At 40.9% G+C, this 288358-nt stretch overlaps 1 protein-coding gene across 1 annotated transcript; it reads right to left on the bottom strand.

Annotated features, from left to right (window-relative positions):
* Positions 1–65354: 65354 nt before the first annotated feature.
* MARCHF9 (membrane associated ring-CH-type finger 9) lies at positions 65355–279183 on the bottom strand. The gene is made up of 5 exons (XM_063427761.1): positions 278940–279183; positions 277391–278711; positions 141327–141482; positions 123979–124171; positions 65355–66168 (listed from the first exon to the last, which is right to left on the bottom strand). The coding sequence occupies exons 2-5, from the start codon at positions 277712–277714 to the stop codon at positions 65840–65842; spliced, it is 1002 nt and encodes a 333-aa protein (XP_063283831.1). The 5' UTR covers positions 277715–278711; positions 278940–279183; the 3' UTR covers positions 65355–65839.
* Positions 279184–288358: the final 9175 nt, after the last annotated feature.

The raw sequence follows: 288358 nt of genomic DNA, 5'->3' as shown, positions 1-288358 counted from the left end.
ATCCCTATGTATATTTAGACAAATGGAGGTCATTTAGTTGCTCCAATGGCCATTGGAGGGATGCCCGCCTGCCAACGTCAAGGCAGACCCCCCTAAGCGGGTCCTAACACTGACCCTTCAGCCTGCTTCCTTGAGCTTCTGGCAAAGATATCTCTAATGAGACAGAAAGGGGTATTTTTTATATACACCCCTTTACTTATTAACCCTTAATAGGGAACACATGGGATGGGTAGCAGCATTGTAAACAGGCTGTGTGATACAAAGTAAATACAAATACAAAAAGAGAAGTCCTGCGCTTAAGCAGCAAGGACTACAACACATATCAGCCCCAATATATAGTAAAAACCAAAGAAAAGAAAATGTTACTTGCGCTTTCTCCTTAATCCCTATGTATATTTAGACAAATGGAGGTCATTTAGTTGCTCCAATGGCCATTGGAGGGATGCCCGCCTGCCAACGTCAAGGCAGACCCCCCTAAGCGGGTCCTAACACTGACCCTTCAGCCTGCGTCCTTGAGCTTCTGGCAAAGATATCTCTAATGAGACAGAAAGGGGTATTTTTTATATACACCCCTTTACTTATTAACCCTTAATAGGGAACACATGGGATGGGTAGCAGCATTGTAACCAGGCTGTGTGATACAAAGTAAATACAAATACAAAAAGAGAAGTCCTGCGCTTAAGCAGCAAGGACTACAACACACATCAGCCCCAATATATAGTAAAAACCAAAGAAAAGAAAATGTTACTTGCGCTTTCTCCTTAATCCCTATGTATATTTAGACAAATGGAGGTCATTTAGTTGCTCCAATGGCCATTGGAGGGATGCCCGCCTGCCAACGTCAAGGCAGACCCCCCCTAAGCGGGTCCTAACACTAACCCTTCAGCCTGCTTCCTTGAGCTTCTGGCAAAGATATCTCTAATGAGACAGAAAGGGGTATTTTTTATATACACCCCTTTACTTATTAACCCTTAATAGGGAACACATGGGATGGGTAGCAGCATTGTAACCAGGCTGTGTGATACAAAGTAAATACAAATACAAAAAGAGAAGTCCTGCGCTTAAGCAGCAAGGACTACAACACACATCAGCCCCAATATATAGTAAAAACCAAAGAAAAGAAAATGTTACTTGCGCTTTCTCCTTAATCCCTATGTATATTTAGACAAATGGAGGTCATTTAGTTGCTCCAATGGCCATTGGAGGGATGCCCGCCTGCCAACGTCAAGGCAGACCCCCCTAAGCGGGTCCTAACACTGACCCTTCAGCCTGCTTCCTTGAGCTTCTGGCAAAGATATCTCTAATGAGACAGAAAGGGGTATTTTTTATATACACCCCTTTACTTATTAACCCTTAATAGGGAACACATGGGATGGGTAGCAGCATTGTAACCAGGCTGTGTGATACAAAGTAAATACAAATACAAACAGAGAAGTCCTGCGCTTAAGCAGCAAGGACTACAACACACATCAGCCCCAATATATAGTAAAAACCAAAGCAAAGAAAATGTTACTTGCGCTTTCTCCTTAATCCCTATGTATATTTAGACAAATGGAGGTCATTTAGTTGCTCCAATGGCCATTGGAGGGATGCCCGCCTGCCAACGTCAAGGCAGACCCCCCTAAGCGGGTCCTAACACTGACCCTTCAGCCTGCTTCCTTGAGCTTCTGGCAAAGATATCTCTAATGAGACAGAAAGGGGTATTTTTTATATACACCCCTTTACTTATTAACCCTTAATAGGGAACACATGGGATGGGTAGCAGCATTGTAACCAGGCTGTGTGATACAAAGTAAATACAAATACAAAAAGAGAAGTCCTGCGCTTAAGCAGCAAGGACTACAACACACATCAGCCCCAATATATAGTAAAAACCAAAGAAAAGAAAATGTTACTTGCACTTTCTCCTTAATCCCTATGTATATTTAGACAAATGGAGGTCATTTAGTTGCTCCAATGGCCATTGGAGGGATGCCCGCCTGCCAACGTCAAGGCAGACCCCCCTAAGCGGGTCCTAACACTGACCCTTCAGCCTGCTTCCTTGAGCTTCTGGCTTCCTTGAGCTTCTGGCTTCTGCTAGTGCCTTGGCTACTATGTACCACGCAGTCCCTAGGGGTGAGAAATAAGTAAAGCTTTAAGATAACTCTGGAGGAGGTTATCTGACGATCCCTGACGGATAGGTCAAGATTTATTCATTGCCCAAGCCTTCCCCCCTATGTGAAAAAACGTCCACTAGGAACTAGGCTAACTAGCTCATAGGTGTCCAGGCTCTGATCCAGCCTTTTCTGCCTGCTACTTTGCTAGTCTAAATATAGAGATTCAGTGGATACATTGTTGCTAGTGCCTTGGTTATTGTGTAACACGCAGTCTCTAAGGGTTAGGAATGAGTAGAGCATAGAGATGACTAGAGGAAATCGTCTGACGATCCCTGACGGATATGTCAAGATTTCTCGTCGCCCAAGCCTCCCCCATGCGAGAAAAGCGTGCTGAAAATAAAGCCACTAAGTCCTAAGCTGACTAGCTAGTGGATGTCCAGGTTCTTATCTAACCTTACTGCCTGCTACCTGACATGTGTTTCGGCGCTGCTAAATGCGCCTTCTTCTGAGGCTAAACTCGTTTAGTGGGGGCATTTTCTCTCTTTGTTATTTTTAGGCAGTATCCTCTAGGTGATTCCCTTAGGATATTTATCCCAATCCAGGTACAATCTCTTATCTATATCCTCTTATATTTTATGTTTTTTTCTTTTTCTCTAGTATAGGCATTAGGATTTTAATACAGTTATTATTAAAGGTTATATTTTATCTACCATTATATGTATTGCTTCTCACTAGGGAGCGCCCTATCTTCTCTGACCAACCAGGTCTACTGTTCTATTTACACAAGTATGTGAGGGTTATCCCCTGTTTTGGTCGCCCCCAGACACACATTTAGTTGTTTCCCTGTTTGGGTATCCAACTCTACGTTTCTTCAGTCCTGAGTATAGCAGTATTTGTGGAGAAAAATGAAAACGCTACAGATTTGAGTGGAGGGCAGAAAGGATAGACTCATGGAGCACAACTATTTATTACGGTATTTAAAATAATATAAAGAAGGTTAATAAAAACAAAGAAACAAACAAAGGGATTGAGCAGGCTTACAAGAGGACAGAAAAAAAGGCTAGAAAATATATTAATATTACCTGTTAAGATTGAGAAACACCAGGTGAGGAATGTCTAATACTGGAATCAAGTGCAGTGTATATAGGTAGGCTCCAAACAGTGCAATAATGAAACAATTTCCAAAAACTTTATTAATCCAAGATAAAGCAGACAAATAATATGGGGGGAAAAGCCAGAGTCCATGATGCATACATTTTAGACCTGCATGCACGCAGGTCCTTACTCATAGGAATTATAGGCTTTAAAAAATAAGAAATAAACTCAGCATAACTAACTGCAACCTAACTTGCATGAAATACACTATTCCATAAATACTCAAATATTCACAACAAATAATCTGTCTTTTTTATTTATTTTATATCACTTTGTATAGAGGCATTATATTGGGTTTTCATAGTTAAATGGTGGCATACATGCTATTTGTTGGATATTTGTCACCTTTATCAACTCATTGACTGAGAATATCATGTATTTTTTTATTTACAGTTGTAGTTATTTATTTAAACTGAAAGAAACAACAGCGTTTTGAAATGAAAAGCTACACATGAATATTTTGTTGTGTCCCCCCCCCCCCCCCCTTATCTCCCCCACAATAATTTCTAAAATGCATAATAGACAGATGTGTGTAGGAGGTTGATATATGAATGATTTATGGTGCAATATGTTATGGAAACCAAGGTCACATTTATCCCAATTTTTCATATGATTTAAAAACATGGATATCATGCTAAAAATAATAACATGGGAACAACGCCTGCTGTTTCGTGTTTGTGATTTGATATTCAGATCCAATTAGAGTAGGAGATCAATCATCTCAGGACCAAAAAATGATTTGACTGCCAGACTCTGTTTTCAGGAATTTACTCATCCGTTGGCTCATCTGAATCTTTTATGTTTAAATTAAATAGCTTACTACATTTAATCATGGCAATTATTTAACATCAATTGTTTGTAGCCTATAGAGTAGCAGATAAGTGTCCGATGTGCTCAGGATAATAAATAATTGCTCTTTCTATGAAAAATAAATTTTAAAAAAGCACACACCTCACAATCTACGTATACAATATCTAAATGTTTTATGGCTCATATATATTTACGCGTGTGTGCATACATGTTTCTATAATCCCATCTACAAAAAAGAATAATTGATTTCTTTTTTTTTAAAGATTCTTTATTTTTCATTTTTCATTTTTCATAAACAAATGTTGATGAACGTTTTTACAGAAAAAAGAGGTTGGTTAGTCAGGGGGTAGCAATATGATACGACACAGTTTCATTGGCACATAACTCTGGCATTGTGTTTTGGTATCTCATACATTATTGTCCATTGGGGACCTGTGAGTTAGGGAGGTCATGCGTATGACCTTACAGGTCATGTTCTCTTTGGTCAGGTGTTGTTGCAGAGGTCTAGGGTTGGTTACGCTGTTTCTGACCAGGTAACGGTCCCGGAGTTTGCCAGTTAATAGAGACAAGTTAGATCGTAGGCTTGTTGGGTCAGGTATTTTGGTGGTGGTCGTTCTATTGTTGGGGAGGTGGAACAGTTGTCTTGGAGGTTACGGCCTTTGGGTCGTTCAATTACTGTGGCTATGGCGGCAGGGCCTGGTAAGTGGGTTCGGTGCTGTATGGAAGGGGAGTGTTGGGTAGGAGGGGGTGTTAAGGGTGGGGAGAGGGTTATGGAGAGGGGGATTGGAGGCTGCTGCCCTCCTGGGTGTTCCCTCGGAGCCCAGGGTAGGTGGGATTGGTTTGGGGTTGGTTGGTTAGGTGTGTGTCTTCGCATTCGTTTTACGTTGGTGGTGTTGGTTGTGTGATCTGGTAGGTCACCATGGGAGGTTACTGTGTCCTTCTAGCCATGGGTCCCAAACTTTGTGAAATGATTTAGGGGTGTCGTGTATCTGTGCTGTTATTCTGTCCATATCTATACTATCCGTGATTTTTGTGTATATTTGGGGGTGAGTGGGTATACGTGATGTGGACCAGTGTTCCGCAATTGCTCTGCGTGTAGCAAGGGCCACTCTTGCGATAAGTTTATTTTCATTGCGGGTGAAGCTATCCAGGGGTTTGGAGAGTAGAAGGGCCCACGGGTCAAGGGGTACTGGCTTGTCCAGTAGTCTGGATAGGAGGGCCGTTATCGTTAGCCATAAGGGTGCAAGTTTAGGGCACGTCCACCAGCAGTGGAGGAAAGTGCCTGTTTCACCACACAATTTCCAGCAGAGGTTGGTGGGGCTTTGTTTCATGGCCTTTAGGCAGTAGGGAGTGAGGTACCATCTGAAGAGCATTTTGTATGCCTGCTCTTGATGGGTGACGCATATTGAAATGGATTTGGTAGATGCCCAGATGTCTGCCCAGTCTGAGGGGTCTTCGGGGGGTCCCAGGTCTTTCTCCCAAGCCGCGATGTATGGGAGGGATACCTGTGTATGGTGTGTGGTTAGTGTCTGGTATATGGTTGATATTTGGCTCTTTCTGAATGGTGAGTGGAGGGTGTCCTTTTCAAAACTGGTCAGGGACGAGGTGGCTGCTAGGCGGACTGCGTCTGTTGCTGCGAAGCTTCGAAGTTGGAGGTAGCGAAAGTAGTCATATGTGGTTAGGGTTTCGGGATTGGGGATGTCGGTGTATTGCAGGGGTTTGCCATTGGGGTAAAGGTGTCCTAGTCTGACTATGTCGCGATCTTCGAAGTGGGCGTAGTCTTGCGGAGTGAGGCCTGGCGGGAACATTCTATTGCGGAGGATTGGGGTAAGAGGTGATAAGCCCGTGGACAGTTCAAATTTGTCGCTTAGGTGGTCCCAAAGATCTAGGGAGTGGGTGATTGTTGGGGAGGTGGGGGGTGGCAGCGATCTGTATTGTTTTTGGAGCCACATGTATTGGGAGGGGTGGTCTTTACCAAAGATGAGGTGTTCTAAGTCTACCCAACGTTTGTGTGTGGGGGGAAGGTGCCAGTGCTGAATTTGGGTGAGGTGAGCCGCATGAAGGTAGAGTGTAAGGTTGGGGAGGCCTAGTCCTCCGGAGGGTTTGGGTACGTATAGTGTGGATCTACGGACTCGGGGTTTCTTCCCGTTCAAGATGAATCGGTCTATGGCAGTTTGTAGTTGTTTGAGGTCTGTTTTTTTACAGGGGATGGGTAACGCTTGGAATGCATAGAGAAATTTGGGTAGTAGGCTCATTTTAACTGAGGCTATCCTTCCTAGCCAGGATATGGTCATCGGTTTCCAGCGTTCCAGGTTTAGGAATGCTCTTTGGAATAGTGGGGGGTAATTGGCTGTGTATAGGGTGGAGGTGTCGTTGGTGATTTGGACCCCTAGATAAGTGATCGCTGATGGGCAGATTCTGAAGGGGAATTCCCGTTTCAGGGTGTGGATAGTTGATTCCGAGAGGTTAAGCGGCATGAGGTCTGATTTAGTGGCGTTGAGTTGATATCCGGAGATCTTTGAGTAGCTTTGTAGGGTTGCTAGGAGGGTGGTTAGGGTCGGGACGGGGTTAGTCAGGGTAAGGAGGATGTCGTCTGCGTATGCCGCGATTGTGAATGTTTCGTCCCTGATCCGGAGCCCTTCTATGTGTGGGTCATTACGTATGGTCTCCAGCAGGGGTTCGAGGGAGATGGCGAATAGTAAAGGGGACAGGGGGCAACCTTGACGGGTTCCATTCAATATGGGGAAGGAGGGAGGGGTGATGTTGGGGATTAGGAGGTGTGCAGTCGGTGTGTGGTACATTGCTTGTAGAAAAAGGGTGAATTCTTGTGGGAATCCGAATTTGTGGAGTACTGTAAAAAGGTATGGCCAGAGAAGGCGGTCGAAGGCCTTCTCGGCGTCTAGGGAGAGTATCGTGGTTGGGAGGCGTTTATGATTGGCATACCAGATGAGGTCTATAGCTCGTCTGGTGTTGTCCTGTGCTTGTCTTTGAGGGATAAAACCTACTTGGTCTGGGTTGATAAGTTTTGGTAAGAGGGGGTTGATTCTTGTCGTCATCACTTTGGTCAGGAGTTTTAAGTCTATGTTCAGGAGTGAAATAGGGCGGAAGTGGCCTGGGTCTTCGTGGGTCTTACCGGGTTTAGGTAGGAGAGTAATGTTTGCTCGCGTCATGTCGGGGGGTAGTGGGTTGCCTTTGAGCATTTCATTAAATACTTTGCATAGTCGTGGGGTGAGTATGTCTCCAAATGATTTGTAGTAGATAGCTGTTAGGCCGTCAGGGCCAGGGCTTTTATTGGGTTTTAAGGTTTTTATAGCTGCTTGCAGTTCTTCTGGGGTGATGTCTGCGGAGATTATCGTTCTAGCTGTATCTGTGAGGGAGGGGAGGGAGAGTTTTTTGAGGAAGTCGTCTGTTAAGGTTTGGGTGAGGTCGGTTTGGGGGTTCGGGGTGTGGTTGTAGAGGGACGTAAAGTATTGTTGGAATGTTTTCCCGATTGTGTGGGGGTCTCTACTCAGTGTGCCGTCTGATGTACGAATCTTGGAGACTCGTTTCGAGTCCGTTAGGTGTTTGAGACGTTTTGCTAGCATTGAGTCTGCCTTGTTACCCTTCTCGTAGTATTTTTGTTTGGTTCATGTGAGTGCTTTAGCTGTGGCTGAGAGTGAGAGGCGTTTGAGCAGGGCCCTAGCTGATGAGAGCTGGTCAAAGAGAGAGGGAGTTGGGTTTTGCTTGTGTAGAGTTTCTAGACGGCCTATTTCGGAGATGGTGTCCATGAGTTGTCTGTTATGTTGCTTTTTGCGTGTCGTTGCAATGGCTATTAATTTGCCTCTTATGACCGGTTTGTGGGCCGCCCAAAGGGTGATTGGGGAGGACACAGAAGGGTCATTCAAGGTGAAGTACTCCTTTATGTCTTCTGCCAGGGACATGGTTACGAGCTTGTCTTGTAGGAGCTGTGAGTTGAGCTTCCATGTCCATGGACGTGTCATATTGGGAATTGAGAGGGTGAGGGAGATGTCGGCATGGTCTGACCATGTTATATGGCCTATGGAGGTGTGCGTGATTCTGGATGTGATATTTGGGGAGATGAGGAAGTAGTCGATGTGGGAGTAGGTGTTGTGGGGATGGGAGTAGAACGTGTAATCTCGAGTGGAGGGGTGTTGGGCTCTCCATATGTCCAGGAGGTTATGTGTGTGAAGGAATTGAGAGAAAGGGGCGTCGTTGTGTGAGGGTCGCGGGTCTCCCTGGGATTTGGTTGTGCGGTCCAGGGTTGGATGGTGTGTGGCGTTACAGTCGCCCCCTATAATGGTGAAGGTTGCTTTGAGCGTTGTTAGGTGGGCCGAGAATGTTTGCCAGAACGCTGGGTCTGGGGTTGTGGGGGCGTATAAGGAGGTGATAGAATAGGTTGAGGGTCCTATTTTGCCTGTGAGCGTGAGGTATCTACCTTGCTTGTCTGGGAACGCTTGGACGTCGGTCAGAGGGCAGGATGCTCTAAGTATGACGGCCACTCCTTTGGTTTTAGCTTCTGGTGAGTTGGCATGGAAGCTGCGGTTGTAGTGCTTGTTCTGGAGTGGGAAGTGTTTGTGAGGGGTGAAGTGGGTTTCTTGAACTAAGAGAATGTCCGCTTTTTGGCTGTGGGCCCATCGTAGTAGGGCGTGACGTTTTTTGGGGTTATTAAGGCCCTTTGCGTTGATGGAAATACAGTGTAGTTTGAGTGGCATGGCCGGGGGTAAGTTTGGTCAGGTGCTGAGGTGTGTCTGTGTGGTGTGGGATGGTCTAGAGATGGGGGGTTCCGGGTAGTCCCAAGAGGGCAGCAGGGGGGGATATGGCGGGACGGGTGAGGTATAAGGGGGGGGTGTAAGTGCTGGACTTATCTCAGTTGCCAGCAAGGGTGGACTGTGGTGTCAGGGGGTCTCTCTGGCTGGAGTGGTCAGAGACCGGTGACACAAATCAGGTCGTGTGGGGGGAAGAGGTCGTCTGTCTAGGAATGGGCGGCAAACAATTTGCGATTGTAAGTGGGCAGTCTTGTATTAGTACAAAACCTGGTGTAATGGAACCTGGGGAGTAACTTTGGAACTATTTACAGCAGCGTGTGCTTCTCGCCGCGTCTCGATGCGACATTAGGTCGTATGGTGTATTACGCCTTAGGACTCTTCTGTGTGGGTAGTACGTCGTGGCTTAGGGGTTACGTCCCCCGGGCCCATGATTGGGGCAGTGGGTTAGTGGAGCCCCAAGGGCCGCCCAGGGCCCCCACTACCGTCAGGGTATACCACATCCGTGGGGCCCAGGGCCGTCGCGGCCTCCCGCCCCCCCCATCCCGTAGGAGGGGGGAGGGGGAAGGCCGCCAGGACCCAGGCCGGTTGTGCCTCATCCCCTCCCGGCCCCGCCCCCCACAAAGCGGCACCGTGGAGCGGCACCCGGCCTCCGGGCCGTCGCGGCCCGCCGCCCCCCCCACCCCCAGGGGGCGGGGGGAGGGGAGGGCCGCCAGAGCCCAGAGGCATCCACCCCCAGCCGCCCGCTGGCTGTCCCAACTGCAGGGGTCGATTCAAGTGTAACCTGTGTGATGCAGTATCCCTCCCGGCCGGGACCGTCGCAGTCCGCCGCCCCCCCGTCCCATGAGGGGGGGGGGGGGAAGACCACCAGGGAACCGGGACCCCCCTCCACCCATCACAAGTATAAAACAGAGGCTGTCTCCAGAGACCATGACCCCCACCCCAGCATCATGCATAAAACAGAGATTGTCCCCATAGTGCCCCTACGGTATTCCCAGGGTCCTTAGAGCGTTTGTTGGTCATATAGGAGGTGCGGTATCCTTCCCGAACCGGGACCATCGCAGTCCGCCGCCCCCCGCTCCGCGAGGAGGGGGGGGGGGAAGACCACCAGGGCCCCGGAACTTCCACTCCCAGTCCCAGGTGTAGAATAGCGGCTGTCCCCACGAAACCATATCCCCCACCCCAGCCCTAGGCATAAAACAGAAATTGTCCCCATAGTGCTCTTACGGTATTCTCAGAGTCCATAGAGTTCTTGTTGGTCTTATAGGTCGGTGTCCAGCCGCTGGGTGTTGGGGTGTACTTTAGGGCGTTCAATAGCTGAGTGGGGCCTTGGGCATATGTGTCCTGGGGTGCTATGCTGCGTTCCTTGAGGTGTTGTGCGGCTTCGCTGGGGTCTCTTAGGGCTGTGGGCGGAGGCGGGCCAATCCGGGGAGGCCCAGCGCCGCCAACGCGGGTACCGGTGCTGGAGTGCAAAGTTCCCAGGGGGGATCTCGAGAGTGCTGAAGTGTCCGAGCGGCCGTGGGGCGGGCGCGGCAACCAGGGGTCCCGCGCCGGGCCCCGGGGTTTGCGGTTAGGACTCTAGTCTGGTCTCAGTGCGGGTACCAATCAGGGTCCTTCTTTCCGTGCAACTGGGTCTGGTCTGACGGGAAGAGTCCGTGCGAAGTAGCTGTGAGTAGGGTCGCTGTGGATTCGGTCGAGACGCGGCAGCAGTACCAGTGTGTGGGTTTAGGCTGGGAGCTGCCTGGGGCGCTGTCTTCTATCGCGCTCCCGTTGCGGCTGTTGGTCCCATGTTCGGTGGTGGGCTGCAGGTTGTTGTGAGGTTGCGGTCATGTCTTGGGCAAGGTCCTGGAGGCCTAGTTGTGCGGCAAATTCCTGGGCTTCTGATGGCCTGTACAGCGTATATGTGCGGTTGTCGTGTTGCACCATGAGTTTAAAGGGATGGCCCCAGGAATAGCGAATTCTTCTTGCTTGTAGTGCTTGGGTTAAGGGTTCCAACTCTCTGCGTTTGCGGAGGGTTGTAGGAGCTAGGTCTTGGTATAATTGTACCGTATGGCCTTCTATTTGAAGTGGGGTCTCTCTCGTTGCGCGCATGATTGCTTCCTTAATATGGAAGTAGTGGCAGCGGACTATGATGTCCCGAGGTTGTGAGGTACTCGCAGAGGGCGGGCGGAGAGCCCTGTGCGCTCTGTCGAGGAGAAGATCTGACGGTGGAGCGTCTGGCAGCAAGCTGCTGAAGGCCTCAAGAAGCATGGCGTTGAGGGCTTCTGGTGCGGAGGATTCTGGCAGACCTCTTATGCGAATGTTATTTCGCCTGGATCTGTTGTTCAGGTCTTCTTGTAGGTCCTCTAGGTATGCTATTTGTCCCTGCACTTCCTTGAGTGCGGCCTCGTGGTTGGAGGTGATGGCCGTAACGTTGGCCATTTTGTTTTCCAGAGTATGAGTGCGTTTCGTTAAGTCAGTCAGGCCCTCCTTGAGTGGGGCTAAGTGTTTCGTCAGCTCGTCTGCCACTAGAGATTTCATGTCAGATAGCAAGTCTTTCAGATCCTTCCTTGTAAGGGGCGAGGGCTCCCTTTTGTGGCTAGTGACACTGGTATCAGAGTCTGAATCTGAGGCCTGCAGGCTGTGTGTGCCTGGTGTCTCTTTGTCTGACCTGACTTTGAAGATTGGCGCCACGGCTGCTCTGGTTTTGGATTTTCGTCCTCCTCCCATCTTAACGCGTTCCGGTGCGGGTCGGGATCGCGGAGGTCAGTTTTCGGCTGTCTGTCTTGCGGTATTGCCCCTAATGTGCGCTGATGAGTGTATTGCCGCCACGGAGCTCTCCTACAACGCGGCCATCTTCGTCGGCGGTTAAGCTCCGCCCCCAGAATAATTGATTTCTATTTGTAAAATAAAAATACAGGGACATGAAGAGAAACTTAAAGTATACTCCGTAAAAATTGTAGTGAACTGAAAATGGAATAAACTAAATAAAAATGTTTAGACAAAAATAGCCAACCTGTGTTAATAGCTAAGTTAGACAAGTGTCTATTTTTGAATGAATTTAGCAATTTTGTTTTTAATTCATGAGAATTTGACTTCTCATCAATAAATGTGAAAGTTGTTTTCTTTCTACCAAGAAGAATATTAAATAGTCATCCTAATGTGGTCACAGTTCATGAGAGCCAGAACATGCAATATAGTGTCTTCTCAAAGGGAGAGGCAGAACATACCCCCAGAATTCCTTGTGAGAACTTGTTTCTCAACTGTGATCCATGATAATGGGTTATCTAAAGGATAATAGGTTATTATACCATATTATAATATACTGTATAGGTGTTCTCTTAGGCAATGCACAATAAAGCCTGGATGAGTCTTTCATAAATGGTTACTTTATACTGCTGATCTGTAACTGTCCCTACTGGACTGAATATATAAATTCCATCCAAGTAGTACACTTTCTAAATATCAGGACTTGAGATCCCCTCTCTGTAGGGATCTCGGGTGATATTTTGTTTATATATTATTAGGGTACAAGCCCAGGGTAGAACTGGTACTATTCACATTGGCCAGCTCTCATTTGAGTTATTTGCCTATTTTCTTATCCTAGTATTACACCATACTACTATATAAACTCTGACCTGGCTCAGACGATATTCATTAGCTGAATGATAGAGATGGCAAGATGCAGAATCATAAAATCATCATATTTTACGCAGGTGTAGGAGAATAAAAAGTTACTGTCACAAACGACATTGATACAGTACATCCCCATGCAAACCCTGAATATGTGTTCTTTGAATGTTTGTGGGACTATCTGGAAATGGAGAGAATCCAGCTTTTAAATTCTCCACAATTTGTGAACCACATCACCTGGTTCAGGATGTGGGAGAAGGCAGGCTGGGATACTCCACTGGTGGAGGCCATTGAGCCCTAGAAAGAAAAGCAACCACAGAAGTTGAGAACAAGGAAGAGCTTTACTATAGGTGTGACGTCTCTGTGGATATTGTTTACAGGGTCAACGGCATGTTCAGTGTCCTCAGTAATGTCACTGATGGCATCCAATCTGTAGAGTTGTAGGAGGTATGAGGGGGGAAATTTCTATAAAGCTATAGTACTAATCTGTACAGCTATAAAGATATAGTTTTAAAGACATTGGTGGATATTTATCAAAATGATCTGCTCTCAAAAGAGGTCTAACATACTAAAAGTCAGACAATAACTGTGGAAATCCGTGGAACCAGCAAGCAGATTTCATTGGTGACTCAGCCCCTTTTTACTTTTTGTGGCACTTTTTTTTTTTTTTTTAAACCGAACACATTAATAAATCTCCCTACTACGTACAGATATAAAGCCTTGGTGCATTATAGGTCTCTGAGTATACATTAGACAAGTACAGAATATGATATATGATGACTTGCTATGGTTTGTGCGTTAATGACATATGAGTCTGTGATTCCAAGACCTTGAATTGAAATATTCCATGGTTAATCTAAAAAAAATATGCATTATTTTGCAAAGGACCTCTGCAATCTGTCACCGGACAGTTTTATAAATTAACCCAGAAAAAAAACATGGTATTGAAGGTTATTACCTTGGTGATTCAATGTGAATTCTGACTTCCATTTTGAAGTCAAGATTTATTTATTTATTTAAATTTTTTTGTTTTAACTTTGGCCCGTTTGAATATTGATTACTTTGGGGTTTCTCATCTTCCAGTTGAACGTACTCACTCTTATGCAGATGTACATAATGATGTGCATTTAGCAGTGTCCAGTATATTTTATTTTTACTGAAAACAGCCTCAAATATGGCATTATTTTATGTCCCAATTATAGCAGCCATTTTACAACAATATAATGTGAATTTTTATTTTTGTTTCTTTGCCATTCACTCTATCTGCTTTAGTTAGGCAGTTATTATCGATTCTTCAATTTATCCCTATCTCTCTGCAAACAATTCCAGTATATTGAACTGAGTCACAGCTAGTACCTAGAAAATGTTGTATTACGACCTGTTTGGCTTTTGTCCAAGGCCATATCAACCTCATCTACAGCTAATAACATTTGATGTATCACTTTGTTCTGCATAATGTGATATGTCTATTAATAAAAATTAGTTTAGTACATACACATTACCAGGCAAATCCTACAGGAGCGAGACCTGCCTGGCAATGAACTGTGATTGCTTGGCTTTGCCAATTACCGTCTACTCAAGGCACGTCAAGTCAACATATACAAAACCTAAACATCTTATAATCGTGGGCCCTTCTGTTAATTATTTTCATTATTGCTATTTTTACCCCCTTGGCTTCGTTTTAATTGGATATTGTTTTTTTTACTTTCCCGCTTTTTTCATTGTGAGGAAATATAATTTTGGCATATATTAGCCGCAGTTTCAGAAAAAAATAGTGTAAGACACTAGAAATTCAACCTTATAGTTATTTTAATTCCAATTATGCTGCCTATTGCTTTTTAATGCTAAACACTTCCTCAGAGGAATAGTTATGGAAACAATTCACTATCGTTAAATATGCTTTGCACACATTTTAAACGAAACATTAATCTTATTCTTGGTAAAGATATTCAATGAGCCAGAATGCATGACTTATGTTTCAATCTGCACATCTAAACTATTTAAAGGATTGGTGTAGAAGATTGGTCTAGAGCTGAAGATCATACACTGAACAAAATTATAAACACAACACTTTTGTTTTTGCCCACATTTTTCATGAGGTGAACACAAAGACCTAAGACTTTTTCTATGTACACAAAAGGCCTATTTCTCTCAAATGGTGTTCACAAATCTGTCTAAATCTGTCTTAGTGAGCACTTTTCCTTTGCCGAGATAATCCATCCACCTCACAGGTGTGGCGTAGCAAGATGCTGATTAGACAGCATGATTATTGCACAGGTGTGCCTTAGGCTGGCCACAATAAAAGGACACTCTAAAATGTGCAGTTTTACTGTATTAGTGGGGTCCAAAAACCAGTCAGTACCTGGTGTAATCACCATTTGCCTCAAGCAGTGCAACACATCTCCTTCGCATAGAGTTGATCAGGTTGTTCGTTGTGGCCTGTGGAATGTTTGTCCACTCCTCTTCAACGGCTGTGCGAAGTTGCTGGATATTGACAGGACCTGGAACACGCCGATCCAGAGCATCCCAAACATGCTCAATGGGTGACATGTCCGGTGAGTATGCTGTCCATGCAAGAACTGAGATGTTTTCAGCTTCCTGGAAATGTGTGCAGATCCTTGCAACATGGGGCCGTGCATTATCATGCTGCAACATGAGGTGATGTCGTGGATGAATGGCACAACAATGGGCCTCAGGATCTCGTCACGGTATCTCTGTGTATTCAAAATGACATCAATAAAATGCACCTGTGTTTGTTGTCCATAACATTGTTTGTTGCCACTCGATCCACAATGTTGACATCACCAAACCACTTACCCACACAACGCCATACATGCCGTCTGCCATCTGCTCTGTACAGTGAAAATCGGGATTCTTCTGTGAAGAGAACACCTCTCCAAAGTGCTATAGACGCCATCAAATGTGAGCATTTGCCCACTCAAGTCGATTACGACGACGAACTGCCGTCAGGTCGAGACCCCGATGAGGACGACGAACATGCAGATGAGTTTCCCTCAGACGGTTTCTGATAGTTTGTGCAGAAATTCTTTGGTTATGCAAACCGATTGTTGCAGCAGCTGTCTGGGTGGCTGGTCTCAGACGATCTTGGAGGTGAAGATGCTGGATGTGGAGGTCCTGGGCTGGTATAGTTACACGTGGTCTGCGGTTGTGAGGCCGGTTGGATGTACTGCCAAATTCTCTGAAACGCCTTTGGAGACGGGATATGGTCGAGAAATGAACATTCAATTCACAGGCAACAGCTCTGGTGGACATTCCTGCAGTCAGCATGCCAATTGCACACTCCCTCAAAACTTGCAACATCTGTGGCATTGTGCTGTGTGATAAATCTGCACATTTAAGAGTGGCCTTTTATTGTGGCCAGCTTAAGGCACACCTTTGCAATAATCATGCTGTCTAATCAGCATCTTGATATGCCACACCTGTGAGGTCGATGGATTATCTTGGCAAAGGAGAAGTGCTCACTAACACAGATTTAGACAGATTTGTGAACAATATTTGAGAGAAATAGGCCTTTTGTGTACATAGAAAAAGTCTTAGATATTTGAGCTCAGCTCATGAAAAATGGGGGCAAAAACAAAAGTGTTGTGTTTATAATTTTATTCAGTGTATATTGCTATACAATATTTTTTAAATTTCTCTTTAAAGAACACTGTCATGGACATCATTTGGACTAGGCTAATGGATGGGCAAAGTGACAACCCCAAAAGTAGAATTTGTGAGCAACTTGCTCTTACATAACATTGCCTTATAACAAGTAAAATCTGTCTGCACAACATATGACACAACCCACTCTTCTTCTGATTACTATTATTTTTGTTACTGCAAATATCAAAACAACTTCAGGAAACATTAACTAGAGGTGATGATGGCTCTACTGAAATGAGAGTAGGACCTATTCAAGTTGGGGAACAGTCACAGAAAACAGAAAAGTACAATATAATTAGATAGAATTATAGAGTGTATAGAAAACGATGTTTTCAGTTGGCAGGCGGTGTGTCGTGAAACAAAGAATAGTTGAATGGAGGATGGCTGAATGGGGAAGCTATTCTTAAAATGTTAGTAGGAAGGGGATGGAGTGTATTTTAATACTGAGGAAAGAAGAAAATGATTTAAAGGTATGTTTGAAGACTGTCAGGGTTAAGATCCTTTGTGCTTCTAGTATGGAATCCAAAATCAGGACGCAAGCACACCTTTACTGACACATCTATCCCAGAGAACCTCGTGGAGACTACAGGGTCTTGGTGACATGGGCATTTCCAGGGGTTTAACCATGCGTGAAACCTTGCATTTTGCTCTGAATTTAGGTAAATTGTAGCCTAGAGTTCTGTTTGATGTTTATAGTTGAATATCATCTCCAAGTGTGACATATTAGTCTTTAGGCTTGGACATGGAATGTGATATAAAATGTAACCTTGTGTGAAGCCCATGGCATTTTTGCTACTTGGCAATGCCACTGATTGGTGTGTAATCATTGGTAGTGGCAAAGCTACCAGGATCGCAATGCTTACTTTGGTGACTGGAGCCTGGAGTTCTGCCCGTAACCTTGTAAAATCATCATTTAACATATTGCCATTTTGAAAGAGTGCATGATAAGCAGTCCCTCATGGTCAGGTACACATTCACTGAGTCAGAGCACTGCCATTGGATTGCATGGCAGCCGTTCTAACTTATTGAATGAGAGCCAACTGGAAGGAGCTTGTATTGGTCTGCACCCAGTAGAAGTACTCCACTGAAACACAAGTGAACCTGTGAGCGCCACCCCTAAGATTCTGCCAGCACCCACTAGACTACCAGAGATGCTAACAGTAGCACCTCGAGGGATCTTGCCATTGCCCACTGGATCACCAGTGACAAAACTCAAATATTTTTATAAAGGCCTGCGGGAAGGGAGAGGAGGGTTAACATTAAACACAGTCACGTTTAAACACGCAATTACACCGAGCCAACCCGCATACAATCACAAACACAATCACATTAAACTAACCTAACATATAATCACACTCAGTCAACCCCACATACAATCTCATTCAACCAGCGGCACAAAATTACATTCAGCCAAATTCCAAACACACACTGTCCACCCCATACACAGTCAAACTCAGCCAACCCCACACACAAAGTGAGGGGGGGGAGGTAAAGAGGAGAATTATATATAATCACTATAATAAGCTGCAGTTACTTTGGCGACTGAAGTGTCCCATTAATGTTTAACCCACACCCTGTTCAGTTTGGTGATTGTGTAATAAATTGGTTATCTATATCTATATATGACCGTTAACAAGTATCCAACAGTCTAATATGATATAAATCTGTGTGAAAACACCTGTCTACTTTCTCCTCTCATCCTTCCTGAATGTATACAATGCACACGTCTTCTTTGAAAAATCCAGATATAAAATCAAGAAAAGTAAATGTGTTCCCTCTACTTTTACACTCCCACACACCAACTTAAGTTCAATCTATAAGTCTATTGAAAGCTTAGAAATGAATTCTCCTTTTTTTTTGTCCAATACATTCAGCCCAAATAACACATTAAATTAAACCTCTATATAAAAACCTCTATCTCTCTTACATAAAATTAAAAAATGTTCAGCAGAATGGTAGCGATCAAAATGAATAGATAACAAAATATTAAACTTGCTCGAACAACGTTTTCCTAAATCACAGACTTTGGAACCAAACTGCAATAATTACATTGCAGGGTTAACTCCACCTCTAGTGGCTGTCTACTAGACAGCTATACAGCCACTAGAGGGAACTTCCTGATTTCTAGCAAAGATTTTCTTTGCTAGAGCGTCGCTGGACGTCCTCACGCTGTGTGAGGACCTCCAGTGTCGCTCATTTCCCCATAGGAAAGCATTGAAAATCTTTTTCAATGCTTTCGTATGGGGAGCGCTAATGCCGGTCGGCGGGATCAGTCTCTTATTTAAAAGGTGGGATAACACCAGAAACTGTTATAAACTTATAAAGAATCATAGCGTAAAACTGTTACTGTTTTATTCAATTCCATTTATAAAAGCCAAAAACACATCAACAACTGTAAAGAAGCCAGACCTTTCCTGCTACCTAAACCAGATAAATACGTAGAAGATATAAATATTTCTGCCTACAGTCAGGGGCGGACTGAGAACCCTCAGGGCCCCCGGGCAAAATAAATCAAGGGCCCCCTTACAGGCCCCACCCATACTCCGCAGCAAGCGCCATCCTTGTCCCGCCTCCATGCACCACCTCCAGCCACACCCTACACAATCTTTAGACACAAGGAACAAAAGTGCAATAATCCCTTCGAAGCCCCAGTAGAGACTAGAATTGAGGGCTAATGGGCCATGGAGGGGAGACTTTCTAGCAGAGGCTATCTCAGTGTCCTTTAGAGAGTGTGTTAGAAAGAATCCCCTCCAGGCCCCATTAGAGACTACAATGGAGTCTAATAGGCTTGGAAGGGGGTCTTTCTAACAGAGGCCATCTCAGCGTCCCTGCTGGAAACAGTCGCCTCCAGGCCCCAGTAGAGACTAGAATTGAGGGCTAATGGGCCATGGAAGGGGGGTCATTCTAGCAGAGGCCATCTCAGTGTCCTTTAGAGAGTGTGTTGGAAAGAATTTCATCCAGGTCCCATTAGAGACTACAATGGAGTCTAATGGGGCCTGGAGGGGGGTCTCTCCAACACTCTGGTTCCTATTCACAATATAACAACACAACATAGCTCGCTGATACCTAGGCCAAGTTGGCTCCTTTTACCTTAAATACTGTTGCTGGCTGGCAGTCTGTGGGCTTGCTGGAAGGCTATGGGCATACTGGCTGCGGCTGGCAAGGTGTGGGCTTGCTGGCAGGCTGTGGGCATGCTGGCTACTGCCGGCAGGCTGTGGGCTTGCTGGCTGCGGCTGGTAGGCTGTGGCTTGCTGGCTGTGGCTTGCTGGCTGGCAGGCTGTGGCTTGCTTGCTGGCAGGCTGTGGCTTGCTGGCTGCGGTTGGCAGGCTGTGGGCTAGCTGGCTGCAAGCCTGTGGCTTGCTGTAGGCCTGTGAGCTGGCTACTGGCCTGTGGGCTAACTGGTGGCCTGTGGGCTGGCTACTGGCCAGCCTGTGGGCTGGCTGGCCGGCCTGTGGGCTGGCTGGCTGGCCGGCCTGTGGGCTTGCTGGCTGGCCAGCCTGTGGGCTGGCTGGCCGGCCTGTGGGCTGGCTGGCTGGCTGGCTGGCCTGTGGGCTGGCTGGCTTGCTGGCTACTGGGGCACTTGTAGATTATTTAAAGAAATAATCCATGCACAATAACCACTACTGCTCCGTTTAAGAACAGTTTGACAACTTACCTGGGGTCTGCTGTGATATGAGGCTGTAGTAGGGTATAGGAGCAGTGGTGCAATGTGTGTGTGAAAGGTTCAGTGTGTGTGAGGGGGTGTAGTGTGTGAATGTGTAGGGTGTGTGGGGCAATGTGTGTATGAGAGGGCTGTGAATGTGTGTGGCAATGTTAGTATGGGGGGCTGTGTGTGTATGGGTGGGCAGTGTATGTGTGTGTGTGTGAAGCAATGTGTGTTAATGTGTATGGTGTGTGTGGGGACAGTGTGCGTGTATGGGTGGGCAGTGTGTGAATGTGTATGGTGTGTGGGGGCAGTGTGTGAAAGTGTATGGTGTGTGTGTGGGGGCAGTGTGTTTATGGGGTTAGAGTTCACTCTCACCACTGCAACCACCAGGAATCCCTGGTGGTCACAGTGTTGAGAGTGAACTCTAGCCCGTAGCTCCAGGGCTAGAGTTTACTCTCGCAAGAGCCGTAACATTGCCGTGGTAACCGCGGCAACGCTCTGTGCTCGCGCAAGAAGGACCTAGAGGAACTGCAGGCTGAGCTCCCGGGTCCTCTCTTCCTCCCTCCCCTGCCGGCTGCCTGCATGGTGCCTGCGGACAGGGGAGGGGGCAATTGCCCCATTGCCCCCCTGGATCCACCAGTGATATATACAGTAGACTGGTGCACCTGCCCTCCTTCTTACTCCCCTTCCCCTCTTCTTACTCCCCCCTCTTCTTACCCCCCTCTTCTTACTCCCCCCTCCCCCTCTTCTTACCCCCTTCTTACTCCCCCCTCTTCTTACTCCTCCCTCTTCTTACTCCCCCTCCCCCTCTTCTTACCCCCTTCTTACTCCCCCCTCCCTCTCTTCTTACCCCCTCTTCTTACTCCCCCCTCACCCTCTTCTTACCCCCTTCTTACGCCCCCTCTTCTTACCCCCCCTCCCCCTCTTCTTACTCCCCCCTCCCTCTCTTCTTACCCCTCTTCTTACTCCCCCTCCCCCTCTTCTTACCCTCCTTATTACTCCCCCCTTCTTACTCCCCCCTCCCTCTCTTCTTACCCCCTTCTTCTTACTCCCCCTTCCCCCACTTCTTTCCCCCCTCCCCCTCTTCTTACTTGCCCCTCCCCCTCTTCTTACCCCCTCTTCTTACTCCCCCCTCCCCTTCTTCTTACCCCCTCTTCTTACCCCCCCTCTTCTTACCCCCCTCTTCTTACCCCCTTCTTACTCCCCCCTTCTTACTCCCCCCTTCTTACTCCCCCCTCCCCCTCTTCTTACTCCCCCCTCTTCTTACTCCCCCCTTCCTCTCTTCTTACTGAAAAATATTATTATGTACTTTAAATGTATTTAATGTGTTGATATAAATATTATAAGTTTTATTCAGATTGCTTCAAGAACACTGAAATTGAGAAGCCATACCTTGGCCTATAGAGTATTACAGACTTTCATTGTATAAGGAATGGAGACCACATCTGGTTCACTTTAAGAGTGATGTTGAAGGGCTTGTTTATAGTAACCTTTGACCTAGCCTTGAAAGCCTGAATTCCTTTGAAGACTCACATTTCTACAGGCAATTATTCATTACATCATGTATATAGAAGTTCTTTGTCTTACATAGCTTGCCGCCAAATATAACGTATGACTTTAATCATAGATTTCAAATGATGCTAAGTAACTCCCCTTTTCCTAAGATAGCCACTTATTTTAAAGTAAGGCAATCTTATGTATACTCCCCTCTGTAACTGAATTTTAAACCCATAAAACTGATTGTAGTTTAGAATTCGTGGCCAATACCTTTAACATCAAAAATGGATAACAACTGGAAAATTGCTCTCTGTATTGGACAAAAAAATGTTAAAGACATTTGTTATTACCAGATGGATTGTTATGTTTGAATAAACATAAGTTAACTGCAAGATATTTGATTCGATTGTTATGAAAACTGATATGTGACAAACAAAGATTTCACGGAATGCCAATTTCCTACACTTACTCCCACCTCTTCTTACTCCTCCCTCTTCTTACTCCCCCTCCCTCTTCTTACTTCCCCCTCCCTCTCTTCTTATTCCCCCCTCCCCCTCTTCTTACCCCCTCTTCTTACTTCCCCCTCCCCCTCGTTTTACCCCCTCTTCTTACTTCCCCCTCTTCTTACTTCCCCCTCCCCCTCTTCTTACTTCCCCCTCCCCTAACCCCCCTCTTCTTACCCCCTCTTCTTACTCCCCCTCCCCTTCTTCTTACCCCCCTCTTCTTACTCACCCCTCCCCCTCGTCTTACTCCCCCCTCTTCTTACTCCCCCTCCTTCTCTTCTTACACCCCTTCTTACTCCCCCCTCTTCTTACTCCCCCGCTCCCTCTCTTCTTACTCCCACCTCTTCTTACTCCTCCCTCTTCTTACTCCCCCTCCCTCTTCTTACCCCCCTCTTCTTACTCCCCCTCTTCTTACCCCCCTCCCTCCTCTTCTTACTTCCCCGTCCCCCTCTTTTTACCCCCCTCTTCTTACTTCCCCACCCCCCTCTTATTACTTCCCCCCTCTTCTTACTCCCCCTCCCTCTCTTCTTACCCCCTTCTTACTTCCCCCCTCCCTCTCTTCTTACTCCCACCTCTTCTTACTCCCCCTCCCTCTTCTTACCCCCCTCTTCTTACCCCCCTCTTCTTACCCCCTCCTCATTTTCTTACTTCCCCCTCCCCCTCTTCTTACTTCCCCTCTTCTTACCCCCCTCCCCCCTCTTCTTACTTCCCCCTCTTCTTACCCCCCTCTTCTTACTTCCTCCCTCCCCTTCTTCTTACCCCCCTCTTCTACTCCCCCTCCCTCTTTTTACTCCCCCTCCCCTCTTCTTACTCCCCCTTCCTCTTTTTACTCCCCCCTCCCCCTCTTCTTCCCCCTTCTTACTCTCCCTTCCCCCTCTTCTTACTCCCCCTCCCTCTCACTCCCCCCTCCCTCTATTCTTACTCCCCCCTCTTCTTACCCACCCTCCCTCTTTTCTTACCCCCTCTTCTTACTTCCCTCTCCCCTTCTTCTTAACCCCCTCCCCCCTCTTCTTACTCTCCCCTTCCTCTTTTTACTCCCCCCTCCTTACCCCCTTCTTACTCCCCCCTCTTCTTATTCCCCCCCCTCTTCTTACTCCCCCCCTTCTTCTTACCCCCTCCCCTGTAGCGTGGGCGAGCTGCTCTCCGGTCCGCGGTGCCCAGCCGGAGTGATAGGAAGGTGCACACTGAGTGTGCACTTCCTGTCAGTCTGACCGGGTACAGGAAACAGAAATTCCGCACGGAACAGGAGTTTCTGTTTCCTCTACCCGGCCGGACTGACAGGAAGTGCACACTGAGTGTGCACCTTCCTATCACTCCGGCCGGGCACCGCGGACCGGAGAGCAGCTCGCCCACGCTACAGGGGAGGGGAGGTGAGAAGCAACTGCAGCCACCTGAGGCTCTTAACAGAGCGCTCAGGTGGCTGCAGCATTTAAAGGGCCGGCCCTGAACGCGGCCGGCCCCCTCAAAGTGTGCCACCGGACCGGCCACCAGGTGGCACCTACTTGCTTAGCCCCCGTGGGCCAATCTGGCCCTGCCGCCGAAGTGCCCGACCGGTCAGTCCGCCCCTGCCTACAGTACGTATTTACTTAACTTGAAAACCAGAGTAATCTGAATGTACCTTTCCTGGTTAAATTCTTTGTTATTATTATTATTATTATTATTATTATTATTATTATAATTATTAATATATGTAGTCAACACTGGTAGGGACTGTAAAGGTCTGGACACAATTATAAGAGCTAACAAGAATGGTTGTACATTAAAATCCCTCTATCCCCCCAGCCCAGAATCATATTTGCTTGCACCCTTTAAAATAATGCAGAACAATCCAATAACAGCTATTAAGGGGAGTCCAATAGGGATGCCCACTTATACTGTTTAATATAGCTAGCTAATTAGATCCTTGAAACAATTGCAAGAATGAAAGGGGACCCCAATAGGTACGAGCATCTTAAAATAAATGGCCTCTTGCGACATTCTCATCTATTTCTCAGTGACTCCTATCATAGCCTCTCTTCTTTTATACTGCAGTACAGTAGGCTCAGTGTAATATACTGTGAGTATGTGTTAGTTCAACTCACTTTCACCGGAGCCATCCTTATCGTTCATGTTGTATCAGTGAGTGCCATTCAAGGCTATGGTATATTTCAACTGGTTTAATATCACCTGCAAACTAAAAGGCATGAACGGAAACATAGTGAAGTACAATCAGAACTTTTTTTATGAAACACAATTCAAAACATTTGCTTATAATCCCGATAACTAATAAAGCAAAGCTTTTTCTTTTTTTAAAATCTATTTTTAATTTTTATTTGTATTTTATTGGAGTTTGGAAACTCAAAATGCAATGTTGTCATAGCATGAAAATATCAATAAAAACAACTTCTCTTTAACATCACTTAATGAATGTCTGGTACGGGTTACCCTAGGGTCTATTCCTATTAAGCAAGCTATTACCAGGTTATCACGGGTCAATAGTAGTGGAGACAATCCAAACAATTTGGACGTTCTACAGGAGCCATTAGGCTGTGCCCAAAGTAAAATAAAATAAAATTCACGGTCTCTGAGGCGGCTAACTCTTAGGGCAAGTGTTCTATGTCAGTTCTCTTCTGTGCAGGTTCTTGTGGCCACTGGAGGCTGTGATAGTCCCACAAGATGAGTGCAGCAGCAACCTGCTTAGTTGCGGGGTTGTCTCTTCAACATAACCGTCACGTAATAGCTTTTTTTCGGCCCCTGATTGCACTGTGGTTGTCGTTGTGTCCGGTCACCTTCCCCTCTGGTCTCTCCTTTTTCCGCCTTGTGCAAGTTCAGCTGTCGGAGGAATTGCTCCTGGTCATCTGTGGAGGTCAGGGCGAGTGTCCGGTCTCCCCGTGGTACCGCTAGGGATCCGTCTGCACCCCACTAGTATCTAACTGCAACATCTCTTAGCCTTCTGGCCATTGGTGCCAGTTATCTCCATTCTACCAGGGCTGCGAACAGGAGGTCCCCATAGAAGGTCACCGTGCTACCCTCTAACTGCACACGGGAGAGGGACATATCTTTTGTGACCACATATCTTTTGGTGATTCCGGTATTTCCTATTTTTTCGCACCATTACAGTCTCTGTGTGGGAGGCTCGTTTACTGACGTTTCAAGGGGCCCCTTTTCCGTTTTTTAGTCTCTTTTGTTAGTCTCTGGTACAGAGCTCCAGAAAAACTTGTCCGTCTGGCTAGGCAGCTGGCCCCGTCCCCCAAAGCTTTTTCTTTTGATTGAAGTTGGTGGTGTCGTCCGGTGGTTTCCAACCCAGTCTACGATTCCCACCAGCAGTCCAAGATTTAGATCTTTCTCAATTATCTTCCGTTGGGTATATGGACAAAACTTGGACCACTTGTGTGCCTTGAGGCTTGGATTGATAACCACTAGTACCTAGGAATTCTGTTGATATGAGCAGCTACTCTTTATTTATTAAATGTTGCTACTGTTTGGTCCTCGCCAGTTCACTTACATTGAGTGCAGGTATTTTTTCTTCTTGACAGGCTAATTAAGAACATTTCTCTTCTACGTGTCTAAACAGATGTATTTCAGAATTTACTGGAGGAGAAAATCCCAAATGTTAGGGTTATTGGAAGGGAGAGCAAGGGTCCGGCTTCCAAAAGCCACTAGCAGAGGGTGTGCCCATATAGAAGAGTAAGTAACTCAAGTCCCATGGCTGACATAATAAAATAAAATAAAAAATCTTTATTTGGAAATTTTTTTGGAAAAAAACAATATAATAACCCAAGTAAGTGCAAACAAACTGTGCAAAAAAGGGTGTGAAAATACGTGCCACACACACACTTGGTCTCAATCTTAGCTAAGGTCCCATGGGTATACACCTCAGGTATAGTATATGTAAAGTATATTATAGAGGGACCATGCAGCTGCCTAGAGGCTAAGTATAGCAAAATTGGAAATACTTAAAACAGGAGGGGGGGCAGGGGCTAGCATGTGTACAAACAGGAGAGAGTGCCCATACACATAAATGGAGCTCCTCCTAGTCAGCACAGCCCAGAAGCAGTCATAAGTAACCTATATAAAAGAGGGGGCAGACCAATGGTATGAAATGCCCTCCTAGTAGGGATAGAAGTAAAGATAGAGATATCACAGGTGTAATTGTCTGAGAAAAACAACCAATAGATAACCCCTACTGTAAGATATAATTATATAGATAAAAGCTTATAAATATCCCCCAATCTAAGTCCAGGCTGTCTAGCAGATTCCACTTATACAGAGACTAGGACAGCTCCTCTCTTGTTAGAGTATAGGAGGTAGTGTTACTGTCCTCCTAACTGCATCATAGTATCCAAGTGCTTGGAAGCAAAATATAGAGAGAAAGATACTCAGTTGCAAACTAGTATAGGATAATCTCTGATTGCTAACACAGTAGAAAAACAAAGCGCAGAACAGCAGAAGCGCAGAGTGCAGAACCCTGGACTGTCACCTGACTAGTTCTAGATCCAATTGGAAGCTAGGCAGAGTAATCCCTAAGAGACTTATCAGCTAGTAACGTAAAACCTGCCTGATTCTATTCGGTATAATAGCCGGGCAGAGTAAACCCTCAATCTAATACCAGCTATTAATCATCTCGAAGGGTAAAGGAGAGACCCAAAGTGGTGTTTGGAGGACCCTAAAAACAGCGTCTAGCTCGACGCGTGTTTCGGCGCTATGTGGCGCCTTTATCAAGAGCAGTGAAAGCTACTCTAAACCGTGGCTTATAAGAGGGAAAGCCCGCCCCTCATGGTACGTCATGCGGCTAATCCGGTTCCGCCGCGTCATGGAAGGGGAGGGGCCTGTGTAAAGCGGGCAGGGAGCATTGCCGGCCGAAAAAAGGAAAAAACGGCTGCTCACATGCTGCCACGTCACGGGGGGGGGGGGGGGGGAGAGGGGGGGGCTGGTATTGCTTAATCAAAGAGCATAGCAAGCCCAAAGAAATAGACATATAATTGCATACAGAGTTACAAAGTGCGATCGCTGAATTAACAGATGATCACATGTACAGGAATAGAGCAAAATGTGTTTAGTAGAGTAGTACAATCACACAGAGAGTCACAAATTACAAACATATCTAAAGGATCCCACTATATCAAGAGTGATATATAATGAAACAGGGAATAACTTATTCCTCTGTATAAATGTTGGGGTCCTGCAATGTTCAAGTGTGGACTAAGTGACAATAAAAACTTACTGAGTGATATATATTCAAGAGCCATGGGAAAATATATATAAGTTAGAAAAAATATTATTTCAGAATTTGTTGCTGATAGATGCCTCTGTATATGAAAGAGCAAGCTAAAGATCAAGAAAAAAAGATAACCATGTGGATAAGCTTCATTATTACGTAGCTGATTCTATTTTAATTTTCTCTATTTGCAACCTATGAAATTAAAGAAGTGTTTATTTCATAGAACATGCTTTAGACATGTTAAATCATTCCATTAGAGCAGTTTAATGATTTACTATCTGTCACTTACATTGGCTTCATGGTCTGTGATTTTATTATCTGCATTACAAGGAGAATTTATGCTATTAAGACACATGTAGTTGGATATAGCAATATCTGTATTGATGTGACATTGTGAGGGGCAGCTATTAAGAGTGATACGGCGACAGAGACTCAAGAAATCAAGGTATTGGCTAGTGCACACATCTAGAGGAGCAAGCTCTTTATAATCTCTGTACGCTCAATGGAAGGTATGAAAATGTCATGTTGTTGAAGTATGGATTAAAATTCCATTTCACAATCTGTTTCTGGTAATTGTTTTACAACAATGCCCTGGTGCCAATTAAATACATCCAGTGCAATATATCAGGACACTCTACTACATATGGTAATGGCTGAGCAAGCCTCTAATGAATTGTAAATAGGATTGGTAATGTTTCTGGAGAGACAAACACAATTGCAAAGATAAAGAATGAAATCAAACAAGCAATATATTTGTTTATGGTGCAAATGTTTGTATGCCAAGAATGTCTTTTATGTTTCATTATAGGAGTTTTACCTAACAGAAAGAATTGTCCCTGTATGTGCATGTAATATACTCTGTCTAATCTGTATTTGTGTTTTATACTATTGGTGAAGGTTAAGGGGACCCCACCCAGACGTTAGAGTATTTAGAGCACTAAGCACCCACTTAATACCTGCATATTTTTATCTCTACAAGAATGGCGTTGTGGCAGACTTATACAATATACTGTAACAAAACCCCCATTATTTTTATCTGGGTAAGACTGTTGCATTCTGTGAGATTTGAAATGGCCATTTAGTGAATGAGTGAGTGCACTGGATGTGGTATGTTGTATGGATGTTCAGGTGAGTGCAGGATATTTGGTTTTATATATATTTGTGATCAGGAACCAAGGCCGTGTTTATGCCGTGTTATATACACTCGTTTGAGAAGTGTCTTGAAACCAAAAGTCAGGTTAGGCCTGTAAATAAAGAAGACCTTCCAGGGAAGTAAGGTAAAAGAGCTAAAGGGTGAGGAGGGTGAGTTTTGTCCAGGACGCCCGCGGTATACTGTGCTGGGCCCTGGGAGAAAAGCAACACTGATAAGCTTTCAGTAGAGGCACCCTCATGCCAAGAGAAAATACCGGGTGAAGGACTCGCAGAGGTGCATTATGCAGATGTGACTTCTGGAGGTGAGGTTTTGGTTTTCAGAGCAGCACCTGTACACACGCACACAGCTATCTATCTAGAGAGGTAGAATGCACGTACATGATAGATAGATAGATAGATAGATAGATAGATAGATAGATAGATAGACATAAACCTTCTGTCTAAACACAACTCCTATAAAAGGTACCAATTTCAAAAATAGCTTCACCGACTGCCACCAGAGACATTGTTCTGCAAAACAAATTGTGGCACAGATAAAAGTGTATTGATTGCAACTGCATATATAATTTCAAATATGCCACCTGCTATTGTCAGCAATAATTCACATTTAGAAACACATTTTGGAGAAAGTTATTTTTTTTTTTTTGTAATTCTTTATTTGTAGTCGACATGGGTGATGTGAGTACGGTCAACCAAGGTTACAAATACGTTATGGTACAGATTACAAATTGTATACATAGGCAAATAGAAATCGCGTTTGTGTCAAACCACCTAGTACTATTGGTCGCCCGTGCCTGTAGGGTCTGGAGAAAGTTATTTTAAATACTCAAAGTCACTCTATGTTGTTGTAACATAAAATTTAGGCAGAGTATTGCTGATTGTCTAAAAAGGGTAAATCACGTCTGCTTTGAGACCCTTGGTCTCCACAAAAATGCCAGGTACTCCTGGCATATCTAAACTGAATTAACTTTCAAACAGAGATAAGTTAAAAGCGAACCAGCAACAAGAAGTCCTAGTGTTTATATAGTATTTTTCTATCCAATTGTTAGTTACTTTAACTTGTAATGATATCTCGAATATTGAGGCCAAATGCCCCTTCTGGTAAATGCAAGACTACAGGGAACTTTATACTACTTCATAATTAATGATTATCTTTCTGTTGGTCCTGCATGAAACTGTGTTACCTGGATTTTGTCAACGTCAGTATCCTCAGTTTATACACACTTAAAATATCTATATCAAGTGTAAAATCGAAAGGTCCATGGGAGCAATCTACGATGTAATACATTTATTCTTCCTATAATAAAGCTAGAAACGTGACTATAAAATATTAGATGACATTTTATTTTTATAGTGCGTATTGTTTGAGAGATTCTGATGGCCCCTCTAAAGGACTTTGATTATTCGACTGTGCTCATTCTTTTTATTTTGCTTATGCAGCTTTTTTATTCCCATGCCTTTTTGTGTTTCCATCTTTAACCTGCCGTCTTTAATTTGCTATCAAGCGATCACGTGGGCTATTTCTGGTTCTCTTTACTGCAATTAAGAAAAAAAGGATGACAAATGTGTTATTTCGGTAACTTTAATATGTTTGTATGATATAGCTCATGTCTTCTGTTAACACACTGAATTACAGAAATAATGAGGCACTCGGAGCCTTTCTACCTATATGGCACTAAGGGGAGGCCGAGGTTAAAAAAATAATTGGTGCTACGATGGTGTGCATTTATGTTTTTGTCTTTATTCACCCTTCAAGTAACAGGCAAAATTACCATTTTGATTTTTTTTTGTTTCAATGTTGGCTTTGTAAATCTGCATATGATTACTAGGACGAACATAGAAATTCTTGATGTGAGCCCTGAAAAATGTTGACTTGTTCCAATTCATAAATTCTAAATGCTTGTGTTAGAATAAATTGTTAAATGGGGTCATGTGAGATAACACACTTTCTGCAAATGTACACAGGGTAGGGCTGGTCACATCTTGACCATAGGACATGTGCCAACAAATTTTTGCCCACAGGGAGCAGGGGGCGCCCTGTTGACGACACAGCTCGCACATGGCTGGTGTCAGGGGAGCTAAAACAGGTACCCGGGTGGAGGATTCATTATTCTCCACCAGGGTCTCTAAAAATTTTTTTGAGGGGGCGGGGCTTAATGAGCAGCAGGGGCGGGGTTAACAAGTGGTGGAGCCGGTGCTAATAAATACCAGAAGCCCCCTGGTAACTGCTGCACAGGAACTGCATCCACTCCTCCTTCCAGCCATAATGTGTGTGTGTGTGTGACTGTTTGCCTGTTTGTGTGACTGCCTGCCTCTGTGTGTGTGTGTGTGACTGCCTGCCTGTGTGTGTGTGTGACTGCCTGCCTGTGTGTGAATGTTTGCCTGTTTGCGTGATTGCCTGCTTCTGTGCGTGTGACTTCCTTCCTGCCTGCCTGTGTGTGACGGTCTGTCTGTTTGACTGCCTGCCTGTGTGTGTGTGACTGTCTGCCTGCCTGCCTGTGTGTGACTGTCTGTCTTACTGCCTGCCTGACTGTGTGACTGACTGCCTGCCTGTGTGTGCGTGTATGTGTGTGTGTGTGTGTGTGTGTGTGTGTGACACTGCCTGCCTGTGTGTGTGACTGACTGTCTGACTGCCTGTGTGTGACTGTTTGCCTGTGTGTGTGTGTGTGTGTGTGATTGTCTGTGTAACTGTCTGCCTGTGTGTGTGTGTGTGTGTGTGTGTGTGATTGTCTGTGTGACTGCCTCCCTGTGTGTGTGTGTGTGTGTGTGTGTGTGTGACTGCCTGCCTGTGTGTGTGTGTGACTGCCTGCCTGTGTGTGTGATTGTCTGTGTAACTGTCTGCCTGTGTGTGTGTGTGATTGTCTGTGTGACTGCCTCCCTGTGTGTGTGTGTGTGTGTGTGTGTGTGTGTGTGTGTGTGTGTGACTGTCTGTGTGTGTGTTACTGTCTGCCTGTGTGTGTGTGTGTGTGTGTGTGTGTGTATGTGACTGTATGCCTGTGTGTGTGTGTGTGTTACTGTCTGCCTGTGTGTGTGTGTGTTTGTGTGTGTGTGTGACTGTCTGCCTGTGTGTCTGTCTGCCTGTGTGTCTGCCTGCCTGTGTGTGTGACTGTCTGTGTGACTGCCTCCTGTGTGTGTGACTGTCTGCCTGTGTGACTGTCTGCCTGTGTGTGTGACTGTCTGCATGTGTGTGACTGTCTGCATGTGTGTGACTTTCTGCCTGTGTGTGACTGTAACTGTGTGTGACTCCGATTGTGTGTGTCGCTGTAGCTGTGCTGTTGTGTGTGCCTGTATGTGTGACTATCTGCCTTTAACTGAGTGTGTGCCTATCAGCGTTCAAGAGTGCCTGCATGCCTGTAACTAAGCATGTCTGACTATCTGCCTGTGCCTGTGTGTCTGACTGTCTGCCTGTGCCTGTGTTTGTGACTGTATATCGGTAACTTGGTGGGGGAGGGGATGCCGTGAAGACTTTGCTCACAGGGCGCCTAATAGCCTAAGGCTGAGGATGATTGATGCCTAATGGTGTAGAGAAGTGATGGGGAGACACTTAATGGTGATGTAAGAGAGATGGGGGTGAAGCATAATGGATATGAGAGAAAGGTCCTAAATGGTGATGCAAGAGGGAGAGGTTGTCACCTCACCATAAAGCATCGCTCATTTTCTCTCCCATTCCATTTACCATCACCCCATCTCTCTGCAATCATCAGTAGGCATTACTCTTCCCTCCATCACCATGAGGCATCAGCCCCTCCCTAACTTTCCCACCACCAACATTAGGCTCCCTGAAACTCTCTCTTACTTCCAGCACTAAGGTATAGGAGAGGAGCATAATAGTAGGTTGAGATGGAGGAGTGATGGCTGACCAAAGACGGTGGAGTGGAAGGGGTAGTGGATGCTTAAAGGGAAACCATGGATGGAAAATGTCCCAATTTTTAGTACATTATATAGATCAGAGGTCTCAAAGCACTGGTCCATGGACCATTTGGTGCCCCCTAACCAGAAGAGACGCTGCCAGAACCTCAATCATAGTTAGACACCGGTCACCTAGCAACCGGCAATTGCTGATGGGAATATGATAAAAAGAGCGTCCTTTCAGAAGCGCCCTCCCTCTCTGGTTGCTGTTGGCTTAAATAGGGGCTATTTTCTAGGAGTATCTGCCTGTGCATAAGTAAGTTTGTGTGTAACAGTGTGTGTATCTGTGAGTGTCCATTTTTTATGGGAGTAATTATCTGTGAATCTGAGTCTATGTCTCAGTGTGTGATTTTTACAAATCGCTGCTGTTCTAAGAAACTCGCTGAAGCAAGAGTGAGTTCAGGGTACTCTATGCACCATCAAGATTGCAGTGTAGCAAAGTGGTGATGGTGCTTAGACTGACTCTTTAATGGTGGTGGGAGGGTGATGCCCAATAAAGATGTGAGAAGGGGTGGTGATTGCTAATGATGATGAGATTGATAGCAATCACAATTAGGTATCAGCCCCGATCTCTCCAATCATCATTAGATATCACTCCTTCTCTCTCTGTCACCAATAGCCATCAGACCCTCTCTTACATATGCATTAGACACCAGTGGGTCACCAGGGGTATAAGTGAATGTATATGTATGGGTGTATTTGGCAGTGTATGTTTGCGTTCAAAAGTATCTGAATGTGTGTTTGTCAATACATATTGGTGTGTATCAGTCAGTGTGTATGTGCATATGTGTGTGTGTAGTGGCAGTGTGTATATATCAGAGTGTATATGTGTGTGGCAGTGTGTATGTGTTTGTGAGAGAAAGTTTAGGAGAGTGAGTGTGTATGTGGGGGAACATTGGAGCATATATGTGGGTTTGTCTGGAAGAGTGTGTTGGTTTTGTAATAGGCTACACGAATTCTGATGGCAGCTCATGGGCCCTCCTGACAGGCAGAACACAGGCAATGCTAGGTAGGGTTCAGCACACTGAGAAGGCACTTTCTTCTTGCCATCTGCAGCACAATGAGCTGGCCATGGAGCTCACGTTCTGGAATGACACTTGTTAGCACTGTACCTGCAAAGGCCAGACGGATGTTATCATATGTATTAAAATGTAATCTAACCACTAAACACAGCCGGCAGATGTCATTATATCCACTGATTGCTGTACAGCTCTATAATATGTATATGTTGGCGTCTGCAGGGAGTAATGTTATCCCTGTCCCTGGTTTAGGTCCCCGTGGGCACTTTTCTGTGAATTTGATTTGCTGATGATGTTTTGAAGAAATCCTCTCCTCTCTATACATCTAGAGAAATAATGTGCATTTTGCACCTCTTTTGTTAAACAAGTTTTTTTAGGTACAGCTGACAGGGTATTTTGCATTGGGTGCACACCCTAATATGATGTGCTAGGCCTGCTTATGATATACACACTGATTGCTGTCAGAAGATAACCTGGTATCTGAGTTGCACAACTATAAATATATATTTACAATGATGGCTAGCAGAAGGGAACCTGCCCTATTTTACAGCACTATACACCCTGGGCATTATGATGTAAGTATTTAACTGAACCTGGCACATATGAAACAATGTGTGTCACACTAGGGATATTTACAGGGTTATTAACTCAGTTCCAAATAAACTACAAAATGTGGACATTGTTGATGGAATTCATCAATGTGCTGATTTTGTAATTCAGGACCAAAATGGGCCTGCGGTAAGTCCATATTTCAGCTGGACCGAAAGCCTTCGGACACACAATTTTTTTTTTTTAATCCAGTCTTGGATTAAACAAGTAAACATAAATAAAAATATTAAACAAAAATCCTATGGGGGTAAAAAAAGACCCTTCCATTATTAATACGGAGGTTGTAAACATGACATATCTAAACCTTGCGACTGGGCAGCCACGTGGACCTGTGAAATAATGGGAGGGGTTTATAAGGTGACGGGTGGCTAGCAAGTTCTGGCCAGCTGCCTAATTATAAATCCTTGCGTCGTTACTGCAATATCTATATTTATTAGACCTTTAACTAAAGTGCTAAAGATGGTGGTGCTGTGGTTCAGTTGTAGAATGGGTCTTTTTGTTTTTAAAATTCTCAAAAATTGTCAGTCATCTTCCTCTATATGCGCCCACAATCAGCACAAGCAACCAGCCGAAAAAGGGTTATTTTTGTGCCTGTGTTTGTGACTGTATACCGGTAACTTGGTGGGGGAGGGGGCACCGTGAAGACCTTGCTCACAGGGCGCCTAATAGCCTAAGGCCGGCCCTGGGTGAGCCTAATAGTGGTGGGAGAGGATGATTGATGCCTAATGGTGTAGAGAAGTGACGGGGAGACACTTAATGGTGATGTAAGAGAGCCTTCGGACACACAATTTTTTTTTTTTAATCCAGTCTTGGATTAAACAAGTAAACATAAATAAAAATATTAAACAAAAATCCTATGGGGGTAAAAAAAAAGACCCTTCCATTATTAATACGGAGGTTGTAAACATGACATATCTAAACCTTGCGACTGGGCAGCCACGTGGACCTGTGAAATAATGGGAGGGGTTTATAAGGTGACGGGTGGCTAGCAAGTTCTGGCCAGCTGCCTAATTATAAATCCTTGCGTCGTTGCTGCAATATCTATATTTATTAGACCTTTAACTAAAGTGCTAAAGATGGTGGTGCTGTGGTTCAGTTGTAGAATGGGTCTTTTTGTTTTTAAAATTCTCAAAAATTGTCAGTCATCTTCCTCTATATGCGCCCACAATCAGCACAAGCAACCAGCCGAAAAAGGGTTATTTTTACAAAAATAACAAAAAGATATCGATTTTTAAATCATATTTATAAAATAATAATTTCATATACTTTCTATAACTTATACTTTCATATTTTTGTTATTGGATGTTGTTAAAATGGCAATTATTCATAAAGTATTAAAATATTCTGCCGGGCTGTACAGTAGGCAAAACCAAGCGATCAATTATTACTAATAAAATTATTTACAGGAACAGTAAGTGAAGAGGGCCTTGTCCAAACAAGCAAGTTGTACCTCTCTGTTGAATTAATATCAGTATGGTGCTAATCTCAGATTTTTTATTGATACTTTTGTGTGTAAATTTAGTTGAACTACATTTGCAGCCAATTCTGTTGAATATGAGTATTTAGCTGCCTAAATCCATAATGTGGTTCCTGATTTCAGAAGTTCAGGTGCATCTGAATGGACTGACATACAGGCAACATTCAATCTAATTGGAAGCTTTACTGTAACATCCGGACATTGACAAATCTTGAGAACAATGCCTGAATTTTGCAGTCTGAATGCCCCTGGATAATACCAGATTATTTTTGATAATACAGACAGGGGTTTTCAGACTTCTATAAATATATCTGCCAGGGTTCAATATTTCATGGGAATGTCTTATGTAAGTACATATATTTTTTCTTACCATAACTATTTCATGAACTGCCTTACCACTATGCTAGAGTCACTGCGTGCCTGACTCTGCCACACTGGCTCAATTTTATCATTTTATCATGTTCAGCCGAACATTTTTATAGGAACGATCCTTTAGAGCTGTGGTTTCCGACCCAGTCCTCAAGTACCCTTTAACAGTCCAGAATTTAGGGATTACTTAGGTGTGTTTAAAATGTTTTTAGAAAAAGAAAACACAGACACAACAGGGTAACCCCTAAAACCTGGATAGGTAGGGTACTTGAGGACTGGGTTGGGAACCCCTGGTTTAGAAGAACTTCAGTTGTAATGTCACGATTTTCAAACCATATAAAGACTGAGTGAATGCAGTGAAGAAACGGCTGTGATATATTCGGTCCACGTTAAACAGGAGAAGGAGCGATTTGTCAGTGCCGAATGGTAAAATTAGTGGAACTCCCTGTTTCCCCTGTCAGGTTGTACGGGCACGTGGAGCTTTTGATCCGTGTGACTTGAGGAGGGGAGTAGTGCCGCCACGTGGAACATTTGGCTCATGCTGCTTGACAAGGGGCGCATGGTGTATGTAAGTTTGCTACAGAGAATTCTTTGTTTCCACATGCTGCAGTACCTGTGTGGTTAAAGCTGTATTAGTTTGTATGTTATGGTGATATTTATAATTAAATTAATACATACCAGCATTAGCTATACATCCATGATAAATGAATATATTAGATGCCAGGCATGAAGAAGCAGAGGGGTTAAATGGCATTTCCAAGAAATGTCTGGGAATCTATTCTTAGAATTAGACATGACTAATACTTTGAAGGGCCTGTGCTATGCTAGATTAGTTGTGGGCTAGAGTAAAATGGTCAGTATTCGCTGTTTGACAGAGAATATTCTCAGTGGAATTCTCAGAGCTATTTCTAGATGGGTCCATCAAGTTTGTTTCTTTCTTGAACAAGATCTGAAAGGTGAGAAAATTACAGAAATATATAGAATTAAAAGAAATGCATTCAACTGTGCATTCAAAGATTTAGGAATCAAGATAGATAGGGTAATTTGAATAATTGCATCGAATTATCTTGTATTAGTCCAAATCGCTGGGACATTATATATTACACATTAAACATCAAACACAGTGACGAAGGAGATGAATACATGTGACACTGACAAAAAAGTAATTCTCTGTGTATGTACAGGCAGGGCTGCCATCAGAAATTTTGGGGTCCATGACACAGCTCAAAGCCTGGGTCCTGGGGCTCGCCCCTGAGTCTTCCCATAAGGATTTGTAAAGTGGATGCAGTGTGTGTGTGTATAGTGGATGCAGTGTGTGTGTGTATAGTGGATGCAGTGTGTGTACAGTGGATTAAGTGTGTATAGTGGATTAAGTGTGTATCGTGGCTACAGTGTATATATAGTGGATGCAGTGTGTGTGTGTATAGTGGATGCAGTGTGTGTACAGTGGATTAAGTGTGTATAGTGGATTAAGTGTGTATAGTGGATATAGTGTATATATAGTGGATGCAGTGTGTGTGTATAGTGGATGCTGTTTCTGTAGTAGATGCAGTGTGCATATTGATTGGTGTCTCTGCTTGTGTAGTGGATGTAGTGTGTGCAGTGGATGCAGTGCCTGTTTTTGTGTAGTAGTTGCAGTGTGTGTAGTAGATACAGTATCTGTGTAATACAAGCAGTGTGTGTGTGTAGTGGGTGCAGTGTCTGTTTATTATTTTTAGTGTCTGTGTAGTGCATGCAATGTGTGTTTGTGTAGTGGATGCAGTGTGTGTAGTGGATACAGCATTTATTTTTCTGTAGTGAATGCATTGTGTGTAGTGCATGCAGTGTTTGTGTATTGCATGCAGTGTGTGTGCTTGTGGTGTTGGATAAGGGCTGTGGGGGCAGTTTTTTAAATGTATAATAAAGTAAGTTTATCCCCCTTCTCCGCCTATTACCTGTTGCCGGGTAGGGTGAATACTAGTCTGATGGCACAGCAGGTTGTAAACTGAGGTCCCACTATATATATTGGAAGGCGTAGCCTGAAGTTGTGGGAGGGGTTACCCGGCTATTTAAACTCAGGCCCCCTACACCACAGGGCTGATGCTGCCTGGTTCATGACTACTTCCGGTTCAAAGGTCATCAACACAGACTGCCTAAAACTCCAAACAAGCTGGTCTGGGCCTACTGTGGCTCCCATGCCGATCGGACCAAGTTTTTCCCTGCTCCAAAAACTCCCATCCTGCTGTTCCAGCCACATGCGGTCAGAGACTCCCACGCTGATTGGTCCAAGTTCTCCCTGCTCCAACAACTCCCATCACGCTGTTCCAGCCGCATGCGGTCAGAGACTCCCAGGACGATCAGACCAAGTTCTCTCTGCTCCATCAACTCCCATCATGCTGTTCCAGCCACATGCAGTAAGAGACTCCCACGATGATTGGACCAAGTTCTCCCTGGTCCAACAACTCCCATCACGCTGTTCCAGCCACATACGGTCAAAGTCTCCCAAGCCGATTGGACAAGTTCTCCCTGCTCCAACAACTCCCATCACGCTGTTCCAGCCACATGCGGTCAGACTCCCACGCTGATCGGACCAAGTTCTCCCAGCTCCAACAACTCCCATCATGCTGTTCCAGCCACATGTGGTCAGACTCCCACGCCGATCGGACCAAGTTCTCCCAGCTCCAACAACTCCCATCACGCTGTTCCAGCCACATGCGGTCATTGACTCCCACGCTGATCGGACCAAGTTTTCCCTGCTCCAACAACTCCCATCACGCTGTTCCAGCCACACGCAGTCAGAGACTACTCACCTCCTCTCCAGAACTGACTGTTCGCTCCCGCTGGCGCTATGAGACCCCTTACCGGCTTATCGGGCCTTTTCCTGGACCAAACCTCCGTGTCCACCAAGTCTGGGTACTTTCCAGCCACATAGCTGACCTCTCGTTTGTTTCCTGTACCAATCAAATCCACGAACCGTGAGTCTGCCTGTACGGGCCAAATCCATGAACACACAATTGTTCACACGTTTACGTTTTTACATACCGTCTATTCTGGACTTTTTCCCGTTCAGGACTTAAGTCAGTTCACCTACTCCTGCCTGCTCTTTGTTCCATTCCTATTCGCTAGTTTCTTTTCGTCAAATTTCTACCGAACTAGTCTCCAGTCTATCTCAATTACATGCTTCCATCTTCCATTCCATGCTTCCATCAACGGCCACCACAATCATAGTACCAATTCGTTAGTTTTACACTGTTCCCTGATACATGAAATGTCCAGGTTCTTTAGCCTGCTACTAGTTATCCTTACATGCCCCCTGTAGTTCTGTTATATTTGCTATGTTTCTTGTTATTATTTACGATTGGGCATGGATATTGTCAGTTTCCCATGACTAATTCAGCTCTGGTAAGCATTTAATATTCACTACATATATAGCATTACCATCATATATCGCATATGTCTTATTCTATCACTTATGGACCTGGTACTGTTCTGAGGCAGTCATCACGTTCACATTTGTTACCATGTGTTATGGCCAATCTGTATACTTGCTCCCACGATAGGTATATTACTTATTTGGAGGACGATCACCTATTCGCTAAACCTTTTTTGTAACACGCCACACTCCTATGTTCATATGTATCGTCATGTTCCCTGGGACAAACCCTAGTGTACCAGGCTTTACCATACCATCATATGTTCCCCCTGACTCTACGTCAAAATAATCACGTATTATGCACTAAAGGTTATTTACTCATTGCTGCTATATTCTACTCAAGCAAGTTCATCATCCTAACCGACCCTTGTATCACTAAACCTACAGCAACTCCACTCTAACTGTTCTATGTTACATCAGCCAACGCTGGCACGCAATTCCTTTGCCAGGCCGTACACAGGCCCACGCCCGGGGATCCTTAATTCCCCACACATACACCCTCCTTCCCATGCTGGCACGACCATAATTAAATATTCTAAGTCCTACCGGGATAGCTCAAAACTGCCATCATAGCTTGGTATTCCATATCCCCCTATATGTATTTTAGCTAAAGAAGTCACAGGACCAATTAGCTGTCACTCATGACTCTGCCTATCCCCCATTATTGTCGCAGTATTGGTTAAACACTCCCCATGGTCTCTGGTAATGGCCTAGGATCCTCACCCTACTCACTTATAGGGATATTTGATTTATGTCCTATGAATCTTGTACCCACCATCGTAGGGTCAGGATTCTAACAACTATGTCCTCAGGTTACCTATTCATAGACCAGCCTCAAGAACAACCACCCGATTATACAGGCGTATTTCGTTCACAGTAAGTCAAGCCCAATTCCAGTTCCAACTTGCCTCCCACCATCATTTCCCTTTAGGTTCTCCAATATCTCATTCCTCTGGCAAGGAACCCACATTCTACCCCAAGCAAGGTATGTTTACCCACCTCGCTACTACCCATTACCCGTCCCATTCTCGGATCCGCTATGTCAGCTATCGGCCTGGTACCCAGCTATGCCAGTAACTAGCCTCATCATTATCAGTTCCGTGAGGCCAACACCCATCTTCATCCGCATATGGAGGTACACGCCCCTCGGCCCAACACATAGCTAACGCCTCACATCAACCTCTCCAGGTTACGAGTTAGGGCCTCACCCAGCATGGCCTCTTATATTGACTCTTTTTACAGTCCCCAAGAGGCCAATGTTCTTGCCACACCTTTCAGTGGCCCCTGCCCACTAGTCCAAATCACATGAAGTCAAACCGTTGATATCCACTCTACTTGCCTCCATACATAACATCAACGATGGACTACAGAGACTGGAATCTCCACAGGCACTGATGCACATCCCAGCCACAGGACTACCAAATCCCTCTCATGGTTATGTTATCCTTTCAAATCCCTCCCTTAGCACATCGGTTTACATTATTACTCCCTCATACTTTGTGTCCCTGACCATACGCAAAGACATCTGGAAAGGTTAATTTAGTCTCCTTACTGATTGCCTCCCACGATGTCTTAGAGTACAAGTCTTACTACTACGATGATCTGTACGTCGTTCTATACACCAGAATCCCAGACTCAATCAGAAACTCACTATCCCAGAATTCATCCTAGGCTTCAGACTTTTGTGATGTAAGTGGCTCTACTTCTCCTCACCATAGAGAAGGTTTGCATCGACAACCTGGAGTTTTACCTCTAAGCACAGCCTTTCTGTCACTCAGTCGACTTCTACATCAAGGTTTCCACACACCAGTTCCACACAGGTCTGGTCACACTCCTGTCTAGTATTCACGAGTGTCAGAACCTTCTGTCTGCATTAATAGACCCCGCAACACAATCACGTTGCTTAAGAAGGTATTCAACCATATTAATTACCCACCCCTAGCCTCAACTCATTGATTTCCTCTAAGGAATTCTCCCAGCACTATGCCAAAGGGGTTGACCAGAGCTTGGGTGGGCAAGACAGACATTTCCTATGCCTCCAAGCTTCTACCTATTCAGCCATCCCAAGGGCATGTTCATGGCATTTTATGGAGGGATTGTCATTAATTTCCCACACGTGTAACTTTTAGAGCAAAGAGTAACCCCAAGCTGTTTATCTTATTTGCTTACACACTATGTTGACTAACACTCAATATTAGCGAATGTCCTGCAGTCACCGGTTATCTTAGATAACTTCCTCACGATAGAACGCCCTCACTCCGCTCTGGTTAGTATTCACAAGACGATGGCACTTTTCCTCACTATGGGTTCCACTTTCACAAACTGACCTTCTTAGGCATTCATCTTGACACTAATAAGCTACAGAACATGTCCACCTACAGAGAAGGTACAGCGCATCGGAGTCCTGTGAACCTTTCCTTCTGAAGAACAAGCAGGGAGGGTGGGGGGAGAATGGATCTACAGTCCTACTGGGCACATTGAGGTTTGCCATGAGAATTATTCTGCACATTTATTTCCCGACCGCTGAGTCTTCTTCCCACCGACAGTTGCATTCTGGCACTAGTTGTAAGCAGACCTACACATATGGCTCAGGTTCATACCACATTGGATTGGGGGCCAGGTTATTCCCGCCATTTCTCATCATTTCCCAGTTACATGGACCAATGCATCCGCACACACTGATTTCACAGCCAATTTGGTGACTTTTGGTTCTGAGTTGCCTGGCCAGTTGAGACTCTTAATAAAAAAAAATAAAAAAATAAAAAAATTTCTATTCAACATTTCTTTGGAATCTGCCCCATAGTGGCCGCCTACAAGGCCTGGGGAGGTATGATCGGATAGGGGCAGTCAAGGGATTTTCTGACAATAAAGCAGCTGGCTATACCCACATTCCATGGCTTAATACTGCACTAACTCGCCTCATGGCATTTGGCAGATTTCTGGATTGAGCTGCCCTCTCTGATTATACATCACAAGCATACAATAGAGATTTCACCTTTACAACAAGTTTACCACCGATTACCATAAAACAAATATTCGTTCACTAGTCACCATTGCGACACTCCTCTCCTTTTTGCCCACACAATTTATAAAATCTCTCTTAACACTACAAAACTTACCTGGCTGGCTACACCATGTCTTAAGTGCCCATCCTAGTACCAAACAGTTCACATCCTCTTGCCATATGTAATACGTAGGGACAATCCTACGGGCAATAAGGTGCCGGTCAAAATGTCAGACCTTTACAGGTTATCACTCACAGGACCAAATCTCAATATGCCCCTATTTAACTGCAGGGCAAACCACTCACTACAGCTAAATTCATAATGTACCTCAGAACCCTCTTAACTAGGCGGGGACTCAACCCCAATGCCTTTTCGGGACATTCCTCCAGAATCAGGGCAGCATCAGCTGCTTCCAGAAAAATGTCCCTGCTCACACCATAAACATTAGGACGCTGGAAATCCACAGTATAATACTAGATACATACCACAACCAGAGCTAGAGTTGAGTAGGTAAAGCCGTTATGAATCTTGCAACGTAACGATGTGTAATAAGGTATCTTATTCAACTTTTTGCCCTCTTTTATTACAGGCCTACCCGATACGTCGGTTTCGGCACACCACAACCGACTTGCTCATATATCTAACTTATCATGTATACGGCTTTTGTCCCCGACTACAAATTGGAAGGCGTAGCCTGAAGTTGTGGGAGGGGTTACCCGGCTATTTAAACTCAGGCCCCCTACACCACAGGGCTGATGCTGCCTGGTTCATCCCTCCCACCTCTCCCCTTATACATATTACTATTACAGGTGGGCCCTCTTTTATTACAGGCCTACCTGATACGTCGGTTTCGGCACACCACAACCGACTTGCTCATATATCTAACTTATCATGTATACGGCTTTTGTCCCCGACTACAAATATATATATATATATATATATATATATATATATATATATATATATATATATATATATATATATATATATGCACATTGGAGATATATAGGGCCTGTAAGGGCCAGGCCCCATACATATATACTGGTTGTAGCCCCTGATGGCGGTCCTGTCTACAGGTATCACATAATTTGCACCAGCAAAAAACTAGTGCCAAGACTTTATTAACATGATTAATTCAACATGATATATTTTGTTCGCAACCACAGAACAAGGTGGGAAAGTGGCATTATTATCTGTGGCATTTATATAGCACCAACTTATTCCGCAGAACGTCACAATACTATAAAAGTGGGGAATTGAACAATAAATAAGGAAATTAAAAAAATTACTCATCATATATAATAAGTGTGTTTGGCAGACTGAACAGTAGTTAAAGTTGTGACAAGTATATAGAATTTTAAAAATGAACTGTAATTTGCCCCTGTATTACTATCAGGGTGTTTCAAGTATTTTAATTGGGAAGGGGGTAGGAACTGAGAATATCAAAGATACTGAGGCAAGAAAAATAGGGTAACCCTAGGTAGAGAGTAATAGAGTAGAGACGTACGTGCCTACTAATGGCAGTTTAATTAAAACATAACATTTAATATATTAGTTTCAAATATTACTGTTGAAAATCAACAGGAAAAACTCAAAAGATATTTATTGAGTGTAAGACTATCAATGATACAAACCAAACAACATATATATATAGAAAACGAAAACAGTGTGAATTCAAAGTGAATTTAAGGATAAAATGGCCAAACTTGAAAAATTCTCTGTCAACTACGCTACGAGGTGTGCTACTTTGGCCTTAAATTTGAAATTTACCTTGAATTCTCACTTCAGTGTGTCTTACATTTAGTTATCAGAGCAAATGCATGTTTTTACCAATAAAGTAATCTCCTTCAATCATTTGAACTTATCAGCAAACAAATAACAATAGGCACAGATTTTATTCTCGTTTCTTCTTCCATTGTATTCCATTGTGTTCCTGTCACGGCCCCCGGATCGTGGCTGCACGTGGTCGCACCCGATCGGAGCGACCATGCTGACATGTTGGAGGAATTACCTGTTCAGCAATGAGCCGGGAGCCAACCCGCTGGGGCATACATCCCCTTCACACGCGGGATCCAAATTGGTGCTGACCACGAGATCGTGGCCATTTGTAACTCCGCCTCCAAAGGTCACGCGAACAACGTCGACGCACATGCACGTTCTGTGGTCAGAGGCCAAACTCTGACCAATCACAGCCCAATGAGGGATAATTAAACCCCTGAATTTCCCTAGCTCATTGCCCTGTCGTGGTTTCCGTTCCTGGTTCCAGAGAGTGCGTTTTCTTGTCCTTGTTATTAATATTCCCGGTATTCTGACTTTGGCTATTGCTGACTATTCTGATTGCTGGTTTCCCTGACTTGGCTTTCTTATCAATCTTGTGTATTTCTGGCTTCCTTGGCCTCGGCTTTACTTTGAGCATTCTAAGGACTGGTTTACGTTCTGTCTATTTTTCTATTCTGTGTAGATGTTACATAGTTTCGCGTGTTGGATCACATTAGTAGTCGTGAGAGTTCCATTCAAGTAGTCTCTACTACTTCTTTTGTCCATACATTTACAATTATTCTTATTCAAAATGGAAATATTTCTTGACATTAGACCTTGATATCACCTGTAACATTATCCGACAGTTAAATCTTGAGTTGTATTTTTACACTCCTATCAAATTTTAGTTTTGCTTCCAAGAGCCTGAAATAATTGGTATAACTATAATTTTTCCTTTCTCTGTTTTAATGTGTTTATGCAAATTAATACACACCCATTCCCACCCAATCTGCATTCCTTCAGTTGTTTGCACAATTTCTCAATACATCCTGCTCCTTTATCCTCCTTAATCGTGCTTGTTTAAAATCTTTTCAAATTATAAAGCCAGTGCCACCCTCTCCCCAAGGACAGAAAATCCTCTACTATGCAGAAGCAATCCACCGTTTTTCACCGAATATAAGACATCCTCGAAAAATGGCCCTAGCTTGTTTTCCACGGATGCTCGTAATATAAGCCCTACTGTGAAAATAAGCCCTAGTTAAGATCCTTGCTAGTTTGCTAACCTATGTTCAGGGAAGTTTCCCGAAAATACACTGAACAAAAACTTTTGTTTTTGCCCCCATTTTTCATGAGCTGAACTCAAAGTTCTAAGACTTTTTCTATGTACACAAAAGGCCTATTTCTCTTAAATATTGTTCACAAATCTGTCTAAATCTGTGTTAGTCAGCACTTCTCCTTTGCCAACATAATCCATCCACCTCACAGGTGTGGCATATCAAGATGATGATTAGACAACTGAGTCACAGCTAGTACCTAGAAAATTTTGTATTACGACCTGTTTTGGCTTTTGTCCAAGGCCATATCAACCTCATCTACAGCTAATAACATTTGATGTCTTACTTTGTTCTGCATAATGTGATATGTCTATTAATAAAAATTAGTTTAGTACATACACATTACCAGGCAAATCCTACAGGAGCTAGACTTAACAAAAAAGAAGAACTCCACCTGTGTAGAGGGGTCCTAAAAAATTAGGATCCGTCCTACTGGTGGAGATACACCTAGTTGGACACTCCAGAGGTGTCCTGGGGCTTAACCCCTATTAGAGATAAAGTAAATATACTCAGAAAGTTGGGAAATCCAACCTCGCTGAGTAGAAACTGGAATATAGATCAAATGAATAATGTTAATAGATATATGTACCAATAAACTGTATATTGATAGGGATTGGCTAGGAATGTGGATAGAGACACTATAGTAAAGTGCAATCCAGCCTTAATGACTTACCTCCAAAGTATCCCAGTGACGAATACTACCTCACTATGCTCCTAATTGGCGACTGACTAGAGACTTTAATAAACTGTATATGGTCAAGTCTAATCGCTCTGAGCTTGTGAGACAGGTCACTTAGGAGACTGGTCACTACAGGAACGCCTGATTGGGGTGTGCTGTGTGAATACTGATGGCGTAATAAGGGCTTGTCGCCTATAGGTGCACATCATATACCACAATAGTCAGCCATACCCAAAATCCGGCTAAAAGGAACAAATAGCTGCTTAGTTGCTAGATAAATGTAGATAAGGTATCTGTGAAAAGTGGGTAGTGTACCTTTAAATGATGGTGCACTGGCTAGTCCACTAAACAGTTAAAACCTCTAGATAATATGCAACTGGCAGTTATTAATGGATTTCCCAACTTTCTGAGTATATTTACAGGAGCGAGACTTGCCTGGCAATGAACTGTGATTGCTTGGCTTTGCCAATTACCGTCTACTCAAGGCACTTCAAGTCAACATATACAAAACCTAAACATCTTATAATCGTGGGCCCTTCTGTTAATTATTTTCATTATTGCTATTTTTACCCCCTTGGCTTCGTTTTAATTGGATATTGTTTTTTTTACTTTCCCGCTTTTTTCATTGTGAGGAAATATAATTTTGCCATATATTAGTCGCAGTTTCAGAAAAAAATAGTGTCAGACACTAGAAATTCAACCTTACAGTTTTTTTATTTCCAATTATGCTGCCTATTGCTTTTTAATGCTAAACACTTCCTCAGAGGAATAGTTCTGGTAACAATTCACTATCGTTAAATATGCTTTGCACACATTTTAAACAAAACATTAATCTTATTCTTGGTAAAGATATTCAATGAGCCAGAATGCATGACTTATGTTTCAATCTGCACATCTAAACTATTTAAAGGATTGGTGTAGAAGATTGGTCTAGAGCTGAAGTTCACACACTGAACAAAATTATAAACGCAACACTTTTGTTTTTGCCCCCATTTTTCATGAGCTGAACTCAAAGATCTAAGACTTTTTCTACGTACACAAAAGGCATATTTCTCTCAAATATTGTTCACAAATCTGTCTAAATCTGTGTTAGTGATCACTTCTCCTTTGCCGAGATAATCAATCCACCTCACAGGTCTGGCATATTAAGATGCTGATTAGACAAAATTATTATTGCACAGGTGTGCCTTAGGCTGGCCACAAAAAAATACCTCTCTAAAATCTGCTTACTATATTGGGGGGATATGGCGGGGTGGGGTTCGAAAACCAGTCAGTATCTGGTGTGACCACTATTTTCCTCACACCAATTTGCCTCACACCATTTGCAGTGCAACACATCTCCTTCGCATAGAGTTGATCAGGTTATTGATTGTGGCCCGTGTAATGTTGGTCCACTCCTCTTCAATGGCTGTGCAAAGTTGCTGGATATTGGCAGGACCTGGAACACGCTGTCTTATACACCGATCCAGAGCAACCCAAACATGCTCAATGGGTGACATGTCCGGTGAGTATGCTGGCTATGCAAGAACTGGGATGTTTTCAGCTTCCAGGAATTGTGTACACATCCTTGCAACATGGGGTTGTGCATTACCATGCTGCAGCATGAGGTGATGGTCGTGGATGAATGGCACAACAATGCGCCACCATGGGCTACTCGATCCACAACATTGACACCAGCAAACCACTCACCCACATGACGCCATACATGCTATCTTCCATCTGCCCTGTACAGTGAAAACCATGATTCATCCATGAAGAGAACACCTCTCCAAAGTGCCAGACGCCATCGAATGTGAGCACTCAAGTCATGTACGAAGACGAACTGTAGTCAGGTCGTGACCTCGATGAGGATGACGAGCATGCAGATGAACTTCCCCGAGATGGTTTCTGACAGGTTGTGCAGAAATTCTTTTGGTTATGGAAACCAATTGTTGCAGCAGTTGTCCGTGGGGCTGGTCTCTGACGATCTTGGTGAGGTTACACATGGTCTGCAGTTGTGAGGCCGGTTGGATGTACTGCCAAATTCTCTGAAACGCCTTTGGAGATAGCTTATGGTAGAGAAATGAACATTCAATTCACGGGCAACAGCTCTGGTGGACATTCCTGCAGTCAGCATGTGAATTGCACGCTCCCTTAAAACTTGCGACATCTGTGGCATTGTGCTGTGTGATAAAACTGCACATTTTAGAGTGGCCTTTTATTGTGGCCAGCCTAAGGCACACCTGTGCAATAATCACAATAATCCCCTAACATTGTCCCATTATTAAGAGTGAAACTGTTTGGGAACCAGTTTTAGAAATACTGGAAAACAGAAGTTCCTATGTCCAGATTAGTAAACAATTCTGCCTGTCTTTGGATGGAAATCATTGGTTAAGAATATCAGCGAACACTCCACAGCCAATTAAACCCATCCAAAATTTAAGGAAATTGATATTGCTAAAGAAGAAGAGAACCAGAGGGTCAGACCACTGGCACCCATTTGACCGAGGTAAGTGTTTAACCATTCAATATTTATTTGACTCTTACGAGTGAGATGACACCAGGGGACCGTATGTTGCAGTTGTTATGGTGCTTAGACTGCTCTTTTAGAATGCTAATGCAGCTATTAAGGCTATCCCTGTCACACACAATCGTGTAAGCTTATATATACATTTCCAGTTATTAGTGAGACTGCTTACATTATAAAATGAAAACCTGTAAAGCACAATTTAAAAGGATTTCTACCTTACCCTGATGTTTTGCAGTTTAATGGTATATTTCCATTATTCATATTTCAAATTAAACATTTATCATGACCTACTCAGCATAAAAAGGTTCTATATATACATATATATAAAGTTTATGGTGTGATCGTTTGCAAACGCCATATAGCTAAACCCATCAGATTTCCTACACAAAAAATACAATATATTTTAAGACAGTTTTTTTATATAAACTGCCATTTCTATAAAGAATGTAGTTTGCCGAGCATTGCCTATGTTGATTCACCCAGCAGTATGCACGAATCATCAGTTATCTGCTGATTTGGAGGAGGTAACAGGTGCATTAAAGGTCCATAGTACTATTTACATATATATTTGATTATATGTCTATACTTAAAAAAAAAAAGTGAAAGCCTTTAATATTTATTATTAATATATTTCCATTTGATTTGTTAACCTTGTCAACAATATAGATATGTTTGATATATGTTATATTTTTTATACAAAAAAATAAAAAATTATCCAATATTATTACATTTGAAGAGCTTAGCCAAAAATATTAAATCAAGGTCATAATGCCTGCAAGTTTAATGAAAATGTATGTGTTCACTCTCTGCTTCCAGTTACAGGGAGTTTCATGGGTCATATCATTCCTTCAGGAAGGGGGGAGGGGGAGGTGATGGACTCTACCATTTCACTGTTAGCATTACGTTGGCAGTCCAGAGATTGATAAGGATTGTTATAGAAGTTTTGATATGAGAAATATATGACTTTACTGTGTTTCCTGTATGTGGGCATTATGCCCCTAATTTGTTACCATAGTTAGTAAGCTGTACTGCTACTAATGCTTTCAGGATCCTTGCAAATACCTACAAGTGGGGTATTTGACCATTTTTATATTTTTTTTGTCACACCAACTGTAAGTGAGAATCATTGTATTTTTGCCTTTACACTAACATTTGAGACCCTATATCTTCAGGGGCCCAGTCAGCTCTGCGGCCATGCATTAATGCAACCGGGCCACTTTAAAAAAAAATTGCAGCCGCAAAGTACTGCTGGGAGGAAGTGACAGCCGGTGTTCACTTCCTCCCAGCTCCCTCCGTGCGGGATGGAAGAGAGCCAGGCCGTGGGAGCTATGCCAACTCCCATCAGCTACAGCCACCCTCCTGCAAAAAAAAAGGTAAGCAAAATTAGCTCTGTATGTCTGTATGCATGTATATGTCTGTATGTGCGTGTGTGTATGTTAATATGTGTGTGTGTGTGTGTATGTACGTATGTCAGTATGTGTGTGTGTATGTATGTATGTATGTCTGTATTTCATTATGTATGTATGTGTGTATGTATGTATGTCAGTATGTGTGTGTGTCTGTATGTAAGTATGTCAGTATGTGTGTGTATGTATGTCTTTGTGTATGTATCTATCTGCATGTATGTGTATGTATTTCAGTCTGTATGTATGTCTGTGTGTGTGTGTGTGTGTGTGTGCGTATGTGTGTGCCTGTGTGTATGTATGTATCTGTACGTATTTCAATATGTATATGTATGTTTGTGTGTGTGTGTATGTATCTGTATGTATGTCAGTATGTGTATGTATCTGTATGTATCTACATGTATGTGTATGTATTGTATGTCTGTGTGTGTATGTGTGTGTGTGTGTGTGTATGTATGTATGCCTGTGTGTATGTACGTATCTGTATGTATTTCAATTTGCATATGTATGCCTGTGTGTGTGTGTGTATGTATCTGTATGTATGTATGTCAGTACGTATGTCTCTGTGTGTGTGTGTATGTCAGTATGTGTCCGTCTGTATGTGTATGTATGTTAGTATGTGTCTGTCTGTATGTCTGTCTGTGTGTATGTATGTAGGTCAGTATGTATGTCTGTGTGTGTGTATGTATGTGTATGTATGTCCATATATAGATGTGTATATACAGGGAGTGCAGAATTATTAGGCAAGTTGTATTTTTGAGGATTAATTTTATTATTGAACAACAACCATGTTCTCAATGAACCCAAAAAACTCATTAATATCAAAGCTGAATATTTTTGGAAGTAGTTTTTAGTTTGTTTTTAGTTACAGCTATTTTAGGGGGATATCTGTGTGTGCAGGTGACTATTACTGTGCATAATTATTAGGCAACTTAACAAAAAACAAATATATACCCATTTCAATTATTTATTTTTACCAGTGAAACCAATATAACATCTCAACATTCACAAATATACATTTCTGACATTCAAAAAATAACAAAAACAAATCAGTGACCAATATAGCCACCTTTCTTTGCAAGGACACTCAAAAGCCTGCCATCCATGGATTCTGTCAGTGTTTTGATCTGTTCACCATCAACATTGCGTGCAGCAGCAACCACAGCCTCCCAGACACTGTTCAGAGAGGTGTACTGTTTTCCCTCCTTGTAAATCTCACATTTGATGATGGACCACAGGTTCTCAATGGGGTTCAGATCAGGTGAACAAGGAGGCCATGTCATTAGATTTTCTTCTTTTATACCCTTTCTTGCCAGCCACGCTGTGGAGTACTTGGACGCGTGTGATGGAGCATTGTCCTGCATGAAAATCATGTTTTTCTTGAAGGATGCAGACTTCTTCCTGTACCACTGCTTGAAGAAGGTGTCTTCCAGAAACTGGCAGTAGGACTGGGAGTTGAGCTTGACTCCATCCTCAACCCGAAAAGGCCCCACAAGCTCATCTTTGATGATACCAGCCCAAACCACTACTCCACCTCCACCTTGCTGGCGTCTGAGTCGGACTGGAGCTCTCTGCCCTTTACCAATCCATCCATCTGGCCCATCAAGACTCACTCTCATTTCATCAGACCATAAAACCTTAGAAAAATCAGTCTTGAGATATTTCTTGGCCCAGTCTTGACGTTTCAGCTTGTGTGTCTTGTTCAGTGGTGGTCGTCTTTCAGCCTTTCTTACCTTGGCCATGTCTCTAGTATTGTATCGTATCCATTTTTGTATTACTCAGCCTTGTTACAATGCAGTCGCCCATCCCATGTGTTCCTTATTAAGGGTTAATAATGTATAGGGGTGTATATAAAAAATACCCCTTTCTGTCTCATTAGAGATTTTTGCCAGAGGCTCAAGGAAGCAAGGTGAATAGTTAGTTAGGACCCACCTAGGGGGGTCTGCCTTGATGTTGGCAGGTGGGCTCATCCTCTCATGGCCATTGGAGGTAACTAAAAGACCTCCATTTGTTTAAAAATACATAGGGATAAAGGAGAGAGCGCAGGTAACTTTTTCTTTGGTTTTTCTTTGGTTTTTACTATATATTGGGGCTGATGTGTACTGTAGTCATTGCAGCTGCCCAGTAGTGATGGGAGTGAGTGCAGGACTTTTCTTTCTGTATTTAATATTTTTATTAGTCTTTGACATAATTTTTTTTTTCATGATTTAATGAGTATGTCATGTGCAGGGCTTCTATTTTTTTGGTAGGTTTTTAGAATACTGTTTTCAAACTGAAAACTTAAAAACTTTTTCGCTCACTAGACTCCTAATTGCACTGAATCGAAAATGTAATTGCAACATTTAAGTAAAATAAGCCAAGCTGTGACTATAGCCAAGATGGGAATTCTTTTAAATCGGCTTTTCGTTTTTTTTATTTCAGTTTTCAATTTGTAATTTGGTCTGATCCGCTGTCCCTTTCCTCCATAATCTTCGTTCCAATGTTTTAAGAAATATAGAAAGAAATATATTTTCTCTCATTAACTCTTATTCTGCTTTCTCTGCTAACCATACTCCACTGATTCTCTCAAGTCTGTCTCTCTTTATTCTCAAGGTTTTTTGTCTTTTCTCTCTTTTTCTTAGTCTTTCCTATCTACTCATTAAAGCAGTTCTGTCACTTTCTGGGGTATTTCAAATTTTGTAGAGACCCCAGCAGAGGTAATACCTACCTGATACTGTCCCCAGGGGCGCCACCTTTTCAGTTTACAGCTCCTGGCACTTCCGGACACCGCTGGAGTCCATGTCAGTGATGAACTCTCATAGATATTGTCTTGCATTGTTTGAGATAATGCCTTATTCCAACAGACGTCACTAAAAAAGGCTGTGGGAATTGACAAAACTTGACAATGGCAGCTCCAACTTTTGTTAAGTTTTGTCAACTTGAGGATTTCCATAGTACAAAGTAGTCCTTACTTTGTCTTATAATATATTTTGACTGCTTTGGAATTTTATATTTATACAATCTTCAAGTTTTTTTTTATTTGGGGGGTGGGAAGGGCTGACAGAACGTCAATAAAAAAGGAGTTGAAAAAATACTTGAAACTTTTAGGCAAATACAGAAGAGTTAGATAAAGTCCATCTCAACTCAACTGATTTTTGATGCCAGTATTCTATCATTTATTTATTTTTTATGTGGAAAATTTGCAGACAGGCCTACTGTTGCGGTATACAAGGCGTACTGGACATGCATGTAAATTAATTATAATATATATAGTTTCTGGAGTTTTCCTTATAATTTGAGTAGGTTTTTTCCCCCTTGTTTGGCTTTTAAGTCTCATTTAACACCATGTAAGACTGCTTCTTTGCAAACACTATAAAGTCAGGAATACTTGACACCATAGTGCAAGAATTACTGTTAGGGTCTCTGGCCCCCATCTCCATGGAGATAAAGGTGTCAAAGGTGTCAATCTCAGTCAATTCAATGCTTTCCCATAGGAAAGTATTGGGAGGCTATTGTGCATGCGCAGCAAATCCTCATGTAGACTGTGGAGACACTGAATGCCAGTGCTGCCCTCTGTGCAACACTGGCACAGGAAGCACCTCTAGTGGCCATCTAAGTGACTACCAGTAGACATGCAACAAGCCAGCAATTCTCTAAAAAGGCAGTGTTTACAGTGCTACGGCTGCAGGGACAAGCTATAGACACCAGGACCACTAGCGTGACTGTCCACTGCTCATACATCTACAATTCCCTGTCTATCCCTGTAAGACACTTAGCATAGCTTTCAGGCTGTAGTATGCGCCAGGTAGTGATTCATTTTATCACTAAGTGCCTTTATATTTGTTGTAGCTATTAGACTAGTTGCTCTGAGCTGCATATTTATTTCACAGGTCTTACGCATGCACTTAGAATTAAAGGAACACTCCAATGTGGAAAAAGGGATATTCTTTTTTTTCATTACACTATGTACTTTGGTTAGAAAATAGTTAGGACTCCCTTTTTTTATAAAATATAAAAACTAATTGAAAAATTAACATAAACTAACCTTTATTCCAGTGCCGAGACAATCATCTCCCTGTTGCCAGATCCGCCCATGGTGAGATCATCACTCCTGCTACATGCTATCCAATTGAATGCTTCTAATAAGGAAGCATTTGAGACATATGACACATGTGCGGAAATCACTCAGCCCACCAATACAATGCTTCTCACAGAGAGAGAGACTCATTCCATAAGGCTAAAGTACAAAGCGAATAAGTCAGGAAACCCACCTGGCTGACAGTAAGGTGATTTATAAAAGTGCAGATTTCTCTTTAATTGGCATATTTATAAAATAAGCCTGCACAGATAGACAATTAATCCCTACAGCACATCAGCAAGCTGACATACTTTGTGTGTGGAGTGTTCTATTAAGAAAAAAAAAAAAAAGAACATTTCATATTTTTTATTTCTATTCGGTCAAATAAATGTTCAACATTGAGGGGAAATAATTCTAAGAAAATAACTACTATTAATAAATTAGTCTGTGGGTGTATTCTATATGTTCTGTGAATACAGCTATCACAGTGTTATAATACCACATTGATCAGCAGCGGTGGTCTTTGGTGGCTTAGTTCGTTTACATGTGTGGTTTCATTCAACAAAAGTATTGTATATTGCCAAAGAAATATACTCATTTTTTTTCTATAATTTCCTGTGAAGGTTATATCTATGAAAAACACATTGTTCTAGTTAAACTTTTTTTTACAAATTGTGAAAGAAAAATTTGATTTTTTTTTGTTTTGTTTGAATTATTTACATTTTAGTCATTTTATTTTTAATATAAATACTTTTTGCACTTCTGCACATTTTCCACACCCATACTGGCATGCACTTTTGCCTTTCATTTTTAACCCCTTCAGGACGGAGTCAATAGTACACGTTCTGATCAAAACAAAACGTAAACAAAAACTGGAATTTGCGCTATATGTCTGTTCACCCGTAGTTCCCCTCTTTCATATTAAATGCACCCACACTTATTATATATCATTTTGTTCAGGAGAAACAGGGCTTTCATTTCATATAAAATATTTGTATATGAAACAATTTATTATGAATAAAATAAAAAAAAAACTGAGAAATTTTAATTTGTTTTTTAAATTTGTAGTTCCGCCTCACATTTTAGCTGTAAATGTCATAATACTGTTAGGTTTTACGGCAACAAAATGCACATATTTGTAATCAGCGATGTCTCACGAGTACAACAGTACCCCCATTAACAAGTTTTATGGTGTTTTGGAAAGTTACAGGTTCAAATATAGAACTTCCATTTTCAAATTGAAATTTGCCAGATTAGTAATGTTACCTTTGAGACGGTGTGGTAGCCCAGGAATGAGAATTACCCCCATAATGGCATACCATTTGAAAAAGTAGACAACCCAAGGTATTGAACGTGGGGTATGTTTAGTTTTTTTTTAGTAGCCACTTAGTCACAAACACTGGCCAAAGTTAGCGTTCATATTTGTTTTTGTGTGAAAAAAGCAAAAAACTAATATTTGGCCAGTGTTTGTGACTAAGTGGCTACTAAAAATGACTGGACATACCCCATTTGCAATACCTTGGGTTGTCTACTTTTGCAAATGGTATGCCATCATGGGGGTAATTCTTATTCCTGGGCTACCATACGGTCTCAAAGGCAACATAACTAATCTGGCAAATTTCAATGTCAAAAAAATGAAATGCAAGCCTTATATGTGACTCTCTAACTTTCCAAAACACCATAAAACCTGTACATGCGGGGTACTGTTATTCTCGGGAGATTTCACTAAACACAAATATTAGTGTTTTAAAACAGTAAAACATATTACAACAATAATATAGTCCATAAAAGTGCCGTTTGTTTGTAAAAAATGCAAAAAACGTCACTTTTACTTAAAATATCATCGTTGTAATACAATTTACCAGTTTTAAACACTAATATTTGAGTTCAGCGAAGTCTCCCGAGTAAAACAGTACCCCCTATGTACAGGTTTTATGGTGTCTTGGAGAGTTACAGGGTCTAATATAGTGCTTGCGAATTAAATTCTCTGCACTTTCTCCCTGTGTTGTCAGGCATGTCAATCAAATTTTAATTAATCAAATGACATAATTATGTTAAAAAATTACTTAAATATACACGTAGAATTTTAATATATATGCATTTATAGGTATATAAATTCTACGTGTATACTAATGTAATCTTTTATGTAATTATATGTATTTATCTCTATATATATATTTGCGGTTATTTGTATTTTATATATAGATAGATATATATAGAATGTCATTCTAAGTGTATTCTGTTTCCAATATATATATATTAATAACAAAATACAGTTAGAATGAAATTACATATGAATATATAATTTATTTTATATTTTGTTTCAATATTTTATTTATTTATTTAATTATTTTATTTATTTATTATTGTAATTATGCGTATATATATATATAATATATATGTAGATCTATTATATATATAATATATATACATATTGTATATATGTAACGTCATTCTAAGTGTATTTTAATATTAATATGTATACTAATATTAATATTAAAATACATTACGTATGACGTTACATATATATAATATGTATATATATTATATATATAATATATATACATATTATATATATATAAAAAGGCATTTAATTTATTTTATAACATTTTAATATTTTTTTTTTTTACACTACCTACCAGCAGGGGGACTCTCTAATATTTTAGACAGTCCCCCTGCTGGCAGATCCATAGCCAGCTATAGGGGGCCATGTGATCGCTCTTTGAGAGCGATCACATGGCCCCCGGGGCCTCATTTGCCGGAGGGGGGCTGCCTGGGCTCTCAGACAGCCCCCCAGAAGAGGATCGCGGCGGAGGTGAGTACACCTCTGCTCCTGGGGCTGCAAGCCGTTACGGCGTTCTATGCCGCCGCAACGGCTTTAAAGCCCTTTAAAGCCGCGACGGCATAGAACGCCGTAACGGCGTTAAGGGGTTAATTGTGAGAATTATAAATTTGAGTATTTGTAAACACTGAATCATGTGATCTCCTCATCATCATGTAGATCATTTTACTGAGTTATGAGTAATCACATGATCAAGTGGGTTGAATTTGTGACTATATTTACTGTCAAGGTTACGTGATAAAGTGAGAATTCAAAATGAATTTCAAATTTAAGGGTAGGGTAGCTGAACTGAAAGCACAGCTGACATAATTTTTCCAGTTCAGCTATTTTGACGTTATATTTGAAACTCAGTTTGAATTATGACTAGTGAGTCAGCCTGGCCTCCTGCCATACTTTTAAGGCTAGTCCACTGAGGGCAGATCCTGCAGGGAGCACTGTTTCAATTCTCTCTTCAGGGTTCCATTGGCCTTAACATAGCGGGAGCATGTCTAATGATGAGATCGCACTATGCTTGTTCGTGTCCCTAAAAGTGGGATAGCACGGAACTATCCAAGTCAGGTTGGCGGTATATATATGGACTTTTACCTTTACTAAAATAATTATTTAGATTGCTTATTGTGTGTGCGTCTCAGCTTACTGAAAGGTAGAAACAAGCATGCTAATAAGGTCATTTTCTGCTAGAACTTTTTCATTTTTATACAACTGGGACTTACTTCAAAATAAAATAGAACTTGAAAATAAACACCTAGCACAAACAGTGACAAGAAATGGGGAGGAAACCGCCAGCTGAGGCAAAGAGGGGGAACCCACTTGCACCGGCCTAACATCTCTTCTCCTCCAAGGCCGGACTGGGAAAAAAAATAGGCCTGGACATTTTTTACACCAGCCCAAACATTAACTGTGACAGATATACAGGTGGAAAAACACAAAAGTTTGAAAATTATTTACCCAACGTTTCATCCCCAAAATTTGAATAGTCCAGTAATGGGAATAACATTACTGCTGCATGTCTGATTTAAATTAATCTTATATTGTTTAGTCCTCAATCCTATGAGTGCACTCTGGGCTGGATATAGTTTGATACCAGGAAATGAAAGAATGAAGGGCAGGGTTATCCACTAAACACAACTTTTTAGTGAATTCCAAAAATTAGGCTTCAATAGTCAAGCTGTCACTATGGCTAAGTTTGCTATTTTGGTCTAAATTACGCGATTTAGATTTTCTCTTCCTAAAATTAGAAATTTAGTGAATGAGCCTTTGACAAATGTAAAACCCTTGTTACATTTATATACATGTGTGTGTAATTTCCAAATGTCTATTATGTATGCATATGTCTATTAACATATGTGTATCATACTGATGCTTGTATATATATTATAAACATAATAATTTATAAGATTACGTTTGCCAGACCTCCCGCCCCACCACCTGCTCCCTAAATCCAATTACCTCGCATCTCATCCATATTCTGTCTTCTTCTCTTTCTCCACCTCTCACTAAATTCTCAATCTCTGTCTCTCCTCTGGCATATTTCCATCGCCATTCAAACATGCAACAGTAACACTAATTTGAAAGAAGCCCAACCTTGACCCTTACTCCCCATCCAACTACTGTCCTATCTTGCTACTGCCTTTTGCATCCAAGATCCTTGAAAGAGTTGTGTATGCAAGATTGACAGACTTCCTCAAGTCTAACTCTCTGCTAGACCTGCTTTAGTCTGGTTTCCGCGCTAAGCACTTTGTGGAAACAACACTGACCAAAGTATCCAAGCATCTACTCGCTGCAAAATCTCGTGGTCACTACTCTATCCTAATTCTCCTTGACCTGTCTGCGGCTTTTGACACTGACACTGGCTTTTGATAATCCTCCGCAATATCGGTCTACATGATATTGGTTTCTCCTGGTGCTCCTCCTACCTCTCCCAGCACTCTTTCAGTGTTTATTTCTCTGACTCTGCTTCTTCTCCCCAACTCCTCTCTGTTGGTGTCCCCCAAGGTTCAGTCCTTGGTCCCCTACTGTTCTCCATCTATACTGCCTCCCTTGGTAAACTCATTAGCTCCTTTGGCTTCCAATATCATTTCTATGCAGATGACACGCAAATCTACCTGTCCTCTCCTGATCTCTCCCGTCCCTCTTGACTAGTGTCTCTGACTGCCTCTCTGCTATTTCTAACTGGATGGCTGCCCACTTCCTAAAATTCAACTTGACCAAAACTGAAATTCTGGTCTTTCCTCCCTCAAATGTTGCTACTCCTGTGTCTGTCTTCCTCCAAGTCAAAGGTGCTACCATCAGCTCCACCACGCAGGCTGGCTGCCTAGGTGTTCTCTTTGACAAATCACCAAATCACATAGATAAAGCAAAACTATATATATTTTTTTAATTCAATCTGTAGTTTTGAATTAAAAAAAAAACAACCAGATATAGACAGACATATGGATTTTTAATTAATGGATACTCACTGGCACACACACTGGCATGTAGTCACTGATGCCCACACATGCACATACTGACATATACTCATAAACAGACACTGGCACACAAACAAACTATGCTGCATCCCATACAAATATTGGCACGCAATCACTAATGCATACACATTGATCCATACTGACACACACACTGATCCACACACACTGATCCATACTGACACACACACTGATCCACACACACTGATCCATACTGACACACACTGATCCACACACACTGATCCATACTGACACACACACTGATCCATACTGACACACACACTGATCCATACTGACACACACACATCGATCCATACTGACACATACACACACACACACACACACTTTGATCCATACTGACACACATACATACAAATACACCCTCAAATATACACACACTCTAAGAATCACTTTACACACAGGAAGCAAAACTTCAGAAGACCCGCGTGGGCTGTCCTGCTCTGCCTGATTGCCAGGTCACATGCTTCCTGTGTATGAAGGCTTTCAGGCAGGGACCGGGACTGCCATCCTTCCTGCACTTACTCCAGGCAGGGGCTGTCTGCGCATTGTCTCACTCGCGAGCAGCATTGAAATTTCAATTTCCAGCACCTGCTGCTCGCGAGTGGATAAAGGAAAATGTCTTCTACAGGTGACCTGTGCTCGTCAGGCCCCCAATGTGAGAGTGTGTGTACTGGGTGGGGGTAGGAAGGGTTGCTGCACTGTCCGTCCCCAAGTGCCACGGCCCACCAAGAAATTTCCCAGTACCCACGTGGGCCAGTCCTGCCCTGTTTTCCTCTTACACCTTCTCTCCTCTTACACCCCCCTCCATCCTGTACCACACTCCTAATTAATTGATATTTTTTTTGTTCACTCTCTGTTATCTTCTCTCTATCCTTCATCCAGACAGATCTCTGCCTTTTCTCTAGACAAAATATTAGCTACAGAACCAAGAAAAGAAACCACAGTGGGAGCAGGGGACGTCCCCTGTGCGGGAGAACGCATTTGTCATAGCCCAAACATTGAACTACATTCTTGACAAAAACTTCACCAACGACAAACAAACATATGCTGCATACCCGACTTGGATCATCCTAGCATAGAACCGCGTAAGACAACTACATGTACATTGTGAAGGAATTCCCCTGTTTGGCGTTGGGGTGACAGTTTGTATTCCCTTGTTTCATGTTGTCAGTTGACTCCTTGAGCCTGATTTTTTTTTAAAATTGTCAGTTGACTCCCTGTACTGTGCTTCGTCTGGTTACTGGGGGATTTGGGGATTTTTACCTGATATACCAGCGGAGATACGTATGCTGTTGGGAGTTTGTGTGTCTTACTGAGGGAATTATCCAGGGACACTATTGAAATTACATGGGGATTCGTCTACCATAACAACTGAACGGAGGGCTATGTTCACTAGGCTCTGGTGGTTCGGGAGGAAACTACCGATCGAGGTTTAAATACACTTGGTTTCCTTACAACTTGTCAATAAATCTTCATTTCAACTTTGTACCCTTCTTCTGTCTACGTATGCTGTTTGGGAGTTTGTGTGTCTTACTGAGGGAATTATCCAGGGACACTATTGAAATTACACGGGGATTCGTCTACCATTACTACCGAACGGAGGGCTATGTTCACTAGGCTCTGGTGGTCCGGGAGGAAACTACCGATTGAGGTTTAAATACACTTGGTTTCCTTACATACATTATATCCACATTCCTCGACCAAGTGGGTGTCCCAAAACTCATTATTTAGGATGTATCTAGCATTTGCAATAACATGTTAGCGAGTGATTCACTTGTAAAAGGTGAGGTAATTCATATGTACGACATTACGCACCTGTTTTGAAAAGTAGATGGCAAAATGCATGGAGACCCTGCGTGGTCCACCTTAATACCAACTATATAGAGACCTGCGAGCCTCCGTTTATATTCACTCACTATTGTTTATTCTTGAGTACACTATATGTTACTGATTGTCCTGTATTTCTTATAAAAACTCAATAAAAATTCTAATATACAAAAAGAAAATCAAGTGGAAGAGTTTGAGTAACTTATATGACTTGCATTCGCAACCTGACAAAATCATATCTTGGAGCTATAATTGTCAAAATGGGCTTTGATTGGCTGTTTCAAAGGACATTTAACCCCTTAAGGACCAAACTTCTGGAATAAAAGGGAATCATGACATGTCACACATGTCATGTGTCCTTAAGGGGTTAAACATATATACTTGGCTGTGTTAAAATACACACCAGCTCCAAACCACAGATCCAAATCACTAAACTACAGCAAATATATTGCCTGGTGTAGGCAGTTAGGAACCTTATTGGAATATAGCTGATACAGTTAATGATCCAGTGTCCTTGGATTGCCAAATTTAGGCTTCTGTCCCTCCGTCTTGCTTCTGGAGTCACCAATGAAATGCCTGTCCCACCAGCTGTTGGGAATTATGCTTTTAAAAAAAACTTTAGGATTTGTATAACGAGCTATTGTGGGACAATAAGTACTGACTTTCCAGTTATCTGCAATGCATTTTTCTAATCAATATTTCTGATTTGTTTTCAAAATACATAAAGTTATGGACCATTATAACTCAGCAAAGGTTTTCAGGTGAAATTACACATATCCACTCAGTTAGCTCACCTACCTTTCTTAGTTCTTCTAATGAGCCGTCTTCGATAGGGCAGTATCCTTTAAATGGCTAAATTAAATAATTGGGGAGAAATGACCCATTGAAGATGTAAGCACTAGACTAGGCAATGTTGAGTATTTAGAAAAAAAACAGACAGGAGAGGGCAAGCTATATTTGTCCTGAGGGGCACGTAAAACATGGCCATTTTGTCGGACATAAAGCTCACAGACTTCAGCGTAAATGGTCCTACTCACATGGAGCATGCAATATATACAAGACAGATGGAGTCTACTGGAGTTAGCATCATATATCACAACCTCCATCAGTATGAACTGAACTGTATAAAAGGATGGAGAGCTTTGCATGCCTAATAAATGCAGACTATCTCTCCCACTAATGACATCCTGTGTTTATTATGAATGTCATGCTTATGGTCTCATCTTCCACCCTTTGTCACTGACAAACGTCAGCATGGATATCCCACATACTCATAGGTTGGCAGCCTGGTCAACCCCTTAAACCACGGTCCATTGAAAATTATTTCAGTGGGTCAATTTAATACTTGAATGCATACGCCACAAAATCATACATAAATGCTTACAGTGCCTGGCTAGCAAAGGCCTTCCTGTTGCCTTACAACCGCCGAACAGTAAAAAATGGAACATGTTAAAAATAAACCAATAAAGTGTAACCAGCATTTGATACAAAACTATATGATAAAACACAAGCAGGTTTATTATGATACTAGTGCACCCCTAGTGACAATATTAAGGTTATTATGACTTGTGTATTGTGGCCCTTGTCCTTCTGATGGTCAACCTCAGGACTTTCAAATGGATTCAGTGAAACAGCTTGAAAAAAAAAAAAGGATTTGTTTTTTGTTAGTATTTTGTTTAAAGCCATGGCCCATATGCTTTTTTTTTTTGTATGAAAAATATTCAGGAAGCGGGAACATGGGTTATCAAATCCATACAAATTTCACTAATTAGCCAAATGTTACAATATAACTGATTGAGCTCAGGGAATCAACCTTTCTTTTCTTTCCTTCGTCCCACATAGGCCAATTAGATAATATCTTCCAAGATATCGGGTTGATGTCCCCAACAGATGTGCAGTGGAAGCAGCAATAAAGTCGTACAGATACTATAAAATAGCATTTTGACAGATATAGGTATGCTGTCTAAATATGACTGGGCTGTTGACTCAAAAGCTTAAACTGATGCAGGCGGCACTGTAATATTTTCAATTTAAAACATTCTATTAATTTAACAACCCAGATGTATTCTGACAGTGCACTTATAAACACTGTAATATAATTCAGACCATCATTTTGTTTGCAGAGGTCAGCCATTGCAATTATACATGTTTGCCACTGTACAAGTCCATTAAAACCCAAATCATATATCTTTATTAGTGTTGCATAATCGGTTTACGCAGTATGTTAGTATCTTGATAAAGAACCCATTATGTCACATTCTTTCTTTTCAAATTGTATTGTTTGACCTCATTGCTTGCAGATTTAGTGCTGCCAAACTATTCTGATTTATTTCTGGAATGGAATGTAGCATATTTTATTTTTCCTCCAATCTGATGTAGACGCCATGCATTAGGAACAGTACAATATGACGATTATGGAGAACATGTCCAAATACAGAACATTCTAGAACTGTATCTGACTTGACATTGGGACTTGATACAGTATATTCAAACATGTACCCATACAGAGGCCAAATATGATAAATGACAAGCGCTAAGGCTAATCTATCATATTGTGAGAGGGTTCAGGATGTGCTACATACTGCCATCCTACATCAATTAATCTGACTTATGGATCAGTGTTCCCATCCATCTGTATGTTTTTATTCACTTTCTGCCCTTTATTGCCCACACTTATGTCAGACCTGACAGACTTTGACCATCTTCCACCTACATCATCATGAACCCTTCAAGGAGAGCACAACCATAAATCATTTAATAGCTAAATTACATACGTTTAAATACTTCCTTTGGATTTTGCTTTTTAAAAGTCCTGTTTTGAGACCTGCAAAACTTGAGTAAACGCATAATTTAAAGTTGCTTCAGGATCACTATCATAGGTAATAATTGTACATACATATATATGTATACCTATAATTTGCGCTAGGCCAATTGCGTATAAATCTATAGCTGAAATGAAATAATTGACCTCTTAACCCTTACCCTTTAATCAGAACCAGGACAGCAGTCATTCAATCATCCTGACTGGCACTTCTGGCTATAAATGAGTGGTACCATCTTGATTATAGTGGATTCTCAGTTTGTGGTAGAACCATATAGAGAGCATGTGGAATTTGTGAGTCCCTGCTCAACACCGAGGCTCTTGGTGAAACCCATCAAGTCTTCAGGTATTGATATTTTAGAAGTGTAAAGAAATGAAATATATACATACAACAGACCAATGAACGATCCTTGTTCCGAAGGTGTTTTACCCTTTCCCCTGTATTTCACACTGCTCCCTTCAAAGGCTGTTTTCCAAACTCTCTTTATTTTCCTTGTTTATTTTCTCTTCTGTCTTTCTACTAGTACCATATATCCAATCTGTCTCACGGTACGCTTGTCCATGTTGCTCCTTGTGCATTAGCTTGTTTTAGCATTTGTCGCTCAACCAGTCTTTAATTCCCAATATGTCTGTCCCCAGTCACTTGCCCACTATTTCTGTACCAGTATATTTTACCCTCTTTACTTTTTTATACTTAACTTCACTACTGATCCTCTTCTCTTCACCAACTTTTATATTCCCATCTCTGTGGTCTGCAGCCTTTCCTCGATCCACCAGTAGTTTTTCTTTCTACCAAACTTTCTTTTCTCCTGTATTTTTAACTAATCCTTGTCACTACTTCTAACCATTTACAATTCCGCCCTGTCATAACCACCACTGATTTATCTTTATATCTGTCTTTATATGGTCTTATCACTTTCCAGATATGAATGTAATCTTAATTATACTATCTATCTTTGAACTGTCCCCTGTGATTCCTCTCTTCTTTGCCGACAATCCCATTTCTTCCCTTTATTATTTCTGCCCACACCACCTTTGTCCCCTGTTTTCACTAACCTCCTGCACAGAAAATGGGGGTGGGGGGGGGGGGGGGGGGAAGGGGGCAAGTTATTTATAAGCTCAGTCTTGTACTCATACTTCATAATTTGTGAGTAATTCACATCCAGAATGTGTCTATGCCGCACTTATAATATATCATGTAAACCTATAAGTTGTTTTTTTTAGACAGTAGACAGAGAGCTTGAAATTTAAGTTGGCTGTTTGTAACTTAATATAAATGTGTTATAAGCTATAGAAAATAAAAAATGCAATACACTCAGATTCAGACACCTTATTACCAATATGTAACATACACGGGCACACACATGGAGAAGTTACAGGAGAAAACCTGATGTCTTTAATTTTACATCCCAGTATGTGAGTAGGAAAAGAAGAATTAAAGAAATGTAGTTGGAGACTATTTGCATATAAATATTTTTTTTCTTTATCCTCCCGCAGGGAGAAGAGAGGGAAAAAAAATTTCCATTTACTCATGCAAAAAAATGTAAAATCAGGGAAAGTACAAGCGTCTTATTGCAAAGATCCCATTTTGCCGTAAAAATGTTTTATTGCACCTATTCATCGCTTAGAAATATCTGAGCCGTTTCATAGTCTTTTTGTTTCTTTTGTAGAGATTTACCCTTTTACTTATGCAATTCTTAATAATAATTTATCAACTTTTAATTTAACGTAGATTTGATTTTTTTTTTTTTTTTGTATCTATGGTTTACTATGTTGTTGTTATATCATTTAAAGCTGAGGTAAAAATGTTAAGACTTGGTTTCCGGAGCCAACATTTTTTTTTTTTTTTTAAACGCTGGCTTGTGCTTTCAGTGTGCTTAAAAAGTAAAGGGTTAGGCGGAATTTCTTTGAAACAATTACATTTTGTTTCAGGGAGCCCTAAATTCTTATTTCTTCTTGAGGCTGGGCGGTTTTGTAAGCGATAAAGACGCACAGCAAAAGTATTGTGTGACAAAAGATGGCCCAACTTCCAAAAAATAAAAATCAGGGCGTTTTCATATTAACAAAGGTGGCCAGAATGCTTTGAAAGGCCTACTCATAGGAGTATAAACTTGCTTCTGTGCTCCACTAAAACACTTTCTCCTCACACTTTTTTTATACCATTCAATGACGGTTATAAACTTGTAAAGGAATGAAGAGCTCACACTCTCCGTCAACATTTCCTCATACAGTTGTCACTCTCATCACCACCTCTCTGTTGGAGTTTGAGCTATTTCGATGTTCATTAGGCCGCAGGTGGCTGAGGATATGTAGGATCGTATAACCACAGTGATGGTTCAAAATAGTCCTAACCCGCTGGCTCCGCCCAGGCCCTCTGTCATTATGAGAGGAATGGTTCGTCCGTGAATTCCTTCCCCCAAGTTTTGTAGTCCCACTTAAAGGTTCCCCAAGGTCCTTGGTTTTGTCGTAGTTCAGAACTTTCCATTGTTGATTCACAGCTTGCCATCGCTTGAATATTCGATATACAGATGAGCCTTCATGGATAATCAGACCTGATCCAAACAAAGAGCACAGAGAAAATTATTAGTAAGCAATATATCACATGCGAAGAGCATACCTATATTCATTTATATAATGTTTGCTAGTAGAAAACTATGACCTATGACTTTTCTTTTACCAAAGGGTTCCTCTTTTCACAATCACATTTTTTCAACATATAAAGTAGAAATAGATGCAGGGGTTTATCAATACACTTAGGATATATCTGTATCAATTTCTTCCTCTTTTCACATTAAATGTTCAGTGGGTAAAGAGTTTATATAATCAAACTAGGTCCTTGGAAATGTTACAAAAACATTGGCTCTATTATAGTTTAATGCTTAAAAAAAAGAGTGGAAAGTATGCTGAAAAGTACTATCTCGCTTTAAAATATATTTTGACATATATAAAAAAAATCTTGTCTTCTGCACCAATTCTCAAGATAAAATGTGCAACGATTTACACATTTTGCTTTAAGTAAGCAATGCGGCCTTCCACCAAACTCTGTCTGCAATCGCTAACAGTCTTTTAAAGGCCAGTAATGTTGGGTTGTCATTTTTGCATGGTGCGTGCAGTAATTCCCATGTGAAAATCAGCCCCAACCAATTCATAGACTTGAACTGTTGACACATGTAGGAAAAGTTCCATTCTAAAGCACATTTTGCTCATTAGAGATTCTCTTTGTCCTATTTTAGTTATAGTCCCTGTTTTGTTGAATAAGCTTACCTTACAGTACCTTTTCAAAAACATTTACTCAACTTGCCTGCGAGAAGATTTTCTTTTAAAAGGAACTGTTACTTCCCAGGATTTTTTAATTGTATGTTTACTTGTCAACATTATTTAACCCCTTAAGGACAGAGCTTCGGAAGCGTGTCTTTCACTTAATGACAACGACATTTTTTGCATTTTTTGCTGTTTGCGTTCAACTGCAATTTGCATTTGACTAATTTATTGCACCAACACATTTTATATACCGTTTTTTAAAGGACAGAAAGGGCTTTAATTTGATGTAACATATATATATATATATATATATATATATACATGCTTATTTATTATAAAAAAAATACAGAAAAATGCAAAAGAAAAAGAAAAAATTTGTGTTTTTTTACAGTTTTTGCAATAATAATGTGTGCACAATTAGTGCAGGTTAAGGAAAGTAATTAAAAATAAATTCATTTAGTAGTTCTGATTTACAGAATATATAATGTGTCTGGGATTTTAAGTTTTTTTTGGTAGTTACAGGTCACAAAGCACAAGGAGTAAAATAAACTTTTAATGTGGAGCGATTTTAGAATTTGGTATGTTTGTCTTGTAAGCTTAATAGCCATAAAAGAAAACAAAATTGCCACACAAAAGTATATATTTATATAAAGTAGACACCACAGGCTATTTACCTAAGGTTCTTTTGACACTTTCTACGTAGCCATTTTACCGCCAACCTCTGCTAAATATTGGAGTAAAATTGTGTTTTTTGGTGGTTTTCGCACACAAACTTATAACAAAGAACTTCTCATGTGTATTTTGTAAAGTTGGTGTGTGCTATTCCTGTACAAAGTTTTATTATGTGTTCAGTTACTTCTGCTGAGTACAACGGTACCCCCATTGTATGTCTTTGGCACTATTTCGTGAAGCTACAGTGCCATATAGGAGACCTGTCCTTTTCAGTATTCACAGTAGAATTTTGAGAGACGGATTTAATGAGCCTATGCTTCCATTTGGGGTATTATAACAGTTTGACTGTTCGAAAAAACCCCACAAAGGCCTACCATTTGTAAAAGTAGACACTCCAGGGTATATCATAAGGTGCATATTGTGCCTTAGCATGCCCCCATTTTTTCACCAATATTTGCCAAAGTATGTGGTAAAAAATAATTTGGGTAATTTTTTTACATACGGATTGCATTTTTGCTGGGCATTTTGTATATTTCATATGTGCCACTAAGTTCAAAACCCCCAAATTATGCTCAGCTAAGTCTTCTGAGTAAAAAGACGTCCCCAATGAATGTCTTTGGCACTATTTTGTGAAGCTACAGTGCCATATTGGAAACCAAGCCATATCAGTTTTTACAGAACTTTGAATTTTGACGCTGGGCCTATGTGCAATTTCCAAGCATCTTTCCAAGCATCCAAGCATCTTTGCCAGGTATATGTGGACATCGGAGGGGCACATTTGGGACACAGCCATTCAAGTTTTTTTTCAAACTTTACATTTTTACGCTGTGCCCATGTCCCATTTTAGAGTATTTTACCAGGCTATATGATCCAAATACCCCATAAAGCCATACCATTTCTTAAAGAAGACACCCCAGGGTATTTGAAAAGGCATATTTTGAACATTAGCGTGGGATAATTTTTCCGCTAGCTTGTACCAGGTGTAGTGGTAATAAGCGTTTTTTCTGCCTTTTTGACACACAAAGTGAGTTTGCACAGTATATTTTGCAAACCTTATGTGTGCTACGACTGTATAATACTTCATATGTTGCTCAGCTGTGTCAGCTGAGTACAAAAATACCCCCGTATGTACCTTTGCCAGGTATATGTGGACATCGGAGGGGCACATTTGGGACATAGTCATTCCAGTTTTTTTCAAACTTTAAATTTTTACGCTGTGCCCATGTCCCATTTTAGAGTATTTTACCAGGCTATATAATTCAAACTACCCCACAAAGGCATACCATTTCTTAAAGAAGACATCCCAGGGTATTTCAAAAGGCATATTTTGAACCTTAGCGTGGGATCATTTTTCCGCTAGCTTGTACCAGGTGTAGTGGTAATAAGCGTTTTTTTCTGCCTTTTTGACACACAAAGTGAGTTTGCACAGTATATTTTGCAAACCTTATGTGTACCACCACTCTATAATACTTTATATGTTGCTCAGCTATGTCGGCTGAGTACAAAAATACCCCCGTATGTACCTTTGCCAGGTATATGTGGACATCGGAGGGGCACATTTGGGACACAGCCATTCCAGTTTTTTTTTCAAACTTTAAATTTTTACGCTGTGCCCATGTCCCGTTTTAGAGTATTTTACCAGGCTATATGATCCAAATACCCCATAAAGCCATACCATTTCTTAAAGAAGACATCCCAGGGTATTTCAAAAGGCATATTTTGAACCTTAGCGTGGGATCATTTTTCCGCTAGCTTGTACCAGGTGTAGTGGTACTAAGCGTTTTTTCTGCCTTTTTGAAACACAAAGTGAGTTTGCACAGTATATTTTGCAAAACTTATGTGTGCTACGACTGTATAATACTTCATATGTTGCTCAGCTATGTGGTCTGAGTACAGCAATACCCCGTATTACCTTTGCCAGGTATATGTGGATGTTGAAGGGGCACATTTGAGACGCAGCCATTCAGTTTTTTTTCTAACTTTGAAGTTTTACGCTGTGTCCATGTTCCAATTTGGAGTAGTTTAGATGGTTGGTTATTGAAACTTCCCCACAAACACATACTATTTATTAAAGAATACACCCTGGGGTAATTCAAAAGGCATATTTTGAACCTAAGCGTGGGATCATTTTCTCTCGTGTTTGTTCTAGGTGTAGTGGTAATGAGCGTTTTTAAATGTATTTTTTTTTAACTTTTTAAAACTATTTTTTAAACTTTTGTTTTGCTTATTAATTTTTTTAAACTTTTCTAAACTTTCTTAAAACTTTTTTTTTACAGATTTAACATTTTTCTAAGCTTTTTTTTTACCGTTAACCCCTAACTAGCAGTAAGCAGCACTAACCGTAAATTCCCCATTTTCCCATAACTCCCACCCACCCCACCTAGAAAAAAATATTTAATTATACAATATTTAAATTAGTTAATTAAATAAATTGAACCCCTGAGGATTAAAAAATAAATAAAAGTTAATCGTCAGGGGTTAAAAAAAAATTAGATCACAGTATAATACTGTGATCTGTGTTTTGATCACTGTAGGCAGTGATCGACTGGCAGGGAAGGGGTTAATTTTTATTTGGACTGGGTAAAGGGGGTGTTTTTGTTTTTTTACTTAAAAGTTATTAAAACTTTTTTTAACTTAATTTTTAACTTTTTAAAGCTTATTTTAAAACTTTTTTTAACGTTAACCCCTAGTTAGCCTAACACCAAATCCCCCAATTCCCCACTAACTTCCACCGTCCCCAGCTAGCTAAATATATAATTTTAAAATACTTAAATTAATTAATGAAATAAATTTAACCCCTGAGGGTTAAAAAAAAAAATCAGATCATAGTAAAATGTAATCCCTGCCAATTGATCACTGTAGTCAGTGATCAATTGGCAGGGAAGGGGTTAATTTTATATTAAAATGGGTAAAGGGGGGTTGGATTTTAATTTTACTTTATTTTTTTTTCACTAGGGGGCAGGATCAGCACTGATCCGTCTCCCTGCACTTCAGACTGAACCCGGAAGTGCAGGGAGGCGGAGGTGAGTATTCTGAGCACATGTGCTCGCTCTGACATGCTGTCAGAGCGGGCACATGTACTGGGACAGCCGGATCCGGTGCTCCCAGTCTGCCTCTAATACAGAGGCAGACCGGAGCACCATTAACCCCGCGATTGCGGCGATCTGGGGTTAATTTTACCGCGTGACGGACGAGGTCCGTCACTCGGCGTTAAGGAAATCCCCTGAGTGACGGACCTCGTCTGTCACTCGTCCTTAAGGGGTTAAACAAATATGAATTTACAATTTGTGAAAAATTCAATTGAATCTAGAAATCTACTGGATGCCTCCATCATAGCTCTATATCAATCATAGTTAGAAGCTCTGTCCTTTGCATCTGGCAGTCAACATAGAGAAAGTATACAGAGAGGATGAAAAATGGAACAATGTTTTGTCTTCTCCTTGTTTGCAGTGTCTGCCTTTGCTTTTCTGATCTAGATTGTGATGTAATTTGCTAAATCTTAATTCAAATAAAGAAAAAAAAAAAAAAAAACAACAACAACAACTGAGCTATGCATTAAAATAATTAATTTAATAGGTGACTTTAAATATTTTATTCAAATGTGCAATTTGCAAAGAAGTGATGGAAGCAAAATTATTACATAGTTACATAGATAAAAAGAGAAATGTGTCAAGTCCAGCCTTTCTGACATCTGTTATTCTAGTATGACAGTTTTATGGTTAAATTGATGTGTCAAACAATTAAACCTTTCCTGTTTTCTCTAATGCACCCATTTTGTTTTTCATTTTTTAAATTTCTTGATGCAATTTCTTAGCATTATAATTTTTTTTTTACAGTATCTGCTGGCTCTGGAACCTCTAGCCAGCCCTACTAAAGGAAGATCATCTGTAGAGCACTCCTGAAGAGCATTGGCCATTAACTTGTCCCTGTGGTTACTCCGTGATCTGCTCTCACTTGGGACATTTACTTGGAGAACCAAGATGTAGGTCACCAGGGAACAAATTTAAATCTGGCATGACAGAACCTACAATTTGAGACGTCCCACCATACCCGAGACACTTGGGAGATATGTCACACAATTTAGACTTTCCTCATTAAATGTAAATGCAATAGCTTTAAAATCCTACAGGTCAACAAAATATAAATTACAGCTGAAACATTAACTTGATCTGTTAGATATAACTGGCCTGCTTTTAAAAAATATATAATTCTTAATTTTAATGCAGATGATGCGCATTACAGGATTGTAATATTTGCATATGAAGTATCACAGAAAATATGAGATTAAAAACATATCTCAAACAAGTGTTTCCTTGGTTTTTTAAAATATATTTTAGTAAGACAAGATTAGGTAACCATTAATATAGCCATTTGCCCAGTTGAACCATGAAACATGGCATTACTTCAAGCTACGAGTGTTGTGAAATGGCATTTACATTTAGTATCAAACTTTCAGGCCTAACTGTGATTGGAACTCATAAACAAAGTGCCCTGAGCAGAGATCTTGAAACTATTCACTGGTACTGGTGATGATCATAGTGAATCAGAACTTTGCACTACTTTGCAGCGTCGTGAGCCCTCATCGCCAAGGTATTATTGCGCATGCTACACATAAAATTTTTGGAAAAAAATAGAAATGCAACTGAACAAGGTTAAGGCAGGGGTCAGAGCTGAAGGCATGTCACAAAACATACTCAACAAGGTCCCCAACACCCTCAGCAAGGACACTAGTCAGGTTCCACCCAGGACAGACAAAAATGGTATTTACAAGTAACGGAGGAAACCTGAGGATGAGTGCTGGTTCACTTGCCTGAAGTTATTGGGCTTTCTGCGGTTTGCAATGGTGCAACACAAATGCATGTTTGCTCCAGCTAGTAAGCAGGCTACGACATATCTTATTGCGTAAGTAATGGTGTTGTGCAGAGAGGCACTGAGGCTAATGGTGTTGTGCAGAGAGGCACTGAGGCTAATGGTGTTGTGCAGAGAGGCACTGAGGCTAGTGGTGTTGTGCAGAGAGGCACTGAGGCTAGTGGTGTTGTGCAGAGAGGCACTGAGGCTAGTGGTGTTGTGCAGAGAGGCACTGAGGCTAGTGGTGTTGTGCAGAGAGACACTGAGGCTAGTGGTGTTGTGCAGAGAGGCACTGAGGCTAGTGGTGTTGTGCAGAGAGGCACTGAGGCTAGTGGTGTTGTGCAGAGAGGCACTGAGGCTAGTGGTGTTGTGCAGAGAGGCACTGAGGCTAGTGGTGTTGTGCAGAGAGGCTCTGAGGCTAGTGGTGTTGTGCAGAGAGGCTCTGAGGCTAGTGGTGTTGTGAAGAGAGGCATTGAGGCTAGTGGTGTTGTGCAGAGAGGCACTGAGGCTAGTGGTGTTGTGCAGAGAGGCTTGAAGACTATGGTGAGGCCTAATAGAAAGCAGTTGTTGGTGGGGGATTCCATCATAAGAGGTGTGGAGATGGACAATGGTGGTCTTGTGAGGTGTCTTCCCGGAGCTACTGCTCACAGAGACAGGAGACGTATCTGTAATATTGTTAAGCAAGCAAAGCAGGAAGGGGAATTGGATGTACTTGTCCATTTAGGGACAAATGACTTGGCTTGCAATGAGGTTTCAGAGGTTAAGGAAGTTTTTAGTGTTTTTGCCAATGATATACGGCAGGTTGCTTCCACATTGTCATTCTCTGAAGTTCTGCCTGTGCATAACACTCAGAATGACAGGCGGATGCGTATTAGGGACTTTAACTTGTGGCTTGGTGAATGGTGTCGGGAGCAAGGATTTGGCTTTATTGCTCATGGTAGCTCTGTTTGGAATGGAAATAAACTGTACAAAAAAGATGATTTGCATCTTTCTCAAAAGGGAACAAATGTTCTCAGTGAGCAGTTCAGAGATTTTGCTAGGATGTATTTAAACTAGGAGGGGGGGGGCAAAAGGGTGATAAAACATCAATCCAATTGTCCCCCAAAACAAGGACAGAAGGTGCCTGTAGCAAGTGTGTTAAAAAATGATAAGCTTAGAGTCATGTCTACAAATGCTCGCAGTTTAGGGAATAAGATCCATGAACTTGTGGCAATAATGGCAACTGATAGTGTAGATTTAGTCGCTGTTACTGAGACATGGTATAATGAGAAAAATGACTGGGACATAGCAATACCACTCTTACTCTTTGCATAGAAAAGACAGGGAAGGCAAGAAAGGGGGAGGGGTGGCCCTGTATGTAAAGAATAGCATAAAATCTAGCCTAATAAAGGTTAGTGAGGCGAACATAGAGTCAGTTTGGGTTACGTTAGAATTTGGTAATCACACAGTAACTCGTGTAGGTGTGATTTATAGGCCCCCAGGACAACTTGAAGATTTAGATAATCTACTAGTTGAAGAAATAGCTAAAATGACAATGAAGGGGGAAGTTATCATCATGGGTGACTTTAATCTTCCTGATGTAAATTGGAAAACAAAAATAGCTACTTGTGCCAGGAGCACACATATTCTAAACTCCCTACTGGGATTGTCTCTAAAACAAGTCGTTGAGGAGCCAACTCGTAAAGAGGCCATACTAGATTTATTGTTAACAAATGGAGATTTGGTATCAGATATTACTGTAGGTGAAAGTTTAGGATCCAGTGATCATCAGTCAGTGTGGTTTAATATAAGAACAGTGACTGAGTCACACCACACAAAAACAAAAGTTTTAGACTTTAGAAAAACAGACTTTTCCAAAATTAGAATATGTGTAAAGGAGTCATTATCAGACTGGAGCAATTTAAATGGAGTCCAAAAGAAATGGGATTATTTAAAAGTTGCACTACTGAAGGCAACAGAAAATTGCATTAGGCTTGTCAGTAAAAGCAAAAAATTCAAGAAACCACTGTGGTACTCCACAGATGTAGCCAAAATAGTAAAAAACAAAAAGTTAGCATTTAGTAATTATAAAAAAACCCAGAGTGAGGAAGACAGAATGACCTATAAGATTAGGCAGAAAGAGGCTAAGCAAGTTATAAGAGCTTCCAAATCACACACAGAAGAGAAAATAGCACAGTCAGTAAAAAAGGGGGACAAAACCTTTTTTAGATACATAAATGAGAAAAGAAAAGTAAAACAAGGATTAGTTAGATTAACCCTTTCAGGACCGCTGACGGTTCAGGACCGTCAGCGGTAAAACGTGCGTTTGGACCGCTGACGGTCCTGAACCGTCATAACGGTTTTGGGCAACTTACCTGATTGCCGTCGGTCCCACGGCGGCGATCAGTGCTCCACCCGGTCCAGGGGGGTTGCCTGTCTGCCCGGGCAGTCCCCCCTCGGCAGATCAGGACCCCACGGCCATGTGATCACTCGATCACATGACCGCAATAGGTGTCTGTGTATCTGCCTGCAGGGGGACTGTCTGTGCTGACAGGCAGTCTCCCTGCAAGTGAAAAATCAAAAAAATAAAGTTAAAAAAACAGTGTAAAATCAGTGTAAAAAAAAAAAATATGTGTATATATATATATATATATATATATGATATATATATACATGTATTATATCTATATATAATATATGTATATGTATCATATATATAATGTCATATTAAGTGTATTTTTATATTTATATATACGTATATTAATATAAAAATACACTTATATTTAAATTACACACGAATATATACAATATATATAATTGCTATATATATGGTGTATATATATATTATTATAAAATACAAATAATATGTTAATAAAAATAAATAACAACAAATAAAAATAATTTTTAATAATTATAAAAAAATATTTATATATGCAATTTTATTCTAACAGTATTTTGATATATATATATATATATTTATATCAAAATATACTTAGAATGTAATGATATATATATCTATGTATAAATAAATAAATAAAAACAATACGAAATATACATATGTCCATATACATAATTACATAAATAATTTCATAAATATACACGTAGACGTCAAATATATAAATATGTATATATATTAAAATTCTACATGTGTATTTATGTAATATTTTTACCTAATTAAGTAATTTTAATGATTGCAATTTGAGGGACCTGCCTGACAACCCAGGCCGAAAGTCCAGATCATTTAATTTGCTAGCACTGTGTTTAACCCTGTAACTTTCTATGACACCCTAAAACCTGTACATGGGGGTACTGTTTTACTCGGGAGACTTCGCTGAACACAAATATTAGTGTTTCAAAACAGTAAAACATATCACAGCAATGATATTGTCAGTGAAAGTGAAGTTTTTTGCATTTTTCACACACAAACAGCACTTTCACTGAGGATATTATTGCTGTGATACATTTTACTGTTCTGATACACTAATATTTGTGTTCAGCGAAGTATCCTGGATATAACAGTACCCCACATGTAGAGGTTTTATAGTGTTTGTGAAAGTTACAGGGTCAAATATAAGGCTTGATTTTACTTTTTTTTTTATTGAAATTTGTCGGATTGGTTAGGTTGCCTTTGAGAGCGTATGGTAGCCAAGGAATGAGAATTAGCCCCATGATGGCATACCATTTGCAAAAGAAGACAACCCAAGGTATTGCAAATGGGGTATGTTCAGCCTTTTTTAGTAGCGACTTAGTCACAAACACCGGCCAAAGTTAGCGTTTCTTGCATTTTTAACACACAAACAAATATAAATGCTAACTTTGGCCAGTGTTTGTGACCAAGTGGCTACTAAAAAAAACTGGACATACCCAATTTTGAATACCCTGGGTTGTACATGTTAGGTGTGTTTCGGGGATTTATGACAGATAACGGTGTTACAAGGTCACTATTGATACATTTAAAATATATATATATTGAAACAGCAATTTCCTACTTGTATTTATAGGCCTATAACTTGCAAAAAAAAGCAATAAAGCATGTAAACACTGGGTGTTTTTAAACTCGGGACAAAATTTTGAATCTATTTAGCAGTTTTTTTCATTAGCTTTTGTAGATAAGTAAAAGATTTTTCAAGTAAAAGTCCAAAAACATGTTTTTTTTTAAATTTTTCACCATATTTTATTAATTTTTTTTAAATACAATATTGGACATAATACAAATAATGGTATGTAAAGAAAGCCCCTTTTGTCCTGAAAAAAACAATATATAACTTGTATGGGAACCGTAAATGAGAGAGCGGAAAATTACAGCTAAACACAAACACCACAAAAGTGTTAAAACTGCTCTGGTCCTTAACGTACAAACATCGCAAAAACAGGCCGGTCCTGAAGGGGTTAAAAACAAAAGAAGGAAGGTATGTAGATGAGGATAAAGGTCTAGCTGACTGCCTCAATGAATATTTTTGTTCGGTATTTACAGATGAAAATGAAGGAAAGGGACCTCAGTTAAGAAAAAGGATAAATGAGTCATTTATTACACGTGAGTTTACAGAGGAAGAGGTTCTATTTCAACTGTCAAAAGTAAAGACAAATAAGTCAATGGGACCTGATGGAATACACCCAAAGCTATTAAAAGAGCTTAGTGGTGTACTAGCAAAACCATTAACAGATTTATTTAACCAATCATTGATAACAGGAGTAGTCCCAGAAGATTGGAAGTTAGCGAATGTTGTGCCCATTCACAAGAAAGGTAATAGGGAGGAGTCGGGCAACTATAGGCCAGTAAGCCTAACTTCAGTAGTGGGGAAAGTGATGGAAACCATGTTAAAGGATAGGATTGTTGAACATCTAAAAACACATGGATTTCAAGATCAGAGACAACATGGGTTGGCTTCAGGGAGATCATGCCAAACTAATCTTATAGATTTTTTTGATTGGGTAACTAAAATTATAGATCAGGGTGGTGCAGTAGACATTGCTTACCTCGATTTCAGTAAGGCTTTTGACACTGTTGCACATAGAAGGCTTATCAACAAACTACAATCTTTGAGTTTGGATTCCAATATTGTTGAATGGGTAAGGCAGTGGCTGAGTGACAGGCAACAGAGGGTTGTAGTCAATGGAGTATATTCGAAGCTTGGGCTTGTCACCAGTGGGGTACCTCAGGGATCTGTACTTGGACCCATTCTCTTTAATATTTTTATTCGTGATATTGCAGAAGGTCTTGATGGTAAGGTGTGTCTTTTTGCGGATGATACTAAGATATGTAACAGGGTTGATGTTCCAGGAGGGATAAGCCAAATGGAAAATGATTTAGGTAAACTAGAAAAATGGTCAGAGTTGTGGCAACTGACATTTAATGTGGATAAGTGCAAGATAATGCATCTTGGACGTAAAAACCCAAGGGCAGAGTACAGAATATTTGATAGAGTCCTAACCTCAACATCTGAGGAAAGGGATTTAGGGGTGATTATTTCTGATGACTTAAAGGTAGGCAGACAATGTAATAGAGCAGCAGGAAATGCTAGCAGAATGCTTGGTTGTATAGGGAGAGGTATTAGCAGTAGAAAGAGGGAAGTGCTCATGCCATTGTACAGAACACTGGTGAGACCTCACTTGGAGTACTGTACACAGTACTGGAGACCCTATCTTCAGAAGGATATTGATACCTTAGAGAGAGTTCAAAGAAGGGCTACTAAACTGGTTCATGGATTGCAGGATAAAACTTACCAGGAAAGGTTAAAGGATCTTAACATGTATAGCATGGAGGAAAGACGAGACAGGGGGGATATGATAGAAACATTTAAATACATAAAGGGAATCAACACAGTAAAGGAGGAGACTATATTTAAAAGAAGAAAAACTACCACAACAAGAGGACATAGTCTTAAATTAGAGGGACAAAGGTTTAAAAATAATATCAGGAAGTATTAATTTACTGAGAGGGTAGTGGATGCATGGAATAGCCTTCCAGCTGAAGTGGTAGAGGTTAACACAGTAAAGGAGTTTAAGCATGCGTGGGATAGGCATAAGGCTATCCTAACTATAAGATAAGGCCAGGGACTAATGAAAGTATTTAGAAAACTGGGCAGACTAGATGGGCCGAATGGTTCTTATCTGCCGTCACATTCTATGTTTCTATGTTTCTAATGGGGCACATGTATTCATCGTAACAGTAACAATACAGTACAATGGTTCAGGGGAGCAAAAGTAAATCCATAAATTCTGATGATTTAAAAAAAAAAAAATGAAATGCTAACTGAAATGCTTCTTATACTATAAAAAAATAAAGCCACTACATAAAAATGTTTTAAGCTACAATCAGAAAAACATTGTTGCAATCTGCATGGTGAGGGTAGGATAACTGGGCGAGTGTACAAAATAACAAAGTAACAACACCACACACTTCTTCACTGCTCCACACTCAACAGGGGAAGTGGAGGGGCAACAACTTTAGGGTAATGTCTACCATGATCATTCTTTGTTTGACCATTCTCCTCACTCTCTGGCGTTTGTGTATCTTCTGAATGCACTACTTCTGCTTTGTTTGTTTTCGGTATAGAATGTATATTATTCTCTCTGTGGGAGTCTTCTTCATCATGCAATAGATCAGTTTGAGTTTGCTTTTCAACAGCTTTCTTTGTAATAAATGTCACAAGCCTGTGTTTGAGAACTTTTCTCATGTCAGGATAATGCACTAAAGAACAAGGGCTGTTCTTGTCATACACTATAAAGATTCCTCTCTCACATTTTGAATCTAACTTCTTTCCATCATACTTATATGCAAAACATTCTGACCCAGAAATCATCATTTCAGAAAGGTTAGATCTTTTGTTCATCAACAGATAACATGGAGTTTCTACTAGCCACTATTTAAAGCACACTGCAAAATCCGGACATTGTTGATGAGATTGATCAATGATAAAACATCCTCTAATTGGATTTTGTAAATCTGGCCCCAAATAGGCCAGAGAATCATATTCCGAGCCCGGATTTAAAAAAAGCTGAACCATTTGTGAATGTGCATTTTGCCGGATGCATTCGGTTTATCATCGGTCACCATGCGGTCGTTGCTAAATCTCTGATTGTGATTCTGTAAATTGGTTTGGATGCGGATATTAGTGATTTTACAAAATCATCCGAAACCAATGTTACAGAATCGCTTGGACTGACCGAATGCTAACCACACTTGGCTTTAGAATTGACAATGCTGGTGGAGTTTGGTAATTTTCACCAGATTTTTCCATACAGTGTTTAGTGAATAACCCTATTTATGTTTCCATGGTGGGGCTGTGTCAGCAATAAATTTTACAAAAAGTTTACAAACACTGCTCCTAAATAGTCATCAGTGAATTCCATGGCATATTAGAAACCTTCTTTAGCTTGTGGTTCTATTGGACCTGCTAAGTTAGTATGTAGCAATTCTAGCACCGCTGTTTCTGTGGCATCATCCTGCTCTGAACCAATTTTTCTTGAGTGTACACTTCACAGTCTAGGTCAGACCCATACATTTTACCCTTAATCTTTATTCTTGTACAATTTGTAACTTTGCAATGTTATCAGAATTACAGATGCTTAATGTTTTGTGCCAAGGTTGAATAACATAGACACGGGTGACTACTATCTTAATTTTCAGCAGAAGTATTCTGATAGTAAAATCTGTTTGTTTCATTTGTAACTGGCCCTTTAAATGATAAATTACCCTGCTTCCCTGGGTTGTGGAGAAGCCTATTTGCCAGCCTCCTTCCTCATGACTATGGCCCCTGGGAGATTGGGCCCCTGAAAACTTATGAACTTTTATTGGGTGTGTATGGCCCTTTAAGAACCGTCTGGGGACATATTGTGACTTTGGTGAACAATGCCCCTTTAAGACTATGTCCCCAGACCTGTAAAATAACTTGTTCCTGGCTTTCTCCCACTTGGTTCAGTAAATGGAGCTTACTGAACCAAGTACCACACAGGCGGACCACCCAGAAGTGGAAGTGTGCAGGCAATTTACCTCCCAGGCTGTGAGGTTACTGCAGGTTAATTGCCGACCGCTGGGTGGCCGCAGTTCGTGCAAACGAACACGTGGCGGCGGCCATCTTTGTTCATTCAAACGAGGTCAGCAGTATGTGTAGCCAAATTCATGGAACTAAAATCGGCTACACATTTCAGCGAACACCGCTGACCCTTACCTTCTCCTGCACTAAACTTTCAGCTGCAGAGACTAAGTCCCGTTCGGCAATTTACACCGCAATGACTGGTCACCATCACGAGATGGTATAAAGTGTAGACGTATAAAGTGCTCAAAGGTGCCGCCCCCGATGTAGATGGGTGGCTGGGTATCTCTCTAGATTGTTATTTCTGTTATTTGTTTTTACTGCTGGAATATCATTGTTATTTGGTCCCTGAGGAAGTTTCTTATCGAAACGAAACGCGTAGGACCCATATTCCTCACCTTTTATGCTACATACTGGTGGTTATTGTCCACGGTTTTTATAATAAATTTTGATACCTTTTCCTAATTTCACCATCTGGAGTCCTTGTTATACACCTTATCCTTTGGAGTGAAAGTGGGAATACCCAGCCACCCATCTACATCGGGGACGGCACCTTTGAGCGCTTTATACGTCTCTATCTCGTGAGTGTACTACATTTGGCGCACTATAACCTGCATATAACTGTACTACTCTATATATGTTTTTATGTTCCTTTTTTTAGATCCTGTTCAGCCGTATCCCATATTCTTTCTGTTGTATCATCTAAGAATTGAATTAACTCGGCATATGCTTCCTCATTCTCACATGTCTCCATCCACATCATCCGGATCATTCAGGATGGTTTCCTTAAGGTTCATCATTCACAGATGTGCCAAGAACTTTGCCTCCCATAACTTCTACTTTTTTCATCTCCATTAAAACACAGCCTTTTCCACTGATTTCCACCATCCATTCTGGACCCATAATCTGTTGTAATGTGCATGCAGAGGGACGGCTAACCAGCCAAGTGCACACAACAACGGAGGAACAATAAAAGCGTGTAGAGGTGGGGCAACAACAGGGATAGAGGCAGGGAAACAACTTTACTGTACAAAGGAAAAAGAATACATTGAGGGCACCTTAGAATTATCTCTCCAACAAACAGGCGTATAGGAACGAAGAGAAATCCTATTGAAAGATTCAACCTCCCTTTCAGTAAGTGAAATCAAATGACGAAACTACTTGGCCATAAGCATTTCCAAATGGCACCAACATTGAGCTATATATGTCTTGTACTTTCTCCAAATATCAAAAAGTTACAAAAATGATATCCTACCCAATGTGATGGAATGTACTGTATAAAGCAAACATTTTCTAATTCTACAAATGCATCAGTCCTATACACTCATCCTAAGCCAAGATTTAGTCAAACACTATGAAAAATCCTTTATTAAATGCTTTAGTGGATATGCCCAGGGCTGTACTTGTGGGCCGCAACACCTGAGGCTGGCAGAAAGCCCTCATGTGTAATTTTGAATAATTTTCCCTCAGACTATAACAGCCTGTGTCAGTCCAAGGGAAAGAAGACAGGGAGGGAGGGGCTGAGGCTGGAGGGAGGTGCAGCCCATTTAAGCTGCCAGGGAGCCAGAGGGAGTACTGAGTCACCCTCCTGAATCTTCAGCAATTGGTGCCTCTATTCTCTGTCCCGGACTCAAGCATCAAGAGGTCAGAAAATGGAGACATCAACTCCCAGTGCTCCTTCTCTCCCACAACCTACCTTCTAAGGTAGACTTCAGCCAATGACAGTGCTTGTGTGTGTGTGTGTGTGTGTGGGTATGTGTATGTATGTGTCAGTGAGCTTGTCTGTAGTGAGTATGTGTGTCAGTGAGATTGTCTGTACATGTGTGTCATTTCTGTAGTGAGCATGTCTGTGTGTGTGTGTGTGTGTGTGTGTCAGTAAACTTGTCTGTAGTGAGCGTTTGTATACCAATGAGTTTGTCTGTAGTAAGCTTGTGTGAGTGTTAGAGTTTGCACTAAGTTTGTGTGTGTGTACCAGTAAGTTTGTCTGTTTGTGTCAGTGAGATTGTCTGTCAGTGAGCATATTTGTGTGTATCAGTGAGCTTTTTTTTGTCAGTGAGCTAATGTGTATGTCAGGGTACCTGTGGTCTCTACCTCCGAAAGAGGTAGAGACTTAGCTGTTCCTCCATCCAGACGGCCTGATGGCACCCTTCTCCACGGTCTATCCGGTCATGCAAGGCCGGCCGCGAGGGAGTGACTGCCTTTTACAGCATCTAGGCAGGAAGTTGTCATCAGGACACTCCTCCGGAACGACCTGTCACTCAATTGCTGCAGGACCAATCAGGAAGCCTCGGAGGCGTGGTTACTGCTCTGAACAGGGTATTTAACAGAGCTTCTTTCATTAGCTCATTGCCCTGTCGTGGTTCTAGCTTGTTCTAGTCACTCAGTGCTTGTGTATTCTATTTTCCCTTTTGGTTTTGACCCGGCTTGTTTACCTTACTCTGCTTATCTCTGTTACCCTTGATTCGGCTTGTCTCTCGCTTACCTGTCTTCTGTTACCCTCGACCTCGGCTTGTCTTTGACCATTCTATACTGTACTACTTACGTTAGTCCGGCCATTCTAAGGTCCGGTATACGTATCTGGCTACTGTTTGTACTCTGCGTGTTGGATCCCTGTCCCGATCCTGACATTACGACAGGGCCAATGGATCCTGCAAGTACAAATAGTCAGCTGGCTTCTCCTGATCCTAGGTTTGAAGCTCTTGGTGCTTTTAAGACTCTCAAGGAACTTTTTGCCTCAGCTCCCATTCTAGTTCATCCTGAGACGACTCTGCCTTTCTTGCTCGAGGTCGATGCTTCTGAGACAGGAGTTGGGGCGGTTCTGTCCCAAAGGTTAGGGGTGGATAAACCGTTACACCCTTGTGGTTTCTTCTCTAAAAAATTTTCTGGGCCTGAGAGCAGATATGACATCGGGGAGAGGGAATTGTTAGCGGTCATTAAGGCTTTAAAGGAGTGGAGACATTTACTGGAAGGGACACTACACCCTGTTACTATTCTAACGGATCATAAGAACTTGTCTTATATTGGGGAGGCGAAGCGCTTGTCCGCCAGGCAGGCTCGCTGGGCCTTGTTCCTCACTCACTTTAATTATGTACTTACGTATAGACCTGGTTCTAAGAACTCTAAAGCCGATGCATTGTCTCGTCAATATGAACCATCCACTATAACTGAACCACTTCTGTCCTCCATAGTTCCTAAGGGGAATATCATCGCGAACACGAATCTCAGGATTCACTCTCCATTGCTTTCTGAGATCATGAAGTTTCAGCATTTGGCACCCAAACAGACCCCTGGGGATCGACACTTCGTTCCTGCCGCTCTCCAACTGGAGGTGCTACGCTGTCTCCATAACAGTAAGGTGGCTGGGCATCCTGGCATCCGCAAGACTTATGCGCTGGTCTCTAAAGATTTTTGGTGGCCTGACTTACGCAAGGATATTAAAGAATTCATCGGGGCATGTGAAGTTTGTACCAAGACCAAGCTACCCCATTCGCTTCCATGCGGATTTCTACACCCTTTAGAGGTTCCTGAAAAGCCTTGGTCCTGCCTGGCAATGGACTTCATTGTTGATTTGCCTATCTCTAAAAAGCAGACTGTCATCCTCACTGTGGTAGACAGATTTACTAAAATGGCTCACTTCATTCCCTTACCTAAACTCCCATCTTCGCCCGAATTAGCGGAGATATTCGCCAGGGAGATTTTCCGTTTGCATGGGATACCTTCCCAGATTGTCTCTGACAGAGGCTCCCAATTTGTTTCCCGTTTTTGGAGATCATTCTGCTCCCAACTAGGCATCAAATTGAATTTCTCCTCTGCCTATCATCCTCAGTCCAATGGAGCTGCTGAACGCACTAACCAAAAAGTTGAACAATATTTACGTTGTTTCGTTTCAGAACACCAGGACGATTGGGTCGGTTTGATTCCTTGGGCGGAGTTTGCACATAACAATCTCATTTGTGATTCTACGCATTCTAGCCCTTTTTTCTTGAATTATGGCTTTCATCCTTCCATCCTTCCTTCGGAGTCTTCTTCTCAAGGGATACCGTCGGTGGATGTTCATGTTGCCAATTTAAGAGAGTTGTGGGATCAAACTCGACAAATCCTTCTGCACAATTCTACGCTGGTTCAAAAACACGCTGACAAACGTAGAAGGGCAGCACCGGTGTTTGTTCCAGGCGATAGAGTATGGTTAAGTACTAGAAACATTCGGTTAAAAGTGCCGTCCATGAAGTTTGCTCCTCGATATATTGGACCTTACTGGGTACTGTCTCAAATTAACCCAGTTGCGTATCGTTTAGCGTTGCCTAATGCCTTACGCATTCCTAATTCATTTCATGTTTCCTTGCTAAAACCATTAATATGTAACAGGTTCTCCTCCACGATCGCCCCTCCCCGCTCAGTTCAGGTGGAGGGTCAGGAGGAGTATGAGGTCAATTCCATCGTTGATTCTCGAATCTCCCGGGGGAAACTGCAATATCTGGTCGATTGGAAGGGTTATGGTCCTGAGGAGAGAAGTTGGGTACCTCAGGAGGAGGTGCATGCTCCCCGTCTCCGCAGGGCGTTTCACTCTCGATTCCCTTCTCGCCCTGGTGTATTCCGCCCGGTGGGCGTATCTGAGAGGGGGGGTACTGTCAGGGTACCTGTGGTCTCTACCTCCGAAAGAGGTAGAGACTTAGCTGTTCCTCCATCCAGACGGCCTGATAGCACCCTTCTCCACGGTCTATCCGGTCATGCAAGGCCGGCCGCGAGGGAGTGACTGCCTTTTACAGCATCTAGGCAGGAAGTTGTCATCAGGACACTCCTCCGGAACGACCTGTCACTCAATTGCTGCAGGACCAATCAGGAAGCCTCGGAGGCGTGGTTAATGCTCTGAACAGGGTATTTAACAGAGCTTCTTTCATTAGCTCATTGCCCTGTCGTGGTTCTAGCTTGTTCTAGTCACTCAGTGCTTGTGTATTCTATTATCCCTTTTGGTTTTGACCTGGCTTGTTTACCTTACTCTGCTTATCTCTGTTACCCTTGATTCGGCTTGTCTCTCGCTTACCTGTCTTCTGTTACCCTCGACCTCGGCTTGTCTTTGACCATTCTATACTGTACTACTTACGTTAGTCCGGCCATTCTAAGGTCCGGTATACGTATCTGGCTACTGTTTGTACTCTGCGTGTTGGATCCCTGTCCCGATCCTGACAGTGTATCAATGAGATTGTCTATCTGTGAGCCTGTGTATCAATGAGCTGTATCAATGAATCAGTGAGATTGTCTGTGTCTGCATGTGAGTATGCTTACTGTATAATTGAACTTTTTACCCTGAATGACCCAATATTTTGAATTAGAAAAAGGAATATACCAATAATATACATAAATACACACACACACACACACACACACACTTTTCAATCCATACCAGCACTCTGGGTCGTCCAATACAAAAAAACCAAAACACTATTGGACCATTCATCAAGACAATAAAAAGATAATAAATACTATATATACAGAAGAGGGAATTGTCCATGAAAGTACATATTCATGTGCAAACAACAACCAGCCTACTAAATAAACTATAACACACGTATATATATATATATATGTGCACACTTCCTTTCAGTCCCACCGGAAACCGGAACCTGAAATTGAGGTTCCAGTACCGCGGTGTGCGCTGTGAAGCCGGCCCACGCTTCAAGACAGGTAAGTAATTATGGGACAAGGGGAGGGAAAATGCACTAGGGGACACTATGGGAGGGGGGGGGAACACTATGGGAGGGGGTGGAGAATACTATGGGAGGGGGGGGAGAATACTATGGAAAGGGGGACACACTATGGGATGAGGGGGGGAACACTATGGGAGGGGGTGGAGAATACTATGGGAGGGGGGGAGAATACTATGGAAAGGGGGGGAACACTATGGGATAAGGGGGGAAACACTATGGGAGGGGGTGGAGAATACTATGGAAAGGGGGGGGGGACACTATGGGATGAGGGGGGGGAATACTATGGGAGGGGGGGACATTTCCTGGAATTTCCTTCTTAAAATGAGGTGTGTGTTATACGCCGGTGCGTGTTATACGCCGATAAATACGGTATATTTAGGAGTATAGCCAGCTCCTTGGTTTTGCACTGCCCCCTGTCACAGGTGCCTCATCTCAGGACCCTACTTAAGCCTTGTACTGCAGAGAACTCGAGATGGAAGGATTTCCCCAAGTGAGTAGCTCATTTAGTAGACAGTGAGAGTAGGACCTGCCAAAGATGGGGTACATTGACGTTTGTGTCAGGCTTATGCAATGTATGATCATATAGTGTAACTAAACCCCCATTATTTTTTGCCTAGATTAGGTGTTTTTAATAAAACTAGTCAAATCTGTCAGCATCAAAGTAGCTGTTTAGTTGATAAGTGAGTGCGCTGGATTTCTATTTTTACTTTACTCCCATTACATTTTTAAACACAACTACGCCCCTGCAGAGAGATCTATGGATATCTCTGATATTCCAAAAATGCTTAAACCACAAAGCGTGTAAAGGCTTTATTAATGGCGAAGGCAGTATACTTATTTTTCATGTGGGAGGTGTGTAACGTGCCATCTGTGCTATGTTTGTCACCAGTTATTTCCACATATACTCCATGCTGATTGGAACTACAACAAAGTGCTTCGATATACAAGCTTTTAAGGACCTTTGAGAGCAATTTCCTTCCTTGTTTTTCTAGCAGACGTATGCCCAAGATGGCTTATTTGATAAGAGTGAGCAGCATTTTGAAAACAGGGGTTGAGCAAGTTGCAATAAATATTGCCTTTTATGAGGTCCACTAGATAAAGTAGACTTACTATTTTTACACAGTTCTAAAATATAAATGTAATATTTTTCGTATGTATGTATTCTAGACACATGCATATCACTGTATTCTGCTATACTGTGGCCTAATTTCCTTTGAAACATTAAGCTAAATAGGATATGTATTTGATCACTGTTACATTTACACACCCAAAAATATTTTTTGGTATGCACTCTTCTACTATGTTTACCAAGCACAACTTCTTATTCATTCCTTCTTGAGCTTGCAATTGAGGACAAGATACATTTTTACATATCACTCTTACTCATTTAGTGTGCAGGTGCTCAACCTGTGGCACACATACCCACTGCACCAGAAGCCGAAGATACGTCAGGAGCTGGACGGCTGACCAACTTAGCACACCCCAGGAGACGGTTGGTGGCCACTAAGGCAGTGAAGGCACCTGCTGTCTCGGAAGGCAGGTGCCTACCATGCCCAAATGTGCGGTGTCCGGAGGGTCGAATGAAGGCTGGCAGCAAGGGAGCGCTGATGTCCGTGCTCTTCCAGCACTGCTCTCTCATGCCCTGTGGGGATGCAGGGTTATGACGTCACTCTGGCCCCAGCCTCACTAAACAGAGCATGAGGGGGCAGATCAAGAAGACCATGAAGATTATAACAGCCACACTAGGCCCCAGTAATCCCCTCCAGCTTTTCCAAAGGTAATAATAATAAAATGAATAATAAAAAATGTGTGAGTGTGTGTGAGAGAATGTGTATGTGTCTGTCAGTGAGTGTGTCAGTGTCCTCTGTGTGTAAATGTGTATGTGTGTATGCATTATATTTTCATTTTGTGACTTTTATACTTCAGATTAATAGTTCATACATTCCTCCTTACATACACAATATTCACATTATGTTATATTTATTTTAAATCTATATGTAATCCGGATTGTACTCCAATATGGGATTAATTTAAATATCAGAGTCTGCACATTTCATTTGGAATTTAAATCAAAGAAATTACTTTTTTAAGTCAAGGCTACTTAGGAATTTTTTTTAGACCTGCAGGGTTACTTCTCTGTAAAACGTTGAGAAGCACTGATTTAGTGGGCAGACAGAATGTATACAATGGTTTTGTTTTTTTCTATAGGACACTTAGGACTGTGTTTGCATACCATGTATAAATATCACTCCTCATTTAGGAGCAAATGGAAAAAAATTCTAAAACTTCGGAGCACCTTGGTTGTTAGGTGAGTGTGGTATCCAGTATTTCTCTACTATACATATCCCCAAGCCTCTCCATCAAGTACAATTACTGTGAGTGATAGACAGACATGGGTCTCGTTCATTGCTATATATTACACTGATGAATTGGCTGGGGGGAGGACACCATATCTCCTCCTCATTCATAATAGAAGTGGCCACTAATCACTCAATAATAAAGAGGTCTACTTGGTTAATGGAAAAGGGTTATATATAGTAACCAAAGGGTAAATAGTTATACATATATACAGTCATTGGAAAAGTAAAATACACACTCAATTTTATAGTGTTACATATCAGGATATAATAACAATCATCTGTTCCTTAGCAGGTCTTAAAATTAGGTAAATACAACCTCAGATGAACATCAAAGCCACCAGTAGAGGGCTGGCAGCCTTAGGCCTGGGATGCAAATCCAGTCAAGTGGCCCATTGCACCAAGAGAAAAGTAAAAAACACCTTTCCTATGTATTTGAAAGGTTGGGGGGCAGGCAGTCACCTAAACAGACACACTCACTGACTGGTACACACATACTTGCTGATTTGACACACACTAACAAACACGCACTCACTCACTGACAGGCGCACACACACACTCACTGAGAGACAGACACACACACACACTATTACAGGCATACTGACTCACACAGACAGATATACTGACACACACACACACACACACACACACACAGGCCAACTGACACACACATAGACAGACATACTGGCACACATACACAGACATACTGACACACAGACATACTGACACACACAGACAGACATACACACACACACACACACACTTTACACTTTTAAAGCCTGTAGAGGGGCTGAGTAAAGGGACAGGGCTGTAGTAGGGGGCTAGGGGCTGAGCGGGGGGACAGGGGCTGAGCAAAGGGACAGGGGCTGAGAAAAGGTACAGGGCTGAGGAAGGGGGACAGGGGCTGAAAAGGGGGAAAAAAATAACCTGAAGTGTATTCCCCCCCTCCCTGAGTCTTACCTTAGGCCAGGGAGGGGTGGGAAGGGGCCAGGAGTCGGAGCAGGGGTAGGAGGCAGTAGCAGCAGCCAACATACAGCAGCCAGTGAATGGAGACGCTATGTGTGAAAAATGAAGTACACCCTTACAGCTTCCATAAGCATTAAGAGGCTAAGTAGCAGACAGGTGTTGCTAATCAAATGCCCTTGAATAATTGATCATCAGCAAGTGTTACCACTTCTATAAAAGCCAAAGTCTTAGAAGTTTGCTGGTCTGGAGCACTCAGGTAAGGAGGAGAGATGTCAGCAATCAAACTCGGAAGGATTTAAGGGTATTTGCAAACAATTTAAAATCCATAATTCTGCAGTGAGTAACATTCAAAAGTCGAAAACATTCTAGACAGTTGTTAATCTTCCTAGGAGTGGATATGCCAGTAAATTCACCCGAAGGTCAAACAGAGAAATTGCAAAACCCAAGAGCTACATTTCAGACTCTACAGGCCTCAGTTAGCATGTTAAATGTTAACGTTCACAACAGTGAAATTAGAAAAAGACTGAACAAGTATGATTTGTTTGGAAGGGTTGCCAGGAGAAAGCATCTTCGCTCTAAAAAGAACATGGCAGCATTGCTTAGGTTTTCAAAGTTGCATCTGAACAAACCACAGGACTTCTGGAACAAAGTGGAGATGTTTGGCCATAATGAACAGTGCCATGTTTGGTTTGTGGTGGAAGGTTGATGATTTGGGCTTTTTTGCAGCCACATGATATGGGAATCTTGCAGTCATTGGGTTGACCATGAACTTCTCTGTATAACAACGCATTCTAGAGTCAAATGAGGCCAACTGTCTAACAGCTCAAGCTTGGCCTAAATTGGGCAAAATGACAATACTCCCAAGCAAACCTGCAAATCTACAATAGAATGGCTGAAAAAGAAAAGTATCAAGGTGTTGCAATGACCCAGTCAAAGTCCAGACATGAACCTGATTGAAATGCTTTGCAGGACCATTAAAGAGCTAGGCATAAACAATTGAAAGCAAAACTCAATGAACTTAAGCAACATTGTAAAGAAGTGTGGGCCCAAATTCCTCCACAATGATGTGAGAGATGAATAAAGTTGCACAGAAATCAATTACTTCAAGTTATTGCTGCTAAAGGTGGTTCTACAAGCTATTGAATCATAAGGTCTACTTAGTTTTATACACATGGCTTCTTCGTTTTGGCTTTATTTTTCCCATGACTGTGTGTGTGTATATATACATATATATATATATAGAGAGAGTAATTCGAAGGAGTTGCAATCCTGGTTAATCAAATGTTCTTTGTGCCTGGTGCTGGTCTAACAAAAATACATTATCCAAAGTAATGACCGCACTCAAAGGACTTTAACCCCTTAGTGACCAGACCGTTTTTCAATTTTCTTACCATGAGGATCAGGGCACTATTTACATTTCTGCGGTGTTTGTGTTGTTTGCTGTAATTTTCCACTTACTCATTTACTGTACCCACACATATTATATACTGTTTTTCTCACCATTAAATTATATTTCTAAAGATACCATTATTTTTATCATATCATATAATATACTATAAAAAAATATAAAATATGATAAAAAATGTAAAAAACACACTTTTTCGAACTTTGACCCTCAAAATCTGTTACGCATCTACAACCGCCAAAAAACACCCATGCTAAATAGTTTCAGAATTTTGTCCTGAGTTTAGAAATACCCAATGTTAACATGTTCTTAGCTTTTTAAGGAAAGTTATAGGGTACTAAGTACAAGTAGCACTTTCCAAACCATTTTTTCCCCAAAATTAACACAAGTTACGTTGTAACACTGATATATGTCAGGAATCCCTGAATAACCCTTCACATGTATATATATATATATATATATATATATATATATATATTTTTTTTTTTTTTTTAAAAGACAACCTACGCTATTAAACTTGGGGTATTTTGACTCTTTTCATGCAACCATTTTACCACCATCTATGCCAAATAAAAAAAATAAAGTAATTGGTGATTGTTTTGACACACATGGCAATTTAAGAATACATGCATGGAGAACTTTAAGGGTTACTGCCAAAGAACACCCCAATATGTGTTCAGCACCTTATTTGGAGGATGCGAATTCCAGTTTTCCAACTTGGAATTTTCACAGCTGGTCATCATACATCCATGTCCTATTTGGGACATTTTTGAAACCGGCCAATGTAATTTACCCCTATCAGACCATATATTTTTGAAAAGTAGACACCCTACGGTATTTCAAATGGTGGTATTTTAACACTTTTCATGCACAAATTCTACCACAAGTCTTTGTCAAACGTTTGGGTAGTCATTTTTTTTATTATTTTTCTCTCACGTTGTACTTTAGGCATGGATTCTCAGTTCCTGTTAAGTGTTACTGACAAAGAAAACCCCAATATATGATCAGCAACATCTCCTGAGTACAAAAGTGCCTCCAATGTTCAGGTTTTATGGGTTTTTGCAAACTTACAGGGTTCAAATGTAGGGCTTTTCCATGTTTGCACATTGAAATTTGCCAGATTGGTTTGCCGGGCCTATGCTGCCTTTGAGACTGTATAGCAGCCCAGGAATGAAAATGAACCCCATCATGGCATACCATTTGTAAAAGTAGACAACCCAGGGTATTTAAAATGGAGTATGTCCAGTCTTTAGTAGTAGCCACTCAGCCACAAACGCTTTCCAAAGTTAGCGTTCATATTTGTATTTTGCGTTTTTTGCACAAAAATTACACTTTTACTGGATGTTTAATAGTCGTGATATGTTTTACTGTTTTAAACACTCATATTTGTGTTCATCAAAGTCTCCCGAGTTTAACAATACCCCCCATGTACAGGTTTTATGGTGTTTTGGAAAGATACCAGATTGGTTTGCTGGGTCTGTGTTACATAGAATTATAGAATGTGACGGCAGATAAGAACCATCTAGTCTGCCCAATTTTCTAAATATTTTCATTAGTCCCTGGCCTTTTCTTATAGTTAGGATACCCTAATGCCTATCCCACGCATGCTTAAACTCCTTTACTGTCTGTAAGGATTACAAGTTTATCCAGCATGCAGTACTGTGTCACACCTAGGACTAAGGATAACGTATAACCGGACCTTACAATGGCCGGACTTAACGTCTCCAAGAATAGTAAAAAAGAAAAGTCAAGGATACCAGATATCAGGGAAGTCAAAACAAAGCCAAAGTCAAATACCATAAAATCAAGATCAGGAACGCACTCTCGGATAACCATAGGCATGAAACCACGACACGGCACCGAGCAAGAGAAGAACTGGGCCTAAATACCCTTCCTATGGATCCGATTGGCTGTAACCGGCCTTTGACCCCAAAGGCACTTACCAGGTTTCCATTTGCATGATTGCTGCTCAGCACAACTTTTCCTGTCAGGACAGTAAATACCATTAACCACATTTTTATGTGCAGATGAATACGTGACACTGTGTTAACCTCTACCACTTCAGCTGGAAGGCTATTCCATGCATTAACTACCCTCTCAGTAAAGTAATACTTCCTGATATTATTTTTAAACCTTTGTCCCTCTAATTTAAGACTATGTCCTCTTGTTCTGGTACTTTTTCTACTTTTTAATATAGTCTCCTCCTTTACTGTGTTGATTCCCTTTATGTATTTAAATGTTTTTATCATATCCCCCCTGTCTCGTCTTTCCTCCAAGCTATACATGTTAAGTTCCTTTAAGCTTTCCTGGTAAGTTTTATCCTGCAATCCATGAACCAGTTCAATAGCCCTTCTCTGAACTCTCTCTAAAGTATCAATATCCTTCTGGAGATATGGTTTCCAGTACAAGTGAGGTCTCACCAGTGTTCTGTACAATGGCATGAGCACTTCACTCTTTTTACTGCTAATACCTCTCCCTATACAACCAAGCATTCTGCTAGCATTTCCTGCTGCTCTATTACATTGTCTGCCTACCTTTAAGTCATCAGAAATAATCACCCCTAAATCCCTTTCCTCAGATGTTGAGGTTAGGACTCTATCAAATATTTTGTACTCTGATTTGGGTTTTTACGTCCAAGATGCATTATCTTGCACTTATCCACATTAAATGTCAGTTGCCACAACTCTGTCCATTTTTCTAGTTTAACTATTTTTTTATTTATTAACATTATTTTTTATTTTTTTACTTTTTTTAAACTTTTAAGTCCTTGGAGTGCAGTAATTACCTTGGATATTATATATATATAACACATCATAAAGGAGAGCCCTCACTGGACTTTTCAACCAAATTCAAATATTTATTGTGAGTATAGTCACATTACATCAGTGTTTTAGTCTGTAAAGACTTTCCTCAGGATCACTTTCATCCTGATAAAATTATTTACAGACTGAAACGTTGATGGAATGTGACTGTACTCACAATAAATATTTGAATTTGGTTGAAAATTCCAGTGTCATCTCTTCTTCGTGATTAGTTATTTACTCAAGGCTGGATGCACCTTGGTAAGTACTTCTGACAGACAAGTGCAGGGCCATGGATTGTATGTATATATCTAGAGAGAGAGAGAGAGAGACAGACAGACAGACAGAGACTGGGGGTATAATTACTAATGTGTGAGCCTTTCAGAATTTCCTGACATGAGAAAAATGCTGGTAAACTTTCAGAATCTGCGTTTACACGCACATTACCATGACATGCATGTTTGGATCTAACAAGTAGCCAACTGTGACAGCCACTCGTCCACAAGAGCAGTTTTTTGTGTCTGTCCCAGCATGCCATTCATCATGAAGGGGTTCAAATTCTTTGCTCATACTTTTTACCCTAAATAATACTGAGGCATCTTGGGAAAGTGCAACTCTTTGTAGGTCTACTGATCTCATTCTCACTGTATGTTCTGAGCATTGAATAAGTCTTGAATTAGATGCTTTGTACAATTGTAATACAGTATTAGAAAAATCAATAAATAATATGTTTATATATAGTATCTCACAAAAGTGAGTACACCTCTCACATTTTTGTTAATATTATATCTTTTCATGTGACAACACTGAAGAAATGGAACTGCTACAATGTAAAGTAGTAAGTGTGCAGCCTGTATAACAGTGTAAATTTGCTGTCCCCTCAAAATAACTCAACACACAGCCATTAATGTCTAAATCGCTTTGCGAGAAACTGTCAATATATACACTCACAGTATAAACCATGAGACTAGTTGGTAAAGCAAGTGATAACTAGCCTTTATATAACTATAAAAGTGAACAGTGTGTGAAAAAAGTAGCAATATAGTAAATGTAAAAATGTCCTTTATTTGTTCCTTAACTGTCAAAAGATAGCAAACAGAAGTGCCCTACATTGGTAAATAGAGATACACATGTGCATGGTAAATATTACGCACAAATTCCATAGTCAATATTCCATAGTGTATCTAAAGGAACACTAAACAAGTGCCAATGACTTAAAGGGATACTCCATCTAAATTAAGTTGTTATGGTGCCAGGAGGCCAATGGAGCCACTTTTACCTCATTTGAGCGGTTTAATCCTAAAGTTGTCTCCTGTGTCCTGAAGTGTCCCTTAAGCTCATGGACTCCACTGAACTTAGATAGAGAGCTTTTGCCAGCATGGCAGGGAGTGGCCCAGGGCACTACTTTGTGGAAGAAGGTGACAAGGCACTCCAGTAACCATAACATAGGCAGGCGCAAAGGACTCGGGGAGCTCTAGCCAGCAGCTCGGCCAGGTTCCTCTCGCAAGGTTGGAGCGTTGCCGCGGCAACGCTCAGATCTCACAAGAGTGAATTCTAACCTTGCATGCTATAGTTCACTCTCACCACTAAGACCTCCAGGGATGGCAGCAAGGATTCCCCCTCCCAGGCAAAAGGTAAGAAGGGAGGGAGGATCCTTCTTACTTTTTCTAATTTGTTCCCCCACCCCCACACACAATCACTCCAAACAAATTCACACACAGCACCCTCACACACACAGAGCACACTAACAGCATCCTCACACACACACAGCACTCTCACACACACAGCACCCTCACACACAGCACCCTCACACACACAGCACACTAACAGCACCCTCACACACACACAGAACCCTCACAGCACACTACCAGCACTATCACACACTCACATCACCCTCAGACACATACACACAGCACCCTCACACACACACAGTACCCTCAAAGCACACTACCAGCACTCTCTCACACACACATAGCACTCTCACACACACAGCACCCTCACAGCACACTACCAGCACTCTCACACTCACAGCACCCTCACACACACACAGCACCCTCACACACACAGCACACTAACAGCACACTACCAGCACTCTCTCACACACACATAGCACCCTCACACACACAGCACCCTCACAGCACACTACCAGCACTCTCACACACACACAGCACCCTCACACACACACAGCACCCTCACACACACAGCACCCTCACACACACAGAACCCTCACACACACACACACAGCACCCTTACACACAGCACCCTCACACACATATACAGCACCCTCACACACACAGCACACTAACAGCACCCTCACACACACAGCAGTGTATGTATGTATATGTGTGTGTTTATATATATATATATATATATATATATATATATATATATATATATATACACACACACACACATACATGCGTCGTGTGTGTTTGTGCTTTAGGATGCACACCCTAATGCAATAGGTTGCGCACGCCTATGAACCATAAGCAAACATTACATTACAGCTAGCTGCACAGGTTATAATGTTTGGAGTGTTCATATAAGGAACACATTATATTTATTATATAATTATTATTAGTGTGTGATCAGCCAATAAGCTAATATTGCTTGAATATATATGTGCAGTTACCGGTATTACATTTACTAGCAACTTGCCCTTTTCCTACTAAATTTCTAAATGCAAAAAAGTAGTAATTATTTGTTATTGTTTGGACTTTGCTTCCCATATTTGTCTGGGCTTTAGTGGTCTTAATACAATCAAACAGAGACAGAAAATTAGACTGGCAGATGGATGTCAAACGGATAAGCACAGCAATAGACAGACACACAGACTGACAAATGTGTGGATGAAAAAAAAACAATCAATCCTGCTAAGATTTATAGGATCTAAGACGGGTACCATTGTTTGAGTAAGAAGAATGTTTACAAAATATAAAAATGAATTCAAGAATGCAGCTCATGTTGTAAGTATTATTATTTTAATCAGTCCCTTGTAGAATTCAGACTTACAAGTAATTAAAGGGAATTATCACTAATTATGAAATAAAAATGTTTTAGAGAGTTCTTGCAGCTGAATAAAATGAGGGCACTCCCTCTGTTGGGAGATGTTTTGCTAATTAATTTAACTCAAAATAGATTTTTTATAAATTCCAGGTGCAGCGTGCTTAATAATTTTCATTCTATGGCAGTACTATGAGACAGTTCTCACAGCACGAAACAAGTCATCTATAAATAGCATAGGCCCTATCCAACATATTCTCACACAAATGCTACCACGGACAGGTTTCAGCCTATAGCATGCCAGATTTAAAGCAACTATTATTTACTTTATATAGTGTCAACAAATTCTGCAGAATCAGAAGATAATACACTTTGTGTGACAGACAACGGCAAACTGATACAATAGTTTTCAAGGGCTTTTGGTACTGGCCTTATATCTTTTCCACAACCTTACTCCACAACCTACTGAGTTTCTCCTGTCTTTGGGCTTGGCAGGTTCTCCAAACAGAGAGTGATGTGTAGCTCCTTAATCAAAACATTAGAGTAGATTTTTTTCAAAGTGTCCTGAAATGTGTAATTAGAGTAGATTTATCAAAGTGTTCTGAAAAGTATCTTTTACGGTTTGTCTCAAATCTGTGTGTATTTATGCAATTGTTTGTAAAAAAAAAAAAATCTAAAAAATGTTAACTAATCTTTGCCTAAATTCCAACATTTTTCACATGAATATCCATTTCAGAAAAGACTGCCAAATTTACAGTGGCAGAAATAAGTCAAACAGACAACTTTTCTGACAGAAAACGTGACAGAAAGACGGATAAATCCGCTGCTTTGGCGAACAATGACTGTGAGAGCGCAAAAAAGCCACAGACGAAAAAAGTCTACAGATTTAATAAATTGCACCAAAAAGGCAAAAAAATGGAGATGGGAAAATCTGTTTGCATTATTTTAACAAGTCTCACTCAAAGTGTCTGTCATATAAGCTGGGCCTTGATACCTGCAAAATCGTGCCTCCTTTTACCTCAGCAAACTTCCCCTTGTCCTGATGGGATATGCCTTTGGACAAGGGAATCTGAAAGCTCCCAGGAATTCTATTATAATAGGGATTCACCACTGTATACAGATTAACAACATAACGCCGAGAAGAATCATGAAGCTACATCTGGAACCTGATTTTACTGAACTTAGTAACTTCTCTTTGGTTCTGATTAAATGTGAATAGACTGATAAATTACCCTTACCTTTTTAAAACTATCACAGAGCCTGCCTAAAAATGTAATATTGCAACCCAATATTGGCAGCATGTAGAAGAGGGCACTACTTATGCAAATAGCAGTTAATAGTGTTAATTACTATCAATTCAATAAAATACCTGTAATGTCACTACAATCTCTTGAAGGTTACTATGATAGTAATTTAATTTATCTCCAGGAGGACATACTAAACAAACCACAAAGTTACCAGTTATAAAGGCTTTCTCCTTGTACTAGGTACAAAAATACAGTACAACTTGATTAACGGGCCCATGCCATTTAGATATTACTGTTGCTAAATATGGGACAGATATAATAACTAAAAATAACATATCACACAAAAAAGAGAATGTTTTCCTCTTGTGCCTGATAAACGGACAAATTTGATTCACAGGAAAGTAGGGATCATAATGAATATGTGTGTAATTAAGAAGCTCATATTTGATTAGAAGCTTATGAATGTATGAATGTACTCTTGTTGAATTCTTATGGAGAGCTGTTTAAAATGTATTTTTGGCTGTCCGATTCTGCACTTACATCTTTAATCAGCGCGTGCAAAGTTTACTGGATTCTGCACACACAACCAATTGCCTTAATATCCTTCACACGCTCTAGAAATACAGTACATCTCCTGTAGTTTTACTGGAAGTGAAATCACAACTCATACATCCCAATGGCTGTCTAATTAAAATTTCATGCGGTAATGCAGTGATCAGCTACCCAGAAAATTGCTTTACTGCCATCAATTACAACTTCATTTAGGCACCAGTTTCACTTGTGTGATCTTTCTGTCCATCTCTGATGTTACCTCTATAAGGAGATAGCCTAAGATAAGCTAAAGATCAAGATTTTTCAGATTTCAATGTGCATAGGAACCATAGGAACTGAGATTTTTAAAAGCTTGATCTTTTAATTAAAATACTATTTATTACAATACTGGGCCTGGCATTTGGAGGGATGTGAATATTCTACTGCACAACCTTAGGTATTCACTAAAACATTCTAGGGAATAACCTGGCCCACACTTGGTAGGTGATTTCATTTGACTGTTTGGATCTTGCTGAAAAGTACTGAAAAGTACAAAAAAAAAATATATAACCCTAGCAACCATTTCAGCAAAACCCTCAGCCCATAAAATCTTCTCATTTTATTCCACTCTCATATTAATTAAATAGGCACAAAGATAGATAGATAGATAGATAGATAGAATAGAATAGATATAATAGATAGATAGATAGATAGAATAGATAGATAGATAGATAGATAGATAGATAAATATATATATATATATATATATATAGAATAGATAGATAGATAGATAGAATAGATAGATAGATTAATATATATATATATATATATATATATATATATATATATATATAGAATAGATAGATAGATAGATAGATAGATAGAATAGATAGAATAGATAGATAGATAGAATAGATAGATAGATTAATATATATATATATAGAATAGATAGAAAGATAGATAGATAGATCGATCGATAGATAGATAGATAGAATAGATAGATAGAATAGATAGATAGATAGATAGAATAGATAGAAAGAATAGATAGATAGAATAGATAGAATAGATAGAATAGATAGATAGATAGATAGATAGAATAGATAGAATAGATAGATAGATAGATAGATAGAATAGATAGATAGATAGATAGATAGAATAGATAGAATAGATAGAATAGATAGAATAGATAGATAGATAGATAGATAGATAGATAGATAGAATAGATAGATAGATAGATAGATAAGATATATAGATAGAATAGATAGATATATAGATAGATAGATAGATAGATGGAATAGATAGATAGAATAGACAGATAGATAGAATAGATAGATAGAATAGACAGATAGATAGATAGATAGATAGATAGAATAGATAGATAGATAGATAGATAGATAGAATAGATAGATAGATAGATAGATAGAATAGATAGATAGATAGAATGGATAGAATAGATAGATAGATAGATAGATAGATAGATAGAATAGATAGATAGATAGAATAGATAGAATAGAATAGATAGATAGAATAGATAGATAGAATAGAATAGATAGAATAGAATAGAATAGATAGATAGAATAGACAGATAGATAGATAGATAGATAGATAGAATAGATAGATAGATAGATAGAATAGATAGATAGAATAGATAGATAGATAGATAGAATAGATAGAATAGATAGATAGAATAGACAGATAGATAGATAGAATAGACAGATAGAATAGATAGATAGAATAGATAGAATAGATAGATAGATAGAATAGATAGATAGATCGATAGATAGATAGAATAGATAGAATAGATAGAATAGATAGAAAGATAGATAGATAGATAGATAGAAAGATAGAAAGATAGATCGATAGATAGAATAGATAGATAGAATAGATAGAATAGATAGAATAGATAGATAGATAGATAGATAGAATAGATAGAATAGATAGAAAGATAGATAGATAGATAGATAGAAAGATAGAAAGATAGATCGATAGATAGAATAGATAGATAGAATAGATAGAATAGATAGATAGATAGATAGATAGAATAGATAGAATAGATAGAAAGATAGATAGATAGATCGATATATAGAATAGATAGATAGATAGATAGATAGAATAGATAGAATAGATAGATAGATAGATAGAATAGATAGAATAGATAGATAGATAGATAGATAGATAGATTAATATATATATATATAGAATAGATAGAAAGATAGATAGATAGATCGATAGATAGATAGATAGATAGATAGATAGATAGAATAGATAGATAGATAGATAGATAGATAGAATAGATAGATAGATAGATGGAATAGATAGAATAGATAGATAGATTAGATAGATGATCTGTTATAATAAGTGTTGCAAAAATGTAAAAGGGGAGGGGTCACAAAGGATTGTGCTTGTTAGATCCGCTGGTCTTGGTGGTGATAGCCCAACTAGCTCAACTACATTTAATATTGTTTCTCTTGAGAAAATTTAAAAGAGGTAGAGAGGAGTAAAGATCAGACAAAACCGTTTATTTTATTCCATTTCTAGAATGCAATGAAACCCTGGTTGCTTCTTCCAAAAGTACCTACATTTATTTTTTTAGTAAATGAACTTTAATATATTTCAGGACATATTAGTAGATTTTAATATATATTGTTATGTAATTGTTTATGAGTAGAACAATATGAATAGTTCTTGACAGTGTAGCCTATCATTACTCGGGAAAGCACCCCACTGGTTTTTATGTAAATCTGTCCCATTTTAGGGGGCGGAGCCTAGCTTCCAGGCTGAACAGACGTGCAGAAACCAAGCTCCTGACCAAAATTGCCATTTGGGGGAAAAAAAACAAAAAAATCGAGCACGTCCACGATATGGAGGAAAACAAGCAAAGAGGGGACACCCGGGGGAACACTTTGATACCCAACTCAAGCCTGTCACTAACCGGGAACCCTGAAAACCTGCCGAGGCCTACCTGGGACCGAAACGGGGAGAGGCGGATGCTCTCCTCACTAGAGAACAGGTTTACAGACTGCTCTAACCTCCCAACTCCTAGCCCCCCGCCCCTTTGGACCGGTGGAGGACATTCCGGTCCACACAGGGCGCCTGGAACACACGCTACAAAGCTAGAGCCAAGAGGCCGGACAAGGAAAACCTGGTGAGCCACGCGGCACCTCAAGATGGCCGCCGCAACACAATTCCAGTGCAGCACTGCAAGCCAGACAGACCAGAGCTGTAAGGAGGCCTTTGAGGCCCATTTTAATGCTATTTGCCAAGCCTTCTGGGACCGCATTGCCAAGCGTGAATCCCTGCCTACACCTCCCGAGACGGAACCCACCTGCCGAGAAGCAGCGTACACCTATCCATCTTCTGGGCTGGGAGCCCAACTGGAGAAACCTCCAGGCCGCAGTCCAACCACCCGCGGGAAAGACCACAAGTCGAGAAACCCCGGGGACCCACGATCCAACCTCACGACGAAGGAGGATTCACGGACAGAGGGCGCTAGCTCCCTTTACAGCCCGGAGCCGAAAGGACAGGGACCCGTTCCGCTACACACAGCGTCTGCACCACGTGCAGGGCAACCCACGCTCCCGCATACCGGAGAGAGGCACCACTACAGCCAACCGGGAACCGGACTCTCCGCTGCGGCATGCACAAGGGAATTGGCTGAGGACAGCTAATTATACATTCAACGGCCCATCTCCTGAAGCCCAACAACGGTCTGGACTCTGACAACTCTAATGTGGACACTGTTACTCTAAGTACAGTATGGCTTACACACGCTCACCCACACTATAGACGGCGAGGATAACCTCCCACCATAGCCTTAGCTTTAATCTTATTGTTTAAGCTGACGCCCAAATCAGCTTGTTCTTAATGCCTGAGAATCGCTACTTTTCTTTACATGACACTAAGCTGCATACAAGGTGAATAATCTCATACACTCATTATAAAAAATAGTTCATGCACCATCACACCCTCACTGTTATAACTGTCTTAAAAACTAAGTATGAGGATTGCCTTTGGAGTACCCCATGCATGTTGTAATTTCATATGCACAGCAAAAATAAAACATTTAAAAAAAATAAAAAATCTGTCCCATTTTAGCAGAGTTTGCACATGCCTGGTATCCTTTAACAAAGTATTTCAGGAGCTTTCCACTGAGTTCCCATTTGGCCAGAAGACAGATGCCCATGTGTGGATGCATTCAATTGGCCTCTCTATTCATAACACCAGGTGGTGGGATTACAGTGCGCAAAGGGGAGAGAAGCAAGCAGCCATCTTGGAAGAAGCTGAGAGAGAGAGAGAGCGAGCACAGCAGCCTCAGATCTTTGCAACTTTCAAAACCGATTCTCTTACCGGGAGGTCTATCAGTTCTCCTACAGGCAGGTGTGAAAATTCTACTGTTGGTAGGCCTATCTCTATTATTCTCAGTAGTCTTAACAATTCTGCTATCAGTATGCCTATCAATTGTATTATCAGCAGGGCTATCTGTTCTATTATCAATAGCCTATCTATTCTATTATCAATAAGCCTATCAATTCTGCTATCTTTAGACCTATCAATTATGTTATCACTATGCTTATCTATTCTGCTATTGTACTTTTTGCTATCAGTGGACCTTTCATTTCTGCTATTGATAGGTTTAAAGGTTCTGTTAACACCAGTTCTCCTAAGTAAGCTATCAGGTCTGCTATGAAAAGAAAGGGGTGGCAGAACAGACCATAGGAGAACTGATCGTCTATTAATAGAGGCTTTTATAAGCCTTTCAGCTCTCCAATGGGTAACCTTTAAATTATATTAATATAATTAGTTCTGTTATAGCTAGCCCTATCTGTTTTGTTACAGGCCATTATGGATGTGTATGGGTTAAATCTAATTAACTCCTCTCTAACTAAATGTCAATTACTATTGCATATAATTGTTTATTTCTATTTCTGGTAATAATGATTTCTGTTTGGCCTGGTTTATCCTACTGATAGGAAAATGAAGATGTGTGAGACGTCACCCTCGTATTCACCTGTAACATAAACATCCAAACCAATTAGTTAGACTTGCTCTATAAATTGATCTTGATTTGCGCACTGGGTAAAGATAAAGCATACGCATGCTAATTAGTGCTCAATAAAAATGCTGTTTGAGAGAACAAAACATTTATCAATCCAAGGGGTTTATCGTAGTACAGACACTCACCAAAATATAAAAGTTTGACTGAGGCCATGGCATAGTCATAGCCCTTGTACAATCAATTTTACATGCTATGTTAGACTGCAGTGAATAAAGTGGCACAAAAGCAAAATAAATTAGTTTTAAAATCATTTAGATTAAACAATGCTAAAAAAAAAAGCCACACAGCATATCCATTTCTATTAAATATACACAAAATGTATTTTTCTGTACATCAATCTACACTCGATGCACCCTAATTGCAAAGCAAAAAAAAGATTTTTGAAAACTTTGCAAATTTATTTAAAGTAAAAACTAAACTAGCACATTGACATACGTATCCGTGACCTTTGCTATGACAGTTGAAATTTAGTTCTGTTTCTCTGGATCATCTTTGAAAAATGTCTTCACTTTTATTGGAGTCTACCTTTAGCAAATTCAATTGATTGGACATGCTTTGGAAAGGCACACACCTGTCAAGGTCTTGCAGCTGTAAATATCATATCAGAGCAAAAACCAAGCCATGTGGAGAAATTAACTGCCGAGAGATCAGATACATAATTGTGTTTATGAGCGGAGGCACAGATCTGTGGAACACTACAATAAAAATATGCTGCATTAAAAGTTCCAATGAGCACAGTGGCCTCCATAATTCAGAAATGGGAGACATTTGGAACAACTAAGACTCATAGAGCTGGCAACCCAATCAAACTGAGTAATCAAGGTAGACGGACCTTGGCAGGAGAGTTAATCAAGAACCCAATGGCCACTCTGGGTAAGCTCCAAAGTTCATGTGTTGAAATGGGAGAAACTTGCCGAAGGACAGCAATCCCTGCAAGATTTCAACAATCTGGATTTTATGGCAAACTGGTCAGACTCTCCTCACTGCAAGACACAAGAAAAGTAGTACTACTCATTAACTGCGCAATACCATGCCAACTGTGATGGTAACATCATGCTTTGAGTGTATTTTTCGGTTGCAGTGACTGATCAGGGTTGAGGGAAAGTTGAATGAAGCAAAATAACCGGCTCCATAATGCTCAGGACCTCAGACAGGGGCAAAGGTTCATCTTCCAACAGGACAATGACCCTAAGCACACAGCCAAGACAATGAAATAGTGGCCTAGCATAGACTACAATACATAGGGAGTCTGAGGGTTCTGCGCAGTTTACACTAACATCATAAAACTGCATTGTTCAATCCAGAAATCTTAGATGTTCTACCTGGAATCTGCAAAGTCAGTGAGCATCAATGCAAATTTGAGATTTCTGTGGAAAAGCAAGTCTTATGGCTTGACTGGTGTGCAGATCTGTGTTTGATAATGTATTGAAGATGTACTGACTTCAGGTGGAAGGGGTTTCAATCACTTTTTTCCCCCACCATAACTTTCTTGGTTCATGCTCCGCAAGTAACTAGCAAGCCATTAACCGACCTCATGCTGATAGGTTGCACTAACAACAAAACAGCTAACCATGAGCGGTTGACTGGCTTTGCATCTCTTCCTGAGTTGTGTTTCAAAGCTGTTGTATAAAGCAAGCATAAACTCCAAGGAATCCATGTTTAAAATGGAATGAGGCAAAAATTGGATTCTTTTTTTGAACATATGCATAGAATACCTTGCAGTAGTAACATCACTGCAAATTTGGGATTTCTGTGGGAAAAGCAAGTCTTATGGCTTGACTGGTCTGCAGATCTGGTCTGTATTGACTATCCACTGACTTCTGGTGGAAGGGTTTTTAAATATATAACAAATCTACCAGTAATTTGGGTAGATCAATATTATATTTTGGGGTCACTCAAATTTCTATATTTTCTATGAAAACATACATGAAATGAGTTTGAATGGGATACTGAAGGTTAGAAATAATAATTGTGTCCTTCAAACTTTGCATTCATCAAATAATTTTTTATCAATTTCTTTTTAGGTAATTTGAAGTGATTTTCCCCATTGCTTCCCGAAGCACCTTCCACAAGTTGGACTGGCTTGTTCAGCACTTCTTACATTCTATATGGTCAAGTTGCTCCCACAACAGCTCAACAGGGTTGAGATCTGGTGACTGCTGGTCACTACGTTAAAGACAGAATACTAGCTGACTGCTTCTTCCCTTAATAGCTCATGCATAGTGTTAAGAGTTCTTTGGGTCATTGTTCTGTAGTAGGAGAAAATTGGCCCCAATCAAGTGCCATTAACAGAGTATGACATGGCGTTGCAAAACGATTCAGTTTCTTGGCAATTTCTCACGTGGAAGATCTTTCATTTCTCAGAAAAGGAACAGACTGATGGGTGTCAGAAAAAAAGTTGTTTGTTTCTTGCCATCTTGAAGCCTGTAATTAGCCCACAATTGGTGGTGCCCAAGATACTCATCTCATCTAATGAAGGCCAGTTTTATTGCTTCTCAAAACAGTTTTCAGCTGTACTAACATAATTGCAGAAAGGTTTTCTAATGATCAGTTAGCCTTTTAAAATGATAAACTTGGATTAGCAAACATATTGCACTATTGGAACACAAGACAGATGGTTACTGATAATGGGAAAATACATGGAGCAGTTTTTGTGGGCATACATAATACTTAGTAGGTTAACTCTCTATAGAGATCGTCCAGTCAGCTTCCTTCCCTCATCCTCTTCTCTCATATACAGGATAGATAAAGGAAAACTCAGTTTTGACAGATTTAGTAAAGAGGGATGTGATGGAGCTCCCATTCTCTGACTGAGTAGCTCTCTACCCAGTCCACTTCCAAGCCGCTTTCAGGGACCCTGGAAAATTTTAGCTTCAATCGCCAAAGCGTGACTGGGGTCTCTCCGGACTTCGTCCACCTGATGATGCTCCAGCTCTCTCCTTTCAGGCAGGTATTATCCTCTCTGCATATTTCTCTACAGCTCTCCTTTCAGGCAGGTATCCACACCTCTGCTTGCAATGTGATTAGCTCCTGCCTTTATAACGGCTCTTGTGGCTCTCAGGGCCAGATCTTTTTTAATTGTCCCGGGCTACAGGGATCATGCAGCCAGTCAACATATCTGAAGACTCTGTTACTGGGATCCCTGAACAAATCCACAAAGAACACACAATTAAAAAAAGGAACTAGCACACACATCTTTATTTTAACTCAGGACTAGCCCATATGCATTTTACATTTAACTTACGGTGACAACTTCAGTAAACTCAAAATAACACCATACCATATTTATAAAAAGGCTTATAAAAGGGTGAGTAAGATAAAAACTGACCTAAACTATCTCACTTGCCTGCAGAAATCATAATATGCAAATGTACCTGAATATGCAAAATAAAAAGCCTTGCTATTCAGGTAGCGCATATAGCGGTTTTAAGATCCTTGCAACCAACAGATAGCGCTGTACAGGATCCACTGCCAAATCTACCTAGCTGATTGCAAGCATCAGCATTACAGGAGATAACACAAACATTTAATAGTGAATGCTACATTATACACACCCTGCACCAATAATGGGCACAGGGTGACAAGGACATAAGAATAACCTGGGGACCTACATAAAGTTTCAGCCCCCAGTAATGGTGACTACCATCACAAGGGAGATATCCCAAGGAGAGAAATTAGCTGACCATAAGATTACAAACATCTCTACAGAGAGGGATAAACTGGGGAGATGGAGTCAAGGGGAGGTCTGAGAATGCTCAAGGTTTCCAGGACTGATTTAAAGCACATCTGATGGCTGCATGTTTCAACCATTTAATATATGGTTGAAACATGCTCACCCACTATAAATATATATATATATATTGTGATGGACCTCGTCACAGGTTCTTGGAGGGGAATACTTGCCAGCCTCTTGCCCAGTGACTATGGCCCTTGTGTTAGATCCTGGTTAAAACCACTGTGTGTGCCTTTTTGTACTCGTATGGCCACAATTCGAACTTTCGAAGCGGCACTTCGAACTCCCGAACTCCCGAACTCCCAAAGCCATTTGAAGTGCCATTCGACCACGAGGTGGTGGCCATCTTGCTCGCATGTACCAAAACCGCGAATAGACTTCAGGGAGACTAAGCTGCGAATGCCCTGGAACTATTTTTGTCATGAAAACCTCGTGGCTCCCGGTCGGTCCTCCAGCGGCACTTAGTCGCGATTCTATGGAACTGTTTTGGGCATGGGACAATGCCTGCACCTGGGCAAAACTATGACTTTCATAAAGTTTTTGAACCCCTGATCCGATCTGGGTGATTTTTGGATATGTTGTTTGCCCAGATCAGGGGGAGGGGGGGTTTATGGGGATATGTTGTGTTTTGGGGTACTTATGGGTTTTATGGGGGGGGTTATGGGGATATGTTGTGTTTTGGGGTACTTATGAGACTTTGTAAGAATGTGTGTTTTTCTGCCTGGAGATAATTGAGTTAATACAGTATCTGACACAATTATCTCACAGGCAGAGGGGAGGGATTGTATGCTTGTTATGCGAGTGTCGTACATTTCATTACTTTTTATTGATTTGTTAACTTGTATCCCTGTGCCTAACAAGGTCTACGTGGGTGTCACCCTTGTTGGGAAACTTGCATAAAAGGCCAGTGTGGCTCCATTAAAATTGAGTTCCTGCTTAACCCTCAACACGTAGCCTCATCTCATGCTTGTAGGGAACCTGCTTCACAGCTATATCACTAGCTCTTGTAAGAGCTTCACAGGTATACTCTCTGGAGGAGAGGCCTTTCCACTGAGTCCCTGGAGTTTAGTCCAGGATGGGAAGGGACAGTGAGACCCCAACCAAGCTGCGGTGGTTTGTGGGGTCTACGGTGCTTATGGTGTCCGGTGTGGTGCTTACAGTCCTCAGCGTTAGCTAGGAAGCATCGATTGGTGGAGGTACCCATTCGGGATGCCATGCGGTCCGTCACATATATATAGATAGATATATAGATAGATGGCTTGGCACTCACCCTTCCTTGTAATATAAAAATAAGGATTCTTGCCCTGGTGCAATCCCACGTTGAAAGTATATAAAACACAACTGGTATTTAATACATACAGGAATTTACATGTAGGTTAGATCGACGTTTCGACCCATTCGGGTCTTCCTCAAGATTCCTCATCGATCTTGAGGAAGACCCGAACGGGTCCAAACGTCTATCTAACCTACATGTAAATTCCTGTATGGATTAAATACCAGTTTATACATTGAAGACCGCAGAGTGCATCCTTTCTTATTGTGTGAAGTGATGCATCCCCATGCTATCATCATTGGTTGGTACAGTGAGCTAAGTGATTACACTTCCCTGGTTTCTGTATAGACCTCATGGGGTTCCCCAGCTTCTGAGTTTCAACAAAGCTTGTAGATGGGACTTTATTGTGAATGATCAATAGAGTAACTTATTGAGAAACATCTCACTTATTTATTGAGAAATATCTCCACTGATTTCCAGGGAGACTGGAATAAGGGCTTGTAATTCTACAACAATACTGAATTACAGATCAATAACTGCTGGAAACATACACATTGCCTAAAATGGTACAATACATGGAGATTTATTAACATTTAAAGGGACTCTATAGTCACCCAGACCACTTCAGCTCAATGTTTACATAGCAGGGTTAAGCCAACCTCTAGTGGCTGTCATCCTGACAGCCACTAGAGGTGCTTCTGCGACGCTGAATGCGAAAATCGCATCCAGCATGCAGAAAGTCCATAGGAAAGCACTGAAATGCTTTCCTATGGACTGTTAGAATGCACACACGTGTCTCTTGCCGTGCATGCGCATTCCGCTCCACTCGGGAGCTGACGTCGGCGGGGGAGGAGAGGTCAGCAGCGCCGAGGGAGTCCGGCGCTGGATTAAGGTAAACGGCTGAAGGGGTTTTAACCCATTCTGCGCCACAGGAGGGTGAGGGTCCCCCAAGGATGACATAGTGTCAGGAAAACGGGTTTGTTTTCCTGACACTATAGTGATCCTTTAATACAAATCTAAATATAGCTGGTTTACTTACTGTAGGCTGAAAATCAAACAACTCATTTTAAGCCAAAGAGCTGTGGTGAACAAATTTTCAAACATAACTTATTTTTGTCTGAGTTTTGCTGTTCAGATTTCTGAATAGCAACGATGTCAGTTTGCTAATACTATTTAGTGTGTCATCATTTTCAGACTGACACAGTTCCTCCACAATTTCAGAGGAGCAAGAAAGAAATTGGAGAAATTCTTTTTTAAGAACCAGGATGAACATTTTTACACCAATAAGTCACAGGAGTTAAGAATTTTTCATTGAAACAGAAGTTCAACAACTAGAGGTCATGTTCTGAGGCTACAGGATATAAAGCTCAGTGGGAGACTGAGCGAATATGGAAGGATTGACATCCTCCAGCAATGATTGGAGCCAACATATCAAGAAGATTAAAAAATATATTCCTGAGGCCATGATGAGCCTGTAATAAATATAAAGTATAGCCAAAGGAAGAAATGTGTCCTTAGGTTAAACTAAATTGTGCAAGTAAGTTATATTCTGTCACATTCTATGGGAGCTATGAATAAAAAGGCATTCTCAAAAGTTCTCCAAGTGAAGCTATCGGTAAGAATGTTCTATTAGTTTCATAGTGATTGCCCCATTTTTAGAATTATGTTCTGTAATACAACTCCTACGTTTTTGTAAAATCGCTCCTAATATTTAAAAAAAAATAATAATAATTACCTATAATAATAATAAAATAAAAGTTTTAAGCTTCATAATTCCTGCATTTGCTGTAAATTCTTAGCCTTGCCAACTTCTGTTGTGAAGTTGTCGTGAAGTTCCCAAACCTGGCAGGATTTAACTACACACTTTCAGAGGAAAAAAACATCAGGTGAAATAATGGTTCTGCATTTTCAATAATATCACCTAGCACATGTTAATGCGTATGGGACGTGTAGGGGATTATCTATTTTTGGGACAGTTAGAATGGGCTGTATTAGGATTAGAGGCCTTGAGTATCCTCTGACAGTTTCACAATTAGAATTACATGAAGATGTCAAAGATTCACTCAGTGCTTGTCATAAGAAAGGTAATGGATTCAATGCTTCTCTAGGAGAAGCATTTCTTAAGAAGAGCCTGGCACTTGCTGCTAATGCGGTTCTCATTCACAAAGCATTTGATTGAGAAGTCGAAAAGGAGTCAGCAGGCATGAGGATGAGACGGCAGGTGAAGGACTGAGTCTCGGTGCTGGAGAAAATGTAAGTATTGGGTTATTTAATTAAAGATTTTAGACAAATCCCATCGATTTAAAGAATATTTTAATAAAATTAAAAAAAAAACCATAATTTTCCTTTAACCCCTTAAGGACCAAACTTCTGGAATAAAAGGGAATCATGACATGTCACACATGTCATGTGTCCTTTAGGGGTTAACCTTTACTCCATAAGCTTTTGAATAGAAGTCCTTCACCGAAATGCATGCAGAGTGGAGGAAGAAGTATCAGGATAATTCACTGTGGTCTCTCCATTTTTTACATGAGGTTCAGTGAAGGAAAGAACTGGCTGAAGGCACTCTCAAAGCTATGTACTAAAGTGAGAATTCAAAGTGAATTAAAATTGAATATCAAATTTAAGGCCACAGTAGCTGAACTGAAAGCATAAAAGGCTTAGATAATTTTTCCAATTGGACAATTTCGACCTTGATAAATGCTTCGATAACAAACCCCAAGCCCTCTCAACCTATCATTGCCAAACAAGGAAGGCCAAATTTGCACTTGATGCAGAAGTGTAATTTCCCCATCATCAGTGTGTTTATTGAGGGCAAGGGCTGTGGGGTCAGCCCGGTTTTGGTCAAACTGCTACAAAATGGTTGGACATAAAACCCGGGGAATGAAGCCATTAGACTCCTGGTAATGCAAACTAACATACATGTTAAAATGAATATTATAGTGAGCTCCATTGGCCCATTGACATCTGTACATACTACACATTACAGCAAGGCATATCGCTGTCAGGCTCTGACATACACTCACACACAACATACATTAGACATGCATGCCTACACACAACATATTAGGATTACTGGAAAAGAAGAAAACCCTATGGGAAAAAAGTAAAGTTATTTTGTCTGCAAACAAACTGTACCTATAAATGAGGACACCTTAGATGAATGCTGTGGCAGATGGTAACAACACGGCTGCTGATGTGTTTATGTTTACCCATATTTTCACATTTGTCAAATATAGATGAACAGAAAAGTTTCGTCTCAGCTTTTTAAGACAGGAAAAATCTTATATTGTTTGTCTAAAACTTTTTTATTTTTTCTAACGAAGCACAATACATTTACTGAACAAAAGGCAACAAATACAGGGTGCGCTAAATAAAATAAAGGGAGATGAAAACGTCTTTAGGTACAATGTGGACCTTGAGTGAGTATTTATTTTATTTAGCGCACCCTGCATTTGTTGTCTTTTGTTCTCTCCATTCTTTGAAGGGTTTGAGGGTTACCCTTCCTTTCAGGTGTGCAGCTCTATCCCCCCTTGTGATCAGTACTGTAGCGCTGTTCCCCTCCCTTTCTATTTACTACAATACATTTACTAGCTGTAGAAGATGTTGCAGAAATCATGTCTTTACTGGAACAAGGCATGTTTTTTTTATTACAAGAATTTGTGATTCATATTCAAGTTAAATAAATGTGTGCATCTGTTGTGTAAAGGGAAACTATAGTGCCAGAAAAACAAATTAGTGGGGAAATATTCAATGCTTTCTTTTGGGGATTCCGATGACGCTGGCATTTAGCGTCGTTTAGGCGTCCAAAAGTCGCCTGTCCACCCAGAAGTCCCTCTAGTGGCTGTCTGATAGACAACCACTAGAGGAGGAGTTAACCCTGCAAGGTAATTATTGATGTTTATTAAAACTGTAATAATTACATGCTCAGGGTTAAGGGTGATGGGAGTTTGCACCAAGACCACTTCAATGAGCCGAAGTGGTCTGGGTGCCTACCTTTAAATTTTTATGCTGCATGTCCATTTCAAAATGAACTTTGTTTATGCAGGAACTAATCATATGAGGGAATATTAACCCCTTAACGCCGTTACGGCGTTCCATGCCGTCGCGCTTTAAAAGGGCTTTAAAGCCGTTGCGGCGGCATGGAACGCCGTAACGGTTTAAGCCCCCAGGAGCCAGCAACTACTCACCTCCGCCGCGATCCTCTTCTGGGGGGCTGCCTGAGAGCCCAGGCAGCCCCCCTCCGGCAAATGAGGCCCCCGGGGGCCATGTGATCGCTCTCAAAGAGCGATCACATGGCCCCCTATAGCTGGCTATGGATCTGCCAGCAGGGGGACTGTTTGAAATATCAGACAGTCCCCCTGCTGGTAGGAGGTGTAAAAAAAAAAAAATAAACATGTTTAAAAATAAATTAAATATATTTTAATATATATATAATATGTATATATATTATATATATAACATATATACATATTATATATATGTAACGTCATGCAACGTGTATTTTAATATTAATATAAGTATATAAATTAATATTAAAATACACTTAGAATGACGTTACATATATATAATATGTATATATATTATATATATAATAGATGTACATATATATATTATATATAAATACGTATAATTAAAATAATAAATAAATAAAATAATAAAATAAATAAATAAAATATTGAAACAAAATTTAATATAAATTATATATACATATGTAATTTCATTCTAACTGTATTTTGTTATTAATATATATATATCGGTAACAAAATACACTTAGAATGACATTCTATATATATCTATCATTGTATAAAATACAAATAACCGCAAATATATATATATAGATAAATACATATAATTACAGAAAAGATTACATTAGTATACACGTATAATTTAAATACCTATAAATGCATATATATTAAAATTCTACGTGTATATTTAAATAATCTTTTAACGTAATTATGTGATTTGATTAATTAAAATTTGATTGACATGCCTGACAACACAGGGAGAAAGTGCAGAGAATTTAATTCGCAAGCACTATATTTGACCCTGTAACTCTCCAAGACACCATAAAACCTGTACATAGGGGGTACTGTTTTACTCGGGAGACTTCACTGAACTCAAATATTAGTGTTTCAAACTGGTAAATTGTATTACAACAATGATATTTTAAGTAAAAGTGAAGTTTTTCGCATTTTTTACAAGCGAACGGCACTTTTATGGTCTATATTATTGTTGTAATATGTTTTACGGTTTTAAAACACTAATATTTGTGTTTAGTGAAGTCTCCCGAGAATAACAGTACCCCCCATGTACAGGTTTTATGGTGTTTTGGAAAGTTAGAGAGTCACATATAAGGCTTGCATTTCATTTTTTTCACATTGAAATTTGCCAGATTGGTTATGTTGCCTTTGAGAGCGTATGGTAGCCCAGGAATGAGAATTACCCCCATGATGGCATACCATTTGCAAAAGTAGACAACCCGAGGTATTGCAAGTGGGGTATGTCCAGTCTTTCTTAGTAGCCACTTAGTCACAAACACAGGCCAAATATTCGTTTTTTGCTTTTTTCACACAAAAACAAATATGAACGCTAATTTTGGCCAGTGTTTGTGACTAAGTGGCTACTAAAAAAGACTAAACATACCCCACTTTCAATACCTTGGCTTGTCTAATTTTTCAAATGGTATGCCATTATGGGGGTAATTCTCTTTCCTGGGCTACCACACCGTCTCAAAGGTAACATTACTAATCTGGCAAATTTCAATTTGAAAATGGAACGTTCTATATTTAACCCTGTAACTTTCCAAAACACCATAAAACCTGTTAATGGGGGGTACTGTTGTACTCGTGAGACATCGCTGATTACAAATATGTGCATTTTTTTTGCAGTAAAACCTAACAGTATTATGACATTCACAGCTAAAATGGCAGACAGAAATACAAATTTAAAAAAAAATCTTATTTTCTCACCTTTTTTTTTTATTTTATTCATAATAAATGATGTTCCATATATGAATAGTTAATGATAGATTAAAGCCCTGTTTCTCCTGAACAAAATGATATATAATAAGTGTGGGTGCATATAATTTGAAAGAGGTGAATTACGGTTGAACAGACATATAGCGCAAATTCCAGTTTTTGTTTACATTTTGTTTTGATCAGAACGTGCACTATTAACTCCGTCCTGAAGGGGTTAATACGAAAATATTTTAGTTATTTTGACCCAACAATTTTTTTTTTGGTATTATATATATATATACACACAGTGGGACCTTGGTTTACAAACGACTCGGTTAACATGATTTTCGGTTTACAAATGAAAATACATTGAAAATAATGCCTTGGTTTACAAATTTGTTTCGCTATACAAAGCAAGTTTCCCCAGGATGTTCTGCACCTGGGAGGTTTATAACACCGCCTCCTGCATGCTGGAGCCTGTGGGTAGCACGTGGCGTTGAGTGTGGAGGTGTTAGAAGTGTTGAAGAGGCTTTTGCATCGAGTTTTGGAGCCATTCTGGAAATTGTTTGCAGTTGTTTGGGGACTTTTTGGTGTGTTTCTCAAGCCGTGGAAAGGTAGGGAGCTAGGCATCGTCGTTTGCATGCCTTTTATTGTGTGTTCTGCATTGTGGCTTGTTTCCATGCCAGCTCATTTTGACTTTTTTTCTGACCTCCAGAATGGATTAATTGGTTTTCAATGCATTCCTATGGGAAACCATGTTTCGGTTTACACATTTTTTGCAATAAGAAACGTCACAGAGAACAAACTAAATTCGTAAACCGAGGTCCCACTGTATATATATATATATAAATTAATTATATTTCCCCTGTTCTCTTGCTGGCCAGTTATCTTATCAACAATAGGCAAGACAACCCACAGCCTCGGAATCCTCAACATACTTAGATCCGACAATTCTACACAACAATAAAACTCAAAGTAAGGTGTCTATAAAATATGCTAAATGTGCTTAGACATCAGTTTGTTTGGATAAAAAAACTTTGTCATTGTTCTAAATAACCACTTCAGTTACGTACGCAGCTATCAGGGAGTAACTATAGAGAATGCTCTCCTTTTCAAGTATGTCCCGGGGAACACATATAAATACATTATTATGCACATAATAGGAGACACACGCAGTACATTTATAGATACACGGTATAATATAATGGTACATTATACAAGGCATATACAATGTGCTGTTTAATTGAGGATAAATGGATGCTGATGCTTTCTGGACTTTAGACTGGTGGTAGATTTCATATTCGATGGTAGGCCATTAGAGGAGAAAGATGCTCAGCCAACCTGTTATCTAATGTGGGGAATAAAAAGTAAGGAGCAGAAAATTAAACAAAGGATGTAGGTGGAGGAAGTTGTACATTGAGGATTCTGCTCAGGTATGGGGATTATTTTCCAGAGAACTGGTCATGAACAAGACATGAAAGGTGAAGAGCACATCTGGAGAAGTTACATTGGAGAACAAAGCGACACAACTAATTGTACAAAGTGTTGAATCTCGTCACGTCTTTCTGGAGTGCAAATAATATTCAACATCATCATTATCTATAACTGACATTAACACTTGCTGCACACTCCATATTCTCATTTCCCTACAGAGCACCACGTTTTGTATAAAGTATGCAGGGTAGTTCTTCAATCTGTTATCTCACTGTGGACATGATAATTATAGGAAGGGACAATGGCCAGGTTACAGTCTAGACTTTTTCATGAAGGCTAATTTGGGATAGCTTCCAAATACATTTGCCTGTATTTAAGGAAATGTTATTTTTAGTAATACAACTTTCAATCTTTGAAAAACCTATCACACAGTTAAGTCACAAGCTGTGATATGTTTGACTTACGTTCCAAATGGCCCAATCCGAGCTGTATTGCTTTAAGGGACAAATGATTAAAAAAAGAAGCATTACAAAGAAGAGTATTCAGAACCCAGTTAAAGGAACACCCCAGACACTTGTAGCAATTCAGCTTGCTAAAATGCTTTACGAGTCTGTCTTATTTCTCACAGCTTCTAAAAGTGCCTCAATGGAAATCGTCACTCTGAAAATTTGAGGTAAGAAAAACATCCTCGCCAGACAGCCAAGAAGGATTTCTTCTGCTTCTGTTAGTTCCACAGAACAAACTGAAGCAGTGGGCGCACTGAACTTGAGTGCACATGCCTTCCCCCTTCTCAATGGGCTGTTATACAGCCTATTGAGAACTATAGAAAAGCTACAATCATGTGCATGCACGTCTTGAATACACCTAGAACACGTCTAGAGCACGTCTAGAGTCTGCAGCTTTTGTAAGCTGTTTTATTATATATCTCCAAAGAAAACATAAAGAAAAAATGGCATGCATGTTTTTTGGGGGGGTATATTTACCACTACATTCTAAAAAAAAAAAAAAAAAATTGAGTGTTTTTTAACATGCATGTTAAAAAAAAACACCTACTTTTCATCCACAGCAACTTAGCTTTATAGAAATAATGATAACATAATTCATTCCAGGAATACATAAAAAAAATATGCTTCAGAGATAGTAAACACATGAGTATAAAAAGCCTTAATTGTCATTAAAAACACTTGAAATGTTGAGATGATCGTAAAGATTTCTCAAAAACATCTCATAACAGTTCTCTCCTGGCAAGAAATGATCTAAATTTATGGACAAGGTTAATCAGAACAAATTCTAAGCGTTCTGAACCGATAACTTTAAAAGAACGTGGACTAGGAGAAACAAACTGACATCATACCCTATGAGACGGGAATTTATTGAAATTTTATTACATACTGGAAGTCCTAAAATGTTCGTCTGCTCATGTATTTAAACAGAACTCTGTGTGATTAATAATATATGAATAGATGATGTCTGAAGTCCAGTCATGTCTATTTTCTGCCAATGCATTTTAACAACAGTGCTAAAAGAGGGTCTATGCAGCTATGGGTGTAGCTGCTCATAAGTAGAACAGTGTCACCCACCCACCATGCTTCTGACTGCTTGCTTACTAACATGCATATAATATGAAAAATCTGATTGGATGTTTAAGTACTGGGCATGGCCATCAAACTATAAAAAGGGTGTTGCAGTAGTTATGATACCAGGAGTGCCCTCATACCCCATGTACTGTATAAAGTCAAACTGTTTTAAAACAGGAGAAGTAATTCTAAATTGTATTTTCAGTACCGTCACTATCTTTTTGTATCCTGTTCCTTTTATGTGATTAATTTTCTTAACTCTGTGGACCATTCTTTTGACTTAGCCATATTTCTATCATGCAGTAAAGCATGACACTCAACAAACCCCTAGTCAGTTCAGGTATTTCAAGTGTTTTAGCTCAAGCACACTTGGTGCAACTAATGAAGCCCTTCATTAGTTGCATCAGGTGTGCTTAAGACAACACCTGTTTTGCATGTGTATGCTGTTGTGAGGGATTCTATTCAGGGTTGAAAAAGTTTGAACCTGTCAAAGGCATTGAGTTTTGGGAAACCACTTGAAGCATTTATTGTGTTGGGCCAATTGCTTTTATTTGATTTGTTGATTGCAAACAGTTGAAAATCTGTACATTTTGACAATAAACCTGATTTTCAATGGGTTTTACCAATTAATTTAATAAAACAATGCCAAATTGTTTACAAATTCCCAGGGAAAACAGCAAGAACGTAACATAATCAGCCTATTGGTATTAGTTTGAACAGTGAGGTTATGCAAATTTGATAATTTATGATGAACAAAGAAAACAGAGATGCTAAGGAAGTGAGAATTAAAAAAATACACATAAAAAATTTAATTTTATCAAATGAACTGCAAACAAAAACACATGCTAACTGGTATGAGATTAACATTTTTCTCTAATTAGGAAGGTGTTTAAATATGCTAAAATGTGAAAAATTATTTGTTAAACTGCGCTTCAAACGAAAGTCTCACTAGTAAATACAGTTAAAAATAGACACATAATATCCCAGTATAACTTATTTAGATCCTACATTTTTGAACCAGGCACTAAGACGGTCGATCATACCAATACTTGGCAAATCTTTATACACGCTTACAGATGTTCAGTCTCGGTGATGTATTTTTTTGTGTAAATTTAATAATGAGAGCAGTTAGAGAAAGACTTGCCTTAATTAAGCATTGGAGAGTTTCCCTCTAGTCATAGGACTGGTCACTTGAGGTCGGGTCCCTACTTTTGGAAGTTTACACCCTAGTCTTATTGTTTGGACTATGATGGATGTCTCTACCAAACATTTGGGTGTATCTGCGAGTGCAGTAAAATGCTTGATGAAAGGTATATGAGACTTTGGAAGTCTTTAATAGTCCTAGTATGCTAGACTAAGCAGGGACATTAGTAATTATTTAGATGTTATATAAAGGAAATATTAAGAGGATGACTGATGATCAATCTGATGTGCCAGTTGCAGGTCCGTGCATACTAGCTAGAGCATGGTGCAGCATCCTATTGACTTGGGGATTGGCCAAACTCTGTTGTCACACCAAAAAGTTGATATCGAAAACTACCAGACTCAACAGACAACAGACTTCATGATATATTTCAGGCATGACAGGCAAATGCTAAAGCTATTTATATATTGCTCTCTTCACATCATTTCAAATGTGCCTTTCATACCAATAACGTGTCTAACTCTAACTCAGATGCTTGTCATTGGACACCCAATATACATATAACACAAATATTTTGATATTTCTTGAAGATGTATATTCTGCAAAGAGACATGAAACTAAATCGAGCTTCCTTTTTTAAAATGCCAAATGTATTGATGTGTTACTTTTATTATTATTATTATTATTATTATTATTGCCATTTATATAGCGCCAACAGATTCAGTAGCGCTTTACAATATTATGAGAGGGGAATTTAACTATAAATAGGACAATTACAAATAAACTTACAGGAACAATAGGTTGAAGAGGACCCTGCTCAATCGAGCTTACATTCTATAGGAGGTGGGGTGTAAAACACATTAGGACAGGAATTTGCAATCAAATAAGGTGGGCTGCCCTTTAGGAGAGGGCAAGAGACAGGTATGTGAGGCAAGGGTTAGTCTTGGAGGCCATAAGCTTTCCTAAAGAGATGGGTTTTAAGGCACTTCTTAAAAGATGCAAGACTAGGGGAGAGTCTGATGGCGGTAGGCAGGCTATTCCATAGGAAGGGAGCCGCCCGCGAGAAGTCCTGCAAGCACGAGTTGGCCGTACGGGTGCGGACAACGGACAGGAGGTGGTCACGGGCAGAGCGGAGAGACTGAGAAGGGACATACCTATGGATCTGTGAGGAGATATAAGAGGGGCATACAGGAAGCCAATGTAAGGACTGGCAGAGGGGTGAGGTGTGAGAGAAACGACTAGAGAGGAAAATCAGTCTAGCAGCAGCGTTCATTACGGACTGTAGGGGTGCAGTACGGCTTATGGGAAGACCAATCAGGAGAGGGTTACAATAATCCATACAGGAAATTACTAGAGCATGGACAAGCTCCTTGGTAGTATCTGGTGCAAGAAAGGGGCGGATGCGGGCTATGTTTTTAAGATGGAATCTACAGGATTTGGCAACATGCTGGATGTGAGGCTCAAAGGTGAGACCAGAGTCAAGTATGACGCCAAGACAGCACGCTTGCAAGGATGGACTTATAAATTTTTATTAAATTATCTGCACCTTCGCTGACCCTAGAACTATGGGAATTTACTTTCTCTTTAATCAATGGGTTGACTGATCACTGTGAATCTCCTTGTTGTCCGCTAGCTAAGGGCAAGTGTCAGGGCAAGTATTCTACAGCCCCCATAGCTACAGGAAATTGTGCCAGAAAGCAGAAGCATTGCTATCACATTCACCAAACTAGCTTCGTTTTCTCATTCTAAATCTGCAGATCAAAAGAAAGTATTACTTTTAATGAACTCAACCTAAGAGTTTAAGATGGTAACATTTGAAGCCTTTGAGTTTTTTTCATCCTATTCGGTAAATACATTTGTGAAACAATTTATAGATCCACTTAGCGTACCAAATGCTTGTTCTCTTTGCAATTTACTATTCTGACAATTATAACCTTACGTTATTCCCTTTTAACTTTGAAAGGCCGCAATACCAACTTCAAAGCCAATATCTTACATCCTTTAGGCTTCGATGTTTCTGTTTAAGTATCTAGTCTTCTCACAGATGTTGAAAAAGCTTTGTAATTTATAATTGACAACATTGTGTTTTTTTTTTCATCCAAAAGATCAGAATATTTTTTTTAATAAATCTTATCAAATCAGAGTTATAAAAGTGCTATAATTTAAGCTGCAGATATTATAAGTGGAGGCTAAGTACTTTATCACAGTGATTCATCTTTTGTGAAGCGAAGGCTAAAAGGTTCACTCTGTTTGGACCTAAAACCAGATGACTCACAAAACAAACACATCCATCACGTCCACCCAGTATGGTTAGTAATCAGTTCTGTCACGTATACCTTTTGTGATGGAAACAAACCACCAGATCAGACTGTGCCAAACAGTATAGCTTGCTCCTCGGCCATTCTATTTCTAGGAAGAATCTCTTTAGCATTGAAAATTCTCACTCAACCTGAACATCCACACACAAAAATCTTTCCCAGTGAAATACAGTGAACCACATACCCTTCATGGATCCAAAAGGTGACTATTAAACCTTTTAATGTCAGATAAACTATCTTACCCTAAAGAAAGCCCTAATTTAAACCTTTCTATGAACAATCCTCTAGACTCTAGTCTAGAGCAAGAGTAGGGATCATGCAGGCTTAAAGGACCACTCTAGGCACCCAGACCACTTCAGCTTAATGAAGTGGTCTGGGTGCCAGGTCCAGCTAGGGTTAACTAATTTTTTATAAACATAGCAGTTTCAGAGAAACTGCTATGTTTATCAATTAGTTAAGCCTTCCCCTTTTTCCTCTAGTGGCTGTCTCACTGACAGCCGCTAGAGGCGCTTGCGTGATTCTCACTGTGAAAATCACAGTGAGAGCACGCAAGCTTCCATAGGAAAGCATTATGAATGCTTTCCTATGCGACCGGCTGAATGCGCGCGCAGCTCTTGCCGCGCGTGCGCATTCAGCCGACGGGGATGATCGGAGGCGGAGAGGAGGAGGAGAGCTCCCCGCCCAGCACTGGAAAAAGGTAAGTTTTAACCCCTTTCCAGAGCCGGGCGGGAGTGGGTCCCTGAGGGTGGGGGCACCCTCAGGGCACTCTAGTGCCAGGAAAACGAGTATGCTTTCCTGGCACTAGAGTGGTCCTTTAAGGCCACATGTGTCCTTCTAGGTCCTTAAATGCAACCTTTTAATTAATTCCAAATTTGAAAGAACAAATCCTTTTATTTATATGAATACATTTTTGTTTGTATTTTATATTTTTATATTATTTTTAAAATGAACGTATTTCAATGGAATTGGTTGAGCTCTCAGTCGATGACATCCTAAAGTCATTGTTTGATTTTAAGAAAGATCCAACTGAAATATGGGAAATGTGGTAGAATAAACACGCTTTCATCAACATGCAGAAAAATGCTTCCCTGCTTTTCAACCATTTATTTCTGCAAATCTACAGTCTCCTACCTAACCCAAATCAAGATGCCCTTAAAGGAACACTATAGTCACCTAAATTACTTTAGCTAAATAAAGCAGTTTTAGTGTATAGATCATTCCCCTGCAATTTCACTGTCATTTAGGAGTTAAATCACTTTGTTTCTGTTTATGCAGCCCTAGCCACACCTCCCCTGACTATGATTGACAGAGCCTGCATGAAAAAAAAAATGGTTTCACTTTCAAACAGATGTAATTTACCTTAAATAATTGTGTCTCAATCTCTAAATTGTACTTTAATCACATACAGGAGGCTCTTGCAAGCTATTAACATAGCAGGGGATAAGAAAATCTTAATTAAACAGAACTTGCAATAAAGAAAGCCTAAATAGGGCTCTCTTTACAGGAAGTGTTTATGGAAGGCTGTGCAAGTCACATGCAGGGAGGTGTGACTAGGGTTCATAAACAAAGGGATTTAACTCCTAAATGGCAGTGCAGTGAGCAGTGAGGCTGCAGGGGCATGTTCTATACACCAAAACTGCTTCATTAAGATAAAGTTGTTCGGGTGACTATAGTGTCCCTTTAAGGTCATTTAAAGTGATTTGTGACTAATACCCACCTAGAGAATAAACTGAAACTGTGCACCTCCACACTGCAACCAAATATTCACATGCATTCCATTAACTTTAAGATTAATAAATACATAGTCTTAATTTTTTGAAATGATTAAGTACAAGGTAGTTAGATTTTAACAAAATAATGTACATTTTTGAGTATATTGAATTGAAGTTTCTTAAATGCAGCCTTATTTGATTAAAGCAAAATGAATGCGACCTTCCAACATGAAAAGGTTCCCCACCCCTGCTCTAGATGCTAGAATAAAATTAAACTTGCTAATAATTGAGGTCTATATTGAGGTCTATATTGGAGTCTTAAAAAACAAAATCTAACTGCACAGGGACGACTTGGTTGGCAAAATGATAAAGGACATTACCAGGGTGCAGGCTGATTAGGTCAAGAAAGGCACATTAAAGATCGATGTAGGAAATGGCAACTTATTTTCGTTTTGACAAAACTGTCTGCTTATGTGAAACACCATTTAATTTCAAGGAGGATGCCCAGCTCAGAGAGAAGTAATAGTGATAGTGACAAACTGGAGTATTAAGATAGGGTTATTCATTAAGTGTGAATTCAAAGTGAATTTAGAATTTAATGTCAAAATAGCTTTAAAAAAAAATTCTCTAAATCGGCTGTGTTTTTAGTTTGGGTTCTCTGGCCTTAAATTTGACGTTCACTTTGAATTCTCAATTTAGTAAATAACCCTTTAGTAATAATAATAAGTCTTACTATCTCACAGTGTTACTGCAAATACAAGTTGAAGTTGATCATTCAGAGTGGGATAAAGATGAATGATGGTTTTGGTGAAATATACCACCATACACATCAATGAAACTCAATATATCACAGATTTTTTTTTTAACATAAACAAGTAAAAAAAACAAATACCGGTTTATTCGTCTCTATATCAACACACTGGGTATATACAGATAAAATATATCTTGCTATTCTTAAGGGGTCCTTTTGCCTTCAATAATTAAGTGATGGGGATATTGTCCTTGTAAACCAATGTGTGACATAAGCAGGCCATGATAACAACATCATTAAAAAAATATTAAGTTGTACCTCTTTTAAATCAATTATGGGGACTTTAGATGGGAATGCCCAAATTCGTATGATGACCATGAAGTATCAATTAAAAAATGAACTCGCATCATAATTGAATAGACACAATTGTTGTTTGTCATTGAATACAATCTCCATGTGGTAATTAAAACATCTGAATTTCACTCACTGGGAGATATCAATTTGGCAAAAATGGACCCAAGGTACTGGGAGTTTATATTTTTAATTGTAAAATTAAGTTCTTGCATGTCTTATATTTTATAAGCTCATCTTACCTATACAGACTATGTCCATGAATCCATACATGCCATAGCAGATTTGAAAGAGCAAGTCCTGTCGCTGCCACTTGGCTGATGGACTGAGCGAAGACCAGATTAACCAGGATATGCTGGCAATAAGGAACAGGGAGCCCAGGATTATGGCTGCAATCTGGACTTTCTCAATTACAGTCAGGGAAATGGCCTGCCACTGAAAAGAGAAAAGAGGATACATATAAGGAATAAAGCAACATGATTGCATCCGTCACAACACTTTACTACAGAGAGTAAAAATGATAAGTGCTATGAAGGTTAAAATACTTTTTTTGTTATTTATAGAAAATAATTTCTTAAAAAGAAAAGAATTAGAATTTATTAAAAGAAAATAATTTCTAAGTAGAAATTACATTAACAAAGCATTTGTACATATAACACTATTTTAAATTCTTTAGAAGACACTTCTTTTCAATTTTATAACACTTAATAAATAATAAATAACAAACACAAAAAAAAATATGAAAAAAAAGGGATGGAGCAGGTAACTAAATATAAATGGTGTATAGAGAACGTGTAGTACGCTGGAAAAAACAGGGGGATCTAATTGTCTATAGGAGCAGGAGGTTGAAGGTTAAAACATAACCAATTAATTACTTTCACCTTTTTTACTCAGTTGAACTTGCATATTTGAACTATATAATTATGTTCTTGGTACATTTTAAAAAGGCCGTTTTTGACAGGAAAAGAACAAATCTTAAAAGTTGGAACATTTCTTAAATGTAAAGGGTTACCGTCATTTTAAAAAAAAATTTTTTTAAAACATATGCATTCTGCTTATTATGCCCTATTGGGCAGTACTCATTACGTCCACCCCTAAAATTTACAATTAAACATGATTAAGGAAAATACAGCTTTCCATTTTACAAGACTACTTAAAATCTGAGCAAACAAGCATGGGGATTCAGTTACACCATGTTGCCATAACGTGGTAAGCCCACCACTATGTCACAGTACACCAATATCGGTGGGTCCTACACTAATTTAATATGGACAAGCTTCTATTATTATGGATTATTCTTGGTTTAGTGATCAATAATCTAAATTTTATTAAAGACAGGAGGCAAGTATAAGCAAAATAAATAAATAAAATCTTCTTGCTTTCAGAGGAGGGTTAACCTCTGAATCCACACACTTTGAGAAAACAGTGTTTTGATTTGATTGGATGTGAAAATGGCAGACCTAGGCATATAAAAACTCCTTCATGTCGCTAATTGAATGTTCTTTGTGGACATCTTAATGAGGGAGCTGAACCACCATGTGGATGTCTTCACATCTCTAAACAAAGCAAACATCCCTCATAAAGTTCTCTACCTCATTTCTCTCCCATTGCTGGATGACTGCAAAGCCAAGTCTTCCTGGCTGCCAGGGCAATAGACCTTGTTTCTCTTACAGCAACTTGTCCTGGAGTGCCTTTTAAGCTAAGGCTTTCCCTTCTTTACAAATTCCTATTGCAGAATGCCTAACTTTTCTTAACGTAGAGTGGCTGGTCTTACTTCGAAATTTTAATTGCTTTAACGTGACAAGTGAGCTACTCAATCGGTGATACTGATTTCATCAGCAACATCTTCCTAGGCCAGAAAAAGACAGACAACTTTCATCCCATCATCAATATATGGCCCCTCTTATAGTGTATGTTTCCTATCACTAATTTAAAGCAGAGGGAATACCTCTGGTGAGACCTTATATGCAAAGGTGACTGACTTACCATCTTTGATTTGAAAGTACCTATGGACCTGCTCCATAATTTACTGCTTAGTAGAAGTCCAACTTGGAACATGCTTGCATTGCCAGTTAAACAAAAGCACAAGCAAACACAAAAAGATACAATTCCGTGTTGAAAATGTTAAGAGTAAGGACACCATGGTATCATTAAATACATATTATTTTAGAGAAAGGTGTAGCTATGAATTATGTTGTAATTGTCTTGTGATGTTTCCTTTGTGTTTTTCAAAAAATTTTCTTTTTGAGTCTTGAGCTTTTTAATGGAAAAAACATTCATAGACGGTGAGTCAGCTACTGATTATATGGCAAGCTCTTCAACTACATAATGTACACAGTGAAAATCCTTCAGATGCTGTCAGCTGACTCAGAATCTTTAGAACATTTAAACTGAGATCATTCTTGCTCTGATTGAAGAAACGATATACCATAATTATGTGTTGCTTCCAGGTACCTCTAGCAGATCTATTGTTTTTATTGTTTGAGCTCTAAAATCACTAAGGTAATTTTTATATACATTGGGTTTGCTATCCCAGCAAAAGATTGGTTGTTTGTATATAGATTACACAGTGCAGTCCATAAATACCTAGATAGTGACACAATGTGTGTTGTTTTGGCACTGTGTTCCATCACGCTTCATCTGAAATGAATGTGTTTAAGAGATCCTAGTTCATAGTCACCTCTCTTTTTTTTGTTGTAAATTAATGTTTTATTGATAATAAAATAAGAAATAGGTAGAATTGAAAGAATGAAATATCCAGCCAAAGAAATAGGTTTGAGCAAAAGTACAGTAAAAACATAAAGAGAAGGAAATGGCACAATATAATATCTAGTACCAAAACCATAAATGTTGGTATTATGTTTACCAATTGATGGTATTAAAAAAAAAGAAGCTATGCTAAGATTGAACAAAAGAATACAAGATATATAAACAAGTGGTGTACAACCAAGAACTACCATAAACTAGTGGTACCAAATCCGGTTTGGGAAATACGTTTGGAAAAAAAAAGAAAAAAATGAGGGAGATGAAAGAAAAAAAGATAATGCAAAAGAAAATGAAGCAAAACCAATTGCAGGAGAAATTCAATAAGGTTCTACACCTTCCATGAGTTAAAAAGCCTGTATACAAAATACAAGGGGACCAGACTGATACAAACTCATTTGAAGTCAATATGCCTTTATCCTGTAGAGAAGTGTAGAGAGTTGTTCATATATGTTAATCCCCTCAACGCTCTAGAACATTGAGAGGATTAAGGCATATGAAGAACATCAAAGAATGAGCATTGGATTTTCTGCCAACTAGAATGAGAGATTTGGATGAATTTAAAAGCCTACCAGTAAGTCACTTCATACATGCATGGTTTGGGGGTGGGCACGTTATTCAACAACATTGTTTCTGGAGTAAAATGCACCAGAAAAACAAACAAACAAGAGACCAGACTATGATTTTGACTATGAAGTTTGTATGTAAAGGATATCCTGGATCGTTTCCACACCTCCAACACATATGGCACCCCTGCAATCACCACTGAAACAATATGAATGACCGTTCTTATCATTATTGGTATTGAAAAGCTGTAAAGAGAAAATACCAGTACTTCACCATGGAGAACCATTTTAGAAATATCATAACAGGGCATACATTTTTGAGTCCTACACTTCTTTACAGACCCAAAAATAACTTGCCTCTGCAAACCATGGCATAATCATCAGAGGTGGATGGATTATCTTGGTAAAGGAGAAGTGCTCACTAACACAGATTTAGACAGATTTGTGAACAATATTTGAGAGAAACAGGCCTTTTGTGTACATAGAAAAAGTCTTAGATCTTTGAGTTCAGCTCATGAAAATTGGGGGCAAAAACAAGTGTTGCGTTTATAATGTTGTTCAGTGTACATACATATATTAAATTTTTCCGTTCATTATTAAAGGACCACTTTAGTGCCAGGAAAATATACTCGTTTTCCTGGCACTATAGTGCCCTGAGGGTGCCTCCACCCTCAGGGTCCCACTCCCGCTGGGCTGGATGGAGAGGAAGGGGTTAAACTTACCTCTTTCTCCAGCGCCGGGCGGGGAGCTCTCCTCCTTCTCTCCGCCTCCTCTCCTCCTCTTCGGCTGAATGCTTTCCTATGGACGCTGGCCTCTTTTCACTGTGATTTTCACAGTGAGAAGCACGCAAGCGCCTCTAGCAGCTGTCAATGAGACAGCCACTAGAGGCTGGATTAACCCTAATATAAACATAGCAGTTTCTCTGAAACTTCTATGTTTATAGAAAAAAGGGTTAACCCTAGCTGGACCGAGCACCCAGACCATTTCATTAAGCTGAAGTGGTCTGGGTGCCTATAGTGGTCCTTTAACACTCCACGGAGTTAAACTTTTTAAAACTGCAGAAAGCACTGGTACACAGCAATTAGAGGCAGTCTTAACCCTAAAATATAAACATGGCTGTTTCTCTAATGTTTTACATTGCAGGGCTAAGGGGACAGGCAACACGCACCCAGACTACTTTAATGAGATGAAGTGGTATGAATGCCTATAGTGTTTTTTTAACATTATGCTTTAGTTTTTATTAATGTATGCAACTACCAATTTTGCTCACCCAATACTAACTCTATGCATGTTAACAATTGCTTATCAACATCTCTTTGCTACTCATGCTGGAAGACAACACAACAGGCTGAGTTAGTAAGGGACTGACGGGGCTTATTAAGGTTTTATTACAAATTCAGATTTGACTTTCTAACCTAAACGTCTACATCTCTGCTACCAAAACAAATCTCTCTATGATATAAAAGCAAATACACAAAAGTTGACCTCCCTGCACAGCAAATCCAAATCTATGGTTAAAACCACTCTGGGCATCAGCTAACTGTTCTGAGCCAATGAGGTAAGCCCTGCCCTGCTAGCTTCCAGGTTGCAGATAGCTAGGTGACCGGCGAACCAGAGGTAAATTGTCAACGTGCTTGCAAACATTTGACTACTTACCCTCACAGGGAGCCCGCGCACTGGCCTGCTGTAGTGGTTATGGTGCCAGGAGTACCTTGGTATTGACTGTCATGATAATGGTGCTTGGTGTATTTCTTTAAAAGTCAACTGTCATCAAATTTTCACTTCTCATTTTTTAAATGTTTAATAATGTGACATTATGTATATTGCTTTTTTATTTAATAACTTATTTATTTATTTATTTATTTATTTATTTATCTCACTTTTCATCTGCTGAGCAGCCATGTTGGGTCAAACACTACTTATATTTGTAAAAATGTTGCTCAACCAAACCTGCCTCTTGTAGTTTCACACAAAGCAATCACAGCAGCAGGCCGGCAAGGTTGAGCAGGAAGTGGTCAGATAACAGTGGAGTCTAATCCAAAATGGCAGTCAAATAAAAAGTGATAAAGTAGTAGTTTTCTTTTTGTATTCTATGAAAACCAGAACACTTAGAGGAAAAAAATAAAAAGAGTTTAAGACACAGGGGACGATATAAAAGTAGAATAGATTACTTTTATTTTTGAAAGAGAGATGCTTTAAACTTGAAGTTTTAACCCATTCAGTGATTGTATCGATTTTAAACTTACTGATATGTATCAATTCTGTACACTGTAACAAGTAAAGATTAAAATATGGATGAGTATATGTGGTTAATTTGTAATTAAGTAACACATTTCATGTTAGACATGCAGGGTAAGTATCTAGACGTATTATATTTAATGTTTAGTTTTGTGACTAATGGTTTTCAATATAGTGATATGTAGGGAATGATCAATTATTGGTATGACCGATATTCTGCATTATGGCAAATATCGGTATCGGTTTATAATAATACCGCTCCTCTCTCCTATTCTCATGAGCCTATGTATGTATGTTTTTTTTTTTGTTTTTTTTATTGTTTATTGTTGCAGTGCATGTATTGATATACAGGCTTTTAAGGACATCACAGCATGACAGAGTGAGTGTACAAATACAAAGATTAACTTAGTATGTCGAAGGTAATGCACTTTTTTTTTTTTTATATCAAGACATATCTTGGTGGCACCCCAATAGGCTTAGGAACACCCCAGGGTAAGCAAGTGTCACCGATGGAGGCACAGGTTGTAGCAATATCTGCTCTCATTAGATTACGTGCCGGAGCTCAGTCAGAGTGCATCCGTCCTGTATGACAGCCAAGTCCCGCCCCCCAGTTCTATGCCTGTTTTAATCTATACTGCTGTAGTTTGGGTAATTGTGAATATATCTGTAACACTGTACATTACATTTACCCCATAAGATATGAGCCAGTCTGTGGAACAAGGGACAAAATCTGACTCCAATCCTCATCACGTGGCTAGGAACAAACAGTAACAGTTGGGCAACTGTTTTCAGACTGAAATGGTGAATAGGAATTAGATTTTTACCAGGCTATTCCACTTAAACAAATCAACCAGTGCATGGCTGCAAAAATGTTGACTTTGATAACTAACTGAAGTCTGAAATATATAGACATTGTAAGTTAGAGATCTAAAATCCATGGTGAAGCTCTATCAGTCCCCAATCAACTCTGCCTATTCTTGTTTTTTTACAATCTTCAGATGCCAGGGTTGGTGAGCAGATGCTTCAGGTTTGCAGCTTTTCTTCCCATTATGGAGTAGGTTAGACCCTTGTAAATTAGAATTTCTATGAGATTTTTTTAAATCATGGTGGTGATAATGTTAAATACTGGTTTGAGGGTTAAGTCGATTACATGATTTGTTGAGAGATGCGAAAATGTTTGTGTTGGATTATCACTGGGTTAATATTTTGAAGAATCTCCGAGTGACCTAATTTAACACATCACTCGCTATACACAATGATTCCTGGATCATTGCGGATTTGAATGTCTGGAGCTGCTAGGCAGATTCAATTCTAGTGTCAATTTCTGAGTACAAGCGAGAATTTCCAATAGCCGGTACAGCTGCTTTCAGCCAGTATTATAGTATAATATATTAGCGACGGACACCCTGCAGCTCTTCTCCTGCCTCTTACATAGATATGACTCTCACACGAAGTTGAAAGTTATCTGGTGGACAAGAAAGATAACAGAATTTAATCTGCGAGCGTCCCCACTAGGTTATAAAAGAACTATTTATTACATTTTCACAAGTACTATCGTTCTCTCATCTAAAGCATCTCAACATAAGCATAAGCTGTAAGGTCAACCTTTAAATCCACACAAGTTGGACAAGCTCGTCAGGGCAATAAGTCCGAATGTAGAAAGCATTTAATATTTGTATGGTTGTGCAAGCTGAAGTCATCAACATGCTTTTTTTGTTATCATGCAGATTATGAGAATAATGTAGTCTCTGCGGAATACTGGTATGTGGATTTTTATCAAAAATTGTAGGTACAAGGTAATGCAGCATGTATGTGTTATTTGTGATGAGATTAGAATACCCCTAAGCCTGATTTAAGCCCAAACATAACCGTAACCTTAGCCATAGCTCTAAAATACGTTTTTAAAAAAAATTATGAAATAAAACACAAATGGCACTAAAGCTTGTATCTGTGAAAAACACACTTATAGAAAGTTCTATACTATTACCTTAGCTAACAGAAAACTTCCTCCGACTATGTGATCTCTGAGAATGTACAGAGTATCCGTATGGCAATGATATAAAGCAGAATGTCCTAAGGAAATCTAATAATAAATAAAATAGAATTGGACTAGTTTAGCTAAACATTTGTAAACCATATATAGAATATTATATAGCTAAAACCATAAGCATGTAACTTTAAAAGTCAACATATATGAGTAGAAAAGAGGAACTTGTTTGTGATCTCTCTACACAATAAATCTGTCAGCCTGACTTGGAAGTATGCAGACTGTTTACTTCCAAGTCAGGACTTCCTATCATGTATGGCCCTAAAAAGACCATGTACACGTCAGACGGTGTGCAGGAGAGAGAAGGCACTGTGTGCGCGCCTTCTCTCTCCTGCCTGTCAGCAGAGGAGAGGGGGCGGGGCAAAGACCGCGAGCTGAGCTGTCAGTCATGGCAAATAAAATAAACAGAAACAAGGGATAGATGAAATCCACATATTAATCTATATGTGGGTTTCATCTATCCTTTGTTTCCGTTTATTTTATATGCCATGTACAGTTTCCATTTACCATGTTTTTAAGGAGCTGGTGAGTTGGACCAATAAGTCTGTTAACTAGATTGGATTATTATGTGTTTTAATTATATCACTGTGTGTGTTAATGAATTTTGTAATCTCACATTAATTGATTATGTGTGTATATAAACTTGTGGATGTGGTGTTAGCTTGATAAAGACCTGGGTACAGGTCGAAATGTTGCGGATCCATTAAAGCTGCTTTAAACGTATCACAGTGAGTGCTTGAGATTTTTTCTTTGACACACACAGTTATAGGCAGACAGTCATACACAGTCCCAGGTAGACAGTCACACACACAGTCACAGAAAGTCAGTCACACACACACACAGTTACAGGCAGACAGTCACACACAGTCCCAGGTAGACAGTCACAGGCAGACTTTTATACACACAGGCACAGGCAGACAATCACACACACAGTTACAGACAGACAGTCACACGCAGTTCCAGGTAGACCTTCTCAGACACGGGCACAGGCAGACATTCGCACACACAGGCACATGCATTCAGTCACAGGTAGACAGTCACAGGAAGACATTCACATACACACAGGCACAGGCAGACAGTCACACACACAGTCACAGACAGTCACAGGCAGAGAGTCACAGGTAGACAGTCACAGGCAGAGAGTCACACATACAGTCACAGGCACAGACAATCACAGTTTTACACACACACACACACACACACACTTACTGGTGGAGTCACTGACGTCCCTGGTGTGTTGTAGTTAGGGAAGCAGGGACTCCTACCTGCTTCCCCTCAGTGTGCTGCAGTAAAAGCAGCGAGTTGAGACTGCCTGTAGACCCGCCCCCACCCCCAATTCTCTGTGCAGTTACATCTGCTGTATTCCCTGACCGGCCCCTGCGTGTGTGAGCTGTGTCGGCTGCCCAGCATCCCTGCTGCCATGGCGCCCTGTGCAGCCACACAGCTCACACCTCCCCAAGCCTGGCCAGCCTTTGTTGCACCCCTCTACCTTGTGGCACCTTGGGCGGACTGCCCCTCCCCACCCCCTTCCTCCTTAGTACACCACTGCTCGAGTGTGTCAATTGCACCCTCTCTTCTTCATCCTCTGACAGATTCTCAAATGCAGGGATGCCCAAAAAGTAGATCCCCAGATGTTTTAAGACTACAGCGTCCATGCTGCTTTCCATGCTCTAAAGCATTTTGGGCACCACTGTTGTAAAGCATCATTGGGGTCATGAATTCATCGTTCATGATCTAATAGGCCATGCCAGCATGATGGTCTGGTTGTCACTTCACAGGTTTGCAAATTGCTTGAGATGGAGTGATTTTCCATAGACACCTATATGAATTACACATGCCATACCACACTCAAAAGTATGCGGAAGACATTTGCGTGTTTCCCAAGGAGTTTGTCAATCTACTGGAAGTATTGCATGGCATGCTACAAAAAAGGCATGGAGGATTTTCAGGTTGAATCAGTTGGTGGTTGATTACAACTAAATCTAAATCCAGCAAGAACATGCTAGGCGATGTAACCTAAGCGTTGGTAAAAGACTAGTCTTACAATGCATTGCAGTCTCTTTTTAACAAATTTATGTAAGGGGTATTATATTTTTAATTATCTTAGGTACTCTTGGTATTTCTACAAATAACTTTAAAAGAATACATATAAATGTAAATTAGTCCTCTCAGTTATATTTTGGGTTACTCCACCAGACAGAAATTTGTGCTCAACGAAGCTGAAATATTTTTTGGAACAAAAGCCTAGTCTGAAAAAAATGTAAGAACGTTTTTTTTTACAAAGATTTAAAACGTCACTAAATTTTGTTCCAGGATTATGCGGATATATGAATTTTGATGCAGTTAGAACTTTCTGTTGACACTTCAATCAAATAGATTCATACTATAAGTGCAATAAAAGTGTCCATCCATAATCAGTCTAACGATGTTTGTGGACGATGGTGCACATTGAAAAATAAATCAATGAATATGCAGTCATAAAGAATTCTCATGGGCACACTCAGTAGCAAAGTTCAATAAGTCTGTGGGAAAGCAAAAAACTTCTAAAATCACCGGCATTATTAATTAATAAATGTTCTGAGCAGCGAACTTGCAGGTTTTCTGTGTTCTCCAATAAACAGCTTTCAATATTTCCAATATATTTGAAAATGAGAAGAATGCATATGACAAAGTTTAAAAAGTGCAAATGCCTAGTGAAAAAAAACTATCTTTTTGCATTGTAGTCATCAAATCCACTTTTTATTCCAGGATATGTCTCAGCCTGCCTATTGCACTTTTCACTGTACCTCCATTTGGGATAAAGGGTGAGTAAATGGGCTCTTTGTTTTGGTTGCAGGGAGAGAGGGCGGTTAAATGGTCCCTGCACCGAACTGGTAGGGTTAAACCCACTCACCCAAGCAGCTACCAACCAGGAAAGATGATGCAAAGGAAAGGGCAATGAAAAGGGTTTTTTATAGCAAGAACAATAAGGATGTAGAATTCTCTGCCTGAAGAGGTGGTTTTATCAGAGTCTGTACAGAAGTTTAAACTGCAACTAGATGCATACTTGCAAAAACATAATATTCAGGGATATAATTTTTCATTTTTGCGGTAACAGCTTCTTGATCCAAGGATAAATCGGACTGCCATTCTAGGGTCAAAAGTATTTTTTCCTAGTCTGTTGCAAATTTGGAAGTGCTTCAACCAGTTTTTGGGGGTTTTATTTCGTTCTTTTGGAACAAACATGTATTCCTGACCCTATAGTGTTACCATCTAGCCCTGGTGCCCCCCTAAATATAGTAAAATCTTATGTTTATTGCAGTCTGCTGCTGCTGGCTCTGTCCCTAACGTGCCTGCTTGGCTGACATCTTCAGAAGTTGTGATCTGAGCAGATCACAATGCTTTCACATAGGGAAGCATTGGATTTCATTAGACTGTCAAGGAGTCAGATCAGGGGCAGAGCCAGTACAATTCAAACATAGCCCTGGCTAATCAGCATCTACTCATAGAGATGCATTAAATCAAGGCAGCTCTTTGAGTAAAGTTCAGCGTCTCCATGCAGAGGGTGGATACACTGAATGGCAGTGCTGCCCACTGTGCAGCACTGTCCCAGGAAGCACCTCTAGCAGCCATCTAACGAGTGGCAAGTTGAGGTATCCCGAAGCTGTAATGTAAGCATTGCCTTTCCTCTAAAAAAAACTGCAAAAGGCCTGCAGGGGCTAATTATACTCACCAGAACAAATACAATAAGCCGTAGTTGTTGTGGTGACTATAGTGTAACAATTCTATATCAAGTTCTAATCTATCCTCTCAACCTTCTCTCTGGTCTTCCCGTCTTCTGTGCACAGAGTGAAGCAGCAAATAATATAGAGACTACTTGCCAGTTTTCAAACACTTTCTGACCCAAGATTAAAGTATAGGGCTGAAGCATCCTGTCATATACCGTGTTTCTCCGAAAATAAGACCGGGTCTTATATTAATTTTAGTCACACAAAACACACTAGGGCTTATTTTCAGGGTAGGGCTTATTTATTTACGGTACCGGTATGTACATTGAACCCCCCCTTTAATTAATCCACCCCCCCTTTAATTAATCCACCCCCTCTAATTAATCCACCCCCCTTTAATAAATCCACCCCCCTCTAATTAATCCACCCCCCTTTAATTAATCCACCCCCCTTTAATTAATCCACCCCCTCTAATTAATCCACCCCCTTTAATTAATCCACCCCCCTCTAATTAATCCACCCCCCCTCTAATTAATCCACACCCCCCTCTAATTAATCCACACCCCCCTCTAATTAATCCACCCCCCCTTTAATTAATCCACCCCCCTTTAATTAATCCACCCCCCCTTTAATAAATCCACCCCCTCTAATTAATCCACCCCCTTTAATTAATCCACCCCCCTCTAGTTAATCCACACCCCCCCTCTAATTAATCCACACACCCCCTCTAATTAATCCACACACCCCCTCTAATTAATCCACACACCCCCTCTAATTAATCCAACCCCCCTTTAATTAATCCACCACCCCTTTAATTAATCCACCCTCCCTTTAATTAATTCACCCCCCTTTAATTAATTCACCCCCCCTTTAATTAATTCACCCCCCTTTAATTAATTCACCCCCCCCTTTAATTAATTAAGTCCCAGACATAAAATACCGGTATCTACTCACAGTTTCAAAGAGTCCGACCACTGGGTGCCTCACCGCCCGGAATGGATCCGTCCGCTGAAGATCCGTGAAGGCAGACTGACGGCGCTGCGCACGTCGTCATCACGCTGCGCACGTCGTCATCACGCTGCGCGATGCCGCGGCCCGCAACGCTCCTCCCCCTCCTCATAGAAGAAGGAAGTCCCGCCGGGCCGCAAAGGTAAAATGCCTAGGTCTTATTTTCGGGGTAGGGCTTATATTGCAGCCCACCCCGAAAATTCGGCTAGGGCTTATTTTCGGGGTAGGTCCTATTTTCGGGGAAACACGGTACTAAAGTTAGGGATGACTTTTTCTCATCTATTTTTTTTTATATAGTTTATTAAAAAAAATATCTATTACCTTTCAAAACTTGATGAATGGATTATTATATTAAAAAATGCTTGAGGTGACAATTATCATTTAAATGTGATTAATTTTGACTTAATACTAATATCATATTTCAACCTCTATAAACAATACTATAAAATGAGCCTAAAATGGCTGGGGGGGAGGGAGGAGTAGAAGGGGGGGGGAGAGATATCAACTATCTACAGCTGGTTAAACTATTAACAAGTATGTCTTAAATATAAACATGTTAACTCAACCGCCTCACTAGCTAAGTGACTAGCCAATCAAAATATTACTGGAGATGTATAACTATGACTTGTATATTGTATAAATGTATATTAAGTAGCTAAGTAGGATACTAAAGCCCTTAAAATTGCTGAGCTGTTTTTTTTGTTTTTTTTTGTGAGCAGGTACAATTAATTGGTATAAAATTTGCCAACTTTTTTTTATAATTCGGCTGGATTATAGGTATACTAACAGACTAAAGCAGCTGGAATGTGTGAACTATTTTATTTTGCAAAAATTTAGATATCAATAGAAATTGAAATTTTTATAAATTAACCTGGTGACACCCCCTGGCTTTCAAGCAGACAATAGGTTCTGTTACTTCCTGGTTTGGTTAGCTCAGTGCATCGAACCTCAAGAGGCAGGCTATTGCCCAGAATACCTGTCTTGCAAAGACTTCTCATTGAGCTGCATTGGGAAGTCTGTGATTGGTCAGCCACAGGAAGTCTGGGCTGTGATAGAAGGGGATGGCTTGCAAAGACAGAACTGCAACTTTTTCAAGCTGTTTTTAGATATACCTCAATTAAGAATGCAAAATAAATGCATGCAAGTTTTTATTTGGGGTCTAGCTACAAAACAGTGATTTTTATTTATTTTGTATTTGGGCAGTGGAGTGTCCCTTTAACATCAACTGTTCAACGTCTCTTTATTTCTGCCACTCTAAATGCGGATGTGTTTTCTGAAATGGATATTATTGCAAAAATTGAGGAATTCGGTAGATTTCATTTATAGAACAATTTAATAAATACAAACAAATTAAAGAACAAAAATAAAACACACTTTTCTGAATACTTCGATACATTTCCCCAACAATACTTAATTTACCAACTGCATAACTACATGCGTGCTAGGTAGACAGCTTATTGCCTTGCACTGGATGACAACAAGGGGATCTAAGTCTTCTAGATCTTGGACCACGTCTTGCAAACATTGCTTCTCTAAGAGGTAGGAGTTGTAACATTTCAGGTAGCACAAAAACTTGACGGCTCTGGTTTTCACTAATAATTAAATATTATAATTAGTCTGCTTGAAGTGCTTTCTTGTTGTGATTAACACTTTCGGTGACTGAGTCACCAATTATAATCACAGCCTATGCACCTTTCAGTAGCAGTCATTCCCTGTTTCTGTAGTTCTTATGCTGTGCTTTTGTATCTCTTGTGATAGATATCAAGCTGTGTTTTTATTTATCTCTTGTCACATTCCATGGACATTCTACTTCTAAATGGCTCAGCCACAGGGCTTCTCAAAATAGTCCCATATCATTAAAATTATTTTCTATTTAGCAACAAAATGTTCTACCGTGCAGTGCAATCTAGGGGTGTGAAATCCAAATAAGAAGGGCTCAGCACAGTGGGATCCAGACTTAATAACTGGATAAGTAGCCAACATAACAGCTTATACAACTAATTGTGTGCAGGGTTTTATGAATGGATTTTGTCTTTGAATGTAAGAAAAGCAGAATATAGAAAGCGGGCACTCGTTATGTGGAATAAAGTCAGCTAAATTAACAGGCAATCCCAGCCAATTGCAAAGCAGGATGATATAGGGGAGTTTAAATACCTATGTACATCTAGGCAGGAGTTATTTTTCTCTGAAATGCACACTAGACTAGAAGGATTTTGACTGTCTTCTGTTTGGTTGTATTTTTTTTTTTAACTTTGTGTTGAGAGGTTTGTGGGTGGTTTCCTTTTTTTCTATGGGAAGAATATAACAACTCCGGACATCATAAGATTTTACCAGGCAATTAGAATAATAGTAAGTGTGATTCTACTTTTTATACTGGGTTTCTTTTTGTTAAGTTATGGGACTTTCCACCCTCTATCCAATAGACATATTAGATGGATTTATTATACATTAAGTGACAGGGGACGGAACATCACCTGATCATAACAAATTATCACATGATCATAAAATTGAAAAAGAGTCAACTATTTCCTGAAAGGAGACTGTAAGTCCGCTGTGCCACCATTTTAATTATTACCATTATCCTCAGAGGAAAGATGCATGGGATGGGTCAAAGAAATGTCCTCTGGACTTCCATTAGTTGAATATAGACGCCTGTACTTCATCCATGGGGTGGAAGAATGAATGGAGAAGTCAATGTATGCCCAAATGACACCAATACAAAAATATATATTGCCTTTCAAATACAGTTTAATGTATTTAATATGTTGCAGGTTATGCAGTCCTGCCAATGTCATAGCTTACTTTACATGTCTGTTCTTTTTTTTTTTTGACATTCTTTATTTAACGTTTTTTCATGTTTTAGATCAAGTGGGGGGTACAGAAAAAAAATAAAGGATGGGGGTTAAAGAAGGTTACAGAACACGCAATAGTTATGCTTGACAGATACATGCTCGTATGGAGTTACACAGTAGGTTCTTGTTGATTACATGAAGTTGTCTGAGGGTGGAGGACCAGAGTAGTATTCAGTGTTTGTTTCGGCATGTCGTAGTAACTCATATTATTTATGCATTTATTTATTTATTATTTGATTGTGGTTCTGTTGCATTTGGCAGCGAGGGTGTATGTGGCAGGTGTGAGGGCTTAGGTGGGTCGGGCGGGCTGTGAGCTACAGTCGCGCGTGGGGTGGGGCCTGGCCTACTTCGTGTACCCCTGTATTGGGTACAGGCGAGCTACCTGGGTCGCTAGGTCTGATCCGTTCACTGCTGATCGGTCGCTATGTGTGACGTTCCCTCAATCCTAGGTACTACTGCTTAGATCGTCGTGTCGCTTTTTTAGGTGTGTCTATCATGTCGGGATGTTGCCTACGTGTGGAGTGACCGGTCGGAGGTGCCCGTGTACACAGGCCTATCGCAGCGCCTGCTGTGAGTCTGGTCATGAGCTATGGAGTATCGTAAGGCGACTTGGGGGCTGGCGGTGCCTCATCCAGTCCGCTTGGGGTTCCGTCTACCGGCTGTTTCTTTGTCTGTGTATAATCCATTACTCAATGCGTGTTCCAGTCCAGTTCTGGGTATGGTTCAGTCGAGTCTGTCTTGGTTCCGAGGAGGGGATGGGGGGGGGGGAAGGAGAGAAGGGAGTGAAGCGAGGGAGGGGGGGAATAGCTGAGAAAGAGGTGGGTGAGGGAGTGTGGGGGTGCGGGGCGGATGAGGGCTAAGGTATGAGCTTAGGTCTCAGGGGGTTGTCCTGTCTCCAGTTATGTACAGAAGCCAGGGGGTCCACGTCAGGTTGCATTTCTCTGTGCGACCTTGGAGAGAAGCCGTCATTGCTTCCATGTTGCGAATTTCTCCCACCCTATCCACCCATTGTTGGAAGGTGGGGGCGGCGGCCTTTTTCCATAGAGTGGGTATCAGGGACTTTGCTGCTGTCAGCAGGTGTTTTGTCAGGGATTTCTTGTATGTTTTTAGTGACATGGTCGTGTGGTGTAGCAACATGGGGAGTGGTTGGAGCGGGAGCTCCGGGTCCGATATTTCCCGGATGTTGGTGTTAACCATCTCCCAAAAGGGGGTGATGGCCGAGCATGACCACCAAATATGAAGCATAGTGCCTCTCTCCTCCCCGCATCGCCAGCAAGTCTCCTCGATGTCCGGGTTCATGTGGTGCAACACATCCGGGGTTCTGTACCAGGTTGTCAGCAGCTTGTAGCTCATCTCCTGGTACTTTGAGCTGATGGAGCTTTTATGAGTGAGCTGGAATATTTGATCCCATTCTTGGGCAGTCAGGGTTACCCCGGCCTCTCTCTCCCATCTGGCGTGTCATAGCTTACTTGTGGCAATGACACTGTCAATTAAAACTTAGATCACACAAGCACAAGGTTCATTAGCTTTTTTTTCAAAGTAATAGGGCTATTTCTTTATCTCAAAGGGCTAAGGCAGACAATTAAGGCAAGCTTTTGTTTTAACAAGTATTTACAGGGTTCTGGATTGCAAAAATGTTCTTCTCCTGTATTAATTGGTATTTTTTTTTTGGGGGGGGGGGGCAGTGATTTTATCTTAATAAAGAAGCTTATGAAACTGTTTTACAAACATCATGACTTGGCTCTTTAACTGCGTGTCAAAGGTGATTTTCTTGATAATAAATCGAAAATTGAACTCAATGATTCGCCATTGAACATATTATCAGTATCATTATTGCAGGTGTCAGAATCCACTCACTGCAAACCATAGTGGTTCCATAGTGGTTCAATTTGTAATTGCGTTAGTGCTGGTCTACACACACACACACACACAAATGGTCTAAAGATGATTTTCTTCACCAGGGTGAAACCCGTTACAATATACCTAATAAAATCCCAGTGAACATTTTTCAAGAGAATCGATATCATGTATGTACTATGCATTATTAAAAAGGCTAAGTGATTACTACACTCTAGACTTTATCTGCAAGTGTTCAACTGAATTCCGTGAAAGATATTGAAATAAAATAAGGTATACATTTATTACAGACATTAACAACATACGTCATTTAATAGTCCACTGTTACCAAAATGCCATGAACCATGGGAAATAATTTTGTGCTTCTTCTACAGATCGGTGTTTTACTTTCTTATTCTCAAAGAAAGGTGAAAACAATAGAACCCAGTTTGCAGATCGCCATGCAACAGTGGTCCACCTACACCATTTGACCATGCAGCGCAATGCTCCAATACCCTAGCAAAATAAAGAGATGAGTTGATCACTATTAGCAAGTGAGCACTGTGCACTTACCTGTAGGGGGTTTTTAGTGCTGATAGCTAGGACATGGTATTTGAAATAACAAAGCTCGCAGCTCCAGGATCCCCGCTCACTGATCCATCGTATTAGGCAGGGCTGGTGTGTGCAGCGCACTGAACCATCACAGCGGCATGGGCTCAACAGCTCCCCCTAAAGGCAGAAAGAAAACAAGAAATGCGTTGATGAGAACACTCAACTGGACTATCACCACATCATGAAAAAGCTTATAGCAATACCCGTGTCAAGTCCTGCTTCATAGTATCAGATATAAAACTTAAAGCCATCCCTGCAATTTTCTATACACTGTCACTCCTTCGATGGAAATGAATAAAAGTTCGGGATAACATAATCACAGATCTCAAGCTATCCACCTCTATTTTCCCTCAGCAATGACACTGAGATAACAAGCTGCTAACAAGGAGCTACAGTAATTGATTATCCGCCGCTCTGTTACAAATACAGATCATACACAAATATTTCTCAGGTACAAATATATCCTGCAGGCTTGTGTTCTGCTTCTTGCTCACTGAGTTGTCCTTATTTAACTTTCCTTACCTGAGCATTATTGTGGGCTGGAAACCACAGTTGAAAAATAGGAAATATTATACTAAAGAAAGTCCAACTTTTTGGCTTTAAAGGAAAACTCCAAACACCATAACCACTACATCTTGCTGAAGTGATTCTGGTACCATGAGAGGCCTTGGGGCCCCTCATTGTAGCACCGGAGAGAAGGAACTTCCATTAGATCTCCTGATCTAAGTGCTGCAATGCACTGACTGAAAGCAAACAGCTGTCACTCTCAGCCAATGAGCTAAGCTCTGCACTGCAGGGCTTAGCTCAGGAGAGCTAGCAGAATGACCAAGAACTTACAGCTAGCTGTCTGACATAAGCAGTAGTGGTAGGGAGCTGCACCTGGAGGACCTCGGGTAAGAAGTAGTTATGATGCTTGGAGAGCTCCTTCAAATCATGGTTTGGGCCCCAGGCTATTTGGATTCTGGTTAGAAATGCAACAAATATTCACCAGGCAATTTCCCACAATACTGTAGCAGCACTGAATTTTTAAGTGCAATAGGGAACCTTCCGAGACTGGTAACTGTCTAATAATAAAGGGGGATTGCAGAATAGATTTTACTGTAGATTAGAGTTTATGCATGGGTTACTCAGCTAATTTTAACATTGGACAGTCTTCATCAAACTAATTTTACGTACACGATTTAAGTGCTTGTTAGGAAAAAGTTATGAACCACTAATCTAACTCAGCCATTACAGGCCTTCATGTGTCGTATGTAAAGCTCTCCTTATCTTACTTTTAATGAATTAAAATGGACTTGCTTCTACGAGACTAGCAGAAACTATATTCAGGAAGGGCAACATTTAGCAAATTTTGGACTTCCTTGACATCTAACCCCAGTCTACTTCTGCGTCTTTTTCGTTAAATATGAGGACATTCTGTTTTAATATGCTAAAAAAGGAAAAAGTACAGGAGTGTGTAATTTTAAGTATCGACAAATTAGAAGTATCATTTTGAAATACTTATCAAATATTTATTGATTTTGGTCCCATAGAAATGTAAGTTTACAGCTAAAATCTCTAATGATATGAGCAATAAATTATCACCTAGCTTTTATCATCCTAAAACCACTTTTTAGCTTACTGCCATTGTGATAAGAATTTGCAACAAAAGATGTTGATATTGCTGTAAGTATGTTTCTGTTACCAGGTTTACATCTAATATAAATGATGCAAGTTATTTATTATCTGTGACATGACACTCATGGTCTACCGTATTTACACACTTATATAAATATATTAACGGGTTGTTAATCAGAATCAGGACTACGGACTTGCTTCTTAAAAAAATCACTCTCTCCATAATTTGCCCCAGGATATGGAGATACATACAGACTTTACTCACAAGACCAATTTACTAAACACTAATGGAAGCAAACATAATAGTACAGCTATGAGAATCGTCCATCAGAGCAGCAACTATATCCAAACTTGGGATTAACTGTAATAGACACAATAACACTGGAATACGTCTCTAAGTATCTATGCATGCGAGTTTTATTTTGTAATAAAATGATTGGTTTTTATATTTTAGCATATTTCATGCACATAAATATACAAGATCTTTTATAAAAACTTGCAATATTAATAAAAATGAATATAGGACACTTGTGTTAAATTGTCCATCTAGTCTTCCTGCTATATTTCTTCTGGATAGCTTTATGTACATCCCATTACTTCAATACGTTATTTACCTGTTTCAGTGGAAGGCTATTTCAACCATCTCCTATGACCCTTTTCTACAAAGCAGTAAAAGGTTTCATTGTGATAAAGCCCAGATTATCCACTAAAACATCAATACGCATGAATTAAAAGAACATGTCACATTTCAGACCAAATTAACCAACCTCAAAAGACATGGCAGGTTTTAAAAATGTATTACTTCGGGCTTGGAGAGACACTATATTCACCAAAACAACCTTAGCTTAAAGGGAAACTCCAGTGCCAGGAAAACAATCCGTTTTCCTGGCACTGGAGGGTCCCTCTCCCTCCCACCCACCAATCCCCAGTTACTGAAGGGGTGAAAACCCCTTCAGTCACTTACCTGAGGCAGCGGCGATGTCCCTCGCCGCTTTCTCCTCCTCCGCGACGCTCCTCCTCTGTATTGCATCGGCCGGTGGACGAGATTGATCCCGCCCACGCCCACAGCGTGAGGATGTCCAGCGACGCTCTAGCACAGGTTTCCTGTGCTATGAAGGAGGAAGTGACCTCTAGTGGCTGTCTAGTAGACAGCCACTAGAGGTGGAGTTAACCCTGCAAGGTAATTATTGTAGTTTATAAATAACTGCAATAATTACAGTTGCAGGGTTAGGAGTAGTGGGAGTTGGCACCCAGACCACTCCAATGGGCAGAAGTGGTCTGGGTGCCTGGAGTGTCCCTTTAATGAAGAAGATTGGGTGTATAAATCATGCCCCTGCAGTCTCACTGCTCAATTCTCTGTCATTTAGGAGTTAAAGCACTTTGTTTATGCTGCCCTAGTCACACCTCCATGCATGTGACTTGCACAGCGTTTCTAAACACTTCCTGAAAAGCGTCATTTAATGTTCATACTTCCTATATAGCAAATTCTGTTTAATTTAGATTTTATTATCTCCCGCTCTTTTAATAGCTTGCTAGACCCTGCACAAGCCTCCTGTATGTATTTAAAGTTCAATTTACAGAGCAGGAAATAAAAACTTAAAAAGTTAACATGTGATTGAAAATGAAACATTTATTTTTCATTCAGGCTGTGTCAGTCAGAGCCAGGGAAGGTGTGGCTAGGGCTGCATAAACAGAAACAAAAGTGATATAACTCCAAAAATGGTAGATAATTGAGCAGCGAAACTGCAGAGACATGATCTATACACGAAAACTGCTTCATTAAGCTAATGTTGTTTTGGTGACTATTGTGTCCCTTTAAATTTGAAATTCAATTTCTGCCTTGAGCAAGATCTCTAGAACCCTTCGCTGTGTGGTTGACAGCCACAAGGTGTTAACAAAGTGGACTATAAAAATACTGATTTCTCCCATAATCAGCACTTTTATAAAATAAAACTGCAGAGACTGTGTTTTAGGGGTTGTGTGAGTGCTCCTTTCATGTAGCTTTTTCTGTATCCAATTCTGAGTCCTGCAATATATTTCCTATTGAAATCTAGACGTACAATACACAGGGCAAACGCCTGAGCTATTTTAGTCCCTGCCACATGGAGTACACGTAAATGTGATGTATTCACAAATAACATAAGCACTTCAATTTATCTGATTGCAAATTAGCACATTTGCTAACTTAATTAGATAGGCACTTATTCTATTACACTGTACTCATTAGTAACTAAGTAGAAACATTTACTGAAGTCACAATTTAGCCTTAACATTCAATGCAAATTGACAAATTTACTCCATTTATTTCTATATATCACTAACCAGCTGTAGTATGTGATTTGTGTTAAAGGGACACTCCAAGCACTAAAGAAATGTCATTATAAACGAACACGTGAAGCACCATATACACTACAGCGCACTGTAGTGGTTATGGTGCCACGACTGCCTTGGCGTCCCCTCACCCAATGTAAGAGAGAAACCTCAGTGACAAACAAAAGCTTTTAGCTTATAGATAAGTCTGGCAGTGCCAGAAAATCTCTCCAATGTACAAAGTAGGTACCCAGACCACTTCAGCTCAATGAAGGGGTCTGGGTGCAATGTCCCATGTCACTTAACCCTACAGTGATAAGTATTGCAGTTTCTGAGAAACTGCAATAATTACCTTGCAGGGTAAAGTCCTCCTCTAGTGGCTGTCTACAAGGCAGCCACTAGAGGGACGTCCGGGCGCTTAGATGACTCACGCTATGCATGAGGACTTCCAGCATCACATGAACTCCCATAGGAAACAGAAGCGCCTCTAGTGGCTGGTGGAGGTTTGTTTAACCCGGCAATTTAAATATTGCACTTTCTACAAAAGAGTTAAAATAACAGGACCACTGCACCCAGACCACTTCATTGAGATGAAGGGGTCTGGATGACTTTAGTGGTCTTTTAAATATAGGGATAAGCATAGAAACATAGAATGTGACGGCAGATAAGAACCCTTTGGCCCATCTTGTCTGCCCAATTTTCTAAATACTCTCATTAGTCCCTGGCCTTATCTTATAGGTAGGATAGCCTTATGTCTATCCCACGCATGCTTAAACTTCTTTACTGTGTTAACCTCCACCACTTCAGCTGGAAGGCTATTCTATGCATCTACTACCCTCTCAGTAAAGTAATACTTCCTGAAATAATATTAAACATTTTACTCCAAATTAACCAAGCTGGAAAAAAATACTTTTCAGTTCAGGTATTGTAACCAACATTTTTTGAATTCCTAATCAGTACAGTACAACTCACCATTTAGTAAATACACACCACTACATCTTATGTAGATTCTAATTTAATTTTGCATATTGGAGAAACAGTGGTAGAGGTTCGCTAGATTTCACAAGACAAAATAGATCCACACTGCTAGAAGACAGCCAAAGCCCATAGAACCAATGTCTCCCTAAAATAAAGTTATCATTGCAGACATTCAGAGGTACTTCTCCTTTATTTCCATAAAAAGAAGACCCTATAAAACAAGCAAAATCATTTCATACTTATATTATTCTATAGTGGTCATGCAATGCCTCCACTTCTACCTATGGAAAAAAAAGGCATTTATTACAATAAAAGCCCTTAACCCATTAAGGACCAAACTTCTGGAATAAAAGGGAATCATGACATGTCAGACATGTCATGCGTCCTTAAGGGGTTAATACACAGTATGTAGAATGGGTGTCTGATCAGGGAAATGTCATGTTGTTGAATTTAATTTTCACACGCAAGATCGGGTGGCTGCAGCGTTACATGCAGACATGTGTCTACTCTAATATTTAACGACACAGCACTTTTTATTACTGTGCCCGAGGAGCTGACTTTAGCGGAAATGCAATTGTGTTGGCTATCCTCAATATCTGACTGCCAATTCCCCACTAAATTGAGTATAAATGTTAGCACGATGATGTGACTGCATGCTGCTGTAGCCATTTAACGCTCATAAATGTAATTCGCCTCCGAGATTCATGGTACCAGGCTACCACTTAATGTATAACATTTGTGTTGAGTAAGTGGTGCAACCATATATGCTATGATAGAGAAACATTAACTATGCATGAAAATAGGTTATATTCATCTCTAGATATTATAAACCAGACACGGTCTGCTGATTTGTCAACCCTAACTAAGAATGCACGTATTGCTGGTGCCCATGATAGATTCCAATGCTACATCTGGCAGGTTACAGGAGGCATAATGTGGTCTTTGATGGAGCTCACATCACTAAACTCTCTCCCTAGCATAACTTTATTATTTGTTACCCGTCTGTGCGTTATATCTCACTTTTTACTTTTAATGTTTCAGAAGCAGGATCCAGCAAAACACTGAGATGATCTAATCACTTAAATTCTAAATTGATAGTAAAACACATCTGTATTCCTAAAACTATAGTGCCCTCTGATCCCCCCTCCTTTAACACCCCCCCGTCCGGCAGCTAAAGAGTAATTAAACCTTCATTTACTCGCCCCATTGCTGCGCCCATGTCCCTCAGTGGTATGTCAGCGTTCCGCCTCCTCCAACGTCATCTGACGGGGAGACAAAATGTGCATGCACGGCAAGCGCATTAGACCCTCCCCATAGGAAAGAATTGAGTCAATGCTTTAGTAGGGGGATTTCACTGACGCTGGATGAGCTCATGCCGAGTGTGACAACAAAGTAAAATGTAAGGCTATAGGGGCAGGAGAAACCTGACTCTAAAGTCAAGAATGGACTAAGTGGGTAATATGGGCTTGACCCGAAGAAGACAATATTGAAAAATAGAAATACAAAGAGAAAGATCCCAAGTCAAAGACTATGGATAACAACTCTCAAAAAAAGGTTAGATTACCCACATAAGAAATGTGTAACTTTATGGTTGATAAAAAACAAATTTTTTTCTAAACTTTATTAATGTAAGTAAAAAGACAAATCGAAATAATAGTGAAAAAGAAAAGCAAAGTGAGAAAACAAAAAAGTGACTTGTGAAAATGTATTATTAAAAAGGAGAAACCTAGGAGGTCTGCCTATCTGGCTTTTATATATTAATCTTAGCAAGTGTTTCGTTATACTGATCCTTTAGCTACCCAAATAGAAAAATATTATCAGAAGGACAGCTGTTCACCATTACAATATTATTCCAAATGGAAGGCTAAAATGTAGCCAATTAAATGTATGACAGCAGTCTGTGGGGATCAAAAGGAAAGAGCTCAGCCTTTAGATTAAAAGTTAGATATATTGAAATTTAGAGATATTGGAAATATTCAGAGAAGTAAATATATGGTAGGGGTAGATATAATGGTGGAGATAAAGTGGGACTATGGAGACGAGATCCAGTAAGTTGGTGTTTTGGTAAAATGTGATTATAAGGAACAGGAGGATAGGTATGAAAAATAATAATTCCCTACCCCCACCTTAATAATCAAACAGAGCTTAATCTGGAGTAAATAGATAAATTAGGATTACACTCTCATCCCCATAGTCCTACTTTACCTTTATAATTATATCTATCCCTACTATATATTTACTTTTTTGAATATTTCTAATATCTCTAAATTTCAAACTTTTAGTCTAAAGCAGTGGTTCCCAAACATTTTAGGTTCAAGGCGCCCTTAATATTTCAATATTTTTCCAAGGCACCCCAAGTCAAAATTTCTAGGTTGTATATCTGTACAGCGCTGCGGCATTTACTGGCGCTATAGTGTAAAGTGTTTAAAGGGGTGCTTGTATACATTTATTGTGTTTTAATACAGGGGTGTGTTCTGATTGACAGCCACTGAAGGCAGTCTTAGTCCTGCAAGTTAATTATTGCAGTTCCTCAAAAACTGCAATGATTTACAGGGACACTGCACCCAGACCACTTCAATGAGATGAAGTAGCCAGGGTGCCTATATTGTCTTTTTTAATAGAATAGACAGGTCTATTTTCACTAGATCCAAATTCAAAATACTTGCTGTGCAATTTACCTGACAGTAATGTGTAGAGAAAGAAAACTGTGTGTCCATGGTAAATATTAAAAAAAAATGTACAGAAAAACAAGAATACTCTCTCTCCCAGCCATAGTCCATGCGCAGAGTGGGTTAGACCCATCTGACTCTACCAGCTAACACTATTGCCGAATCCCTTGGCACATAATGTGCCAATAAATATTAAAGTTATGCACAAAATACCTTGTATTGCAGAGCCATCACCTCACAACTTCAAATGCCTGGGAAAGTCCAATGTCCCCTGCCAGTGACTTGTTTCTGTATAATCCAAATGTTTAAACTATCTCCATCGTGACTTCTTCTACTTTTAAACCTAATCACCTGTTGTGTTCTTTCCAAATCAAACCTCCTAGTGATATGTCTCCCTTCCAGTCCCTCAACTTCAATTTGCTGCGCATTGTCCAAACACCCTAATCAGGACATCGCGGTGCAGCGATTACAGTGTCAGAATCCCCCGGGCGCTGTACTCCATTTTTTGCCTGGGGGATATAGGTAATTGTCACAACATTCATAAACTATGCTTTCAATTAACTATGTAATGAATGGTACCCCCGAAGCTATTCAAAGCCATTTTATATACAGTAGTTCACAACTGTCCCAAATTCTTAGTGACAGTCCTGGCATCTAGGTCTATATCCTGGTGACTGTTCCATGCATATTTCAAATTTTGCATATGTGCAAATTGACAGAACTACGTGCATTTCACTTGCAAGACAAGCCGCAATGTCAACACAATAAATATGTGTAAATATTCTGCCTGTTGTTCCAGTATGCAGTGTCAAGTGTATGTACACAGATTGATGAACGTCTTAAACAAATAAACAGCTCTCTCCTGGCATTCTTAACCCTGTTTGTGCTTTCTGCCAACCTAGCACACATAGCAACAAGCTAGAACGAAGGTCTTTAGAGCACTCTGAACAGAGGATGCCCTTAATGTTCATCTCTAACTGGCCTTGAACATATGATTCACTGAAAGACTTTCTCTCACACACTGTCAGTGTGTCAATAAATGCACATAAGGTGTTTAACCAATGAGGGTTTCTGTTAAAACCACTGGGACATTGAAACACATGCAGCAAACATGGAAATTAATTATATCATTTGCCAAGCTTAGCCCTCAAAGAACATACATTTGTATATCACAACAGCTCAGGATTGCTTTAAATGCAGAGTATATATACTTTTTAGAAGAGAATGACCAAACTTGAACCAGACACTTTTAGACTGACGGCATAGCACTTTCCCAAACAGCTAATTTTGCTAATTTCTATACCATTAACGCTTTGCTCTATTTTTATTCTTACACTTCACTCATCTAGTAAGTAGGAGGACTAGGTCAGAGGTGGGAGAGATGTACCAGTAATACAATTTGCTTAAAGGGACACTCCAGGCACCCAGACCACTTCTGCCCATTGGAGTGGTCTGGGTGCCAACTCCCACTACCCTTAACCTTGCAACTGTAAATATTGCAGTTTTCATAAACTGCAGTATTTACCTAGTAGGGTTAACAATTCCGGGTTTCTAGCACAGATTTTTTGTGCTATAGCGCCGCTGGATGTCCTCACGCTATGTGAGGACCTCCAGCGTCGCTAAAATCCCCATAGGGAGACAAGGAGACCTAACTGGAGCTATTTTCCTTGATTTTGCAAAGGCCTTTCACACACTAGACCACGACATTCTACTGCACAAACTCAAAAACTCAGGTATTGGTGATTGTTCGCTAACCTGGTTTCGATCATATGTATCGGACCTCTCGCAATATGTGTCCATTTATGACAGCGACTCCCTCCCTCTCCCAGTCACATGTGGTGTTCCCCAAGGTTCCATGCTCGGCCCCCTACTATTTACATTATTTATAAATGATCTGCCTAATGTCTGCAAATCCTCAAATGTACACATGTATGCAGACGACACGGTAAGCTATGCGAGCAAATCCAATCTACCGCAGCTTGAGGCTGTGCTCCAAGACCAGTTTACAGAGGTAGTAAAGTGGATCGCAAAAAACAAACTCTTACCTAAACACTGACAAAACTGTCACAATGATCTTTGGAACAGTACCTAAATTACACAAATTACACAATTCCCACCTATCCATCAAAACAAATTCAAATAGCACACTGACCGCAGTCCACTCTTTCAAGTACTTGGGTATGTTGTTAGACCCCAATCTATCTTTTGGCCTCCACATAGAAAAACTTGCATCTAAACATTATCCAAAACTAGGTGCCCTGTACATAAACAAATCCTGCATAAGTCCTACAGTAAAGGAAAAGATTGTAAAGCAAATGCTGATACCAATTATTGATTATGGGGATGTAGTATATGCATCTGCACCGCAATCCCACCTTAATAAGCTCAATACATTGTATAACTTGTGTAACAGATCACCTGGCACCCCGACTGGGTACCTCCGTTGATGGATGCTCCTAGCGCTTCTTGAGGATTCCAAGCACTCTAGCCGACACCACAACCACCGCAGGCCGAACCTCTCTTCCTTCAGAGTGAAGCAGGAACGAGCTCTTAAAAGAGCTTAGGAGTGATTATAGCAAGGGAATATGCAGAGCATAGCAATCCCTTGTAGCAGATTCCCCCAATAAGAGACAGGACTCCAAATTGAGGATGAAGTAGAACTGACTGTACTGGCACATACAGCCTCTTTTATTCCCAATCCACAAACATAGTACTGCCCACAGGGTTTTACAGAACAACCAATCAATACGTCCAATACACACAGACACTCCCACACAAAATCCTCCCCTCTGTCTGTGATCTGATTACTGAACACAATGGGTAATAAAATTATCACAGACAGAGAAATACAGTATTATAAAACATATCACAGGGACCCCAAAACATGCAATAACCCCATATATCCTCAGAACCGGGGGATCTGGGTGAACCACATATCCAAAATTCACCCAGATCCGTTCAGTAGTTTGGAAGATACAGTTTAATGCAGATTCTGCAAAACATATACAGATTATATAAAAAATAATTACTGTATAATGTGTCCCCTGTTATATAGTTTAAAACTACTGCACGATGTCTTTGTGCACCAAATACCGTCGAGATGGCACCGTGTAGAAAAGTCACAACAGTGTCTGTGAGTTAAAATGGCCGCCATCCATTGTTCTCACCATGTGCTTCATCCATTGTTCTCACCATGTGCCTCTGATACATGAAATGGTGATCACCCAGTAACTCCACAGTATGTCCCCAGATGGTTCTTAAAGGGCCAGTAGCAGCATAATACAATACAACATGCCCAAATCCTGTATTTAAAGGGTCAAATCTCCCAGGGGCCTTAGTCAGCAGGCAGGAGGCGGGCAAACAGGCTTCCCCAATGCCCAGTGGCGAGGTTGGTTCCGCCACAACTCGTTCTGCCGATTTGTGCTACAATGTAATTACAGGACTCACCATTGTAACATGCTAAAAGAACTAAACTGGCTGTCGCTGGAATCCAGACGCACCCTTCATCTTTCCAGCCTTGTGTTTAAGAGCTTTTCTGGGAAACTCCTGCCCTACCTGAGCAAAATGCTCTGCTCGGCTGTTCCCACCTCCTATAACCTCCGATCCGGTACCAGCACTTTATTTAGACTACCTCAATACAAAAAGAAAGCAGCCCGATCCTCCTTCTCCTACATAGCGCCGGTATTGTGGAACGACCTCCCACACACTTTAAAATCTTCCTCTTAACGTCCTTTAAGAGATCCCTCTCTACATACCTCAAAACAGAATGCACGTGTTATGGTTGATTATATATTTCCTACCTGTTCCATGTTAAATTTTGTATATATTGTATAATAATATTGTTTTAGAATTTTATTGTACCCTATTGTATCAATGCAATGTTTTGTGGACCCAGGACATACTTGAAAACGAGAGAAATCTCAATGTATCTTTCCTGGAAAAAATATTTTATAAATATATTAATTAATTATCCGTTGTTCCGAGAAAGCCACCTACATTTTTTTTCTGCTCAACTCTATTATGTAGGTAGGACTAAATAGCCCCTACCTATCAGGGTTGAGGGACATGTGAGAAGTTTTAAAACAGATGCACAATAGTGATTCACAGCATTTACAATTTTTAGCTATTTAAAAAGTTTTTATGAATTGGAGGGGTGAAAACACTAGTAAAAAATTAGGTCCGGCTGAAATTAAAAGAATCTACAATCTTAAGACTCTAAGACCCACTCTCCCCTCCGCCCTCACCATCCTTGCACCTCCTCTTCTCTTTATCTCTATTTTCTTCTTTTCCTCTATCTTCTTCTCTCTCTTTCATTCCTTGCTCTACAATGGAATAGGTGCAAGTTTGTACAGTACGAAAAGGTATGGGTAGAAAAATCCATTGCGAAAAGGATTGACGTGTAATGCTTACTGTTTATTATTCGTTTCATGTTAAACTTAAAAATGAAAAATTCCTTGGCGGACAGTGTAGAAAAATAACTTAAAGAACCACTATAGGCACTCAGACCACTTCAGCTTAATGAAGTGGTCTGGGTGCCAGGTCCATCTAGGGTTAACCCTGCCTGCTGTAAACATAGCAGTTTCAAAGAAACTGCTATGTTTACCTATGGGTTAATCCAGCCTCTAGTGGCTGTCTCATTGACAGCCGCTAGAGGCGCTTCCGCGCTTCTCACTGTGATTTTCACAGTGGGAAGATGCCAGTGTCCATAGGAAAGCATTGAGAATGCTTTCCTATCGACTGACTGAATGCGCGCGCGGCTCTTGCTGCGCATGCGCATTCAGCCGATGACGTCTGGCGCTGGAGAAAGGTAAGATTTGAACCCCTTCCTCCCCCTAGAGCCCGGCGGGAGGGCGGCCATGAGGGTGGGGGGGGGGGTCTATTAACACTATAGTACCAGGAAAACGAGTTTGTTTTCTGGCACTATAGTGGTCCTTTAAGATGAAAATGCAGTGTCTTCGGTGGCATATTATACAACAATGTTCATATGTCTGACATGTATAAAGGGCTTTTGCACAAGCCTAAATGCTATTTGGTATATCGCTGTACCTGCCAAGAAGAAAAAATAAAGGATTTAAAAAAAATGTAAAAAAAAGATTCTAAGACTTAAGTCCATTATGACTAAATGCAGATTTTAAATTGTGCTATTATAACCTTTTCATAATCCATTATATGTGCATTAATAATAAATATTTATTATGAGTGCCAATTTTTAAATGTAATTAAATTATTTAGTAACATTTTACATTTCAGTATTATGTTTTTGTATTTATGTATATAATTAATATATTGTGATCTACCACTTATTTTCTTAACACATTGATGTCTCCCTTCCTTCTTTTTTTTTATATATATTTTTACTTTTATATTTGAGTGCACATTATCAAATACAAAATATTATGGACTTGGTAATCTCTCAGGAAAGTCATCCTGAAGGAACGTTACTGTTTTGAAAAGTTTGCTCAAGCATCATGGACCATGTAATACCCTTTTCGTACCGAAAGTGACGTGTTAGCGCCAATAGCTATACGAAATTTCCAGTATATGGACTTAAATAATCGCATCCCCACCTACCTGAAGATCTTGCACAATCAGTAAATACATTTCGGAACTAACAAGGGAGCGTGACTATCTCTTATTCAAATAGGAGATCCAAAGAAAAAATAAGCACAGAAAGTCTTTACTAGGTGAAACGCATCTTGGAGGAGAAATTTCTTCATATTTCTATTGGTTTTATTTGTTTTTAATTCGGGTTATTTCAAATAAATCACTTGTTGCTACACTTACCTGCTGAATTCCTTTGAATATTGTATCCCGGGTTGCAAAGAAATGCCCTTTTTTGACACTACACCTATAAACTTGGAGCCAGTTATACATGGGCAGCTACTCAGGGTGAGGATACATCTTTCGACACACCATTGAGTGCATTATGCCTGTAGTGTACCATACCAAGGTTGTTCTCCAATGTTTGTCTCTTTCCTTGCACATTGCTGGAGATACACAACACACAGCTGCGCAAGAGGGTAGTGCTGGTGCCTTTAACCCCTTAAGGACCAAGCTTCTGGAATAAAAGGGAATCATGACATGTCACACATGTCATGTCATGTGTCCTTAAGGGGTTAAAGGCACAGAAAGCTCTGTGTTTAGAGCCTATCCTCACAAAAAGCTCTATTAAATTAAAATTTTCGTTACTATTCACTGTTGTTCATATTTGAGTATTCATACAATATTGCACTATTACCTGTTTCCATTTTCGTTTTGTTTCTAATATATATGCATTATTTGGTACCCTGGTATATATAAGGGGCAAATGTATTTACTAGCCCTTTACCTGCACACTTTTTGCTTTATGGTGGGACCTGTCATATAAACATTACGTATTGTGTTTGGTAATTTTTGGGATTTTTTGGGAGTATCCACAGTGTTATAGCCGCTACCGTACAGGGGCGGGATGGGATGGGGGGCAGGGAGGCAATTGCCCCCCAGGTCACCTAAATCCAGGGCTGCTCGCATCCAGCAAAAAAATCTGAATCCCCTGTCTCTGGCTGGGGACTTGGATTTTTCAACTTAACTCTCTCCCTGCAGCCTGCAGCCAGTGGAGTTGGCCGGCCTCTCCTGATGATGTGGGGAGTCTGTGAGAGGATGTCACGCAGAGGCGGCTCTCTAATTAGGCGGTTTAGGCGGCCGCCTAAGGCCTCGCGCTGTGTGGGGCCTCGCGGCCGCCTAAACCGCCATAGGGCAGACTGACATGTCGGGTCCTTGAGGACCCGACACAGGAGGGGGCCCGGCGGCTTCCCCTGTATGCCGCCGGGTGCGAGGCCCCTCCTGTCAGTCTGACCGGGAGAGCCAGCCTTTAGTCTGCAGCTCCGCCGGGTGTGAGCTGCAGACTGAAGTGTCTCGCGATCTCTAGCCAATCAGAGCGTTGCCGCGGGTTACCACGGCAACGCTATGACTGAAGATCGCGAGACCTTCACCATGTGGTCTGCAGCTCTGCATCCGGCAGAGCTGCAGATCGCAGAGCCCACTGGACCACCAGGGAGTCTGACTGCCACCACTGGACCACCAGGGAGTCTGACTGCCACCACTGGACCACCAGGGAGTCTGACTGCCACCACTGGACCACCAGGGGAAAAGGTACCTGCCACCCCACCTGTCACCCTGTCACCCCCTCACCCAGTCACCCCACCTGTCACCCCCCTCACCCAGTCACCCCATCTGCCACCCCCCTCACCCAGTCACCCCATCTGTCACCCCCCTCACCCAGTCACCCCATCTGTCACCCCCTCACCCAGTCACCCCATCTGTCACCATATCTGTCACCCCCCTCACCCAGTCACCCCATCTGTCACCATGCCACCCCACCTGTCACCCTGTCACCCCCTCACCTCATCTGCCACCCTGCCACCCCCTCACCCTGCCACCCCACCTGTCACCCCCTCACCCTGCCACCCCACCTGTCACCCCCTAACCCTGTCACCCCATCTGCCACCCCCTTACCCTGTCACCCCATCTGCCACCCCCTCACCCAGTCACCCCATCTGCCACCCCCTCACCCAGTCACCCCATCTGTCACCCTGCCACCCCACCAGTCACCCCATCTGTCACCCTGTCATCCCATCTGTCACCCTGTCATCCCATCTGCCACCCCCCTCACCCTGTCACCCCACCCTGCCACCCCCTCACCCAGTCACCCCATCTGTCACCATGCCACCCCATCTGTCACCCCACCTGTCACCCCTCTCACCCTGTCACCCCATTTGCCACCCTGCCACCACCCTCACCCAGTCACCCCATCTGTCACCCTGCCACTCCAGCTGTCACCCCCTCACCCTGTCACCCCATCTGTCACCCCCTCACCTAGTCACCCCATCTGTAACCCAGCCACCCCACCTGTCACCCCACCTATCACCCCCTCACCCTGTCACCCCATCTGCCACCCCCTCACCCTGTCGCCCCATCTGCCACATCCCTCACCCAGTCACCCCATCTGTCACCCAGACACCCCACCTGTCACCCCCCCTCACTCAGCCACCCCACCTGTCACCCCCCTCACTCAGCCACCCCACCTGTCACCCCCCTCACTCAGCCACCCCACCTGTCACCCCCCTCACTCAGCCACCCCACCCAGCCACCCCACCTGTCACCCTCCTAAACCAGTCACACCACCTCACACTGTCACCTCCCTCCCCCTATCACCCCCTCACTTTGTCACCCCCTCACCCTGCCACCCCACCTGTCACCCCCTCACTTTGTCACCCTGCTACCCCCTGTCACCCCCTCTCACCATGCCAACCCCGTCACCTCCTCTCACCATGTCACCCCCTCTTACTCTGTCACCCACCCTGTGACCCCCCCACTGTCACCCCCTTACGCTGTCACCTCACCCTGTCACCACCCCTCACCCTACCACCCCACCTGTCACCCTCCTCACCCTGTCACACCACTCACCCAGCAACCACCCCACCTGTCACCCCATCTGCCACCCCCTCACCCAGTCACCCCATCTGCCACCCTGCCACCCCCCTCACCCTGTTCCCCATCTGCCACCCCCCTCACCCAGTCACCCCATCTGTCACCCAGACACCCCACCTGTCACCCCCCTCACTCAGCCACCCCACCTGTCACCCCTCTCACCCCACCACCCCACCTATCACCCAGCAAACCCATCTGCCACCCCCTCACCCAGTCACCCCACCTATCACCCAGCAAACCCCTCTGCCACCCCCTCACCCAGTCAACCCACCTGTCACCCCACCACCCCACCTATCACCCAGCAAACCCATCTGCCACCCCCTCACCCAGTCACCCCACCTGTCACCCCACCACCCCACCTATCACCCAGCAAACCCATCTGCCACCCCCTCACCCAGTCACCCCATCTGTCACCCAGACACCCCACCTGTCACCCCCCCTCACTCAGCCACCCCACCTGTCACCCCTCCTCACACCTCCCTCTCACCCCCTCTCACCTTGTCACCCCCTCACCCTGCTACCTCCCTGTCACCCACCCTGTCACCCCACCTCTAACTGTCACCCACCCTGTCACCCCCCTCACCCTGTCACCCCACCTCTAACTGTCACCCACCCTGTCACCCCCCTCACCCTGTCACCCCACCTCTAACTGTCACCCACCCTGTCACCCCCCTCACCCTGTCACCCCACCTCTAACTGTCACCCACCCTGTCATCCCCCTCACCCTGTCACCCCACCTCTAACTGTCACCCACCCTGTCACCCCCCTCACCCTGTCACCCCACCTCTAACTGTCACCCACCCTGTGACCCCCCCACAGTATATCACCCCCTTTACTCTGTCACCTCACCCTGCCACACCCCAAACAATATGTCACCCCATCTCAGCCTGTCACCCCACCTCACATTGTCAGCCCCTGACTGTCATCCCCTCTCACACTCTGTCACCCCACCTCACCTCACACTCTGTCACCCCACCTCACCTCACACTCTGTCACCCCACCTCACCTCACACTCTGTCACCCCACCTCCCCTCACACTCTGTCACCCCACCTCCCCTCACACTCTGTCACCCCACCTCCCCTCACACTCTGTCAGCCCCTCACACTCTGTCAGCCCCTCACACTCTGTCAGCCCCTCACACTCTGTCAGCCCCTCACACTCTGTCAGCCCCTCACACTCTGTCAGCCCCCCTCTCACACACTAGGTCTCTCACCTCTCACAGTATGCCACCCCTTCACACTGTCACCCCCCTACACAATAGGTCTCCCCCCTCACACACTAGGTCACCCTCCTGTCACCCCCTCTTACTCTGTCACCCACCCTGTGACCCCCCCCCACCCTGTCAACCCACCTCACACGTTCACCCCTTCACACTAAGTCACCCACCCTCTTATTCTGTCACCCACCCTCTTATTCTGTCACCCACCCTCTTATTCTGTCACCCACCCTCTTATTCTGTCACCCCCTCTTACTCTGTCACCCCCTACACAATGTCACCCTCCCTCTCACACTAGGTCTCTCACCTCTCACAGTATGCCACCTCTTCACACTGTCACCCCCCTACACAATGTCACCCTCCCTCTCACAATAGGTCTCCCCCCTCACACACTAGGTCACCCTCATGTCACCCCCTCTTACTCTGTCACCCACCCGGTGACCCCCCCCCCCCACACTGTCACCCACCCGTACTCTGTCACCTCACCCTGTCGCTCCCCACACACTGTCACCCCACCTCACACTTTCACCCCCTCACACTAAGTCACCCACCCTCTTATTCTGTCACCCACCCTCTTATTCTGTCACCCACCCTCTTATTCTGTCACCCACCCTCTTATTCTGTCACCCACCCTCTTATTCTGTCACCCACCCTCTTACTCTGTCACCCACCTTCACTATGTCACCCTCCCTCTCACTCTGTCACCACCCTCATACTCTGTCACCACCCCTCACACTATGTCATTTCCCCCACACACTCTGTCACCACTCTCTAGGCACACTGACACCCCTCCATACACACGGCCTCTCCCTCCGCACACACGGGCACCACTCTCCGCACTCGGGCACCTCCCTTCATTCTCACTGTCAACCCTCAACACTCTGACACCCACCTCCATACACTTTGGCACCCTCCTCCTCTTTTACACTCACCCTGCCACCCCCTGAAGGCAATAATTATACACACTGTCATAAAATAGCTCCGCCATAAACTCAGTGCCAAAGGCCACAGGCAGTACACAAACATACACATGCTCAGAGAAACATACATACATATACAAGGATACTCACTGCCAGACACACATTCTCAGGCACACAGAGGTAGACAATGCAACAATGTATACATAGACTAGCTCTCTATATCCAGTGCTGCAAGCTCCCTCTTCAATATATCTACAGCTTCTTATACACACTGCTATTTTTTTCAATAATGGTGTTAGTGGGGGCCTCATGTATGAGTCTCGCCTAAGGCCTCGCCAAGTCTAGAGCCGCCACTGATGTCACGCCCCTTCCTCGTGACATCATCAGGAGAGGCTGGCTTCACTGGTTGCTGTATGCTGGCTGCTGCCTCCTGCCCCTGCTGGCTCCTGCTCCGACTCCTGGCACCTGCCCACCCTCCCCTGGCCTAAGGTAAGACTCAGGGAGGGGGGAATACACTTTAGTTTTTTTTTTCTTTTTTATCCCCCTACTCAGCTCCTATCCCCTTCCTCAGCCCCTGTCCACCTTTCTCAGCCCTGTAACTTTTCTCAGCCCCTGACCCCCGCTCAGCCCCTAGCCTCCTACTACAGAACTGTCCCATTACTCAGCCCCTGTCTACTGGCTTTTAAAGTGTAAAGTGTGTGTGTATGTCTGTGTGTGTATGTCCGTGTGTGTCAGTATGTTTCTGTGTGCGTGTCAGTATGTCTGTCTGTGTGTGTCAGTATGTCTGTCTGTGTGTATGTGTGTGTGTGTCAGTATGTCTGTGTGTGTGTGTGCCAGTACGTCTTTCTGTGTGTGTGCCAGTATGTCTGTCTATATGTGTGCCAGTATGTTTGTCTGTGTGTGTGCAAGTATGTCTGTGTGTGTGTGTCAGTTTGCCTGTGTGTGTGTCAGCCAGTATGCCTGTGTGTGTGTGTTAGTATGTCTGTCTGTGTGAGTCAGTATGCCTGTAACAGTGTGTGTGTGTGTGTGTCTCAGTGAGTGTGTGCGTGTGCCTGTCAGTGAGTGAGTGTGTGTTTGTTAGTGTGTGTCAAATCAGCAGGTGTGTGTGTAACTGTCAGTGAGTGTGTCTGTTTAGGTGACTGCCTCCCCCCCCCTCCCCTGCCCTTTTATTCACATAGGAAAGGTGTTTTTTACTTTCCTCTTGGTGCAATGGGCCACTTGACTGGATTTGACCCCCAGGCCTCAGGCTGCCAGTCCTCCCCTGCTACTGTATCTATTATTTACACACATATTTTGTTAAGTGCCTTTCGTTCACATCTATTGTATTTTACCTACTAAAGATCTGAATGTCACCATGCAATCCATCTTTAGTAAAAATAAACATTTACATTATATGCAATAAAAAAGTTAATAAATGTAAAATATGACTGTCAGCGTTAATAAATAGGGAATGTGACATTTGCAAGGAATATTTTAGTGGCACCTTAGGGCAGATTTCCTGCAGAATGTTGTGTTACTGTCACATGTTCCAGAATTGGAAGCCAGCAGTGGATGTTACACGTGTGCTACTTACTTATACTTAATGAGATCTATCCACAAAAGCTCTAGTTGGGCTCATCTGGTTTCCAATTTGTTTAAAGTCATGTTCAACAGCATCTTGGGCAAATACCTCCAACTCAAGAAGTCATTGACTTGTTGGATGCAGAATTACATTAACCGTAATCAAATCATGCTCCCCAGTGGGCCAAATTGGACACAGTTAAAAAGATAGCCAACTTGATGTAAGTCAGCTATCCTCAAATATCTCACTTGGACCTGACTGCAGTGGAGACATTCAGTCATATGGTTCTGTTAAAAAAAACTTTGAAAGGGTTGTCAGTTCACTGATTCCTCTTGCCAGGTACGCCCATGTACTGCTACATATATGTGCAGTTCCGGGCCCTTGCTGGTGTGTACCGTGAAGTAGGGGGCCTGGAGTTTAATATTATACCTATAGCAGCAGCAGGTTCTCTTCTCTGGTGAGCTGAGAGAGCGTTGACATGGTTTGCCATGGCAATACTCCACGCGGCACGCAATCCATGCCAGAGCGTTGCCATGGCAACCCACGGCAACACACACTGCATCCATTATACGCACATACACATACAAATACACACACACAATGCATTCACTACACACACTGCACACAATACACACCTTACATCCACTACACACACTGCATAACATAATGGACATAGGAGTGTTTTGGTAGGTGTGGTTTTGTTAGGGGAAGGGGCAGCATTTCATCCTTGGACCCAGGCAGCATAATGTCCTAACCTCCTGCTGCCAAGTGCCTAACTTCATATCACATAAACTCCTACTAGGAAAGCGTTTATGAGCTACTCCCAGACTCCTTTGATACAAATAACAAATTTCTGAGCCATTTTCTGATATGGATTGCACTCACTGAAAAATCCTGGAACCAAGTTAATTTGCAATCTTTTAAAGTATCTTGTTATTTTTATTCATTTTCTTGCATATTTATAAAATACATTAAAGGAACATGCCAAGGGCGAACCTAATTCGCATGTGCGTCAAGGTCTTCCCCATTGATCCAATGCTTTGCAATGGTTTCTATGGGGGATTCGAAGACTTTGGATGCCTTCATGCAAAGCATGACGAGGTCCAGCTTGTTTCGCAGTCAAACTTTGTGAAACAGTAGGAAATGCCTCTAGTAGCTGCCACTAGAGACAGTCTTAAACCTGCAATATAAACATTGCAGTTTCTCTGTTTTACATTGCAGGGTTAAGGGGATAGGGACAGTGCACCCTCACCACTTCAATGAGATGAAGTGGTCTGGGTGCCTATAGCGTCTCTTTAATTAATGCAATCCTGTAACTAGACTTGGCCTGTGCAATGGTCACATTAGAGTCCTAATTGTGTTGCAATTATACTATATAAAAAGCCAAACAGCTACAATTCTAATAGTAATCTGCCAAAATTCTTTAGCTGACTGTAACAGTCCCGAATCAAAATTGGGCGCCCAAGACATATCTTTGCAGTAACAATATACATATTTTTTAAATTCTTAACAAATTTTGCAATTCAGGAACATATTCAGAGCTATTCCGAATATAGTTATAATGTCCTTTTGTAGTTTAGTTTTTTGCCCCCACCAATGGATGAAAAAGATTAAGCTACCTTTTCTCACACACCGTGGTGTCGCATTCTTGGCTGAGATCATTAATCTTCATGATCTCAGACAATCCAATGCTTTCACATTGGAGAGCACTGGGACGCTAGTACGCTTACACAGCAATACTTTGCGCAGCGCCAGTGGTATGGTCTCTATAAGACCAGCATGTTGAGACACCAAGTTTTACTTGGCTATTTCTGCGGAAGCACCTCTGGAGGCATTTTAAACCTGCAATGTAAACAATGCTGTTCCTGCTGAATGGCAATGTTTTCACCTGCAAGGTTAAAACTACAGAAACACGTCACCCAGACCATTTTACTGAGATGAAGTGGTCTGGGTGCCTATAGAGTGAAAGTCCCTTTAAATAAAAAAATAAAAAATAATCCCTAAAGATTTTAAAACCTTTGTCTATAATAATAATAATGTTATTCATAACAATAATAATATGCAATATATACAAGAATAAAACAATGAAACAAAGATTAAAAGAGAATATAGGTTTTGATTGCTTGCATAAAGAAATGTATTTGGAAAATAGTTTGAGAACAAAAAATAGGTTATTCTATTACGCGATTATCTGAACGAGGTATTTCTGTGTCATGTTGTGCATACTAGAATTGGTTATAGTCATTAGAATTTAAATTGAAAAAAGCTATTAAATAGATGCACTCCCCTTCCACTTTTTCCCTTTTTTTTTCTTCTTCCTTTCCCCCCTCCCAATTTTTTATTTTTAGTTTAACTTATTAACATTGCAATTTAATTGCCTAGTTCACTCATACCAATATGTTACCACACTGAAAATTGACTATAACGTGCCTGCTCAATACTTTCATCATTGATTTACATATGGACTGGATATTTTTTTTCTTTTTATGTATAACATATGTGGCATTTTCTTTTTCATTGTAAAACTTGGTGTTATTGTAAAAATATCTCTTGAATAAAATATATATATATATTAAAAAAAAAAGAATGAATCAACTAAAATTAAAAAAAAATTGAAGGCCCTCAAAAGCCACTTTATCAGTCAGTTTCTGTCAGTAAAACTAAATTTTATTTATTCTTAAACCCCTATACTCTATTTTTATTCTGTGCTTTGCAATATGTCTGCGCTATATCAAATAATACTTAAAAACACATTTCTAGCCTACACAAACATTTGAAGACAGGAATTAATGGAAATTGCTCCGTCACCGCCACAAACGCAGAGAAGCCCTCCTCAAACACAGAACTGTCAAGCCTTGGTCACATGAAGCTGACTAGCAATGCTTACTGATATATTCATGCATAATTCACAGTTGCTGCAGCAACTGCTCTTATACAATATTACACACTATTACCCTAGTAGGCCTCATGCCTGCAAGCAGCTTCTAGTGACACAAAGTAACCCAGCCGTCAAACACCAGCTTCCCTCCTCTCCCCCCCCCTTTTCTAAACTCACTCTTATACCCATAGCAACAGCTCTTTGCCCTTCCACGCAAGCCTATGAGAAACTAGTAAGGAGGAGCGAATCTATCCAGTTAGCTTAGCTACCATGCTTCGTCTGTGAATACATTGGCTAAATAACAAACAATGCAGGATGTTAACGAGCACATGCAACAGCGCAAGTAGCATTTCTCATCAAAAGGCATAAAATATTTACACTAATTACTCTTTCGCTTGTCACTGTGCACATTAAGCCGACATGCAGTTAGGGCTAATAAAGGCACTATGTAAATATCTGTGTAATGGACCATACGGCCTGCGAGCATTTTTCATAGAGCAAGTCTCTGCTATTAATACCAAATTATGTATTCCTCTTTATTAGTGGTTTTATTTACACAGCATAATACCCCCTGTAAAATCATATAAATGCAGAATGTTTTGCATTATTAATTTATTTATTTTAGCATTAAAGAACAGGGAATGCATGAATTTATAATGAGAAAGCTAACAGGTGTAGAAAGGTGTAGTCTCATGTTAACCCTACGCAGACCCAAATTAATTCTGGAATAACAACATGAAAAGAAAACTGGTACGTAGCACAATAATGAGTTAAATTCTCTCTGCTGACAACCTAGAGGCTCTGCCGTTTATTGCAGTGGTTTTCAATTCCAGTCTTCATGGCTGAAAACAAGACAGATTTTAAAGTAATAGGCATGATCTTTCAAAACATTATGTAGATAGATAGATATTATTTTATTATTCTTTATAAAGCGCCAGCAGATTGAATAGCGCTGTACAATGGTTGGACTAAAAGACACGTAATTGTAATAAGACGAGTTGCACACACAGGAACAGAGGGGTTGAGGGCACTGCTCTGTGTACTTACATGCTAGAGGGAGTGGGGTATAGTGACACAAATGGTAAAAGTAGGGGTTGAAAAGTATTCACTGAGGGCTTAATTGTTTTTTGGGTTTTTTTGACAGTTGCAGGAGAGGAATCAGAGTGCAGGGAGGGAAAGCTGTTAACAGTTTAATTTTTCAAGTGATTTTTCAATGATTTTTCGAAGGAGTGGAGACTGGGTGAGAGTGAAACGGAGAAGGGAAGGCAGTTCCACAGGTGCAGCCCTAGAGAAGTCTTGAAGGCAAGCATCAGATGTGGGAGTACGGACAGAGGATAGGCAGAGCACAGAGGCCTAAATGGAACATACTAGATTGATAGATAGAAATAGACAGACAGACAGACACATATAGATAGATAGATAGATAGACAGATAGATAAATTGATAGATAGATAGATAGATAGATAGATATTTTGAAATGTACTTCTGACTGTCCATAGGGTCATTCCTATGTCACGGGTCGGTTTTTGTCTCTTGTGTCACGCTTCTGGGGACAGCAGTGAATATTCCTCAAAAAGCATTTTGCGTTCATAATTAAACATACTAACACAGTTCATGGCCACTGACAATTATTTTTGTTCACACATAGTTCTGGAGGTTGTCCGTCAACCTAGTGCATTTGCAGACTTGACTAAATCGGACCTTTTTCACCAATACCTGCCTCCTGACATCAGCAGTGAAGCACACTGCGTCACTGTCACACAGTACTGGCACTGTCCTGTTTCACATTATACCCCCAAATATGGAAGGCATGTGCATATGTATGTCTGTTTAAAGATAAATTCAAAACAGGACACAATATTCTAGACTTGTTCTCACAATTCATCCATAAAACTGCAGCATCCCTCCTGACGCCTATTACTACTGATTTTTCTTCTTCTAAACCAAAGTATTCTGACAGCTTTTCACCATGTTTTGCTATATTATTTGTTTACTTTAAGTAATTATATATTCCTCTTGTGATGGCATCTATGAAATGTAATTCATAACATATTCAAGCTTTATGGTGTTGGGGCCCTAACTGCCTAATCTTACATCTCTTTTTATATTCCAAAAACATAGCAAAATACATCTACAAAATACATACATTGCCTTCCAATGTATCAATTATATAACAAACAAGCATATAAAACACTAAACTATATAAGGTCACAGGAGGTAAGGCAAGATGGCCCTTAAACCCTAGACACAAGTCACAGGCTATAGGAGAATCCACTCCTCCAAACTTCTTAGATCTTGGAAGCTCACCTAAGCTGTGCTCTCAACTAGGGGATAACCCTACAATAACAAAACAAAAGAACGACAGAATCCCAACTACTCATCTGCTGAGATCAGAGGGCGGGTAGTGGGATAGAGAGCTCAGACTATACGATCTAAAAGAGAAAAAAATAACCTTTGTTAATAATTAGATCATAATTACTGAGACCAAAAAGAAGAAATTCACCACACGTGCAACGTCTCTGGAGTCTGGCCGAAAAGGGTACAGGAAAAGATAGGGAGGTAGATGGTATCCACCAAATAATTAGGTACAGGACAGAGCTGGATTATCGAGAGAGAACAATTCCCTATCAAAAAAACCTAAATACAGGTAAGGAGAATAGGATTTAAAAAGTCTGTGCTTCTCTAAAAACAAAAAACTAAAAAAGGGGGGCACATGGACTAAATGTCTATCTACCATAACCAGTGGAGCCTAGAAAAAATTAAATAAAAGCAGCAAACAAACATAAAGTATATAAGCTAGCTACTGTCCCTTTTGCCTTGGCACCGCACAAGGCTAGTGCCTACCTAAACCAAAGACCCTCAGAGTACCCAAATTACAAAAAAATAAGAAGAATAAGGTGCATAGCGCTACCCTAAAAAGATATATAAAAGCACATAAAACAGTCAATTGATCCCAAAACATATCCCTGAGAAACAATATTAGTAATCTAAACCAGTTATATTTCCTTTACAGACAACATATGGTTATATAAATTAGTGCTTCATAATCCCTGAGAGAGAAGCCCAAAATGTTGAACCCCATGGATGGAATAGGAACAAAAACGGTTCAAAATATATATTTTACAGTACCGGCAATGCCTTCTCCAGTGTAACTGAAACCCCTTTAGAGAAAGAGGCGAGTGTATGCATATTTCATATTTATTTGTGTTTTGAAGAGTAGGTCACTGAGCTAGTTTTACACCTCAAACACAGGTCCCCATGCTAACGTCATGTAAGTAATCTCGATCTCTATCTAAAAATATTGAAGGAACACTGTGAACACTGGTAATTTATGTTCCCTTTTACAACATGTCTGAGGTATGCTGAAACTATAGAATGCCAATCTTTGACAGGTCTGGGAAGAAATGGAAAACGTGACATTTGTTTGAAACTGACATAAAGATTTTGTGTTCTTATGAAGAAGCAAAATGGGACCATTGATTTCTTGCCGGGATTCAGTTTGCGCAAACTGGGGTGTACAGTGCTATATGACTTTCATTACTATACATCGGTAACATAGTGACTCTGATGAAGCAGAGTCATAGAGAATGATTGTTTACTTCTGATTGTCTCTCATTCAGCTTCCAAAGTGGAAACTGGCCACGAACTGAAATGACAGACTAGCAGCTGAAGAGCTGCTATTCTGAAAAACTACACAGAAGTAATGTATTAATGTTGAACATTAAAAATAATAAAAATTTCTACAACTTCAAAATAGTAATGTAAAAGTAACAAATGCACATAAAATATAAATCAGATCACATTTAAAACAGAGAGTTCCTTTAAGTAACCCTTTTAAAAGCATATAGCAGCTACTTTAACTAAACCACATTTGTTCATGCAATAGTGCACCTCAAATGTGGGTTCCTGGTGATAAGGAATGGAAATGTATACCAGTATTGTATATCAACCAGCTATGGAGACTTGCATCATATTTTCTATACAATGTTTATAATGACCAATTACCAATACATGAAATCGTGCCCTAACATATTTGTTATTTGCCAGCAATGATTTGTCAATTAATATTATGGGCTAGGACATGTGTAGTCAACCTTTGTCACTCCAAATGTTGTGGACTACATATTTCATAATACTGGTAAAACTCTAGGGGTATTGTAGTCCACAACATCTGGAGAGCCAAAGGTTGCCTACCCCTGGGCTAGGGTTTTATTTCAATATGAAAAGCGCACAATAAAGGGCTGTAAAGGTAAACCTACAGCCACATTGACAGTATTGCTTGCCCACTAAAGTGTTTTTTAGCATAATTTAAATTAATGTTTCATGAATAACAGCGGGATTCCCTGGTAATTAATAAAGTCTCTTAGTTAAAGATGGTTACCTGCGTATAACTTTCCCATAGCAAAATTGTATATATAGTAAATTATGCCCTCACGCAAACAAAAAAAAAAAAACAGTTTTCTTAAGAAAAAGCCCTGGTAGTTGTATTGAGCATTATAATCGGCTGCTGACAATCATCGGTAAAGAGGCATTGAGTATGGACTATCCATTGAGATATATAGAAAAACAACAAAATGGACTCTACAGGGAGCATTAAAAAAGCCATGTTTACAAGTGATTTATTTATGAGAGGATGGCTAAAGTGCTTCATTTTGATGCAGATCATTAACTAAAGAGAATTGGTTGTCATTTTGAACACTGTGACGTATTTAGACCATAAAAAGAAGTGATGCAAATAATTTGAAATCTAATTCATCACAGAACAGAATGTTCTTTTTTATCTCAACTACTCCTACAGACAGATCAGTCCCAAGTCAGAGGTATCTGGGACACAATTAGCCTTGAAATCATAATAAGTATAAATGTCAGATTTAAAGGTTTCTTTCCCAGACACATTCACTGGGATAAACAGCTACCTTTGTATAAATAGTACAAAAAAAGTACCATAATGTTACCTAAGAAGACTTAATAAGTGGATAAGCATATAAACACCAGTTCGAAGCACGCTGTTAGTGTCTACAGAATATGCATTGTTCACATCAATACAATATATTACTAAGAAATCTGCCAGGAAACTGAACAAAACAAACTTGTTGAAAGCTTTCTTTAGTTCCTAGATGCATCTAAAATTACCCATAATAAAATACAATATGTTTTACTTCTTTTTTTTTTTTCAAAGTGGACTCAAAACCTTTAAAACTATTTTTCTTGCTATTAAATTGAGCACAACATAGTTAACAAAATCCATGAGGATACACAGACGTTCTCTACTTATGAATAGGTCCATAGAGGGCATTGTGTACTTATGCTGCCCCATTTGGAGACGTTATTTACACCATGTAATGACAGTTTAAAAATTGCAATTCCCCAGAGATTGTTGAACCATAACTCCCACAATTCTCAGCCAGCCATAGCTAGCTGTCTTTTCACATTTTTGGTTTAAGATAACAATTTTTTTTTAACATATTGAGGAATATCTGACTTTCATGAAAGGCAGTCTTTAACGTCACTATAATCTTGACATTTATGTGTCTGGTAATCTGCTGTATCCACAAAGGTTTGGGAGCTGACGGTTAACTACAAGAGGCACAGTGTCTAACGTTCAAGATGCCAATCTTGAACGAACTTGGATCTGGCACTATACAAAATGCCTAGAGCATCCTATAACATGAAAAGGTGAAACAAGGACAGATGACAACAGGGTTTCAGGAACAATGATAGCGACACACAAAAGAAAGAGTTATGGTTAGTAGGTGGAATCACACGCCGGCACGCCAGAATAAGTGCCTGAATGATAATGTGATAGCTAGGTAACAGTCTGATTGTTTATCTTAAGTACATAAAATCATTTCTGACTTTTTGGTGATAAATATGAGAAAAAGAGCTGAAAGAATCATCGAATTCATCTATATTCCAAACGTGACTATTTGGGGTTTAATTGTGCAAACATGTGTTTCAGATCACTGTTTAGCGAATAAGCCTCTATAGGTTTTTAAATAGTTTGTGATATATGCGTGCACTTGTCTCGTTACTGGAGAAATTTACAGCGGTCGTCAGTCGATTGCTCAAGAAGTGTTTGTGTGTGAGCAGAAATTCAAAGGCTCACATCTTCCTCCTGTCTCAAGAAAAACAGGATCTTTTTATTTTTTAGCTTTTAAGTTTTGCTAATGTATGGAAATGGGCTTAAAAGTTTTAGTGTAGGAACGTACTTGTCTACACTTGGGAAAAAAGAGATTTATAGCTACAGTTACCTTTGTGATACACTAATGATGACAACAATGGATATAATGTATAGACTAGAATTATCACAAAATGCTGAATGCCTGAATGTTTTCATTTAATCTAGAATAAAAGTTTAGCTGGAACTGAGTGTTAAAGGGGAAACAGTCTCTTCACAATGTTTTTAATATTCTTTACTTTCCTCCTATGTTTAGCAAACATATGTTTATAAGTAGTTCTGAAAAATTAAACTAATTACAGAAATCCACTCTGCCCTTTTCTGGAGCTGAGTGTCTCCATCTTGGCTATCCGTCAACAATTTTTGTCAGCTCTGCCTTTTCTGTTTTGAGCATTGTTAAGTGGAGGTGGACAAGCAGAAGCAATTTCTGTTTCTCGTCCTCGAAGGCAATGTGTGGCCTGGCTCTGGCTAGACTAAACTACATTGCAATGCCAGCAGCTAAACATTGAATGTGCAGTGTATTCAGTGGTGTCATTTTAAAGAAATGATGGCTCCCGTATAAGGAAAAGGTCTAAATTAACGGAGATCTGTCACGTCTAATCATAAATCTATTTATTATTCAGAAGTAGATTTATAATTCTAAAAAGATATCAGACTTTAACAATGTGATTATTTAATTAAGGGCTACCCATTGATGTTATCATAAATCACTGTTTTTGGTTTGTTGGAGTAACCCTTTGATATCAGACTGGAACAATGTGATTACTTAATTAAGGGCTTCCTATTGCTTTTTCAGTTTGGGAACATTTAATTTAAAGGAACACTACAGCCTTCCACCAACGTTTCTTTTTTGCCCAATGCCCCTCATAGAGGGGTATTGAAAACGAAAAGCGCATGTTCGGCCAATTCTGCACTCTTCCAATGGAACTTAGATGTTAGATGTTAGAACCAAGTTTGATTTAGGATGTAGACAGTAAGTAGAGGCATATTTAACCATCCTATGTAAGTATGACCACCATTTACTAAATAGCAATGCTTTACATTACAGGATTAAAACTAAAGGACCACTGCACCTGGACCACTTCATCGAGAAAAAGTGGTCTGGGCGCCTTTAATGGTTATTTAATGATGTTTTCTAATGTCATTACAAGTTCCACAATTTAGCAGCATGTACCCATACATGTCAACAACCAAAGTAACAAATGATAAAATGTTAGGCATCACTGCCTAAGATATAGGCAAGAAAAGGAATTTAGCAACATATGGAAGAATCCTCTTAGAGGTTCCAGACAGTATTGTAGTGCAATCAGATTTTGACATGATAGAATATAAAACGCTTAAAAGAAGCTGAACCGGCTGTAGGGACTAAATGTCATAATTTATCTATTATTTTTTGTGCAGTGGACTAGGTACCTTGACTGTGTGACTGGTGCATATGGAACATACAGTACTGCATTTCTTGAGCATTAACCCCTTAAGGACACATGACATGTGTGACATGTCATGATTCCCTTTTATTCCAGAAGTTTGGTCCTTAAGGGGTTAAACATTATAAGGATAGTAATATGTTATACAGTGCGTTTTGTGCTGTTGAATAATACTTTGTTGTCCGCTCTCTTTTTACGGACTACTCTACAGTTTGTAATCTGCTTTCAAAGCTTCAGTGGAACCGCAGTGACCACACCTGCGATATATAAACCACTCATAATAGGCTTAGCAAGAACACACAATAAAACAACAACAGAAGCTCAAATTACCATTGATTGTCAATTGTTCAATCTAAAAACCAAACAATTTAACGTATTGGACTTTATGTTCCAATGTATTATTTATTACTTATATCAATCAGGATTTCCTGTCTAGCAGAGGCCTATGGGGTACGCAATTCAGCCCCCAGCAGCAAATCCATTTACCTCATGGGATGAGTATAAATGTCACTTTTAGGCTATTGTTAGTCACATCTACATTTTTGGAAGTTATTGTATGTGCCTGAAAGTTGGAGAGAAGAGGTTAGGACTTAAAGCGGCGCTGTCATGGCCAAATCCTGGTTTGTTTTTTTAACCCCCTTCTTGACTCCACTACATCTAATTATCCCCCTAGTCACCCCCAAATGCCCCCAATATTACCTATTTTTGCATCTTTATTTTGTGCCCGGACCTAGGTCCTGGGTGCCGCCATCTTTGTGTGTGTAGATGAAGTCCCTGTGGAACATTACATCTGCCCACACTAGGTAGCGCTGTGAAATTCCCACGCATGCCCAGTTAAACACTTGGGCATGCGAACGGGAATTTCATCCATTCATTCATTCATCAGAAAAACGAATAAATGAATAGAAATTTCAAACGAATGAACGAAGACCTCTTCGTTCATTCATTTGGTTTATTACAAGGAGGCAGCTACAGGCGCGCAGCTCCCTTCTTGTAATATGTAAAAATAGAAGCAGCAGGGAGCTGTGCTCCCCACCACTTCTTAAGCCCCCCCCCCCATTTCCTCACTCACTCTATGGGGGTCAATATGACCCCCTTATAGCATAAGGGAGATTAAAATGTCTACTAAACATTGAGAAGCCAGTGGCTCATAACAATGTGATTGGTTGATTGAAAGTAACCAATCAGAGTGCTGCTATGAGTCAAATTACACAGCATGGGAAAATTACAAAGAACTTTCCCACGCTGTGTAAAATGATCAGAGTGCTCTGACAGGTAAGTCTCTTCATTTACCTGTCACAGCACTCTGATTTGTTGGCTTGAAATCCAACCAATCAGAGTGCTCTAATTGCAGGGCGTGGGATGGCTTTGTAAGCCTTTCCCCTTTCTTCGGAGCTCAGTTTGCGTGGTGCCCTCATTTAGTTTTATTGTTCCTCCCTCACTATTATTAGGGTGAGGGGGTAGGTAGGTCTTTGGGGGTCAGGGGGGGGGCAATAGGTCCCCCGTTCAGTTTAAGTGCCCCCACACGCGCAGCATGTGTGAGGGCTCGGGAGAGGGATACTATGGGTTTTTGGGGTTTTTTTTAACAGTGAGTAGCCACAGGCTGCTCATTGTTTACTAGACATGCCCCTACTCGCGATGTTGAGAGTAGGGGCAGAATGTACTAATACTAAATAATTTTTACTAAAGTGGGAATTAGGGAGTTATCTACTAAGCGGCTGCAAGATGCAGCCGCGGCACGAATCAGATCGGAGTATTCCGATCCGAACAAAGTCCCGAATTGCGTCCTAACATGAATGAACAAACTGTTTTCATTCTGTTAGGACGAAATTCGGTAGTTTCACCGGCGTTCTGTCCAAGTGATAGGACGTTCGGGAATACTGACAGGAACCATCGCGAGATCACGGAGTAAAGGTGAGAATTGTGGGAAAATTACTCTGACCACCGGAAATGAAGCACACTTTGCTCCTCCGCTGGTCATAGATGGTCAGGCGTAGGAAACCTCCATAAGACAAAGTAGTCACTAGTCACTACTTTGTCTTATGTTTTAAAGAAAACTAGAGCAGACAGGAAAAAATGAAGAACAGATCCTGACAGAGGGAGAGAAGAGGAACCGATTAAAGAAAGGTAAGCTTGGCATGACAGTGCCGCATTAAAAAGTAATGAATTATTTTTGTGAGGTGAGAGGGAAAAGAGGTTGACTTTTAGATTTTAGCGATTTTGGACCTCCTTTTATCAGTACATTTAATACACATGCGTGTGGATTTCTATTAAGCTCTGTGAACGGAGAAGCTTTTTATCACTGAATTGTCCATTATGGTCTATATGACATCTGGAGATAAAAGCATTGATAGGATACAACATATAATATATATTATAGGCCTATGGTTTATAATAAGTAATAGATGAAATGGAAGATGAATAATGGTATCATCAATCACATACTATCCTAGAATACTCAGAATAGACAAGAAAAAACATAATATGAACAAGTTACCTTTGTTTATAACAAAGAACCATACATAGAAAACAGGGCAAAGGTTAATGTTTTCTTTTTTAAAGTGTAAGATTAAAATGACAAAATAAAATTCAGTATAAAAAGATCAATGGGAATACTAACATTAGGTCTCAAGTTTAAAGGGTCTCTCTAAGCAAAATAAGCATTACAACCTATTGCAGTGTTTATGGTGCCAAGAGACTATGAAACTCTAGAATTGTTTTAAACTGCTTTCAAGCTGCTTGACAAAAACAAGTATATTGCTGTGTCTATAGTCGGCCCCTCTGCTGTGACTCAGTTAATGTGCAAATTTAAACAGTTAATTTATTCAAAGCCTGATCCATTTGAACCCAATTGCGTAATGGAAAAGTGAACGCCCACATTAGCCTGTCCAATGTTGGGCATCAAATTAAATTTTTATATTAGCCAGGTTGCAACAGAGCTCCTTGGGCTGTAGGCCTTGAAAGACTGCGCTAAAAAAAAAACATATGAAACAACCCAGGAAGATGACTCCCACTGATTCTTGCACCATAACTAGTACAATAACTTGTAGCCATTAAAGTACTTAGAATGGTCTTTCAAAGTTTAACGTTGCTTTCAAAACGCACACACAGACCATTTTCTTGATTTATGGCTTAACTATATATGGAGATGTTTAAGGAAAATAGTCATCTTTCAGATACAATGATATGAATTGCAGCATTTCTGAATATTGGCTAATCGGTGGGTCCTCTGAAAACAACACCGACCATGGAAGAACAGTTTTGTTTGCTTTGTGATTTGGAGTTCTGGGTATGTTGCCAAAAAAAAAAAAGAGATGAGTGATGTTGAGCGTACACCCACTAAATCAAATAAAGAAAGGAAATAAATAAATAAATAATAAAGAAATAAACCAGGGATCAGATGGACCAAACACTTAAAAAGGCACTATAGGCACCTACACCATTTCATCTCATTGAAGTGGCTTGAGTGCCATGTCCATCTTGCTTTAATTCAGCAATGTAAAATACTGCTGTACGGCAGGAACGACAAGTTTTACATTGAAGGGTTTAAATTCCACTAGTTCGGACCGCCACTAGAGGTGCTTCTACAGAAATAGCCAACTAAGACTCTGCTATTTCATTCTTGCACACTGTGATCTCTGTCCTTCCCCTTTGGTGTTCAAGATTTTTAGTTTAATAAAGATTACTTAACTCGTTTCCAGCACTGAGACACCTCGATTGCAGCTACCCACTCCACCTCTAGAGAAGCACTGAGAATGAGATACTTACGCGCGCCAATCTACAAAACGGCAATGTTTTACATTGACCGGTTAAAACGTCAGTACCACTGCTGGGAGTTTGCTTCCTATACACCACGGTCTTTTTCGAAGATCCCGACCGCGGTGTTACCAATTACCACCCACTTATCGATTACGTCTGGATTTGACGGCTTGTCCATTTGACACCATCCTCTTTTTATTTATCTGGATATATTCTTTCCAGGAGATTTATTTTTACTGTTATTTTCAGTATTTTCAGGGGGGCCCACACCGAGGCAGGGTACTTTTTACATATATTTTTATGTTTTCTGTTATATTTTATATCTTATTTTATTTACTGTACTTATTTTTGTTGCTGTATATGTGAGGTAAGTACTGGAGCCTCTGGATACAGTGTTATTTATTGTATCGGTGGTGGCTACACGTGCTTATTTATGTATTCATTTTTGCTTAGCTACTTTATTATTATAGCTCACTTCTAACTAGCTACGGATTATTGTGGTCATGTGTTTATACTTAGGTTCTAATTAATTTATTTGCATATGTTTCATACTAATAAATGTATGTGTTTATCGTTATATATTTAGTGTATTTTTTTAGGAGCGCTCATACCAGTTTCCTTTTGAGCTTACACTCATTTAAGACGCTTGTTGGTGTATGTAGCCGCCCATCTACATTGTATGATTGATTACACCGTTTCCATTAGTTTTTAATAGTCAGGACCACTGCAGCCAGATCACTTCGTTAAGATGAAGTGATCTTGGTGCCTTTAGTGTCTCTTTAAAATACACAACGGAATGCTGAAAAAGTAACCGAACATTAAAAATTGTGAATATTGATTGACAGGGTTATTCACTAAACACAGTATTCTGTTCAGACGGAATGACCGAATTTCCCATTACCTATTCTCATATTTAATTAAAAAAAAAATACAATCAGAATTCCGTTGGCACGTATGAATCTGTAGCAATCATCCAAATGCATTATGTGTTTGGATTAAAAACAGTGATTTTGCATCCGGATCAAATATAAAGCATATGATTGGGAGGATTCACAAAGCGCTAGTTTTAATACTAATAATTTGAAATACAGTTTGCCCACTGGCAATGCTAGCAGCCAGCATGCAAATAAATAGCCCTCGGCAGTGCTGCCACTGGGAGGCACTAGCTAGTCAGCTGCCACATTAAAAAAGCAAATAAATAAATAGCCTATGGGGGTCAATAAGATGTTCATATTACTATAAAGGAGGTTTTAAACATCCCTATGTGCCCACCTGCCATTCAAATTGGCAACTGTGCAGCTACTGCTGCCCACTCACTATAAATGCCCCATTGCATGCATATGGAGCCTATGAAATAACTAGGTAGGCCATAGTTCACCCCTTGTGGACATCAAGTTGAGGACTTTTAAATATGTAATAAGAGGTGGACATATCACCATCCACTCCTCTGCACCCACCTGAAGGCATTGAGTGGGAGATATTTGACAAAATAAATGGAAGGGGTGTATTTATGTCCCCTCCACACCTGGTCCAGGTTGGGACACTAAATCCTCTACCATTAATATTATAACAGTCCCCACCCGCTGCCCATGGGACAGAAGGATGTTGCCTCTTTTTTTTTATTAAATATCCCCACCTGCTGGCCACAAGTGGGGGGGTGGGTGAGGGGGGGGGGGGGTGGACACTAATCTTATGTAAAAGTATTACTGACCCTTACAAGCTTATTATTTAATTTTTTCCCTTTGTTTAACCCCTTAAGGACACATGACATGTGTGACATGTCATGATTCCCTTTTATTCCAGAAGTTTGGTCCTTAAGGGGTTAATGTGGCAGCTGGCTAGCTGAAATCCAAACCAAATTGAGGCCAAATTAGGGCCTGAATAAAAAATTCCAGACTTTTTCTTTAAATTGCATTAATAATATCTGGATTTTGCATTCCGAATAGACTTGAATAGCCCAGAGGCTTTTAATTTATGTATTCATTCTTTCATTTCTTTTTTTAACGTGGTGGCTGAAATCCAAACCACAATCTGGCCCGCACGGTCAAAAAGCCGCGTTGATAAAATTTGGTGGACCATATTTTATCACACTATGTACAAGTCGCGAAAATTGGACTTTTTATCTTATTTTATTAAAACACTTGAGTGAAAGGAAACATATATAGTAAAGTACTGTTTTAAAAGAGTTTGGTGAAAAATAAACAATGGAATCTCGTTACACGGGTTGGTTTATGACTTGATTCTATTGGTTTTTATCCTCTTTTCTTTTTTTTTTTTTTTTTTTTTTTTTTTTTTATTCTTTATTTTGGTTGTGCACGGAATGAACAAACAGCCGGCGTGTGCCACAACAGCGACAACCGGTAGAGTAGGTAAACACTGGTATGACATGTTATGGCATTTGAGATACAGGCACATTTTTATAATATTTGAAAACAGTAGATCAGGATCACGTTTGATTTTAAATATGGTAGCATATTGCACATGTCATGGAGAAACAGGTACAGAAGAAACATATGCGAGGAGCATGACTTGTGCATGAGAGTATACATAGTGTTAAGTAATAGTTAAAGAAAATTAACAGGATAACGGTACTCTTTACTAGCGTATATGTGTTAGTGATTGGGGTAACTGAATATTGGATTGCTAGAGTCAGACGCATTTTTGAGAAATCATACAAACAGATCTAACTACAGGCTGATTTGGACATATTGAGACATACTGAGTTAGCTGTAGTGTGGTTCAGGCTAATACAAGTCGTTTATAGAACATAATATGCTAGAGTAACTAAGCGTGTATGGAGTTAAACGTATGATTGATAAGACATGCTAAACTAGCTGTGGGCTAAGTTGGCAATACATAGCAGATTATGGGATCACTGGCAATGATTTGGACAAAAAGAAAATGCTATAGTCAATAACTGTGCTAGTGCGTGATAATCATTATGTGTGCTAAGATAGTGCCAAGGGAGAGAACAATCTTACTAAACAAAATTAATAATAAAGATGTCCCCTGGGGTCCCCCAGGCCAAAAAAGTCCCGCTCTCATCAAGTCGGCAGGTATGAGGATATGCCCCCAAGGTCGTGAGTTCCTGCTATGGCTTTGGGCATTGTGTGAGGTCTCACGGTCAGGAGAGCTAGCGTCCCGGTTCACCCGATGCCTCGTTGGTGCTGCTGTTGCCCGCGATGGTGCCTTGCAGTGTAGCTATCGTGCGGGTCTGTGTGGGGTCGATTGGTCATGCCATGTCGCTTAGATAGGGTCACCCCTGCTGCTCTGGGTACCTGAGGCGGTCCTGAACTTGGCGTCGACGGTCCCCTCCGCTGCGTTGTCTTGCCTGGAAGAGGTGAGCGCTTGACCCTCTGCAGTCTTCTAATTTCTGTCATCTTGGGCCTTGTGTCTCTGTGCCGATCCCATGGGGCTGGAAGGGAGCTGTTCCGACCGGGCCCTCCAGCGTGGTGTCTCGCAGATGGGGCTGTATGCATGCGGGAGGATTGATGTGGGGGTAACCCTTGGATGAGCCCCTTTGGAGGATTTAGGCGACTCACCCGTGGTCGAGTATAGGATTGCTTTAGGTTTCGGCCCCGCTGCATTCTGAAGGCTGCTCTGGAGTCACGGAGTGGGTTTCCCTGCAGACTGCGCCGAGTGGCCGGTCGGAGCCATGCTGTCACCTCTCTCATAGCCATCCTGTATAGCTGTCTTTGGGTCTTGAATCTTGCCCACAGGCAGGTACTTAAACGATGTATGTACTCCATTGCGTGCTTGGGCGGTTTAATTAGTGTGTGCTTGGGCCTGGGCTGCGTCTCAGCCGCCATTTTGGCTGGGCCCAGTGGATCTCGTTTGGTCGACAGCTTAATCATCCCCATGTGGGGTCTGCTAATGTGCTTGTCTCTTGGTCGGTCGCTTGTGCCGGGATATCCCTCACCGGCAAGGGGGGGGTGATCGGGGTCTTAAGCGTTGCAGTCAATTCCCGCTGGTCCGGCGGGGAGGTCGGCCGCCTCTCCCACGCCAGTACTCCACAGGTAGGCCGCAGCTCAGCGTCAGCTACAGAGTGCTTCTTTGAGTCCGGTGGTCCGGCCAGGTAAGTCCCCGGGTGCCACCGCTGCTCTGCTGTGCTAGATTAGAGGGCTCGGTGTGAGATAGAGAGTAAAAGTCGCTTATTAGCCGGGTTTTCTCTTTATCCTCTTTTCAAGTTGTTTTAAAACTGTGCCACACTTGATTTTTGTTTCTATAGACCACTCGTTTTATCTGCAAGTAGTACCAAGGCATTATGTAAGAAATTATGATAATTTCTGTAACGGCACCCCCAGGCATAAAAGGGGTTAAACCGCCGTTTAGTAGATCTTCCCCTTCCAGATATACAGGCACAGCTACTGCAGAACACCAAACTCCCAAACTGGATACAAAATAGAACTCCAACTCCCGAACTGGAACCTCACAAATAGCTGCTAGCAGACGAACAGGAAAAGCAGACAATCAGCTTACACTCCTGGCAATCAGTCTCTAACAGCATACAGTAAATCCCCCCAAGAACGAGACAAGGCTCCGTGTTGAGGGTCAAGCAGTGGTCTGTTTAATGGCACCAAAAGAACCTTCTTTTATGACAGTTACCCTTAGGTAGGACCACCCACAGGGTGTTACAAAATAACCAATAAACACATACAATACACTCAGACACTCCCACACAAAATCCTCCCCTCTGCCTGTGATACAATTACCTTACACAATGGGTAATGTAATTATCACAAGCAGAAAAATACAGTTTTTCCACATTATTCATAACTTTAAAACTTACATTTTCTGAATCAGCATACTCCAAATATAAACATACGTCAAAATCATACAAAGTGGTCCAGTGGTTCAAAAGATAGATCGTAGTCCTTTGTGACCAAATGAAGCATGGCTTTTCTGCCCAAAACCAGTTCCACAGAGTCTTCTATCCTGGAGATAATTAGGAAGTAATCCAATTATCTCCAAGGACAGAGGCAAAACTCAATTGAACACATGGCAGCAAAAAACAATAAAATACATAAAAATATATAACTGTGCAGCCATTGCATAAAACAGGTACATTCCACATATCCCAGATAGCTCAGATCTGAGCGCACATTATTACTGAATGGCTCTCAGATCACATACATACAGTTCAATTGCCATGGAGCTAAAGTCTTTCCCATAGTCTTTCATTATACGAATGGGCTCCATGGCTATAGCTATCTGGGATATCACCGCTCAAACAGGGCAAGCACCGAATGACCCGGCTTTCGTGTCTTTGCAGGGGAAAATCAAGTGTTTCCACATGGGGCCATAGTCTAAAGGCAGCAGGCGGGCAACCAGGCTCCTCCAATGCACAGTGGCGAGATTGGTCTCGTCACAATTTCCATTTGATGTTGTCCGTTGCGCTTGAGTTAGCAAGTGCAGTGCACCCCCGTCAAGGCAAATAAACATTACTGCACGCCATCTCCTAGTGTGCCTAACCTTGTCACAGTTTATCTCTATGGATATTAATTAAATACAGGATTCCTGTTTTCTAACTCTCATGCAAATATACAAATATATAACCATATTGGATTTAGATTAGCTATTTTATCCCAATAGATTTAGTGAAGCTGGCCTTTTAATTGCTACCAAGGCCAAGGTGGAAACCAAGGATGGATTAAGAGCACACTGGGCCTGGTGCTGACAATTATGATGGGCCTAATTACAACATCTAATCGACAGAAAACATTTAAACAGTCATACCTCCCAAGTGTCATGTAACTGGTGGAGGTGGTGCTGGAGGGAAACTCACATGATATAGCTTTAAGAAAACACATACCCTATGCTAATCTCTCGCTTTCATCTTTCAAGCAAATCCATTCTCCCTTACAGCAGTTTACAGTAAAAGGGTGGGCCACTGATGTGAATTACGCAACCATGCCCAAAAAGGGGACGTGTCTACACAAAGAATTAGATGGTCAACCTGGTGTGAATGCACGTCAGGCTGCCTGCCAATCGTGCAGGATGAGCAACCAAGGGTATAATGTGCAGACGGCACCCTGAGCTTGTCATAAATGCGTCTAATGAAGCACTCGCTCCACGCTTTCTAAGCACTCGCTGGCCCACTCCTCTCCTAACCTTCTTAGTAGCAGGCAGAAGCTCCTCTTATACAGTCTGGGACAGAAATATATGTAGTGAGTGTAGAAGGTAGATAACTGAAGCAGCAAGTCAGCTTTACCTTAACTAATTTCATTGTCAGCCAGTCCACACCAGTTTTGTTCCCCTACATCCCTCTTAATTTCCATACTTAAAGGGACACTCCAAGCACCCAGACCACTTCTGCCCATTGGAGTGGTCTGGGTGCCAACTCCCACTATTTTAACCCTGCAACTGTAAATATTGCATTTTTCATAAACTGCAATAATTGCCATGCAGGGTTAACTCCTCCTCTAGTGGCTGTCTCCATTGACTTTAATGGGGTTCGGGGTCAAATTCGAGCCCAAATTCGAGCCCAAACCCGGACTCTTTTTCAAAGTTCGGCCGAACCCGCCGGACCCGAACATCCAGGTGTCTGCTCAACTCTACCCACAGGCTTTTAAAAACCATTGAAATGTATATAACACAAACAGTGTTTTTCTGAAAACACACACAGGGGTTAATTCAATAAACAGCAAAATTGTGATGAATGAAATCTCAAATTGCATTTTTCAGACCAAAATAGCTGATGTGGAAAAAAGCTAAACTATAGTCATACAAAATGAAACTCTGCACTTAAACTCCCATCACTCCTGGGCCGCAGCAATAGCAATATAGTACTCATCATCCCCAATACATAAAACTAAATCCAAAAAGAGTTACCTGCGCTCTATGTTCTATGTATTTGGACTGATGAATACTGTAGCCCTGAGTTTAAGAGCAGGCTTCACTTTGTATGTGTGTATTTGCTTTTGTATTACTTAGCCATGTTACAGTGCTGTCGCCCACCCCATGCGTCCCCTGGAGCTAAAAAGCGTAAAGGGGTTCATAAAAACACTAACACTTGTTTTGACATGGCAGGTGAGCTTACAATTCAATGGCCGTTAGAGTTATACTAAAAGATCTAGTGTTATTTAAATGTGCGTATTAAAACCTAATAATTCAGTATAGGTGAATTATTTAAATGTGCATAGAGATTTGGCATAGAGCTCAGGAAATTATTTTTGGTTTCTAAGCTACAGTCATAGCTCAGCTAATTTAACTGAATGGTTTTATGTTTCTTTACTGCTCCCTGTTTAGGTGAACACATCCCACAGACTCAAATAAAATTTAAATGTGTGGTGCTATGAATATGCTTTTTGTTTCTTATCCTATGACTTTTGCCCTATAAATCACAAATAAAAAGAGATCAAGGTAATTAGTCTATAACATATTAATCACAATGTAAGCCCTGGTAGCTGTAGAGGGGTACTCAGGTCACTCAGATATTCTCTGAATGTGAACAGACACAGTGTATACCTGTACAGCCAGCATAATCCTCTGTAACTTTCATCTACTACCTACATCAAAGCAATACTGTAATGTACATGATGTACTTCAACAAGAGTATTTACTAAACTCAGAATTATTGGTCATTCAAAGTGAATTTGAATTGGATTTCAAAATTTAGGCCAAAATAGCTGAACGGAAAAAAAAAAAGTTTTCAATGCTTATTGTTTGATTATTTTGGCCTTAAAATTGAAAATTATTTTGAATTTGGTTTACAGTACAGTCCTCATCATTGTCACGTTAATGAATAACCCTGTAATCAACATGCATGGTATCTTTGTCAGAAAGAGTGCAGGTGAGAGGACGAGATTCCAGGTAAATGTGTTATGAAGGGACAGCTGGGAGAAGCTTGTTAAAATAGAGACTGAAGTTAGATTTTATAGTTATATTAATAAAGGATGTGTACCTATATTTCAAATTAAAATTACATATTATAATCCCCAGAACTCACACTAACATCACACTCACAAACTTTGAGAAATGTGTTGTGGAAGGGAAACAGGTCAAAAAAACAATTTCAACCATATATACCCTGCTGTTGCCTGGACGAAGTATCAAAACCCTCTCCTATGTACTAGCATGGGAAAAAGATTTAAACATGACGATACCAGAGGAAACCTGGTTGGCTTCGGCAAATATCACGAAAGGCTTAACACAATGCGCTTCTCATTTAGAAATAACACGTAAGATCCTTTACCGCTGGTATATGGTCCCCACAAGACTAGCCACGATAGACCCGACACTACCCAGCACATGCTGGAGATGTAAACAAGAACCGGGCTCATTCCTTCACATCTGGTGGCAATGTTCCAAACTCCAACCATATTGGAGAGCGATCATTTCATTGATCCGCCAACACACGTCAGTTACAATACCAAACACCCCGGCCTCTTTACTCTTATTCATGTTCGGCACCACCTACCCTAAACCCGTGAAATATTTAATATTTCACATTCTGGTGGCAGCACAACAACTTATAGCAAAAAACTGGCTATCACCCAATAATGCCTCAATACAAGAAATAATTAGATATGTGTCCCAGGTGGGGAAATATGAGTCCAACATCTCACAAGTACCACCTGGTAACAGTTGGAAACACGAAGTCTGGGAGGACTGGGAACTAAAACACCCGACTTGAGACACACGTTTACTTAACCACACATAACTTTATTGTCAGAAAAAGTCATGTGGTCCTATACCCGTACAGGGACAACGGGAAATGCAGTAACGTGGTCCGAGAAGTAACAACCTTATGGGGCTTCTCAACCCACACCGTAAGAATGCTAGTACAGACGAGATATCTACAACGAACAGCTAGTAGAATGCAGATAATATACCTTGCTCCTCCCCTCCCCTCCCGTCTTTTCCTCCCCCCCATCTATGAGTGCTGACCCAAGTTGCCCTCACACGTTGCTCTGCCCCAATCTATACATGCACGTTAGGGGTCATAACTGTAAATGTACAGGGACGAGTGAGCTGGATTGTCACCGTGTACCAAGATGTATTGTGACTAGTAGTTATGCCTGATTCAGAGTGCAGCATAACGCAAACATGGATATGTAAGCGAAATGTAAATATACTTTTGCAATGTAACTATGTAATGAGTAATATGTAAAACCAGTACTATGTTCCCCTCCTAACCCTACCCTTTCTTTTCTGTACCCCTATTGTTTTGAAAAAATAATAAAAATTGTCAAATTGAAAAAAAAATTACATATTATATATTACATTCCCGGAAAAGTGCAAAAAACTCCAAGAAAATATTAAATATGTCACCATCAAAAAATCCTTGAAAATAAGAGCATCATAGTGGGTTATGTGTAAAGAGTAATTCTAGCGCAAAATTCTAAAATTGGAACAATCAAGTGGGACATTCAATCGGTTTCCATAGTGACTGCTCCACATTGAAAACCTGGCCCAGGAATTGTTTATACAGAACTCCCATAGTATCATCAATCAGCAAGCTTCTTCATTTACTTTATATATCTAATTGCATCATATAAAACTTAGGTGTCATAATCTATAATTCATGCTCTGCATGACATATCTGAAAATAAAATGTATCTCAATGTATTTTCCAGATAATACAATGATAATTAAAATAATAAATTCTAGTAATCTTCAGAAGAGAGTGCTGAAGGCCCCTCTGAAGCAAGCACTTGTCGGAAAGGGGTTCAAGATCAGATTACGGTATTGATGTAGGATCTGTGTAGACCTCACTAAATAGTAGCATGGTTATTCACTGAATTGTTAATCAAAAGTGAAATTCAAATGTAAATGGTGAATGTCCCTGTCCCAGTTTTTGGGAAACTACAATGATAACATTGCTGGACTAAGACTGTCTCTAGTGGCTGTCAATCAACCAGCCACTAGAGGCACTTCCTGGTTGTTAAGCGACTTTTGGTCGCCTGACGCTGGGTGTCCTCACGCTCTGCCTCAGGACATCCAGCATCAGTTAAATCTCTATAGGAAAGCATTGCAAGTGGTTTTAACCATTTCAGTGCCGGGTAGGGGTGCTAGAGGGTACTATAGTGTAAGGAATACAACTTTGTATTCCTTACAGTATAGAATCCCTTTAAGGAAAAAATAGCTGAACTGGAGACATTCTCAGTTATAACTCAATGAATTGGTCTGGGTACCATTTGCCCCCAGTTTTAACCCTGTTGCTGCAAACATACTGACAGCCACTAGAGGTGCTTTTGTTAAAAAAAAAATGAATCAGATTCGGTAAAATTCAGACTTGTTTGGCGCAGCGCTTTGCCCCACATGTATGCTAACCTCCCAATGCTTTCCTATGGAAAGCATTGGCTTAGCGGAGATCATCGATCTCAGTGATTCCAGCCAAAGAGGTGTAGCTTCATCAAGGAGACTGGCACTACGAGGGAGAAAAGGTAAGTAAAATCACTTTCTTTAACCCTGGCAGCACTGTCCCGGTTCCCTAAACAGTGACTAAGGTACTATAGCATTAGGAAGGAATAGATATTTGTATTCATAACGCTATAGTGTTCCTTGTAATGTGCATTTCACTTTCAATTCCCATTGAATTCTCATTTTAGTTAATAATCCTGTTAGAAATGAATGTATAAATGCATAGTCTGGGGAAACTAATAAAAGGCAGTCAACTATCCTGTATTCAGCGACGCCCTATGTAAAACTTGCATGAAATCACTTAAAACGTCTCTTTATTAAAAAGTAGGTATTAAATAGTGAATTATGCTTTAGCGTATTGTTGCATATAGTTGCAGGGTGGCTGAATGAGTATGAGTCTGGAGGGATATTTTATTTAGAAAACAAGAATCATCAACACGTGTTTATTACAAATAGCGTGTTTATTACAGGGCGTCTATAGTTGAATCCTCAAGAAAGAGAAAAGAAACCGTAAAGTAGAGGGATTAATTGGACATTCAAAATGCAAATATAGTATCATTGAATATGAAATTAGCAATGGAAGGGATTGCACTTTTTCACTATATAGATCTGGAATGTGGTTTTGGAAACTGCTTGCTTTAATGGTATACAGAAGCAAAATTATGGGAGAAAAGGATACAATTATGATGAGCAAATATTCAAACTGTATTTGTTTACCAGGGAAAAGAGTTGCCTAAGAGGCAGTCATATTACCATATCCAAATGTATTCACTGCTCATAAATTACCTTTGATCCTAGAAATGAAGCAAATAAGAGGAGTGATTTAATATAAGTGAAAATATATTTTGTGTTCAGTGCAGGAAGGAATGATTCAGAGTTCACAAATATTTACACAATGTCGAGGATTCTGCTCAGACATACTCGACTGAGACAGGCTCTGTATAAAAAAATGAATTGCATTTATAGCACCCTTGTACCATAATTGATATAATATATTGTACACAGTTATGGTGCTTTGAGTCCCTTTTAAAGTCCCCTTTCCATTTTTCCTTAGGTCAGGGGTAGGCAACCTTCAGCACTCCAAAAGTGGACTGCATCTCCCTTTAATGCTCTTACACCCATAATGCTGACAATGCATCAGGGGAGATGTAGTCCACATGTGATGTGCCGAAAGATGCCTACCTTTGCCTCAAAAGGAGCATGTATCAGAGTGAAGCGATTTAAAAAAACAAAAAAAATTATTAACCACAGATGCGGTAAACATAGCTTTGGAAACCATTCCTCTAGAATTAAAGGGACACTATAGTCACCTGAACAACTTTAGCTTAATGAAGCAGTTTTGGTGTATAGAACATGCCCCTGCAGCCTCACTGCTCAATCCTCTGCCATTTAGGAGTTAAATCCCTTTGTTTATGAACCCTAGTCACACCTCCCTGCATGTGACTTGCATAGCCTTCCATAAACACTTCCTGTATAGAGAGCCCTATTTAGGCTTTCTTTATTGCAAGTTCTGTTTAATTAAGATTTTCTTATCCCCTGCTATGTTAATAGCTTGCTAGACCCTGCAAGAGCCTCCTGTATGTGATTAAAGTTCAATTTAGAGATTGAGATACAATTATTTAAGGTAAATTACATCTGTTTGAAAGTGAAACCAATTTTCCATGCAGGCTCTGTCAATCATAGCCAGGGGAGGTGTGGCTAGGGCTGCAGAAACAGAAACAAAGTGATTTAACTCCTAAATGACAGTGAATTGAGCAGTGAAATTGCAGGGGAATGATCTATACACTAAAACTGCTTTATTTAGCTATAGTAATTTAGGTGACTATAGTGTTCCTTTAACAACTGAGGACTATCGGACGTTTCATAATATAGAGATAATGTGGCTTTCTCTCATCTGAACCCACCTCTGTTTTCACTTTTCTTCCTTAATTTATTTTAACTCTCGTTTGTCTTTATGCTTTTATTATACACAGTTTCCAAACACATATATAAACGTATAGAGAAAGACAGACATTGATTCCTTTATTTTTTTGATTCATTAGCTTGGCTAAAGGAGCTGAATGATCAGCATCCAAAATGTTGTTCTTCGTGCAGATAAACGCAGATACTTTATGCTAAGACGTGTGTCAAATAACTTCATTAGAGTGAAAGAACACTGTCAAACAAATTGTGTTTTTTCATTTATATTACTCCGATGTGAAAAAAAAACAGCTCTATACTGTTCTCTGTAATTGTTTACAATGAATAAAGGTAAAAGTGTTACTCCATTTAAAACCGTGGCTCGCTGACAAGAAAATCTAGGACAGAACAAGTAGTACAGCTTATCATAAAGTCAAGTGTACAATGTTTTGCGATTCATATTGATTTAGGAAAAATGTGCGGGTACAAATTTGACTTTGTCTTGCATGCACATCATCATACTATTGTTGCCATGGCAGTATTTTGTTAACATTTTTAACATACGGTAACTTCCTTTTATAAAATAATGATAAGGACAACTTTCATGACCAACAAGACTTGAAATCCCTTGGTATAAAAGCTTAGAAAACACAGGTTTATCTACTTTAAATTGCTAGCAAATATACACAAAGTTGTGTGAAATGTGTAAGGTAAATGTTTTTTGGTTCTCACAATGTTGAAACCGAATAAAAATATTTAACGCAAGTCTGAGTGAGTGTGTTTGGACTTTCCTGTAGTGAATCCGGCTACAGATCATGTGTCACAGAATCACATTGTGTGACTTCACAGGTCTGTTTTAGGCAGTGTCTGTTTTCTCCCCACAACCACCATAAAGTGCAGGACTTGTTGGATGCAATATTTGGGAGCTATAGAGGCCTACATGCACAAGCCTCTCTTATTGCAGTTCTGCCTCCAGTTTGAAACTCAATATCACAGGGTTTTACACTGTGTGCCAGAACTGAATTAACAGCCCATGAATGGTAGTATGAGAGCCTTTTTGCCACACATCTCATCTACCAACCAATCATACCCAAAATGGCAACTATGGGATGTACCTGGGAAGGGGCAGCATGACTGCCGAGAAGAAAAATGCAGCCATCTAACTGCATAGCTAGGCTTGGAAGGATAAGGTAATGGCAACCATGTGTGGATTGTAATTTATGCCCGTACAGGCCCACAGATGGATCACGCCACTTAAGCACCCAACAGTGACACGAATGCCTATGCTTGTGGCATTTACAAGCCAAAACAGAACGATGGTGTTTCACATACAAATGTCCGATTCTATTATTTGAATACTCAGGACAATCTCTGTGGAATCCCTGCATAGCAAACACACAGGGAACTATCATGTCATCACGTTGTTCATAATTAATCTGAGAACTGTATACTCTTCTTTTAAATACGCCCGAGACGATTCCCGGTCGTTAAAAGTAACCAGTGCGTGTGTTTATACCATATTGTAATTTGCAACTTGCATTTTCAATAATTTATTATGTCTATGTTTTTTTTTTTTTTTAATTTGTGACAATGTACATGGAATAGTTATTATACACTGTCTATTGTTACATACATTCTTTGTTAACAAAACTCTGTTTGTATTATTCTTTTGGAATAGAAAAACTGGAAGTCTATAAATAAGGAATTAAAGGGGGGAAAAGCCAAAACAGAACTATATAAATAAAATGTAACCTTAGATTTTCCTAGCAATTTTCTTAACACGTGGTTAGCACATAGTATTTATAGACTGCTTTACCCAATAAAGAGATAATACACCATTTTTGCATGATAGGTTCATTTAAATCTATCACCTAAGTTAAGAATGCCAACTTACACCAATAGTGTTTGATAATATTACCAGCTTCTGAATAGTCACCTCTATTGGCTCTTTGCTTTATCACATAATGAGCTAATAGCTAGCATCATCTACATATGAATTTTATTTTTGCATTGCACTTGCTTTCAGTGTCACGCATGTTTTTCACAATAAGTGCAGATGGATAGGTTTTTCCCAGTTTGCCATTTCTAATTTATTATGTATTTGTATTTTTTCTGCACTACTGTGGGTACAAAAGTTCAACCAGCCTACAGTGGCGTAATCTATATGTCTAATTAGCAAAATGCAAATATTTATTATTAACAAGCAGGGAAAGATTCTAAACCTACAGAAAATGTTCCCACATGCCTTTGCTTTCCTGCTGTTAAACATTAAGGTAGACAGGGTTAGGGGCACCTGACATATGTATTATAAATTGCTACACGCAAAGCACGGGGACCTCTGGTGAGAAGGATGTTCATTTCGGCTAACAGCCTGCTGATCACAATCTTTATTCACTAAACACAAAATTATAGTGAATTGGAAAATAAACTGACACATTTAAGCCAAAATAGCCAATTTGTAAAATTCTTCAAATCGTCCATAGTTACACATAGGTTATGTAAACATAAATATATCAATTCTGTTTTTCAATGTACTACGATATTGTATAGTGTTTGGTGAATAAACCCATAAAGGGTGAACCCAATATGCTATCACATACAAATCCCTCTGCTACCTTTTGTCTCATCTCCCCAGTTTAACCTTTAGATTGTAAGCTCACTGGCACTACCTGTTGTATTGGTCTGTTCTTATTGTGTTTGTCTTTTCCCAATTGTACAGCACTGCGGAATTTGTTGGCGCTTTATAAATGCCAGTAATAATAATAATAATAAAGTTAAATTTCATAATTATTTCTTTGGAGGTTTTAAACTGTATGTTTTGCAACAACCATGCATTTGGCATCATTCATGAAAACTTGGCTAGTTCCTGCATGTTTCTCTGCATGGTTGCAGAGTTTGGTGTCTGAAATAAGTCATGAAGTTCTTAAAAATATGAAAATAAAATACAGTTTTGATCATAGTGTTATTACACATTATCAATGTGGTTCATCCTTTACATATTGGATATAGCATTTTTAAACTGGCATATCTGGAATTGACCACTTACTTATAACTGTGGAACATAGGTCAGGGTTATTCAATGTTAATTTAAAGGAACTCTATAGCGTTAGGAATACAAATATTTATTTCCAATGCTATATTGTCTATGTCCCTGGTTCTAAATAGGTCCCTCTCCAGAGCAAAAAAAATAATATTTTTTTTAAATCAAAAGATGAAGGTTTACTCACCTTAATGCAGCTCTTCCTTGTGCAGCTCACCTCTTCTACCCCAACTGACATTACAGAGGAGGCTCTATAACAGGGATAGGCAACCTTCCGCATTCCAGGTGTTGTGGACTACATCCCCCACAATGCTCTTACATCCATAATGCTGGCAAAGCATCATGGTAGGTGTAGTCCAAAACATCTGCAGTGCCGAAGGTTGCCTATGCCTGAGTCTATGAAGTTCCCTTAAAGTGAATTTAGCAGGCATAAATTGCCAAACTGGAAAAAATTGACATGTTAGCTATGTTTTCAATTGAGCTTTTCTGGCATAAAATTTTTAAATTCTGTAAGAATTCACTTTAAAATCTCAATAATGCAAACCTATTTGAATAACTGTATCAAACATTTGTCATACTTTGAGCAGCAGACAAATGGACAATCCTTGATAGCTACTGCCAATTATCAGAATTTTCAGAAATCTTTTAAGTGTAAATTACATAGTTACATAGTTACATAGCTGAAAAGAGACTTGCGTCCATCAAGTTCAGCCTTCCTCACATATGTTTTTTGCTGTTGATCCAAAAGAAGGCAAAAAAACCCAGTCCCTTGCTTCCAAAATCAGCTGTGTAACTAACGGCAGACACACACAGCTATGCCGCATTAAAGTGTTATTGTTAAAATGCAGTTACCATGCTCCGACGGTGCTGGCTGCTATAAATTTGACATTAAACTCAATTTTATAATATTCATGAAAAATCCCAGAGGTTCATAGTGAGCTATTTAAAAAGTCTAAAGAGTAACTGGGTTTCAGCAGGTGGAAAGATTATTTAAAAGTGACCATGGATAACAAATGCACATAAAGTAAGTGAGTCTAAATATATTATTTTATTTTTCTGACAACAATGTTTCTCCTGTGTTGTAGTCGTCTCAGGTTCTTCACTACAGGGAGTGCAGAATTATTAGGCAAGTTGTATTTTTGAGGATTAATTTTATTATTGAACAACAACCATGTTCTCAATGAACCCAAAAAACTCATTAATATCAAAGCTGAATATTTTTGGAAGTAGTTTTTAGTTTGTTTTTAGTTATAGCTATTTTAGGGGGATATCTGTGTGTGCAGGTGACTATTACTGTGCATAATTATTAGGCAACTTAACAAAAAACAAATATATACCCATTTCAATTATTTATTTTTACCAGTGAAACCAATATAACATCTCAACATTCACAAATATACATTTCTGACATTCAAAAACATAATAAAAACAAATCAGTGACCAATATAGCCACCTTTCTTTGCAAGGACACTCAAAAGCCTGCCATCCATGGATTCTGTCAGTGTTTTGATCTGTTCACCATCAACATTGCATGCAGCAGCAACCACAGCCTCCCAGACACTGTTCAGAGAGGTGTACTGTTTTCCCTCCTTGTAAATCTCACATTTGATGATGGACCACAGGTTCTCAATGGGGTTCAGATCAGGTGAACAAGGAGGCCATGTCATTAGATTTTCTTCTTTTATACCCTTTCTTGCCAGCCACGCTGTGGAGTACTTGGACGCGTGTGATGGAGCATTGTCCTGCATGTAAATCATGTTTTTCTTGAAGGATGCAGACTTCTTCCTGTACCACTGCTTGAAGAAGGTGTCTTCCAGAAACTGGCAGTAGGACTGGGAGTTGAGCTTGACTCCATCCTCAACCCGAAAAGGCCCCACAAGCTCATCTTTGATGATACCAGCCCAAACCAGTACTCCACCTCCACCTTGCTGGCGTCTGAGTCGGACTGGAGCTCTCTGCCCTTTACCAATCCATCCATCTGGCCCATCAAGACTCACTCTCATTTCATCAGTCCATAAAACCTTCGAAAAATCAGTCTTGAGATATTTCTTGGCCCAGTCTTGACGTTTCAGCTTGTGTGTCTTGTTCAGTGGTGGTCGTCTTTCAGCTTTTCTTACCTTGGCCATGTCTCTGAGTATTGCACACCTTGTGCTTTTGGGCACTCCAGTGATGTTGCAGCTCTGAAATATGGCCAAACTGGTGGCAAGTGGCATCTTGGCAGCTGCACGCTTGACTTTTCTCAGTTCATGGGCAGTTATTTTGCGCCTTGGTTTCTCCACACGCTTCTTGCGACCCTGTTGACTATTTAGAATGAAACGCTTGATTGTTCGATGATCACGCTTCAGAAGCTTTGCAATTTTAAGAGTGCTGCATCCCTCTGCAAGATATCTCACTATTTTTGACTTTTCTGAGCCTGTCAAGTCCTTCTTTTGACTCATTTTGCCAAAGGAAAGGAAGTTGCCTAATAATTATGCACACCTGATATAGGGTGTTGATGTCATTAGACCACACCCCTTCTCATTACAGAGATGCACATCACCTAATATGCTTAATTGGTAGTAGGCTTTCGAGCCTATACAGCTTGGAGTAAGACAACATGCATAAAGAGGATGATGTGGTCAAAATACTCATTTGCCTAATAATTCTGCACTCCCTGTATTTGTATACATGGAGGGAAACATTATGCATTTCATTGTTATTTTATCTCTATAACTGTATCTACATTTACAGTGTTTAGTATATGCACTTTAATTGAGAATAATTATTACCTTAACTGGACAATGAGCAGATTATTTCAAGAAAGCTTCAGGTAGAAAGCTGACAGTTAATAGATGCTTGCGGTGTTCTTGTGGGTTAAACAGTAGAAATTAAGAAAGTGTCATTGTTGTCTGAATCCCTTCTTGGTTTAATGAGAGATCACTGCAGACACTGCACAGCCCAGTCATTTGCAGCAAATGTAGGAAATTAAAATATATATATATATTTTTATAAATTCTTTATTTGTATCAAAGTTTTGTCAATTTGGGATGGGGTGGGGGTACAGAAAAAAGGGGGGAGAGGGTGGGGGAGTTGTTACATTCATCATACATTTCACAATGCTTTCTCAGCGGTGGATATCTGCATGTGGTTGTATGTGCTCAGATTCCTCTGCGTTGGGTTGCGGGGTGGAGGTACAAATAACTGGGAGGGATTAGGGGTAGGGGTGTAGGTGCCTGTTCATTGTTTTCTGTACGTGGGTCATTAGTGTTCACTAATGAATACATTGTGGATGTGCTAATATAAAACCGTTATGATGTTTGTGCCGCGGTTTGTTTTGACATTCCGTTAAACAATGCTAGGTGCAGAAGGGAAAGTTGATTAGGTTAGGTTAGAACTTGTAACATATTGCAGATAACTTTCAATTCTGGTAGGCTCGAGGTGGTTGTGTGGCGAGTGAATGTTGTCGTGGTTTGCGTCCGTCTGTGATTTGCTTTCCTAGTGTTTTGTTAATGTCTTTGCTGATGTTGGAGTCGTTGGGTGTTGCGTGTCTCGGTTGGGGTGAGGTATTAGTGGTAGAGGGGCCGTGTTCAGTAACTGTTGGTTCCGTGGGTGGGATAGGGGGTTCCCTCGTTGTTCTGTCGTATTTGTCAGGTGTTCGTCTTTGGGTGGGGAAGGAAGGGGACCAGTTGGGAGAGAGGAGTGAGAAGGGGGACTGAGTAAGAAAGGGTGTGTGGTGAGTGGGGGGGGGGGTGTTGGACCTGAGAGGGGAGGGCATTCTCTCCGCAGGGGGTTATCTTTGGCTGTGGGGTCTACGGTGCCAGCAAGGTTCTGGTGAGCCATGGGTCCCATATTTTGGAGTTAGTTGTGTCGTGGACTAGGGCTGATAATGTATCCATTTCCATGGTTTCGTTTATTTTTCGTGTAACCTCTGGTGCAGATGGGGTGGTGTTGCTTCCTCAGTATCTGGCTATAGTTCTCCGGGTGGCAAACGCGATCCGAGCCGACATTTTGTTTTGTGCCCTGGTAAGGGTTCCGTGGGGTTTTGATAGGAGCCATATCCAGGGGTCCAGTGGGAGGTTGCTATGTAGTGCTCCATTGACCATTTGGGTTATGTCGTGCCAAAGTTGGGCTACATGTGGGCAGTTCCACCATAGGTGGATGTATGTGCCCTGCTCGCCGCATCCTTTCCAGCAGCGATCCGAGGTCGCTATGCGCATTTGTTTTAATCTTAAGGGGGTGATGTACCAGAGGAACATGGTTTTATAAGCTTGTTCTTTGAGTGTTACACATATAGAGATTGCCGCCGTGGCTTTTCCAAATGTATTGCCAGTCAGTTGGGTCTGTGGGGGGGCCTATGTCTCGTTCCCAAGCTGCAGTGTATGAAAGGGTCTCGGGGGTGCTGGTATGGTTTAGAACACCGTATATGGTGGAGATTTGACCTCGCTGCACCGGGGTGTTCATGCGCATCTTCTCAAAAACTGTGTGCGTGGTAGTAGCTATTGTTTGGTTGCTTGGGTTGGTTAGGAAGCTCCTGATCTGCAGGTACCGAAAGGGGTCAAAGGTGGTGAACGGGGTGTCATTCAGTAGGTTTGCGAAGGGTATAAGGTGTTAGAATCGGATTAGGTTGTTGTCTTCGTATCTCGCAAAGTGTTGGGGGGTCATCCCGGGTTGGAATTGTGTGTTCCTGAGGATTGGTGTTAGTGGGGATGGGGTGTTGATGAGGTCGTATTTTCGTGTTGTTCTGTCCCAGAGTTGGATTGAGTGTGTGAGTGCTGTTGTTGTGGAGGGGACCTGTGGTCTGTTCTGTTTGGGTAGCCATATGTACAGGGAGGAGAAGTCCTGGGCGAATAGGTTGTGTTCAATATCTATCCATAGTTTGATCCCCGCCGGGGCGTGTAGGTTCTGAATTTGTGCTGGTTGGGCCACTTGATTGTAATCCCAGAGATTGGAAGTGCCAGACCTCCTTTCCTGTGGGGGATGTAGAGTGTCGACCGCTTGATGTAGAGTGTCGACCGGGATGATTCTGGCTCTCTTCCCCGCCCATATGAATTTAGCAATTCGGGATTGGAGGGTTTTGAAGTACCTTTGGGAAATGGGTATGGGTAGGGCTTGGAACAGATAAAGGAAACGTGGAAGCAAATTCATTTTGACCGAGGCTAGGCGTCCTAGCCATGAGATTGAAAGGTTTTCCCATGTATCTAGGTCTTGTGAGGCTTTTTTTCCAGTAGTGGGGGGTAATTAAGTTGGTACATGAGGTTTAAGTTCCCTGGTAGGTGGGTCCACAGGTACTGTATGCTTGGTGTCTCATATCGGAATTGGTAGTCCGTTTTCAGTGCGGCTAGGGCGTTAAAATATATATTTTTTAAACTTGTATAATTGTTTTTGCAGATATGCTTGATGTGTTATCTATATAAAAAAGAAATGGGTCACCCTTTAGTCTCTCCAAGCAGTGGACTAAAAGATCCCTTTAGGATTTCAGTAGCTGAGCATATCCCACAAACCTGTACACGGTAAGAGTTTATGGAATGTGTAGTTTAGCACTTGGTAGCAGTTCCGTTCATTAGATAAGATGAATGAAATAGATGCCCAAGCTGACTGCAATTGCCCTGAGTCTCTAATTCCTTTACAGATAAAGAAATTCCTACTTCTGTTACGCAGTGCGTTGCAGGGTTTGCTCTGTTTTACGAATGAGACATTCCTTTACTTGCTCTGTGTAGGAAAGAACTATCAGATTCGATTCATTTTAACACTCCTTATGTCTTGTTCAATATGTTGGCCAACCAATTAGATCTCTAAAAAAAATCAACTTCGAGAACATATAAAAGCAATAGAACAAAATTATTCTGATTCCATAGCTCATCATTTTCATATTTGCAACAATTCTGATATTTCTAAACTTGTGGTTCACGGTATGAGCAGAATTATTAAGTCTTATGGGCAGTTACTGCAAGTCTAAACTAGATATTGTGAAGTTAAAGGAACACTATAGGGTCAGGAACACAAACATGTATTCCTGACCTCATAGTGCTAAACCCACCATTTAGGTGGCTTGCCCTCCCTTAGCCCCCCCTATAAAAGTTTAAAACTCACCTTATTTGCAGCGGCGCGCAGGTCCGTACGGTGCTGGCTCCACCCCCTTTGTGACATCATCAAAAAGGACGATTTTTAACCAATCCAATGCTTTCCCATAGGGCGGGCCAAATGCCCTTTTGGCCAATCAGGACCTCCTCATAGAGATGCATTGAATCTATGCATCTCTATGAGGGAAATTCAACGTCTCTATGCAGAGCGTGGGGACGCTGAATGTCAGGGCTGCTTTTTCAGCAGCACTGACCCAGGAAGTGCTTCCAGTGGCCATCTGAGGACACTTGGAGGTGTTCCGAGAGGCAATGTAAACACTGCCTTTTCTCTGAAAAGGCAGTGCTTGCATGAAAAATGCCTGAAGGGAGCTATTATATTCACCAGAACTATATTAAGCTGTAGTTGTTCTGGTGACAATAGTGTCCCTTTAAGTGGATCTTCACATTGCAAACACGTAGACCTTTGACATTTGATACTTGATATGCATTATGCATTGCTCAGCATTAGAACTATATCTTATTTGTTACTGTAATAAATTGAGCTGTGAATGGGTTAAAATTTCTGCTCCTTAATTCAGTGACTGTTGCCACCTGTGTTTAAAATCCCAGGCAGTTTTTTCCAGTCCCTTGAGCCTACATAGCAAAAAACCTGTTAGGCAGTTAAGTTTGGGATATTTTTCATCAACGTACACATATGGTGTTTGTGATGCTATCTGTTAATTTTTTAAATGCTTCTTTTTTGGAATAAAAGTTATTTTTTATACCTCGGAGCAGATTTTTCTTCAACTGATTCAAGATTTGGTAAGCAGGTGAAATTCCTTCTTCTGATGACATGGGCGCCCAAGGCTTATTGATGCATGTGGGGAACAAAGGCTAGCCCTTCTGGTACGATCACACAGAAGAACTATTGTAGCTCGGATTGCAACAATGTACTGCTGGCCATGATAGAAAGGTGTCAGAACACACAGGGCATTGCTGTGTGTGGGGCTACATAGCCACAGACCGGCGAGAGTGCCCATAATAACCCCTGGCCTCCTCCCAAAAGTACCTTTAATGGGGACATAAGAGTCAGAACTAGACCATGGAGCAATGGAAGAAATTTGTCTCGTCTATGGTGGATGTTACTTTGACACGTACCACTTACCAAGAGATTGTAGCAGACCACGTACACCTCTTCATGGCAATGGCTTCCCCTGATGGCAGTGGCCTCTTTTAGCAGGACCCTTTTTAACTAACCCTGCATGACGCAAAATTGTTCAGGAATGGTTTGAGGAACATGACAAAGCTCAAGGTGTTGCCATGGCCTCCAAATTCCCCATATTTCAATCTGACTGAGAATCTGACGGATGTGTTGGAACAACAAATCCAATCCATGGAGGCCCTTCCTCTCAGGACTTAAAGGATTTGCTGCTAATGTCCAGATAACACAGGACACATTCAGAGGTCTGGTGGAGTCCATGCCTCGATGTCTCAGAGCTGCCTTGGCAGCACAAGGGGGACCTACAAGATATGTTGGTGGTTTTAATGTTGCTGCTGTATTAGTGTACATCATGCTAAATCTTGGATGAACATGTGAACGTATAAGACATATCTCTTATTTAATCCCACTACTGGCAATAGCATGTATAGACCAGTGTTATGGGCAAACCTTCATCCTCAAACACTATGTTTACATGATCATCAACCTTGCCAACAAAATGAGTTTACTGCAAACAAATTTTCTAGTACAGATGGGCAGCTTAAAACTAGAGCAGCAGCAGGAGTCGCAGCATTGTGAGTATCAGACCACTTAAAAAGCAGCAAGTAGGATAACCAGCAGCTGCTGAAGCACATCAGACACACAGAATGTGATAAATAAAGCTGTGAGTCTCATTGTGTCTCTGTACGTGTCTCTCACTGTTTGTGTCTTTCTCTATGTGTGTCTCTTGTAGTTTGTGTCTGTGTGTGGCTTTATATATCTGTCTTTCCTTGGATTAAAGCAGATCTGTCACTTATTTCTTATAACACATATATGTCCTAAATCCTTCCTTACGTAGCCCGTTGTTTTTTCTTAAAGGAACACTATAATTACAGGAACACAAACATGGTATTGGCAGTGTAGCTCACTTTATGTGCGCATCCCTCTTGCTCCTTTTTAAAAAGGTGCTTTTACTCACCTTTTTTCCAGCGCCGTGCTGGTCTTGCCATGGGTGGCCTGCCTCACTTCACCTCCATGGCTGAGATCATCAAATTTGACAATCTCAGCCAACCATAATATCCAACTACTTAGACGGGAAGCCTAATACATACATTAGACACTCTGTCCCCAAATGGACTAAATGAAAAAAACTCTCTGTAATGACTCTATATCGTCTATGACAATATTGATCATCTATGTCAATATTATCAATAATTGAGACACTTATGAAAATGCATTGCACCTTATAGGTTGAATTGACTAAAAAGACTTTTGGTGTAATGCTTAGCATGCTTAATTCTTGGTTATTGTGCTCTCCAGAGAGAGCACTGAAACGTTGAATTATACTTTTGTAAAATACTTCATGAATGAAGCAACAAGTAACACGTTTGAATAAGTTCTACGAGTGCGTTCTTTTAGGGATTCATTCATATTGGCTGGAGTTTGACATCAAGGCACTGACAAGACAGGGACAAGTGAGTGTGGGGGACAAGAGAAGATAGATAGATAGATAGATATATAGATAGATAGATAGACAGACAGACATAATGTATTTATTTTTAATTGTGGCAAATTCAGACCATACAATGTTATTTTAATGGGTCTAAATGAGTAGTGCATTTAAAAAAAAACAACAAAAAAACATTTTTATTTATTAATTTATATTGTGTGCCAGGCTGTCGTGGCACAACCAGAGCGTGTAATGTCAATAAATTAAACCCCTCTTGGAATATGTGCTTACAGTACTTGGAAATAATGCTAAAGGACACATGCATGAGTGTACCCAGCGCGCAGCCATTATGGGATGATGATTCTATTCAAGCTTAGTAAGTATTATACTTAGCTTCACTGTGTTCTGAACCCAAGTAAGCACTTCAATAGCGTTTACTGGCCCTGAAACAAATGACTAAAAGGCACTAAATTTGCAGTTCCTTTTTAATAGCATTCCCAAATACACATTCCCATTAAAAAAAATGCCACTACACAGGTTTGCTCCTACATCCTTCCCCTTTTCTTTTACTGCCCTGTGGGCACTCCCCCAACCCTACCCCTTCCAGTCTGTTCTGTTCTCCAGTTTTACTTGCGCTACTAGTGATAGGCGATTCGATTATCGGAGTAGACAGAGTAGTGTCCAGTCTGGGTTAAGTGTGCCCAACAGGGGTATATATATATAACAGTTCCATTCAGGAACTTTCACCAGGACAACCACATGAAAGTTCCTGATGGAACTGAAACGTTGACTGTTACACTTTTTAGTAAAAGAAGTTCCTAAAAAAGCTACCTGGGAGTGATTTTTTTCTTTCATACATTTAGTGCAATCAAATAACTGTAAGTAGGAGTGCAAGGTTTTTTTTTTTCATTATATATATATTTAATATATATAGTAAAGATATATTGGAGTATCTGATGTTGATAATCAAGACTGTAAGCTCGTTTGAGCAGGGTCCTCATCAACCTATTGTTCCTATAACATTTTGTAATTGTCTCATTTATTGTTAAATGTCCCCCTTTTATAGACTTTATGTTGGCGCTACATAAATGTCAAAAATCATAATTATAATAAAGGGTTTATTCAATATATACTTTCAAAAGTTAAATTGGAATGAACAGGTTTAAGATGTGCCTAATAGTTCTTACTGTGAGATAAAACAGATTTGCAGAATATATTCTAAAATAATAGCAGGGTAAAAAAAAAAAACAATTCTGTTGATATTGATATTTTCTCCAATTTGCAGCTTAATTGAATTATTTTGGATACGCTTATCAGAGGTCACCATCTGTTGGAAAATCTTTACAAATTATTTATCTACAGATTTCACTATTAAAGTCTATGGTTAAATGATTTCAAACGTTTTTTTTTTTGTTTTTTTTTTTAACAGGTTTTGATCATTTGAAAAACAGATTCATAAAAATTAAAATCTAGGCTTCATAGGTGAAAATTTGTATACAAGCTGTTAACTCATCTCAACTTACTGTGTAATAAATGGACCCCAAAGGCTAACCGTCCGTCTAAAATCTTCCCAAATTTGCAATACTATTAATTATTATTAGGAATTTTAAAAGCTTTGTACAAATTTCATGAGATCAGTACCTGGTTAATGAATAACCAGTAAACACAAAGAATAGAATGAGATCATATCGCTTATATACTCAAAATGTACAAAAATTTTGGGAAATTTACTTCATCTTAACATCCGTTAAAGATTGACGAATAATACTTTTTTCTGTCATTCTATAATTTTTTTTTAATTCACAGAAAATAAGAATAATGATCATAACATCCATTTTTACTGAAAACGACTGCTTCAAGGCAAGGATGAGAGAATAGTGACTTTCTTTTTCAGTTCTGAGCATTAACCATATGGTAGGTGGGTGTGGAGCTGTGTTCCCTTTACTCATCTGAAGACACTGTATCAGGTTTGAATCATGTTTTACTTTTAATTAAAAAGGAAATTATGTTTTATAACTGTGTTTTGAATTCTAGTATCTCTGTGCTGTTATATTCTGCAGTGAGACTCTGTGTTACTGGAATCTGGACATCAAACAACAGTATATTTTAAAAGGTTTTATCACCATGTGAGTTAATTCCATTTTATTTCAGTACAGCATACTTTTTATTTAAAAAAATGTTCTCAGCCAATCCAACGCTTTCCCATACGAAAGCATTGGGAGTCTCGTAAGCATGCGCATCAAAGCGCCACGCTGGGCCAATCACATAGCACATAGCAGTAGCAATTTTCAGTGTGACAGCCACTAGAGGCATTTTAACCCTGTACCCCTAACAGAATAATAACATTTTCAGTTGCAGGGTCAAAGGGTTTTGCAATGTTGCTTTAATTCCACATTAATAATGAGGTCAAGGAGGGGATGGTCTCCGGGCACAGAATGCAGCTTATGCCAAAGCATTTATAAATTGGGTAACAAATCCAAGACACTCCAAGCAACATAACCCATATACTGCTTTATACTGCATAGTATTTTGTTACTTTGTTAATATATTTTATTGTTCTTTGTATAACGTTGCCCTATTTTGGGTGAAACATGTAGGATTACTCCCAAGCAACTTTTCTATTTTTAAGGCATTTTTTAGCTCTATTTTAAATTTGGGTAAATAAAAGCATTTTTTTACCTGTATCCTGAGTCCGGCTCTCCATATTTGCAGCATTTTGCTACAGGAAGAGGCGTCCTAGTTATAGCCCCCCATACCATCGGGGGAGGCACCCTTCTGTGATTTATTCCACTACATCTCGTGAGTAGTGATGTCCCGAACAGTTCGCCAGGAACCGTTCGCTGGCGAATATAGCGTGTTTGCGGTCGCAAACACGCGCGATGTTCGGTCCGCACCCTATTCGTCATCATCGAGTAAACTTTGACCCTGTACCTCACAGTCAGCAGACACATTCCAGCCAATCAGCAGCAGACCCTCCCTCCCAGACCCTCCAACCTCCATGACGAATAGGGGGCGGACCGAACATTGCGCGTGTTCGCGACTGGTTCCCGGCGAACTGTTCAGGACATCACTACTCGTGAGCGCTTACTATATTTGCGCATTTTATTATTTCCATAACAGTATTACGCTATATTTTGTTTTGTGTTATATTTGTAGATCTACAGCCACTTTCTCCTATGCGCTTGTCGTTGTCTTGTACCATATTAAAGAAATATTGTCTGGGATATTCCTGGAGAGGGCTACCACTATCTAAGAAGATAAGTGTGTTTTTTTTCCATCACATTATTGCATTACTAAAGTGTTGGATATATTTTGTGTGAATTTATATAACCCATATTGCTCTGTTGCTTAGAGTTCTCTTTTAAAGGAAAACTCTAAGTATCATAACTATTTTAGCTCACTGTAGTGATTATGGTGCCAAGAGAGCGCTGAAGCCCCCAATGTAAGCAGTCAAACTACAGAGCGTTTTAATGCCTTTGGTGCTTGGAGTGTTACTTTATGTAACCTTCAAGCAAATTAAGCACATAAAAGTCTGGCATTTTACAACATTTCTTTTTTGCAAACATGCCCTCTCAATTTGGGTGGTGTGCTCTGTATTTATATTTTAAAATAAATAAGTAAATCAAGTGAAAATTTCTGTATATTATGTCACATTCTTATTGTGAAATACTGTACTATGCTACGTGGATATGACTTGTATTGATCCCTTTTGCTCTTTCTCAATAAAAAATAAATAAAAAATCTGGCATTTTATATATTAAAGGGACACTATAGTCACCAGAACAACTACAGCTTAATGTAGTTGTTCTGAAGAGTATGAACATTCCCTGCAGGCATTTTCATGCAAGCACTGCAACATTGGACCACAGGGAAAGATCCACTCAGCTCTCCAAAAGGTAGGGTTGGGTGGGTGGACATAAATGAAAATAAGAATGTTAATTTGTGAGTTTATGTGAAAATGTGTGTATCTGCCTGCCCGCGCGTCTGTCTGTCTCTGCGTGCGTCTGTCTGTCTTTGCGTGTCTGTGTCTGCAGAGCGTGAAGACGTTGAACATAGGTTCAGCATCTAGGAATCGCCTCTAGTGGCCGTCAGAGTGACTGCCACTAGAGGTTTCCCAAGGCAGCAATGTAAACACTGTCTTATCTCCGAAAAGGTTGTGTTTTCATTGAAAAGCCTGCAGTGACGAGCTACAGACACCAGAACAACTACATTAAGCTGCAGTGGTTCTGGTGACTAAAGTGTCCCTTTAAGAATTGCATTTTTCTTGTTCAAAATGAAACGTCGTTAGTATACATTTTTTAGTTTAATTTATAACTCCAGAATAAGAAATAAGTGCAGCATGTACCCAGTGGTGTATCCTGGTTTTGTGCTGCCCTAGGCAGGACAAAACTCAGGCGCCCCCCTCCCGCCCGCGCCACCCCCATCCAACCCTTCCCCCCGCCCGCACCACCCCCACCCTTCCCCCGCCCCGCCTTCTAAATACACACACACACATTCACTTACAGCTACGCATACACTAGCTAACAGAAACACTCTAAGAGAAACACACACACACTTACAGACACACTCACTAACAGACACACACTCACTAGCAGATACACACACACTCACACTAACAGACACACACACACGCACTAACAGACATACACACTAACAGACATACATACACACACACACACACACACACTAACAGACACACACTAACAGACATACACACACACACACACACTAACAGACATTCACACACACACACACACACTAACAGACATACACACATACTCACTCACTCACATATTTAACACATTTTTATTTTTATTTTAAATTTACCCCCCCCCCCCCAGCCTCCTTACCTTTGGGAATGCTGGGGGGGGGTCCTATTTCTCCCTGGTGGTCCAGTGCTGGCGGGTGGGCGGGCGGGCGGCCGGCGAGGGAGCACTTCCTCTGAGCTGTCTGCTCAGCTCCCTCGCGCGCCGCACAGTGAGGCTGGGAGGCGGAGCCGGAATATGACATCATATTCCGGCTCCCAGCCTCACTGTGCGGCGCGCGAGGGAGCTGAGCAGACAGCTCAGAGGAAGTGCTCCCTCGCCGGCCGGCCGGCCGTTCGCCAGCACTGCCCAGCAGACCGCCCAGACGGCATGTCAGTTAGCCGCAAGGCTAACAAGGCATTTGCCCTGGGCGTTTGGGGGCGGCTTTTTTTGCCGCCCCCTGGAAAATGCCGCCCAAGGCAAATGCCTTGTTTGCCTTGCGGCTAATACGCCCCTGCATGTACCAAATAGGGGTGCAAGGTTCAGGAAAGTATGACAATAAATTCCAGCACTTCCTTTAGAAAGCAGTGTCCCTTTATTCAGGTGCCCAAAGTGTACAACAGTAACGTTTCGACTGCTGCTACAGTCTTTGTCAAGCTCTTTATCAAGCTGATAAAGAATGTTACATCAGTCGAAACATTGCTGTTGTACACTTTGTGTACCTGATTAAAGAAAGGGACGCTGCTTTGAAAAGGAAGTGCTAGAATTTAATTCTATAGTTTCCCTGGCTTGATTTGAGTGACGACAGGCGACTTTTTTTTCTATGCTCTATGCAAAGGAATACCAATTGCTGAGCATTAAGAGCGAGCTCAGTAATAAGGAAAAAATTGTTTCATACCTACTGTAATTTTCGCTTCCTGATCATTATACATGACAGCATTTACTCATGGGTTAGCTCCTCCCCTTACAGCAGAAAGGACAGGAAATAGAACTCTGAAACTGGTATAAATAGACAGTCTTTGTAGCTGGGTAGATGGGTGGGACCGTAATGCTGCCATGTATAATGATCAGGAAAAGAAAGTTACGGTAAGTATGAAACAAGTTTCCTTATTCCTGATCAAACATGGCAGCACTTACTTATAGGGAATATCCAAGCAGTATATATAGAGGGAGGGACAGAGTTCAAATACAGCTAATATTTGTCAAAACCATTATTGAGCTGCACAAACCTAATAAAGTCAAACAAGCAATTAATAGGATATCGCCATGATAACTTCTCAGACAAATTATTGTACCCCAGAGGCTGCTGGTCAGCCACCCCATGGTTTTCAAATGTAGTGAATATCTTGGAGAATTATAGTGTATAGTGCCAGGTAGGAATTAAGGTCATGATATCCAGACCTATAAAAGGAACAAGTCTTCATGATTGATGTTCACATATCTAGAGAAACTCTTGTAAGGAACGAGACACCCTTTTTGCATCTGGCTCAGTGTTTAAAAACATAAAAACAAAGTCTGGAAAGTAAAAACAGATTTAGGCAAAAACAAGAGTAATGTCTTCCTCTAATATACAGGGAATACTCAATTGATGGCACTTTCAAATCAGAATAAATAAACAAGAATAAAGGTTAAGAGGTTTAAAAATTTAGTGCTGCAATCACCAAATGTGAGTCACTTAATCACATCTAAAATGATACAATAAAACAACAAAAAGTGGTAGGTGAGAGCACTCTAAAACTACTTTACCCTTTGTACATATAAACCAAGCAGTCTTGTAAAAAATTTGCAAAAAGAAATACAGCGCATATAGGGTAATAACGTAGCAAATAAGTAAGTTAAAAACAATAACTAGTTCAACTCACATGGTCATGAGCCACTTCTTAAGCTGGCTCAGACTAACAGCATATCTTATCATTAGTTGTATTTGGCACTCCAAACTTGTTCCCCTCTGTGGTCCTTAGATGTTTCCTGTTCCAATTGACTCAGGATACAATTGATTAAAACTCAAAGTTTTATTAGACACACGGTGGATAATTAAAAAAAAGGTAAAGATAAATACTTTACACAGGAGAGTCCAAATACCATGAGTTGGAACAAGCTTGGAGTGTCAAATACAACTAATGATAAGATATGCTGTTAGTCTGAGCCAGCTTAAGAAGTGGCTCATGACCATGTGAGTTGAACTAGTTATTGTTTTTAACTTACTTATTTGCTACGTTATTACCCTATATGCGCTGTATTTCTATTTGCAGATTTTTTACAAGACTGCTTGGTTTATATGTACAAAGGGTAAAGTAGTTTTAGAGTGCTCTCACCTACCACTTTTTGTTGTTTTACTTTCAAATCAGAACCTTGTCAAAAGCATAACCTTCAGACACCAGGCTGTAAAAAGCTATTAAAATCCAGACACTGCAGAATGAAGACAGTCATACCCTGCTATCAAACAGACAGGAGAAATTAAAGGGACACTATAGCCACAGAAAAATCTTTAGCTGATTGAAGCAGTTTTGGTGTATACATCTTGCCCCTGCAGATGTAATAAAGTCATTTACTGCTCAATTCTCATTTATGAGTTAAGTCACTTTGTGTATGCAGCCTTAGGCACACCTCCCTGCATGTGACTTACGCAGCCTTTCTACAAACTTCCTGTAAAGAGTCATCTAATTTATTGCAAATTCTGTTTAATGTAGAATTTCTTATTCTACATTAATCTCCTGTTCTATTACTACTAGCTTGCTAGACCCTGCATGGGTTTACTGTATGTAATTAAAGTTCAAATTACAGAGCACAAATATTAGCTTGGTGAGCATAAAATAAAAATCTAGGCCTGCTAAAGTAGACTCCTTTCATACTACTGTGAAGAACAGGAAAAAAGACTGCCTGGTGGGGAGGTGATGGATGTATTTATGCCAATTTCAGTTCTATGTCCTATCCTTTCTGCTGTAAGTAGCTAACCCATAAGTAAACACAGCCATTTTTAATCAGGAAAAAGGTTTGAAATTGGCATGCGCAAAACTTCAACTCTATTGTGACAAAGACAAATGAGGCTACCAAGAGTTAGGGAAATGACAAGCTAGCAGCTCTGCAAACAATTCTACAGCCTGCTACTTAACTGTAAGTAAAAAAAAAAATCAAGAAAACTCAGAGTTTCCAGTTTGATTCAATTAGATTCTATGGATAACAGATACGGAAATGTATATCCATACAATGCATTTGTGACAGATCACTGTGTGACTATGGGATGATCACTACATGTTATGCAATTATCGGGTGATAATTTTATGCTGCTTGCTAATCGGGTGATCATTCTGTGTGATTATGGGGTGAATATTATAAGCTGTGTGATTATGGGGTGAATAAAATATACTCTGTGATTATGGGGTTATTCCATGCTATGTGGCTGTATATTTAGAATATGTTAATTGACAACTTTAGACTTATTTTTAAAAAACGAAATTCAACATTTTGTAGATACAGTGAGGGAAAAAAGTATTTGAACCCCTGCTAATTTTGAACGTTTGTCCACTGACAAAGAAATAATCAGTCTATAATTTTAATGGTAGGTGTATTTTAACAGTGAGAGACAGAATAATAATAAAAAAAATCCAGAAAAACGCATGTCAAAAAAATTATAAATTCATTTGCATGTCAATGAGTGAAATAAGTATTTGATCAGCAAGATTTCTGGCTCCCAGGTGTCTTTTATACAGGTAACGAACTGAGATTAGGCGCACTCTCTTAAAGGGAGTGCTCCTAATCTCAGTTTATTACCTGTAGAAAATACACCTGTCCACAGAAGCAATTAGTCAATAAATCAAATTTCAAACTCTGCACCATGGCCAAGACCAAAGAGCTGTCCGAGGATGTCAGGGACAAGATTGTAGACCTACACAATGCTGTAATGGGCTACAAGACCATCGCCAAGCAGCTTGGTAAGAAGGTGACAACAGTTAGTGCGATTATTCGCAAATGGAAGAAACACAAAATAACTGTCAGTCTCCCTCGGTCTGGTGCTCCATGCAAGATCTCACCTTGTCTAGTTTCAATGATCATTTGAACAGCCTCGAAACCTTAATGACTTGGAGAGGATCTACAAAGAGGAGTGAGAGAAACTCCTTCCTGATATGTGTGCAAACCTGGAGGCCAGCTACAAGAAACGTCTGACCTCTGTGATTCCCACCAAAGGTTTTGCCACCAAGTACAAAGTCAAAGGGGTCGAATACTTATTTCACTTATTGACATGCAAATCAATTTATAACTGTTTTGACATGCGTTTTTCTGGATTTTTTTTTTTGTTTTGTTATTCTATCTCTCACTGTTAAAGAACACCTACTATTAAAATTATAGACTGATCATTTCTTTGTCAGTTTGCAAAAGTTCAAAATCAGCAGGGGATCAAATACTTTTTTCCCTCACTGTATCGCCTCAATTTTTCATGCCTGTATTAACTGGGGAAACAGTGATTTAGTGGTAAGCGATCAGGAGTGCCTGCAAACCGCATATCAATTTGATTATAATGTTAAGCTGTTTGATTTTTCAATAAAAGGTTAATGTGAAGATCTTGTCCGGATACTTAAACTTCTGTCTGTTGGATCCATCGAACACAAAGCGCATGATCCCTCCAATGCGGCACTTAATCCATTCAAAATTTGTGAGTGTTATACCATTTATCTATACTTGAGTGCATTTATTGTCATTTATGGATGTTCTGCACTAGATTATTTTTCCTATAGTTTGTCCTAAAGGCGCATCCCAAGAGACTATAAGAAATATCAATATGGAAGTATTATAAGTTTGTATTCACTTTTTTGCGCATTGGGTTATTAACATTGCCTCTCTGTTGGAGGTGATATGTAGGGACTTGGGTAGTTGGGAGAGGCCATTTTTTTCATGGTTTGGAATGGTAAGCACCCTCAAGATATATATCCTTCCTTGCCTTTTATACATTTTGCAGACCATTTCCATATCTGTTCTGCCATCCTATTTCAACAACTTGAGACAGATGTTTGTTGGCTTTGTATAGGTTCACAAAAAAACTGGACTTACATATGACAAACTGAGCATGAAAAAGGTAGATGGGGTGTGAGTCTGCCTCACCTACAGTACTATTACAATGTAACTCACTTATCCATAATAGAGGACTAGACAAGAAACCCACCCGATTTGGCCTATGGATAGCAGTGGAGCAGGCATGTCTGCTGATTCCACTGGGTTCATTACCTTTGCTAAACCTTGCAGACTCCCCTGTAGATGCCTGCACTTACCCAACAACTATGATGAAAATATCTGACATGCTTACGGCTAGATTGAACACTTCCTTATGACATAACCCAACATTCCCTCCGGGAATCTCAAAGTTTAAAAACACTGTTTTAGAATTGCCCCCATTCTAGAGAACCATCCAAACCATTATCTTGGGAGATCACCCAAAAATATAAACATTTGGTTGATTGACGCTTAATTATAGTAGTCAAAGCACTAAAACCCCTGCATTGGATAAGCAATGAGAACATTGGGAGAATGGCTAGGTAGAGTAGAAGAGACTAGATCGACCAAGCTACTGGTGGCTTCATCTCAGGATAGATCGGATAAAGTGGCCCTATTGTGGTACCCATGGGATTAAATGATTGAGTGAGAGGCTTACAAAGCATTGAAATTCACAAAGGAAATATAGCTGACACACACATTCTTCCCCATGCCAATAATTACCATATTAGCTGCACATATGCTTTAGTTCAACTAAAGACTGTCCACAAATACGCTTCCTGGGATTTGTACTGTCCCTTACAGCCCTTCCCTATCGTTTTCCTGGTCCTTGGGGGTTTTATGTTTTTTTTTTCCTTTCTTCTCTCTCACTCTGTCTTGTGTGCTGGAGGTGGGTCCCCACAGACACGCAACACTGGATACCCATATTGGTGTGTAAATGTACATCATTGCTTTTACATACTTGAGATGTTTGATAAAGTCAGAGATCGAAAAAAGCTAAAAAGTTGTCATACTTGTTTAGGATTAAGCATCTTGTCGTGTTTCAGCTGATAAGCCTAGAAGATTTACAACAACAAATCTGTCTATCATTTTGTGATTGTAATGTGTGCTGATTTGTATGGTCCAAAAAAATATAGATTCATTTTTTTTTTAAAGTGCTCCAGCAAGCTGAAGCGCTTTATGGTAGTGGAGTTGTGTGGCACTCCTGGAGAATACATGTGGGAACCGATACACTCTATGGTACTTAGTGATGGAAGCCCGCAACCTACACGTAATAGTATCCAATAGGGAATCCCCAGGTTCAACAGGTAGGATGAATAGTAAAGTTTATTGAAGAAAGGAACACAAAAAAAATAAAAAGTTTTGGTCCAACGATTATACATGATTAATTAATGCCATTGGGAACAAAACGTATTTCTTTGTGTCCCTTCTTCAATAAACTGTACTATGCTTCCTACCTGTTAAACCGGCGGATTCTTGTTAAAATTTAAAAATCTATTGCATATCTCAATATTTAAAGGGATCCTATAACGCCAGGAAATCAAACCCGTTTTCCTGGCACTATAGGGTTATTAGGTCCCCCCCCCCCTTCCCACTGTGCTGAAGGGGTAAAAACCCCTTCAGCCACTTACCCTAATCAAGCGCCGGGCTCACCACCGACGTCAGCTAGTGGAGCTGAAAGCGCATGCGTGGCCAGAGCCGCAGGTGCATTAAAACCGCCCATAGAGAAGCATTACTCAATGCTTTCCTATGGACGTCCAAAGTGAGTTCAATGCGATTTTCACACTGAAGGAGACTCAGGGAGACAGCCACTAGAGGCTGGATTAACCCTGCAATGTAAACATAGCAGTTACTCTGAAACCGTTATGTTTTCAGCTGCAGGCTTAAAACTAGGGGGACCTGGCACCCAAACCACTTCATTGAATTGAAGTGGTCTGGGTGCCTATAGTGGTCCTTTAAGTACATTACAAACTTGCTACGGAGCATTTAGATACATGACAGTGGGTTTAAATACAAGAGCTGATCATTTGATGAGGCAATCTCTCTATTTTATATCTTGTCTAGTAAAATAACACCCTGCAGATATCTATTTGGAGTGCTATAATGCTAGTGGTATTGTGTGCTTAGATTATTTCCGATTATCGTAAATATAATAACTATTCATATTAACTGTTTTGGTATTTCATGGAAATTCCAATAAAATGAAAAGATATCGTAAGAACAAATAGGGATTATGTTGTCTTACATACAAGCCTGAAGGTAACAAAACTTGACAGATTGAACCTTTGTGAGAGTTGGCCATTGGAGGATCCAAGTCTTATGGTATTCTCCTTGGAACTATCTGCTGTACTCTCACACATACACAAGAGTACAGCAGTGAAGTTGGAAGGTGACAGTATAGCTTTAAGTAAAAAAAAAAAAAAGTTTAAACAATGTAAATAAGTGTAAACAGCAGACCATTCTGTGGTTGATCACTGTAGGGATTTATACCTTCAGAAACAAAAGTCAAAAATGTAAATGAATGCTAAAAATTTTAACTGGTTGATCTATTTTATCTACCCTTTACTTATCTAAAAAAAAAAAATGAGGAATCGTCACTAAAGACAGTTATAGGTAAAAAAAAAAAAAAAAAAAAATGAAATCCAAAAGGCAGAAAATTGGACTTTGACTTCTTCATTCTGTTTTGGGAGCAGTTAATTAAAAAAGCAGAGCAGACAAGGCAGATGGGTTCATTGTTATTATAATATCAGTTCCAGCAGTAGCAATACATCAGTAGTGAGTCTTTGAACTCAGAAGATCTCTTAGCCACCTAGAAATGATTCAATTCTCCTGCAACTTGCTACGCTGTCACTGTCCGTTCTATTTTATTACTATATCACATACATTAAAATTAATATTCTACTGTTTAGTGAAAGCAATGTAATTTGTCTTCTGTGTTATACATGGCTTAATTTCTCGGGCAGTTTATTTTTTAATAGTACACTAAAAATGTAGATGCGCCCTCACATAGCAAATATAATGGAATGATGTAGAAAGCTGAATTCCAAGTAACAGATTATCAACCAACTTTCAAAATGTACATAAAAAGAATCGAAATAAAAGCCAAAAACAAACCTTGAACTGGCTTTTTAATCAAAATTCAGAAAGTTGTCTCTAAAATCACTCTTTAGTAAATAGTTCCCCATACATTCTTATAATCAGCCTAACCAAAACCAAAACAACTGACACACTTGCCCAAATTTTAACCCATTCACCAATTCTATATAAAGATTGAAGGGCAAACTAAAACAGTAACCCGACTAGGGACCTTTGTGATCTTAATACTTCTCTGTCTTCAGAGTTAAAAGCAGGGGTCAAGTCCTGGGGGGAAAAGTGTGGGAACTCACCCGAGATCCCTCCCCCCCCCTCAAAGATACACTTGTATGCATAGATGCACGCACGCGTGCACGCACACACACATACTGATGACATTCACACACTCTGACAGGCTCACACACAAATACACTCACAGACAAATACACACACACTCACAGACACACACTCACTCACAGACACACAAACAAACACACTCACAGAAAAACAAACACTCACAGACAAACACACTCACAGACAAAGATACATACACTCACAGACAAAGACACATACACACACTCACAGACACACACACACACACACACACTTCCAGACACTCACCGACAAACACACACACACTTCCAGACACACACACTCACTCACAGACAAACACACATAAGCTCACACTCAGACACACACACTCCCAGAGAAGGATACATACACTCACAGACAAAGACACAAAAGGTTGAATGCAGCACTTTTAACATGTTTTATCATAGGTTGGATGGGATTCTAATGAATTCATGGTTCATTCCCTCCATCCTGGATTTGTTTCCAGCTGGTCCAGGACACCAGGCAAATGTCCCAAATCTGCACAGGACAATAATATAATTAGATACACTCCCAGTGATACCGGAGAAACTGACGGAAGCCAAGCACAGAGAGATGGACACAGGTTTCTTCAGGAAGGAAGAGATTCTTTATTGGATCACCGATCGGGACTCAGAGGGACTAGCGTCACCAAAATACAGCAAAGTCTGAGTACTGAATACATAGAGTACATTCCTTATATAGCACTGTAGCTCCTCCCACAATTAACTACACCCACACATACCCTTAACCTATTTAATAAATAGAGTCTAAACTCATCCATCCGGTCTAACCACGTGGCTCATCTGATACAAAGGAGAGGGACGCGTAATTCCAGTTCTTACATTCCTGCACCTGGTCAGTACAGTGATAACAGTATCTTAGCTACGTGTAATTAACTAACTGATACTACAAACACATATACATACATATGCCTTGTGGCAATCTTAGCCTGCTAAACTTGTATTTTACTGGAATTACATCACATTCCCCCCTTTGATGCCTCTGATATTTCACAATTACTTGAGGCATCACTTAACCTTGGTTTGCATATACCTCAGGTTACCATGAACCAGACCAGACTTATCTTATGATGTGAATCTTTTAACACTCATCTTCCTGCATTGGTTCTCCTTGATCTAGAGCCTTATACTTATATATCGCCATTATCTGTGCAGCAGCCTTCCTCTCTGCTATACTTCCTATCAGGCTTTGCACAGACCTAACTACTAAGGGTATAAGACACGGTAGGAGTAGACACAACAGTAAAATCAGTAGGACTCCACCTACCACTGCCTTAAGCCCTCCAAACCACTCATACCAGCTACCAAACCAACTACTTGGATTGTACCCTTTCCATACCTGAGTAGGCACATGCACTAGTTTAACCATATGGCTAGTAAGCTCAGCTATTGCTTGCCCTTCGTCATCTATTTGAAGACAGCAATTGCTCAGGTTAAACTTCCCACATACACCTCCCTCTACTGCCAAAAGGTAATCCAAGGCTAATCTATTTTGGTACACTGCTGTCCTCATCCTGGTATTATGCTTCGCTAGAAGATTGAGTGCTTGTGAGGTCTCATTAGTAATAATCTCAACCACCGCCTGTAATCTTATAATACGGTTGAGCATATAAATTGGGGTTCTATAACCAAAGGTACCATCTTCTGCCCACGTGGCTGGCCCATAATAATCTATGATACGCTGGGGAGGCCATTCATTATCTTCCCAGGTGCCTATCTCTAAGGGTCCCCTTTTCTTCCTATGATTCACATCATACACTTTAACACCTAAAGTCTCACCTGTTTCAATCGGTAACAAGAAGAAGGATGGTTTGAGCATACCCAACACACATGCCCCTTCCCAGTCCTGTGGCAACTCCGAATAGGCTTTCTTACCACAGATCCAGTACAAATTTGCTGGGGCTCTCCAGGTAGATGTGATGGATAAATCAAACCACACATCCTTTAAACTGGCATATCTAGCAAACGGGTTAGATGGTTCTGAGACATTTGAAGCCGACCACCAAGTTGTATTTTTAGTATCATCATCATAAGCTTTTTGCCCTAGACAAGTTAATTCTCCTACAGAAGTATTATACATTATTCCTTTCCTTGCTATGCAAACATAACCTATGATGGAGGTCTTTAATCTCCACTCAGATTTACCTCTAACACTCAAGTGATAATCGGCTTGTGTAGATATTAGTTGGTCAACTGCCTCAGAACCGGACATTACCTCCTTTGCTTCCCAAGGCCATTGGTCTCCCATGTTAGTACCTCCACACACATAGCAGTTGGTAACATTAAGACTACCGGCAATACTTTCAGCTAGGTCAATGAACAGGTTTTTAGCGTTATGGGGGATCTTATTATCTATACTCATCTCTTCATAAAAGGAATGGTATACTTGATGAGTCTGGGAGGATACCGTATCAGTCTCTATTCCTATAAACAATAATGTCCCAGGATCTAAACCCGTCCCGTATATCTGAAACCCAAATAAATTTCCATACTTATCTAGGAACTTGTCGGGGTTATTAATAAGTATATGGACTGGGTTGCATTCCATAGACTTACAATAAGGGCTAGTCGGCAACTTAGTCACTATCATGTCTTTATCTACTGTCTGTCCCCAAGTCGCCCACCCCACACAAGACCAATATGGACAAAAGTTATAGTCTTTATTTGGGCATCTAGGACTCACATATTTATTTTTACTACTGGGACAAATATATTTATCATTAGACCCATACGTCCTCTCCCATCTAAGATCCCCACATACATTCCACGGTTTTCTACCACTTGATATCGCCTTACATGCATCAAATAGCAGAACACCCGAAGAATGTACGGATTCTAACACCGTCTTATTAATTAGGGTCCCCTGAGGATCTCCATTCCTGAGAGTCAACCAAATTGTACGAGGTTGATACTCTGGACTGAAGCACTTAGGTTCTCCTACTCCTAAATGGCACATACTATAGTCTATATTTAGGTATCTACATCTTGATACCTCTCCTTTACATTCGTATTGTGAATGCCAAATTAGGGTTTGGGAAATATGGTTACCTGTTCTCGTAGTCTTAATGCATACCTCACAGCTAGGAGTGTCGGTACCTCTACCTTCCTGAATATAAAAACACATATAAATAAACACAATCAAAAGCACATCTTTCGCCGTCATCCTCAGTCTTCGTCCGTGCGATGGAACCTCAGCTTCCAGGATGTGAGGGCTGCAGGGAATGGAGTTCTGCTCGTCTTCACAGGTGTCCCTTCGAGACTTTCCTGGCTTATACACTATGTGTTGGTAAGCGGACAGGCTTTATTATGGCCTTCTCACTCACACCTGTAACAATAAAATTTGTAATCCACAATAATTCCTCGTTACTCCGACTGAGTAGTGCGTTTCAACCGGATCTTGCAGGGATTCTCTGGATCTGCTGTAATTTGCCAAGAATCGACTGCTGCTGGTTTAACCCTGGAGTGATGTATCCACGGAGTTACTTCGGCTACTTTTATCGCTGTAGGGGTAGACAAAAGAACAACATAAGGACCTCTCCACTTGGGCCCTAACGGTACATTATTCCACTCTTTAATCCACACTTGGTCTCCTGGATGATAACTATGAACAGGGGGATAAATATTCACAGGTAATCTATCTTGTACCCATTTCTGTACCTCCTCCATAGTCTTACCCAACTCTACAACCTGCTGCCGGGTAATTCCTTCTCCCAACTGACTCAAGTCCCCCCTTAAGTTACCAAGTACGGGAGGTGGTCGCCCATACATGATTTCAAAAGGAGAGAGGCCCATCCTTCTGGTAGGGGTACTGCGGATTCGCAATAAAGCTATGGGTAAGAGAACGTTCCACTTAAGTTGGGTTTCCTGACACATTTTAGCCAACTGGTTCTTTATAGTTCTATTCATTCTCTCTACCTTACCAGAACTCTGGGGTCTATATGCAGTATGAAGCCTCCACTTTATACCAAGCATATGAGTCAGTTGTTGTAGGCACTGATGAACAAAAGCTGGACCATTGTCCGATCCTATAGAACAGGGTAGTCCATATCGGGGTATTATTTCTCGTAGCAGGAATCTTACAACTTCTCCTGCTTTCTCTGTACGAGTAGGACATGCTTCTACCCAGCCTGAATAGGTGCACACAATTACCAACAGGTAACGATGTCCACCCGATTTAGGCATTACTGTAAAGTCTATTTGTAGATCGGACATGGGGAGTCCCCCCATAAACTGGACTCCTGGTGGCTTTACTGGTCCTTGTCTTGCATTATTCTTAGCACACGTTACACATCTGCGTACAATGGCCTGAGTCAAGTTGGACAATCTTGGTATGTAGAAATGTTTCCTGAGAGATTCTTCAGTACTGTCTCTCCCAGAATGTGTCCCGTTGTGATAATTTTGGACAATTTCTACCGCTAGTGATGCTGGTATGACTATTCTTCCATCTTCTAGCTGATACCACTTGTTCTCCAAATACTTTCCCGGTTCAGTCTTTAACCACTCCTCTTCTTGAGCTGTATAAACTGGAGTCCATTGGGACAGTGGAGTTGGTATAAGAGCAGCTATATGCCCCACATACTCCTGTCTTCCTGATTCAGCAGCACGCTTAGCTGCACTATCTGCCATCCGATTTCCCTTGGTTACATCACCATCTCCTCTCAGATGCGCTCGACAATGTATGATACCGACTTCTTTCGGCTCCCACACTGCTTCCAATAGTTGTAGGATTTCAGCTGCGTACTTGATTTCTTTGCCTTCTGAATTCAGTAGTCCTCTTTCTTTATACAAAGCTCCGTGGGCATGAGTGGTTAAAAACGCATACTTAGAGTCCGTATAGATATTTACTCTTAAACCTTCAGCCAATTGTAACGCTCGTGTTAGTGCTATTAATTCTGCCTTTTGTGCTGATGTTCCTTTCGCCAGTGGCCGAGCTTCTATCACCTTGTCTATTGTTGTCACTGCATATCCTGCATAGCGGATCCCTTCTTTCACATAACTACTGCCGTCGGTGTAATATTGAACATCGGGGTTCTGGATGGGAAAATCACGAAGATCTGGTCTACTTGAAAATACTTCATCCATTACTTCCAAACAATCATGTTGACTTTCAGTAGGTTGCGGCAAAAGGGTAGCTGGATTTAAGGTGTTTACAGTCTCTAAATGCACTCTTGGGTTTTCACACAACATTGCTTGATACTTGGTCATACGGCTGTTACTAAACCAATGATTTCCTTTGTAATCCAACAACGTCTGTACTGCATGTGGGACTCGTACATAAAGTTCTTGACCCAGAGTGAGTTTATCGGCTTCAGCTACTAGCAGGGCGGCTGCAGCTACGGCTCTTAGACAAGGTGGAAGTCCGCTGGCCACTGCATCCAGTTGCTTAGACATGTAGGCAACAGGTCTTTGCCATGATCCCAAGTACTGTGTCAATACTCCCACAGCCATTCTTCTTTGCTCGTGTACATATAAGTAGAATGGTCGTGTGTGATCAGGTAGACCTAATGCTGGGGCACTCATCAAAGCCTTCTTCACATCTTCAAATGCCGTTTGCTGTTCTTGGGTCCATAAGAAGGGGTCGTGCTCTGTACCTTTGATGGCTGCGTACAGAGGTTTTGCCAGTATCGCATAGCTGGGAATCCATATCCTACAGAAGCCTGCTGCCCCCAAGAATTCTCGCACTTGTCTTCTATTCTTGGGTATTGGTATTTGGCAGACAGCTTCTTTTCTCTCTGGCCCCATAATCCTTTGACCTTCAGAGATATGGAATCCCAGATACTTGACAGTTGGCAAACACAACTGAGCCTTCTTCCTGGACACCTTGTATCCTGCCTTCCAGAGAATATGTAGTAGATCGTGCGTTGCTTGCTGACATTTTTCTTTTGTAACTGCTGCTATCAACAAGTCATCTACATATTGTAACAATACACATTCTCCTGGGATAGACTCGAAATCCAGTAGATCTTGACTTAGAGCTGAACCAAATAGGGTAGGTGAATTTTTAAACCCTTGGGGCAGTCTTGTCCAAGTCATTTGGCGTTTTGAGCCCGTTACAGCGTTCTCCCATTGGAAAGCGAAAATACATTGGCTTTCTGCGGCAATTCGGAGGCAAAAGAAGGCATCTTTGAGATCTAAGACTGTGAAGTAAGTAGCCCCGCCCGGAATTAAAGCAAGCAGGTTATATGGATTGGGTACAACTGGATGTATGCTAACAACCGCATCATTGACTGCTCTTAAGTCCTGTACAGGTCGATACTCATCTGTACCGGGCTTTTGAACAGGCAGCAATGGGGTGTTCCAGGGGGAAGTACAGAATTTTAGGATACCATACCGTATGAACTTATCCAGATAGGATTGGATGTTCTTCTTAGCCTTCTGCGGAATGTGATATTGTCTTAGGCTCACTGGATAAACCCCATGTTTCAGTTCAATTTTTATTGGTGGAATATTGCGGGCCAGTCCTGGTGGGTTGTTCTCTGCCCAAACTCCTGGTATGTTAAACAATGTCTCATCACTCCTAGGGTTTTGGCTAGTCAACACTGTATAAAGTCGCCACTCTTCTTCCTTTGGTACGGATAAAGTCATAATACCTGAAGGTCCATTAAACTTTAAGGATGTTGTTCCATTTGGTAGGAACGTAATCTGCGCTTGTAATTTTGATAGCATATCACGTCCCAGCAATTGGACTGGACATTCAGGCATATAAAGGAATTGGTGTTTTACTACGTGGCCTCCCAATGTACAGAGTCGACTTTTAAGAACCGGTTTTTCAGCACTTCTTCCAGTTGCTCCTATCACAGTAATAGTCCTTCCAGATGGAGGAGCAACTAGATTAGTCACCACTGAATGTTCAGCACCAGTGTCGATCATGAACGCACTCCTTTTCCCCCCTATTGATACATCGACCATAGGCTCCGCTCGACCAAGGGGGATGGAGCCCGGTCGGTATCAATAGTCCTCCATGACAGTGTCAGCCAATCCTACAAAGTCCCTACCTTCTCTATCGCGGGACCTTTGCGCTGCTGGAATATACCTGTCTTCCCTAACACTTCCTCTGTTCCCATTACTCCCTCTATAACCATTACTCCCTCCGGGGCCTCCTCTACCTCTCGCTCTACCTCTAAAGTTTCCGTAGCCTGCCCTGGGTTGGTCTCTCTCGTACTGCTCTCTTTGCGGACATTCGTTCCTCCAATGCCCTTCTTCCTTGCAATACGCGCATTGATCCCTACTCAAAGGCTCCCTACTCCATCTATTATTGCCTCTATCTGGGCCCCGTTTATCTACGCCTGCGATCGCTACCGCTAGCATATCAGCCTTTTTACGCATCTTGCGCTCTTCCTCTTTCTTACTTTCTGTATCCCTGTTCATATAGACCTTATTTGCTACCTCCATTAGTTGGGTGATGGACATACCTGCAAACCCTTCTAACTTTTGTAGCTTGCGCTTAATATCTCCGTATGCTTGGCTGACAAAGGCGGAGTTAACCATTCGGGAATTGTCTGCGTCTTCCGGATTAAAGGGGGTATACAAGCGGTATGCCTCCAATAATCGGTCATAAAAGACACTGGGCGCTTCATCGCTTTTCTGGATCACCTCAACTGTCTTCGACATGTTAATGGCTTTCTTTCCTCCGGCTTTCATGCCAGCAATTATAGCGTCTCTATAGGCTCTGAGTTGAACCATATCAGCACCATTTACGTTCCAATCGGGATCGGTGTTGGGATAGTGTGTCGCGGCCCATGCTGCTGGATTGGCTTGGTTCAAAGCACGGGCTCTATCCTCTAATGCTTTAATGGCTGCTTGATTTATTCTTGTCCTTTCCTCATTGTTAAATAAAGTCATTAGTAACTGCTGGCAATCAGCCCATGTCGGATTATGCGTCTGTACTATTGAGGTGAACAGATCAGTCATAGCTTGTGGTTTCTCAGTATACGAGGAATTATGGGTCTTCCAGTTTAAAAGATCGGTTGTGGTAAATGGGACATATACGAAGACTGGGTCAGCGTGTGCCATTTGACCTGCGGCATCGATATAAGCTGACCCGGGATTCAGACGAAGAGGCATCTGATAGTGCTTTAATTGTTGGGCACCAGTCAACTGTCGGGTTTGGATGGGGCTACGTAGAGAGGCGTCAGTCATGGGTTCCGGTCGGGGAGAGATAGGGTATGGGGATGTGGGAGGTCGGTTTTGGGAAAAGGTCGTAAATAAAACACTTCGAGCCGAGCTAGATGAAGCTTGACCGGAAGTCTGAAGTGGCGCCAAATCAGGATATTCGTTTCTAATGGGGGTGGATTCTGGTTCCGGAAGGGGAGATTTAGTACGAGGGGGGGTGGATCCTGTACTGGAGGAGGAAGCGGAAGTGGATGAGGGTAATGAGGGGAGGGGTGCAGGACTTCCTGCGTTTGCGTCACTTCTTCTTAACGGAAAGTAAGGGGGCGGCAAAGGGATCTCGGACTCAGGGGGCGTGTCCAAAATGGGCCTAACACCGGTCCTAGTGGACGAACAAGTCCTAGCTACCATGAGGCGACACTGCTCCTCGTGGCATGTCTGGAGCCATTTTGGCGAGTCATTTACGGCCTGTCTCCAACAGTCAATATAAGGAAACTGGCCGTAAAGTTCAGGCCTACCCGATACAGCCACGTGTAAGCGCTGTACCAGAGTTGGATCCAAACTGCCACGTGGCGGCCATGCCGCAACCAAAGTAGGCCACTCCCTAGTACACAAAGTGACCAAACGTACAGGAGACATCTTTACCCCAAAATCACAAACTTTGAATCCCTTTTTAAAATTCTTAACCATACATCCTAAGGGATCCGGAATCGTTGACTGCGACGCACCCATACTTAACAATGGAACGTCGTCGACAACGAATACTATACACGCGTACTATTCAACAGTCACACCCGTTTCCTCTGGCAACAGCACCACGTGGTACGGTTACCAAGTGAAACGTACACAATAACAATAAACACTCAGGGAATTCCCGTACACACACAGCTGTTACACCAGTCACTATATAATCAATATTATGCCCTTTGGCGTAACTATACAGTCACCCACGCTATAATTCTCTATATACGAATTACCCGTCTATAACACACCCCAGTAACATCGTCTTTTACAAATAGCGGTTACAGTACGGTTAGCATAGGTCAAAGCACAAGTTAAGGTCACAATACAATTATTAGTGGTTATGGTGTTAAACATGCAATGGACGACAATGATTAGTACTTATTATATAATGTCAGTAAATATACAGGGTTATGGTACCGTGCACTATAATACAGCAACACACTATTAACACTCTCGCTAGACGGCTGAGCTCGCGCTATCTAACAAGATATACACTTTACTAAAACAATCGTTAACACATTTACAATTCCCAACTAAACTATTGGCCAGTACCTTGAATGGACTACCTAAAACTATATACACCCGTTTTGGTTAGCCACACTGCCCAATCACCACATATATAGCGAGCTAGAGAACCGAATTTACACAGGCGCCTCTTAGTCGCACTATCAAAAGTCTAGTGGGTTCCAAATTTACACGCCTTCCCACTTAGCCCAGATAGGATGAGAACTAGCGAACCGAATTTACACAGGCGCCGCTTAGTCTCCCGGTCCCTCCGACCTAGCGAACGTAATATACACCCTAGAACGCTAGTCTAGACAAGACACCGGTGTCCGGCTAGGGCTATTTACACCAGGACCCCGCCTGACTAACCAAATCAAACGGTCTGACTAAAGAGCGTTCGATCGAGCGGTGCGCCTTCGCTCCTTCCCTCCGACAGAGGGGGCAGATACACAGATTCAAAACCCCTTTGGGCCTACCGCACAATCGGTATACCCCTAGTGGGTCCTGCCGTCTAAAACAGCAGTTGTCTTACCTCCTCGTTCCTGAACCTGAGTTCACACTCATCGACGGGGACACCCCAGCACTTCTCACGTAGAGGCCGATGATCTCCTGGACAACAGACCAGTGGCGCCGAGACGAAGGGAGGTCCACGCAGAAGTTCAGGGGTGCAGCCGTAGAGAACGTGGGCAAAGATAGACCGTCTCACGCCTCTGCCTCTCAGCTACCGTTGAACGATGAGCTTCCCGGCCAATGCACCAAATGATACCGGAGAAACTGACGGAAGCCAAGCACAGAGAGATGGACACAGGTTTCTTCAGGAAGGAAGAGATTCTTTATTGGATCACCGATCGGGACTCAGAGGGACTAGCGTCACCAAAATACAGCAAAGTCTGAGTACTGAATACATAGAGTACATTCCTTATATAGCACTGTAGCTCCTCCCACAATTAACTACACCCACACATACCCTTAACCTATTTAATAAATAGAGTCTAAACTCATCCATCCGGTCTAACCACGTGGCTCATCTGATACAAAGGAGAGGGACGCGTAATTCCAGTTCTTACATTCCTGCACCTGGTCAGTACAGTGATAACAGTATCTTAGCTACGTGTAATTAACTAACTGATACTACAAACACATATACATACATATGCCTTGTGGCAATCTTAGCCTGCTAAACTTGTATTTTACTGGAATTACATCACACCAGGATGGGCTGCCCTGTGTGGGGTGGCCAGACATGCTGTGAGTTTGCATGCAAATTAGAAGGACATGCCTCCATTTTGAATGTGGTTACTTGCTTGACAGACAGGTCCACCCACTATCAACACACTTTACTTGCCCGCCGCTCACTGTAAAACTAATCACTCACTTTGGCTACAGGTACTGAGATCTTTCTTCAAGTAAATGCAACATTTAAAAGCTGCTGGCAAAGATAAAAAAGAAAGGAGGATAGGGGTTCCTTTGAAATTTCTCTTGTTCAGTTCTGCTTTGATCTAAAAAAAAAAAAGGTAGGCTCTAGAGCCATGACTTTTACCCTTTTTTGGTGACCCAAAGTTCACTTTTAAAATTCAATTATTGGCCCAGTAGCCATGCTCCAATTGCAATGTCTAACAAATTCATTGTTACAACATACTTTCATAAGACTCTCCCCAATGTTTAAGGGCTTTGCCATTACAAAATTCACGTCATATACTCATATATACACCAAGAAGAAAATAATAAAAAAAAAACATGAACATAAAAAATGTAGAAATAAAAATATACTTGTATTTTAAAGAAATGTCAACTTTCAACCTCTATGCAGAACTACTCACATGAGTTAGAGCCATAAATAAGCAGGCTCTAAGTTCTAGGAAATGGAATTCCATTCCAGTTCTTTTTTCGTTGCTGCATTAGATAGGTCTTGGTAGAAGACTGCTACATTAACAGTCTAGTGGGATGAGAACCCTCTTTGTGAAACTTTGGGAACTCAGAGTCAATTTATTTATGGCTCTGTTTCATGTAAGTTCTTTCATATAGGGCAGTTTAAGCTGGTCCACGGGGACAGAAAGGATGGTTTCTCCCACGTTTTGTTGCCAAAAAAACCCCCCAACAAATATATATATATATATATATATATAGACTGCTGATAAGTGCATGTGCAAGAAAAAAAATGTGTCTGTCATGATTATATCTGCAATTACCAGTAAAAAATGGGTCGCAAGAGAATACTGAGAAAGGGCAGCAACTGAAATAGCCTGCCCTTCGGTCGGTCACCGCTCAGTTCTCAAGCTGTTTTTTGCTCATCTTGTGCCATTACAGAGAGAACTTCTCTGAAACATATCAGACTGGTACCACCCATACGGGCAGTCCAGATCCGAAATGCCAGCAAGTTCCCTCTGCACGAGAGACACAGCAACCCCAGACGATCGTTTCAGCCTTATAAGGCATCATCAGTGAGGCATAGCTGATATCTCCCTAGGCACCGTGAGCAAGGGGTCCACGTCTGGATTATCCCTTAAACTTGTGGAGAGTAAAAAATGGGTCGCAAGAAAATACTGAGAACGGGCAGCAACTGAAATAGCCTGCCCTTCGGTCGGTCACCGCTCAGTTCTCAAGCTGTTTTTTGCTCATCTTGTGCCATTACAGAGAGAACTTCTCTGAAACATATCAGACTGGTACCACCCATACGGGCAGTCCAGATCCGAAATGCCAGCAAGTTCCCTCTGCACGAGAGACACAGCAACCCCAGACGATCATTTCAGCCTTATAAGGCATCATCAGTGAGGCATAGCTAATATCTCCCTAGGCACCGTGAGCAAGGGGTCCACGTCTGGATTATCCCTTAAACTTGTGGAGAGTAAAAAATGGGTCGCAAGAGAATACTGAGAACGGGCAGCAACTGAAATAGCCTGCCCTTCGGTCGGTCACCGCTCAGTTCTCAAGCTGTTTTTTGCTCATCTTGTGCCATTACAGAGAGAACTTCTCTGCCTAGAGAGATATTAGCTATGCCTCACTGATGATGCCTAACAAGGCTGAAACGATCGTCTGGGGTTGCTGTATCTCTCGTGCAGAGAGAACTTGCTGGCATTTCAGACCTGGACTACCCGTATGGGTGGGACCAGTCTGATATGCTTCAGATATGTTCTCTCTGTAATGGCACAAGATGAGCTAAAACCAGTTTGAGTTCTGAGCGGGGACCTACCGAAGGGCAGGCTATTTCAGTTGCTGTCCGTTCTCAGAATACTCTTGCGACCCGTTTTTTCTCTCCATAAGTTTGAAGGGTAATCCAGACGTGGACCCCTTGCTCACGGTGCCTAGAGAGATATTAGCTATGCCTCACTGATGATGCCTAACAAGGCTGAAACGATCGTCTGGGGTTGCTGTATCTCTCGTGCAGAGAGAACTTGCTGGCATTTCGGATCTGGACTACCCGTATGGGTGGGACCAGTCTGATATGCTTCAGATATGTTCTCTCTGTAATGGCACAAGATGAGCTAAAACCAGCTTGAGTTCTGAGCGGGGACCTACCGAAGGACAGGCTATTTCAGTTGCTGTCCGTTCTCAGAATACTCTTGCGACCCGTTTTTTCTCTCCATAAGTTTAAAGGGTAATCCAGACGTGGACCCCTTGCTCACGGTGCCTAGAGAGATATTAGCTATGCCTCACTGATGATGCCTAACAAGGCTGAAACGATCGTCTGGGGTTGCTGTATCTCTCGTGCAGAGAGAACTTGCTGGCATTTCGGATCTGGACTACCCGTATGGGTGGGACCAGTCTGATATGCTTCAGATATGTTCTCTCTGTAATGGCACAAGATGAGCTAAAACCAGCTTGAGTTCTGAGCGGGGACCTACCGAAGGGCAGGCTATTTCAGTTGCTGTCCGTTCTCAGAATACTCTTGCGACCCGTTTTTTCTCTCCATAAGTTTAAAGGGTAATCCAGACGTGGACCCCTTGCTCACGGTGCCTAGAGAGATATTAGCTATGCCTCACTGATGATGCCTAACAAGGCTGAAACGATCGTCTGGGGTTGCTGTATCTCTCGTGCAGAGAGAACTTGCTGGCATTTTGGATCTGGACTACCCGTATGGGTGGGACCAGTCTGATATGCTTCAGATATGTTCTCTCTGTAATGGCACAAGATGAGCTAAAACCAGCTTGAGTTCTGAGCGGGGACCTACCGAAGGGCAGGCTATTTCAGTTGCTGTCCGTTCTCAGAATACTCTTGCGACCCGTTTTTTCTCTGCAATTACCATTTCCCCCTTTATTGATGGGAAAGCATCTGGTTATGAACAGGCCACTGGGTTATGTGTGTAGAGCTTTACAAGGGGGAGTGGGGTGCTTTAAGCTTCGCCAGACATAGGGGATAGAAACGAATGTTTATTTTCATGTTCTCCACTATTAGTTTGTGTTTTCTTATGTTTTATTAAATACATATTTACTAGACCTGAATTTTTTTTTTTTTTAATTCTTTATTTTTGCAGTGCTTATAATGGTTACAGGCTTGCATATGGTACCCCAACGGCATTCCATACGTTGAGTGCTAAACATTTGTTACAGAGGGTATTAGATAGACAAAGCACTTTTTTTTTTTTGATATTACATGGTAAACAGGCTTAAACGTAGATTGAGATTACAATAGAAAAACAGTAACATTCTAGAGTTTTGCTTTTAACACATATGAATAGGTCTAAATAACTAGCAGACATGTTATTACATGTAGTTGACAGGCTATGGATCTGCAGTGGTCAATCTTTAGGTATGAGCACGCTAGGCTAGATATTCACGCTACTTTAGTACGCTTAAACGATATGAGAGTTAAGCTAAGGCTAGGGCACATTATAGGGTATACAAAGAAAGGTGATAAGGTTAAATAAAATTTGCACAACATTATACCCCACAGGTATCCAGGCTGTTTTATGCGATTCGGCTTATTCCCATGCGGGTCCCACAGCCAAAAAGTCCCAGTGCTTATGAAAAGGTCGCTGACGACAACAGTGATAACGGAGTATATCTTCGCTAAAGTTATAGTGAATACCCTGAAATAACATTTGAACTGTTTCATCCTGGCTAGGTCTAACTGTAACCCATGGATGGGTCGTAAATAAACAGGAAAAGAAATAGACATTTACAGTCTGAGCTGGTCTGTCAGAACTGACATATAGCTTAACATTTTAGGAGACCGTAATGAAATGTCGCTCTGGAGCATTAATGATTAAGAAGGGGTATTGGGGAAGTTACTCTGCGTGGATCAGGCCGCCAGGCGGTCTAATAAGAGTAAGGCCTACATTAAGGGGGGTGATTACCCAATGCCTACTGGTCTGCGTAGCCTGTCCAGAGGTTTAGCAGGGGACTGGGTCTCCACAAAGCAACTCCACCAGACCCAGTCTCCAGCATAGTCCCGCACTTTTGCTTCACTGATCAGTTTGCCTCCTGCTGCGTGTTGGTGGCGTCGTCGTTGTGTAGTGGGTATCGTGGGTTGCAGGCTGTGTCCAAGAGTGCGTCTCCGTGTGTATGGAGAGCCGGGAGGTCGCTGGTAGGTCTGTCCATGTAGCTCGCTTGTAATGGCTTGTTTGGGCCACGTTTGTGGGTAACCCGGTGGCTGGTTTGGTCTGTGCATAGACCGCGTTTTTTGCCGCTGTTGAACCCCAGGCGTCTCCAGTGGCCCCTTCCGTCTTCGTGGAGCCAGTCGGCCCGCTGGGCGTGGAGCCTTTAGTCGGCTGTGTAGTCGCTGTTTCTGCCCTGGAGGGCTAGCTTTGTGTAGTGGGGCTCGTCGATGTAGCCTGCGCTCCAGCTCTCTCCAGAACCTCTCAAAGTGCTGGTTCAGCCTGGCTTGGATGTCATATGCAGCCTCAGTGGGGCGTTCTGCCTCTGCAGCGTCGGCCATCTTGGTTGAAGCTTTGCGCTCCCTCGTTACCCCCGAGGCGGTCTGTGTTGCTTCAGCCCGCCTGGGGTAGCCTCCGCTTGGTAGACCGGGATCTCCCCCACCGGTCCAGAGGGGGGGGTGACGGGGCTTGCTCGCGTTGTGCGTTGCAGAGTGCCTCCGGGTTGGGAGAGCGGCCGCCTCCCCCACCCGTGGTGTGCTAGGCCGCACTGTCTGTCCCGGTGTCTGCGGGTTTCGAGCGGGTCTCACATCGTCCCCCTGCATGCCCTCTGTTGCGAGGTGATGGCGATTAAACAGTACCGCTGTTTGTTTTTTTGGAAGTAGCCTTATGTCGCTTATTGTATCTGATTTGAGCGGGAGCTCTCGAGATGCACGTCTGGTCGCCATGATGGTTGGGCCCCGCCCAGACCTGAATTATTAAAGGGAAACTGTAGGCACCCAGACCACTTCAGCTCATTGAAGTGGTCTGGGTGCTGTGTCCCTTTTGCACCTAGTGCTGCAATGTAAAACACTTCCGGAATCGTAACGGACTTTCAGATTTTCCCCATAGGAAAGCATTGATTCAATGCTTTCCTATGGGGAGGTCTAGTGCTCATCGCGGGACGGAGGGAGTGGAGCTTCAACTCTTGGATAAGGAAAGAACCTTGTTTTACCTGGGGGGGGTCACAAGGGAGGGGGGAGGCAGAGGGATCGGTAGTGCCAGGAATACAGCTTTGTATTCCTGGCACTACAGTATCCCTTTAAGCCTATTTTTATATTTACATCACAAACATTTTTCACTATTGTATTGAGTGAAACACTTTATTTTTCTTTTCTCAGGATTCTCCATTGTAATCAGGATGGCAGTACTGCCATTTTAACCATTAACCATCAGTTACAAACACTGGGGACCTACAGCAAGAGCACAGAAATCCAATTGTTGGTCCTGATTTAGAGGTTGAGAATCTTTTGTGACTGTAGTGTAGTGTAGTATTTTTATTCTTCTGGACCATGGCCAAATACACTTATAACACATTTCTACCCCTTTCTAATGCTTGCTCAAATAACTAAACCTCTAGATCTGGTCTGCATACTCTCTCTCTTTCTTTCTCTCTCTCTGTATATATATATATATATATATATATATAAAAAAACGAAAAAATGAGAGCACTCACTGGTTTTGCAAAAGCTGTGTATTCAAGTTCTAGGCAAACGAATCAACGTTTCGACCGTCAAGCGGTCTTTATCAAGATCTTGATAAAGACCGCTTGACGGTCGAAACGTTGATTCGTTTGCCTAGAACTTGAATACACAGCTTTTGCAAAACCAGTGAGTGCTCTCATTTTTTCGTTTTTTTATATATTCAGCACTGTGAAGCACCTTGGTCTGAATTTTTCTAAGTGTTTATTTGTGGGAAGAGTGCCAGAATTTGTAAATATTTATATATATATATATTTATATATAGCATTAACAAGCAGGCACCTAATACAAAAAATATGTCCACGCTGTCAGCACTGTTTCAAGCTCACTCGGTTTGTATGAACAGATCGACACTCGCAACTAAAGAATCAAAACAAAGTAAACTCGAATAAATATCATCTTCTTCAGGGAGGCAGCTCAAGTAAAAACTGTAGAAAATTTAAATAGCTACCTTTACATAATCTCTATCGGGTGACATAAATTATCTTTGCAACTGAAAGAAATGCAAGAAATAATAAAAAAAAAATTATAATATATCTGATATAAAGTCTTTATCACCAAATATATCACAATGATCAAAAAGCAATCAAATGGCTTTTTTTGAGACAGTATGTATCCTGACAAATCCTACCTTGGTCTGAAATAATGCTCTAGAGTTACTTATTACAAATAATCAACGGCCATTAATTTATATAGCAAAGCTTTATTCCCTCCATATCCTTCAGACTATTATTTCCCTATCTAGTGGTGCATTGTCATAGCTCTTTTCATTTCAAGCCATGGAATACAATGCATTGAGTAAGATCTACAGGGATTATTTTCTATCAGGACATCAATTCATATTAACGAAAGTGAAGTTTCATGTAAAAAAAAAAAATAGCTTACATTAAAGCACACATACCAACGTGATGTCTTCATGCAGAGACACGTTACTGGGACAGGCAAGAGAAAGAGAGAACAGTTGTATGTAACAGATTATAAAGAAAATGGCTAAAAAAAAAAAAAACAACAGATGAAGAGAAAGGAATCAGTCAGAGCTTTGAACTAAGAGAGAATCTTGTCAAACCGCTAGAAAAGACAGAAAAATTAGCTCAGTGTCCCTTTTCTGTGATGGCAAACAAGAAGTAAAAATCAGATCAATGCTACAACCCTCTGACATGTGAATTAGAGAATTAGGTCGTTCACAGACCATAGGAGAACGATAAGGCCGTCTAAGTGTTCGGCCTTTGCCAAGACAGAAACCGGTCTATTTCACAGCTGCTATATTAGGTAAGTATGCAAACAATACAAATCTGCCCCAACAGTATCCAACGCAGACCACCAGCCTTCTCTTTTTGTCAGTAAATTCTTAGGTGGGCTGTATATTCTTTCATTGGGTAAGCGCAAGACTTCATGAATTGAGGTTCAATCGTAACATCGAGGAATGTTAAAACAATATGATTCACCAGCTAAAATCTGTCTCATTCCACCAACGACCAATGATCCCCAAGGATACTGTCACTGTGAAAAATTCTGCGTTCTTACATCACAAAAATTGTAAATGTTTTGCATATCGTACCTGATGGAATTGTTTGACTCCTAAATTGCCGACCTTTACAGAAAGGTCAGCCATCATTCCCCCCCCCCCTAAATTTTCTAAAAGTGTGTTTTTGATTGCCTCAACGCAAGTGAAATTTCATGATAAAGAAAGATTAAAGGCAGCTTCACAGCCACATCAGACAAGAATGTCTCTGCAGCATTTTTTTCAATTGTGAAAAAGTACATGACAAAAGCCTAGCTGTATTCCTCCACAGGTAAAAAGAAAAATCACATCAGCTTCTTTAGTACAGCGGCAAGAAAGACGATACATTAACACTGTCACAGGCTTTGTTTAGGATGTCTGATTTTTAAACTTTTTTTAATGTGCTTTTATTGATTTCCCCCACCTTAGATTTAATAGGGGAGAACTTATGAAGCGCATACTGCCCGCAGAGGTAGAAAGACATAATTAAGTGGATGTCAAAACATGTTCCAATGCCGCAGTTCTTTGGTAAAAATAAAAAAATGATATCAAAAAGCATTCAATAGACTGAATTTCTATCCTAAAGGGGTACCGCATAATTGTTGCTCTGACACATGGGAATATTTCTTTAACAGATAAAGTTAATGAGCTGTGAGTCACATTTATAGTCCACTGTCAAATAGCAAAGGATGCTTGGGTCAACACAAAGAAAATGCTAAATAATGTCACTTTGTCAGCCTAATTACTGCATCGAAAACAATTTATGTTTCAGCTGCACATACACGTGTCTACACTGTCAGTCACACTGAGTGCAGGCAAGTGGTTTACAGGATTAGCATAGTGTGACTGTTACATGACTTCCACATGTAGAAAACACCATCAGCAGTTATCTGCTGGGCTAGACCAAGGGATTAAAGTAATCAATTATAACCAACAGGATTGATCAGATTTGGAACCTAATTTTTAATTTATTGCTCTGTTATTATCAGTTCTTTGACACAACAAAGGATATCATGTAAGCGTGACAGCGTGCACATGTGTAGTATGACAAACAATCTCTGGGCACATGTGCAACGTATTCTGGAGCAGTGTGTGCTAGACTGTTCTCACAATGATTCTATATACATAGGGCTAAAATTAGTGTAGGTCTGCTTCTAATGCTACCACACATTTCCCCTCTACTCTTTTTAATTTTAAGCTACATACTTGCCAAATGGGAGTAGAAAGACACCGGGAAATCAGGATCTGCTGCACACGGGGCTTGGGAACTGGCTATGTAGTTGGATACAATTTTGAAATTATTGTTGGGTTAATAAAAGAAGAATAGGGGATGAGATTACCGGTCTGCTCCAGGAAGGTTTAGTGAGGCTGACCTGCTTTCCCGCCCCCTCCCAGATTATTGCATAGTTTGTTTCTTGTTGTGTTTTGCTTGTGTTGGTGTTTTGTCTTTTGCGGTGCTTCTTGCCAGTCACAGTACAGTGAAGAATATTCGCCTAATATAGGCTTGGGGAGCTGATTGTGAATTGCAGGCCACTCCCGACTCACCGGTTATCTGTCTACCGGTTCTCACATGGCAGGTTGTAAATTGTTTTGTTTTTTTCTGGCAAGTTATGCACATTAATAACGCTGTGGCCGACGCCAATTTAAGATTGTGTATGTCTCTTTATTAGGCTGGAGCAAAAGTATAAAAGGGTACATGGGGCGCCTGGGTTGTGGATCAGCAGTCATGTTTTTTTTTTATAAAATATGTAAATTTACAATACATATTAGTTTTGTTTATGTATTCTTTATCAAAAATGTGTTAACTCCCAACCACAACAAGACTACTTATAGGAGTCTGACACATACAAACTACAAACAATCAATATCTTCTCAGTAGTCAGAGTCTTGTGTGGCTTCACATACCTGAGGACAAAACCAGGTGAGCTGATATGATGACAAGTAAGCCACACTGAAAAGAAGTGAGTTGGCATGATGTCGTAAGTAGCCTCCAAGAGGACAGGTGGGCTGCCATGATGCCATTTATTAGCCACCCAGACAACAAGCGAGCTGACATGAAGTCATGCATTTGCCATCCCACCTATGCAGGTGCACATATTAGTGAACAGGGATACATAAAACAACAATGTATCTATCTCAAGAAGAGTTTGACAATAGACATATTTGGGAAACAACGTTTTGCTAGTTTTGAAACTAGCAGAGGTTCATAAAGAAAAATATAAAACGCTCCCATATGCAATTTATATTCAATAAACATTGCGTTCACTGTACACATCAAAACACTGAAGACAGAAATAACTAACGGGACTAGACAAGGCTGCCCCCTGTCGCCCCTGCTGTATGTGTTGGCGCTGGAGCCCCTGGCTTCAGCTATCAGAGCACACCCATCCATTCATGGAATGCAGGTGGGAGACAGGGTTTATACCCTAAACATCTTTGCAGACGACATACTCCTGACCCTGACGCAACCACAAATGTCTTTACCTAATCTACTAACGTGCATACAGGATTATAATAGGGTATCCTACTACAAGTTTAATCTAACAAAAACACAGGCGTTGGGAATTGACCTCCCAGGACGGCTCCTACGAACCCTGAAACAATCCTTTAACTTTGACTGGAGGGACGACTACATAACTTTTTTAGGTATTAAATTGTCGACACATCATATGTTCAAATAAAATTATGAAAAGCTATCACACGAAATGACACAAACACTCCATCAATGGGGCAGTGACTTCCACTTGTGGCACAGGCTCATAGCGGCATTTAAAATGTCACTACTCCCTAAGCTGGAATATCTGTACCGCTCACTTCAGATCCCCATCCCCAAACAATATATGCTAGCCCTACAAAAAAACATCACACGATTCGTTTGGGCAAATAAAAAACCCAGAGTAGAACTTCATACACTCTAGAAACCGACAGCAAAGGGGGGAATGAACTTTCCAGACATAAAACTATATTACAAGTTGCACTCCTATCCATGGTAGCGACCACACACAGGACGACCTCACCACCACAATGGGTGGCTATAGAATCACACTGGTCGTGCAGGGCCAGGCTAAACCACCTATTCTGGATACCAAAAAAACAAAGACCCGAAACACCATACATGCTAGAGCCAACCATGCTGTTGCTGCACACATGGGATACACATTGTATACAACTCAGTGGCCCACTGGCAACATCACTAGCCACAACAATGTACAGCATACACTTGAGAAAATAGACTTTTGATCATAACATTTGGACGTAAGCAGGATGCACACACATACACCATCTATATAACGGGACCTACCTGAAACAATTTCCGGACCTTCAGACGCAATTTAGCCTACCAAAGAGGGCACGTTTCCCATATCTACAGCTCAAATCCTTCCTGCAGACAACCACAGCCAGCCTTCGGGCGCCCACACTTTCCAGATTTGACACCTGGTGTCTCAAAGGCACACCACACAAAAAAAATATTTTCAATGGTATATGCAGTACTGTTGGAAGGCATACAAAACCTCACAGACAACTTTATACAAACATGGCATGACGAATTGGGTTGCCCCTTTACCGAGGACCAATGGTCCAGAGCTTTCACAATCCACAAAGGTAACACATCTTGTATTACACACTTCGAGCAAATATGAAAATTACAGTACCGATGGTACCTGGTCCCAACAAGGCTTGCACACACCTGGCACCTCCTCCCAGTGTTGGAGATGCGAGTCAGACAGGGGCTCGTTATTTCACACGTGGTGGTCATGCAATCGTATCCAACCATACAGGACCACGGTGAGTGAAATCCTCACCCACTTGCTGCCTATGCCTCTGGAGCTAACTTCAGCAGTATGCCTCTAACTAGAATAAGTCTAACTAGAATACACACCAAACTATTATTCCACACAATAATCGCTGCATGCACCCTCATAGCCAGAACCTGGAAAACACAAATAGCCCCCACAAAAACTATGCTACTCAAACAAATCCAAACAAACTGGGAATATGAACTAGTGGCAAATCAACAAATTGGGAACAGAGGGGCAACGGTAGAAGCGGGTCAAATATGGGACAAATATTGGGGAACAATGAAATCTCAGATAGCCAGGGACGAGTAAGATCCTAGATAAGATAGAAGCACCAGTGCTAAAGCCTTAAACCCCTTAAGGACCAAACTTCTGGAATAAAAGGGAATCATGACATGTCACACATGTCATGTGTCCTTAAGGGGTTAAGGGAACAGAGGATCAAAGAGTAGAGGTTATCGAAGACCCCCCAATGCCGCATACCTAACTAGCAAACAAGATGCCAACCCGAAACGCTAGCCCCACCGAGCAGATGACATTACGAAGCTATGATTCAGAACCCACTTATATATATGTATATATGTTACACCCCAACCCCCCCACCCTATCACAAGGTATAGAGACACCCAAAAAGGTGTGCCTACATGAGTGTTATTACATGTCTACCATTGAAACACCTCATGAGAGAGGTGGGCAGTATATGCTACCCGAAATACCATCAAGCCCTGTATCCAAGGTTATCCAACATGGGTGGGAAGCAGTAATATCCCCCTCCCCCTTCCTTTTCTTTTGTACCCCTATCCCCCCCCCCCCCAACAAAATCACAATGTATAACGCTCAAACGGAAAACAGAAATGTACACATAAACGTTGATACAAATTTAATGTTTCTTTCCCCCTCCCCTACTTCCTTTCTGTACCCCAAGAGTAATTATAAAAGAAATACAAAATTTCAACTTGAAAAAAAAACAAAAAACACTGAAGACAGGTTAATTTTGCTAGTATACAAATGTTATCTGAAAATGCAATGTATCCAGCAAACACACTATAGGACCTCCTGTGTCAGAATAAACCCACTGCTGGGTTCCTTATATTACATCATCACACAACGTAATCACAAGCTGTCAATCAGCACACATTCTATCGGCCAGAACCTTGAAAAAGTCACACTTAGCTGGAACTAATGTAAGCAATTAATTAATCAGAGCCATTCCTATGGGATCCTTACCATGATTAATGAATCACACTGCTGGGCTGGAATTTTCATTTGATACCTGCGACTGAAATTGCTGTTTGGCTGCGTTGTCAATCTTCATGTTACTGGTGCATTAATGTACCTCCTCACTTTGACTGAAGAGAGACTAAGCAAATGTAAACATCTCAAGGAAGCCTGCAGCAACTGACCAGGCTTAGACAACTGCCCAGCTTCGACAGCAGCCTGTATTATAATGGGACATGATGCAGTGACAAAGGGATTACCCCAAAACGTTTGTTGTTTGTCCTTCTAATAAGCATTGTGTTTGGTGCATACACCAGCTATTTACGCAGCATCTATTTTTTCTATTTTGTTCTCTGTAGTAATGGGAGAATGAGGGCACACAAAACTGATAGCATTTATGTGGGATAGCTCACAACGTGGAAAGGATTATACCACCCAAGTCTTATAGGATTGATCAATACCTGTATTTGCTCTCTGTTTGTGAGTATATTTTACGGTGGGGATTATACCACCCAAGTCTTATAGGATTGAGCAATACCTGTATTTGCTCTCTGTTTGTGAGTATATTTTATCCTTTATTTTTTTTATTCAGCTCATTATATACAGAGAGCACTATAGTTTGTTTTTATCTCCCCCGTATACTGAGGACATCTGACTGCCGACCAGTGGTACAACAATTCACAGCCTGAGAACAAAACTCACCAAGAAGCACCTGGATCTACTATTATATCCACAGACGGGTATTGTTCCGTCCATGCGCATCAATCTGGAGCTGAACATAAGCTCCAGAAAATTGTAAATGTAAACATCTCAAGGAAGCCTGCAGCAACTGACCAGGCTTAGACAACTGCCCAGCTTCGACAGCAGCCTGTATTATAATGGGACATGATGCCGTGACAAAGGGATTACCCGAAACGTTTGTTGTTTGTCCTTCTAATAAATGGTAGTAGCACTGTGTTTGGTGCATACACCAGCTATTTACGCAGCCTCTATTTTTTCTATTTTGTTCTCTGTAGTAATGTGAGAATGAGGGCACACAAAACTGCTAGCATTTATGTGGGATAGCTCACAACGTGGAAAGGATACGCCACTTTATGATATAGTACGTTTAAATAACAGGTTTTTGTATCGCTGCAATTGTAAGCCCATCTGGCACGTCAAGACAAACCTCTTCAGCTAAAAAAGAAAATCTCTATCGAGACAGAACATGGCATTCTTGTGAACCCCTACAATTAAAGAGACATGGGTTTGATAGGTGTGGAGCAACGTTAGTGGAATGACAGAATCCAGTAAACTAAACAAGACCACAATTAAGAATTGTGGAGCTTGCAATACGAAATGCTTTTTTCTCCTCTGCCCATAGTCCTCTGACCAGGTCCCCGAGGCACTAGCCGCTAGACTTGAACATTATGAGCAAAGAATTGTGGGAGGTGTAGTCCTATAACAGCTGGGGTTATACCATTTGAACCCACTGCTCTAATCTATGACGTGTCAAATTCTGCCAAATTTTCCACTCACTTTTTTACTAATCTGCATTCCACCTATACACAATAAAAAAACCTTATTACCGTATATATAAATTAGATGAATGAGTTGGAATGCCTTGTGTAGCATTTGCACATGGGATACAAATAAACACAAATGTACACAAGTCATTATAGAAACTAAATGAGAATGCCAGACAGGGCTGTGGAAATTTAAAAATAAATCTACTTGTCCACAGTACTAAAGTGGCAGCCCAATCCATTTGTCCCTCATGAAAAGCTACTTGTACTGTACCACAAAATCATTTTAATTGGAGCGATTTTCCCTCTGTCCCTCCTCATAGTGTGCTGGCAGTGTGTAGTGTGTGTTGTGTGTGTGTGCATGCACGCTGGTTTTTTTAGTAAGTGTAATTAATGTGTAGAGTGTGCTGTATGGAGGGTTTGTTGCCTTTGTGTAATGTCAGGGGGTATAGAATGAGTGTAATGTGTGTAGGGGGATCATTGCTGTTTGTCATGTGTAGGGGGTTTGTTGGGTTTGTGTGTGTGTGTGTGTGTAAAGGTGCTATGTGTTTTGTCCACATAGCACATTTTGTCCTAGGGTAAATGCCTGAACTGTGTGGGAGCCTGTGGTATCCATCTGGTGCAATCCGCAGGAATTGCTACTTCACAGTTCGGCACACATTAGTCATCACAGGACTGCAAGGGAGTGATTACTTTGGTTTGCACGCACCAGAAGAACAAACCACACCCTCCCTGTCCCAGGTAATGTGGGAAAACAAATCTTCCTTCCCAGTACCAGGAAATTACTGTCCTGGGCATTGGGCGATAGGAATTCCACCTCCCTGGTACAAGAACACGCTAATGATATAGGCTTTTTTTTTTCTCAGCTGGCACAGGCAGAGTAGTTAAAGCCAATCAAAGGCATATGTGCTACTTAAAATTAATGTCAAAAATAGCAAAAGAATGTCTAGGAAAAACATGTAAAGATGTCATCTACAAATCTCACCTTCTCCTACATATAATACTGTTTTGAGGCAAAATACATGCACATTGATTACTCCTAGACTAGATGGCTCCTTTTCACATTTAGATGATAGTTTAATGCAGATAATTAGAAAGTTTCTCTGGCCCCTGGTAGGATCTCGGTGAATTAAGACTAGAGCATGCTGCAGGGATATATGAGCTGATTAAGCAAACTGTGAAACCTATACATGTAGCTGTCTGTTATTTGTTGCTTAGTAATGTCAGCCAGCTTATGCCGTTGTTCAGAATCTCAACATTTCTCAAATTTAGGAAAGGCTGATGCAGAACCTTCAAATCCTTGCTTCTCTTCAGAGAATCTCTACCGCTTGTTTGCATAGACTTTTGTTTCTAATCTTTTTTTAGACTTCAGAGTTGCTGGAGAATTTAACTGGGAAGAAATTGTGTATTTGCTCAGTAAATTACTCCAGAAATGCAGTGGACAACTACAGAAATCCTAGGCAAACATTAGCTTTATAGATTAATGTGTTATTAAAATTAAAGTACACCAGTGATGACATATTGCTACTTTATAAAGCAAAATATTTTATTTATGCATTGGATTAGCAGTGCTTCCTCCCTGGCCATACAAGTACTTGTATGACATTGCTAAGCAGATGTTTATAAGCTGATTCTGTCGTCTACATATTAGTTGATAACAGGTCCACTTTAAAGGGTACCTGTACTGACAAATACAACTTCATCTTAAATGATAGAGAATCACATTTAATCTCTACATTGAGCTAGAATAACTCCTAACAAATGCCTAGATTTCTCTAAAATCAGAGACTAAAAACAGCCATTTCTCCTTTCTGTCAATCAATACAGGCTGTGCCAATCTAAGCTCTCTCTTGCTTTCAGCCTAAGAGAAAGCAATCCCTACAGGAGGAGGGGCAGCCTCTCGGTGAGAGCAGCAGCAGCAGCATGAAGAGAAACAAAAATAATGATTTACTACAGGAGATTTAGACAGGCAATCTGGAAATAGAGAGAGTGATAGAGAACAGTGTATTTACATACCATAAAGTTAATATAAAGTGTTTGGGTCTTTTAACCTGTCATGGGAAGTAAGTTTGTGCTTTCCAAAAAGGGGTATGCTGGAGAGGTGTGTAATTAAGGGAAGAAACACTGCTTTACATAACACCAGTCAAGCCAGATGGTTAGAATACTGCAAACCTATACCTGTCATAACAGGTTCACTTAAAAGCAAACAAACAAACAAACAAACAGGTATATTAAAACCTTTTGACTATTTATTAAAACATACGAGCATTCATAATTACAGGGTTATTTATTAAAGGGTTACTATAACCTTATTGAGAGGGAGACCATTTCTGCGTTGTATTTACATAAAATACTGAGAGAGGATTCAGGAGCTTAACCAGGATGGATCTCTTTATTCTCAGTCTCTCCTTCCAACTGAACTATAACCTGTGACCTATTTCCTGTTCCAGGTTACATGACAAGATTTAACCCCATAAGGACACATGACATGTGTGACATGTCATAATTCCCTTTTATTCCAGAAGTTTGGTCCTTAAGGGGTTAAAGTGAACCAACTCATTAACTATTTAAGGTAGAACAGTGCAGTTAAACAATTAACATTAGAGAGGTCACAAACAAAATGACATATCATCACAATTTCGGCATTATGCCCTATTGAGCACTAAAGTGATGGTCCCCCTACTCAAATCTGAGTAAAACCTGTAAAAAAAGCTTTTCCTTACTTGGAATCCAGCGCCGGGCAGAGCACCCAGCGCTTCTTTTCGACGGCCCGCCTCTGATGTTACTGGGGCCGTGCCAAGGTCCAACGAGAAGTCTGTGATTGGACTATATCGCTGGCTTGGAGTGCATGTGTGCACTCTGGGCCAACAAGGGAAAGGAAAGGAGAGGGAATTTTTTGTTTTTTTTAATAAAAAAAACACCATGTAACATTTAAAGGAGCACTAACTTGTTTTCCTGGCACTATAGGGTCATTAGGTCCCCCCAAAACCTCAGGGCTCCCCTTCCTGCTTGGCTGAATGGGTTAAAACCCCTTCAGCCACTTACCTTTCTCCAACGCCGGGCTCCCTCGGCGCTGGTGACCTCGCCTTCCCCTGCCGACGTCAGATGCGAATGCGCGGCAAGAGCTGTGTGCACATTCAAACCGCCCATAGGAAAGCATTACTCAATGCTTTCCTATAGACATCCAGCGTATTTTCACTGTGATTTTCACAGTGAGAATCGCGGAAGCGCCTCTAGTGGCTTTCAGTGAGACAGCCACTAGAGGCTGGCTTAACCCTCAGTGTAAACATAGCAGTTTCTCTGAAACTGCTATGTTTCACCTGCAGGGTTAAAACTAGAGGGACCTGGCATCCAGACCACTTAATTGAGCTGAAGTGGTCTGGGTGACTATAGTGGTCCTTTAAGGCAAATCTAAAATGTCTCCACATCTACTATGCCTTTTCAGTTTGGCTATTTTGGTCAAATGTTTTAAAGTTCACTTGGAATTCACATGGAAAGAATATTATGTATATTATGTATTTTAGTATACTCAATGTTTGCTGAAGAAAATGTTATAAAAAAAAGAGTAAATAAGTAACGTCAGCCAGATGTTTAATAATTAGCAGACTATAGCTAATTTCACAAACTTCACCATACTTCCTAACATCTGGATGTCTAAAAAGGATGGCAGAGTGTAGTGAGGCAGATGGGGTGTGCTAGTGACACACTACAGTCCCCTTGTGATGTATGTACACTAGAAAAGGGAAGTCTCATTCTGATGTACATGCTTATCGGACTGACATGCAAGGCTTCCTTCACTAACAGGGCCGGACTGACCCACCGGGATACCGGGAAATTTTCTGGTAGGCCGCCGGCACCTGGGGCCGGGCAGGCAGCTGGCTGACCTGCGGCCGCAGATGGAGCTCTTTTGGCGGCCGCAGGGGGAGCTGGCTGTTCTGTGTCTGCTCCCCCGCCCCGCTTACTGAGACCGGGGCCGGAATATGACGTCATATTCCGGCCCGGTCTCGGTAAGCAGCGCACTGGGGAGGGGGAGCAGACACAGAACAGCCAGCTCCCCCTGCGGCCGCTAAAAGAGCTCCCTCTGCGGCCACCAGAAGAGCCAGCTCCCCCATGCGGCCGCCATCAGACTGAGCTCCCCATGCGGCCGCCAGCATACAGGTAGCAATTATGTGTGTCAGTGTGTGTGTATGTGTGTGTGTCTGTGTCATTGTGTGTGTCTGTCTGTGTCATGGTGTATGTGTGTGTGTCTCTGTCTGTCATGGTGTGTGTGTCTGTCTGTGTCATGCAATGTGTGTCTGTGTCATTGTGTGTGTGTCTGTCATGTAATGTGTGTCTGTGTCACGGTCTGTCTGTGTCATGGTGTGTGTTTGTCATGGTGTGTGTGTGTGTTTGTCATGGTGTGTGTGTGTCTGTATGTCATGGTGTGTGTGTGTCTGTCTGTGTCATGTAATGTGTGTCTGTCTGTGTCACGGTGTGTGTGTGTGTCTGTGTCATGGTCTCTCCGTGTCGTGGTGTGTGTGTCTGTCTGTGTCATGTAATGTGTGTCTGTGTCACGGTGTGTGTGTGTCTATCATGGTCTGTCTGTGTTATGGTGTGTGTGTGTCAATGTGCGTGTGTGTGTCTGTCATGGTGTGTGTGTGTGTGTCTGTCTGTGTCATGGTGTGTCTATCTGTCATGGTGTGTCTGTGTTTCTGCATTAAGCTCTGTGTGTGTGCGCGCCTGCTAGTGAGTGGGCTTGCTTGTGTGTGTGTGTGTGTGTGTGCCTGCTACTGAGTGAGCTTGTGTTTTTATGTCAATGACCTTATGTATATCAGTAAGATTGTTTGTCTATGAGGCTGTGTATCAATCAGCTTGTGTCAGTGAGATTGTCTGTGTCTGCATGTGAGTATGCTTACTGTATAATTACAAATTTTACTCTGAAATGACCAATATTTTATATTGGAAAAAGCAATATATATATATATATATATATATATATATATATATATATAATCTAAAATATCTATATCTATATCAATCATCTAGGGTGGCAAGACATAGCCTTACATATTACATGCGACAATATATGGCGCAATGACTTATGGGGCATAGATTTTTTTTTTCAGGGCTGCTTTGTATCCCCAGTCCGGCCCTGGTCACTAATCACCTATGGCTCTGCTATATTTAATTATGTGTTTGTGCTCCAGAAGTCCCAATCGCAGGAGACCAGACTAAAACATATGACAAGAATATATGCATCTCAGAACAAGAATGCCCACTGAATCTGGAAAAGTTGAGAATTTAACAATAATTCTTGTTTCCCTGTTTAATGTTTTATTTTTCTTCTATTATGACTAGTCTAAAATAACCCAGTACCTGCTTTCAATCAGTCTAGGTCAAGACATGGTAACAGATGTGTTTGTGTTCGCTAGGTATGGAGAGAACAGCTGCTAAGCTTGCTTCTCATTGTGTTAAAACAGATGTTCTCTACTGCACGCAAAATCAAAAGATGGATCTCTCAAATCGGAGATGGGAATTCCAGAACTAGGATTAATTACCTTGACAATACAATCAGTTTGTGGATTATCCTAACTTGTAATGCGGTAAATATTATTAAACTAAAATATTAGAAAACGTTATACTTTATTCTAAGAAAAGACATCATTCCATACAAGCTGTGTTGACAGCAAACTATTAATCATATCACGCAGAATCTGGAATCAGTGGGGACAAAACTGTTTTAAAAGAGTTGTGATCCAACAAATAACACGTGCACCCATGGGGTGATAATCACAACATTTCCATTCAACGTTTTAGATATCTTTACACATGTAATCGCAATAAGGATAAACACATAAACCAAACGTACGTTAGAACCTGCACTTGGTTATTTGATTGCTTTGGATGTTGCTTAGGTTGCAAAAGAGCCCATCCTGCTTCTCAGATAAACTTGCACTGTGAGCACAACACAGAACAGCACAGCAAACGTCTAATATATAAAATAACCTGAAAAAAGATATTATTATTATTTTATCTTTTTTAAGCAATATTAATGACAAGTGAATGTAAAGAAAACCACAGGTTTACCCAGGGTTAACGCTATCCCTTTGGATACAGTGGCGGAACTATCAGGTTTGCAGGGTCACAGCTGCCGACCAGGCCCCTCACTCCAGGGGGCCTGGTTGCCCTGTCGACCCCTGCTGTTACAATGTAACATTTCTCTCTTGCAGAGAGCTGGCAGGCTGCTCACAGGGGTCAGGGGAATGTACCCACTGACTGAAGGTAACTCGTGGGGTTGCTGCCTGCTCTGGGCTGGGGCAGCACAAGAGACTGCAGATTATAGGAACTCTATATTTACCTAATCACAACCCAGTTGTTGTGGACTCTAATTCACATGATGCTGAGGCAGCCAATGGGCAGGCTGGCTGAGCTCCATGAGAAACGTGCTAAACATTAGCCAGCAGTGAGTGATGGGCATGCATTGTGGAAGATCCTGATTGTATTCTGCTTTATCTGCACGCAGTGTGGTATAGCACCACAGACCGACAGAAGATGGGGATACTTTGAATTCCAGTCGATTCACTACTAGTTTGTAAGGAGTAAGCATATCTCTTTAAAAACCCCTTAAGGACCAAACTTCTGGAATAAAAGGGAATCATGACATGTCACACACGTCATGTGTCCTTAAGGGGTTAAAGGAGCACTATAGGGTCAGGAACACAAACATGTATCTAGCCACCCTGGTCCCCTCATGCCTCCCTAAAAATAGTAAAATCTTACTTGTATTCAAGTCTGGAGCTGCAAGCTTTGTCCCTGTTTCCTGTAGACCTGCCCACTGCCTGCTGACATCAGCAGAAGTGGTAGCCTGATCCAATCACAATGCTTCCCCATAGGATTGGCTGAGACTGACAAAGAGGCAGATCAGGGGCAGAGCCAGCACAATTTAAACACAGCCCTGGCCAATCAGCATCTCCTCATAGAGTGAATTGAATCAATGAATCTCCTATGAGGAAAGTTCAGTGTCTGCATGCAGAGGGAGGAGACACTGAATGTTTGGATGCATTTTAGGCAGCCATGGCCCAGGAAGGATCTCTAACATCCATCTGAGGAGTGGCCAGTGAAGTTATCACTAGACTGTAATGTAAACACTGCATTTGTTCTGAAAAGACTTCTGAAAGTGTTTACAGCAAAAGACCTGAAGGTAATGATTCTACTCACCAGAACAAATGCAATAAGCTGTAGTTCTGGTGACTATAGTGTCCCTTTAAATTTATTGGGGGCAAGGTTACTGATTGCCTTAGTGATTGTTTCACGCCCATAGCCACTCACAGCCTCAGTGTTTCATTGTGTGGCATTGTGCAGTAAAGTTTGTGTGTGTTGTATGGGGGTATGTAGATATTATTATAGTATTTGATTTAGCATTGGTTTGATTGAAAACTCAATGTAAGCATATATAAAAAAATTTAAGTAAGTTGCACATAATGTGGATTGCTTATATTTATATCTGTTGTAGCAATTGGTCGCTTTTTTACCCCAGTGGTCCTTAGTTCCCCCCCTCCTCCCCAGTGGTCCTTCCCCCCCCCTCCTCCCCCAGTGGTCCTTAGTGTCCCTCCTCCCCCAGTGGTCCTTTGCCCCCCCTCCTCCTCCCCCAGTGGTCCTTAGTGTCCCCCCTCCCTTCTCCCCCAGTGGTCCTTAGTCCCCCCTCATCCCCCAGTGATCCTTAGTGTCCCCTCCCCCTCCTCCCCCAGTGATCCTTAGTGTCCCCTCCCCCTCCTCCCCCAGTGGTCCTTAGTCCCTCCCTCCTCCCCCAGTGGTCCTTAGTCCCCCCCTTTTCCCCCAGTGGTCCTTAGTCCCCCATTTCTCCTCCCCCAGTGGTCCCCCCCTCCTCCCCCAGTGGTCCTTAGTGTCCCCCCTCCCTCCTCCCCCAGTGGTCCTTAGTCCCCCCCTCCTCCCCCAGTGATCCTTAGCCCCCCCCCCTCCTCCCCCAGTGAGGAGGGAAGGGGCCCTTAATAGATTCTTGCACCGGTGCCCTGAGCGTTCTAGTTACGCCCCTTGCAAAAAGGGCTGGACAAGATTTCTCACTTCCTTTCGGAGAGTCACCTCATTCCCTTCGAGGAACAAAGGAACACTTACAATTTATCCTGTCGATATATATTTTGGTACTTGCAAATGAAAGATGTTGTAACCAGGGAGGTTGCAATTCACATAGGACGTAGAGATCAAATAAAAAATGACGGAAACAAATATATTTTTTAAATGCTGCTCAGACTCTCCAATGAGACTGAAGCTGTTGTCCATGGAATACCACATTTTTCCCTATATGGTGCAATGGGAAAGTGGAATCAAGTTATAGTCAAGTAAATTGCACAAATTACTGAATGCATTGAGAGGGGTTACCAGGTGTTACTCACATGTGGAGGCTCACAGGAAGCTGATGCATAGGTGGTATATGACCCCGGTAAGTTTGAATGAAATATACAAAACAATGCCTGCCACCTGTTGGAGGTGTCAGAATCAGGTAGTATCCATGCTCCACACCTGACTGGACTGCGCTTGTATTCGCCCGTTATGGCGCGATGTTTCCAAACTACTCTATGAGTTGAGAATTAAACTATCTATTAAACCATCAGTTTACTTATAGTTTTACTTTCCACAAATTGTAGCGTTTACTGAACGGGCATTGGCCTCTCATGTGGCATTAGCTGGCAAGCATTTAATAGCCCTTCACTGAAAAACTCTGAAATGCCCAACAGTAACTTAACTACGTGCAAAACTCAGTCTTAATAATACATATGAATGAGGCACGGCATTGACGGTGCCTCAGACAAAGCAAATAGCACTCACTTGGGAGTCTTGCAGTCAGCAAATCAAAAACTGCACAATGGCACCCTCTAAGAACAACAGATGGTTTGTATGTCATGGTTGCTGGTTGGGAGGGAGCTAAACCGCGAGACCCATGCTCCGAACCCACATTCTAAGACCATGCAGAGTTCACTTGCCTTTTCATAGATTCGCCCATGGGACTGACAAATAGATCTTTAGTTGTACTTTTTGCATGTTCTTTTACTTTTTGATATTTATCTTTTGTGTTATGCTTACTTATAAATGGTACTCCATTTTCTTTTATTAGATTGTCATATGCCTGTCACTATGCAAATGTATCAGCGCCGCTTATTTGACTCAGCAAGACGGAATCCTATGCGTAGGTGCTATATTGGCTTCAGTTGTACTGCTTTTTGCATTATTTGTCGATGTACCATTTGATGCCCTGTATATTTCAATGAAGTACAATTTATTTTTAAAAAGTGCTAATTTCTATTGAAACCTGCACATTTTGTAAAATGACAAAAAGATTACACACCCTTCTTACAACAAAGCATTTTAGCAACCTAAAGTGATTTATCAGGTGTCCGGAGTGTCCCTTTAAATCACAAATTGAATCTATATCATTTCAAATCTACGCTAGTATTTTATCAAATTATATATATAGATTTTTTGCAATGTAATTTACGTAGAGGCTTAAAATATTAAGGAGTAAATAATCTTGCTTTATATCAAACCCCCAACCCTTTTCTCTTTTGCTAAAACAAATAAAATAAATGTATATAGAGAATTATATTATTGTTGTCAGAAAGCTGCTATAGACACTGATACACAATGTATGTCTGTATACACGTTATATTTAAAATATAAAGTAAAATGATTTCCTAAAAGTATGAAACTGGATACAATATCTAATTTCACACACACACACACACACACACACACACACACACACACACCACCAACAACAACAACAACAACCAGTTACATTTATTTGAAGAATATTTAAAATTCAGAAGTAGGTAACTGTAATTTTTCTAATAATGACAATTCTGTTCACTAGTAAACACTAATAAAGTATTGAGGTAAAGAGAACAGCAGAAAGAAAAAAAAACCAATAAAACACAAATATCTCCAATGCAACTAGTGCCAATATTTTATGAAAATGCTTTGTATAGCACCCCAGAAATCCTCTTCCCATAAGCGTCTGCTGCATGCACAGGGGGTCAAAGGTCATATGCACACCTCTTGCAATGCATGTATATTGTAGGCATAGAAATTGCACTGCAACTGTGATATATACGAAGCATCCAGTGTGTATTAGTGCAAGGTCCATGACATATCTATTAGATGTAGAGATTTGTTTTGGTCCGAGTTCCTGAACTCTGAGCTGAAATGCACTCAAATCAGGAACCAACCAAAAAGCTTAATAGCTGAGCATGTCCATTTCGATGTGTGATTCTGGATTTCGGATTGGTTAAAAAAAAAAAAAACTATTACTGATGGTTAGGGGAAAGTAACTAAATGTTTATTTTATTTACAGATCAAGTGAAAAGTAATCAACCCAGAGAAAAAAGGAGGAGGAGTAAAAACACTTCATATATTTTATATTTAGTAAATATACAAAAAATAGATTTTTTTTCCCCTGCTCCTCCTTTACCCTCCTCCATGATCTGTGTACCAAATGGCAGCAAACTGTTCCTATCCGTGTTTTGCAAAAAACATTTAAAAATTTTTTATATATATAATTATGTTAATATTTAGGAGTACACTGATTGGGCCACTTTTGCTCTCAATTAGTTAATCTGATTCATTTATTTGAGTTTTTTAGTTTTTTGATGCTGAAATAATGCCATGTGGAACTCTATTTTCGGGGAAAATGGTTTGGCCGAATTTTCTCGTCCTGGACAAGTCTAATATATATATCAAAAATATATAATGCAAATATATAATATAAAAGAACAACTGATTTCTTCCTTTTAGCTATAAAATATACAATCATAACAGTTATTAGCTACACAAATAGTTATTAACCTTTAGAACGTGTCTTTACCACAGTTCCACTTTAATCAAGAATATAATAATAATAATAATTATACACTTTTCTTTTCAATTCAGATAGCACTAATAAACCGGTGACTTGTGAAATACTTTTTCTATAATTGTTTTCTAATTACAAAAAATATTTTTCAAGGTGTAGTTATGAAGGCAATGGTACAATAGTGAAGAGGTTAAAATAACAGACAGAATAGCTGAATCTGTTCCTGCCACTGACTCAATTTATCAAATATGGAGAATGAATCATTAGCTGATATGTGAAGCAGAGTAAAGAGGAGAGGGGGAAGAAGGACTGAGAGCTACAACTAAGTTGCATTCTGAAAAGTTCATATATAGCCAAGAGTGCTTTGCTAACATTACAACCCTCCGGCCAATTCTTTAAAGGAAATTTGCATATAATATTTTAATGTAAGTTCTTGTCAAAAAGCTAAAGAGGGAGATAATTATCCATCTCTAAATCTCTAAAAAAAAAATACCGGTATATACAATATAAATTAATAAACGGACAGTGAGCCCCAGTGAGATGTTCATGGGCTACTGTAGTGGTTATGGTGCCAGGAGTAACCTAGTGTCATTTCACACTACTCAGGAAAAGTGTTTTGCAACGGACTGCCATTTACCTGAGTCTCACTAGGCATTGACGTGAGGGGTAGCCATGCTCCCCAGTAAGAAGGTGAAACAATTTACAAAGGCTTGCTACTTACCTAAATGCTGAACCTACCCTTCGTGTATCGCTGAACACTCCCAGCCAATGTATGAACCTCTGTGCACAGAATAAGCGCAGAATAAATTAACACTTTTCACAATTTAGTAGATATACCCCACAATTAAAACATGCATGCATTTAATTATGTACTTTTTCTAAATCTATCTAAAAGCGGCATATCTCGTCTCAAGTATTTGCAGTGCATCCGCCTCTTCCCAAGGCCCTGACTTTCTATGAATGTCCAATCACAGACTTCCCGATGCAGCTCAATTTTTTTTTTTTTTATTATTATTATTATTTTTTATAAAACACCAACAAATTCCGTAGCGCTGTACAATAGGTGAACTAACAGACATGCATTTGTAACCTGACGTGCTGGATGCACGGGAACAGAGGGTGCTGAGGGCCCTGCTCAAATGAGCTTCCATTCTAGATGGAGTGGGGTAAGGTGGCACAAGAGGTAAGGGTAGGATGTATTTCATGTACGTGAAAAAAGTAGGTTACTGGAATAGTTTGCAGTGTAGGTTTAGTTTATTGGATGACACAGTTGTAGGAGAGGAAGCAGGGTGGGTTAACAAGATGCATGTTATTAACTGTTTAACCCCTTAAGGACCAAACTTCTGGAATAAAAGGGAATCATGACGTGTCAGACATGTCATGTGTCCTTAAGGGGTTAATTGGCATGTTTACCTAAAGAAGTGGATTTTTTATTATAGGTCTTTGCAAGGCGGGTGCTCTGAGCAATTGCTCTTGAGTTTAGCTTTAATGAGTTAAACAAACCAGGAATTAACAGGACCAGCTATCTTATTGTCCACAAAGGAGTGTAACCAGGTTAATTTATGAATATGCTAATGATTATTAAAATCAGTTTTAATCAATTTTTGTATACTCTCCTAGTCTGATGAAGGTTGAGTTACACCCCCTGCAGCAACATTTATTATCTGAATATGTGTAGTGTTATGTTGCACATAAAGGGTCTTTGCACCATGACCACTTCAAAACACTGATGTGGTCATGGAGCTTGGAGTAACCCTTTAATGTTACATTTGTTATAAAATGAAATATATCTATTTATGTCCAGATTGTCTATTTGTTTCTCCCTCTAATCTGTTGGGAAATGGTTTCAGCCCCTTTGCTGCTAAATAACAATAATTTGCATGTGGCATCATAGTACTCAATTAGAAAGAGAAATATAATGAGATAAAATAATACATCAGTGCGTAAAAAAAAGAAAGAATGACGATGGGGAAGGAAAATAAAAAGAATCCTTTATCAAACAGAGAATCGTCATAAAATACACATATCAGACCCTGACATACTCCCAGCAATGTTTCTCTACCCTTTTGTTTTTTGAAACAGGAGCCAAATTTTATTGGATTTTTCTGACTATAATGGATACAGAGAAGAAAAGAGAAATAAAGCAATTACTACACAGCAAAAACAAATGTGATAAAGGCTGAACTTGATGGACGCATGTCTCTTTTCAGCTAACTATGTATAGTAAAAACCAAGAGAACGTTACCTGCGCTCTGGCCTAAATCCCTATGTACATTTAAAGAAAGTAGAGCCTCCATTTTGTCTAAATGTACATAGGGATTTAGACCAGAGCGCAGGTAATGTTCTCTTGGTTTTTACTATGTATTTTGAGCTGTTGGATATTAAGCTACTGCTGCTGTAAGCGCGGTTCTTTATCTTTGTGTATGTAACTATATATGAGTATACATGGTGGGGATCCGACAATCAACTTAGGAACATGCAGCAACATTGAGTAGCTGTGCAATAATAAATCAACATGTCTACTAGACGTTTTACCCTCCGTGGAACTCCACAATCTATAAAGCTAACATGATAAACAGTAAAGAATTGGCATGTCTTTTCAAGGATAAATAAAGGGCGGGGGAATAGCTAAGCTCTCTATGAAGAACAGTTGGTGATACTGTCTGGTAACCCTGTTGGGGACAAGGACACCCCTGTCTCATTCCATTCAAAAAAAGAGAATAATATAAAAACCCTGCAATGTATACTGGAACTGAGGATGATGAGTATAGATTAAAATACTAGAAATTGACTTCCCGCAACAATATTACAACACTGCTCAACATCCTCTTCTTCCTTAGGTTGTTTGTCGTAGTCACCTTGGTGGAATTCCAACCCTCACCCTTTTTCTCTTCTCTCTTTAATTGTACATTGCCACAAGTTATGTCATCATAATGGCTATCATACTCTATGGCTGAGACTTTAATTGTCAGTTCACATGTAGCAGATTGTTTTACTGAGCGATCAGCCATTGAACAGTTGTTATCAATAACATGAGTTCTGGGCTAGCTAATGTGAATCCCATGCATATTTGACGCCTGTTTTCCCCCCCGTTGTTTTGTAGGGGGGACTAGGATAGTTAAAGTTACTCTAATCAAAAACAGCATATATTTTAAACACAGTTTTTGATTTGGGTAGCCCTTTAATGCAAGATCCAAGATCTAATGCTGTGGGAATTAGCAGTGAGGAGCACAGACTTATATGAGGCATTCCTCGCAACACTCGGCTTTGTTAAACAACAAATGTTTCCTAAACCATTTCAGACAGAATTCTTCAAACGACTGTGTCATGTATAAGAGTTTATAGTCCAATGGGAATAAGCACATGTGACCTCAATGACCTTGATTTCCATCTTGGGAATTGATTTAATATACTCACTTCTTTTTTTCCATTACGATACTGGCATAAACGTCTCTTGGGCTACATTCTACTACGTCTCAGTAATGCTCTTTCCCTGCTACAGAATACAATATTATTGATAAGTGCTGTTGATATGAGAGTGAGAGTACGCATGGGATGTGTAAGGCGTACAGAAAAGTACACACTCAACTATTCCATAACATTCATATGTTTCTTTTTTCAAGTATATAACTAAATCGCTATTTTCATCTTGAATTAGCAACACGCTGGCCATCTTTGTGCAGCAGAAAACTCAATTACGGTTTCTCTGAACTTCAGCCAATAAAATTCTGACTGTGTCAGCTCACCAAAGCAAACTTTGAGTAGCAGCTATAGTCAATATTGAGCTGGCTGCGTGAAATGTATACATGTCTAATTTATTTTCTCAATAGTGATTTTGCCAGCTCAAAGAAAGGAACACATAGACCTAGCTATCATATTCTATGCTGTAACCAGACCCCAGGACCCAGCTTGCTGCAGATTCTGACAATTCTCAAGTTACTCCAAACAATCTACTGTTACAGAATGGACCATCAGTACAGCTTCAGACAGTATTGTTCAACAGTAAAACACGTGTGATGCCCCGTGCTGAGAATCACACGTCGGCGTGCAGGTTTTTCTAAAGAATAGGATCCTGCAGAGAATAGAGTATACCAACCTGAGGAGAAAGATTGGGGAAGGTGAAAGGCCTAACTGTGATCTTATAGAACAGATCCTAGTGATTACCTGCAATATTCACATTTATAACAGCACAGTGATTTCAAGTCCCTTGAAACATGAAAATTCGCATCACAGGAGCAAAACGTGTTTTTCTTTTGTTTTTGCACAAGGTTAAATGCTAATTTTAAATATGTATTATGCTACATCAGCTTAATGTAGTGGTTCCGGTGTCTATAGCATTTCTCTGCAGAGAAAAGGCAGTGCTTACATTGCTGCCTAGTAACAAATCCAATGGCAGTCACTCAGGAGGCCACTAAAGTTGCTTCCTATGCTAGTGCTGCACTGTGTGCAGCACCTGCATCCAACATCTCAACGTTCTACATGAAGACTCTGAATGCTCCCTGTAGAGCACGAAGACTCTGAATGCTCCCTGATTCAATGCATGCTAATGCGCAATAGCATCCCAATGCTTTTCCTATGGGAAAGCATTGGATTGGCCGAGATCATCAAGATTGATTATATCAGCCATGGAGGCGGGGCCAGCTTTGGTCAGACCATCGCGGCGATGGAGAAAAGGTGAGTTTAAATTATTTTTACTTTATTCTGAAGGGGGGAAAGGGGGGAACCAAGACAGGTACTCCAGCACTACAGTGTTGGGAATATATGCCTGTATTCCTAACATTATAGTGTTCCTTTACTTATTTAGTTATTTTCTGAAAATGAGAAAAAGCTTCTTCCTTTTAAACAAAAGCCATGGAATCCAATCAGTGGCTGCGTACCACTTGTACTAGGACAACAAAACTTGGTCAGCACTTAGGCGCACACAAAGCACTGAGCTATATCAAACTAATAATAAATAATAACTTACTAACAAGCCCTGTCAGTGCTGACAATAGATTCCTGGCTATAAACTGATGTACGGTGTTGTCTCTGGCATTTATAGCAGTGCTGCATTCCTAGTCACTGTCCGTGGTGCTGAGCACAGAACTAAGCTTTGCAAGACTAACAGCACAATGTGCTAGGGATAGCCAAAAGGTAGTACTGCTGCTGTTAATTTATAGCTGGGAGACTGTGCTGTGGCCTCAATAAACATGTCTCCTTCTTTATCAGTGACCTGCACAGGAGGGTTTCACAGTAAAAGCCAAAGTACGGGTGATTATTAAATATGGTCTTCCCATATATGTATGTAGGGCAAAGCATTAAAAGTGGAGCGTTTTCTGTAGAAGCCAATGGAATCAAAAGGGATTTTATGTTGGTTTCCATGGTGACTGCTATACTCTAGAACTTGGCAACACATTTATTAATCTCCCCTTAAGTGTGTATTGGCAGTTAACCAGCATTGCATTACCTAACATTCTGAGTTTAAAGGGGTTTCAAACCCCATACTGCACAGTGGATGATGTAATCTGTGCCTTTTTTCCCATAATACACACTGCCACCGAATACTGCAGGATTCCTAATCTACATGACAATTTAATTCAGTAATGATACATTGTGAGAGGAACTGAGGAGACAGAAACAGCACAACTCTATCGCCTCAGCTCTTCTGACAGTACTATTGTTATTATTATTGCCATTTATAAAGCGCCAACAGATTACGCAGTGCATTACAATATTATGAGAGGGGGAATTTAACAATAAATAGGACAATTACAAGAAAACTTACAGGAACGATAGGTTGAAGAGGACCCTGCTCAAACGAGCTTACATTCTATAGGAGGTGGGGTATAAAACACATTAGGACAGGAAATAGCAATCAAATAAGGTGGGAGTGAAGCAGAGCTGGAGGAGAGAGTAGAGTGCTGCCCTTTAGGAGGGAGCAAGAGACAGGTATGTGAGGTAGAGGTTACCCTGGGAGGCCATAAGCTTTCCTAAAGAGATGGGTTTCAAGGCACTTCTTAAACGTTTGGAGACTAGGGGAGAGTCTGATGGTGGTAGGCAGGCTATTCCATAGGAAGGGAGCTGCCCGCGAGAAGTCCTGCAAGCATGAGTTGGCCGTAAGGGTGCGAGCAACGGACAGGAGAAGGTCATGGGCAGAGAGGAGAGACCGAGAAGGGGCATACCTATGGATCTGTGAAGAGATATAAGAGGTGCTAGAATTGTTCAGTGCTTTATAGGTATGGGTTAGCACTTTGAATTGCCTTCGATAGGATACAGGAAGCCAATGTAAGGACTGACAGAGGTGTGAGAGGACCGACTAGAGAGGAAAATCAGTCTGGCGGCAGCATTCATTACAAACTGTAGTGGGGCAATACAGCTTTTGGGACCAATTAGGAGAGGGTTACAATAATCCATGCGGGAAATTACTAGAGCAGGGACAAGCTCCTTGGTAGCGTCTTGCGTAAGAAAAGGGTGGATGCGGGCTATGTTTTTAAAATGGAATCTACAGGATTTGGCAACATATTGGATGTGAGGCCAGAACAGGGACGTTTTAGCCATGAGGCAAACAAGGCATTTGCCTTGGGCGGCATTTTCCAGGGGGCGAAAGTGCTCCCTCGCCAGCGCTGCCCACCCGACCAGCAGCCCAGGGGAAGGGAGAACCCCCTCCCAGCAATCCCAAAGGTAAGGAGGCTGGGGGGGTTAAATAAAAAAAAGTGAGTGTGTTAATGTGAGTGAGTGTGTGTGTGTGTGTCTGTTAGTGTGTGTGTCTGTTAGTGTGTGAGTTAGTGAGTGAGTGTGTGTGTCTGTTACTTTGTGTCTGTTAGTGTGTGTGTGTCTGACTGTGTGTCTGACTGTGTGTGTCTGTTAGTGTGTGTGTCTGTTAGTGTGTGTCTGTTAGTGTGTGTGTGTGACTGTGTGTCTGACTGTGTGTCTGTTAGTGTGTGTGTGTGTGTGTGTCTGTTAGTGAGTGTGAGTGTGTCTGTTAGTGAGTGAGTATGTGTCTGTGTGTGTCTGTTAGTGAATGTGTGTTGGTCTGTTAGTGAGTGTGTTTGTCTGTTAGTGAGTGTTTGTGTCTGTTAGTGTGTGTGTCTTACTGTGTGTGTCTGTTAGTGTGTGTCTGTTAGTGAGTGTGTGTGTGTGTGTGTGTGTGTGTGTCTGTTAGTAAGTGTGAGTGTGTCTGTTAGTGAGTGAGTGTGTGTCTGTGTGTGGCTGTTAGTGAATGTGTGTTTGTCTGTTAGTGAGTGTGTGTTTGTTTGTTAGTGAGTGTGTGTCTGTGAGTGAGTGTGTGTCTGTTAGTGAGTGTGAGTGTGTGTGTCTGTTAGTGTGTGTGTGTCTGTTAGTGTGTGTGTGTCTGTTAGTGTGTGTTTGTGTGTGTGTGTGTGTGTGTGTCTGTTAGTGAGTGTGTGTGTTTCTGTTAGTGAGTGTGTGTGTTTCTGTTAGCTAGTGTATGCGTATCTGTCATTGAATGTGTGTGTGTGTATTTTGAAGGCGGGGCAGGGGGTAAAGGTTGGGTGGGGGTGGCGCGCGGGAGGGGGAGGGTGCCTGAGTTTTGTCCTGCCTAGGGCAGCACAAAACCAGGATACACCACTGGACCAGAATCAAGTATGACGCCAAGAAAGCGTGCTTGCAAGGGTGGACTTATGTGAATACCACTAACTTGAACGTAGAGCGAAAGTGAAAGATCAGTATTAGAGGGAGGAAAGACAGGAGCTCAGTTTTAGAGAGATTGAGTTTCAGAAAGCGGGAGGGCATCCAGTCAGAGATGGAAGAAAAGCAAGCAGTGACACGTTGTAGGACGACAGGGAGAGATATATCTGGTTGTCATCAGCATACAGGTGGTAGTGGAATCCAAAATAGGTAATAAGTTTGCCAAGAGAGGCAGTATAAAGAGAAAATAGAAGGGGACCAAGGACGGAGCCTTGGGGAACTCCACCTGAGACAGGATCAGGGGAGAAGATATCATTAGAAAAGAAGACACTGAATGAGCGTTGGGAGAGATAAGAGGAAAACCACGAGAGGACAGAGTCACAGAGACCGAGCGATTAAATAGTTTGAAGAAGGAGAGCATGATCAACGGTGTCAAAGGCAGCAGAGAGGTCAAGAAGAATTAGTATGGAGTAGTGGCCTTTGGATTCCGTTGCGATTAGGTTGTTAGTAACTTTGATAAGAGCAGTCTCAGTAGAGTGGATGGGGCGGAATCCATATTGAAGAGGGTCAAGGAGAGAGTTGGAATTGAGGAAGTGAGACAAACGGGTAAACCCAAGTCTTTCCAGTATATCCCTATTGGCAGATTGCTGGATTAAAGAGAAGAGCTGAAAATACCTGCTGCCTCCAGGGGTGAAAATTCCCCTAATCTTAGGCAAACTGGGGAATATATGTCAGTCAGCATTTTGATTATAGGAATCCTAGTACAAACTTTAACATTAACCCCACAAAAATATCATATTAAATATACAAAACATTGAAACATCTATTAGGGGAGAATAATGCCATCTCGGGGAACACACCTGAGTACAAATTTCATGGTAATCCCTGATTTAGAATGTATGACACTCTAAATATAGACAACCGTGCCTTTTAAAGAAATTGATTAGTATTTTCATGAGAAAAAAAACAACCACATTGCCTTTTAATTACCTCATGAGCTGTGCCACAATCTCTGTATATAGTGATGATTTTTCAAAATTGGTCATGTAATCCATTATGGCCATTAGACAGCATTACTTGAGTAATACATTTATACATTTAGGACAATTTTAAAATGGCTTCCAGACCACAGGACTGGGGTGGCCAAACGTGATTAGTGTTCGTAATTTGTTTTGATAGGCATATGGAAAAAGAAAAAAAAAAGCGGAATAACAGTAATAATAATAGTAAAAACAATAATTATATTACTCTGAATAAAAGCATACACATATCTAGTCTCAACTCCTTGCCTGGCCACCTAACAACAACAAGTATTTAGTTTCACCCAAAAATCAAGTTTTACAACCAAAGGGGCTCTCACTGGGCTTAGAAATCTAGGATCTCTGGTGTGTTTTCTGTTTGCAGAAAAGGAAAGTCACGAAGGTTATTGGCAAGGAAACCAAAGGGTTACAATTAGTAAAGGGACAAGAGAGCAAGCTACAAAATTACATGGTTTGTTTGTTAAATTCAATAAGCAACGCTTCAGCACAGTCTGCTTATATCAGCACTACTAATTCTTGCCCCGAGCACCAGCCTGCTGCTCTGACAAGGCGTAATTCCCTATATCTGGAGCTTTAAGGTTGTCCATAAAAGGCAGGAACTTGGGAGGCATACAGTATGAGCAAGCCCGAAACGCTTGCAGGTTTGTAGTAGACATGTTCGGAGCATACAAATAGTGCACTAAATTTAAATAGAGAATTAGATCAGGAATTAAAGCTTGTACCTCTAGGGCTCCACTACCAGAATATTATGCTTCGAAAGCTAGACAGACACAGGGATATTCTGCTGCTGTTGCACCAGACACTGGTAACTTCAGCACAAACAGTTAAAATGAATAGAGGACAATAGAGTCCCAGTGAACAGGAGTTGAGGTGACCATATATTAATATTCAGTCTGTCTCCTTCTGTGTCTTTATTCTAAACATGAAATATGGTTTGGAGGAAGTGCAATTTAAAATCCATCTGCACTAACATATACATGTTGCCAGAAACCTAATATAAATAGCCCAAGAAAATAATGAGATTATAATGTATTGAAATTATTCTGACAACCATTTCAGTATTGTAGAAGCTTGCAGCCTATTCTTGGTATGGAGTTTCTGGCTCCTCTTGCACTAAACATTCCACTGGAATAAAAGTAAATTTAGCATTCCATCCTTATGCCACCGTTCCTTTTTATTTTAAATATTTACACTTTCTCTACATCATTCCTTACTTAACTCTGCTGTGCCAAAACGGTATCATTCTTGTATTGTTAATCTTGGTCCTAAAAGCATCTTTAACCCCTTAAGGACCAAACTTCTGGAATAAAAGGGAATCATGACATGTCACACATGTCATGTGTCCTTAAGGGGTTAAAGGACCACTCTAGGCACCCAGACCACTTCAGCTTAATGAAGTGGTCTGGGTGCCAGGTCCAGCTAGGGTTAACTAATTGTTTTATAAACATAGCAGTTTCAGAGAAACTGCTATGTTTATCAATTAGTTAAGCCTTCCCCCTAATTCTCTAGTGGCTGTCTCACTGACAGCCGCTAGAGGCGCTTGCGTGATTCTCACTGTGAAAATCACAGTGAGAGCACGCAAGCGTCCATAGGAAAGCATTATGAATGCTTTCCTATGTGACCGGCTGAATGCGCGCGCAGCTCTTGCCGCGCGTGCGCATTCAGCCGACGGGGAGGAACGGAGGCGGAGAGGAGGAGGAGAGCTCCCCGCCCAGCGCTGGAAAAAGGTAAGTTTTTACCCCTTTCCCCTTTCCAGAGCCGGGCGGGAGGGGGTCCCTGAGGGTGGGGGCACCCTCAGGGCACTCTAGTGCCAGGAAAACGAGTATGCTTTCCTGGCACTAGAGTGGTCCTTTAAGGAGCCAGTTTCCCCATCATTACAAACCAATGGTCTTATGAAAGTCTCCTCTAATAAATAAAATGTTTTATATCATTTGTACTTCATGATATTGGCATGGAGAACTCTGTTACACCAAAGAACCATCAAATAGTATGTAAATGAGCACATGAATAAGGACTGTAGTTTTTCGGGGGATAGGGGCTGTAGTGTAGGGGGATATGGACTGTAGTGCTGGGAGAATAGGGGCTTTCTTTTGTGCTACAGAGGAGAAATGTTTGTTGTGTTGGGGGAGATAGGGGCTGAAATGTTGAGGGCAGAGAAGGGATGTAGTGTGTTTATGGAGAGGATGGGACTGTAGTTTGCAGGTATAAAATATACTGAAATAAATATACTAAGAAATATTATTAAACAAACAAAAAAGAGCTACATTTATTCCACTCTCCCTCTTGCTAACCGTGGGCCAAGGAGGGGTGAATGCTAATCTCTGGTGGTCCAGTGAATGCATTATTTGGTCCACACTTCAGGCGGTGAAGACTGTGCATATTGTTTCTGTCCATGGTAACCTATGGCAACGTTCACGGGAAAATTGCAAATGGTCTGTAATCTCAAAAGGTGCAGGCTACATGCTCCATTCTTTCCCCTGCAGAACAATGAGCTGGCCAGTGAGCAAGATCTTTGATCTTCCCACCAGCCATGGAGCTCATTTTCTATGGTAGCGCTGGGTAGCAGCTGCCCTGCAGAAGGTGTTTGGGGAGACCCTTTGTTCTCCTAAGGTGTAACCTAAATATTCTAAGAGGCAACCTCTTGCAAAGAAAATCAAATACCACCTTACGGTAAAGCATACATCGAACCACATGGGTTCATACAGAGAAAACGGGTTCTCTACCACTGCAGAAGTTCTATGTAGCATTCTAAGTGGTATAAAATAGAGCATACCAAGAATCTCATACTCCAAATCTAGCTGTGCTCTTTTTGCCATGACATTTTCATTTTGAGCTTTTGTTACAGTAATGTAAATAGCATATATACACCCCAACTTGTTTTCTACTGTGGGGCTTCTTTAATAAACAATTGTTTGTAATTTGTAATGAACAAAAAAATCCCACTTCCTAAACAAGCATAAAAAGTCTATGTGAGGGTAAAGAAAGGCAAAAGAGAAGGAACTAAGAAAGGGATAATTAATAAACCAATTCACTAAGGAGCATGTGCCTTATTGTGCTCTGAATAAATGTCAAATTAGGGAATAACGGAAGAGGTTGGTGTTGAGGACGAAATGTAAGCTGAATTTTATTCAGAGGCCACTGGTTCGATAGCCTTCGATGATGAGTTTGGTCTCAGGATAATAATTTACTAACAATCATCATATTGGGTATTTATGGCAGCTTTCTAAAATTCATTTTTGCCAGTTCAACATACACAACGAAGTGATAAATACAGATCAAAATAATATATCTGCATTAGAGATCTATCTTATATGTTTGTCTGTGGTTAGGCCAAGTAGCATGACATGTGAGAAGATTTTTATGACTGCAATGCTTATTCCCATGCCTATTTAAATCATTTCTCTCCTTTGGTGGAAACTGATTGCCTCTGGCAACTTTCAAAAGAGGAAGAAGGAGAAGAAAGAAGGATAGTTCATAATATAGAATTATTATTATTGTTCTTCCCCACATGTCAGTGGACTAGGCACTATTGAACTTATATAGTAATTGATTTTTAAAACAATCTCTAGGACTGAAAACTAAAAAGCACAATCTAAAGAAACTTCACTGATACTAAAAACATAAAACATTCACTGATACTAACAACAGTAAGAAAGAATCAAGTCCACTTAAGTGCGGTCAAAATCCAATGATAAAAGCATTTGAACATATAGTTTATGACAATGTGCACCGAGGGCTCAGCATTTGAAATTTTCTTCTGCTTCCATTAGCCCCACAGGACTGAACTAGTGCATGCCTGCTTTACTCCCTACTCAATGGGCTGAATTTCAGATCATTGAGAAGCATAGGAAAGCTGCATACACCCTGACCGCTAGAGCACAGAGGCTTCTTATTGAGTAGCCCCTTTGATTGTAGTATTCCCTGGGACAGACTTTCAGAAGGGAGGGCTTGCAAAGGCTGCAGATAGCAGTTCTGCATCTTTTGCAAAGAGTTTTTTCATATACGCTCAACGAAAACATGCAGAGAAAAATACATGCATGTTTTCTTTGGGGGGGATATATCTATTAAAATGTTTTTGTTTTTTTTAAAAGATGTGTTGCTTTAATGGAACGTTTCTACGAAGTTTACTCACAAAGCATACGTTCTGCCTCATAATCTAGATCAAAATAAAAGCAGTGTTAGAGAATGGCAGAAAACTGAATACTTTTCTCTTGCAAAAGCGTCAAGCAAAAGAAAATAGGGCTTGCAAAGAAAATAGGTCAGAAAAGGCGTAAAAAGTAATAAATACCCCCAAAATTTGAATTCATAATTGAATTCAAAAGAAAACAGGTATTTTTTATTATTCTTGTTCCGTGAAACTGTGCTAAATTTCCCTGTGACTCAAAAAGACAATGGAGAAGATTAACCAAAGTGTGCTGTTTGAAAAACTGGTGCAATAATATAAGATGGGATTAGAACACAATGGAACAGGGCTGCCCAACAGGTAGATTCCCAGATGTTGTAGAACTGCAACTCACATGATGCTTTGTCATTCTAAATGCATTCTAAAAGCATGCAAGGCATCATGGGAGTTGTGGTTCCACAAACATCTGGGGATCTACCTGTTGGGCAGCCGTGCAATGGAATGTACCTGCTGGCTCTACTGGTTTCCATGGTGAAGGTCCCACTTTTAGTACTTCAGATCATGTTTTAGAACCCAATACTTTGATAAATTTTCTCCTTTGTTTTCATATGTTCTTATCTGTCTAGTTCTGTTCTTTTCTATTGTTTTCTATTTACTAACTGTGCAACTTCCCTTGTGCAGTGCGTGTATAAATCTCCATAGCTGGCATTCATGCATGGGTAATAGTAATTACTGGAGTTTACGCAATACACCTTGAGAATTCCCATGTTAGGATATCTGCTGTGTAAAATAGCATGCGTGTAGGGATGTAGTCATCATTGAAATACTATTTTCACACCGAATGCCTATGCAAATCGACCTTTTGTCACCTCATGCTGAACCGCACATGTAAAGGGTATCGATTCCCTCAGTTATTAAATCATGTGCGTTTGTTAAACATTTCATTCATACACGGAGATTTAATAACATCTCATATACTCACCTGATGCAAACACAGACCATATTTCATGCATATATATGACTGCTATTAGCTACCGTATCGATTGATTATTATAAGTCTACCGTGTCCTTGTTATGTAAAAATGTACTTTAAGAAAATGTAAAATATGTACTGTGCTGGTACAGAGAGATAAGCCATCTATACAGACATCTCTCTCACCATTTCAGAAGTAACCCACATTAGACACTACACACTGGGACTCAGGGAACCTTTCCTCACAAACTGCATGGAATGACAAGTTCCCCTTCAAGTAGGCTCATTGTTCTTTCAAATTATTGCTTCCTTCTCCTCCCGCAACAAGGTATCTGGGAACTGAAAGCTATGAATTATGGGATACACGCATGTCACTACTTGCTTGGATGCCATATTTGTATTACAAAGAAAAAGGTAAAAATAATAAAATTATCAAACTTACATTTAATCTATGTATTTATGGTCCATTTGCCTACCACAAATTATAGATGGCCTTGTTTCCTTGTTACCTAATTACACACCACCCACTTCTCCAATTTGGGCCTCGCCATTGGAGATTATTCCTCTGGTGATCCATTTCTCAGGAACACCAAATGAAATGTCCTGTACTGTGTGAGTGTGATATTGAGCATGCCCACTCATGACGAGAGCAGTGTCGGCATGCAAGTGTACATATTAAATGCTCTGCCTATTTGTTAGGTTGTATGTATCAGCTCCAAGCACATGCACTCCAAGCAGGCACAGCGTTTGTGCCAGTAAAACCCTTCACATCAAGGACGTACCACTTGTTATGCTGGTTGCATCACTGGCACTACCTCTCTGTTTAATCTATGCATCCCTCCTTTCCAGATTTATTAAAGACACAAACTGGAAGGTATGAAGTCATACTTGGCATGATAGTTGCATTTTAAGCTATATCCTTTGGAGACACGTATAAAAATGATCACACAGTCATGGAAGCTCCAGGGAGAAACATTGGTAATAGATCCGCACATACTGGAGAGCTTAAGTAGGTTACACTTAGTAAAATTATAGAGTACCACCTTCTTAACATGTCAGTTATATTGCTATCCTGCTAGAGCTGTCATGGTTTACTAAATTCTGTTACTTTTAAAGGGAAATCAACATTTTCCTGTACATTACAAAACTGAGCAAACAATGCATATCTTTTATTAATTCTTTATTTTCAATATATGTTAAAGAAGCAGTATATTACATCACAATACTCAGCTTAGTGCAGGCAAAGCCAGGCTACACATTGAAGGAGGAGGAAAAAGAAATATGGAGGGTCATGTATCAAGAGTAATTCTGGGTTTAAGTTCTAAAAGAGGAAAAAACAGTGGGGACATTCCATTGGTTTTCATAGTGACTACTGCACTTTTAGAACTTTGTCCCAGAATAATTATTTATGCATAACCTCATTGTTTCTATTTCTCCAGATACTAGAGCACCCTGGTTCTAAATGATATGTAAATATAATAATAAATATAATTGAAAGTGATGGTTCCCCTTTACATGGAGACATCTATGAAAAATATTATCTTAGCTGCCCATTAGTAGGGGACCCCAGCTTACATGACCAAACTCAGCGCAAGCCTGTTCACCGCTGGTACACTCACTCACCATCTAGTCCTTAACAAGCAATAACGGCAAAATAAGTGTCTGATGCAGTCACAATTAACAAAAACAGGCATTGGCTGGAATGGTGACAAGCTCACCGCCATTGGACGATGACACCATGCAAGCACATTCCGTAGAAAATCAATCTGATATAATTTTCTGGTAGACTGATGGATGACGACGGGTTTGGTGGATACAGAAAAGCCCTACTTACTTCACTGCATAGTGACAACTAAAGAGGTCTGGTGACAACTCTGCGTCTTTTTTTTTTCTCAAAGCTCCTTTATTTTGATATTAATCTCATTTTTAATCAAAAACACACATATCAAACACTAGTGGCCCTGAGAGTAAAACCAGCAGAGGATGTGAGTTTCAATTTGTAATGAAAGCAAGGCCACGAAGGAGTGTCGTGGCTCAACTAACTGAGAGCTGGCCTTCAACAGAATTAATGCTCCAATGTTAACAGAAAATGAAAAACATTTCTGCCTCTTTAAGTCACTGCCCATGATATTATTCAAGTATTATTCTTAGTTTGTTATCTACAACACTTCCTGTTATAATGTATGGGAAAAAATGGGGATAATAAATGCTTTGATAAATGTAGCCCAGATAAGAAATTCTAGCCTTGAAACCAAAGTATATCTTTGCGTTAAGTAATGGCTTCTTGAAGACACATGCTTTTAACATAATCTCTTCCCTCCCCCCCCCCCCCCCTTCGTTTCCACTAGTATGACTCATACCTCATATCATTTGCCAAGAAGCTGTGTTGCCAAGCCCATATTATTGCGCTTGCTTAGTTAGAGTGGTTTGAGACATCATCATGCGCTTTAATGTGCATGACATCACTGAAGACAGCTGTCATTTAAATCTACATGTTAATATAAGGAAAAACATGTATTTATTTATGCAATCTGTATATATTAAATTTACATGTACAAGGCTTACAATAGAATGCATTTACTCTACAGTTAAATGGTGTGCTTTTTTCAAGGCGCATTCCATTTTATCTAATGTTATGGAGTTCTCCATATTTCTACGCAAACATAACCATCTTTAAAGCAGGGCAAAAGGGGCAGCAGATCGGTGACTGTGCTTTTTGTTCTGCACCAGCTGTGTTTTGTTTGTTTTTGTCTTTTAACTAACAAAATCTAGCTGCTTGACTCACAGTTATACAGTAGATTCAGCTGCAAAAAAAAGGAGTGTACAGTGTAATGTAAGCTCATATGATATATCCACTGATTTCTCTTTTCCATTGGCAATCGTTGAACAGACTGGCATCACACTGTCACAATACCTGTCCCACACTTGTCCCTAACTTCCTGGTGCCTCATTCTAATGTCATTTATGACATGGACCCCTTCCATTTGTCTAATTTTACATTGTTAGTCTTTTTGATGATGTGTACACACTTGTGACATCACAGCCCTGGGTAACCAATCACAACGCAGTGTAGGGTATTTATACATACTGGTTGTCCTTGTTTCCTTGTCTTGTCCTAGTTTTTGATTACCCAAGAGTGCATTCCTATAGTTATTGACTATCCAACCCTGGACACTTCCTGTATTCTGTTATCTATCCATGACTTATATTCTCATTATTCCGATTCTCTGTTAGCTTGTCTATGTTTATTCCTAGCCTGCTTGCAGACATATTCTCTAACTTTTACCAACACCAGGCAGGCAACTCTAAGGGCCTTTATGCGCTTCTGTCCTGATTACACCTATGTTTGCATGTTAGGGTTAGATAAGTAGTGACACCCACATAGTTGTTGGCGTTGGTGCTGCACCTTGTTGATGTGATCAGCAGTTCAAGATTGACAGGGAGGGATAGCATTCATGTAAACTTAATTTTCAAGGTGTATAGTTGACTATGGGGAGTGTCTTTTATCGGATGATATTGCTTCAATGAAAATGAGTTAAAGGGAGAAGAATGAGTTGCTTCAAAGAGGAGGTATCTTCAAAGAATGGTTTCATTGGGATCACTGGCATGCATGACGGGCTTATATAAAGCGAAGTAGGTTATTGAGAAGCTTAATCAAATCAACAGGTGTAGAAAGGGAGTGTCATAGAGGGCTATATCATAGGGAGCTATATCTTAGAGAGCTATATAATAGAAGTTTATATGATAGAGAGCTATATAATAGAGGGTTATATATGGACTGTTATTAAGGATAGAGTGTAGCTCAAGCATGTCAAACATGCGGCCCAGGAGCTGCTTTGTGCTGTGGTCCTCCTGTGGACGATCACGTGCTCCATCATATGGAGTCATATCCGGCGGCTGTGCAGCGGCGCTACAGTGCGCAGAGTGGCTGGCTGAATGCAGAGCAGGACAGCCACTCCCCCTTCCCTGCTGCTCGCAGTGCCAGAGGAGCGTGTGTCCTGCTTGAGCAGAGATCATGCAGGGCTGGAGTGAAGACGGCTTAAGTTAGGGGAAAATGGGCTTGAGGGAACCTTCGTGTAGTGTATTACATTTGGGGGGCAATCTATTAAATTGGGTGGAGGGCAGTGTATTAAATTAGGGGGAGGGAGGTGGAGCGGTATATTACAGTGAGAGGGGGCAGTTTATTAAATTGGGGAAAGGAGGTGGGGGGCAGTGTACTAGAGTAGTGGGAAGGGGACAGTGTGTTAAATTGGTGGAAGGGAGGAGGAGGGCAGTATTAAATTAGAGTGGTGGGAGTGTGGGCAGTGTGTTAGAGTGGGGGGGAGCGGGGATGTGGGAGCAGTGTTAATTTTGGCGGCAAATTTCAATTTAGTTTTAGTTTTAGTCATAGTCTTTTGACTAAATATAAATTTTTGTTTTAGTTGTATTTTAGTCATCTGAATTGTTTTAGTTTTAGTCAAGTTTTAGTCGACTAAATCTCCAGTAGATTTTAGTTGACTAAATCTACTGTAGATTTTAGTAAACACGACAAAAATCGAACGTTTTAAATAAAGCCTCTATATGTCTATCTCACCCCTTCCCCAGCCCCTCTGTGTCTCTTTGTGTCCTCCTAGCCCCTCTAATTGTCTCCCAAGCCCTGGTCTGTCTCTTTTGCCCCTTCCGCAGTCCCTCTGTGCAGTGTTAATTTTGGCGGACTATGACTAAAACTAAATTTAAGTTTAGTCATAGTCTTTTGACTAAAATTCCATTTTTGTTTTAGTCGTATTTGAGTCATCTGAATTGTTTTAGTCTAGTTTTAGACACTGTGTTGGAGGCTGTGTATTAGATTGGGGGGGGGGGGGTGCATAGTAAGTAACTTGAAGTAAATCTTTTGAGTAAATTATATATATATATATGTACCCAGGATTACACATTGTTTGCATGAGAATGATACAAGTAATGTTGGCTTGTGTTGGTCTAGGTCAAACTTTTTCTTTGCGGCCCATGTAGACTTAAACCTTGTTTATTTGGCCCGTGTAAGCCTTTGAGTTTGACATGCTTGGTGTAGATAGTGTGGGCCTTAAAAGTCTGAAATGCTCTCCAACTGCTCTAAAGTGTCAGGGGGGCCAAAAAACAAACGTACAAAACATGTGAGAAACATTGGCATGGCCTGGTCTACAGGTATATACAGAGATAATCATGACAAACGTTAATCTTTACAAGCTAGACACACATAAAAGTGCCCTTAAAGACCTAAACATGGACCAGAGAGAACAGTTTCCTCTACTTTGGTGCATAGTATGACACAGTGGACAAATTAAGCTATAGGACTGACATTACAGCAGGGAAGGGCAGAAGGATAGCAAAACACTGCTTTCATTTTTATTTTTTACACAGGAAAGCAAATTACACACATGACACCAGCTTGGTGATCCATTCTTAGAAAAGTAGTTCAGTGACTCACTCTTCAACTGTAATGTAATACACAGCAAAATTAACTCTACAAACACAATTATTTGACACTTCTCAGTCTCCGAAAGGCTTGCACAGGGTGGGAGTGCTATTACTAGAATTAATTTATTGTGCCTGTTCTAAACACGAGATAGTGTGGAGACCCAGTTTCGGGTCCCAGCTCACGAATTAAGATAGCTGTGATGGTGTAACGATATTTGTGAAAGAGATTAACATTAAACGAAAAGTAAGATATTAGAAGACTAATATAAAGGTAAGCAAGACAAAGCACGCTTATTTTATGTGAGAGTGCGGTGCAGGCATAAAATGAAAGCATAGTAAAAGGAGACTGGTATTAAAATAGAGAATTGCTTGGGAAATTGACCTGTGAGCAGGCACCAATGTCGTTAAAGCCAATAATTGTTACTTATTTGATACCCGAAGTGAGTTACTTGTATTTCTGTAAAAATCAGTAGAATGCGCCCTAGCTCGCAAAACATAAAGTAAAAGCAGAGAGCTTTCCAAAAAATATATAAAAAACCGCCTCCCAAATATGTACTTGTTTCTTTATGTTGTCAATTGTCATTCAACATTTGAGAATTGCGAAAATGCGTGTGAGGTGAAACGTGTTTTGGACTGTGTAACGGTAGTTTAGTTTATAGTGTTTCATAGCATTTTCATTTTGTTTGTTTTATAAAAAATGTGTTATTATAACACTATTGAGAGACTGAATGAACGCTCCAAGCAACAAAACCATTACAGCTCGCTGTAGGGGTTACAGTGTCTCTAGTGCTCTGGCGCTCTCCTATTGTAAGGAGTCTCACCTCACTGACGCTCTCAGCCAATGAGCTAAGCCCTCAGGAGAGCGAGTGAAAGTTCCAAATTAGGAATTTCTGGCAATGGTAGTGGAGGTGAGGAGCAGCACTAGCAGACACCTGGTTAAAAGTCAAACCGTTGGCAAATGGCTTGATTACTTACAATGGGGGGCTCCAGGGCTCTCCTGGCACCAAAACCACTTCAGTAAGTTGTAGTGGGTATTGTGCTTGGAGTGTTCCTATCACTTTTTAATGCCTACATCCCACCAAATATTAACCTATTGTATAGAATAAGTGTATATGCTAAGTCCATCACTCAGAAATCCATGTATTGTGTTTTAGAGCATGCATCTTACATCCTTGTTAGTCATCCAAGTACTTTGATCTTGACTGCTTATTCAATAAGTACAATAAAATAGGGGAATAAAAACATCTTATTTTATCTATACGCAAGGACAAGCTAAATGTATGTTTCCTGTCTAAACGCATTCTTATAATAATTATTATTAGTATTATTATTATTAAGGGTTACACAGGTACTGAATATATGCATACAAATATTAAGCTTTCAAGTTTAGTTTTGAGCTGGTGGCACTGGAACACAACATCAAATAAACATACATCAGTTAGACCCCAGGCACTAGTAAAATAAATAAATACAGGTTTTATGAATAAAAATCCGATAGTGATTCTGGAAGACCGATAAGGTCAGCTTTGAATTGCTTAGATTCTATTTCTTTAATGTCCCTGTATTGGGAGGATGAGTGCAGTTATTATGGCAATCATACGGCGTACATCTTTTTACACTTTTCAATATGTGTAAATAATATGGACACAGTAAGCGTACTGGGTAATTCACTAACCCACATTCTTTAGTAACTCAGCTGTAAAAGTTTTTGTATAGGTAAAAAAAAAGAGTGACTTTTATTTTGCTGCCGTATAAAATCACGTTTCAGATAACTTTCTCTTTTTACTGATGGAATAAAATTAATTAATATTGATGTGGCAAAGGCACATTTAGCATTGACTTGAAACAGGGGTCATTGCTGGACCATTTCATTAAACAATGAATGTGAGTAAAATTCAAACCTCCAATTATATCATTCAGATTCCTAGAGCAGCCTCAGGTTAGAAGCTACATATATAAAACTCTCTAAATATCTACTCATACATTTTACGGAGCCATGAATTTCGAATAAATTAATAATAGCGTTCTGGAGATGTAGTCTTATCTTATAATGGGATGAATATGAATAAACCAGAAAAACCCACCGGGTTCTCATCATGGTTCAATCTTTGGGGTCTTCACAAGGCAGAACAGAGATTTTTCAAAGTGAGATCTCACCAGTGATCAATAAAGTGACATTAGTTCTTCGATCTTTCTTTTGCCAAAACAACATTCCGTAGAACCAAAGGCTTTTCCCACTGTTCCATTTATTGCTTGTCTAAACGGAACCCGGATACAACAATGCCTCACAAGCCCCACATGTTGCTCTATTGTTGCTGTGAACAAAGTAGACTCTAGCCTCTATGTTCCACACCTGTTTGCTAAACGCATGTTTTGCACTTTGCAGTGAGCATTTTCCCTCACGCACATATTGAATTAGCCAGTGTATTTACCATTAGTCATTTTATTTACTCACCCTTGGATATCAACACTTTTACAGATTGCTTCAGCAAAATGACATTGATTGCCTTAAAATGTGATTGTGCTATCAGTTATGGAGAGATGACACCTTTTGCCACGGGAAGAAACTACTTACACAGTCACCTGACCTCCTTTCCTTTCATTATTTTATATGAAATATTTTATACATATGCTAACCCATCCCAACATATACAGACTGCATGGCTAGTCTATATAAAACAAATCTGTTTTAATTTAATACATTTAAAAAAAATAAATCTTTATAGTAAACAAATGATATTATTCCCCAAGTTAGATGCCTGCCTCTTGTGGCAATCTCCCAGAGGCGACTTGGCCAGTAGAGGCAGCTCCTACACTTTCACAGTGTTTGACACCGAGACACGACACTGGATGTCCTCACACTTTGCATGAGGACTTCCAGTGTCTTCAAAAACCCCACAGGAATGCAGAAGCACTGATTTCCTATGGGGAAGGCCTAGTGCTGCACTTGCAACGCATGCGCATTAGGTTACGGAATCACTGTGACATCGATGGAGGAGGAGTCGGACCCAGCGCCCAGGAGTCTGACAAAAGGCTAAGTGAAAAAAGGGTTTTTAACCCTTTACTTGCAGCCGGGAGAGGGCCTCGAGGAAAGGGGTGGCCGAGGGCACTATAGTGTTAGGAATACATTTTTGTTTTCCTAACACTATAGTATTCCTTTAAGAAAATAATACTTATTACAATATGATGTATAGGAAGGAAAAAAGAAAATCTGTACAATGATTCAGACTGTTTTCAGTTGATTATTTACAATAATCAGGGATCCAAATTTCAAGTCCTACGCTACTAGACAGGCCCAAAGCTTACTTGCCACTACCAACCTGGAGAGTACCCAAGGGGTGACTTACTACTTATCAGGGCTGGATTTTCACCCATTAATGACTAGTGTGCAAATAGAAATGTTGAGCCCTGCCAATGTTATCAGTGTTCCTATTTTAAGCACTCTAGTTTTTAACAGTGTTTATGTTTGCATACATTGCCTGGTAAGGGAGAGGTGCACTAAGTATGTCACAGTTATTACTATATATAGGGATTACTTATACCATACTTACAATCTTCATAATATTTTGTCTCACCCACATGCACCCTTATACTTCCCACAGACACTTCCATACACAAGCACAGATATTTACACCCACACACGTCACATTTTCAAAGCATGCAAAGTTATTTACAACTGTCTATAACATGTGAGCCTCCATCCTATTTTCACATGGGATGGATTTCTCATTAGGCAACAGGTGCTTGCCTGTTGGGGGTGCCTACTGTGCCTGTTAAAAGTATCCTCCTCATCTGTTGCCCCAGCGTCTGCTGTTTGCTGAGAGATCTACCTCATCGGTCCGCAGACATTTTACCGCAGCCAGCAGGGGAGGAAGAGAGGACCCGAGAGTTCAGCCTGCAGCTCCTCTGGGTCCTCCTCTCGCTAGCACAGAGCCGGTTCTCGCGTAAGTGAACTCTAGTCTCGGGAGCTGCAGGCTAGAGTTCACTTTCATCACTAGGACCACCAGGCATTCTCCACCGGACCACCAGGGATTGCAGGAAATTTCCCCCCTCCCTCAGCAAAGGTAAGAAGGGGTATTTAAAAAAATATTTATTGTAATTTTTTTTTAAAAATAACGTATAAATTTATTTATCTACCCACCAATCCTCAATAACTCCCCACACACAACCTTCCCCCAATACACACACACACACTGCGCCCCAATACACACACACACTGCCCCAATACAAACACACACACTGCACCCCAATATACACACACGCACTGCCCCCCAATAAACACACCCTCCCTAAATACACACACACACACACAGCCCCCCAATACACACACACTGTCCCCAATACACACACACTGCCCCCCAATATACACACACTGCCCCAATAAACACACACACACACTGCCCTCAATACACACACACACACACACACTGCCCCCAATATACACACACTGCCCCCAATACACACACACTGTCCCAATACACACACACTGCTCCCCAATATATACACACACTGCTCCTCAAGATACAAACACACTGCCCCCAATACACAAACACCCTCCCTAAATGCACGCACAGACACACAATGCCCTCAATACACACAAACTGCCTCCGAATATACACCTATATATGCCCCCAATACACACACTGTCCCCAATACACACACTCACTGCCCCCAATACACACACACACACACACACACACACACACACTGCTAACCAAGACACAGACACACACACTGCTCCCCAATACACACTGCCCTCCATACACACACAGTGCCCCCAAATACACACACACTGCTCCACAATACACACACACACTGCTCCCCAAAACACACACACACGGCCCCCCAAAACACACACACACTGCCCCCTAATATACATCTACTGCCCCTAATACACACACACTGCTCCCCAATACACACACACACACTGCTAACCAATACACAGACACACACACTGCTCCTCAATACACACACACTGCCCCCAAAACACACACTGCTCCAAAATACACACACACACTTCCCCAAAACACACACACCATTCCGAAATACACACACACTGCCCCCAATACACACACACCTTCCCTAAATACACACACACACACACTGCCTCCCAATACACACACACACACACTGCCCCCAATACACACACACTGTCCCAACACACACACACTGCTCCCCTATACACACACTGCACTTTAATACACACACAACACTGCCCCCAATACTCACACACACACACTGCCCCCAATACACACACGCTCTCCCTAAATACACACACACACTGCTCCCCAATACACACGCTGCTCCCCAATACACACACAACACTGCCCCAATACACACACTCTCCCTAAATACACACACACACACACACACTGCCCCCAATATACACACACACACTGCCTCCAATACACACACACCCTCCCTAAAAACACACTGCCCCCAATACACACACAGCACTGCCCCGATACATATACAAACACACTGCCCCAATACACACACACTGCCCCCTCACACCCACACTGCCCCAATACACACACACTGCACCTGAATACACACACACTGCACCCAAATACACACACACTGCAACCAAATACACACACAAACTGCCCCCAATACACACACACTGACTGCTCCCCAATACACAAACACACACTGCTCCCCAATAAACACACACACACTGCCCCAATACACAGACACACACTGCTCCCCAATATACACACACACTGCCCCCAATACACACACTGCCCCCAAATACACACACACATTGCCCCAATACACACACACACACACACACTCTCCCTAATATACACACACACTGCCCCCAATACACACACACACACTGCCCCCTACTTTCACTGCCCCAATATACACACAGACACACACACTGCCCCAATACACATACTGCTCCCTAATACACACACAACACTGCCCCCAACACTCACACACACTGCCCCCAAAACACACACACAAACTGCCCCAATACGCACACACTCTGCCCCAACACACACACACACTGCTCCCCAATACACACACAACATTGCCCCCCAATACTCTCACACACACTGCCCCCAATACACTCTCAGCACTACCCCAATACACACACAGAACTACCCCCAATATATATACACACACACTCTGCCCCAACACACACACACACTGCTCCCCAATACACACACAACACTGCCCCCCAATACTCTCACACACACTGCCCCAATACACTCTCAGCACTACCCCAATACACACACAGAACTACCCCCCAATATATACAGAAACACACTGCCCCCAATACACACACACTGCCCCAATACACACACGCCCTCCCTAAATACGCACACTGCTCCCCAATACACACACAACACTGCCCCCCAATACTCACACACACTGCTCCAATACATATACAAACACACTGCCCCAATACACAGACACACACTGCCCCCTCACGCACACACTGCACCCAAATACACACACTCTGCACAAAAATATACACACATATTGCCTTCCAATACACACTGCCACCTATACACACACACTACACCCTACACTCCTGCCCCATACACTTACTGCACCCCTCACATATACACACACACTTCCCCAATACACACACTGCCCCCACACACACACTACATCCGTCTTGCCCCCATACATATACTGCATCCCTCACACACGCAATGCACCCCTATACACACACACACTGCACCCCTTACACACACACACTGCATTCCACACACACTGCACCCCTCACACACACACTACTGTCCCTATTCCCTGGGAGGGCATCATGGCACTCTTGGCACCATAACCACCACAGAGAGCTATAGTGATTATTGTGCCTGGATTGTTTCTTTAAGTAATCTACCGGTGCCCCTCCCAAGATTAGGTTCTGTATCCGCCCCTGGCAGTCAGTTTCAGTCACTGGAGTCTGCAAAGTCTAAGTCACAGAACATGACTCCATTCATACTCCACTTTACACTCCACACGTGCGTATGAGTCTGAGAATCATCAGTCAATTTGGCCAGGACAGTAGGAGGGACCTTTGATCGATAAATTCACATGAATAAAAGGAACATACTCTCTCCAACTCAATAGCTATAACATAATTGTGAGCAGTACAGTGGTTACCTGCAAATATGTCCTGGGGCACCTACATATTCATCATAGATTGGCAGCCATATCTGCCCCAGATACTGAGCCTCCTAGAATATTGAGAGCAAGGATCAAGAATAAAATGGTTACAAATTAACCTATTTAATGCTGGGTTGGAGGCGCACGCCCATGCCCATCTCCACCCTGTTACTAGTCTCAAGCAGCCAGCCAGTCCCATGTACCTCCCTCTGCTTTTAATCAGCAGCAAGATATAAGGCTGCATTGCATATAAAGAAAATCATCCCAATCTAGAACTTCTCAATAAGTACACAGATATAAATATTTTAAGATGAACATTAGTTGTATGCATTTACATAAACACAAGCCGAAAACTGATAGTTTACTATATTTTGATAAACGGAGACCTACAGACCACAAGCAGTCAACAAATCTTCAGATGAGATACTATAAAAAATATCCACTCTGCCAAAAATAAGAAATCCTTGACATAAATATTTCCGATAAGAGACATCCATAAGAGTCCACACTTTTAGGTCTCGGTGTAAATCCTAAAATACAGGATTACATCTATCCCTGTTGATGTTTATTTTTGATCTCTCTCCATAGATGTTGCTTACTGAAAAAGACAACATCTGTAAAAATCCTGCTTCATATTACATGAACGTTTGGACCAATAATGTTCGACAGTTAAATTATACCTGAAAAAGCTTTTAGAAATGTATCTTGGAATACTTCCTAACGATTGAAGAATTTTGAAAAAAACAAACCAATTATGTTTTCTATATCTTACAGTGGAGCGCCCACTACTCTGGAAATTGTACCATTGAATAAAACACTGAAAATCACCTAGCCGGGGTGCCCAGAAGGTAGATCCCCAAATATTTTAAAACTACAGCTTCCAACTTGCAACTAAATACACGCAAAGCATCATATGTGTTATAGTTCTACATCTAGGAATTTACCTTTTGGGCACCTCTGACCTACAGTATAGCTTGTGTTAACCTTTTTCATGGAATGCTCCCTTTTTTCTTACATTTATATTAAAGATTTAGCCAATTGCATCTTAGTCCAGTTGAATCCAGGGACAGACAAGGCACACGATGCAAATAAGGAGAACAGAAACATTTATTTGACTTCTCCTTATCCTCTATGTTTAATGGCAGTAAAAAGGAAAATGTATAACTATTAATTAACAGAAACCCAATATGAAGGTGGTCAGTTCCAGTATACATTTGTGTAATTCTACCCTTAATTTTATTTTTTTAGAATAAAATATATTATAAATATAGGCAGTAAATAAACATAGTTTTAAATTAAGAGGAGGGGACGGGTACTTTGCTGCAATCCTGAGCAGACGCATGGCAGACAAGCTCCTCGTATATCTCGACATAAAGCTTATAATTTGGGCACTACTTGCTTACTATTCTCCTCCAACAGTGGCACCTTTGTACCTGAAAGCTGGAGGGCACCCAATGGTGCTCCTCTGGGACAAGCTGTGCTGGAGATCTGGTCTTCTGTAACCGCGGCGTAGCGTTGTCTCGGCAGAGAGGTGCAGCCGACCTCCTCGACCGAGTACACTTGCTGTACTGGGTGACTGGTCCTGTATCTCCCTCCTCTAGGCCAGTGGGGGTCCTTGTCCATACCACCATGGTGCTTGGCACTTACCTGAAACTAGACCGTGGGCCTGACATCAAGTTGGCAACAGACCTTGAATGCTTCCAGAAGTCAGGAGCAGATCAATCACCAAGCTGAATGAAGGACATTTCACCGAATCTGTGAGGAATTCTGGGTACTGATACAGGCATGGGCTGTACAAATCCCCTCGGCAGATAAGCATGCAATGCCTGTTGATATTGGGGTCTCTTCCTCCTTTTCTTGGCTGGCGACCCAGATGGGGTCTTCCCCTAGGCACCAACCATGCACCTGGGTGTTCCCACACCAGGATGCCTCCTGGGACAATGCCCTGCAAATCAGGGTCAGTGGACATTGTGCCAGAGTTTCTGAAGAGGTTTGGAGCTGGGGGGGTCGGAACCCTGATACGATACGGGCAGCACCTTGCCACTACAACTGTGCCACCGTAGCAAGAATCCTTCTACAGCACAGGCATTGGCTGATTCCCTACCCTCTGTACCATGATGCACCAGGAATCAGGCACAGAGTACTATACCAGCTAAGAAATATGCTAACATATTGTATTGAAACATATGTTTTTTATTTGCATACAAGCAGTTTTATTGGTGCTGTGGTGGTGGCCACTGTCTCTACCATGATATAACTGCTTAGCATTCGATATGATGGGTGTTATGTTATTAATAGCACTATGTCTTTTATCAATGAGTTTTCCACTCTTTCTAGATTTCTTTAACAATGTTTTACCCTGATCTATCCTCATCACCGACATATGTTTGTCTAAGATTTAATGTGACATAAGAATCTTATTTATCACATATGATGTTAAGTTGACTCTTGTACCTAGTAGAAATACTATACTACAAAATTGTGCTGTAAGTATAATTGCCTTCCATTGCTAAGCTTTGTTTATTCTACTAACTTGCTAATGCTGTTTGGGCAAAAACACAGCCAATGGATCTTCATGGGATTTCGCTCAAAAATCTAATTGTAGTTTTTTGTTTCTACTAAGTAACTTCAAATATATAATTTGACACATCTGGAAATCAGCTAATACATTAAAAAAAAGAAAACCACAGAGACATGTTTCATTGTCCTATCACTCAGTTATTTTTTAGACTATATTTTAATGTGTTCAGTCCATCATTCTATGTAACTCCTCTTGCATATTCCCATGAACACAGCTCATGCAAGGATCTCAGCACACCCTGATTAATCCATATTCATATAATTAAGACAATACAACAAAAATAATTCACTTTTAGCCCCTTCTTAAAAATATTGGAATTAGCTGAGACAAAGATATCGCAGAAGAGAATAGTCTGAGATTAAATATTTAATATTCTAATGTAGTTCACAGACGAGTAGAATCTAAATATGTCTACTGGCAGAATTATACATACTCCCTACAGTTGAGTCAGGTCACTTCCCTAAAGGACCCGCCACATAGGATTGAATTATATGGCAAAAAACTGCAAGCACTGATGAGCTCCTACACACATAACCGCAAGTGGCACATAGCATAATGTGAGGCTCTTGACTAGACATTGTTCCTCAGACCCTTTACCTCAAGTGACTTCTCTGTGTTAGACACTACAATGCACATAAAGATGACCACAGGTAATAAAGGCATGCTCTGATGAACAGGACCACCTCACCTGTTCTGGACCCTGGAAGCAGATTCTGCACTGTGGGGTCCTCATGCCACTATCAATGCTGCTCCCAAGGGACACGGCGTCCAGCGCAGCCCCAATCCTCCCGTCCTTCTCTTCTAACCCCAAGTTCCGGGTTCTGGGGTCAGCCCCATAATATTCCTCCTCGTCATCTCTGGAGGAGCAGTCCGCAAAGGGCGGCCAACCACAGCCCCCCACCCCTAAACCACGCATTGCCTGGCCCCGCTCCGGCTCACTTCGACCGGATCGGGTCAGCACCAGAACCTTCAGTTCATTGAAGAACATACGGAGCCGGTACTTGAACATCATTCACCGGCCAGGGTTCCAGAGGTCCGGTGGGATCCAGTGCACAGGAAGGCAGATCCCAAAAGCAGAGGCATGGACTCAGGTCCCAGGTGACCCAGTGACAGCAAACTGTTTGTCAACCTCGTGTGCTCCCGTGTGCCAAAAAGAGGACTGCACTGCATGGGGTTAGTGGAGTGCAAATTAATATGGTGTCTCTAAAGGGTCTGGTGATAAAGCAGTAAGGCGCACTCAAAACCCTTCTACGTTATGGACGGCAAATTCAAGCTATATGAAGGGAAAATGCCAGGGTCTTAAATGGGGTTTAGGTACATTATATAACACCACATGCATTTTTATTTGCATAGTAAAGGGTCAAGTGGGATAAATAGACCTCCAATCTTAAGGCCTAGAAGGGATGCAGACCATAAAGGTGTGTACAGTGATCTGCTGTTTGCAATCCAGAGGGAATGTACTGGGACAGCAGGGGTTAAAAACAAATGAATACACGAGAAAGCAATTATCATGGATGCAGGAAGGAGCAGAAACCTTGTTGCCTGGAATAATGAGATCTCTCTGCCTATCCTATCATGGGAAGAGTGCAGCCTATCATGCCCCCAGGTGACAAGTAAATAAAAAAAAAAAATCAAATGCAATTCTGAAAAATCAGCAGACACTCCACTCCTATAAACCAAAATTAATGATATATTAAAAACAAAACAAAAACAGAAATCAATATATTAAAAAAAGAGATTTCTTTTGTTGATAATCCAATGTATTAAAAAAGGCAAAGATCTGGATAAGGAGATGCTTTTCCTCCAGTCGTTGTATCCTATGTCTTCCCTCCCCCTTGATTCCTCTTTCTTTCCTTGGCTTGAAACACACAAGGCTCTTCCTCCTTTTGTCTCAGCTCTCAGCATCCCCAGCCTGCACTGTCTTCCCATCCATCCAGGTCTATCCAAGAATCCTGCATTGCCAGCAGTCTACACATAGAACACATAGAACCTGCTGGGACACCACCTCCCTGCAATACAAAAAAAAAAAAAAAAAAGATATAAATATATATTAAATAAAGCAGATCCCACAGCAAATAATGCAATCTAAACACCGGCGCTACCTTTACTAAGAGAAAAAAAAAAAAAGAGACGATGCTATTTCACATCAGCTGATTCTATATTCTAACTATATTGCTACAGATGTATCCAGATGGATTTCACGTGCATGCATAGAACGTTGATTAAAAGGTGCTTACCATTCATGGCGTGTAGGGTCCAGGAGATGCATCCTTTAAGCACAGGAGATAGATACAGTATACATAGCTGTGTCTGTTTGTATTGCATTCAGCACTGGCAGATATGGATGGCTACGAACGGAGGGCTGGATAAATATGGCTTCTTCTTCCGGTATGGCATGTTAAATAAAACATTTATTTTTTTTATTTGTAGAGTGTATGTTTTTTGTGTGATGGGGCTGGGATGTGATCCTGGTTTGTGCTGCGCATCCGCAGCTGGGTGAAGATCTAAAGGGACCTGACGTGTTATATTCACGTGGGAGTGGGGCGGGAGATGTGAAAGTGACCAGCACCACTGGTTTTAGGGCTGTCTATGGACCCCATGTGTGGTACCACTGAAAGAATGCAGGGTTGGGAGCATCGTAAGCAACCATTGGCAATACTGGAAACCTTTACATGGCAACTCCCATGATACCTAGCTAGACTATGGTTGGTTAAGGATAATGGGAGTTGTATTCTCCAGAGACTGCAATGCCAGGGATTGCTAGCTTCATCTAGGAAATGATGTGCAGTCTGCAGGATGAGGAAATATTAAGTATTTATAGAACACAGTCTCTAGGTATAAGCCTGAGGATTTTCTCAGGATAGTGGGAGTCTGATTCCACAACATATAAATATTGCACATATATGCTGTATATGTATGAATTTGTGCATGTGAGATAAAATATCAGTAAAGCATTTTTACAAGTAAAATTTATTTATAAAGTTATCCCCTTTATTACAATTTATGGCAAGGTTGCACAGGCAAATTGGGCAAGAGTGAAAGCAACAACTTTCAAAACTCTTTATACAAACACACATTTTACAATTAGTGTTAGCATTTTCAGTATTTATCTGTTTATTATTTTTTTCCCCCAGAAAATAGTTATTATACATTACAAAATTAATTTTTGAAAAAAATAACAGTTGGGTTTTTGCTGCAGAATCAAATGGAAACTAGTGTTTGTTTGTTTGTTTTTTTGTTTTTATCTGCAATTTATTTATTATAGAAAACAGATTCAAGGGTCACTCAAGACCCCTAAAAGCACTTTAGCTTGCTGAAAAACTTTATGTGTGCGAACTGAGTCCTACTTTTTTTTTCATTTTGGAAAAAGTGTAGATTTCAATAGAAACTGACCCTTTTATGAATGAGTTTGGCAATTCCCCAATGGCGTTCTTCAGACTACAGGTCTGTTACTTCCTGGTTTCGTTAGCTTATTTGCACTGAACTCAGGAGGCAGCAATTGCCCAGAGCGCCTGCCTTGCAAAGACTTCTCATTGAGCTGCATTGGGAAGTCTGTGATTGGACAGCCACAGAAAGTCTGGGCGGGGTTAGAAGGAGAGGGCTTGCAAAGGCAGCAGACAAGAGAACTGCAGGTTTTGCAAACTGTTGTCATATGTACCCCAGTGGAAAAATGCATAATTAAATGCATGCAAGTTTTTATTTGTGGAATATCTACTAAACAATGTTTTTATATATTATTTTTGTATTTGAGCAGTGGAGTGTCCCTTTAAACACACAACATTTTGATGGATTGAAACCAAGAGACATCTAGTTAAATAGTATTTTGGAAAAAAAAGATTGTAAACATATGGTGTACAAAATATAAATATGGAATATTTTTCATTTTATATTAAAATAAGTAAAGTGACATGGGAGTCCTATATTTCCATATTAGAAAGTATAAAAATAGTTAAATGTATCACTGACTAGAGGCCTGTGTTACTGGCAGTTGTTAACTGAAAAATCTGAAAATCAGATCACTCGCTGCTGAGGAAATTCGAGGCCGAAATGTTTAATTCTAAGGGTCAACTATTTAACTGTTCTCTTTCACTATGTTTATTTTATTGGCTGTCTCCAATGACTCAAGTATGTTTCTCAGTCAAATCTGCATAGATTTAGAAAATAACGATTGTCAAAAAAAAAAAAAAGTGAAAAATAGTTAATAGAATGAGCACACGTGAACATTGATCTCAGGGTTAATAGTAGAAACAATTTCAAATGGTTTATGTTTATTGTGTCAACGTTCTGCTGCTTGTGATACATTGAGTAAATTGTAAATCAAAAACATGACAGACAGAAACAAAGCAGACACAGCTGGTTTATAGAGGAATGAAACATACCAGATATAAAATAGGATTGGGCAGGACACCTGCCCCATGGTGAATGTCAAACCCTCTGTCAACAACACAGCAGTGCTACAGTCTTGAGGGGATATGTGCAACTTCTTTGCTGGTTTGCAGGTGCCAATAGAGGTGCATTCCATTTCCCATCCTATCACTGTTGAACTGATTCCTGAAGCTCACATGTAGCAAAAAATGGACACTTTTTAAATTTTTAACTTTTAATTACCCTAGCCCAGTGGTTCCCAATAATTTTTTCCCGTGGAACCCTTTGACATAATGCGCTAACAACGTGGAACCTCAAAAATGTATTGGCGCCGTAGCGCAGATAGTAGTATTTAGGAGCATGTATGCTTTTGTGTGTACAATTGGTGTTTGTATGTAATGCTAGCATTTTGATCCAGAGGTGTGTTTGTATGTAATGTTTGCGTGCAGGGGTGGATGTAGTGTTAGCTTTTAAATGTGGATGTACATTTGTGTGTAGTATTAGTGTTTGAGTGATAAATTTAAATCCAGGGTTTTTTGTATGTAATGTTTGTGTTTGCATATTGTGTTGGTGTATGATTGCTGGGATGTATGCATATATAAGTGTTTGATTGCTGGGATGTATGCACATATTATTACTGTACGTATGCCACGTACATACATACATAAACAAATTAACACACAGACACACATATATAAACATTGACACATACACACACAGACATAAAGATACACACCTTGACACACAGATACACACTGGCATATACACACACACACACACACACACACATACACCAGTACACACATACTGACATACACACACACATTTAGATACACACAGTAACACATACACAAACTTTGACACACATATACACACACTGACAAACACACTCTTTGATAGACACGCATACAAACACATATACACTCTCACTGACAAGCACACATACATTCTCACAGACAAACATATACACACTCACACACTCACTGACAAACACACATACACACTCACTGACAAGCACACATGCACTCTCACTGACAAGCACACATACACACACACTGACAAGCACACATATACTCTCAGTGACAAACATACATACACACACACACACACACACACACAAATTCACTGAGAAACACACATACAAACTCCTTAACAGTCACACACTCAATTTATTTATTTATTTTAATTTCACTCCACTCAGCCTCCCTACATTTGGGAGCGATGGCATGGAATTTCTATTACCCTGGCTTACAGTGGGACTGCTGGGCTGAGCAGCTGGCGTGTGGTCCCTGGGGTCCAGCAGGGCTTATCGGCTGAGCGGCTGGCGTGCGGTCCCTGGGATCCAGTGGGGCTGCTGGGCTGAGCAGCTGGCGTGTGGGCGTACAGTGCGGGCGGCGAGGGAGCAATGATCTTCCTGCTCAGCTCCCTCGCGTACCTCTTAGTGATGCCGGGGCCAGAGTGATGTCATATATCTGGCTCTGGCACCACTGCGGTGCGTGACAGGGAGCTGAGCAGGGGAGAGTGCTCCCTCGCCACCTGTCTCAATTATCAGCAGCGGCAATTTTGTTTCCTGAAATTGCGACAAAACCCCATTTGTGTTTCCCAATTGGGAAACACTGCCCTAGCCTGTTTTCTTATATCACTGATGAATTCTGAAACAGTAGCTGTCAGTTCTATTAATGTTATGTTTAATTATTCCCATTATTTAACAAACATGTATTTGTGAGGTGTAAAACTTAAATTGAATAGAGAAATCAGCACCTCTTTATCCTACATGTGGGTACCTCCATTTTAGCTCCACCTAAAGGAACACTATAGTGTTAGAAATACAAACCTGTATTCGCAATAGTGTTAGGAATACAAACATGTATTCCTAACACTATAGCACTCCTGTCCCCCATTTGAAATAAAATATACAAGTTTTACTTACCTTTAAATCTCCCTCGGCACTGCTTACCTCTCCACTTCCCATGAAGTCATGGATGAGACATGGCGTCCTCCACAATGGTCCAATCCAATGCTCCTCATACAGGAGCATTGGGGACCTAATGAACATGAGTGGCAATTGTATGCAATTAATTCCTATGGGCCTCTGCCTCTAGTGGCTTTCAGCATGCCAGCCACTAAAGGTAGACTTAACCTTGCAATGCAGCATTGTAGTTTCTCAAAAAAGACAGGGCCACTGCATCCAGAACACTTCATTGAGATGCAATAGTCTGGGTGACTATAGCGTCCCTTTAATCACTGTTACAACTCTGTCCTTTTCTCCTGAAAGTTTAATTTACTTTCCTCATTACATAAATAGCTATCTATTCACCATTGGGTTGTTAACAGGGATATGCTTTTAGTTTTAAGCCCTCCTGCTGGCCTTTCTATATGTAGTAGAGTGGATGTATCTGATTAAAGGGACACTATAGTCACCTGAACAACTTTAGCTTAATGAAGCAGTTTTGGTGTATAGAACATGCCCCTGCAGCCTCACTGCTCAATACTCTGCCATTTAGGCGTTAAATCCCTTTGTTTATGAACACTAGTCACACCTCCCTGCATGTGACTTGCACAGCCTTCCATAAACACTTCCTGTAACGAGAGCCCCATTTAGGCTTTCTTTATTGCAAGTTCTGTTTAATTAAGATTTTCTTATCCCCTGTTATGTTAATACCCTGCAAGAGCCTCCTGTATGTGATTAAAGTTCAATTTAGAGATTGAGATACAGTTATTTAAGGTAAATTACATCTGTTTGAAAGTGAAATCAGTTTTTTTTTTCATGCAGGCTCTGTCAATCATAGCCAGGGGAGGTGTGGCTAGGGCTGCATAAACAGAAACAAAGTGATTTAACTCCTAAATGGCAGAGAATTGAGCAGTGAAATTGCAGGGGAATGATCTATACACTAAAACTGCTTTATTTAGCTATAGTAATTTAGGTGACTATAGTGTTCCTTTAAATATCCATATATGAACATGTGAAACTGAGTCATGTAACAGCACTCATCATGACACAGGTATGTCACTTTATATTAGGACATTTTGTTGTTCCAGGTCACATTAAACTAGATGGAGTGGTGAATTATAGGCAGGGGATGGCTGGCTACATTTGGCTTGGATGGCAGCTGCAATAAAATAGCCATATTTGAGACCAATCAGCAAATCCTATATTAATAGTTATATACCAATATTTCAATACTAAAATACTATGATAAAAGAACACAGTTACATACTAACATTTAGAGCTGTGCTTTTAGGCTGCAGCCCACAATCCTCTCTATATTAATTGTCCCCATCGATAGTTCTCCTTTGTTCTTAGGTGATGGAAAGAGAAACCATTATATGTAGAGAATTAATATGTGCTTCTATGAAGTTTCTTGTAGCAAAGTGCTTAGTCCTTCATGCTAGTTAGCTAAATGTATCTAGTGTTAGGGGGTCCTGAAGGCTAAGGGGATGGAGGTGTGTAAAAATCCACATAGTGAGGATGGTATAGCATCTTTCCTTGAGGTGAAGATAGCCGTAATAGAGCCGTAAATACTAGGAAGAGGATCTCAGTATTCAGTGACAGAGAGAGAGTATTCATGTGTGTGTCTATGACAAAGAACAAGAAGAAGATGTTCTGTTCAGTTGGTTGAAATAGGTATATTGAATTGGAAGATTCCACAGCTGTGAAATTCCCCAGAGAGAAACGAGAAGCCAAGTCTCCATTGTACCGGATATAAAAATATTTAGTGATTAAATGATTCCATGTGACCCTTAACCTGGTATATAGTATGAAAAATGTAGGTAACGATGTTCCAGTAGATGTTCTCTGAGATACCTCATCTATCTGGTTAAAAAGTCCTGACTCCCCACGTATTACTACCGTCATACAACATTATTCACGCACTGCAACGAGAGTAGGGCAAAGAAATGGAATGGATACTTCTACATTCATTTATTTCCAGATAAGGCTTTTTTTTTTTGACCATACATCATTTATTTGCTTGGTATATTAAAATAAATAATAATGAGAAAATATGAAACAGCAACTGTATTTCTGGAAATTCCATAGAAATTTTACAGAAAACTCTGTACTCAGTGTTTTTGATGTTCATGTCATTTTCTTATATTAAATCCTATAATCCTACACTAATTTCTATACTATATACTAAAAAAAAACCACTACATTCCCCTTAACTACTAGAGTGTGCTGTAGCAGTTATGGTGCCCATAGGGCCATGGCGCCCACACAATGTAAGTAGCCAAAATGTTTTAGAATGGTTTGACTTCTTACGCACTGCTCCCCACATACACTACAGCTTTCAGGAAGCCTACTGCTTCAGGGCTTATCTTATTGGGTGATAGTATTTAAGTCAGTGCTGTAGTGGTTATGGTGCTTTTAGTGTTCCTTTAACCATTTATTTTATGTCAGCAATATGTTTTAACAACCAACCCAGTTAATTAAGTTGTTTCAGACTACTTGACTGCTTGATATTTTTGCACTTGGGCTGCTGACACATTGTCCTGTAGAACAAACATGTATGTGTGTGGTGTCATACAGTGACAAGAAAAACGATGTGAACCCTTTGTGAGCTTATGTCATTGCTGAATTCTCACACATGCACACGGCGTCGCAGAGGTGGAGACGCAAACAGCAGGTGTTCTATCAAATTTCCCTACCCGTGAAAATCCCCTGGTGAGGGGAATCAGCTGGATCCTGTGCTAGCACTCCTGCTACTCCTCCACAGCAAGGTCCTGGAAGGTAAGTAAAGCAAGTTTTACACTTTCATTATAGTTAGTGCATTCACTAAGCTAAGGACTTTGGACATTTAGGGTTAATTTTAGGGTTCAAATTAGGGTTAGGATTAGGGACTTGTTCATATTTAGTGATATTTCACATTAGGGGAATATCACTAAATAGTGATTTTTCACACTTTATTTTAACCCTTACCCCAAGGGTTAGGGTAAGAATAGAGTGTTAGAGAGGTTAGAATCACTTACCTAACCCTAATTTGAACCCTCACTTAACCCTAAATGTCCCGTGTGCCTAAGCTTAGTGAATGCACTAACTGTAATGAAAGTGTAAAACTAGTTTTACTTACCTTCCAGGACCTTGCTGTGGAGGAGTAGCAGGAGTGGTAGCACGCGTGTGCGGCACAGGATCCAACTGATTCCCCACACCGGAAGTGATGAGGGTAGGGGATTTTCACGAGGTAGGGGAATTTGATAGAACACCGGCACATAGGCGCCGATGGAATGAAGGCCACACTCGCTCCCAACCACCTGGAATGGGAGATGCCAGGAAGCATCCCTCCCAAACACATTTTACGCGGTTGTCGGATTTCGGCTGTGCGAGGGTTCAAGCAACACAGATGCAGGCTCCGGTTGCCGGCTTCAGGTTCATTCAGGTGTCTTGAATCTTGTGTCTTGGCTGCAGGTGTCTTGAATCTTGGGCCCATTGAGGCGAGCCTATTAGCAAAACTGAACTGCAGTTTCCTTGTGACAAGAATTCTCCCTCCACTGGCATCGGCTGAAGGGACTACTGATCCTACCTACCTACAGCATGGCAGTTGCATTATTTGAAATGTTTTATGTTGTTGTTCTGCCCATGTCGACACTATTAGCGTTTATTCAAACCCATCCAGTGATACTCTACTATTGTTTAATTCCACAGGTACATACTCTCATACTCTGATAGAATAATGATATTGATGTGATTTATTAATATAAGAAAAAAATTTTTTAAATATATATTTACACCCTGTTCCAAATTATTATGCAAATTATATTTTTCTCATTTACCTAAAAAAATTGATGTAAATAACAGTCAGCATAATTGTCATGTTATCAACTTTTAAGAGTACATTTCAAATTTTATTGAACAAACCTCCTAATGATAACAGTATTTTTTTTAAACATAAAAAAACTTACAATGCACTGTTCCAAATTATTACGCACAGTAAGTTTCAAACCACTTTACAGGTTGTAAAGAACTGAAAATTGTCATTTGTTGTGTTTGCAGCATATTCACTGAAATCAAAAGTTATTTCAATCAAACTTATAACAACATTTTAACTTTTTAAACATTTTAACAGGTCACGTTACATTTTAACATAGGACCCCTTATTTGATAGCAGCTTCACAAGTCTTGCATCCATTGAACTTGTGAGTTTTTGGACAGTTTCTGCTTGAATTTGTAAAATGTCAGAATAGCCTCCCAGAGCTGCTGTTTGGATGTAAACTGCCTCCCACCCTCATAGATCTTTTGCTTGCTCCAAATGTTCTCAATAGGATTGGGGTCAGGGGAGGATGGAGGCCAGGGGAGGATGGAGGCCACACCATGACTTTCTCTCCTTTTATCCCCATAGCAGCCATTGATGCAGATGTATTCTTTGCAGGATGAGATGGTGCATTGTCATGCATGAAGATAATTTTATTACGGAAAGCATAGTTCTTCCTTCTGTACCAGGGAAGAAAGTGGTCTGTCAAACTCCACATACTTTGCAGAGGTCATCTTTACACCTTCGGGGACCCTAAAGGGGCCAACCAGCTCTCTTCCCATGATTCCGGCCCAAAACCATTGCCTTGCTGACGTCGCAGCCTTGTTGAAACAGGGTGGCCGTCCACCAACCATCCACTACTCCATCCATCTGGACCATCCAGGGTTGCATGGCATTCATCAGTGAACAGGACTGTTTGAAAATTAGTCTTCATGTATTTTTCTGCCCAATGCAGCCGTTTCTGCTTGTGAGCATTGGTTAGTGGTGGCTTAATAGAAGATTTATGCACAGTTGCAAGACTCTGGAGGACTCTACACCTTGATGTCCGTGGGACTCCAGAGGCACCAGCAGCTTCAAATATCTGTTTGCTGCTGTGTAATGGTATTTTAGCAGCTGCTCTCTTGATCCAATGCATGGATCTGGCAGAAATCTTCCTCAATGTGCCTTTATCTGCACGAACCTGCCTGTGCTCTGAATCAGCCACAAATCTCTTAATAGTGCGATGATCACGCTTAATTTTTCGTGAAATATCTAATGTTTTCATACCTCGTCCAATGCATTGAACTATTTCGGCAGCAGAGAGATCCTTTTTCTTCCCCATATTGCATGAAAATGGTGCTCTGCTTAATAATGTGGAACACCCTCCTTTAGTAGTTTTTACTTAAATTGGGCTCACCTGGCAATCTAATTATCACAGGTGTCTGAGATTGTTTTCAGTGATCAAAAGAGCCCTGAGACACAATGCCATCCATGAGTTAAACTGAAAAACTAAATATTTAATCTTTGTGACACTTAAATCAAATTTGCATAATAATTTGGAACAG

Source organism: Pelobates fuscus, chromosome 1, assembly GCF_036172605.1.
Source record: "Pelobates fuscus isolate aPelFus1 chromosome 1, aPelFus1.pri, whole genome shotgun sequence".
NCBI lineage: Eukaryota > Metazoa > Chordata > Amphibia > Anura > Pelobatidae > Pelobates > Pelobates fuscus.
This window is presented reverse-complemented; position numbering and strand designations above follow the sequence as displayed.

Excerpts from the sequence above, each read along its gene's own strand:
- MARCHF9 (XM_063427761.1), bottom strand. The coding sequence starts at position 277,714 with ATGATGTTCAAGTACCGGCTCCGTATGTTCTTCAATGAACTGAAGGTT. Across the intron at positions 141,483-277,390 it reads GCTTCCAGGGTCCAGAACAG|GGGGAGCTGTTGAGCCCATG; the intron begins GTGAGGTGGTCC and ends TTCTGCCTTTAG. Across the intron at positions 66,169-123,978 it reads CATGGACATAGTCTGTATAG|GTCTGATTATCCATGAAGGC; the intron begins GTAAGATGAGCT and ends TGTTTGGATCAG.